The sequence below is a fragment of the Anolis carolinensis genome, chromosome 5, assembly GCF_035594765.1.
Source record: "Anolis carolinensis isolate JA03-04 chromosome 5, rAnoCar3.1.pri, whole genome shotgun sequence".
NCBI classification, from domain to species: Eukaryota; Metazoa; Chordata; class Lepidosauria; order Squamata; family Dactyloidae; genus Anolis; species Anolis carolinensis.
The window spans coordinates 170,843,259-171,085,749 of record NC_085845.1 but is presented as its reverse complement, the minus strand read 5'-3'; the positions used below and the strand labels follow the sequence as shown (position 1 = coordinate 171,085,749).

General features: G+C 39.6%; 3 protein-coding genes and 3 long non-coding RNA genes across 32 annotated transcripts; 3 read left to right on the top strand and 3 right to left on the bottom strand.

Annotated features, from left to right (window-relative positions):
* The first annotated feature begins 15,444 nt into the window (after positions 1 to 15,444).
* fam83f (family with sequence similarity 83 member F) lies at positions 15,445 to 49,553 on the top strand. The gene is made up of 5 exons (XM_008110731.3): positions 15,445 to 16,079; positions 32,975 to 33,142; positions 41,056 to 41,177; positions 44,333 to 45,051; positions 49,318 to 49,553. The coding sequence occupies exons 1-5, from the start codon at positions 15,603 to 15,605 to the stop codon at positions 49,380 to 49,382; spliced, it is 1,551 nt and encodes a 516-aa protein (XP_008108938.2). The 5' UTR covers positions 15,445 to 15,602; the 3' UTR covers positions 49,383 to 49,553.
* On the bottom strand, positions 33,136 to 44,607 carry LOC134299613 (uncharacterized). The gene is made up of 3 exons (XR_010006842.1): positions 44,484 to 44,607; positions 38,472 to 38,564; positions 33,136 to 33,505 (listed from the first exon to the last, which is right to left on the bottom strand). It is a non-coding gene; the product is annotated as an uncharacterized LOC134299613 (long non-coding RNA).
* Positions 49,554 to 58,819: 9,266 nt separating the features above from the next.
* LOC134299612 (uncharacterized) lies at positions 58,820 to 64,805 on the bottom strand. The gene is made up of 2 exons (XR_010006841.1): positions 64,654 to 64,805; positions 58,820 to 62,132 (listed from the first exon to the last, which is right to left on the bottom strand). It is a non-coding gene; the product is annotated as an uncharacterized LOC134299612 (long non-coding RNA).
* Positions 64,806 to 66,041: 1,236 nt separating this feature from the next.
* Positions 66,042 to 205,588, top strand: tnrc6b (trinucleotide repeat containing adaptor 6B). Of its 27 annotated transcripts, none has more exons than XM_062981014.1 (27): positions 66,042 to 66,273; positions 81,439 to 81,549; positions 82,658 to 82,730; positions 87,117 to 87,202; positions 96,760 to 96,827; positions 130,425 to 130,521; positions 143,258 to 143,279; positions 149,588 to 149,932; positions 156,894 to 159,215; positions 160,986 to 161,141; positions 163,532 to 163,707; positions 164,900 to 164,974; positions 166,771 to 166,816; positions 167,610 to 167,758; positions 172,502 to 172,672; positions 173,934 to 174,059; positions 179,938 to 180,072; positions 181,270 to 181,374; positions 182,977 to 183,151; positions 183,750 to 183,887; positions 184,206 to 184,382; positions 185,378 to 185,524; positions 185,925 to 186,020; positions 186,575 to 186,799; positions 187,924 to 187,994; positions 190,579 to 190,718; positions 192,966 to 205,588. In XM_062981014.1, the coding sequence occupies exons 4-27, from the start codon at positions 87,158 to 87,160 to the stop codon at positions 193,348 to 193,350; spliced, it is 5,592 nt and encodes a 1,863-aa protein (XP_062837084.1). In that variant the 5' UTR covers positions 66,042 to 66,273; positions 81,439 to 81,549; positions 82,658 to 82,730; positions 87,117 to 87,157; the 3' UTR covers positions 193,351 to 205,588. The 27 variants fall into 27 exon arrangements, with proteins under 27 accessions (XP_062837084.1, XP_062837087.1, XP_062837089.1 ...); XM_062981017.1 differs by having other exon boundaries at positions 66,042 to 66,277; positions 81,439 to 81,545; XM_062981019.1 differs by having other exon boundaries at positions 66,042 to 66,277; positions 81,439 to 81,545; positions 87,114 to 87,202.
* Positions 205,589 to 212,437: 6,849 nt separating this feature from the next.
* On the top strand, positions 212,438 to 237,328 carry adsl (adenylosuccinate lyase). The gene is made up of 13 exons (XM_062981009.1): positions 212,438 to 212,661; positions 223,337 to 223,540; positions 224,592 to 224,636; positions 225,165 to 225,244; positions 226,086 to 226,257; positions 226,635 to 226,681; positions 227,378 to 227,468; positions 228,488 to 228,557; positions 229,539 to 229,686; positions 230,609 to 230,699; positions 231,621 to 231,710; positions 236,267 to 236,443; positions 237,187 to 237,328. Exons 1-13 carry the CDS (start codon positions 212,521 to 212,523, stop codon positions 237,271 to 237,273), a joined length of 1,443 nt encoding a protein of 480 aa, XP_062837079.1. The 5' UTR covers positions 212,438 to 212,520; the 3' UTR covers positions 237,274 to 237,328.
* LOC134299152 (uncharacterized) lies at positions 218,608 to 220,954 on the bottom strand. The gene is made up of 2 exons (XR_010006310.1): positions 219,536 to 220,954; positions 218,608 to 219,381 (listed from the first exon to the last, which is right to left on the bottom strand). It is a non-coding gene; the product is annotated as an uncharacterized LOC134299152 (long non-coding RNA).
* Positions 237,329 to 242,491: the final 5,163 nt, after the last annotated feature.

Here is a 242,491-nt window from a genome sequence, read left to right as displayed (position 1 = left end):
CGAACTGCTAGGTTCGCAGGAGCTGGGGCTAACAGCGGGCGCTCATTCCGCTCCCGGGATTTGAACCTGGGACCTTTTGGTCTGCAAGTTCAGCAGCTCAGCACTTTAACACACTGTGCAAAACCCTATAAAATAAATAAAATAAAATAAAATGCATTTTTACTTTGTAATTAATGTCTTTTGCCAGGGGTGTCCAATTTTTCAATACTATGGGTACAAGCTGGATGAAAATGCTACATAGATGGTTGGGAAGCCATATTAAATGGATTGTAAGAAGGAAAGAAATCCTTGAAAATTGAATTGAGGTACCTTTTTGTGAACAAACTACTAACCATAGAAGGCATATCCTGGATCCAACCCATTTACACAGGAGTAATCCCTTACTTACTTAGGTGATCCTTTGATGTCCAAGTATGATGGCCTTCCAAGTGCAGTGTCTTGGCGGTGGATACGTAGGTGACTGTGGAGCCCTATGTTTGACCCGCATGTTCTTCCACATTGAGGGCATCAGTTTCTAGGTAGAAGGCGGTCCCGGCCAGGGTTGACTTGATGCACCTTCCTCTTGGCACATTTCTCCCTTTCACCCTCAGGTCTCTTCAAATTCTACAGCACTGCTGGTCACAGCTGACCTCCCCACTGAGTCAGTGGAACTCACTTTTCTGTTGGTTATGTATGTTTCTTAGCATGTTCTGTTCCCTAACACAACTAGTGTAAGATGAAATAACTTGTACTTACTTGAGCTAGAAAAAAAAGATGGCAAGGAAATTAGACTAGTGAAATAATTTGAAAGTGAGATCTGGAGGATTCTGTAAAAACATGTTTTATCATAATTTGATTTTACTAAATCAATGCTTTTCACATATTTAAACAGGTAAAAATCCTCGTTGATTGCTCATTTAATTATAACTGCAGGTTTTGGTGTAGAAATGTGGGTGTATTTCTGAAAGATCATGCCACAACTATGCATTTTGAGCTTCCCTGTGTGTAAAAGGGGCCAATTAGTAATTCTTAATTACCTTCCTTAGAAGAATGTTACAAGGGCAAATTAATGATTTGAAGATGAAAAGAAGTCTGCATATTACATCTAAGCATAAAGACTAAAGTATTGAGATTGCCCTAATTTTATTGTTCTTGAAAAAAATGACAAAGAAATTAGATTGTGGAGGCATTTTTTTTAGTAAAAAGTCATATGATGATATCTTACCTTGACTAAAATACAGGTACTTGAGAGACTGTATCATATCACAATCTGTGTTACTTGTATAATAAACCTCTTGCTGTTCAATGTCTGAAAATAGTCTACAAAGTAAGATACTCTGAGTATTTTAGCCAGTATTTCTGTCCTCCACATAATCTGTTGTATTTCACACTGGGCCTAGCCATGTTTTTTGTCCTATTCCATTTTTCAGTTTTCAGATTTCACTAAAGTACTTTGTTTTATCCATTATGAAACACACATATGTCAAAGCCATATGACAGCTTTGAGAGCCCTATCGGTTGACTATTGAGAATGTTATACAAAGCTCACAATGTAGATGGGAACAAATTAATGCAGGTGTGCACTGAAGTACAAAATAACAACACATTGAAAATATGCTAAAATAGTAATGGGTCAAGAGCATAGCATGGAATAAGAAATAAAATATTATCAAATTGACTATTAAAATTACTATTATTCTTACTTTGAAGGAAGCATATTTTTCACCTTGAGTTTAGTTTTATCCTTGAGTGCACTATCACAAAAAGACAGAATTTTATATTTGTGCAGGAACTGCAAATGAGTCTCCTTAGGGAGATAGGGTGGAATATAAATAGTTTTATTATTTATTTAGTATTTTAGTTTAATCTTTGATTCAACACAGGATGCTAGATCAGCATCCTTGACCACTTACTAGACATATGCTTGAAATTCATTCCTTTTTCTTGTTTCTTCTTGTTTCTTTCGTATCTTCCGACACGGAAATCTGCTTGACACGAAAGCCTGCTTTCGTGTCGAGCCAAAATTGCCTCCTTGCCTGCATGCAAGCCCTGCCACACACACACACTCTCCGAGAGTGTGGAGGGCGTGTTTGGCGGCTGGCAGGGTCTGCAAGCGAGGTCTGGGCCTGCTTTCACGCCAGCCACAAAACACGTCCTCCACACTCTTACCTGACCTTAAGTCCAGTCGTGTCTGACTCTGGGGGTTGGTGCTCATCTCCATTTCTAAGCCGAAGAACTGCCATTGTTTGTAGACACCTCCAAGGTCATGTGGCTGGCATGACTGCATGGAGCGCAGTTACCTTCCCACCGGAGTGGTACCTATTAATCTACTCACATTTGCATGTTTTTGAACTGCTAGGTTGGCAGAAGCTGGCACTAACAGCAGCCGCTTACTCTGCTCTCACATTCGAACCTGCAACCTTCTGGTCCACAAGTTCAGCGCTTTAACACACTGTGCCACCGGGGGCTCACCAGTTACTAATAGCTTTTCGAAACTACTGTGTGTCATTTTGGTTTGCTCTAATTCAGCAAGTGCATAAATATATATTGCCTAATTGACTGTGAAAGCAATTCAGGTTGATTATTAAAGTTCAGATTAAAGCAATGACCTATCTAACTTCCCAACAATTAGAATGTAGGAGAAGAAACTATAGCATGACCTATCATTCAAGGGAAGAAAGCTGAATGTGGGCTTTATCCCACAGTGTTCCTCCCCCCTTTCCAAACACTTAGAATCGATTGAGGGTATGATTTATGGTAGAGCACTTTCCACGACGCAGGGGAACTTCAAGCTGTAGGGGAACAACATGTGATAGGGAATGACAAACAGAACAATGTGCTTTGTAACTCTGCAAGACTAAAGGGCACAATAATATTATCCCCCCCCCCAGTCCTATGATTTTGAAGTCCTTGGTCAGAACAAGTGCTCGACTTTTGTTAGAACCAATTCAAGCTTGTCATGACTCATACATTAGATACAAACCAGCATATTTCCTTGTATACGTTATTCAAATGTTCAAAGTACTTCATACACATGATCTAGTTGTAATTCTCTCCTGTGAAGTATTATCTCAGAGGGGAAGTGGACAAAATGACTTCCCAAAGGCCTTTTAGTAAGTTAATGGCAGAGGTGAGAGTCAGAGTTCTTAGTTCAAAGTTTACTCTCTTGGTCATTAAATTATACCTGCTTTGTAATGATGGGTACGTTGAATAATACTTTGTACTTCTGCTCTATGCTGACACAACAACATGTGCCTGTTATCTAAGCCAATTGACTGATCTCAGAATTGCAGCAAATGTGTTTTCGGAAATGGGAAACAGCCGTGTCTTGCTTCTTTGCCACAATATTATTTGTCAGATGTAACCTGAAACCTGTATGAACACTACTAAGTCGTTGAGCCTGAGCATTGGTCTAGTAAAAAAAAACCCCTTACTTACATTTTGCATTTTTCTTGTTCTTTTCCCATACTTCATTTTATTACCTGCACCAATAAAGAGTTCTGAAGAATCTGACATCTTATACACTTTTGTGGTATTCAGGTTGGGCCTAATAAAGGGATTGCATACACTCTAGCTGTCCTGATTTAATAGGAACAGACCTAAATGATCCTCTGGCTTCCTCCTTTTTTTTTCTTTTCTTTTTTTTGTTGCTTTTAAAATGTCCCAATTTTTATCTCCTCCCACTTTTCTGTTTCAATTGCTACAAACTATAGTTTGACCTCAGTAGATTTCAGTCAGGAGGAGGCAACAGAGGGGACTGAATCCTACTCCTTCCAGTTGGCTCAGGCAAAAACTAACTACCTCTTCCTATTACTGAAGATTACAATTTCTTTATTGAATTATAAATTTATCTCATAATATTTTTAATATTTCAGAATAGAACCCATACTGACATATTGGAAAATATGAAGGCTAAATGTAAATAAACCTTTCAGCCATCAGAATATTCATGAATGCATTGTGTATTTTATTGTTGTTGTTTTGTGTGCCTTGAAATACCTTCTGATCCTAATGTGAAATACCTTCTGATCCTACACTGTAGGAGTGCAGTTTGATACCACTTTAACTGCTATGGCTTAATGCTATGGACTCATAGGAATTGTAGTTCTACAAGGTCTTTAGCCTTCTCTGCCAGAGTGCTGGTTCCTCACCAAACTATAACTCCTAGGATTCTACAACATTGAGTTAAAATGTAGATGCACCTATAGCATAACACTCAAAAGACATGCCATGCTGCCCCCCTCTCTGTTTTTAATTAGCATTACAGTAGAGTCTCACTTATCCAAGCTAAATGGGCCGGCAGAACCCTTGATAAGCGAATATGTTGGATAATAAGGAGGGATTAAGGAAAAACCTATTAAACATCAAATTAGGTTATGATTTTACAAATTAAGCACCAAAACATCACAAATTTGACAGAAAAGGTAGTTCAATATGCAGTAATGCTATGTAGTAATTACTGTATTTACGAATTTAGTACCAAAATATCACGATATATTGAAAACATTGACTACAAAAATGGCTTGGATAATCCAGAGGCTTGGATAAGCTAGGCTTGGATAAGTGAAACTCTACTGTATTTATATCCCACCCTTTCCTTCAAAACCAGGACTCAATGAGAATTCAAATCACATTTTGTTTTTGTATAAAATATAATACTATTCAATGCTAGGAGTGATCAGACCCAGACTGACAGAAAAACACTTCCTTACTCTTGCTTCTTATGGCAGCGCATTCAGCCCCTTATATGCCACATAGTACGTTTGAGAACCCAGCTAAATAAGATGAGTGTGTTTCAGGGAAAAAATGAGTTCCCTGGAAACAGCTCAATGCACTTTGCTAATCCCCTGTGAAGCATATTCTGTGAGACAAGACTGGAAGATTTCTATGGGGATGGAAAGGATTGCTTCTACTACCCAGCTGAATGTACTTAAATCTGGAGCCAACACAGTATGTTTAAGACTGAAACACTTCTCTTAAGGAAGGCATAAAGACTGTGAAGCCAATTAAGAAACCAACATACCAATTACCTTCTGGAGATAAAACAGATTTGTTCTGGACAATCAGACCAGATTATTGATTGGCCAGAAAACGATAAGCAAAGATAGACACAAAGGGGAATATGGCAAGGGGGGGCTATGGAAATGCAAGGGACAAAGAAGCAAAACAAAATAAAAATAAAATAAACAAGAAGAAGATAAATCCCTGTGGAATGGAACAGAGGGTTACATGTCTCAACTTTATTCTTTACAGGTCTTTTTCTTTCCCTTTTCCCCTTCTTTCTTTCTTTCTTTCTTTCTTTCTTTCTTTCTTTCTTTCTTTCTTTCTTTCTTTCTTTCTTTCTTCGCCTTTCTTTTTCTGCTGCCAGCTTGGATACTCCCAATGTATCCAAGCTCTTACTTATTTTATGTATTTTGAAAAAAAAACTTTATGCAATAAAGATTATTATTTAAAAAGAAACCAACATACATTTGCTTATTTTTGCAGTAACCTAACTTTGCAGAAAGATTCCAGGAATGGTTCCCTGAAAAAATATCCTTTCTCATTTGCCTTCACAAAAATAGCTAGAAGAGGCAAGAGATTAACATATCCGGGCTTGTCTCCTGTGGGTGCCACTTCCACTTTGAGAACCACCAAGTTAAAGAAGTCAGAAGACCTTTTTGTTCGGTCTTATCCTCATTCAAAGACTTCCTAGCAAGATCCACAATTTATCCCTTTGCACTGGAACAGTTGGTAAAAGAAGGAACAAGGAGCCTGGTTTTCTTGGGTCACAGACAAAAAGAAGGAGTTCATGTTAACACAGTGTGACTCAACCAGAACAATTTTCCAAATCAGCACATTGCTCTTTCTGCCAGAGGCTGAGCTACAAGACAGGCAGCAGACAGATGATGCATTTTCATCTTCCAGTTAAGTACCTGTCAGCCTCTAGCCATCATGCCAAAGAAATACATTTTCTATGATTTTTTTTCCCTAGGAATAAATAAGCCTGCATCAACTTCATGCCCTCTAGATGTGTTGGATTATATACAGCCCCCATAATTTTCAGATAGTGTGAGACTGGCTGGGAGCTATGGGGAATTGCAATTTAATACATTTGATGGGCACCAGATTAGAGAAGTTTTGCCCAAACCAGTGATTCTCACTCTTTAATCCTCCAAAAGTTTTAAACATCAGCTCCCAGAATCCTCGATCAATTGCCATGTAGTTTTGGGTAGGTTTACACCCAAAGATCTGGGCCTTCCTGAAATGAAGGTTGCCTGATAGCAGCAGATCTTTATCGCTTTTCTTTTCTGAAGCAGAATTTTTTAAACTCTTCCTCAGGCACACTCATTATTCTAATTAGACAACTCAAAGTTAGCATCATTAATGACTGATTTAAAGGAAATGCTTCAGACCCCCACATACTTAACAACTGATTTGGAGATGTTTTTGTTCATTTGAAGACTATGATGTGGGGATGTTAAAACATCAGTTATGAAGCTAATAAGTTAAATACTAACTTTTATTAACAATTATTGAAACATTGTCTTCTGAACTAATACTGTTGTTGTGTGCCCTTAAGTCATTCCTAAGGCAAAGCTACCATGGGTTTTGCTTGGCAGGATTTGTTTAGAGGGTTTTTCTTTGTCCTCCTTTGAGGCTGAGAGAATGTGACTTGCCCAAGGTCACCCAGTGCATTTCCGTGGCCAAGCTGGGATTCAAACCCTGTTCTCTAGAGTCCTAGTTCAACAGTCAAACCACTAAATCACACAAGCTTTCTATAAATATTTACCTGGGGATAAATTTTGCAAAACTCAATGAATAGATATACATTTAATTGTACAGAGTTTTTAATGTTAGGTTTGAAATTTATTTGATATGCTATCACTAAATAATTAATTGATTAAAATGTTATCATTGCACCAGATCATGGGTAAAGAATGGAATATACTGTAGGTTGTCACTTGATTTAAGTGAGCACAATTTTGGGACTGACTCCTTCATAACCTTTGGCCCCTTTAAAGTGCTTTTCTCCAATATGGAATTTCCCTCCCAAAACACACACACATACAAATGGACTTATAATAGGACTGTTGCCTGGGAATGGTGGGAATTCCATATTTCTGGATAATGTCAGATTGAAAAAGGCTATCCAAAAGTATAATTATGTTTATTTATACCCTGCCTTTTCTCTCCACAAGGAGACTCAAAGCAGCTGTGGTTTACAACCTCTTGGATTCAGTTTCTCATTCATTTTCCTCTTTTTTCTTTCCCCTTTGAGCATCACATACACTAAAAGACAGACCTTCTTTACATTTTGCTTGTGATCAGTCAATTTAGCACCCAAGCAACTCTCCCTTTTTTATGAGCAACACACTAGTGTTACAATCACAAAAAGGAGAAACAGTTATGTTACTTGTCTTCAATCACATCATCAAATGCAAATTTCAAAGTCCAGCTGGAAGGGAAATAAATTATATATTGTACTGTTTGAATGATATCTTTGAATCAAATGTACTTCTCTGGGGGAAAGATGTTGAATTCTAGAGTGAATAAAACAAACAACAACTGCACATTTTGTTGAGCCACATATTGAGAACCCATAAACACTCTTAAAATTCAAGGGGACTACAAAATTAAAGAAAGTGAAAGGAACATTTTAATAAGAATGTACATATTTCATGAAATGAGGTGTTGATACCTGATTTCATTCCCATCTATTAATGAGTATACACAAGTTGTTTGAACACTCTCTTACTGGGCTTTAGAACCAACCCCATAATGGAATCTGCTAAACTGTGAAGTTTAAAATAAACATTAATAATAGTGGAAATGTGCTGACTATATAGTGAATGCAGACAGCTGCCCTGCAACCAGTTTTGCATATAAGTATCTTTCCGGTCTACTCATCATAGACACAACCACTTCACTGTCTCTTGACCTTAAAGATCATACTGAACACATGAACATCAGCACACGAAATAATAATAATAATAATAATAATAATAATAATAATAATAATAATAATAATAATAATAATAAGCTTTTCTAGAACCAGAAAGGTAGAACACCATCCAGATAGAGATCTTTCAATATCACTGGCTTTTCTTCAGCTTCACATTAAAATGAGGTCTGTAGGCAAAGGAACAAAGTGGTTACATTGACCAAAAGATAATTTAATTGCCAGACACACACTTTATATGGAAATACTTTATTAATGAACTTAAAAGGGGTGCTATGGAGCAAGGGAATAAATGTAAAAATGAAAAGGCTATAAATGAGGATTTTGCATATAAAGAACCAAGCATCCAAAATTATATAACCAGAGCCTGTGACAGAAACTGCTCCAAGAAGGAAAGAAAAAGGCTATTTAGGGACTAAAATTACACAGGAGAATCTGGCAAGGAACACATACGCTAAAGACAATTGCAGTAGCAATTAAATGTTAAATATACGAGGCTACATCTTTTATTATCTGGTACACAACCTGTAAGGCAATACAAAGTAAAGCAATTAGGGCTGAGTAACCAGAACATATGTGGGAGGCATTTGATAGAGGAAGATCCAAAATTGTGAAAGTACAGATTCCAAAAAGTAGCAACCTTTTTAGGAAGGACATTTTATGGTAGTAGTTTTGGGAAGTATTTGAAATCAAGCCAAGAACATTCACTTACGGCACAATAATACTTTTTTGAAAGAAATCTAGTCTGTATAGAGACAACAAACAGGTTAGCCTCTCCCAGCCTGATCTGGTCCTGGTGCCTTTAAAATGTAAATGTACATAGCACAAATGAAGGCAATATAAGGAAACAAAAGGAACGGAAGACATTCCTAGCATTTTTCACATGTACAGTTTCTACTCCTGCTGATAAATAAGATTGATTTCCTTCTTTGTAGAAGACAGACTGCATGCCATCTTCAGTACTCCTGGGAGGCTTCAGCAACAATAGCTGTTTAAATTGTGTGCATGTTTTCATTATCATTTCTGATTGATGATTCCTCAGATTAGGGCCCCTTCTACACTGCCATATAAAATCCAGATTATCTGTTTTGAACTTGATTATATGGCAGTACAGACTCCTATGATCCAGTTCAAAGAAGATCATGTGGATTATATGTTTTGATAATCTGGATTATATGGCAGTGTAGAAGGGGCCTAGGACAAGAAGCAATTGATTCAAATTGTAGGTAAAAAGGTTCTACCTAAACACTAGGAAGAACTTCCTGACAGTTCAAGCTGTTTGGCAGTGAAATATGATGCTTTGGAGTCTGGTGGAGTCTCTTTCTCTGCAGGAAAATACAACTGAAGCACTCTCAACAGATGGCCACCACATACATACATACACACACACACATACATATATACGAAAGAAGATAGCCTTTTTGCAGACGTAACATCATTTCAGTTTATTACTGACTGCTTATATAGATAAGCAATAGCTCTTGAAATCAAAACTTGTTATAAGGCAAGATCAGCAAAGGTTCTAAAACAGAAACAGAAACATAGACCAGGTCTTATCTTTTTTATATTGTACTAATAGCAGTAAAGCCTCTTACGTGAATTAGCTGAGCTGGGGGAATATACTGGGATGTTAATATGCAATTTGAATTACTCGGGTGATAAAAACATCCTGACACTATGAGGAAATGAAGAACAGACATTCTCAACAGGACTGAAAAACAATTAGAACTGACAGACTAGGACATTTTTGTGGAGTAGGCTGAAGACAAGGAAGAGGGTCAAAGCAACTACCAAAACACTTCACAATGTATTTCCATGTGGGCCTTCATTTCAAAGAAATTAATTTTAAATTGTTGATAGTCTAATAACACTATGTAACAAAATTTGAAAGGAAATCTGTCCCTGGTTTGAAAGTATTATTTCCCGTTTAATTGTACAGTACTTACTTTGAGGGGAATTCCCGGTGGCATGGGGAACGCCTGGTGGTGCAGTGGATTAAACAGCTGACCTGCTGAACTTGTTGCCTGAAAGACTGGCAGTTCCAATCCCGGGAGCTGGGTGAGCTCCCGCTGTTAGCCCCAGCTTCTGCCAGTCTAGCAGTTCGAAAACATGCAAATGTGAGTAGACCTATAGGTACCACTCTGGCAGGAAGGTAATAGCGCTCCATATAGGCATGCCAGCCACATGACCTTGGAGGCATCTACAGACAATGCCGGCTCTTCGGCTTAGAAATTGAGATGAGCACCAACCCCAAGGAATGGACACAACTAGACTTAATGTCAAGGGAAAACCTTCTACCTTTTTACTTACTTTGAAAATAGTTGTTATACTCCAGAAACTTCATTTTTGTGGCTGCCATTTTTAACTTTTCAATGTGCCATTTTTAACCTTTTTTGCGCAGACAGCAAAAACAAAGTTTTAGCAATTTAATAAACCTTTTCCATGTTTTTATGATAGAACCAATAAGGAAATAAAATTTATAACTCAGGAACAAAAATCATGTCACACAGTGTAATCAACAGAGGCATATACATCCCTGCACCCAAGCAGAAGTGTCAAGAGTCCACAAATCTTTGACTGTCTGCCAGAGAAAATGTTGCAGTCAGCAGGATCCGCCCTTCTTCTCATATGAGAAGGAGCCATTCTCATCTTCCCTTCCCAGCCCTGAATTTGGATGACCCTGCATTTGTGCCGGGCTCTGGAGACGTTCAAAGAGCCTTGTAATTCTAGCACCAAGCGGGATAGTTTTTACACCCTGAAAGCCCCAACACACACACACGCAAATTCAACATGTCTCCTGATAATAACATAATTGAAGGGATGCTCTCTACTGCTTTCTTTTTGCAGCTACAGACTGGAAAGGAAGCCTAAGTGCCCTTCTACACAGCCATATAACCCATTATACCAAGGCAGATAATCCACAATATCTGCTTTGAACTGAGTTATCTGATGCCCCTTCCACACAGCTGAATAAAATCCCACATTATCGGCTTTGAACTGTAATATAGGCCGTGTGGACTCAGATAACCCAGATAAAGCAGATACTGTGAGGTTTTCTGCCTTGATATTCTGGGTTATATGGCTGTGTGGAAAATTCTTGAGACCACACTGCCACACTGCCATATATTCCAGTTCAAAGCAGATAATGTGAGATTTTATTCAGCTGTGTGGAAGGGGCCTTAGGCTCATCTCATCACTTGCTGAACAATGATGTAACACTATCCATTATGGACCTATCTACCTCTATTTTATTGCTTTTTAATTACTAGAAATATGTACCCTGAATAAGTCCAATTTAAGTTCAAAAGATTTCATCTATAAATAGGAGTGGGCACTAAAAGAGCCCCCGGTGGTGCAGTGGGTTAAACCCTTGTGCTGACAGGACTAATCACTTGAAGGTTGGGTTGCTGACCTGAAGGTTGCTGGTTCGAATCCAACACAGGGAGAGGGCGGATGAGCTCCCTCTTATCAGCTCCATTTCCAGGCGGGGACATGAGAGAAGCCTCCCACAAGGATGGTAAAAACATCAAAAACATTCGGGTGTCTCCTGGGCAACATCCTTGCAGATGGCCAGTTCTCTCACACCAGAAGCAACTTGCACTTTCTCAAGTTGCGCTTGACACACACAAAAATCTATAAGTAATTAACATTTTTTAAATGTAAACAAACACTTATTGTTTAAATGATGCTGTATTTTTGCAAACTACGCCGGGCTCAGAGGGTGGTTCCTGACTTCCTATGAATAAGAATAAAACATCGATGCTACTATGATCCGATCAGGTCAGGCTTGGCCTTTGTATGTATGTATGCAAGCATTTAGAGTATTTATACCCTGCTCTTCAGCCACAAAGGCTCTCAGAGCAACTAACAAATTGTTAATTTGACAGTTGCCTGTCATCAGGTTTACAATGTGTCACATCACATAAGGGAATGATAATGCGGGAGGGGATTAGGTCCAGCACATGCCACCAGTTCTTCTCTCATCTGAGGCCACAGCAATGCCAGTTGCTGAGCTTCTTCATGATGAAAATGAGCCTGCCTTTTCTCCTCTACCTCCAAGATTGGAAATGGAGGGAGGACCTTTCATCTACTTCATCTTTCTATAATTATTTTCATACAATGTAATTTCTGGGAATAATCTCTCACAATTCATTGGGTTTAATTAAATATGGACAAGTCAAACACAGCCAACTTTACATGACTATAAAGCCAATGACTCCTGTGATCTTTAAATAAGAAAATGGTTAAACTGACATTGCTATTCAATCATGAATGTGCCTTTTGAGTTCACCTCGATTTGTTTTGTTTTTTCATAACAAAGACTCCTCTGGATGTTTCATTCAAAGTATGCTCCTGTGGCATTTTAGCCTTTGCGGGGCAATCCTATCCTGCAGTGTTAAGAGGCAAGAAGCACACAGCTTCTCGGGAGATAAAAGGTCTGAAACAAAGGGAAAGAGAATTGTTGTGAAGTAAAAGGGATAGTTTTCTGCAATATCAGTTGGTTTAATCCAGGGGTCCCCAAACTTTTTAAGCAGAGGGCCGGTCCACAATCCTTCAGACTGTTGAGGGGCCGGATTATCATTTGAAAAAAAATACAAACGAATTCCTATGCATACTGCACATGTCGTATTTGTAGTGCAACAACAACAACAACAACGAAAGAACAATACAATATTTAAAAATGAAAACAATTTTAACCAACATAAACCTATTAGGATTTCAATGGAAAGTGTGGGCCTGCTACTGGCCAATGAGATAGTCAAGTTAATTAGGATTGTTGTTGTTGTTGTGTGCCTTCAAGTCATGTCAGACTTTGGCCGAGCCTAAGTCTAAAATTAATTATTTATTTACTACATTTATTTACTACATTTATATCCCACCCTTCTCACCCCGAAGGGGACTCAGAGCAGCTGTATGTACATACAATATATTATATTATTAGCATAACACAATATTAGCATTATACATTACTATATTGAACTATACCACTATACTATTATATAATATGTAATATATAACATATAATTAATATTATTATATGGTATTACTATTAGTATTATATTGTATAACATAAGATTATTATCAATATTATATGTATATACAATATATTATATTATTAAAACTGATATAAAATATTATATTATAAAACTGAGGGCGGGGGCCAGGTAAATGACCTTGGAGGGCCGCATCCGGCCCCCGGGCCTTAGTTTGGGGACCCCTGGTTTAATCGATGGTACAGCAGGGAGCCCTCAGCTTCTAAAGCTTCAAACAGAAATAGTAATATCAATAAATGTAGGTTGGTGTTTAAAGTCATAAAATGGCATAAAATGACCTTAAACAGATTACAGAACTGGGCGAAAACTAACAAAATGAATTTCAGCAGGGAGAAATTGAAAGCACAATACTTGGATGGAAAAACTGAAATGCACAGATGTTTGGATTGGTGGCTTGAAAACAGTCCATGTGAAAGGGATCTAGGAATCTTATTAGTCCACAAGCTGAACATGAGGCAACGGCAGCTAAAAAGTCAATGCAATTCTAGGCTGTCTCAATAGGAGTATAGTGTTGATCAAGTCAAACAATAGTCCCGCCCATTTCTGCTTTGATCAGACCTCATCTTCAATACTGTGTCCCGTTCTGGGCACCATGATTTAAAAAGGGTATTGAGAAGTTAGCTCAGGCATGGGCAAACTTGGGCCTTCCCTCCAGGTGTTTTGGACTTTAACTCCCACCATTCCTAACAGCCTCAGGCCCCTTCCTTTCCCCCCTCAGCTGCTTAAATAATGGAATTCTGTGAGGTTTATTGCCCTGGGCTGACCACATGGCCATTTGCCATTTTCAGTCTTCTGCTTTTCTTTCTACCTATGAGCAGGGCCGTAGCCAGAAAAAAATTTCGGGAGGGTTTTTGAAAATTTGGAGGGGGGGGGTTGAAACCCTAACACACACACAACCCCAGCTACAGGCCTGTCAATATCGGCTTGAGATAGTGCCTGGAGGGACTCTTAATTTTTTGCGTCTCATAGACTTAGCATGGGGATTTGGTTAACCAGTTAAAATTCATGAGTAGACCAGGTTTTTTTTTTTAATCTGAAAAATTTCAGGGGGGGGGGGTTGAACTAGATGGCCTTTGAGCGTCCCTTTCCTTACCGATGACTTTATGAGACCATCTAGGTGGTCTTTGGAGGTCTCTTTGCTTACCTATGGTCTTATGCAATCATCTAGATAAGGGTCCCCAAACTAAGGCCCTCCAGGGTCATTGACCTGGCCCCTGTCCTAAACTTTAGACTTCAGGTTGACCTAAGTCTGAAATGACTTGAAGGCACACAACAACAATCCTAATTTTGGAGAATTTCATCATAGTCTGGCCCCCCAACAGTCTGAGGGTCTGTGAATTGGCCCTCCACTTAAAAGGTTTGAGGACCCCTGGCCTATGAGGTCTTTTCCAACTCTGTGATTCTATGACTCTTCTCTGGAGGTTTTTAAGCAAAGGCTGGGAGGCCATCTGTTGGGAGTGCTTTGGTTGTGTTTTTCCTGCTTCTTGGCAGAATGGAGTTGGACTGGATGGCCCATGTGGTTTCTTCCAACTTTATGATTCTATGACTCTTCTCTGGATGTTTTTTAAAAAAGGCTGGATGGCCATCTGTTGGGGGTGCTTTGAATGCAATTTTCCTACTTCTTGGCAGAATGGAGATGGACTAGATGGCCTATGAGGTCTCTTCCAACTCTGTGATTCTATAACTCTTCTCTGGAGGTTTTTAAGCAAAGGCTGGAAGGGTTGTTGTATGTTTTCCAGGCTGTATGGCCATGTTCTAGAAGTATTCTCTCCTGACGTTTCGCCCACATCTATGGCAGGCATCCTCAGAAGTTGTGAGGTATGGAGAAACTAAGCAAGTAAGGTTTATATATATCTGTGGGAAGTCCAGGGTGAGGGAAGAACTCTTGTCAGTTGGAGGCCAGCGTAAATGTTGCAGATAATCACCCTGGGGTTGGACTGGATGGCCCATGAGATTTCTTCCAACTCTATGTCTCTATGATTCTTCTCTGGAGGTTTTTATGCAAAGGCTGGGAGGCCATCTGTTGGGAGTGCTTTGATTGTGCTTTTCCTGCTTCTTGGCAGAATGGGGTTGGACTGGATGGCCTATGAGGTCTCTTACAACTCTGTCATTCTATGACTCTTCTCTGGAGGTTTTTGAGCAACGGCTGGAAGGTCATCTGCTGGGGGTGCTTTGAATGTGCTTTTCCTGCTTCTTGACAGAATGGAGTTGGACTGGATGGCCAGTGAGATTTCTTCCAACTATGACTCTATGATTCTTCTCTGGAGGTTTTTAAACAAAGGCTGGGAGCCCATCTGTTGGGAGTGCTTTGATTGTGCTTTTCCTGCTTCTTGGCAGAATGGGGTGGGGCTTCGTGGCCCTTCCAACTCTGCGATTCGATGCTTCTGTGGTACAGAGTGGACAGGACAGTTGTGCAGCCCAATCACTGTGACGTCATGACAGAGGTCCCTGTGTCGTCACAGCAGCGTTGCCTGTGAGGTCACAGCAGGGGTGCCTAGGGAACCTGGGCCGGGGGAGGCGGGGCAGAAGCGCCGGGCTCCTCCTCCTCCTCGGCATCTCCTGCTTCATCAGCCTTACCTGCCGGCCAGGTGTCGTGGGCGCCTAGCTGCCGTAGCTAGCGAGCAAGCATGGCGGAGTCGCAGCTGCTCTGCCTGGAGGAGGCGTCGTTCTGCGGGGAGCGGGTCAGCGAGCACCACCCGCGCTTCTACTACGACGAGGCGCAGCGGCGGGCGCTGGAGGTGCTGGCCTCCCGCGGGGAGAAGGCTTACCGGGAGCAGCTCAGGCGGGAGCAGCTCCGAGACTTCCTCTCCAGCCGGGAGCTGCAGGCGCTGCGGAGCGGGTGGAGCGCCTACGCCAGGCAGCCCGGCGGCGAAGGGGGGAAAACGGGGGCAGCGGCGCCGCTGGGCCCCTCCGGGAAGCCCCTCTCCCTGGTTTACTGGCCCGAGTGCTCCGACACCGAGATCCCGCCACTGGACCTGGGCTGGACCCACAACGCCTTCTACCGCGGGGTGCCCCGCCTGGCCCTCCACACGCAGCCCCGCAAGGAGGATAAGGCGCCCCACGTCAAGCAGCTGGTCCGGGAGAGCCTCCAGCAGGCCCACAAGGTGGGTGCGCGCTCCACACCCCCTTCCCAAGAGCCTCTTTCTCTAAGTTCAGCTGAGAAGAACTTGAGGCAGCTGTTGTGCTCCCGCCAAATGTTTTGGACTTCAACTCCCACCATTCCTCACAGCCTCAGGCCCCTTCCTTTTCCCCCTCAGCCGCTTAAGCGGCTGAGGGGGAAAAGGAAAGGGCCTGAGGCTGTGAGGAATGGTGGGAGTTGAAGTCCAAAACACCTGTCGGACCACTTTGCCAGTATATTTAGAAGTAGACCCTTTAAATTCATTACTGTTCCTTCAAAGCCTCTTTGGGTGTTTATCAAGTACCTTCAAAGTCACTAGGTTTACTTGGGAAAGTTGGTTCAAAAAGTTGTCCGGTTCGTTGGTGTTTTTATAACTTCGTAGGGGATCGACCCCATACAGAACGGGGAATACAGGGACGGCCAGTTCTCCACAAGACAGGAGCAGAATTCAAAACGATCCAAACAGGTTGGAGGGATGATTGGCCAAAGCTAACAAAATGAAGTTCAACAGGGAGAAATGAGAGATACTCCACTTAGGCAGGAAAAAAATGAAATGCAAAAACACAGAATGGGGGACACCTGGCTCGGCAGCTGTACGTGTGAAAAAGATCTTGGAGTCCTCGTGGATGTGTTAAACATGAGCCATGCAATAGTTGGAAGTTTATTTTATATTTTACATGTTTTTTGGCTATTTTTTGTCTGTTTAATTTTTACTTTTTTCTCTTTTTTTCTTTTTTCTTTGCCTTTTTTTAGTTCTGTAATTTATTTTATTGTATGTTTATCTCTCACGACTGGACTTAATGTCAGGGGGGGAAACCTTTACCTTTACCTATGTTTATCTCTATGTTTATGTTGAAAATAACACTAATAAAAAAATTTTTTTTTAAAAAAACATGAGCCAATAATGTCATGCGGTGACAAAAAAAGCCAATGGGATTTTGGCCTGCATAAATAGGAGTCTAGTGTCTAGATCAGTGGTTCTCAACCTGGGGTCCCCAGATGTTTTTGGCCTACAACTCCCAGAAATCCCACCCAGTTAGGATTTTTGGGAGTTGAAGGCCAAAAACATCTGGGGACCCCCCAGGTTGAGAACCACTGATCTAGATCCAAGGAAGTTATGCCGCCCCTCTATTCTGCCTTGGTCAGACCACACCTGGAATACTGTGTCCAGTTCTGGGCACTGTAATTGAAGGGAGATGTTGACAAGCTGGAATGTGTCCAGAGAAGGGCGACTAAAATGATCAAGGGTCTGGAGAACAAGCTCTATGAGGAGCGGCTTAAAGAGATAGGCATGTTTATCCTGCAGAAGAGAAGTCTGAGAGGAGACAAGATGGGGGCCATGTATAGGGATATATGAGACATGTATGGGGAGACAGAGAGGAGATATGACGAAGGTCATTGAAGTGGCTTCAAACACGGGAAAGGAGATTCCACCTGAACATTAGGAAGAACTTCCTCACTGTGAGAGCTGTTTAGCAGTGGAACTCTCTGCCCCAGAATGTGGTGGAGGCTCCTTCTTTGGAGGCTTTTAAACAGAGGCTGGATGGCCATCTGTCAGGGGTGCTTTGAATGCAATTTTCCTGCTTCTTGGCAGGGGGTTGGACTGGATAGCCAAAAGATCTCTTCCAACTCTGGTTCTATGAATGTAGTTTGACACTGCTTTAACTGCCATGATTCAGTGCAATGGAATCTTTGGAATTGTAGTTTTACAAGGTCTTTAGCCTTCTCTTCCCAAATGTACTGGTGCTGCATCAAACTACAACTCTGATGATTCCATAATAATGAGCAGTGTGAGTCAAAGTGATGTCTTAACTGCCTCAGTTCTACAGTGTCAAGATGTACCCTTGGCAAGGTTTATTCAGAGGGGACTGCCATTGCCATTATCTGAGGCTGAGAGGATGTGACTCACCCATAGTAATAGGGGGGGTCAGGTAGAAACTTCATAGCCAAGCAGGAATTTGAATCCTGGTCTCCAGAATCATAATCCAGTGTGCAAAAGATACCATACCAACTCCATAGATATAAATATACATAGACATCAATTCTGTTGACATAATGATACTTTCATTGCACTGCTGTTCCTTCAAAGTCCAGTTGAGTGTTTGTTGTTGTGTGCCTTCCTTTTCCACATGGCAACCTTACCATGTTTACTTGGCAAAATTTGTTTACAGGGTTTTGGGGAAATCATCATTTTCTGAAGCTGAGTGAGTGACTCATTGATGGCCACCAAGTGCTGAGTGGAGATTTGAGCCAGTAGGCTGTTAGAATTTGTGGGAGTTGAAGTCCAAAACACCTGAAGGGCCAAAGGTTGCCCATGCCTGATCTAGAGTCAAAGTCCAGTGCATTAATCACTATGCCACACAAGCTTCATGGATTTAAATGTACATACTTGGAGATTAATTCTGCTGGCTTAATGGTATTTATTACACAGCCCAACCAAAAAAAATCCTTAGTGTCTTGATTTTTAGGCCTGTTCCTGTGGTTATTTAAAGTGTTGATTCAGACAATTGCATTGGATAGATCACATCAGCCTTAGTTTCTTAGATATGGTTTTCTATGGGCAAGTACTATAGATGGTAACTGGTCGATGGCATATGTTCTGTATGTCAAAACCTAGAACTGACAGGGCAAATCTAGTGCCATTTTTGGAATCAGCGGGTCAGATATACCCAGAAACAGGTCTAACATTTGAGGCACCCAAAAAGTATGTTGGCCAGTGATAATCAGTACTTGCCAGTATATTTAGAAATAGAGTCATTGCTGGTCTTCCAAACATATAGGTATTGAAAATACTAAAAAATGCTGCCAGTTCTTGAAATAAATGTTATCTTCAAAGATTTCTAAAGGCATCAATAGTACTTAATTCAGGGAGTGGAACGACACCAGAGGATTCTTGAATCCTGCTTAAAAGTTGCTTAACTCTTGAAAGTTGCTGAATCAGCATGGCATATATTTGGCAAACATCTTCCCTGCACACTATACATAAAGTTTTACAGTATTTTATATTAGAGTATGTAACACGGTTTTTGTTCCTTGGTTATAAATGTCATTTCCTGATTAGTTCTATCATAAAAAACATGGAAAAGGTTTATTAAACTGCAAAAACTGCGGGAAAACTTTGTTTTTGCGGGACATCCTGCGACACATTTTGTCATAGTTTTTCAATGAATATCTCTGAGAGTTTCAACCAATTCAACATAGTTTGTGGCAGCCACAAAAACAAAGTTTCTGGAGTATAGCATCTACTTTCAAAGTAAGTACTGTACCACACAATTAAACAGAAATAACACTTTCAAACCAAGAACAGATTTTTTCCCCAAATTTTGTTACATAGTGTTATTTGGCCGGTATTTCCCAGTGTCATGTCCTCTAACATTTCACAGTTGAAAACTGGGTCACTTGTGGCCAAGCGACATCAGGGTGTGGTCAAAATAGCAAAAGTTATTAATTAGTGAGAAAACACAAGATAGAAGAGACTGTGGCGGTTTGCTTTTGCCTGAGGCTAATGAGAAGGGCAAGATGCCTCCTCCTCTTCTTTCCATTGCTAAGTAAATCAAGTGCAAACCATTTCGCACTTGGAACCCAGTTTGCAGCTATTGAAAGCTGAAGACAAGGGGTGACAGTGAGTGGAGGAGAGACAAAATGGGATATGTTTGAAGCAAGTGAAAAAAGTGTGATGACTGAGGATTAATTAGGACTGCCCCTGCCAAATTGAGACAGCATTATGCAGTATGTTCCAGTTCACATTGAAAATAAGGATGCCTCTACATTGTATTAGTAATACAGGGTTGTTGTATGTTTGGACTGTATGGCCATGTTCCAGAAGTATTCTCTCCTGACGTTTCGCCCACATCTATGGCAGGCATCATCAGAGATTGTGAGGTATGGAGAAACTAAGCAAGGAAGGTTTATATTTATCTATGGAAAGTCCAGGGTGAGAGAAGAACTCTTGTTAGTTGGAGGCCAATGTGAATGTTGTAGTTAATCACCTTAATTAGTATTGAATAGCTTCATCTCCTGGCTTCTTCCTGCCTGGGGCATCTTTTGTTCAGAGTCGTTAGCTGCCCCTGGCTGATTCATGTCTGGAACTCCTCTGTTTTCAGAGTGTTGCTTCTTATTTCCTGTTCTTATTTTTGAGTTTTTAAATACTGGTAGCCAGATTTTGTTCATTTTCATGGTTTCCTCCTTTCTGTTGAAGTTGTCCACATGCTTGTGGATTTCAATGTCTTCTCTGTGTAGTCTGACATGATAGTTGTTGGAGTAGTTGAGCATTTCTGTGTTCTCAAATAATATACTGTGTCCAAGTTGGTTCATCAAGTGCTCTGCTATGGCTGATTTCTCTGGTTGAGTTAGTCTGCAGTGCCTTTCATGTTCTTTGACTCATGTTTGGGCACTGCGTTTTGTGGTCCCTATGTAGACTTATCCACAGCTGCATGGTATATGGTATGCTCCTGCAGAGGAGAGAGGATCCCTCTTGTCCTTCGCTGACCGTAACATTTGTTGGATTTTCTTTGTGGGTTTGTAGATAGTTTGTAGGTTGTGTTTCTTCATCAGCGGTCAGTGGTTCCTTTGATGTATGGTAAGAACACCTTTCCTCTGGGTGGATCTTTGTCTTTACTCTCATGGTTTGTTTTTGGCCTCACAGCTCTTCTGATGTCCATGGTGGAGTATCCATTGGCCTGTAGAGCCAAGTTTAGATGCTTTAGTTCACTTTGGAGGAGGTGAGGTCCACAGATTCTTTGCGCATGGTCTGTCAGGGCTTTGTGCTTCTTTGTTGACTTGGGTGATGGTTGGAGTTTTTAACTGATATGCGTCAATATTATTTGTAGTTCGGTGAGGCACCAACAATCTTTAGCAGAGAAGGCTAAAACTCATATGATTCCATAACTCTTTTTTTTTCATGTCAGGAGCGACATGAGAAACTGCAAGTCGCTTCTGGTGTGAGAGAATTACCCGTCTGCAAGGACGTTGCCCGTTTCACACCCGGATGTTTAATGTTTTACCATCCTCTGAGAGGCTTCTTTAATGTCCCCGCATGGGAAGCTGGAGCTGACAGATGGGAGCTCACTTCGCCTCCCGGATTCAAACCGCTGACCTTTCAGTCAGCAGTCCTGCTGGCGCAAGGTTTTAACCCATTGCGCCATTGGGGGCTCTGTAACATTGAACCATGAAGACTAAGATGATATCAGGTTGCATTATTTCGACAGTAGGCACATGAGTTTATGAGTTCACTCCCAACCCCCAGAACTAGCTTACTGAGGTGGGATGTAAGTACCCGCTTCTCTGGTGCAGGTATGGCTTTTTTTTTTCTACTGCAGTGGTTTCATTTTGTCTAAAGAAAGCTCCATTGATATAAAACTGCTTGTGAATGTAGCATTGGATCTGCTGGATCCTCTAAGAAGTCTGATTTCCAGATTCTGTAATCTGAGAAAAACTTCCACCCCAACTGACTTTCTAACATGACTGGCAAAAATCAACAAGACTTTGGATGTGATAATGGACTCACAACTCCATTCCTTCCCACCCCTCTGAGGGTTGTTTTGTCCCGTTGTGTTTACAATAGATCTATTGCTTTTGTTTTCTAGCTCAGAGAATGGAGTGTATGACACAATAAATATATAGACTTAAGGCTTAAGCTTTCCATGCGTTTTGTTTGTTCTTCAGCTTTTTAGTGATAGCAGAACCCACAGAAAGCTTTTCAAAATGGATAATGCCTTGCTTCTTTACTTTCCTGTATTTCAGTTTTGAATGTTCCAACACAGTAAATGGTATTCTGAAAAAACCTTCTCTTCTCTCCTGACTTTTTTGATCTTTGCATAAGTCCAGTTTTTCTGGCTCCCGTCTCACTGAATGACGGGCAGCTACTTTGCATTTCAGAAACTGCCTGGGAGCGCTTTTCCAGGACTTTCAACCCATGCTTGTTTGGACAAGCAAGATTATTTAGCCCTTCCTGGTTCTTGTAAATGTGCACCATTAATAGGAAATGGTTGTGCTAGGTAGGGGATTTTGAGAGTGGTCTCAGAAAAGTAACTATTTCAACGTCTGGTGGAATGTAAGGTGTGTTATATACATGAATGAACATATAGAGGTGCCTCTCTTTCCCTAGAACACACCATACTTCCAGTTGTGCTATTCAGGCTGGAATGGAATTTAATTGACTTCAAAGTTAGTTAATTCAAAAATAAAATATATGATTTGAAACGTTATAAAGCCAATAAATGTAAAGTAAAGTCTGTGGAAGGAATTCCTTCTTAGTAACTCTTGTTGTGTGTCATCAGTAACTCTTGTTGTTTTTGACTTACAGCAACTGAAAAGCTGGGTTTTCTTGGCAAGATTTGTTCAGAGGGTATTTCATTTTTCCTTCCTCTGAGGCTGAGAGAATATGGTTTGTCCAGGATCACCAGTGGTTTCTATGGCAAGGCAGGTATTTGAACCTTAGACTCCAGAGTAATAGCCGATACTCAAACTATTACACCATGCTGGTTCTCCTCTTGTTACCTCTACACTGATTAAATGTCAAATCTATAAATTGGTGTTCAGTCAAATGTTCAGCCATTTCATTAGTAATAAAAACTGATTTTAGATCAACTTATCAATGGATCAGCATAAGTACTGTACGTGAACACTTATCAAACGTGACAATAGTGAAAGATGAGAGCTTAGTCCTGCCCAGGAGAACCTAAAGGATTCACCAGGCCCCTCTCTACTCTCTCTGCTGTGACACTACTTCTGGACTTCTCTAAATATCTGGACAAGGTAATTGTGGCATTGGCCAGGAATGGCTAGCCACCTAAGGCAACATTGGTGCTTTTCTCTCTCCATGAATTGACCCTCGACTTATCCATGGGTCATATCAAAATCCATATGGTCAGCCTCAAAATCAGCCCTTGACTTATACATGAAGTTATTTTATACATGAGTACTGTATTTAATAGAAGGTAATGCTCACCTTTTTTGGGCAAAGTTCCTTTCCCAAAATTAGGGTGAGTATTAGATTCACATAATATGGTAATCTTAGAGCTGACTCAAAGCAAATGGGGAAGCTACTTCTGAAGCACTTTGAACTCATATTTGAGGGACGTCATCTCTAATCTAATTGCTCAATGCTATGCAATGCTGGGATTTGTAGTCTGGTGAGGCATCAGCAGTCCTCGACAGCCCCCATAGCATTGATCCAGGGCAGTTAAAGTGGATTCATTCCATAGCATAGATGCACCCCAAAGTTTTCTTTTCCATTGGTGTTCTAACATTTTTGTTTATAAAGAAGGAATGATAAGCAGGCAGCCACTGTAATGCACACCTTTTAAAGCCAAATTATGAAGAGGACACTTTTTGCCACTGTGCATTACATTTGCCAGCCAATGCTCTTTTTTTGTTTCAGGGTTTTCAAAATTGAAGTGCACATTAGATTCAATGGTGCATTAGACTCGAGTAAATATGGGGTATATAAGGTACCTGTTTGCTGAATTGTACTGTATCCTGCACTATTGATGGCTTTGTCAAAATGGACACAGCTGAAGAAAAATATATGTACAGGAAGACCTCCTTACCACAGAACGCATATCCACAATTTCACTTATTTCACCTGGGGACACATAGTTTATCTAGGAATTTGCTAACTGATTCAGGTGACTCTATGGTATGCTTCCTTGGGAAGTTACCATATGCTTGCCTTGGAAGACCTAGAAACTCATTGAGATGTATCATCTCAGAGAATTTGCTAAGTTCTCCTGGGCAATTTTACAGTATACTAGGACTTGAAATCAGAAACCAGTATCAGTAGTTTCAGGTACTTGCTATCTGACGGGAACATATTCCTGCAATACAGGGGTCTTATTATAGTTAGAAAGTTTAGCGCTAGAATTGAAGTTACCATTGAAGGAAGTAGAGTGGTTAGAAAAAGTTCAGTGAAATATACTGCAGAAAACAATGGTACAAGTGAGTGCCATTTTAGTTATATGGGGAAATATAGAAGAAATATTGTGCTTTCATTAACTACTCTTAATACCAGGAATGGAAATCATCTATTGGACAGACAACAAGCTATTTAACCTCAGCAGACTGAAAGCTGAAACCAAGGTCCACAAAAACATCTGTTACAGAATTCCAATATGCTGGTGATAACATAGTCTTTGTGCATTCAGAAAAAGATCTACAAGCCACCCTCAATGCCTTTGCAAAAGCATACGAGAAGCTTGGGCTCTCATTAAACACTGAGAAAACCAAAGTGCTCTTCCAGCAATCACCAGCCAATCCCTCTGCAATGCCAGAAATACAGCTTAATGGTGTAACATTAGAAAATGTTGACCATTTCCACTACTTTGACAGCCACTTCTCCACAAGAGTCAACATTGACACTGAAATCCAACACCACCTGAACTCTGCAGGTGCAGCATTTTTCCAAATGAAGCAAAGAGTGTTTGAGGATTGGGACATCCATAGGGATAACAAGGTGCTTGTTTATAAAGCTATTGTTCCTCCCAACCCTGTTATATGCCTGCAAAACATGGACTGTCTACAGACATTACTCTCAACTCCTGGAACAATTCCATCAGTGTTGCCTCCGAAAAATCCTGCAAATCTCTTGGGAAGACAGGCAAACAAATGTTAGCATGCTAGAAGAAGCAAAGACCACCAGCATTGAAGCGATGCTTCTATGCCATCAACTCCGCTGGACTGGCCGCGTTATCCAAATACCCGGTCACCATCTCCCAAAACAGTTACTCTACTCGCAACTCAAGAACAGAAAACAGAATGTTGGTGGACAGGAAAAGAGATTTAAAGATGGGTTTAAAGCTAACCTTAAAAACTGTGGCATAGACACCGAGAACTGAGAAGCCCTGGCCCTTGAGTGCTCTAGCTGGAAGTCAGCTGTGACCAGAAGTGTTGTAGAATCTGAAGAGGCACGAATGGAGGGTGAAAGGGAGAAACGAGCCAAACTAACCCTGACTGGGACCGCCTTCCATATGGAAACCCATGTTCTCACTGTGGAAGAACATGCGGGTCAAGAACAGGGCTCCACATTCACCTATGTATTCGCCGCCAAGACACTACACTTGGAAGGCCATCATACTCGGACAACCAGTTCACCAGCTGTTAGGATTTCTGGGTTTTGAAGGCCAAAACATCTGGGGACCCACAGGTTGAGAACCACTGGACTACACAGAGAAGCCATTGAAATCCACAAGCATGTGGACAATTTCAACATAAAGGAGGAAACCATGAAAATGAACAAAATCTGGCTACCAGTATTAGGTAAAGGTAAATGTTTCCCCAGTCGTGACCAACTCTGGGGGTTGGTGCTCATCTCCATTTCTAAGCCGAAGAGCCAGCGTTGTCCGTAGACACCTCCAAGGTCATGTGGCCAACATGACTGCATGGAGTGCTGTTATCGTCCCACGGGAGCGGTACCTATCGATCTACTCATACTTGCATGTTTTCGAACTGCTAGGTTGGCAGAAGCTGAGGCTAACAGCGGGCGCTCACTCCACTCCCGGATTTGAACCACTAACCTTTTAGTCAGCAAGTTCAACGGCTCAGCGGTTTAACCCGCTACGCCACCACAGGCTCCATCATTCACCATCTTAATATAATTTTAAAATATAGGGAATTTTAGGGTACATTAAGGTCACATGCAGCTATGAATATGTTGCTTGTAGATCGCAATCATAGCAAAATAAGTTGAAAAGTATTAGCATTCATTAGAAAATTGCTGAGGGTCAAATTAGATATTAGAAAAGCTTACAATAGTAGCCTCCATCAATTAGTAATTTATTCCAACCCTTCTTAATGCTTTGCTATAAATATAACCAGCAATTTGAAAAACAGATGTGTCAAAAATCAATGACATAGCTTCCAATAGTTCACAGATGAAAACCAGGACAGGTGAGGCCCAGTGTAGTTAAAATGGCAAAATTTATTTAAAAAGAAGAACACACAAGCCAAAGAGACCAGCAGTTTGTTTTTGTGAGAAAGGAAAGGACAAGATTCTGCTACTTTGTTCTTTCCCCTGCTGAGTTATTTGTGCAAACTACTTTTGCCCTCTGAACACAGCTTACAGCAACGGAAGTAGTATTAGGACAAAAGAGGAACGTGGGAGGAGAAACTTGGACATTTTAAAAGCAATTGAAAAAATGAGATGACAAAGGTTTAATCAGGACCATTTCTACCAAATTGTGACATTTGGAGGGTATATGCAGTTATGGTCAGCCTTATATCTGGGAGCAGTCTACTTTCTCTTAAGTAATTCCCCCATTATTAATGCTTCGTCTCATGTTTTATTACTATCTCATGTACTTATGTTGAAAGCCTGCATTCTTATTTATACAACTGCAGTGAAGGTAGGTACACCTGTAAAAATGATTTATCCCTGTAATCCTGTGGCTAAATCTGTATAATCAATGACACCTTATTTGCAAGATTCATAACCATGATAAATGAGATTCCATATTTAAGCAGCTGAGGTTGCTAGGTTATGTGGCTTACTTTTATAAATGCAGTATTTATGCATTTTTACATTTTTGCTGACTTGAGAAAACAGGAAATTTCACTCCCTGTCAAGCTTGAAAAGTGTTTGCATTTAAAAGATACAGATGTCTTAATAATTTGCTAATGTAATAAAATCCTGGGGCTCGTTTGTATTTCTATACACACGTTTGAGAGACTTTATGTTAGGTACCACTACAAGTGTTGCATTAAAATATCCTGTTTTTTATGCCTCTGATTGTGTGTACATATTCCCCACTAGTTTGGGGAACTGAGGTAGAACTGGTCTGTACTATCAATGAATACCAGGTCTTGTAGTCTGTATTTCAGAGGAAATAATGTGCAACCCCCCCCCCCCCCCCAAATATTTCTTAATCAAGAAAACTGTATGAAAAAGTTAAGTCATCATAGCTAACTGATGACTGGAAGGCACATACACATTCGCAAAATGGTTTAATTTGTGGCCATTTAATTTTAAGATAATTTGAGTGAGGGTCCAAAATGATTCTGAGTGATATTGGGATCCAGTTCCATAATATCTAATTACTCTGAAATTAACTCCATGTCCACAGTAAAGTAGTACACTATCTTCCTGATCCCTCAACCTCATTATTCCATGGGTAAGCAGGTGGAAGATTAGCATTTTTTCATCAGTTTTTGCACATTTTGGTAAATTGGCAAGGGCTTTGGTCATTCTTGTCTTGCATTGGTTTCTTACTTTTTTAAAGTCTCAATATTTGTCCCTATATAATACGGATATTCATTAGTTTCTTTTGATCAAGTCTTTGCACTAGTCATGCTTTGAGTTTAGTGTTAGAATCCCTGTTGTGGGATGACACAGAATTATATTTTTGAAATATATCTTATAAAATTCATTCATTGATATTGTATCGCACCCAGATCATTGTTATGCCCATAGTGCAGCTCTGATTAATGGGCCTAATGAAAATAAGAAAGCAAATGCCACAAGATTATCATTTGGCCAGCTGCCTGTGCTTTCCTCACCACAAGCCATTAAAAAACTGAAATAGAGATTTCAGTTTAGATGTACTTGAAATCAGTTTTAATGTAAATTTGGATGCATGCTGTAGGTACACGTGTATGTCCATGCCTCTGCTGGTATGCAAACATGTGATAATCCCAGTATAATGTCAGTTGGCTCAGAAAGGTGCAGTCTCCTCAGAAGATGCAACTAGTAGTGTAGTGCTTGATTTTCCCTCTTACCTTTCTTCCCTTTAAATTAATCAGTTTTTGCCGATACACCTATGACCTATTTGCAGTTCCAGTATCCTAATACAGGCCTTCTAGCTTCAAAACACCTCATCTTGGTGCAGTGGAGGCAAAGCATATATTACACAAAAGATATAGTGTGTAGTATTGTCTTCATTTTTTCTTTAATGACAGATTCAAGGAACGGGTAGCATTACTGGTAACGTAAAGGATAGGAACGCATAGCCTCCTACATTTTACAGATAAAAAAAGGGAGCAAGCGAGTGCTCACCCATTGCCTCCAGAATTAAAAGAAAGAATCACTGTTGCAGCAACCAGATTTTCAGTATAGTCAGCAAGTTCCTGAACTGGGTTCTGACAGAAGGCTTTGAGAACGAGGTAATTAGACAAAATTTAATTATAACAGTCACACCTTCTTTAAACAGACAGGGGATCTTTCTCCTACCCTGGACATTCCACAGGCATATATACACTCCACTTGCCTCACTCCCAACAGAACCTCTGAAGAAGCCAGCCACAGATACAGGAGAAACGTTAGGAGAGAATGCTACTCGAACATATATACATACAGCTGGAAAAACTCACAGCAACCCAGTGATTCCGGACATGAAAGCCTTCGACAATAAATTAGAGAAATTACATGTATTGTGGAACTGGCAACAGCTCCAGTTACCTGGTTTCATTTCCAAGATGCAGAAGGCCCAGGCATTCAAGAGGCCAGCTGTCTTGTTTCTTCATCATGTTTAAAGGTGGAAAAAAACAGTGACAGAGAGGGAAAGGAAGAAAGGAGAGAGCAAATAGAAAGTGAGTGCTTGCACTACCACACTGCAAGTGCAATGACTGTCTAATGGAGCTCACAAAAACCTGTCAACTTATCTACATATAGTACATTCTATATTAACATCTTTTTAATCCTGAATCACATTCATAGACAGTGTGATATTCTCTTATAGTATTTAGAAAACTATGAGACAGAGATCAGACAGGTCAAATAAGTTGGTTATGAACACTGACTGCTGTCAGTCAGTAACAGAATCGTTTTTCAGTTGTGTGGCCACATGAATAAGAACTCAGGGCCCCAAAATAAGCCAGAAGGTCCATTTTGTAGGCGCTGGCGTGGCAAAGAGCAGCAAGAATGTGTCATTTTGCGTCCTGTTGCATTGTTCTTCAAGGAATCCACACACCATGGAAGAAGCTGCTCAATCAACAGTAAAGGGAGCTTCCCCAGTGCCTGATGTTGAATTCATAAAATTCATTTTAGTCCGCTTAGGGAGTCAATCAAGGCGGCCCTGTCACACTCAGGCTTGGACTGCCTTCAAGCCCATCCACCCTCTAATTCAGGCCTCTTGTTTGCCTTTTAACTTATCACAATTTTTCCTAGTGGCATGGGACAAGATAAAAGAACTTTGCAAGAGGAGGCATACAGGGTCAGGCCCAGCTCAGAGGTGCAGGTGGAAGGAAATCTTGCAGTGGTTGTGCATTCTCAATCATCACTGCACTCAGTTGACCTAACAATTGGGCCAGGTGGACAGATGACAGTCATGACATCTGATTTCTGGATTTGTTCTTGCCTCTATCCAACTCCAGACAGGTTTGTCTATATAAAGTTATGGGCCATGTTATACACCCTTTCCACATACCAGCTTCTCAATGCTAGGCCTGCAAGAGACTGTTGTCTTTGTAATCCAATAATGCAGAATATATTAAAGTTCCAGAGCAAAGAAAGAGGGACCCTGTGTAATGAGATATGTCTCAATTCTGCAGCCCTTCCAGACTCCCAAGGTAATGAGCGTCCCCACTCAGGAGCTATGTGTGGCAATGCAGATTTGCTTCAGGCTGTAAAGAGCACCTCCCTGTTTCTCACTTGTTTTTGCTGGCCCTCCTTTCTGCTTGTATGGTCCTGTCTGTTTGATTAAAGCAGTACTCAGCAAGTTGAGACCTCTCTGAGACCCAGTTGACCTCCAGCAGGATTGGAAACGGTATTGGCTAACAATGGCTCTAGCAAGATTTCAAAAAAACATTCCAGCAGAAAATATATTTAACACAGAAGAGGAGTTTGCTAGAAGTAGGACTCTACTATATGAATGAGCAATACCTATTAGAGTAGGGCCCAAATCCTGTTTCCTCTGTTTCTTTCGCGGTTTTGTACCGTTGCGTCCATTCTGATTGCACGGAATGGTACAACCCCACGGGAACAAAAGAAACAGTGAAACGAAAGGCAGAGAGGAACAGTAGCCGCTTGGTCAGCTGATTTTCAGTGCTTGGCTGTAGGCCCTGGCTTGCAGGGCCTTCAGCCAAGCGCCGGGCGCTTAATGCTCATAGGCCCTGCCTGCCAGGCTAGGGTTGAGCACTCAACGCTAGACCCAGCAGGCAGGGCCTATGAACCATTGAGCGCTCAATGCTTGTAAGCCCGGCTCGCAGGGCTTGGCGCTTTGCCACCCAAAGCCTGAAATTTTTTTGGTTTTTTCGGACTTTGGACAGAAAAGCCCATTTGTATAGGCACCCGTTTCCGTAAACGGCAGACGGGCCGTATGAATGGAACAAACAGAAACTGTAAGTAATTCCATACAAATGCACAATCCTAATATCTATGTTACATATATTGTAGCTATTCAGAATGGACCAATGTGACAAAAGAGTTTGTGTGTGTGTGTGTGTGTGTGTATTCTAATGCTTTCAGCTGAGGCTTTTATTGTGTAATTGCTGCCATACTCGAAACATGGAGACATCACACCATGGCTTTTTAAACCACAAAAATCAATTTAAGAGAGAACAAAACCAAATTTAAGATAGAACAACTGTAAAATATCTGTCATGAAGCTGATACCCAGCTTCCAAACATGATAATAGTCCACAGCAATGTTAGTCAAAACAGCAAACAGTCCAAATTCAGACTGAAGAATCCAGCCTAAGAGGTCCTCATATACCTCATAACCTCTGAGGATGCCTGCCATAGATATGGGCAAAATGTCAGGAGAGAATGCTTCTGGAACATGGCCATACAGTCCGGAAAACACACAACAACCCTGGAATTTATTAAGATAAGAATTAAGAGTAGATGCTTGTTAGATATGAGATCCACATTGAGTGGTGTTGGAGGTCTTGGGTGATGGGTTCATGGATATGGGGTAAGAGGGGTAGGGGTTTGATAAGAAGTGATAATTGTACAGTCATTAATATTTTGTATATGATTTGCATTAGATGGCTGTATAATGTCTTGTTAACATTTTCCTTTTTTATGTATGCTTTTTTCTTTTCTTTTTTTTTCTCTTTTCTTTCATTTACACAATAAAATTTATCAGCTAAAAAAAGAGATAACTTCCTCAAAATCTGCCTCCTAGGCTAATTCACAGTAATATAATTAGTGAGCTAAAGGCTGCATTCCTGTGTGCACTTAACTTGGGTGCTAAGTCCATTAAATTCAACAAGAAGCCAATAAATATGTATGGAACTTAACTGCAGGGATAGTATCCTGCAAGGATAATGGGGAAGCAGATAAAAATAGGAGAGGGCGGGGATATTGACCTTAATTTCCACTACAGTATGGAACAAGGAATATTTGGTAGAGAAGCCATCATAGGAATCTGCTTTATAACCCTTCAGTCTGTACATTTTACCCGTATAATCTCTCACGGGAAAAAGTGGCTCTCAAAGATCTCTTGCATCATCTCTACATCATTCTTTCAATAGGAGACTGCAGAGCTTGACCTGGGATTTGGAGTGGTCTGCCAACAGCTATTCAATCTTCTGACATTTGTGTTGCTGTTAGTCACTAGTAATGGTCAGCCATAGCTTTTCGTATCCTGTGAAATGTGTGTGGGTGAATACTTTTTTAAAAAATATAAAGGAATTATGAAGTGATTAATGGAATTGTTTTTATTGTTTTGAGAAGTCTTCATAAAAATGCATAAAGTTGTATTGTTTCATTACAGTTTTTTCGCCCAACATTCACACTATTGCTGCTTTAAGTTGCTGGAAAGGTTCACTGTTGACCCACAACAAGGCAGAATGAAGTGCTATGAACTATTTATGCCTCAACTGCTTCATGTGTTGCTTTGGTGCAGTAGGTTGTCATACCACACCTTATCCTGCCTACAATCTTCATTCTGTCACTTCCCCAGACTTTACAATGGAAGAAGTCATGTATACACAGGCATAATTGAAGTTTTATTATGGGAAAGATTTGTATAGGAAGCTGGCAAAGAGAACTAATATATGGAAGGACAGAAATAAAAGATAATTAGCCTAGTAGTAGTGGCAAGGCGCCATGACACATGATTGCTGGCTGTGCAAACAATAGGACAGAAGAGTTTAGTGTTACAATTTTCAAAAATGGAGTATTTTCATTCACAAATTAGCCACTAACAGCCTGTCTGAAGGAAGAAAACAATTAGAGGATCTGAGCTTGTGATAGCAAGGATACAGATAATAACAAGAGCCTGACGCCCATTCTTGAACCATTCCCAAAAGAGAAACAATTACATTGCGTTGATTCCTTTTTGGTTTATATGTTTATTAAGTTGTTCCAAAGTCATTGTCCTGTATGAATTATAATGCTGCTGCAGTTCCTCTTGCTGATGTTGATAAACCACTGGGTGGGGTGAATTATAATTATTTTTGTTGGGTAGAGAAATACCAGATTGGTTTGTTTGTGACTGGCCTAGAGGGTTTTTTTAGGCTGTGTAGGTTAAAATAATTGTGATAAACTAGGCAGACATACAGCACAAAGAAAGAAAGAAGGAAAGAGGAATGTTGCAGACATTTGCTCAATGTAGGGCACTCGGTGAAAGCTCCAGAGTGGCTCTCAACAAGAACTAACAAGTTTTTCATGTGTAAAAGTACTAAGACTCATGCTATGAAATAATGACTTCTTGAACATGTTGAAGCACATGTTGCTCATAATGTAGAGCAGTGATTCTCAACCTGTGGGTTCCCAGGTGTTTTGGCCTATAATTCCCAGAAATCCCAGCCAGTTTACCAGCTGTTAGGATTTCTGGGAGTTGAAGGCCAAAACATCTGGAGACCCACAGGTTGAAAACAACTGATGTAGAGTGATTATATGTATAACTGATTATATGATATTCTTTGTTCTGAAAGTACAATTCTCAGTGTGTTTTTTGTTATATTTTTCTGATAATTTTATTTCTTCATTCTTTCTGTAACTAGATCATTGCAATAGTCATGGACCATTTTACTGACAGAGACATCTTTCGGGATGTTGTAGATGCAGCATATAAACGGCGGGTCCCAGTCTATATCATCTTGGATGAAGAAGGTTCTAAGTTCTTCTTGGAGATGTGCAAGTGCATGGAACTGAGTGATTACCATATCCGGGTAAGAAGATGTGCACCTTGTTGTGACCATTGTATGTTCTTCCTGAAACATACGGAAGCACTAGACATATTTTGTTATACCTCTGAGATAAACTGGAGGATTAACTGGAGAACTATCGTCTTCCTGTAGGACTTGATACTTCCTTGAAGTATCAAGAAAGTATCTTTCAGAACCAGAATTCATAATCTGCTGTATCTTTTAGAACCAGGATTTGTAATTAAGTCTAAAGTCTATTCCACATGTCTGATTCCTCTCTCATTCTTCTTCTTCTACTTCTTCATCTTTTCTTCTTCTTTCTCCTCTTCTTCTCACTCTCTTTCTCTTTTTCTCTCTCCCTTCTACTTGCCTCTGTCTCTTTCTTCTCTTAATAAAGAAAAAAAGAAAAAAGGAAACAGGATAGTTCCATTGATGCAATCCACCACAACTAGAAGTGCAGCACACTAGTCTAGTATTAAATGTAGGAGAAAAGACACCTTTTCGAATCAGGATTTGATTTCAGATCTCTTCATGTAAATGAAACAAATTATTTTATTGGTTTTCTGTGTATCCTAGATACAGTGCAGTTAGTCAAAAAAATTTACAAAATGTTTGTATCTAATATTTTGATCTTAATTAGAGGGATGATAAGAACTCAGGAGCCTTTCTTCACCTACCAGTCTCATCAGATTGTTTCGTAGGCACACAGATTGTTATCTTATGTTAATGCTTGGATTTCCAGGTACTAGTTTGAATCACTTTTATAGGCACATGATTAAAACTGTGGTGTCTAGGATACTTGCTTTAACAGTTCATTTCTTGTATTGTTCTCGGTACTGCATACTGCTGTATGTGATCTAATACAATATGAAAGCATCCACAATGCTGGGGAGGATAGCCAGAGAATCTAAAGAGATTTTGCCCAAGTGAGAAATCAAAGAGAGAGCAGAAATCTTCTGAAAAGATTTCACGATGGCCCCTTCTATATGGTCAAATAAAATCCAGATTATCTGCTTTGAACTGGATAATATGGCAGTGTAGACTCAAATAATCCAGTTCAAACCAGATAATGTGCATTTTCTGCTTTGATAATCTGGATTATATGGCAGTGTAGAAGAGGCCTTTATTTAATTAGTGTAGGATCTGATTCTAGACTTGTAATATTCCTGCTGTGTTATCTATAATTGATAGAGATATTAATTATCATTCAGAATTTTAGCACATAACTTCATACAAAAGATTCCATATGAAACAAGAATAATTCCCCACCCTTTCTCCTTTATCTGAGGGACTAAGAGATTTTTGCCATGTGTTAACTAATCTGTATCTGTCTGGGGAGATGAACAATATTATCCACATTAAATAAAATGAACACACACACCCTCCCCCGTTGGCTACTTCATCACACTAGAGAAAAAATCCACTTAAAATCCAGTTTATGCCTCTTGCAGAATTCTGGGATTTGTAGTTTAGTAAGGCTGTTAAAGGCTCCTCCCTAAAATACAAACCCCAGAATTCCGCAGGAGGCAGAAACTGGATTTTTAGAGGATTTTTTCTCTAGTGTGATGAGGCTGTAAGTCATTCTAAACATTACAATTTCAGAATATTTAACGTGGGGAATTGACTGGGAGGATTGCTAATCACATTCTGATTACCCAAACTTCCAAGTTGTGAACAACAGTATTATCCAAAAAGGCAACTTAACATGAATGTCCCATTTACGTAATCTTAAGTATTGGAATTTCGGGATATTTAGGTAAATAAACATGCAGCTTTGTAAAATTATCTGAACAGAGACATAGATTACGACTCTTCTTGAGGGGAAACAGATTTTTCACTTTGGTACATATGTTATATACTGACACTGTATACAAAAAATAACATATCTTACATAATATTTTCTGTAGCTGGCATTATAGCTCTTACATATTGCAGTAAATATAATAATAGCTATATGGACCTTGTTTCTGCTGATTTGACAGCTTTCTTCGTAACAGCTCCAATGAGCATTAGCTGTCACTAGTTACCAATTTGTTTTAAAATCCCAAATGATTTGTAGTCATGTTGTTTTCAGAATCACTACTCTGTGCACCTGCCCAATAACTCCAATTCCTCTTCTGTGTGTCAAGTATGATAAGTGGGCAAAACTGAGAGGTTTTAATTGCTGTGTTGATTTGTGTTATTTTATGATCTGTTGATTTATTATAAACTGCCACAAGTACACTGCGGTGTGAAAAGTTATATAAATTGCTTGGCCAGTGATATGACTTGGTATAAGATAGGTAATTAATAAGAAGAAGAGCCTGAAGATAATGTTGTTGATGGTTAAAATTAAATGGTTATTCTATCTAATTTTATTTAGTATGGTACCTTATTGTATTTACTAAATTATGTTAATCTAGTTGTGAGAACTACCTTCTCCTTATAACAAGGAATGAAAACATTTTATTATTTTTCCAAGAAAAAATTAAAAAGGAAATCTACTTGCCAGATTATGTTATAAATTCCTTTAAAGTTGCTTAAATACTACTTGATACAGAATTTGTATATCCTGCCATAATGGTTAATTGAAAGATGTAGTTTACATTGCATGCCAAGTTAAAGAATATGGAGGTTGAATTGTCAGGAAAATACGTATTAGTGAATGTCCTGTGATGGAAAAGATTTGTGCAGACTGGGGTGGGCACGAAGTAAATAAATCACTCAATGACTATTTTGATTTCTACCAGATATGTAATGTTACCTGTTAGGTACATTAGTTACATAGCAGTGCTTTCTTGGTTGTGGCCTGGCTTAGAGCAGTTAATCTGTGCTGGAGGCAATTGAAATTTACAAAATGATTAAAAACCTGATTTCAAACTGGCCTCCAATGATGCTTAATTTGTTGCTGCTAACTACCAACAAATGGATTTGAATGTGTACATGCTGTTATTGTTGTCATTAAGTGTGATATTGTCATGTGACTACTATCATAAACTGCCTTGAGGACTTGTGGAGAAGAGAAAGAAACTGAAGGATTAGTCAACAAATTAGTCAAATGTGGGATTGGCAAAACTACGGTTAGGTAGATCTGTAATTGGTTAAGTGAATGAACCCAGAGGGTGCTCACCATTGCTACTTTTTCATCCTGGAAAGAAGTGACGTGTGGAGTGCCATAAGCAGGGTTCCGTCCGGGGCCCAGTTCTGTTCAGCATCTTTATTAATGACTTAGATGAAAGGCTAGAAGGCATGATCATCAAGTTTGCAGAGGACACCAAATTGGGAGAGATAGCCAATACTCCAGAAGACAGGAGCAGAATTCAAAACGATTTTAACAGATTAGAGAGATGGACCTAAACTAACAAAATGAAATTCAACAGGTACAAATGCAAGATACTTCACTTAGGCAGAAAAAATGAAATGCAAAGATGCAAAATGGGGGACGCCTGGCTTGATAGCAGTATGTGTGAAAAAGATCTTGGAGTCCTTGTGGACAACAAGTTAAACATGAGCCAACAATGTCATGTGGTAGCTAAAAAGGCCAATGGGATTTTGGCCTGCATCAGTAGGGGTATAGTGTCTAGATCCAGGGAATTCATGCTACCCGCTATTCTGCCTTGGTCAGACCACACCTGGAATCACACTGTGTCCAATTTTGGGCAACACAATTAAAGGGGGATGTCGACAAGCTGGAATATGTCTAGAGGAGGACAACTAAAATGATCAAGGGTCTGGAGAACAAGCCATATGAGGAGCATCTTAAAGAGCTGGGCAGAGAAGGCTGAGAGAAGACATGATGGCCATGTGAGGGGAAGTCATAGGGAGGAGGGAGAAAGCTTGTTTTCTACTGCCCTGGAGACTAGGATGTGGAACAATGGCTTCAAACGGTAGGAAAAGAAATTCCACCTGCACATTAGAAAGAACTTCCTAACTGTGAGAGCTGTTCAGCAGTGGAACTCTCTGCCCCGGAGTGTGGTGGAGTCTCCATCTTTGGAGGCTTTTAAACAGAGGCTGGATGGCCATCTGTCGGGGCTGCTTTGAATGTGATTTTCTGCTTCTTGGCAGGGGGTTGGACTGGATGGCCCACGAGGTCTCTTCCAATGCTAGGATTCTATTATTCTAATAAGGAACTTGTTAATGGCCATAATTCTGAAATTAGAAGTCTTGTCCCAACCAATAAATCAAGGAGGTCTCTTGTCATCTTTAATTTTACATATGTTGTCTGGTGAACAAAAACATAGTTTTCTACCTGTTAAGGAATAGAATACATAAATTTGTGGTATCTATATCTTTTTCTGCTTGACAGCATACAAATGTTGTAGTGCAAGACTGTAGACAAGATTAAATGCAAACCTGTAGTCAAAGTCATTTCCTCACGGCTGTTTCTTCATCCATGTTTTCAAAAGATCTATAAACTGTTATCATGAAAACTCTTTAAGAAAAGTTTATCAGTGTTCTTACACTAAGCATAACAAAAGTGTAAAATATGAAAAAATTGTTGTTAGACTAAGAGTCTGGGGTTCTTTTGAAGCTAATCAGGACTTCCTTTAAAAAGATATCAGTGATGGGTGTTTAAGCAATTTAATTGATAATTTATCTGCCATGCTTAATCTTCTCTTGTGACTTCCATTATAAAGGAGTGTTGAACACATTATAGAATTAGTTCCTATGGGACAATCGCTAGGTGCAAAATGCCTGGCCTTTACACAAATACCAGTAGTAAGAACAAGCCCTAAAATATACCACATAGAATCCATGCATCTAACAGTTGGGCACAAACTCCTCAATAAGCATCTCTATGTAGCAATCTTGAAAATATGCTAATACTATATAGGTTATTATCAGTTATTAAGCAATATCCTGATTTTATTTAGAAGACATGGACTTGTTAGCCCAGTTTATAAGCTTCTCATATTTTAAGCCTGCAGTTAAGTGTGGCTAAGTCCTGTGAAACTCAGAGGGATTTATGGTAACTTTTAAATAAATGTTAAGAGGGTCAAGGCATAAAATTCTAAACAATGTGTTCTGTATGCTTCAAAGCTGGGATATTGCATCTTGAGGTGGAGCTATTCCCTTTGTGATCTTGAAGTCTGATTTTCTGAACGACAAACTGAGTCCTTGCCATCTTATATTCAGAATTAATTTGCCTTGATTGCAGTAGTGCTTACATAATTGTGCTGAGCATTTCAGCCTTGTTTAGAAGCATGTCCTGGCAATTAATCTGTTCTCTCTTTATAAAAAGGATGGTTTTACTTTGTTCTTCCATTGCCTTCTGCTTAATATTCTCTGCAGATGCTTGCTGGCTCTTGAGTGAAGATTCCCTTCTACTATGTCTTCTAGATACTAGAGGCAAGAAGGACATGACTTTACTCACTGTCTTTCTGCTGTATATTGTGCTGCTCTGAGCTGCAATTTAGATACTTGTTAAATTGGAACATCATCCATCCAGTACAGAACTGTTGCGTATCTGAATGAAATAAAAAGTAATAATTAAACCCAGCATAATGTGATGGGGGGCAACAATAATTATATTAGAAAGAGTATTCCCTATATTGTTGTCAAGCTGGATTTGATTTATGGTTATCCAGTGAATGAGAGATCTCTTAGAGAGAGTCTTCTCAATAGTCCTGCTCAGGTTTATCCAGCTGTAAAAAACACTTTCTCTTTTCTAAAGAATTATGTCATCTCCATTTAGTCCTTTGACAGTGAAAATTCATGGTTGATTTGACATCAGATCCATTGGCAGTAAATGGTATTATTCTAATCCATAGAACTCTCCTCCTCCTCCTCAAGTGAGTTGATTCTCTTTCAGTTTTCACAATCATGCATAAAAATCAGAAACACTGTGACATGGGTTATTTTGATGTTGGTATGTAATAATACGTCTTTTTGTTACCTTATATTTCTTTGTTCCTAATAACCAGAGTTATTACCATAGTGCCATGATCACAAATGAGAATAAGAAGCAATGATCATATCTGAAGTCTAACAACATCATTGTTGACTAACAGGATGCCAGCAACAAGATACTGCATGACTATTAATCAGAGAAAACAGAAATTAACCATCACCTTGGCTTCAGCAATATTTTAATATATTAGTCTGAGGATTATTTTCTTTTATGAAAAGCTATCTCTCGGACCATTTCTTCAAACAACTTGTATATACTGAACATGCTATCAGTAAAATAGAATAATTTATTCTGACAAAATCTATTTTGATTTCAGGAGGCACCTATGTCTCCCTGCCATGAATGTGAAACACCGGTTCCAGATCAGGGAGAAGAAAGGCATTTGGATAAATGTAGTGTTAAGGCTGTGAAAACTGCATCTACTAAATTAATATATGTCCTGGAATTCTTGAAATGAATTAAACAATATAGCTTGTGTCCCCATGTCAGAGGAAATGTGGGATATAAATTAAATAAAATGGAGTAAAATAAAATAAAAAACATGTTTTACTGGATATGGGATCTTGAACCCTTATTTACTCTCATTTTTTATTTTGCTCTTAGATGCTTTAAAAAGTAACTACTATTATTCAGAAACCAAGATGAAACCTGCCGCTCTGAGTCCCCTTCAGGGTGAGAAGGGCAGGGTATAAATAAAGTAAATAAATAAGATTGTAGTTCATAATATGGCCCAAATGACCTGTGCCAAAAATTCTCATAAGCCCCTGCACTCTGTAATCATTCACTCCATCTCCTCTTTATACTTCATTCACTCCTCTTACACCTGGATATAACTCTAGCTTAGTCACTTTTCATGTCTTTGTTAACTTTCTTACCCATATAGTTTTTAGTGTCTAAAACCTTGCTTCAGATGTGGCTACATGGGCCCATATTAGTGTGTAGAGCTAAGCAAAGCCAAAATAATTTAAAGTAATAAGCTGGTCTTTTGCATAAAGACCTGTACATATTGTAAACAGCAAAAGAGCTGCTTCACTGAAGAATTTACTATCCCACTCCTTGTATCTCAAATGCGCTAACAGGACCTGCTGCTAATGCCTTCCTTACCCTTTTCTGTAAGGTAACAGTCGTTATACTTTCTGATGTGAGGGACCTCTAATAATTATCCCTTATGTGTCAGTGATAGGGTACCATACTTATGTCCATTGGCTACAAACCCCCCCACCCCCTGTGAAAACTTTCCAGAGAGCTGAAGCTGATGGTTCATGGACTAAACCTTGTCCCTGGACTACAATTTTGAACAGCACTAATATAAATACAGTAGAGTCTCACTTATCCAACACTCGTTTATCCAACATTCTGGATTATCCAATGCATTTTTGTAGTCAATGTTTTCAGTACATCGTGATATTTTGGTCCTAAATTCGTAAATACTGTAATTACTACATAGCATTACTGCGTATTGAACTACTTTTTCTGTCAAATTTGTTGTATAATATGATGTCTTGATGCTTAATTTGTAAAATCATAACCTAATTTGATGTTTAATAGGCTTTTCCTTAATCCCTCTTTATTATCCAACATATTCACTTATCCAATGTTCTGCCGGCCCGTTTATGTTGGATAAGTGAGACTCTACTGTAATATCATGTGGCTTGATAGAACTATCCTTTAAATTTCTCACAATGCCGAAAGAAAGAAAGAAAGAAAGAAAGACAGACAGAAAGACAGAAAGAAAGATCAATCCTTGGCCTTCCATAACTCTGGGCAGGGCTCTAGCCAATTCAGGTTTAAAGAAAAACCTGGTTTACTCATGAATTTTAACTGGTTAACCAAATCCATATGTGTGTCCACTGAAGTTTATCTGTCTCTGGAATATTCACCAATCGGGGTGAAAAACGATCCCCACTTTGCCTAAAGCCTCTCAGAGCTGGAGCTGGCCTTGAGTATATGACAGGTAGAACATAGAAAAATGAAGTGATCAAACTATTGCCTTTGTTGAGAAGATCATAAGACTTTATGCACTGAGCCCATCTTTTCTTTGTGTCAGAATATCCGTGTGCGTTCGGTGACTGGAGTTGGATTCTATATGCCATCCGGGAAGATCAAAGGCAATTTGTGCTCCCGTTTCCTGATGGTGGATGGTGATAAGGTCCTCACTGGATCCTATAGGTCAGTTGGCCTTTTATTTTCTTTGTATATGTATGTATGTTTGTTTGTAGGTATATCTATATAAATATGTGTGTGTATCTATCAACAATACATCTAATTTACAATCTGGTCTTGGAAACATGCAACTTTTGTCCCATTCCATTACAATTTAGCTTAATTCATTTCTTCCAAGTTGAATGTAAGAATTATATTGTTTTACTGGCAGTAATTGTTTAGAGACTTAAGCTAAAACAAAGCATCCTAGTTCTCTCCAGATGATTTTGGACTACAGTTCCCATTACCCCTCTTCAGTGACTGTGATGACTGGGGTTGTGAAATCTAAGTCTGTCATCACCTGGTGGAGACCAGATTGTTATAAGAAGAGCACTAATTTGATACATATTTTTGCCAATTTTAAACTAAAACATTAAGTAAAAAAGAGTGTCTTAGAGTAAAAAGTAGGATGTCTGTGTGTTCAGACATACTATCAGTTCTGAACATAAAGCCATCTGAAGCCAAAATGAAATATAGGTAACAAAAAAATATTCCAACAGAAAGGCTTTTTTATAATTGAGCCTCGTTGTTCTTATGCTTGCAACACACATGTTTGATCACTGAACATTAATCTATCTGCTGGCAAGTTGGTTCTGGAGATTAGTATAAAGAAAAGCCAAAGACAAAATATAACCAGGATTTACCGCAATTCCAGGCCTACTCCCTGTCTGTGCCTGCAGGTCTTCTGTTGAAGTCCTTCTACAGGTTTCCCAACTTCCGAGATTAGATGAGTAGTCACAAAGGATAAAACCTTCTTATTAGTACTGACCTTTCTTTGTAAATGTTCTTTATACACTGTGCCTGTCATATATTCCTGTGAACTTTAGATGTCATTGAAAAATGCCTGCACTTACCCAGGTTTAAATTTTTATTTGGTATACACTGCTAAAATGCTCTTCAATAATTGTAATAGTTTGATGCTTTATCTTTTTGAGTTTTTATGTTATGTTTAGCTGTTCTTCACATGTTGTAACTGCTTTTAAGGTTTTTATGTTAATACATTACTGTATATTAACTCTCTCTTTTCTATCAAAGTCAAAAGAAGCTGCCATGCTCATCTACAAATAAGCAATATAAATTAAAGTATTATTTTACTGAATATCCAGAGGGAGGGTTGTTAAATTCCCAAGAATAAACTTCTAATGCTACTCTTAAAAATGTACTCCAACTCACATTTTGGTGGGATTCCTTCTTTAACACTTTTTAAATACAGTAGAGTCTCACTTATCCAACACTCGCTTATCCAACTCATTTTTGTAGTCAATGTTTTCAATATATCATGATATTTTGGTGCTAAATTCGTAAATACAGTAATTACTACGTAGCATTACTGCGTCTTGAACTACTTTTTCTGTCAAATTTGTTGTGTAACAAGATGTTTTGGTGCTTAATTTGTAAAATCATAACCTCATTTGATGTTTAATAGGCTTCTCCTTAATCTCTCCTTATTATCCAACATATTCACTTATCCAACGTTCTGCCGGCCCGTTTATGTTGGATAAGTGAGACTCTACTGTATATATATTTTTTTTAAATCTATTTATTCCTGTGTTCCTTCAATACATTTTTTAAACTATGTAGATTTCCAATTATAAGTGGGGAGAAGTAGATTTCCCAGGTCATCCCTCTTTGGACTCAGTTAAGACCCAAAGATGATAAGAAACTGGCTCTCTAGAGAGTCTTTGGTTGACAGTGGCAACAAGGATGTGTCTTTTTAATGATACATCTTTTGGAGGGAAGGAAGAACAGGGAGCAGGGCAGAGGGGAAGATGAAGAAGAGCAGTAAGGGCAAAGAGGAAAAGTGATAGTGACTGTGGCAACAGGAAGAAGGATGGAGGAGAAGGGCTGGAGGAAGAGTGGGCAAAGGCAGTAGAGAGGAATGGTCCATTTTTCAGGGGTGGTAAAAGTTCCATAACATCCTGAAATAGTCTGTAAAATTTTTAGATCTGCTACAATACTCAGGCAATCTTTTAATATACAGGAATTATTTATTTATTTGTTTACTTTTATCCTGCTTTTCTCCCATGGGTGGGGATGGGATTCAAAGCAGCATACACCGCTAACAGCAAATATATATATATAAACATTAAAAAAAATCACCAAAAACATCATGAGCCAAATGAACAGATAACACACAATGCGTACTAAATTTAAAACCAGTTAGTAAGTTAAAATGTATGCCATTAAAATTCCCTAAACCTCAAGCCACTGAGGTGTATCCAAAGAATGATTGTATTGAGCTCCTAGAAAACCCATTTTTCTTTAGGCCGTATAAAACATTGCCCGGTCTAAAATAGTGTCTAGAACAGTTCTCTCAGAAATCTCAGCCAGTTTACCAGCTGTTAAGATTTCTGGTAGTTGATGGCCAAAAACATCTGGGGACCCCAGGTTGAGAAACACTGGTCTAGAATGTGCAATTACCAGAGCTGTCTGATCACTGCTTATTCGGGGTCATCAGGGAAGGCTTTGGCCTCCCAAAAGGTTTTAATCTGCAAGCGAAAGGCCATTAGGGAGGGGGCTGACTGCACCCCTCTAGGAAGGGATTTCCAAAGCCACGGGGCCACCACCGAGAAGGCCCTTTCTCTCACTCCCACTAATCGCACTTGTGATGGTGGTGAGACCGAGAGAAGAGCCTCTCCTGATGATCTCAGGGCTCGTGTGGGTTTGTAGGAGGAGATGTGGTCCCTCGAGTAGGCTGGGCCAGAATGCTTTAGGGATTTATAAGCTAAAGCAAGCACCCTGAATTGCGCCGGAAACAGACTGGAAGCCAGTGTAGCTGTTTCAGGAGCAGGGTAGTTCTTTCACTATATCTCGCCCCTGTGAGTAGTCTCGTCACTGACCTTTGGACCAAAATCTCAAAACTGAATATAAAACATTATTTAGATAACTGATAAAAATGTAAAATTCACAGAATTCTCAAATGATTTGGTCAATGTTCTGAGAATAGTCTAATCCCAAAGAATATTCTCTGAATATTAATTTTATCTAACACCATTACTTGGCAGATCAGGAGCACAGGTAGTTCATTCTGTGGTATGAGTCTCTTCATGGCAAATGCTTGTTCATGAGAAAGTATATTTTTATAATTGCAATTCTTTAATAGCATCTTCTGTGTTTTGTAGTTTCACATGGACCTCATCTCATATAGACAGAAACATTCTGTTGTACTTGACTGGGCAGCATGTGGAGATGTTTGATCTTGAATTTCGTGAGCTCTATGCCATTTCAGAGGAAATCAATCTCTACAAAGAGCTGAATATCCCATGTCCTTACCGATCAGGAATTGAGAAAATGGGGTTTTCCTCTTCTACTGTGGCCCGGAAAGCCATCAACCCAAAATACGGACTGGTGGTGGGAGTTCCTCCAGGGGAAATGTTGCGCTGGGCCTCCCGCCAACGGCAAGAGACACAAGAGAAATTAGAAGGAAGAGGAGAAGAAAATGAATCAGATAAACGACTGCATTCTTTTCTGAATGACCTTATAACTGTGGAGCAAATTCTGCCAGAGATTGAGCCTCCACTTGAGGACCTGAACAGAGGAAACCGAAGTCCTCAGAAGTTATTTGCCATGTTCCAACTGGACCCAAAAAATAAATCCAAATCCAGGGAGTCCATATTGGAATCCCCAAAGAATGATATTGCCAATGGGGAAGCTGGTTCCAAACAGAACAAAAAATTTGGAAGCGGACTTTTCAGAAGGTCCAAGCGACCATCACCATTAAATGCTGATGCCAATTCCTTTACCAGCGAGACCACTGAAGAGTTTGTGGTTGTGAAGGTGCCAAAGGACAACCAGAGCAACTTTCGTCCTATTAGTGCCCATAGCAATGTGGGCAATTCAGGTAAATCTTTCAAGAAAAGCCTCTCTTTATTTTACTTTTTAAACATTCATATATTTATGGAACATGCTTTTTTTTTAAGTTAGAGCACTAACCAAAATAAATGGGTTGGGGAAGGAGACCACTTTCTTGGAAAGGCTGCAACTAAAAGAAGCAATTGTAGCAGCCATACACATACTTAATATCTATAGTTTGGCCTATAAAACCAGCAGAAGCTAGATCTCTGGTTTCAAGGCTTATCCAAATGTTTCTAAATATGCTGGCCAAATTTTCAGGCACGTTTTTTAAATTTGGCAAGCTTGATATTTTTTTCTTTTTTACCTTTAACTCTTGGTTACTTTTTTAGAATTCCTTTTTGCTAAAAACAACAACAACACCAAAACCATATTTTTTCCCTCTTTCCAACATCCATTTTCAAAACCTTCTGGGTATAAAATTAAGGCATCTCTCAATATATTTTTTAAAACATATCAATATTGAAAGAGTGAAGTGGGAGGAAAGCAATTCTTTCAAAAACTAGTACCATCTAGAATCTTGTCTTGGCTTAGTTATATCTCACAGCTTTGTTTTCAGGTAAGTATGATAAATGGGGTTAATAGGAGAAATTCACACTTCTTTCCTATTTGTAAACTGGGTTTGATAACTAGGTTTCCTTGATTCCAAGGAGGAGGCAGATTGTCATCCTGAGAAATGTGAATGCATTAAAACTGTGAAATGCCTCTGCCCATCTTACATTTGTTGTGACAAGCATGGGAGATATCTATATTCAAGCAGCATCCTCAGATATAGTGAGCTGAATCCTAAACAGAAGCCTCGTGTTCTATTTAAGCCTTTCACAAAACTTGTTGAAACATTTAAACTGTAATCTTATTACCTTAGGAACACACCCCAAGGGACATAGGAAGGAACAAATCTCTTGCTCTGAGGTCTTTGACACTGTTCAATAGAGCACTACTAATTGAGATGGGGGGATCCAATGGCCAATTCCACTCATTGGCTTCTGCAAATTTCTGCAGTTGACATCTTCCTCCTTGGAGGCCAGAAACTTGACCTCCAGGAGAGGGCAAAAACAGGTATTTTGTGGGATCTTAGTAGAAAGGAAGTAAAAACCTAGACCCACTGGGTTCCTTGCATACTTCTATAAAGAAATTAGATGCACACTATCTAATTTTGTCCCACTGTTCATACTCCAAGAATGGTTTTGCTATAAAGTTTGGAAGGAAAAAATAAGGGAAGAGTGAAAAGACACTCCTGCAAATGTTTTTACCTTGCTGGCAATACCCAAGCAGTACTTTATTTTGTAAATTTGGCAATTCCTGATAATAGAGCATTGCATTCTCCAGCTGTTTAGGATTGCAGTCTTATGATCTGCTTTAATAGCTTTTAGTGATTGAGATAAGCCCTATAGAAGCCAATAATTTCCTTTAAAATCTTGTGTTATCCAACCTAAAATCTGATAGTGATCAGTACAAGAAAAAGAGGTGCAAAAGTAACTTAACCTGTTGGAGAGGAATGAACTGAAGCTGGAGAGAAGTTTCTTTTTTTCAAAAAATGAAGGCATTTTAAATTCAAAACCTTTTCTGGTGGTCAATACTATTCCAAAAGTGTATAAATTTAGAAATATAATAAGCTAAATCTTGTGAGAGATTAAAATAAATGACAAAACTGTAATATTTGTTTGTACCAGGCTAGACAGTTCACAGCAGGGATGCTATTCAGCTGTGAAGCGGGATTTGACAAATGCATTTGACAAATACAGGCTCCTGTCTTCATTTTTCTGCAGTTAAATGTAGAGGAGGGATGAAGGGGAAGGAGTATAAACTTTTTTCATGTGGCCAGAACAGTCTTCACCAATCTTATTCCTTGTGGGTGTGTTAAACCTCACCATGCTGCCTGGACCAGTGGAAGCTGAAGTCCAACTCATGTGGAAGAAACTATATTGAAGAAAGCTGGAATAAGGTTTTCATTTCTGTTACATATAAGAGGAAGTCCTCTACCGTTGAGGAAGAAAAAGTGAAATACTATAAGAGGAAATTCTAGCTAGATATTTTGGAAGTTTTAGTGTAGACAAGTTAGATCGAAGTACTAGAGTTGCACATACCAGAACATGAATTGTCAACAGAGAGTTTACTTACTTAAAGCATTTTGAGGCCCTTTTTGACGATAGGGCCTATATTTTTGGAGCAAGCCTACATGAAGTAATACACTTTAGCAGTATTGTTTCTCAGTAGATAGAAAATAAATTATGTTTTGCGATAGCTTATTACATTGATGAAAGGACACACAGCAACCCCTAGTGACACAATCAGAACATAACAGAGGATATGTTCTGTTTACCTACCTTTAATAAAATGTAAATTACGAAAGCCTCCATTTGATTTATAACCGTTCAGTTGCCAATTCCTGCTCTGAAATATCTCCGCTTTATCTTTCAGAGATATCTAGTTCCAGTGAGTGTAGTCACCAGAGTTTTCAGTATGAAAAATAAATGAGAACAATTTCATTTAAAGGCAAAAAAAAATATGCCGGTGAAATGTTAGGAGAGAATGCTGCTGGAACATGACCATACAGCTTGAAAAACTCACAGCAACACATTTTCATATTTATTATTTCAGCAATGAAAGCTTACAGATAGCAATTCATAGAAAGTGCTTAGTACTCGAATTAATATAGAAATTTTTTGTTTACTTATTGTCTTTATCCCAAAATGGAATTTAGGATGATGTACAACTTTTAAAAACAAATATAGGAGTCCCCCAGTTACAAGCATCTGACTTACAAATAACTCATAATTAAGAATGGGGGTGAGACAACAGGGTGTGAGATAAACCTACCCCTTGGAAGGGAAATTCACTCCTGAAAGAGTTATAATAGGGAAAAGGCGTCCCCACTGAAGCTTTCTCACTGGAAAGCCAATTTTTTCAAAATCCAGTTCTCACAGGGACAGAAAGTGAGATGTGAAATCCTCTGAACAGGGGCACAGACAGCCAAACAACACCACCTATCTTGTTCATAACTTGAGGACTGCCTGTACAGCTAAAAGCTCTTCATACAAATGGTAAAACACAATGAAACTAGACCTCTGTTTTTAAAATCTGTTCAACCCAATTCTAAAAAGATGTGTTCTCTTAGAGAGTTATGTTTTTTTCCTCCATTGGAGAAGGACTGTGGTAGAAATTGCTCAGTTGAGTTATGCATTATGTGCCTGTCTCTTTAAAGTGTGCGTTGAATAGCGCATAAGTGTGCTATTCATAGGGGGCAAGTGACAAGGGAGGAAAGGATTAAACCTCCTTTTCTAACTGCTTCATTGCTCCAAATTCTCTTCCCCCAAAACTAGATCTTTCTAAAAAATTGTGTTCCTTACATTTCCACATCTAGCTAACAATAAAAGCTGAAAACACAGGATTTTTTCCCCAGTGCAACTATTTTGCTGAACGAAATGCTGTAACTACACAAACTCAGTTAAACATGTGCATGTGTGAGGTCTACTAAACTATGTGGCTTGGGCTTGACTGATGCTTTGCCTGATATGTCGTTTGGGACCTTTTCCCAATGGCATTCTCTATGACACATTGGAAGAAAACTGCTAGATGACATATCTAGCCAGCAATAATCAGAGCTTGCATACTGGCTGGGTTATTCTGAGTGGAACAGTCCAAAAAAGAAATTTCTCTAAGCCTTCAAAGCATCACAGTTGTATATGAAAGCAACTCACAAAAGGAACTGTAGGCAGGGAATCTTGAGATAAACTATTGGGCCTGTCATCAGCCTTTGGCACCTGAAGTGGCTGCATTAATGCTAAATCTGGCCCATGTGCCATTGTCTACATTGTTTTACTTTGAACTAAACTAATTTGGTTTGTCTAATGCTTACATATTCTTTAGCTTTAGTTATAGGAGTCACTTGGGTGCACACAATTCCATTAAAGGATATCTGCAGTTCTGTTAATATATTGAAATATTTCACTTTGTGCTTGATGAAATTTGTAAATCCAAGATACTTCATTATGTATATATTTACAAAATTTGGTTTGTATTTTGGGGAGAGAGATCCTAAACACTCCTTGTCTCAAGCATTTGGGATAAGAGATACCCAACCTGTAGTCAGCTATGATGGTATTTTCAGAAACTGCTTCTAGTGTCTATGTAGGCTCATCTCTTGATTTGCAGAAATATGACAGCGAGAATCCTGTAAGGCATGGCTCAGCCTGAAATTTTAAAACAAAAAATGTGGTGGAAACCTTTAATCAGATTTTCCTTTTTGATCCAGGTAAAATGAGTGCAAACTCCGGTCCAGAAGAAAAAGCCAAACGCTCAGCCTGTGTGGTGTCATGACGTAGGAGAAACCGCAACAGGAAAACATAGACTCCTAAAGGGAAGCTGCTAGGGAAAGCTGCTGGGCTTTTTCAAATTTACAGTCTGATTTCCTCACAATGGTCTGTACAACGCTTGCAGTCTCCAAGACAGAGCTGGTACCTTTACATTCAGGATAAAACACATGACCTGGAAGATCAGGTCTATTTCCCATTGTCTGGCTGTAGACTGAGAAGAAGATTATTGCATCATTGATTGTTGATTGGAATATTATTGTGCACTACTATGTATAATACAGTGACACTTTTCATATCTCTTGTTTTAACAGACTTGTCAAAGCAAGTGCCTTGGGGGAACTTATAAACCTATAAAATACTCCTTTGTTTCTTATGACTTCCATTTGGGTGAAAAAATGGAGTCAAAATTTCAGTGCCTGTTTATTTCTTTTGTGGATTATATTAAGATGTCCTAGTGCAATGAAGGTGTCATTAAATTAACGTAACAGCACTTATCATTCCATTCCATTTATACCTAGAGTTTTAATGAAATACAACGAAACAGAGAGATTGTGTGTATGAAGGAAAGAATTCTAATATCAGTTAATTCTCACTAAGACATAGAGATAAAGCTTTGGATGCAAGAGAGAGCAGCCAAAACTATCAACAGACTGAAGTGATTCCCAAATAAGACATTATGCCATTTGTTGTTGTTAGCATTGAAAAAAGGTGAGTGAGAGGAAACACGATAGATATTTATATAATTAGGCACCATATGAATTTTATTCCTCTCTTAATTCTGGAACTCAGGGTCACCATTTGGTCTGTTTTAGAAGACAAAGACAACTGGACAAATTCATGGAAAATACATATTCCTGTGTTCTCAATAAATTGAACAGTATACAAATATAATAATAAAGCTGGTAAAAATGTATGATTGGCTGTTACAAAGAACATTATATTTATTTTCCAAAGGTATATCCATGTATGTATGTCCATTAAAGCCAAAACAACATTGTCTTGTGGCACCTTAAAAACAAACAAATGTATTACATGCATTTTCATGGACAATATATCATTTCATCAAATTAAGGATTTATCATCTAGAAATTCAGCTTTCCATAACTACACATGGCTTTGGCTGGGATTGTAGACAGTGCAATCAAGGGTAAATGAAATGGAGAAAACCATGAAATGAGAGGGACATTATTAATATTGGGCATTCACCAAAGCCAGTAACAATTAGGTGAATGAGCAGTTTCAATAATACTCTTAATTCTCACTAAGCATATTATTTACATATAATTTCCTTCTGATCTTCCTATCTATAATCCCATTCCTAACCATGTATATTAATCAGAAATTTTGCATAGCACTTCATGTATTAGATGGACTGAGGTGTAGTCCATAGAAATTCATGTTATAATTTGGTCTTGATAGTGTCGCCAGATTTTTTATTATTTCTGTTGTCCTCCATTTGTATATGTATGTCAGGCACTTCAATCATTAAATCATATACAGTACATATGTTTCTATATGACTCATGTGCCTAATAATAGAAGTGAAAATATCAAAGTTGTCAGAGCAAAAATCCAGGAGAGATTCATGCTAGTTTTTACATGCCCAGTAGATTTATTCAGTGTATGTGCATTTATCTTCCAGACAGCTGTCCTCTAGTTCAGATTACAGTTTAATAGTGCCTTAAACTTTAGCTTTTTACTTGCAGTCCTACCAGAAGCTGTCTGCTGTTATAGAATACTAATCAGCACAGAAAGGAGAAGACTTGCAGGATTCAGCGCAGATTTTGAATGCTTAGCAATACAGTACATCCAAAAGAAAATGTCACATACGTTGTTTACACTTCTGACCTGTTCCACAAGGGAATGTATAACGATTATAGTTTTGAATGGCTGTGGGTGGGTGAAGTCATGTCTTAGGTAATTATCAATTAATTGCTATTATTTAATATTGATTTAGACATGGATGAGTGCTTGTTATAAATCTCTTTTGTTCTCAAAACGGCAAGTTGTAATGGATGTCGTGGAGTTTAGCAGTGTATAAGAATGGGAAGGAAATTGTCTCCCTCTAGTATCCATATTCTAAGGGGAAGCATTCAGTCACAGCTATAGCATTTATGCTGTGAATTTAACTGCCAAGCGAAACTCTGTGACTAGGATAGCAAGAATCTCTGCCTTCATTCTGCTGGAAGTCATGACACTTACTTGGAAATTGCCTCAATCCTCTTCAAATTGTATTCTGGATGTATCTGAAGCTTTACCCAGGCCTGCCTTTACAGTGAAATTTATTAGGTTTTTTTATATTTTAAAGAAATAATTCATTTTCATAAACTGATTGTATTAGAAATGTACAGCACATATTTGCAGTATGAAGTTGTTTCCAGCCATCAGCAAGCCAAGTGATTTTTGCTTTTTATAACAATGGTTTTTAATATCTTTTAGAATAGACAACACAGGGATTCCATAATTTTTTCCAAGACATCTCCAAATACATTTTGTGATTCTTTATTCTTTGTTTCAGGTTCCAACCCTTCTGTCAATGTATTTGACAGAAGTTAGCAGTTCAACCTCAGACTCGGTGGCCAGTTCCATTTGTTTTCCCATCTGCAGCTTTATTTAAAAAAATACTAAAATCTCTGCACAAACATGTTGTTTTAAATTTAAATCACTGCATGGGGATAAGGATTTTGTGATCCCCAGTGTGTTATTGAGCATCAGTTTCCATCAGCCTTAGACAACCTGACCCATTTCTTTGCCAGACTTTTCAAACTCAAGATAGCCATTTAAGGAAGCTTTTATATGATTTTTTCATATTTGAAAGAATAACCCTATGTCACAGTCTAGAAAATTTACTGTATACTGCTATCAGAATTCTCCCCCTTTAACTAGTCTTGATTATAAAATCTTTTGGGCTGCTTGATGAAAATACTTTCTATTTTTTTAATAAAAAAAAACTCAATAGTTAAAATGACACACAGATACAAAAAAATGATGTAGTAGTAGGAAAACAAAAACATATACACTGTCATTTGAATGGCAAGCACTCAGTGATATGCACCGGATGAATTGCAGACGTCTTTAGTTTTTAAAAAGATATTGAGTGGGTTGTTAGGAAAATACTTTTGCCCAAGACTTTGGAGCACAGCAGCCTCCAGTCATGGAAAACCAGATATTGAACTGGTGATGGATCCATGACAAAAAGCAGGTTTCATACGTCTATTCCCCTGGAACAATATGTTCTATTATGTATGCACATACATGAGTTAGGAACCTGCTGCATACTCTGGTTACTGATTCATGTGCACTCAGGAAAATAAATATTTGCACTATATCCTATACTCTTTTTTTTCTTCCTATAATGGGGGTTACTGCCAGGAGTAAGCCATCGCTGGTATATATATTTCAGTCAAACACTCCTAGTTCAGTGCTAATATTGTTTCCCCATTCTATCTCAAACTGAATGTATTATTGCTCTTTTCTTCCTTTCTTTTTAGTAACACATTCTCAGTGGGTCTTAACACTGGTTCTCCATGCCTGATCTATGCTTTTTAATCTCAGGTCTCATTACACAGGGTTTCTCCTTTTAACACTCCTTTTCACACTTTTTGGATTTCTTATCATTTGCATTTGCTTTCTTACACTCTTATAGTTTTTAAATAGCAGTTCTCTGCTTTAACAGCTAAAACTTTTTTTCACTATCATGAGCCTAGATTTTGCTCAAACTTTCTAACAAAATAAGAGTTGGATTTACTTGTGCACTCTGAAGGTAAGACTGGCAGCTACCAACATTGAGAGAGAATTAGATAAATTCATAGAGGGCATGAGTATCAGTGGATATTAATGACTGTATATTATATTATATCTGCTATAAGAGCAGATATCTGGTTATCTACTGCTTCAAAATAAAAGTGGGATGGGGCTGTTACAGATATGTCCTGCTTCCAAGTTTCACAGTGTGATCTTGATCACTCTGTAATAAAAACGTCGGACCAGATAGACTTTTGATTGACCCAGCAGATTTTTATAACTTCAGGATTATGTAAGGGGGAAACGCAGGGAATCATTACAATTTATTACAGTTAACTCCTGTATTTGAGAAATACATGGCAGCAGCCCATGAAATAGATTTACATTGTGTTCTTTTTGTCAGAGAAATAGTTCTTAAGGCTTTCAGTGTATCTCAATGCAAATGTAGTCTGCATAAGACTCTGCCATGTGCTTGCACTTATACTGAAACATGGATCTGGAAGTATGGAAAGCAAAGAGTAGTGCGACAAAAATAAGGCTTCAGCCTACATCATGAATACTGGATTGCGAAAACTGCACATCTACTGCTGGTGCAGCACAGAAAGTTTTGATATACTGTATAGAAATTGTTCCACAGCTGAATAACACATGCGAATTGTTAATGCGGTTTGTGTATAGCTTCCTAAAAAACCTATAATGACACAATCATTCAATGACTTGTGGCTTTTGCACTGTGAAACTACTTAGAGCTTCACTGAAAATGAGTTTGCCCTTCTGACCTTCGGTGGAATAAATAGAGGAAGTGAAGCAGTGCTGTTAGTGTTGTTGATCCAGGGAAAGATCTGTTCCACTTTGCCCTTTCTTGCTTGCTTCCCTTTATTATGTAATAGTGCCTGAACTGTTTGTGCCTTATAGATACTTGAATGCTGTTAGTAGTTGGCAACGAAAACCCTGTGGTAGACTCAGCCCATTAACGCTGTGCTGGTTTTGTTGTCCATAAATATGCTTGTTATTCAGTTTATACATGTGCCTTAGGGTCACAACCAATGCATTTTATACAACAAATAAGTAATGTACTGTGTTTAAAGAGACTGTGTTGATTGCTGTGGTGTCATCCTTCAAAATGTATTAAATTTTCTTTGTAATTTATAAATAAACTGTGGCTGTCTAATCATTTTCTATTGGTTTCCCTCACTTTGGATCCTAACATAACTTTGTATATAAGAACTGGGATATTTGCAATGGATAATAGGCTATATATGTTGATGTTTAGACAGATAATTATTATTCCACAAGGGTGAAATTGTTTGCTAATTGCACCAGTTTCATATTGTTCCATGTTGTTTAAGAAATTGAATTTAACAGAATGAAGTAGCAGTCTTTGCTTATGCATCCACTCCTTCACAAGAAATTGAATTCTCAGCCTTCTATAATAAAGGATACAAGCTGGTTAGGATAGCTACACCCTTTCTTGCCTGCCCCATGCTTTGGCTTTACTTCAGCATGTGCACTTTTCTCCTATTTTCAGAGCTGGGATGGCAACTATTTGTCACCTCCTCAGGAGTCCCTGTGGGTTTGAAGGTGATACAGAAATGTCTTAAGTCAACAAATAAAACATTAAATAATCTGGGTTGCTGTGAGTTGTTGTTGGGTTTTGTTTTGGTTTTTTTTTTTTTTGGGGGGGGGGGGGGGTTGGACTGTATGGCCATGTTCCAGAAGTATTCTCTCCTGACGTTTTGCGCAGGCATCCTCAGAGGTTGTGAGGTCTGTTGGAAACTAGGTAAGTGGGGTTTATATATCTGTGGAATAATGTCCAGGGTGGGAGAAAGAACTCTTGTTTGAGGCAGGTGTGAATGTTGCAATTGGCTACCTTGATGAGCATTTCATGGCTTTGCAGCTTCAAGGTCTGGCTGCTTACTGCCTGGGGGAATTCACCACCATCCCATGTAAGCATTAAAGACCTACTGGCTGGCAAATTGTTCATTTCAACTTAATTGATATTTCTCCATGCTTTCTTTTGGTCTATTTGAGCCAGTTACTTGCCAAGTTACAGATAATAAAAAGGCGAGTTTACATAGCTTGGGTGATACACAAGACGTATAGCAGGGTTCCCAAACTTTTTAAACAGGGGGCCAGTTCATGGTCCCTCAGACCGTTGGAGGGCCAGACTATAATTTTTTTTAAAAATAATAATCTGTGAACAAATTCCTATGTACACTGCACATATCTTATTTTGAAGTAAAAAACAAACAAAACAAGAACAAATACAGCCTCAATGTTAATAATCATAATAATCATAATAAAAATAATAAAGAGGGTTGGAAGAGATTCCTTGGGCCCTTTAGTCCAACCCCTTTCTGCCTTTGTGCAGCAAAAGCACTAGCAAAGCACCCCCTTAATAATTAGTTATTAATTAAATAATTAAAATATTGTTATAAACACAAGCAAAGCTTTGGAAGGGGCCTCAGAGTGTGGTAAAGTCTCCTTCTTTGGAGGTTTTGAAGCAGAGGCTGGAGACCCTTCCACACAGCTGAATACAATCTCACATTATCTGCTTTGAACTGGATTATATGGCAGTGTGGGTTCAGATAACCCAGTTCAAAGCAGATATTGTGGGATTATCTTCCTTGATATTGTGGGTTATTATGGCTGTGTGGAAGGGCCCTGGGTGGCCATCTGTCAGATTGTGTTTTTGCCTGGCAGAAGAGGGTTGGATTAGATGGCCATTGGGGGTCTCTTCAACTTGAACTCCAATATCTAAACCGCAGGTGCCCTGAGCTCACTAGAGGAAGAAACAACATGCTTTCATACTGTGCCAGTATGCCCTTATAGTTCCACTTAAACTACCATGGCAACAGCCAATGGAATCCTGGGGTTTACGTTTCAGGCTCTCCTCTGGCCACATTGAGCGATCTCAGGTCTCCACAGAATGCCAACTCGTCAGTCAAATGGGAGCATAGCACTATGTATGTGTGTGAGGGGCTCCGCTTCCTTCCCCGCAGCCCTCCCACGAACACCGCCAGACCAGGAGGAAAGGGGCGCCTGTCTGTCTCGGTCTCTGTTTGATGTGTTTATGGGCATTGAATGTTTGCCCTATGTGTGTATAATGTGATCCGCCCTGAGTCCCCTTCGGGGTGAGAAGGGCGGAATATAAATACTGTAAATAAATAATAATAAATAAAATATAGCAAATTTCTGATTGCAGTGGGACAGAATATACAGGCAGTCCCCAAGTTACAAGCAAGATAGGTTCTGTAGGTTTGTTCCTAAGTTGAATTTGCATGTAAGTCGGAACAGGTACATTTTTAAAGTGTAACTCCAGCCAAAACTATATATTTCTAGCTTTGAATAACATAAGAAAGGGTTAACACCTCTGTGGTATTTGTTTTGCACTCTGTGCCCCCTGTTCAGAAGATCTCACCTCACTTTCTGTCCCTGTGATAATTGGATTTTGAAAAATTTGGCTTGTTGTGAAAACAAGGATTGATGCTAAAGCTTCACTTGAGACACCTTTTCCTATGTTAAATTTGAGGAATGAATTTCCCTTCCTAGGAGTATATATATACATACATACCGATGTATTACAGTCCATAGACTCATCAGTAAAGAAACAGTTGTTAATAAATTCTTCCCTCTCAGGAGAAATACATTTTCCAAGATTAAAATACATGGTTTCAAGTAATACCCCTATCCGAGGTTAGTTTTTTTCTCAGCCTTGTTGCCACTGTGAGGAATTTTGCCACTATGAGGGTCACCCTGTGGCACTTTTCCCCTAAAAGATATCTAACAATCCCCTGTCGGGGATGGCTGGTCATACGGGATACAATTGCATATGAAAAGTGACTACCTTGCACTGTGTAATAGCGGCACTGAAATAAAGTGTGTTCTATTGTTTCTACCTCATTTCCCTCACAGGGGCATAGTCTTTGGGAATGAGGAATTCAAGACTGCCTCTTAGCAGCTCTGAGGGAAATACGTTTAATCTCATCTTTGTAAAGAATCTGCTATATTTGATCACTGTAAGGCTTTTTAAGTATTTAGGTATGTCTTAAATGGCTCTCTGTATGGTAAATTTAAGAGCCTGGAGAAGCATGGTGAGTTTGAGCAGGCTCTAGTCTAAGCCCTCCCAGGACAATGTCCCGTAACCTTTGCTTCAGGGATTCTTGTGCCATTTTTAATCCTAGATGGAGAAAAGGGGATGTGGATAGTCCAATTGAGGCCACTTTCCGTTCAATCCTCCTCACCCAAAGGAGTTTGTAGGCTTCCTGTTTCCAGTTTAAATACCATTGTTTTTAACCATAGGTTCATTTTCAGAGTCCAGGCCCTGGTACTCAATGGACATTAACCTGTTTTTCTTCCTAGGGTTAGAATTCTCTTACTGCCTATTGTCTCACCCTGTTCTTAACTGTGAGTCCTTTTTGTAAGTTAGATGTTTGTAACTCAGGGACTGCCTGTGTACTGCCTATACTTTTGACAAGAAAATTACTCAGTCTTCATAAAACTATTGGCTCTCCTTTAAAATATTTGACACTCTGCCATGCTCCAAGGAAACAAGTGCCCCTTTGTCTCTAACTCTCTACCACACATTCTCTCCATCTGTCAGATATTTGCCTTGAACGCTTACAGTTGAAAGAGGTGGGGAAAAACAAGTAAAAACAAACTGTGATCACCCTTAGCTGTCCCACTGAGTGTAGTCTATTTGTATCAAAAGATTGGTTGCTCTAATTTATCACAATCATTAGTGACATTGTGCCGCTCCTTGGAAGAACAGAAAATGGTTCCAATTCAGTGTGCTAAGGATAACTGCAGCAATCATACAAATTAGAGGTGGATAAGAGGCAGAAAAATAACCATGGGGTCATCTTGTTCATTGCTCTTCCCCAATGCCATTATTCTCCACAGTACATTTTCTAGCAATTTGTAAATGATTCAGCCATTTGTATTTCGTAGGAGTCTATTCCACACTCTGTCTCCTGGACAGACAGTTATAAATTACCTCTACTGAAATGCTCAGTCTATAGAAGCTTTGAGAACTGCAACTGTGAAACAAAATGACCTTTACTTCCCTTGGTTTACCAGAGCATCTGCTGTTCTACTTTTGAGATAGGAATTCAGTACTAAAAGCAAAAGAAGAAAAGGGGTCTAAGGAGGAAACATTTCAATAAATCTCTTGGAAGATGATGCTGATTATGTTTTCTGGATTTCTTTTATTGAATATTGGCAATGGGCCAAATATCTTCTGGCTTGCAATTTTAAATTACCTGGGAGAGTATTTGTATAGAGGTGTATGCATTTTACATATTGCTATATATTATTCACATTCTTTTCTTGCAGACTGTTAGTTAAGATTCAAGACAAATTTGAAACAAACCCTTTGACAGGGAAGCACATACACAAATCACCACGCTAAACCCACTGGAGATCTAGGCTTGTTGAGCTAATTTCCATGAAGTTGTAGTTTTACAAGGTCTTCTGACTTCTCTGCTAGATTGTAGTGGGGCCTCACCAAACTGCAAATCTCAGTTAAAGTGGTGTCAGACTCCATTCATTCTGCAGTGTAGATGCACCCTTCTACACTACCATTCAGGCAGAGAAGCCTCGCTGTTGTGGATTTTTAAGTCTAGCACATTTTATATACAATTTGATATAAGGCCTAATTTAACATATATTGATATAATAATAATAATAATAATAATAATAATAATAATAATAACAACTTTATTCTTGTATCCCGCCTCCATCTCCGCAAAGGGACTAGCCCAAAAACAACAACATAGCATTACATACAACAGTAATTAAAACAGTAATTTAAAACAATATAACAAAGGTATAAACAACATAACAGTTACTTTAAAAGCCTGAGCTTTTGATCTGTAATTCTTCCATTTATTTCTTGCCTATAATTATTATTACATAGATATTATGCCCTATTCTGTAGAAACTCATATAAATATTCCTAGGCTGAATCTGTTTGGGCTTTCTGAGTTAGGAAATAAAAGCTTTTACACATCCTGAGAGTGTGTTTCTCTTGACGTCAGATTTAGTGGATGCTTCCAGTTCCTTCTGCCTTTGGTGGTGAGCCAGAAAACAAACATTTTGGCAGTGTCAGTACAGTGCATTGCTATATCATGTGCCGGCAGTGACACAGCGGGAAATTGCTACCATCTGACCCAAAGTTGCTGTTGCTGCAGGCTGAGATCTACATGAGCAGTACATGATGGCGTTAACGCATTATACTGAGTAATCTAGATTAGGATGGCACTAGATTGAGGAGAGCCCAAACCGGATGAAATTACTTTCTCAGGAGGGCTCATATTGGCCCTGCTTTCCTTCTGTGTTCTTGTTGCAACCAGATGGAATGGCTGCTGCACTTTATTTATCTGCAAATTTTGTTAAGGAACTCTTCCATCTGTAGATGGGTTGAAATGCTTTCAATAAATAAAATTACAATCTGGAGTTCAAGCAAATAGGGTGAGGGATCTACACGCACAGTGGAAGGTAATATGAGTAATCAAACATGAAAGATGTGGCTCTTCATTCCTTATTCATTAGTTATATTTCTAGTTTAGACCTAATAATGTTATCCAATTAACCAAAAATATTTGGGTTCGCACATTTTGTAAAGGGCTTTCCATGGGCCCCATCTACACTGCCATATAATACAACTTTGAACTGCCTTTTGTAGCAGTGTAGATACAGCCCATGTTCAATGAAGCTCTAAATAACAGCAGATTGCAAGTTAATGGGATCCATAATCTGAAAGGATTTTTTAAAATTTTGATGATATTTATATTACATCAAATCATACGTTGTGGTTAGTTCCAGCTTCATTATTAATTTGGGACCCAGGTGGCTTACAAATGCCGAATAGTGAGTTGCCCAAAATCTCTGATTTATCTGTTCACTAGAATAGAAACATGGAATTCAACCAACTACAGCTACTCTTCTAACACAAAGGGATTCTGCAGTTTGTAATTCCTAACAAGAATACTTATAGGAAAAGATACTGTTCTGTTTGAGGGAAACGCTTATTATTATTATTATTATTATTATTATTATTATTATTATTATTATTATACTGACACAAAAACACAGTATGACACAGCAAACAAGATGTATATGCTGCATTTGTATCACAAAATCCTAACTTGAACACTTCCCAAGCATTTAGGACTGTGTGATGTATTTTCGAATGATGCGTGCAGATGATGCATGCGTTGCAAAGTTTATTTGTTGCAGAATGTGGATTTTCAGCTCAACAGCAGAGGTGCAAATGCTCTTTTACTGAATGTTGACTTTTAAAAAATTAAATGTATTACATGTATTAGTTTACAATGTGAACAATCAGTTTTGTTCTATATAGCCAGCAGAGTAGAATTCAGAGAGTATGACACCATTAAAACAGGATTGAGAAAATTGCAGGTTTGAGCCCACATTCATTTGTCTAATGTTTAAATTTACTGGGTAATGGTGACTTGGAAGGCGCTGAACAGACTGCGCTCTGGCACCATGAGATGCAGAGTCAATCTTCAGAAATGCAGCTACAAAGTGGAGTATGGAGAAGTGCAAATCACAGGCCACATATTACAATACGGTCTGAACCCTTCCACATGCACAATGGACGACCTTCTCACAGCGACACCAGAGGCACTCCCAGTGGCCAGCTTCTGGTCAAAGGAAATTTAGTATAATGCCAAGTTTTTAACTTTGTTTGTGTTTTTTATTCATTATAACTGTATTCTTAATTCACTTCTGACATGAAAAATAAATAAATACTGGGTAATATGGCCAGATCACTATTTTCCATCATCTTTTACCTCAAAGGGTTGTTTTGAGATTTAAAACATGAGCACGAGAACCACACAAGCTTCTTGAATAATTAATACACAAATGCATTAATTGATGTGAGATAATAATATATATCATGGAATAGAATTAGATTCACAAATGAACAGAACAATTCAGTGACTTCTTTTTTTTTTGTAAGGAAAGGATTCGATTCATTCTTTCCTCTGCACAGTGCTAGAATCTTCCTCTCATCCTATTTGTGGTGGCTCAAGAGTAGATTAATCCAAAGTTTGCGGATTTCATGTCAAGTTTAAATTGGGTTAGCAGAAATCATTTGGTCAGCACAGCAACAACTACTATTCACCAGTGTAACAGTGACACACAGTGGCTAAAAGAAGCATTTTCTTTCTCTTCCTACTATTTAAACCAGACATGGGCAAACTTGTGCCCTCCAGGTGTTTTGGACTTCAACTCTCACCTGGTGGGCTCAAGTTTAAACCTGATTTAAACCAAAGCATAGCATAGTATTGATATTATTTCAGTGGAACCCATATACCAACTACTGGCAGTATAAACCAATATTCTGCTATAGACTTGCAAAGCAAAGAACAATAAGGATACTGCATGCTTCAATAGACCTTAGGAAAATGGTTTCTGCAGTATATAAAGAACAATAAAGTTGATAGGTTGCCTTTAAGAGAGGGAAGAGGTAGCATTGTTACGGCCAAAGTACTTCATTATTTTCTGGAGTATGGACTGATTTGGTCTTCTTGTGGTCCAAGCCACTCTCAGAATCGTCCTCCAACACCACAGTACAAAAGCGTCTATCTTCCTTCGCTCAGCCTTCCTTATGGTCCAACTCTTGCATCCATAGATTACTACAGGGAAGACCATTGCTTTAACTATGCGGACCTTCGTTGACAGTGTGATGTCTCTACTCTTCACCATTTTATTGAGATTGGTCATTGCTCTCCTCCCAAGAAGTAAATATCTTCTGATTTCCTGGCTACAGTCTGTGTCTGCAGTAATCTTCATGTTTAGAAATATGAAGTCTGTCACTGCCTCCATGTTTTCTCCCTCTGTTTGCCAGCTATCAATCAGTCTGGTTGCCATAATATATTTTTTATGTTTAACTGCAATCCAACTTTTGCACTGTCTTCTTTCACCTTGAAAGGCTCCTTTCCCAATCTTGAACCAATCTGTTGTTCTGTGGTCTGTTCTTACTGTAAAACAGACAGTAGGCAGAACAAGTGCTATGCTGCCTTAAGCAGGCAATACCACACATTTTAGCACAATTTTAGATGATGGGTGCATCTACACTGCAATCATGGGAACTGTAGTTGTGTAAGATCTTTAGTCTTCTCTGCTAAAGAATACTGGCACCCCACCAAATTCTAACTCTCATGATTCCATAGCATTGAACTAGGGCAAACTGAGTAGATACAATGTGTTGTCGAAGGCTTTCATGGCCGGGATCACAGGGTTGTTGTATGTTTTCCGGGCTGTATGGCCATGTTCCATCTTCTGGAACATAGCCATACAGCCCGGAAAACATAAAACAACCCTGAGTAGATACACCCTACATAATCCTGGGATTGGTAGTTTTGTAAGGAGTATTTAAAATTCTCACCCAGAGAGTTCTAGTTCCTTCGCAAATGGATAACCTTAGGATTTGATATGATGTAGGCATAGCCTACCCTCCAATATCTAGATCAGTTGGGGTAGCCCTGCCTACTCTGTTCCCAATTTCCCTTTTCAGCAAGCAAAAGCTGCAAATTTGTTCTCATCCAATTCCATAGCATTGAGCCATTGATGTTGTAATTAGTGCCAAACTGTATTAATTCTATAATGTAGATGCATCCATCATTTAGTTCCACCCTGTGAATATGATCATATTGTGTTGTTTTAGTTTTGTGCTATGCTAATAATATAATATTGTATGTAAATTTAATTTGTAAGCCACTCTGAGTCCCCTTCGGGGTGAGAAGGGCGGGATATAAATGTATTAAATAAATAAATAAGTGAACAGGGACTTTCTTTGAAGGGATCCCCTTTGAGCTGAGTCCCCTGAGCTGTAAGCCACCATCCACCAATACCCCTCTTTCCTCTTCCTCTAGATTTCAAATCCCGCTTATTTTCCTAATCTGAGGTCAATATTGCATAGGAGCATTCTTGATCTGAAAATACATTTTCCCCCTATCAGTTCTGTAGATGTAGGGTTTTTTTAAAAGAATGTTTCCCCCTCCCTAAACAATGTTCCATTTGTATTAATGCTGAGAATAAACACATATCTGCCAAGAAATAAGCAACACATAGGAAGTGAATCTTGTTATGTATCTTCAAGCCAATTAAACAACCGTATCTCAGGATTTTCTTGGCAAGGTTCGGTCAGAGGAGTTTGCCTTGGCTTTTTATGAAGCTGAGAGTGCGACTTTGCCTAAGATCAGCCTGGGTGCATCTACACCAAGCATGGGCAAACTGGGCCCCTCCAGGTGTTTTGGACTTCACTCCCACCATTCCTAACAGCCTCAGGCCCCTTCCTTTTCCCCCTCAGCCACTTAAGCGGCTGAGGGGGGAAAGGAAGGGGCCTGAGGCTGTTAGGAATGATGAAAGCTTAAGTCCAAAATGCCTGTAGGGAAGGCCCAAGTTGCCCATGCCTGATCTACACTGTGAAATTAACGCCATGGCTCAATACTAAAGAATACAGGGAGTTGTGGTTTTACAAGGTCTTTAGACTTCTTGCCAAATTAGTGTAGACGCAGCCTTTGGTTCCTTCCCACACTTCTGCTACAAATCAGTTTAATATGGCTCGTGTGAATCACAGAAAACAACATAAGAGTTCAAAAACCAGTTTAGTTTATTCTCCTTGAAGTACAGTAGAGTCTCACTTATCCAACATAAACGGGCCGGCAGAACGTTGGATAAGCAAATATGTTGGATAATAAGGAGGGATTAAGGAGAAGACTATTAAACATCAAATTAGGTTATGATTTTACAAATTAAGCACCAAAACATCATGTTATACAACAAATTTGATAGGAGCCTCCGATGGCCTAGGGGATAAAAGTCTTGTGACTTAAAGGTTGGGTTGCTGACCTGAAGGCTGCCAGGTTCAAATTCCACCCAGGGAGAGTGCGGATGAGCTCCCTCTATCAGCTCCAGCTCCATGCGCGGACATGAGAGAAGCCTCTCACAAGGATGGTAAAAACATCGAAACATCCAGGCGTCCCCTGGGCAACGTCCTTGCAGACGGCCAATTCTCTCACTCCAGAAGCAACTCCGGTTGCTCCTGACATGAAAAAAAAAAAAAATTGATAGAAAAAGTAGTTCAATACACAGTAATGTAACATTGTAATTACTGTATTTACGAATTTAGCACCACAATATCATGATGTATTGAAAACATTGACTACAAAAATGCATTGGATAATCCAGAACGTTGGATAAGTGCATGTTGGATAAGTGAGACTCTACTGTATAAAGGTGTAGGTGCAAAGCAGTAGAAAGGTTTAGATTTAGATTAAAAAGTATGAAGGTATGATGAGTGCAGGGTCAGTTAACACCTGCCAACGAATGGTTTCCCCAGACAGGAAGCAGCCAGGCTTTGAAGCTGCAAGGCTATTCAGTGCTAATCAAGATGGCAAATTGCAACATTCACACGTGCCTCAGGCAGACAAGAGTTCTTTCTCCCACCCTGAACATTCCCGAGGCATATAAACCCCACTTGCCTAGTTTCCAACAGACCCCACAATCTCAGAGGATGCCTGCTATAGATGCAGGCGAAACGTCATGCTTCTGGAACATGGCCATACAGCCCGGAAAACCCACAGCAACCAAACCAGTGATTCCGGCCTTGAAAGCCTTCGACAACACATTCACATTGCAGGATGGCTGGAGCGCGCGCGGGGGGAGGGGGGGAGTGAGCATGCGCAGAGCGAGGAGGACGTGAGCATGCGCGTGCCACTCGGAGCGGGGGCGGGGCGGAGGGGGGGAGCTCTAGCTGTCGGCGTCACGTGGCGCCCGCCAAAGGCCGCGTGCGGGCATCGGCATCTCTTCCCTTCTCCCCGCTGCGCAGGGAATTCATTGCGCGTGCGCAGACCTCACAAGTTGGAAGGGGGAAAAAAAGAGGCAACCATTACGTCGGAGATGCTGAGGTTAGATCAGGCATGGGCAACTTGGGCCTTCCCTGCAGGCGTTTTGGAGTTAAGCTCTCATCATTCCTAACAGCCTCAGGCCCTTTCCTTTTCCCCCTCAGCCGCTTAAGCGGCTGAGGGGGAAAAGGAAAAGGCCTGAGGCTGTTAGGAATGGTGGGAGTTGGAAGTCCAAAACACCTGGAGTACCAAGGTTTGTTGGAAACAAGTAAATTGGGGTTTATATATCTGTGGAAGGTCCATATTGGGAGAAAGAACTCTTTGTCTGAGGCAAGTATGAATGTTGAAATCGGCCACCTTGGTTTGCATCAAATGGCCTTGCACCTTCAAAGTCTGGCTGCTTCCTGCCTGGGGAGAGGAGGGGGGAATCAATCCTTTGTTGGGAAGTGTTAGCTTGCCCTGCATCAGTTCTACCCTGCATCAGTTCCACCGTTGTCGCGTTCTGAGATGTCCAGCTTGTGCCTGGATTTCAGGCTGACATCTCAGAACTCGAGAACAGTACAGTACTTTTTAAATTCAATAAATACACACAACAAAGCGCACGCCCCGGCGCATGCGCCTCAAAAGGGTTTATGTGATGGCGGGTCCAATTCCGTGGACGAGATTAGTTTACGAAATGTCCAGCCAATCAAATCAAAGTATGGGGGGGGGAAATCTGCCATTCATGCTGATGGGCAGCGTTTTTAGCCAATGAGAAGAAAGCTAAGGCTGAGGCATCGAGTTAAAACGATGTAGGATAAACCCCGGAGAACCAATAGGGAGGCGGTTGATTTACATGCTTGCCCGATTATTATGATAAACCCCCAAGGCGTGGTTTGGCATGATCGGCATCTCGGGCAACGAATCCCTCTTGAGGTTTTTAACGCTTGAGCGAATAGAAACCGAAGAGAAAGCGGCCAAGGGGGCGGGTTCTCCTCTGACGGCTAGGCGCACGAGCCAATTGGCGGCCGCGTTATTGCAGCGCTGTCCAATAGACGTTGTCGGGGGCGGGCCTTGATGTGTTTGGGTTCGTGCCCCGCAAGGGAGTGAGACGACGGCGACGAGGAAAGTTTATCTCTTGGTGGTGGTTCCCCCGCCTCCCCGTTTCCCTCCCCGTCGCCCGCCGCTTGTTTGCATTTCGGCGCCTGCCCGGCGGGCGAAACGGGCGGGAAAAAGCGGCTTCCTCCGAAGGCCTGAGGCGAAGAGTCGACGCGCGGCCTCGGTGGTTTTTTTTGTAGGTGAGCGGCGGGGCAGGCCTCAACCTCCGGACCTTCCTCCGGGCCGGGGATTATTCGGGCTTGCAGGCTTATTGGGCCTGTTTCGCGGCCTCCTTTTGGGTGGGAAAAATCTCCTCAGAGCCGGCTAGCGATATGATGAGACTGTTATTTAAAGGCGGATAGGTCAGGTCGTGAGGGTGGCCATTTGGGACGAGGAGGGTCGTTAGGGAAATAGCTTCCTTTTCCGTAGTTGCTGAAACCAGGCTATTCGAATGTAGCCTGAGGGGGTGAAATTGCTTCTTACGCGCATGCGCAGTGGGGCTCTCCCGCAAAGGGCTTGGAGTCAGACCAGAGCGGGCACGGGCAAACTTGGGCCTTCCCTCCAGACCTTTTGGACTTCAACTCGCACCATTCCTAACAGCCTCGGGCCCCTTCCTTTTCCCCCTCAGCCGTTAAGCGGAAAAAGAGGGGAAAAAGAAAGGGGCCCGAGGCTGTTAGGAATGGTGGGAGTTGAAGTCCAAAATGCCTGGAGAGGGAAGGCCCAAGTTTGCCCATGCCTAGACCAGAGAGACTCCTCTTGGGAAAGAAGTTTCGAAGGTGATGGTCGTCGTTATCTTTTTCCTCCTCCAAATAAGAGCCCCCAAGAGACCTACCGCGGCTGGGAGTGTCCTCGCCACAAGGTTAAGTACAGTTTGAGTATCCCTTATCCGCGATGCTCAGCGGCAAAGCTCCTATGAAGACTCAAAAAGCATAGAATAACAAACAACACTAATAATAGCTTTATTTTTGTACCCTGCCTCCATCTCCAAAGGATCTCGGGGCAGCTAACATGGGGCCAAGCCCAGGCAATTACAATAAAGCAAAATAAAATACATACATACATGCTTCATCAGCAGGTTAAAATGCTTACACAGTAACATAGTAAAACGGTAAAATAGTAACAATAACATAATAAAACATGGTATAAAAAACAAAACAGGAATTGAACGAGGGTGAACTGGGCCAAAGTGCAAGGAGTGAAAATTATAAATCCATTGGGTGAGGTAGATAGATAAAGAATCAATTAGGGCCAAGCAGCTACCAGCCAGATCTTGTAACTGCGGGCCATTAAGGTGGCAAATTGCAACATTCACACATACCTCAAGTAGACAAGAGTTCTTTCCCCCACCTTGGATACACTACAGATATATAAACCTCACTTACTTACTTTCAACAGATCCCTCAACCTTTGAGCATGCCAGCCATAGATGTGGGTGAAATGTCAGGAGATAATGCTTCTAGAACATGGCCATACACCCCGGAAGACTCACAACAACCCAGTGGTTCAGGCCATGAAAGCCTTCGTCAACAATCCTACAAAGAAATTTACCAAGGAAACCCCCACGCGCAACTGGCATGCCTTAGTGATCACCAGACACAGACTCGATTTAAACTCGGTCAAAATTGAGCAGTGATTTGGAGGCTAAGTCCAATGAGAGATGGGTGCACTTTGGAGAAAAGAAGGCTGGGAGGGAGATGGCAGCCATGTTTAAATATTTGGGGGGGAAATGTAGTAATATGTACAACTGCACCGACAAATGTTGGAAAGGTGGAAAAGAAAAAGGCACATTTTACCCCATGTGGTGAACATGCAACAAAGTTGAAAACCATTGGAAGCAGATTCATGTATATCTCGAAAAGATGCTAAACACTAACTTTAAAATGACACCACAAATGTACCTTTTGAACATGCCAGATGAAGAACTAGAAAGGAAATTTTGGGAAAAATTGTTTTACATGGCAGTGGCAGCTCAAATAGTATATGTGAGCTATTGGAAAACCTCAGAGGTACCTCCCTTAGAAGAATGGGAAAAATACATTACAGATTTACTAATAATTGACAAAATAACTACTCTAATGAGGAGAACTATTAGAGAACTTTGTTCATGAATGGCAACTAGTGATTCAACATCTTAATAAAGTATAAATAAACTAAAAATGCACATAAGGGATGTAGACAAGTAGGAAGCAGATATTAATTTAGAGCCGATTATACCTTTATATGTGCTTTTTAAATAGAAGACTGACCCCTTAAAGAATAAAGAAAAGATATGTGAGAAATGATAATGTAACATGAATAGCTGGAAAATATTGCATGGTATGCAACAAACACTTGCAAATGTATGACTATTTTATTTAATTAATAAATATTTTTAAATGTCGTATTGTGGAGGGAGCAAAGTTGTTTTCTGTTGCCCTGGGGACTGGGACATGGAGCATTGGATTCAAATTGCACGTAAACATTAGGACGATCTTCCTGATGTGGTAGAATCTCCTTCTCTGGAGATTTTTAAGCAGAGGCTGGATGGCTATTTGTCAGGAGTGATTTGATTATGGCAAGGGTTTGGCTGGATGGCCCTTGTGGTGTCTTCCGACTTTGTGATTCTACCCCAGAGTGCAAAAGATCCCTTTTTGGGCAACAGCTCCCAGCATACCCCAGGCAATCTATCCGTTATAAACACTGACTGGGGATAATGGGAGACGTTAGAAACACTGACTGGGGATAATGGGAGACCTAAAAGTAACGTTTCCGATCCCTGATCCTAGCCAAACTCTGAAATTGATATTGACTGCAAGTGTAAAGACAAAAACGAACCGAGTTTGCTTCCTATATGGTTAAGGAAAGTTGAGTACCCCTTATCCAAAATGCTTGGAACCAGAAGTGTTTTGGATTTTGGAATACCTGTATTTGCTTATGCACATAATCTTGGGAGATGAGACACAAATCTAAACATGAAATACCCCTTATCTTCATAGCCTGATGGTAATTTTATACCCAGTGTTTTAAAAGTTTGTATACATTGAAATGTCCAGAAAGCAAAGCTGTCACAATTATACCACCTATGTAGACAACTTCGGAGTATTTAAAATTCTGTTATGCTTAACCTGTGTGTCATTTCAGTCTCCCATCAAAGGCACAAGTCAGACAGTGGAGGGTTGGGAGTCCTGATTGGTTGTTGATCTATAAAGTATTTGGGATACTGCCTGGCTGATCAGAGCTTCCTCTCCCTCCCCTCCCAAATCTCCTCTCAAGCTTTAGACTCCTGCTTCTGTGGTGGTCAGTCAAGAGCAGGAACTGATGCTGAGGACAGTCAAGAAGCCTCTGGTGTAAAGTCTTATTTATAGCACCTCTGGTTCTAACAGTCCCCTTTGAATGCAACATGAAAAATGATCCTGAAGGATATAAATAAATATAATCCGGCTGCTTGCATCTTTCTCTTTTTTCCCTCACTCCCCTTGTCTCTTGACCAACAGAACTTCCTAGAACACCAAGAGAGTGGCAGCTACATAAAAGTTACATATAATAAATTTAGACTCCATGTCACAAATTACGATTGGTAACCCTTTAAGTATTTTTGTTTTTGATGGAAATATGAAGTGATTTAGATATGGTATGTTAAATCTGAATGTTACAATACTTGTGTGACAAGAAAAAGAACAGTAAAGGTGAGAAAACAGTTTTGTGTGATATGGTTTACTAAAGTATCATGAGAACATATTTCAGATAGCAAACTACTAACTAAAACTGATGCAACTTTCTTCTCCTGTCTGTTGCATACTGTTTCCCTATATCTTGTTCACAGTTGCTTTCTAAACAGATCATAATTTAGGTGCTGTTGCTTCGTATATATTGGCAAAATTGAAGTGTGTGTGTGCCTTCAAGTTGGCTGTGGGCTTATGAAAATTCCATGGATTTTATAGGGTTTTCTTAGACAAGGAATGCTCAGCGATTATTTAACCAGTAGTCTGTATTTATCACCCTTTAGCTGCCTTAGTGATATTGTAAAAAGGCATGGAACTAATCTCAAAAATATGTAATAGAGACATATTAACATTTTGAGGCTAAAGCAAATCAATAATCTATTTTCAGACAATGAAATTATCTCATTTTTGGAAGTATAGAATGGAATCTGGGAAATGTACGGTATATTAATTTTTTGGTCACTTTTTGTGTTCTGAGTGATAATGCTATCAATTCTGTCAGCTTCTATACAACTTCAGAGTATGTTTAAAAGGAAGTGACTTTCTTAGTGTAACTTGTTTAATTCTAGGCATCCCAACATAAATTTTGTTATTCCTACAATAGTTAAAATTTTTGGAAGGATAGTAACTTCATATTTTTGTCATGATGTAAATATTCATCAGTGATTCTGAGATTGTGTTTGCTTGAACATAGTGAAAGCATTGGCGTGACCTTCTTTTCTGCAGGATTTGTTTCTGCCATCTAAGTTTAAATTTCTAAGGGCTTTCCTCATTTAAAAATAGTATCCATGTTCTATAAAAGCTAAGCATGTAGCATATTTTTCCACTTTTACACTGTAATATTAAGTTCTTGTTCTGTTTCATTACTTCAAACATTTAAATTTTGCATTTCATTGTTATTGTAAGTTCAGGGGTTCCTGACTGATGGGTTCCTGACTGAGACCGATGATCTAGATCCATCACAGTCTGGGTTCAGGCCCGGTCACGGTACTGAGATGGCTTTGGTCGCCTTGCTGGATGACCTTCGCAGGGAACTCGACGGGTAGTGTGACCCTGTTGGTTCTCTTGGACATCTCAGCGGCTTTCAATACCATCAACCATGGTATCCTTCTGGGACAACTCTCCGGAATGGTTATTGTGGGTATTTCTTTGCAATGGCTCCGCTCCTTCCTGGAGGACCGTTCCCAGTTGGTGAAGCTGGGAGACTCCTGCTCGGATCCCTGGCCATTGACCTGTGGTGTCCCGCAGGGGTCCATTCTGTCTCCCATGCTTTTTAACATCCACATGAAACCGCTGGGTGAGTTTTGGAGTTGGGTGCCATCTCTACGCGGATGACACTCAACTCTACTACCCCTTTCCACCAAATTCCAAGGAAGCCCCTCGGGTTCTAGATCAGTGCTTGGCTGCTGTGATGGACTGGATGAGGGCAAACAAGTTGAAAGTCCTGACAAGACAGGTCCTCCAGGTCAGTCACATGGCCGATTGGGGCATAGGGTGGCAACCTGTGCTCGACGGGGTCGCTCTCCCCCTGAAGGCACAGGTATGCAGCTTGGGGGTCCTCCTGGATTCAACGCTGACGCTTGAGGCTCAGGTGTCGGCGGTGGTCGGGAGTACCTTTGCACAACTAAAATTTGTACGCCAGCTGCAACCATACCTGTGAAGTCTGACTTGGCTATGGTGATCCATGCCTTAGTTACCTCCAGGTTGGACTACTTCAATGCACTCTACGTGGGGCTGCCTCTGAAGACGGCCCGAAAACTACAGCTAGTACAAAGATCGGCAGCCAGATTAATAACCGGAGCTAGCTACAGAGAGCGGTCAACCCTCCTGTTTAAGCAGCTCCACTGGCTGCCGATAAGTTTCTGAGCCCAATTCAAAGTGCAGATTATTATAAAGCCTTAAACTGTTCTGGACCTTTCTATCTCCGCAGTCGCCTCCTCCCCTACGAACCCGCGCGGGCCCTAAGATCCTCTGGGGAGGCCCTCCTCTCGCTCCCGCCTCTGTCTCAAACGCAGTTGGTGGGGATGAGGGAGAGGGCCTTCTCGGAGGTGGCTCCCTGGCTCTGGAACTCACTCCCCAAGGAGATTAGATTAGCTCCTTCACTGCCCATCTTCCGTCGGGAACTGAAAATATGGATTTTCCGAAGTGCTTTTCAGTAAAACGGCCACCAGATGTGAAAATTGTACGGTACCTTCTTATTGCTCCCCACTCTATATGTCCTAGCATTTTATTGGAACCTTAGTTCATCCCTTCCTGCCCTGATTTTACTCATGGACCCTTTCAGAGTCCTTGCACTATTCACTTTTTATTATATGTGTATCGATGTTGAGTTTTAAGGTATTTATTTAATGTGCACATTTTATTGCTGTATTGTGTTAACTACTGTTTTAAATCACTGTTTTTATGGTGTTATGTTGTTATGCTGGGCATGTCCCTGTTGTAAGCCGCCCCGAGTCCCTTCGGGGAGATGGTGGCGAGATACAAGAATAAATTATTATTATTATTTTATTATGACACAGCAAACAAGATAGATATGCTGGATTTCATATCACAAAATCACAAGTCGAACACTTTCCAAGTGTCTAGGACTGTGTAATGTATTTTCGGATGATGCGCGCTGATCCCAGCAGGGTGGCCTTTTGCAGTTGGCAGATCGTAATTTTGTCAATGTCTATTGTTTCCAAGTGTCGGCTGAGATCTTTTGGCAGGGCACCCAGTGTGCCGATCACCACCGGGACCACCTGCACTGGTTTCTGCCAGAGTCTTTGAAGTTCAATCTTGAGGTCCTGATAGCGGCTGAGTTTTTCCTGTTGTTTTTCGTTAATGCGACTATCACCTGGGATGGCAACATCAATGATCCAAACCTTTTTCTTTTCCACAACTGTGATGTCTGGTGTGTTGTGTTCCAGAACTTTGTCAGTCTGGATTCGGAAGTCCCACAGTATCTTTGCATGTTCATTTTCCAATACTTTTGCTGGTTTGTGATCCCACCAGTTCTTTGCTGCTGGAAGGTGGTACTTGAGGCATAAGTTCCAATGAATCATTTGGGCCACGTAGTTGTGCCTCTGTTTGTAGTCTGTCTGTGCAATTTTCTTACAGCAGCTGAGGAGATGATCAATGGTTTCGTCGGTTTCCTTGCACAGTCTGCATTTTGGGTCATCAGCTGATTTTTCGATCTTGGCCTTAATTGCATTTGTTCTGATGGTTTGTTCCTGGGCTGCAAGGATCAGGCCTTCTGTCTTCTTCTTCAGGGTCCCATTCGTGAGCCAGAGCCAGGTCTTCTCCTTTTTCTTCGTGTACTCTGTGAATGCACACTAATGGAGAAACTGCGCCTTCGCAGGTTCCAACGGAAACTCTTCCAAGCTGAAGTTCAAATTTTGGCGGCAACCACGCCCCCCTTCCCAAGGGGCATATAAGGCAGCCCCAGGCGCCCGCTCTCCAGTTCCTTTTTTTCCGCCGCAAGGTTCACTTCGGTCTCTTCGCATGTCTACTACTCGTTTCAAACGCTGCACGCAGTGCGCTGCTAAAATTCCTGATTCCGACGGCCACGCCAAGTGCCTCTTCTGTCTTGGCGAGGCTCATGTAGTCGGTACCTGCCGCTTCTGCCTAGCTCTCACGGCTCAGGCCAGAAAGAACAGAGCCGCTAGGCTCAGAGCGGCGCTTTACGAAAGATCTCTCGCTCCAGAACCGACTCCGTCGACGTCGAGTGCGTCGTCGTCTTCAGCTCTGAGAGCAATGTCGGCGCCGACAGCTAGGGCACCGACAGCTAAAGCCTCCTCGGTCTCGTCCAGGGCGTCTAGAACTTCCAGGGCCGCTAAGCCTGTCAAGCCACCGTGTACCGTGACGACGGCTACCGTGTCGACCCGCTCCGGAAAGGTGGGGCCTTCCTCGACGTCGAGCTCTCTCGCCTCTATAACCTCGGTCCGGTCTCGTATCGGCTCCCCTCCGTCCTCCTCTGCTATCAAAATAGCCTTTAAGAGGGCTCACGAGGAGTCTCGTCGAGCGCAATCTGACTCAGCTGTGGTTCCTCCAACACCAGGCAAATCCTTGAGGGTTGCGTCTAAGCAACCGCCGACGAAGAAACGGCTGACTCAGCGCTCCTCTTCTTCGGCTTCCTCAAAAAGGGACCCGCCGCCCTCCTCGGCAACCTCCTCGAGAAGGTCTTCGCCGATTGTGCCGGCCCAGAGGCCTAGAGATGTCTCTCAATCCCCTCCGCAGCCCCTATCTGACGGAGAGCTGCAGGACTCACCCCACCACTCTACCCAAATGGTGGTCAGGGTACCAGTACCGGAGCCTCTTGCACCGCTTCACTCATCGCGCCAACAGCTCTTTCCTCCGACCTCGACACCGGAGCAGACAAACGGCTCGCCTGGCTCGAGCGGCCCAGGCCTCAGCCTCCAAAGATTCTCAGCTCCCGGCCGTCTCCTCCCGTGAGGCCATGCCTCCCCCCGAGACTGTACTTTCTTCTCCCCCTCAGTCCCCCCAAGGGGCTGAGGAGGAAGATGTCGACATTGACCGCCCAGACTCTGTCCTCTCGGCCTCGGTGGTCTCTCTCGGCCTCGACCTTTCTCCTCCTCATGATGCATATGAGGCGGACCCGCCTTCACCTACTGACAATATTCGTGCTTTCTCTGATCAAATGGTCAGAATGGCTGATGCCCTGGGTATGGAGATTAAGCAGACCTCCAAAGCAGTGTCTGATCCAGTTTCCAAAAGGGTGCAAGCCCAAGCTCCGCCGGCCACGCTACTCCCTTTCTTGCCTTATCTCTTGGACGTTATCCAGGCCTCCTGGAAAACCCCATCCTCCATACCTCCGACGATACCCTGGAGTGGCTGAAGCACCACCCCGACCCTAATTCCCTGTTCGTCAAGGCCTCCCAATCCTCAGGTCGTCAATCGAACACTCCAGCCGACAGAGAAGGGAAGCGCTTCGACGCCGTGGGTCGAAAGCTTTACTCCGGAGCCCTTTTACTTTGCCGGATGGCGAACTACGGAGCCTGCATGGGTGCCTACCAGCAGATTATCTGGGAGAAGGCACAACCCTTCTTCGCGAAACTGTCGGACGAAGATCGCTCCGTTCTTACCACCCTCCAACAGGAAGCTGACTCGCTCGCCCACCACCAAATCCAGATGGCGAAACATACCGGGGACACGGCGGACAAGATGATTGCCCACGCAATTGCCATCCGTCGCCACGCCTGGCTGAGGTCGTCCGGTCTATCCTCATCCTCCAGGCAGGTCATTGAGGACCTCCCCTTTGACGCACTCGGACTATTTAATTCGGGTACCGATGATAAACTCAAATCGAATCATGACTTTAAAATTCTTGCGTCCAAATGTGGCGACCAACCACAGCCACAGCGTACCCGCTGGTTCCCTCATCGTTTTCGCCGCTTCCCGCCGCAATCCTTCCGGCACCAATCTTTCAAACGCCCCTCGGGCTCGAACAATCAAAGCCATCAACCCCGTCGAGGGCCTCATCCACAAAAGCAACGGGGTCAAACCACCCCCGCTCCTCCGCAGGCTCACCGGCGTACCTGACGCCATCCTTTCTTGCCAAAGCTCCTCGTCCGCTACCGCTGTAAAACCCACGCTGCCTCGACACTCCTGTGCCTTCGCCGACCGCCTGGCCCCCTTCTACAATCAATGGGAGTCCATCACTTCAGATGCTTGGGTTCTCCGCATTGTCCAAGAGGGCTATGCCTTAGAGTTCACAGAACTCCCACCTACAGGTCACGTTCTCTCTTCAACTCCTTCTCCAGAAATACTGGCCGAAATCGATGCCCTTCTGGCCAAAGGGGCCATCCGTCTCTCTCCTCCCGAACTGGACCCGCAAAGCTTCTTCTCCAGGTACTTCACGGTCCCGAAGAGGGGAGGCAGGCTACGCCCCATTCTAGACTTAAGGGCCCTCAATGTCTTCATTCGTCCTTCCAAATTCAGAATGGTCTCTATTGCCTCCATTCTCCCGATGCTGCAGCGAGGAGACTACTTTGCCTCCATAGACTTACGAGACGCTTACTTCCACGTAGCGATAAGGGAGGCTCACAGACGTTTCCTCTGTTTCAAAGTCCTCAACCAAACTTATCAATTCACCGTTTTACCCTTCAGCCTAGTCACGGCGCCAAGGGTCTTTACCAAAGTTGTTGCCACCGTAGCGGCCCATCTCAGGCTACATGGCATCACGGTCTTTCCTTATCTAGACGACTGGCTTCTGGTCAGGCCCGACCCTGCCCTTCTCGAATGCCACGTCTCCTTCACACTGCGTCTCCTAAACTCTCTCGGCCTCCAATTCAATGCCGAGAAGTCACATCTCACCACATCTCGACCAAAATTCGCTTCATCGGAGCTCTCTTCGACTCCGTTACACAGACTGTCTCGTTACCGCTCGACAGATTCCTAGCTCTCCGCCACCAGATCGCCCTATGTCAATCCGCCCGGAGGGTCTGAGCCTGTACCATTCAAGTCCTTCTAGGCCACATGGCCTCCACGGTTCTCACGACCCCATTCGCCAGGCTGCGTCTTCGGGTCCTACAAAGGTGGTTTATAGACACTTTCAAGCCGCTCTACCACCACAACTCGAAGTACCTGTCGATACCGTCGAACGTTCGCCGATCCCTCTCATGGTGGACGTCTCACCGAAACGTGTGCAGGGGACTTCCATTTCATCCGACCCTGCCTGCAATGACTATAACCACGGACTCCTCCACCTATGCCTGGGGAGCCCACATGAACGGCCTGACGGTCCAAGATCTCTGGTCCCCATCCGAGAGGACCAACCACATAAACTTTCTCAAGCTTCTCGCCATTTTCAAAGCCCTGAAAGCTTTCTCCCGCCTCATCTGCCACAAATTCGTCCTCATTCAATCAGACAATCTAGTAGCAGTCTTCTACATCAACAAGCAGGGCGGTACGGGTTCGAGAAAGCTGATGCACCTCTCCTCCTGCCTCTGGCTTTGGTGCATAGCCCACGAGGTCCAAGTCTCCGCGATTCACCTTCCCGGTGCCCAGAACGACTTGGCAGATGCCCTCAGCAGGATGACTTCCTCCTCCCACGAGTGGAAGCTCGATCCCGAAATTCTCCACACCCTGTTCCTCGATTGGGGGCGACCTACTCTGGACCTTTTTGCCTCTCCCCAAAACGCTCAGCTATCCCGCTACGGAGCGAGGCTCCCCCCGAACTCCTTTCCAGGCTGCCTGGGAGACGCCTTTCTACTGGACTGGTCAGCGGAAATGCTTTACCTCTTTCCCCCTATTCCCCTCATACCGAAAGTCCTCGAAAGACTCCTCTCGATCTCGGTCACAGCGATCCTCATAGCTCCGGCTTGGCCCCGCCAGCCGTGGTACCCGGCCCTTCTTCGTCTTTCCAGAGGAACGTTTCGCCCTCTGCCTCCCTCGCCACACCTTCTTTCCAGGGAGGACGGTCAGATTCTTCACCCGGACCTTCCTTCTCTTCATCTCACTGCGTGGAGGATTCTTACTTAACCTCCCTCCCACAAAACCTCCAGGATGTTCTTCGGGCAGCCCATAAGCCGGCTACAACCAAAGCTTACACCTACAAGCTTTCCCGCTTTCACGCCTTCCTTCGATCCCGTGACATCGACTCCTTTCCGACTTCGATACCGGTGGTCCTCGACTTCCTCATGACTCTTGTCGAGAGAAAACTCTCTCTTGCTTCTATTAAGGCCTACCTCGCAGCCCTCTCCTGGTCTTTTCAATGCCATGGTCAGCTGTCTCTCTTCTCTCACCACCTGATCAAAACTTTTCTCCGAGGCTACAATAACATCTGCCCGCCATCGCTTCCGCCTACGCCGGGCTGGAACCTCGAACTTGTGCTCTCTCAACTCACATCTGCTCCCTTCGAACCACTGGCCTCAACCGATCTCCGCTTGCTTTCGTGGAAACTAGCCTTCCTAGTGGCAATCACTTCGGCACGACGGCCGCCTGAGCTTGCTGCCCTCAGGGTCGATGAGCCATATCTACGTTTCCACCACGACCATGCTGTCCTTCGCCCGGACATTACTTTTCTCCCTAAGGTGGTGTCAGCTTTCCACCTCAATCAGGACATTGTCCTACCAGATTTCTTCTCTAAACCCTCCTCTCCTCTCGAGCGGAAACTTCACCTTCTCGACGTTCACAGAGCACTCCTTTTCTACAAGGACCATAACAGGGGCATCCGTAAGACTCAGAGACTCTTTGTCGCCTATGCCCCGGACAAGTTGGGTAATCCCATCTCCTCCCAAAGGTTGTCCCATTGGATCGCTCAGGCCATTGAGTTGGCTTACGAACTGGCCAAGCGCCCTCCCCCTCCATCCATCCGTCCGAGATCGACGAGGGGCCTCTCGGCTTCGACCGCCTTCCTCAGGGGTATCCCGCTCGACTCCATTTGCAAAGCGGCAATCTGGTCGAACCCACTTACGTTTGTTTCTCACTACAGGCTAGACAACAAGGCCCTGAAGGACTTGGCCTTCGCAAGATCGGTACTCTCATCTTGCCTATCCTGACTCTCAAACGGCCTCCTTCTCCCTATACTCACCCGCAGGTGACTCTCTATACCTCTCCTTCAAGCTATGGGGCCAGTTTTCTCCCTACGCCTATACCTCCGAGGACATGTTCTTCCCCTAATTGTGTTGGGACGTTGTTCTGTAACACTTTATTCACCCTGATGGGCATGTCAGGTTATCTGATGTTTCCCCTCTTCCCCTGGGAGAGCGTTCATATACACTGTACTCAACTTCGTATTGTATTACGTTTATTCAGTGTTTTTTCCTGATATGTTCTGTCTCTTATGTTATGTTCATACTGACGTTGCACTGGTCCTTTCGGACAACCTATTGCACTGGTCTCTTGGGACTATTATCTCAATGTGTCCTAATGCACTGGTCTCTTGGGACTATTATCTCAATGTGTCCTAATAAACTTATGTTTGGACATTCACTGGTTGTCGAGTTTGCCTTGTCCCACCATCCGGGACCGTAGCGTGTCAGTCTCCATTAGTGTGCATTCACAGAGTATACGAAGAAAAAGGACAGGTTGCTTACCTGTAACCATGTTTCTTCGAGTGTACTCTGTGAATTCACACAAACCCGCCCTTCCTTCCCCTCTGGCAAACCTCTCCCTTTCTCGTTGCCTTGGCGGCGCAGGAACTGGAGAGCGGGCGCCCGGGGCTGCCTTATATGCCCCTTGGGAAGGGGGGCGTGGTTACCGCCAAAATTTGAACTTCAGCTTGGAAGAGTTTCCGTCGGAACCTGCGCAGGCACAGTTTCTCCATTAGTGTGAATTCACAGAGTACACTCGAAGAAACATGGTTACAGATAAGCAACCTGTCCTTATCAGCTTTTCCTTCAATTTTGTCAAGGAACGTTCCATGCAATGTTTTGTTGTGCCAGCTATCAGCTCTAGTTTGTAGTGTGGTTTTCTTGTACTGATTTTATTGTGTTTTCTTGTACTGATTTTATTGTGTTAACTACTATTTTAAATCACTGTTTTTATGGTGTTATGTTATGCTGGGCATGTCTTTGTTGTAAGCCGCCCCGAGTCCCTTCAGGGAGATGGTGGCGAGATACAAGAATAAATTATTATTATTATTATTATTATTATTATTATTATTATTATTATTTAATATAGCAAAATATAACCACAATTTCCTTGATGGTTTTTCATATTGTTTGGATCAGTAAACTATAGGTGAGGAGAGATTAGTCTCTTGAACCATTTTGAAAAACAGACTCATGAGGCTCATTGCTATTTGTTGCTTCTTAGAGCAATTTCCATAAACGAGTGGTAAGACAGCAGCTAAATAGTTGCTGTATTCATGTGTTTGTAAGTTAAGATTTTATTATTGCTATATATTTTAAGCAAAGTGGAGGTTACAGTTTGTTCAGGGCATGACAGACTATCTCATTACTTCAGAACTGAGTGTTCACACTTGTTTCAATTCATATTCCATAACCCAGTCACGCTTGATTAAGTCTTCTAGATCTCCAAATCTTTATTCTCCACTTACCTAACATTGCAGAAATTTGTATTTAGCCATACAGTACTTCTTCATAACTACCACAAGTTAACCACCTAGCACATATGCAGATGTTCTTAGTACACCCTTCCTACTCCCTCAATATATTAAAAACACCTTCCCTGTACAAATCGGAGCAAAACATTGTTGTCAAGGAGCTTAGACTTGGGATATTATCATATTATACAATTACTGTGCTATTATTCCACTTTAACTATCTTGACAACATTGCATGAAATCCTGGAATTTGCAGTTTAGGAAGGGATATTTACAGTCCTGTGCCTGAGGGCTCTTGGACTTCAAGGTACAAACCCCAGACTAACACAGAATATTGCTATGGCAGTCACAAAGAGAAAAAAATACTATAACAATGTAATATGATAGAGATAATGCGATAATTAGCAAATATTTTTGATTGAACAGTATGATTCTGTGCTTTTAAACAATAGAGCTTTTTTGTTTTATTTTGTTTGAGTTCACAGCTTTCATGAACCACTTTGAAAAAGCATTAATTAATAGTAATGTGATGTCTATTCACAGTGAAAGGGGTTACAACTACCTTTGTTTGGATGGTGATGTTATTTTGCATTAGGGATAGTTCACAGGAGTTAATGTTACCCATATTTTCTGGTAAAGCTGGATATGAAGCAAAAATTGATTGTAGTTGTTGTTTTGTGCCTTAGTTTCCAGCTTAGGAGACCCGAGGCAAATGTATCACAGAAATTGCTGGGCCAAATTTGTTTGTGGGAGCGGCAGGAGGGCTATTACGTTTGCCTTTGTGGTTCAGGGAATGTGACTTGCCCAAGGTCATCCAGTGGGTTTCCATGGCTGACTATGGAATTCTAACACTGGTCTCCAGAGTTGTAGTTCATTACACAAACCACAACAACATGCAGGTGCTCAAACATTGGTTAGTGTTGACCATAGTACTAGTACGTCCTTAACCACAATAGGGACAGAACATAATACACATTTCCAAGGCTGGGGAATTATTATTGTATCTACATTCATCTTGTAATTTCAGCATGTGAAGTCTGAAATTGTCTTCAGACTAATGCTTCCCTCGGCCATTTATCTTCATTGCTATAATTTAAATCACCATAGCAGAAAAAGATGGTTTTTCAAAACTTTTTAGTAATGTGCTCTCTGCCTTGTATGAAATTTTCATCCAAAATTATTTTCGTTAATAGCCTAAATTGAAGAAAGAATTTTGAAAACTAGTTTCTGGTCATTCATAATTCATCAGTGTGGTTGAATAGTTTGCCTATTGTGGCCTTGAACACTATGTAAAATTAGTGACAAATAATTGGTAGTCTTTAAATTCACAATAAACTTTGTGTATTATATCTCTTGATGTAAAATTACTTTTGGCAGAATTCTCAGCTCACAGCTTTTGAAATCTTTTCTAAACATTCGTTGTGTTTGCAGAGCCACATCATAACATATCTACTTTGTATATTGGAATATATATAAAACAATACATTATTAAAACAAAAGTATTTTGGGATCTTAAAGGCTGTTAAGCTTTCTTTGGCATAAGCCTTTGTATACTTAGCACAGATGCAACTGAATTGGACTCCACAAAAACTTATGCCATGATAACATGTGTTATTCTCTAACCAAGTCTGTGTTTTCTTTTCTGCAATAGACTGACATGATTACCACCACCATCCATAAAACTTAAAAAAAACAGATTTTAAACGGGGCTGACAATTTTGGCCAAGATCCTGCATTGGAAGACACAGCTGCAGAGATGTAGGTATGTTTTCCAATGCTATCATTCCAAATATACCATTTTAAGATCATAGCCCTGTTACCTAGCATGGCAAAGGGAGTATTGCGGGGGATTTGTGGAGAAGTGTCCATCTGCTATATAAGCCTTCATATTGGAAGAGAGTTCATCTTTACGCTTTTCCTTGCTCTCTGGTGGCTTTTGGATATGTGTCCAATGACATAAACCTGAATTGTGATGGCATACATTTCTGAATTTACTGTTGAAACAGGAAGCCATGGATATTAGTGAACCGTATTGAAATTAACATCTTCTGACATAAGTTATCATAGAGTCAACTTGGAGGACATTAACAGTTCCTAAAGAAACGGGTAACTTCAGGCAGAGGCATATAATAGAAAATGCCTAGAGGACCTAGGAAATACCTAGAGAGGATCTATTTTGTCAGATGTGGGTAGGAAACGGTATCTACCAGTTCTATGGATGTGGGGATTGTACTGTAATTACAGAGCTAGAAGTCAACTTCCATTCAAAAGACCTGTGCTGGGGAAAACAATAATAAACACACAAGTTGAGTCTCTGCTGGGAGATTTACCACAGTGCCCTGAATGTTCTTGTAACTGACAGCTTGCTTATTTTGATTTATGTAGACAATCTAGTTAAACAAGTTGATATAGGGAGCTTGATGTGTTTCAACATTTGAAGAACTACGTAAATTTTAGTTTTATGTTTTTCACTCATTTCAGGCCAGTTGCTGTCATCATGGTTTGTTGCTGATTTAGATACTCTATAGTTTAATTTAGTACAGCAATATGGGGAACTGTCTGATGTGAACAGCTACAGTGTTTTTTAAACAGATATTCGAATGTGGAAATACCTAAATTAATGTTAGGAGTGTTAGAATGCAGTGTTTCTATGGATTGTCAGTACAGTTACATTGCTGTTCATTAAAAGTTTCCTAAAGTTTTTGCCAAGCATGAATGTATGGATTGTAAACACACCGATACCTGACTACTTCTGTTGCCTCATTTTGGGAGCATTTTTACCTTCAAAATTTTGCCTGTTATATTGTTTTAATATTATGTGTTATAATATGATAAGCTTTGAACTGTTATTCTTTTTTTTTCTTTTACAGTGGTTTAACTTTTGCACTGAATGTAGCCAGGCCGGACCTTTTCGGGCTTCAGCAGCCCTGAGAAGCTGTCAAGGTAATTCCTGTATAGGGAAAAAGGAAAGTCTATATTCAATAAAGAGATGAGGTGACTAGCAAGGTTAAGTATGCATTGGTATATTATGGATTGTTTTTAATTGCCAGTAATGACATGATAAGGAACCTGTGGGAAAGGTTAAAGCCATGGTTCTCAACCTGTGAGTCCCCAGATGTTTTGGCCTTCAACTCTCAGAAATCCTAACAGCTGGTAAATTGACTGGGGTTTTTGGGAGTTTTAGGCCAAAACACCTGGGACCCACAAGTTGAGAACCACTGGGTTAAAGTCTATACGCAGCATTTTGAACAATTACTTAATATAGTTTGTTGCTCAGTAAATAGGTGCATCATCTAAGAGAGCGATACTGAGAAATACCTTGTTCATCTGATGTAAAATTTTAGATATACTGTTCAAATGTTTCTATTATATTTAGCTGATAGTGATAGACAAATTGAGTCTCTTATCTGAAATAATTGGGACTAGAACCTTTTTGGGTTTCAGGGGTTTTTTCAGATTCTGGAAAACGTTTATTATAATATACATAAAATACAGTATCTGTATAGTACAGGAATTCTCTAGGAACCCATGAATGAATCAGCTGAAGTTTTGTGGACACTGCTGACAGCAGAAGCAGAGGGAGAGTGGTTAGAGGGAAGGAGGGAGAGAGTGTGACTAGCCAGGACAAAAGAACTGCAGGTCCTTTTCTCTCAGTGGACCCAGGCCAGCCCCTAGCAGGAGGCAGAAGCAATGATAACAAATAATCTTCTCCTCAACTGTAGTGATAGAGGCTACTAGAAAAAGAAGGCAAGGAGGCCTGGCACAGGCACCTCCTATAGCGGCAGAGGCTCCTATGCAGAGGAGACATTAGAGGCCTGAGGTCTGCAAGCACTTAGGAATGAATGCGGTCATCGCTAATAGTCAACACGGATTTATCAAAAACAATTAATGCCAGACTAATCTGATCTCTTTTTTCAATAGAATTACAAGCTGGGTAGATGCAGAGCGGGGGACCCTTGTTGCAGTGTGTTAAAGCGCTGAGCTGCTGAACTTGCAGACCAAAAGGTCCCAGGTTCAAATCCCTGGAGCAGAATGAGCACCCGCTGTTAGCCCCAGCTCCTGCCAACCTAGCAGTTCGAAAACATGCAATAGATACCGCTCCGGTGGGAAGGTAACGGCGCTCCATGCAGTCATGTCTGCTACATGACCTTGGAGGTGTCTATGGACAACACCGGCTCTTCGGCTTAGAAATGGAGATGAGCACCAACCCCCAGAGTCAGTCACGACTGGACTTATTGTCAGGGGAAAACCTTTACCTTTACAAGATGCAGGGAACGCCGTGAATGTAATAAATCTGGATTTCAGTAAGGCTTTCGACAAGGTCCCCCATGACATTCTGAAAAGCAAACTAGTCAGATGTGGGCTAGGCAAAACTACAGTTAGGTGGATCTGTAATTGGTTAAGTGAATGAACCCAGAGGGTGCTCACCAATGCTTTCTCTTCATCCTGTAAAGAAGTGACGAGTGGAGTGCTGCAGGATTTCACCTTGGCCCAGTTTTGTTTAACATCTTTATTAATGATTTAGATGAAGGGTTAGAAGGCACGACTATCTAGTTTGCAGACGACACCAAATTGCCAGAGATAGCCAATACTCCAAAAGACAGGAGCAGAATTCAAAACGATCTTATCAGATTAGAGAGATGGGCCAAAACTAACAAAATGAAGTTCAACAGAGACAAATGCAAGATACTCTACTTTGGCAGAAAAAATGAAATGCAAAGATACAGAATGGGGGATGCCTGGCTTGATAGCAGTATATGTAAAAAAGATCTTGGCATTCTTGTGGACTACAAGTTAAACATGAACCAACAATGTCATGCAGCTGCTAAAAACGCCAATGGGATTTTGGCATGCGTAAATAGGAGTCTAGCGTCTAGATCCAGGGAAGTCATGCTAGCCCTCTATTCTGTCTTGGTCAAACTGCCCCTGGAATCACACTGCGTCAAATTCTGGGCACCGCAATTAAAGGGAGATGTTGACAAGCTTGAATGTGTCCAGAGAAGGATGACTAAAATGATCAAGGGTCTGGAGAAGAAGCCCTATGAGGAGCGGTTTAAAGAGCTGGGCATGTTTAGCATGCAGAAGAGAAGGCTGAGAGGAGACATGATGAGGGCCATGTATGAATATGTGAGGGGAAGTCACAGGGAAGAGGGCGAAAGATTGTTTTCTGTTGCCCTGGAGACTAGGACATGGAACAATTGCTTCAAACTAGATGAAAGGAGATTCCACCTGCGCATTAGGAAAAACTTCCTAACTGTGAGAGCTGTTCAGCAGTGGAATTCTGTGGTGGAGTCTCCTCCTTTGGAGGCTTTTAAGCAGAAGCTGGATGGCCATATGTCAGGGGTGCTTTGAATGCGATTTCCTGATTCTTGGCAGGGGGTTGGATTGGATGGCCCACAAGGGCGCTTCCAACTCTTATGATTCTATGATTCGGGCTCCTCTTTCCCTCCTCTTCAGTGCATTGTTCTCACCTTTTCATCTTTCTTGTAGGTGTAAAGGTGTTCAGTGATCTCCTAAGGCTGAATTGTGTGCAAGTGAGAGGATAGTGGGTTGCTGTCAGCAAAAATTTTAAAGGTTTAAGGGATTTTCAGTTTGAAATTCTGGATAAGGAAGACCCAAGCCTGTATGTCTAATAATGCAGACTCATTATCTTGCTGATGACTAGAAAGCTCTATGTACAGCGAGTCAAGTGAGGATGCATTTAAACTGAGGATCAGTACAACTAGCACTGGAAAGTTGAGTTCTGCATTCTCTAGAGTAGTTTCTACTAACATGGGTCCATAAAGATGTGGTGCTTGGCAGCTTACATCAACATAGCATGACAAGTGGTTGTGAATAATGAAAATAATAGTCTAAAACATTTGAAGAGTCCAAGTTTATGGATGTTGGGTGCATCTACATTGTAGCTGTGGAATCCTGGGAGTTGTAATTTTACATGGTCTTCCAAATCTGTCAGAGAGTGTTGGTGCCTCGCAAAACTACAATTCCCATTACTTCATAGCATTGAGCTGTGTCTGTTAAAGTGGCATCTGTGCATTAATCTTAAAGTGTAGATATAGCCTTAGACTTATTTCCATAGATGAAAATCTTGTGCAGTAATTCTAAGATGAGTAATGTCCTTTCATACTTTATAACTGTCATCCCAGTGTGCAGCATCTCTAAAGAACAGTTACCATAAACAGTTCGCTAGTTGCCTTCTTTTAGCAACAATGTGTAGTTTTATAGAATACCAATTTATCTCATGTGAAGATGTTTCATTGTCTTCCTTGAAAGTTAAAGTTAGATATGTGGACATTTTGCTTACAATGTTGTTTGCTCTTATAGTAAAGAGAAGGAAGAACAAAAATGTCTCTGTTTCACTAAATTGCTTTCCCAGAATAAAGTGCTGTGTATCCTTTCACATATTTGATTTGCATGAATGAGCTTGTCAACTACTTGTGGCAAATAACTCTAAAATCTATAGTGTGCAGTAATACTTGCTGGTAATATTTGCCATTATATGTTCCTTCCATCTAAATTTCAGTATATGCTTGGAGACTAAACATGGGTCCAATGTATTCTCCATCATTAGATAGAACACTTCTTTGCTTCCTTTTTTGATCCTATAACTGGGGCTCACCTCTGTTGTTGCTAGCTGAACCGTTATTTGATCACTCCAGATGGTGAAAAGGTATTCATTGGAATCATGCATACTCAATAACAAATATATATTTCTCTGCATATTATAAACATTGGTTGAAACATACTTCATTCTGCTCAGTAACCCATTCTGCAAGATCTGGAAGTTCTTGTATAATAGGAGTACAAAAAGTGATTTTCCAGGCACTTGCTGTTCATGCAATTAAAAAGAAACATTGAAGTTACTATTTTGTTACCCACTTTGTTTCAAATTATGGAATGGCATAATTGTTCAATCTTTTCATGAATGATTTTAAAACTCCATCTAGGTAAGGCAAGTTGCAAGTCTCTGGGATTAACAATTTACTATCTGCAAAGTTCAGGGGGCAAACTCCATGAGAACAAAGATTAATCTTTCTGTAACAATACATTTAATGAATTATTACACACATAAAATCATTTCTATTGTAACACAATAGTAATTAATTTTAATTGGGATATTTTAACCCAGAAGAGTGGGTTAACCCTTCTACAAGCTCAATTCTGCCCTAAATTTCTTGTAGTATCCACTGATTGCCCCTCAGCATGAACTTATTTTTTAAATGTAGAGTGGAATACTTCTATAGGCCAATAAATTCAGTATTTACAATGTGTGATGTGTAATTTTTTCAATATGTTTTTCTTTCCTTGCCCCCCCCCCCCCCCCAGCAGAAATTCAGATTTTTGCAAAGTTTTGCACAGATCCTGTTCCCATGCAAACTGATGAGGGAGAAATTTTGCAGGAAGGCAGTTCCAAGGTCAGTGAAATGGATGCATGAGGCTAGGAAAAAATGTTAATTTGCATATTGATTACTTTTTATATATTGGTATCTAGAAGACTTTCTTCTAAACAACCTTGCATTAAGATGAATTTTTTCCAAGTTTAGTTTTCCATCTTATGCTAATGCAGTAAAGTCTCAGTTATCCTACACTCACTTATCCAATGTTCTGGATTATCCAACACATTTTTGTAGTCAATGTTTTCAATGCATTATGATATTTTGGTGCTAAATTCATAAATAAAGTAATTACTACATAGCATTAATGTGTAATGAACTACTTTTTCTGTCAAATTTGTTGTATAACATGATGTTTTGGTGCTTAATTTGTAAAATCATAACCTATTTTGATGTTTAATAGGCTTTTTCTTAATCTCTCCTTATTATCCAACATATTCGCTTTTCCAACGTTCTGCCGGCCCGTTTATGTTGGATAAGTGAGACTCTACTGTATTTCCAAATTAGAGAATGTGGCATTTTATGAGAATGTTGCATTTGCCTGAGTATTTCTGTCTTGAAGATACTTTCTCGCCTGTCTGTTGCAGATAAATACTATATACACATTTCTTATAGGGTTGTAATTTGTTATTTTGGTATTTTAAACAAGAAATTTGTCTTCTAGAAATTCAAGAAAAAACTTGTAGATGGAGGAGTTCAGTTTTTTCTCACTCTTTATTATATAGATTGCAATTTTATACAAGTACCCGAGATTAAATCTCATTGAACAACTTTATTTACTGGTTGACATAGGGTTATGCTGCACATTAATTCCAAAGGGATAGTCCTGCCAGTTTGTTGTAGCAACACCAATAAAGATTCTGTTTCATCTTGAAGATACTCAGATTTGTTACAGCAACTCTCTTTTGGGCTATAACCCTCTTCATCAGATGTCTCTGACTAGAGCCCATGTACAAGTACTTAAGGTAATTCAGGAGCATGTTGGTAGGCACTGCTTCAGTTTCTGTGGATCAACTTGCAAGACTAGCTTAAAATCTAAAATGTTACATTTTACAGAAAGACAAGTAACATAATTATCTTCAAACTACTGCATATAACTCATAGGGCAGCTTTTAGGAAATAATTAATGAATTTGTGTTTCAGCATGGGTTCCTATGAAACAGATATTCATTAGAAAGTTTTGGTCTGGATCATTCTTGTTTTGCTGGTATTCCTTAATTAGTAATCTTATCTGCTTCAGGATAGCTGCATAAATTTGTGTTCTGCTTAAATCTTCATGCTTTTCAGACTAGAATGGGATTGCAGTTATTTGTTCATCTGAAATCTTTGCATTCACATGGCAATCCATCCTGATGCTTAATATATTGCGCTCCTGCTTGCAAATTATTATATCACACTTTGTTCTTCTTATTCTTGTATTCCGCTTCTTGGCCAACTGTCATTGTCGAAATGACTTGGTTCTCTGCCTGTGAAATTCAGGGCTGTATGATAGTGGCACTGTCAAGCCAGAAGGGATGAGAGCATATATTCTTCAAAGGATTAACAAATAGATTACTGAATAATGTTATTGTACATGTCAGACCTGACAAACATACCACTATCTAATAGTTTAGACATGTAGAACTTCTGGTATTTATAATTTGGGGGGGGGGGGGGGGCAAAAGCAAATTAGGCCACATACAGCATCATGAATTTGTAACCAGCTATTCATCTGAAATTATTGCTGTGTGCCACAGATGAGAGGCAAACTGTAGGGCCAAAGTTAATATGAGATATCATATTGGCAGTGAACATATATGTATGCAGCTGCTTTATAGTGACTTAGAACATTAATGCATTTATGTCAGTACTCTCGAATCAGATTAGGAGTATTGCTAAAAATTTATTATTCTAAGCCATTGAATTATAATTTTTAAGTGGGAGCAGTGTGTGCAAAGCATGTGCTCTGGCGCTATATGCCTTTACAGCAATCAGCCACATTAAAGGATTTAATACTTTTACATTATATTGCTGTTCTGAATGCTGACTTTTGGATTTCAGGTCCAATAAGAGAAATAGGAATTAAAAGACAAAAGAAGAATAAAGCATGCTTATGGAGTTTGGTACAACCAAACCACTGTCCCCAGTATTTCAGCATTTGAAAATGGATTCATGCATTCTGCTAGCATGCTCATTTGTTTCTCCTGGTACTTATTGCTATTTGCTATAGAAACTAAGTATTCAGTGTGGTTAATCACATAGGAATTATTTTGCTGTCGTGACGTTTTAACGTTTTAGCAGTTTATTTAATATTCATAGCCCCACCCCCATAAAGGCAAAAGTTACATTTTATGATAAAATTATATGAGAAAAAATGGTAAATTGCATTGTAGATTAAAAGTTTTAGAATACTATCTTCAAGTGATCTAACTTTAAAAAACTTGATTTTGGGATCTTTCAACTATTCAACCTATTATAGTCTATGATCAAACTAAACTCTATTACTGGGGCTTAATTTCTCTTTTGCCAATGGGACTAAAATGTTCTATTTCTTTTATCTTGGTGTATATATATAAAGCAAGTGGGAAAATGTTTTTATGTTGAGCAAAAAGAAAGAATGAAATTATTGAAAACCTTTGTAGGGGTTTGATAGTAGGCTTGAGCTTTTAAGCAGTGTACGAGATCATAAATGAATAAGAACATGATCTTCCTTCTCACTGGTGTCCTTACATTTTCATCATTCCTTCATTTTGTCTAGCTTTTAATGGTGCCAGTATTGTGTTATCTGTTCTTAAAACACTTTTCCTCATTTATTTTATACAAAAACTGTTGATTTATTGATTTATTTTGCTTGTCATACTTAAACAATTCTAGGACAACTTAACCAATCACTGTAAGGTAGGCCAGTCAAATTTTCTATAGAAATTGAATCCAAGTGGCTACTATGCCCAAACATTATCTTGAATCCTATGCAAAGCTGCTTCTTGTTAAGTTTGAAACCCTCAGACTAATGGTGAATATGCAGGAAAAATATTATAGGTGGAAGAAAATAGAAGATAAACAGTTGAGAGTGCTTAACACGAGACCTATCTCAACATAGATGTTTTACAAAAAGGGCAGTTCATAAGCATTCTTATGTGACTGCTAATTCTCTAAAAATTTGAATACTGTATAAGAAAAACCCCTTCTCACATACAATGCAAGAGCCATGGAAAGTGATTGGCTCAAAGCAGACCCGCACAATTTGTGAGTGGTAAGGGGCCAAAATTAGATGGATTAAACCTCTTGCGGCACAAATAGGTTTTTAACGTCTCACTTGCAGAGTAAAGTATGATTAATGATTAATTAGGATTGTTGTTGTTGTCTGCCTTCAATCATTTCAGTCTTAGGATGATCCTAAAGTGGCTCTATCATAGAGTTTTCTAATCACGATTTATTCAAAGGGGTTTTGCCTTTGCCATCCTCTGAGCCTGAGAGAGTGTGGCTTGCATAAAGTCACCAAGTGGGTTCAGAGCCATAGTCTGAGGTTCAAAAGACTTCACTGTGTTTTCTGAGTTCCTTCCCTCTCTTTTTCCTTCCTCTTTCTTTCTTTCTCCCTCCCTCCCTCCCTCCCCTTCACCTCACTCCTTACCTCTCTTTTTCTACCTCTTTCTTTCCTTCTGCCTTTCCTTTTCTCCCTCACTCGTTCCTTTCTGCCCAGAGGCACCAGCAGAAGCAGCAGCGGCTAGTAGGCTGATGCAAGTGGCAGTGAGAGAAAGAAGCAGGAGGCTAGCAGGTGGGTGTTAAGCAGGCGGCTGGGGCAAGCAACAGCAAGGCAAGCGGCAGTGAGGGAAAGGGGCACTGGGAGCGGCAGCCCTCAGTGGACTGCACCAATGGCACGTGTGAACTGCATGCATGTTTTGCGGCCCTGGTCTAGGCATTTGGCCTCAGCAGAGCAGAGGCCTACTGACCTGTTTCAGTTCATTCAGTTCATAGGTAGGATATGGGAGGTATCTCCTAGTCCTTCCCATAGGCTGACTGCCTTGTTTTAAAAGATCTGAGAACACCCCAATACTTAGATCTCTTAGTTCACGGTTCAATCAGAGAGTGAAGAACATTATTTTTACAATGCTTTATTGTTTTTAACTTCACAGCCAGCAAATTTTGTTATTTAATCTATAATTTCATTTTTCTATCATTGTCCCTGGTAACTGTGCCACTGTATTATTGAGGCTAATAGAGAATGTTAGCCTGGCAGAATGGTGTGCTCATTGTAAAACTTGTAAACAATATTTTGATTTTTCCACCAGGAATGTAGATACATTATTTGGGGAACCTACTCATGAGCATGCTATCTATAATTGCCTATGGGAAAACATGGTGACTTCTAGTTAATATTTGATTGGCTGACCCTGGGCTCTGTTGATGGTGATGGTGAATGCCAGCCTTACTGGGAACTGCAATTGCTTAAAATGGAAGGGCATATCTCTTGGAATCAGTGGGATGCAGAGAATTAATACATCATTGCCCTTTCCCTTCCCAGTCAATATTGTTACTTCTATGATGTTGATCAGCAAAGTCTTGTACCATTACATAGCCTAGCTGGATTGGGATTCTGAAGCACCATGATGGGTAAACCAACTTCAAGTCGCAGGTGGTTTTCTAAACCAAAGAATAGTCAGCTGTAATTTTGCTAGTTCATTCTTCTGAAACACAGCATGCAGTATCTGGTGTTCATTGACATTTTCCCATTTAAGTACTGGTGAGGGTCAACGTTTATGTATTTCTTTATTTATTTTTATCCCCCTTTTCTTTGATGGGTGGGAACCTTACTTCGGTTCCAAGATCATACAGGATCTGGAAGCTTTAGGGCAGGCTTGGGCAAACTTTGACCCTCTAGATGTTTTGGACTTCAACCCCCACAGTTGGTAGGCTGTTAGGAATTGTGGGAGTTGAAGTCCAAAACAACTGGAGGGCCCAAAGTTTGCCCATGCCTGCTTTAGGGTATTTAGCCAACCTTTACAAGTACCAGGGTCATGAACTAGGGGGTGGTTTTTTTAAGTTAAATTGTCCCCATCCTTCATTGTCTCAGGTGACACTCTATGACTTGAATTCCTTTGCCTAATAATTATAGCCCCTCCGACCCGGCTTTCATGTTTGGGGGGTGGGGATAGTGAAAGAGGAAAAGCAGCTGCAACTTCTGAAGCATACCCAAGCAGTAGCATGCTGTATTATCCAAGGTTTGTTTGCAGTATGATCTTTCCTGCCTGTTCCTTTCATACACCCAGTTTGGACTTCTGACATCTCTCATGCCATAAATGGAAAAAAAAATTAAGCACATTCCATTTCCTGTTTTTAAAATGTGATAATAATAGTTCAGATATATTTTATCTGCATTTATTTACTTGCCTACAGTTTTGTCAGTAGGATTTTTAAATTCACTTTAAAGTGCATTTGGACAAATTAGGTTCTAACACTTGGTGATTTGTGAGGTTTTATGTAATTTTCCCTATCAGTTATGAAAATACTTAAAATTGCCCATCTCATTTTGCACAACCAACTAGTAGATGTCTGTTAAGGATGATAAGAGCTTATCATTACAGCTCAATAAGGTGTTTAGTTTTAACCTCAAAGCATATGTCAGTGTGAGGCAGTGTCCAGAGAGGTTAGAGAATTATGGAGACTGAGTAAAATGTGTGAAAATGAGGATAAGGAATTTGTGGAATTGACCAAACATTTTATTCCAGCACAGGAAGTTTACATCCTGAATCATTCATGGCCCAAGAACAAAGACTTTGTCATGTTACCCCCTCATTTCTATGTGTTTTCAAACTTACCCTTTAATTATTTGATTTTAAGCTGGCAAGGATAAGAGTAAAATTGCAGCTCAGGGGCTGCATGTGTTTCCCCAAAACTGATTTTTGAATGGAAAAGGATGAAGCAGCTTTCCTAGAAACCTCCCGTGGTTCACTTTTTTAAGAGTGCAGTGATTTTTCATCCTTTTAGGGGGTAATTGTTGGTAGTCCATAAAGTTCCAAGAAAGCCCAGGGACAAAAAAGTGGCTCTCAGTCCTGCCAAAATTGCCCACCCTAACTTAGACACTGTAGCAAGTAACTGTAGCACTTTTTAATTTACATAGTTTTGATTCCTTCAGTTAATATATTGTTTGCAGTTTGAAATCTCAACTCCAGAAGTAGGTGACTGTGGCAAGACCGGAAACAAGTTTCTGTTCTGGTAAACTGTTTGAGAGGTTCGCCTTGTGTTTTGTTCTTACTTTTTACTGTCTTATTTTTTATTAAAAAGTACAACAAAAGAAACTATATTACACTGAAAGTACATTTTCTCTCAAACTCTCCTTATCCTCAGTTAAAGGGATAGAGAAAATGTTGCCAACAGCGGCTGAGAAGAGTTTGATATAGAAAAGCTCCCTCACATGCCTGCCTACTGATTTGGTGGTTTTTCTTTGTTTTCCAAACCATGCAGGTTAGAGTTCACAGCCAGCCCTCTATATCTACAGATGCAACTATCTGTGGCTTGAAAATATTGGGGGGAAAGCTCCCAGAAACAAACCTTGATCTGTGGACAATTCTAAATATTTTCTAGTTTCAAACCTAGCTGCTGATTCTTGAATACAGAGCTTTTTCAAAGCATTCTTCAAAGTAATACTTGAATGTTGAATTGGATAATATTATAGGCACAGTTTCTCTGATGTCAAGGGAGGCTGTACTTACATTGAAAGGTTTTTCTTTCAAAAGAAGGGAAACATTGTAATATACAATATAGCAAAATTCGCAAAAAAATACAGTGCAGTGATATCTTTATTAGACCAACAAAAGAAGTGAAAAATACATAACACAAACCTTTGAAGCGTACAGGCCACTTCATCAGACAGACATGGACATTCATAGTCATTTTAGGGGAAGAAATGTGCTGAAAGGTCACAGTTGGCTCTCTTGAAATATTCGTATAAGAGTGTGGTAGAAGAAGATTTGATGCAAGTAATGCCCATGTTTTTTGCTAGCCTTGTGGCATTTGAAATACAAAAGGAAGGCAAAGCAGTAAAATATTTTCTCCATTATTAGAAGAAGAAGAAAACAGTTGAGCATTACCTGTACCTGACCTGTGAGAAGCTATAGGCGAATACAGTGAGCCTCTTAAGAAGCCTCTGTATTTGGACATTTGGAGACAAATTGAGGTATTGTAAAAGATAAATTGTGACAGTGATGGTTGATAATCAAAATTTGATCTCCTTATTGTGATGCAACCAGCAGGACAATTTGCAAGACGTTCCATATGGATTTACATATATATGGGCCACATTGTATGTAATAGCTGTGAGCTTTCAATGGGACTAAGATTTTTTTTCCCTTCCTTACATTCCTTTTCACACTCATAGTAAGTCTACTTTTAACTCATAAAAACAATAAAAAGACAGGCAGTAAAAATTCAACTCCCATTAGTAACTATAAAGTAACTTCTCTTGAGAACCATCTGTTACTGACCCATGCAAAGCTTAATTGACAGAGACCGATGCATTTCTGAAGCTGTCATATTATATTTGGAAAAAACCTTTAGGTGCTATATAGGCAAAATTTGCCAAAATGTAGTCCAGGGAAAGAAATGTTTCTTTGTTGGAAGTATAAAACATCAAAGCATTAAGTCCTAATCCTTTAGTTCACGCTCATTTATGATTCCACTGTTGTGGCTAAATTTGGTATCTTGAAATTCAGGAAAAATACTCAGGAGTAGCTGTGCTGGCCATGCAGCAAAATATGGCAAAATGAAAAATCCACAAGCAACAATACCCTTATTGAGCCACCTCCAAAACATAAAATAGATATCCTAGCTTTCACAGCTCCACTGGCTTCTTCAGGGAAAATTGTTAAAAATCGAACAGATGAAAAATGATAATCATAACTATGCTACAGTTGCGCATAGTGGCTATTGCAACAGAGCATGTTCTATTTTTATGTAAAATGTAGAAACTGGATACATGTTTAATGTCAAAAGTCAAGTATAATTTTTCAAAAATGTAATGGAAGTCATGTCTCAATAGCTCATTAGAATTGTCAGAAAACAGAAAAAGGCAATCTTCATTATGTGGGAAGATTAAAACATTTGGGAATATTTCACGTAGAAAAAAGATAACGAAAAAGAGATATGATAGAGGTGTATACAGCTATCTAAGGTGTGGTGAAAAAAGAGTAGGGGAGAGATGTTGTCACTTTCCCAAAACAATAGAAAATGGGACTATGTTTTAAAGCTGGATTGTGTGCAATTCAGAACATTTGAAAGGAAGTCTTTCTTTACAAAGTGCAAAATTCAATTGATAATCCCACAAAATTCAGTGAGAGCTGCCAGCTTGGTGGCTTTAAGTGGGGACTAGCTAAATTAAAGAATACAGCTCAATAGGATGGTTATGTGTCAGTTCCAGTCTCTAGTAGTATTGTTTGATCAGCACTGTGTGACAAAGGCTGATATTGTATTCATGTATGATTTCCATAGCTGTTTATTTGATCATTGTGTGAACTGAATGACGGACTAGATACACCTTTTGGTCTGATCTAGCATGGTTCATTCTATATTCTTGGAAGCTTATATTGCATTTCCATGTTGTAAACAAACAAAAACAATGGTAAATTCCTCCATTTCTAACTTCTATGTTTAAATGCTGTAAAACAGCTCTTTTTCACTCAGTTTTTCTGTCTGGACAGTTTAGAACCTTCACTAAAGTGACGCTTCTATACAAGATCTATTCCATGTTTCATGTCAGGTGAATGCCACTTTGATTATACAAGCATTTGACTTGCCATACTATGAATCCAGAGCCAGCATGGTGTAATGGTTTGAGCGTTCGACTGTGACTCTAGACACCAGGGTTTAGATCCTCAGATGGCCATGGAAATTCACTGGGTGACCTTGGGCAAGTCACATTCTCCCAGCTTCAGAGAAAGAAAAAGCCAAACTCCTTTTGAACAAATTTTGCCAAGAAAGCCCCATGATAGGTTTGCCTTCAGGTCACCTGTTGGCTTATGGTGATACCATGAATTTCATAGGGCCTTTGCAAGCAAAGAATACTCAGAGGTGCCTTTACCAGCTCTTCTCTTTGAACTATAGCATTTAGGACAGTTTATTCAGTGTTCTCCCATCCAAGTACTAACCAGGGCTGACCATAATTAGCTTCTAATACCATATGGCTTCTGTTGGCTTTTGGATATTAGGTGAAGCTTACCTTAAGGTCAACATAACTTGGAAAGGACTTGAGGGCAGATAACAACAACAAAACGGTGGATCTGTGTTTTAAGATTCATATAAAATAAAATGCAGCTTTTATATGAAGAGGTAAAGAATCCCATGCCGCTCTACTAATTCCACGTGACAGCTTCTTCAAACATTCTTCCCGTTTGCCTTTACGCAGTTAAGAGCTTACACTTATGAAAATGTAGTATTGGGGAGAGAGATATGACCACGGATGTGTACATTTGTTGAACTACAAATGACAACCTCCTGGTTAAAACTAACAGCGAAAAAGAGGTGATAGATTGTGTTAAGGAAAGGACCGTATAGGGCAGCATGTATTTTGCTCCATCAATGCTGACCTCCAATGCTTGCCTTCGCAGATGGAACATGAGGATTTTGTAATGGAAGGGCATGGCAAGACTCCACCTCCTGGTGAAGAAAACAAACAGTGAGTCATATTTATTTAAAAAGGGCCTTAATAAAATAAATGATATAAAGCACACATACATAAAATGGTCTGAAGCACTTTTAAAGAAATTTACCATTGTAATAGTAAAATCTATCTAAATTGCCAGAAAATAGTATAACCCTTAATACGTTTATATGGAAATAAGACACATTGAAAACAATGGGCCTTACTTCTGAGTTAAGTTTGAATGGGACAGGAGTGTAAGCTGCACAATAAACTTCTTATGTTGGCCTATATGCTGAATCATTGCCAAATATGGCTTGTGTAAATCCCGTTAATTCAATATGTCTATTCTAGTTAGGGCAGCAACTGGATTTAGACTATTGAAAATGATAAGTAAATAATAATTTTGATGACTATAATCTAGAAACATGCTATGTTGCCAGTGATAACAGAGCTCTCTATCACATTAAAAACTAGAGGATAAATAAAGTAGGGCTTGCCTGCTAATGTGTATAGTTAAATAGATTCTTCTGGTATGTGAGCCTTACGTTTAAGACCTGCAGGTAAAGTACAAATGTACTTGAATTGGTACTGTTGATCTCAGTGATAGCTGCAGTTTAATTATGTTTTTCTCCAGCATATTAATATTCCAATTAGTAGATGTGAATATTTTGCTGGTAAACTTTATGTGAACCTGAGTTTATCTTTATTGCACATAAGCTTTTAAAATATGTAATTCAGTATTGTGTAAATTATTTACCAGTGTAGTCAAGTTTGAGTCTTCAGAAGGCATTTCCTTTTTTAAAGTTTTTTGAAACAAAAAAGCATTTGCAAAAATGTAAAGTAATGCATGTAAATGTAAAGTAATACCTTAAAGCTGGTTTTTGAGATACATAAGATTTAGATGCATAAGATTTAGATTGAGGGTAGGGAACTCATGGACCAAAAGGCCTTTGGAAGTATTTATGGGTTCTGGAATGGAAAAGCAAACCACTATGTTAGTGTATAATTTGGGGGAGAAATATTGGCATCATGCTGGGAAAATGTTTAAAACAAAAGAAAAAAACTTCTAAGGGGCTTTAGGGGCTGCAAAATGTGGGAGTTACATTCTGCTTACAAGCTACACTTCCCCATCTTTGGTTTTATATGGTAATAGGGATTCTTTTTGTTATTTTCTTTTATCATTTATAGTAGATTACCGTATTTTGTATTATGGTTCAAACTAGTGTTAGAATAGTGTTCTTTGTGATCTCTGTGGCTGACGGAAATTGGTTATTTGCACCTGTGCAGCACTGAATGTGTTATCATCATCAGTAGTAGTACCTTACTATTCTCTCAGGACTGAGAATCAAAGCAGCTCATTAAACTAAAAACAATACAATTAAAAAACCCACAAGTATAAATATTAAAATAGATTTAAACAATTATTGTACTGTTATGCAAACCATTTGGCAGTAGCCCTGCCCATGCTCAGCAGCACTATGTAGTGCCTTTTCCACCCAAAATCTTCAATTAATTTTCAAAGGATCAATTCTCGTGAACTGTTTCTCAAACCTCTTGTTTTCTCTGGTGTTTTTTCTGATTTTGGTTTCATTTTTCAACTACTCAATCCTCTTATTCTATGATTTGAATCTACAGTAGTGTTTGGCTTCAACATGGCTCATCTCTTTGACTTTTCTTCAGTAACTCTCTATTCTTCTTTCCTATCTTTGGTATGACTTGGCCTGCCTTTTGTCTTTATTTTATCACAATGTTTTCTACCTCATTTAAGAGGTGTACCACCCACAGCATCAAGATTCCTAGCCATGATCGCCATTCCCATAACATGGAATCATGTCTCCATTATAAGACTGTCAAACCCCTGACCTGAAAGAAATGTGAATCCAGGCAGGAAACTTATGCATTCAATGTTGGCTCTAGACTTATCTGGTTCATTTCTTTGAAGATTGGATTGGGGCCGGGCTGTGGCGCAGGCTGTTGAGCAGCTGCAATAAATCACTCTGACCATGAGGTCATGAGTTCGAGGCCAGCCCGTGGCGGGGTGAGCACCCGTCAATTAAAAATTTTTTAAAAAATAGCCCCTGCTCATTGCTGACCTAGCAACCCGAAAGATAGTTGCATCTATCAAGTAGGAAATAAGGTACCACTTATAAAAGTGGGGAGGCAAGTTTAACTAATTTACGACCTGGAATGAGGAAGTGCCATCAGAGTGGATAATGAAGCAGCTGCTCCCCCCTGTGGCCAGAATCGAACATCCCCTCAGAAGAACGTTAAATTGCCTCTGCGTCTGTCTGTCTCGGTCTTTGTTTGATGTGTTTATGGGCATTGAATGTTTGCCCTATGTGTGTATAATGTGATCCGCCCTGAGTCCCCTTCGGGGTGAGAAGGGAAGAATATAAATACTGTAAATAAATAAATAAATAAATAAATAAATAAATAAATAAATAAGAGATGTTCAAAAAGGAAGATGACATGCTGGGCTTCAGTGATCAATACCATGTGTCTGACCATGGTTTCAGCAGCCTCTCCTAAGAGGCCTGCTAAGCCCTCTGATTTTGCTTGTTTCCATGTCCTTCTGGGGGTGCCTGTTACTTTTGGATGATCTCTTCATTTTATGTCCTTGGATCTCATCGCAAAAGGAAGAAGAAGCACAATAAGAGGAGAAAAGGCTAAACATCATGATGAGGCAATGTCTTCCCTTATTGCTGTCTTGGATTAGGCCACTCATACCCCGATGGGCTACTGTAATTTGCATTCTCCAGTTTGGGGACCAATTCTGGGTTCAGTTCAGACCTATTGCAGCCCCAGCCATCTTGGAGACTTTTTAAACCAGGGTTCTCAAGCTGTGCGTCCCCAGATGTTTTGGCCTTCAATTGGCTGGGTTTTCTGAGAGTTGTAGGCCAAAACACCTAGGGATTCACAGGTTGAGAACCACTGTTTTAAACCTATGGCTTCTTGCAACATTCATTTGCCTGCCTCAAAACTGGTATTCCTGATAGAAATTATTTCTGGCAGGAGAGCAGGGAAGATATGTAGTCTCTGATTTGATCAGTCCTACTTAAGTTTCCCACAAAACAAGTTCATCCTCAGGCCAGAAAATTTCTATTTGTCTACAACGATATCTTAGTTTCACTTTAACCAGGACATTTGTACTGTCTGCAAAATCTAACTATGGACTTAGACAGAATTTTGCATGTATTGGATGTTTGCAAGGCTTTAGCCTTCTACAGTGATAGAACTTCTAGTTCATGGAGGAGCCAGAGATTTTTAGTCTGTTATTTCTCCTTGAAACTTGGACTACTGGTATGTATCAGCACAGTGTCTTTCAAAGTGGGTTATTGTGACGATCCACCTAGCTTATGAATTGGCTAATAAGGTACTTTTCTGCTCACATACAGAAACACTTTACATGGACAGTTTCTTCATCCTTTTAATTTCTGAGCGGCATTCCTTCGTGTAATGTTTGTAGAGCAGCTTTGTGATCCCAAACTTTAACTTTCATTTCCCATTACAAATGGGATGCTCAATCCAGGACTTGATGCTGCTTTTGTGAGAGAAATGCTGTTTGCATGTTTGAAATAAAGTTCATAATGAATAACTAGGGGACATATGTTATTTTTCTGTGACATGACACTCCCACCTCCTGTGGTTTAGTAGCTTACTAGTTTTCTTTTGTGTGAGTCATAGACACCATGAAGAAACAAAGACAGTTTGCATATCTGCAACTGTAGTTCTTTGAAGGGGGTCATTTGTAAACTTGCAATCCTGCTCATCTTCCTATAATTGTGTCTTGCCTTTCTTCACTCTTTGAATGCTACTGTTGTGGCATTCATGGAACTGAGGATTTTGGTGGGCAGGGTGCTATATAGTATCATTGAAAGTAAGCAGGTTTTTACCAAAAAGCTTGTATAACAATTTTAGAAGATTCTGAGCAGTGTATTGCACAGATACAGATAAGCTATTTGTGTAAGTTCACAGATGACCACTTGAAAAACTACAGTTACAGATATGCATGCAGTGTGTTACATCTTTTCCAAATTTCCTCTTGATTGTCAATTGTTTCCTTCCTTTCCCTATGATGTGTGATTTTTAATCCATAGCTGATATCCCCCCCCCTAACCTTTGCTTTCTGCAAAAGGTAAACAGAAAGAATAAACTATAGACTATAGACTTAAACAAAATATGCTGTTCTCCTTCACTCTGCCATTACATTGGCCACTGGTGAAGATTGCTAGTTAAAATGCATCTAAATTCTGTTTAAATGAATTGGGTCATTTTTTTTCCTTCAGCAAATCATTTATGTCCTGTATACCTTTTCTCTTACTGCACACACATGCAATTTATATTCATATCCTAGGTCTTTTTGTAGCTCCGGTGGCTCAGTGTGTTAAAGCACTGAGCTGCTGAACTTCCAGACCGAAAGGTCCCAGGTTCAAATCTGGGGAGCGGAGTGAGCACCCGCTGTTAGCTCCAGCTTCTGCCAACCTAGCAGTTTGAAAACATGCAAATGTGAGTAGATCAATAGGTACCGCTCCGGCGGGAAGGTAACGGGGTTCCATGCAGTCATGCCGACCACATGACCTTGGAGGTGTCTACGGACAATGCCGGCTCTTTGGCTTAGAAATGGAGATGAGCACCAACCCCCAGAGTCGGACACGACTGGACTTAACATCAGGGGAAACCTTTACCTTTACCTTTAGGTCTTTTTACTTTTCATTATTTCACAGAGTTAGGTCTTGTCCTTTCCTTTTATCCTCCTTTGGGTCCTAATTCTCATCTTGTTCTCTTCTCTGTTTTCTTTCTGTTTCTCTTGTTTCTATTCTTATTTAAGATTTTCTTTTTTAATGTATCTCATTCATAATCTTAGATCTTTAGACATGCACCTACAGATTCTTTTGTTCTCCAGTGTCCTTTACTCTGACTTATACAGTTGTGTTTCAGCTCCTATTGCAGAAACTACATGCTTTTTGGTATTCTATTACTGATTTTCTGCCTGTGGTTTATGAATATTCAAGTGCATAACAATTTTTGAAAAAGAAAGGGGGAGGTTTCAGATAGAACTTCGTTTTATTTAATTTATGTTCTCCTTTCCTGCTAATGCTAAAACTGAAGTTCTCACAATATGCTTAGAAAGGTGATACAATCAAAGTGTGATAAGTTATAATATTAAAATGCAATTAATACTATTGAACACATTAAAACAACAACCAGGTTTCAAACATTTTAAAAGCAAATCAAAAACAAAAATACAGTAGCCTTATTAAAAACCTCTTCTTCAGCAACCAATCTGTAATCAAAATTATGACTGATTAAATCTTTTTTTTGCTTCCTGGGAAGAGGAATGGCAAGTAAGTCAATCTAAGCCTCATTTGGGAGAGTGTTCCACAATCCTGAGAGCAGAAAGCAAATAACATATGCATAAAAATGCTATAGCAGGTGTTGAGATTATTCATTAATGATAGAGATAACATTTGGATTGGTGTTGTATCAGGTTGATTTAGGGTGAAGTTCTGAGTGTTTTTCAGTAAAATATGGGATCTGCTCTTTAATTTACTAAACTGGGAATGAATCCAGGAAGTAATTATTTTGTTTCATAAAATATAATCAGACTGAATGAAGGAATCTTTACAAGAAGGATCCCGCTCCCCTAGCTAGACTTCGTAGAAAATAGCAAGGGCCATTGTCTCATTGTTGTTACTGTATGCCTTCAGGTTGTTTCTGACATATAGTGACTCTATTAAAGGATTTTTCAATTTGTTCAGAAGAAGTTTTCCATTGTCTTCCCTGAGGCTGTAAAGGTGTGATTTGCCAAAGGTCACCCCAGTAGGTTTCGTGGCCAAGCAGAAATTCAAACCCTAGTTTCCAAAGTCATAGTCCAATGATTAAACCATTATTTGGTCTCATCTGTGACCAAATAATGAATGGTGGAGATTTATTTTGAACCAAGCCAAGAATTAATAGTTTGCATATCCACTTGCCCAAGGTCACTGAGTGGGATTTCATAGCTGAGCAGAGATTTGAACCATGGTCTCAAGTCATACTCAAGCATTCAACCCTATAAAACACTGGCTCTCCAGTTCTGTCCAGAACTGCGTGATGCAAATGGGTAGACTTAGAGGAAGTTTTGTTAATTGTCAGGCTTTTCTCCTTGATGAGTATGGTTACTAATGGTGTAGCACAATCCATGTATCATTATTTATGCACGTTCTGATAGATTCTTGCTCAGTGAGGAGAATGTATACATGTTTATTTAGACTTTTATGGTCATTGTAGGTTAAAGAAATAGAATGATTTTACAATATTTTAAATTCTCTGATCCCCTGGAGCTACTAATTATTTGTAATTATGACATATTGTTCTTATCACTTCCATAATTTCTGAGTATTTTCATTCTAGTGTTAAAGCTCAGAGTCAAGGGTATTTAGGCATGTGTCACAGATTGAACAAACACTAAATCATCATGGGAATTACATGGCTCTCTAGATGTCTCAGCAGCCCTAACCAGAATTGATAAATACAAATTTTATAAAAGTACTGTAAAATACAGTCCAATCGCATTAGGGAGGGATACATGATTCCCATCGAAAAGCCAATTGCCATTTCATAATAGCATTCTTCTTGTGTGCCTTCAAATCATTTCTGACTTATGATGACCTAAAGATGACTCTATCATGGGGTATCCTTGGCCAGATTTATTTAGAGAGGATTTGCCCTTATCTTCTTGGGGGTTTCCATGGCCAAGCAAAGTTTTGAACCCTTAACTCCCAGTGTCCAACCATTACTCCATGCTTGCTCTCTTCCAACTAGAAATGAATCTTTTTTATGAATATGATTACCAAATGTTGATTTATTACTTCCTCTTCCTTCTCTTGGTAAAACCAATTTAGTCCTTTGCTTAAATATTGATTGTCTGTTTCTGCACACTATCTAAAATATTGGGTTAACTTTTCAAAAACTGCAGACAGATACTTGAAGGGCATCTTTATGAAACAGTTTGGGCATGCTTGTAAGTCAGCCATAGAGGTCAGTCCAGTTAAAGCAAAATAGCAGGTTTGTTCAAGGATTGCTTTGTGTTTTTAGAACTTCTCACAAAGATAATACATTTGAGTCTTTCACTGTTATCCTTTGAATAAGACCTTTTTATTTCTATACCCTTTGTTTAAACAGTGGACATTTTCCCAGATAATTTCCACTCTCTCTTTTAAACTGGGGATTTTATTGGTTAGATTAGAAGCTATTTTTATGCTCCTTTTTAAATTTAAGATTTCATTTAGATAAGGATTTTTAAAAAATTCAGTGATATTTTAAGACTTCTGATGGCAGTCAAATGTCATGTTTTCTTCTTAAACACAGTATTTTGTGAGAAATCAGCTATGTAAGTGTTTCATATAAATGATGAAGACACATTTTAATTTTAAAGGTCTACATATTTTAGTTTTTACTCATAAGTAGCAATTTTGGCCTGTACAATTAAAATTCTAGCCAAAATTCATGGAAGCTAGCTATAGACAAGCATACTATTTTTATGGGCTGCCCACACCAAACGATATGAATCATTTGCTTGCTTCCAGCTGCTATTAAAACATGCATTCTTTCATCTCTCGTTTGCTAGAAAAGCAAAATAGGATCATGGTTTTGTTTTGTGTGGTAGTAGGTCATTGTTGCATTCAACTTTATTTATCTATTTATTAATTCATTAAATTCATTTATTTGTTTCCCATTGATAGCATAAGACTGAGTGAGTTGTGCTGAAATTAGCTTATAATAAGCACATAATGCCATTTACCATTAAGTGAATAGCTAGCTATGCTTTAACTTACATTAGCCTTTCCTAGTCTGATCTTCCAGAAAGCATGAAAGAATGAGTGTTTTATTCAAACACATTTGGAAGGACACCAGGCTGAAAAAGCTCAATTACAGCCCTTTTCTTTAATGTTGCCTGTATTTGGAGCTCCGTATGCAGAGAGAATAGCTATGTTTGTATTTTGTCAGATGAAATTTTTTTTTGAAAACTTTCCTTGGTTTCTCTGATTATGAATATTTTAAGGCTGTTTTAACAGATGCTGTAAGATTTAATCTGCATTATTGTTTTTGTATGATAAATGGCATTATGTGCTTATTAGGGACAAAAACAAAGTGAACAATATCATTATAAATAAATATATAACTATAGTTCTGTGGTAAGACTCCACCTGAAGTAAGATGTGTGTTTTCTGAAAGCAGCATGAATGCCAGAATATGTTCCACAATTAATGCTCAGATAATATATTCAGTGAGACAGGTGTAAAGGGAAAAAAGTATATTTTAGGAGCTAAGGGGGTATATTTTAAAAGAGCAGCAAAGTTATGAAATAAGAAATCTTTTGAATTAGTTGTCAAACTGTGGAAATGGGAAGAATTCAAAAGCATTGGAAGATATGTGTGCAGGAAGGGGATATTTTTGAAGGGTGAGAGATGCAGTTTCCCAAAGAGATACTCAAGGCGCAAATGCAAACAGTGCCAACAAGGAAAAAAATAAGACAAGTGCAAAGAAGCCAGAATGGATGTCTAAAGAACTACTAACCGGGCTAAGACTCAAAAGAGACATGTACAAGAAGTGGAAAAGGGGAGAAATCACCAAAGAAGAATTCAAATGTATAGCCAACTCATGTAGGGAAAAGGTTTGCAAGGCTAAAACGCAAAATGAGCCCAGGCTTGCCAGGGACATTAAAAACAACAAAAAAGGCTTTTTTTGCTTATATTGGTAGAAAAGGTAGAACAAGGAGGCAATAGGGCCTCTGCGAGGAGAAGATGGGGTGATGGGGACAGGGAAAAGACAGAACTACTTAATGCCTTCTTTGCCTCGGTCTTCTCACAAAAAGAAAGCCGTCTTCAACATCAGCAAAATGGAATGGACGAAGGATTGGGGAAAATCCAACCCCAAATAGGGAAACAAGTTTTCCAGGAACACCTGGCTGCTCTAAACGAATTCAAGTCCCCAGGGCCAGAGCAGAGCATCCAAGAGTATTGAAGGAACTAGCTGAAGTTATTTCAGAACCACTGGCAATCATCTTCGAGAGTTCTTGGAGAACTGGAGAAGTCCCAGCAGATTGGAGGAGGGCGAATGCGGTCCCTATCTTCAAGAAGAGAAAAAGGAACGACCCAAACAATTACCATCCGGTCAGCCTCACGTCGATACCAGGCAAGATTCTGGAAAAGATCATTAAGGAAGTGGTCTGCGAACACTTAGAAACAAATGCGGTCATTGCTAATAGTCATCACGGATTTACCAAAAACAAGTCATGCCAGACTAATCTGATCACTTTTTTCAATAGAGTTACGAGTTGGGTCGATACAGGGAACCCCGTGGATGTAGCATACCTGGATTTCAGTAAGGCATTCGACAAAGTGCCCCACGACCTTCTGGCAAACAAACTAATAAAATGTGGGCTAGACAAAACTATAGTTAGGTGGATCTGTAATTGGTTAAGCGAACGAACCCAAAGGGTGCTCACCAATGCGTCTTCTTCATTTTGGAAAGAAGTCACGAGTGGAGTGCTGCAGGGCTCCGTCCTGGGCCTGGTTCTGTTCAACATCTTTTTAAACTATTTAGATGAAGGGTTAGAAGGCACGATCATCAAGTTTGCAGACGACACCAAACTGGGAGGGATAGCTAACACTCCAGAAGACAGGAGAAGAATTCAAAACGATCTTAACAGACTAGAGAGATGGGCCGAAACTAACAAAATGAAGTTCAACAGGGACAAATGCAAGATACTTCACTTTGGCAGAAAAAACTGGAATGCAAAGATACAGAATGGGGGACGCCTGGCCCGACAGCAGTACATGTGAAAAAGATCTTGGAGTCTTGGACAACAAGTTAAACATGAGCCAACAATGTGATGCGGCAGCTAAAAAAGCCTACATAAGTAGGGGTATAGCATCTAGATCCAGGGAAGTCATGCTTCCCCTCTATTCTGCCTTGGTCAGACCATACCTGGAATACTGTGTCCAATTCTGGGCACCGCAGTTGAAGGGAGATGTTGACAAGCTGGAAAGTGTCCAGAGGAGAGCAACTAAAATGATCAAGCATCTGGAGAACAAGCCCTATGAGGAGAGATTTAAAGGACTAGGAATGTTGAGCCTGCAGAAGAGAAGGCTGAGAGGAGATATGATAGCCATGTACAAATACATGAAGGGAAGTCATAGGGAGGAGGGAGCAAGCTTGTTTTCTGCTGCCCTGCAGACTAGGACGTGGAACAATGGCTTTAAACTACAGGAAAGGAGATTCCACCTGAACATCAGGAAGAACTTCCTCACTGCGAGAGCTGTTCGGCAGTGGAACTCTCTCCCCCGGACTGTGGTGGAGGCTCCTTCTTTGGAGGCTTTTAAACAGAGGCTGGATGGCCATCTGTCGGGGGTGCTTTGAATGCGATTTCCTGCTTCTTGGCAGGGGGTTGGACTGGATGGCCCATGAGGTCTCTTCCAAATCTAATATTCTATGATTCTGTGAGAACAGAGGCATAAACACGACCTTCTTCCAGTACCATCAGCCTTGACTATGGTTTCTCTTAGCTGATAGAGATTATTGTATGTTGTTACCATCTTATATGAGAATTTAGAAGAAAAAATGGTGCTGTGAGAACTGAGACAGTTCTTGGTGTTAATTGACCAATATGCCCTCCAACATAGCAGAGCAGACAATTTGAACGGGGATTTTCCCAACATTGTATCCAATACTTTAAGGATGTCTGTTAAAAGAAGAGATTATTAGGATATGTTTGGTGCATCTATACCAGACATGGGGAAACCTTGGGCCTCCAGGCATTTTGGACTTTGTCTCCCACAAGTCCAAAACGCCTGGAGGGCTGAGGTTTGCCCATGCCTGATCATACGTATAATGAATGACATCACTTTAAATTCCGTGGCTCAGTGCTATGGGATCCTGGAAGTTGTGTAGGTATACAGTGTCTCTAGCCTTCTCTGCCAAAGAGTACTGATGCCTCACCAAACTACAGATCCCAGGATTCCATGGCATTGAGCCATGGCAGTTAAAGCAGTGTCAAACTGCATTCATTCTACAGTGTAGATGCACTGTTCACTATTTAGAAACTCATTGAGAATGTTAATGCACATGAAACTGTCTTACGCTACCTCTTGTTCAGTTTTATTTAGTCTATATTACATCACAGGGAAGTGGTTATGACATTCAGGGGAATCTGGATGCTGAAGATTGAATAACTGTATTTGTAACTGTAAATAGGAAAGGTGTTTGTTTTTTTTTAGAAAAGTAATGTGTATAATCTTCCTCACAGCTTGCTAATGGTATTTTCAATAGTCAGAAATAGAAGTGTGTGAACTGTATAAAGATCATAGTTACTTATTTGTTATGAGTTTAACACTGTATCTACTTGTATGTCTACATGGTAGAATTAATTAAATGTGACCCTACTTTAACTGCAGTGTAGCTCAATGCTGTGGAATACTGGAATTTGTAATGTGTTGTTGACACCACCACTCTTGGGCAGAGAAGGCAAAAAACCTTGAAAATCTACAGCTCCCATGATTCCATAACATCGAGCCATGACAATCAAAGTGGCATCAAATTAGATTAAATCTACAGTGTAAATCAGCCAGTGTAAATATCAGCTGTTGGGAATTGTGGGAGTTGTAGTCCAAAACACCTGGAGGGCCCAAGTTTGCCCGTGCCTGGTGTAAATGCACCCTTAGTTTTAAACAAGGGCAGCTAAGCTCTTTCTTTCTGCCCAGCTTTGGCCCCATCTATCCTACCATAAAATGCATTTTGAAACTCATGATGCAGTTCAATGCCATTTCAGACTGCATTATATGGCAGTGTAGATGGGGCCTTGCTCCCTTTCAACAGTGATTTCTTTTCCCATCCCTAGTGAGAACATATTTTCCTGCAAATCAGTCTTTTGTGGTTTAATTCCAGGAGAGAAATTTCAATCAATTTCTGGATAATTTTTGTTTTGTTTTAAAACGTGCACTGTTTTCTATATTTATTGAAGGAATAGATCAGGTATGGGCAAACTTCGGCCCTCCGGGTGTTTTGGACTTCAACTCCCACCATTCCTAACAGCCTGCCGGCTGTTAAGAATGGTGGGAGTTGAAGTCCAAAACACCCGGAGGGCCGAAGTTTGCCCATGCAAGGAATAGACGAAAGAGGACTTGGTTGCAGCTTGGGGGAAAAAAACAGCTCGGCGGCTTCTTTCCCCCAAAACGCTGCGTCTCCTTTAAGAGCATAGCTTCCAACCCCCTTCCTGAGTGACAATGTACCCAAGTCACGTGACACGCCTCTATTTGAAGGTCACAAAAAGCTGCTTCCTTTATAGAGGCGAGGGGAGGGGGGAGCGCGCGGCAGAAAGAGAGAGGGAATGCGTGCGCGCGCGCGGCAGGGAGAGGGAGTTCAAGCCAAGATGGCCGACGGAGTCTCTGCTGGCTTTTGAACATTGCAAATCGAGCGACTAGAGAAATACGACGGAATTATTCGGGGATCTCTTCACTTCCATTTTTTTTACCTTGTATGCCTCAACTTGCTGGATTTTTAAGCACTGTTGCACTTTATGAGGTTAGTAAGCTTTATATATACCTTAATTGGGGTATTTTTTTTCCAAAAAATAATAATAATTGGTACGCTTGCTTTGATCGTTTAGTCTGAACCTGCACCACGATGTGTTGTGTCGCTCAGACGCGATGCAGTTTTGCCAGATTTGGGGAGGAAAGACCCGAACGAAAGACGTGGCATGTTTTGGGAGAAATCTTTAATGTGTTTTTTAAAAAAAGGTTTGCACGCATCTTAGTTCGACATCCTCTGCTGTAAAGAATATTTTTTTTAAAGATTCGCTTCAAGCGCATTCCTTTGAAAGTACACACACAAGGTTGAGGCTTTTTAAATCTGCTGCAAAAATTAGCATAAATTAAATAGGCTAGCATTCTTTCTTGCGTCTAGGATTGGCTAGGGAAGGGGGAGGTGCGTATTTTTATCATAAACCAGTACTTCTATTCAACACACAAAAACACACCTTTAAATATAGAGGTTTGAATCAAGTGTTGAAAGGATTTAGCATTTTAGAAGATATCTGTGTTTCAAAATCTGCTATAAAAATCTTTATGGATGAATATTCTATGTGGTAGTGTTGCCCCCCCCCCCCCCCCAAAAAAAAACCTGTTTCCAATCCTCCTTGTAACCAAATGCTTTTCTGATTTCAATTGGGACGAAATGGTGGTGCTCTTGTAAATTTGACATTTACATTTCATGAGAATTTTAGCAGTAAGTTAAGAAATATGATCAACTACTGCAGTCCCATTTCTCCAGTGGCTTTCCCTCCATCTGACTCTTCAGGTTTAAAATCTGGTTTAAATATTTTTTTTGAAGGTGTGGAATAAATGTTTTTACATGTCGAAATGTATGCTGCTGCAAATGTCAGTTTAAAGTAGCTGAAAAAAGATGATATCTTCCATATGGTTTTCCTTTAAAAATTCAGCCCTGTGTTTCACATCTCTCATCCCTCCAAAGGAAGCAGAGGAGCAGCATTGTAAATCTTGCTTTCTGTGGGCAAGCCCTTCCCCCTGCATTGTGAGAATGTGATGTAATGTGGGGGGGGGGGTGGAATGGAATAGGGTAATATACATTTTGACTGCCACAGATTTTCACCATTTTCCTGAAAGGCTGAGTGTTCAGTTTGTGTAGCAATTCTTTCAGTAGAGACAAATGGGGGGTAGTGTGGGTTTTTATGCTGTGATTGATAAATTAATTACTAGAACATTTCTTTGAAAGTATTCACATTGCACTCACTTGCGACCACCCTGTAGTCTTGTAAGTTTCTTATAGCACAAATCAAGTAAAAACCCAAACCCAATGACCAGAACTTCTGTATTTCACAACTTATTTTTCTGTTATTGTTTTTTAACAGTCAAATGAGCTATGTATTACTAAAGAAATAAATTGATGTTGTATCAAAGTTTCATTGATAGCTACTTTATTTATTGAGGTTGCTATGCACACATGTGGGCAAAAATGCATGTCTTCATGTGGGTGACCTATTTAAGCCAAAGTAACCTTGGCTTAGTTTTAGGAGTTAACAGCTTAAGTATGTATTGTAGTGTATGTGTTTCTATATATGTGATTAATTATCTCTCTCTTGCTATGTGTATGTAGTTATCAATTAAAATGCTTTTGGAAGTTCAGCAAAGGCAGTGAATGTTACTTTAAGCCATGGAGGCCATCAGGCTGACTTGATTGATATGTGCTATTTCGTGAGGTAATGATGCAGAAATCAATGGCCAAGTGTTTGGTTATATTCCTTTGAGGCATTTTCTAAGTTCTCTAGGCAATTCTATGATATGCTTCCACCAGAATTTACCATAGAGTCACCCTGGAAGTCCTAGCAAATCTCTAGAAATTTGCTAGGTCCTCCATTAACTCTTTGGTAACTTCCAATGGAAATAGTTCATTGGGGTTCAGTGTTATCCACAGTTACCTGTTTCCACAGTAAATTGAGGAGTGTACCTCCAATGGATACATGGGGTCATGCTGTAGATTTTTGATGCAAATGCAAGTTGTTTCTGGGAATTGTTTCCCATGCAACGGAAAATAAATGCACACAATAGTTATTACTCCCTTGTTCAAGGAGTTCCACTGGCTACCGTTCATTTTCCGGTCCCAATTCAAGGTGCAGACCATCACCTATAAAGCCCTAAACGGTTTGGGACCCACCTACCTTCGTGACCGTATCTCCTATCATAAACCTGCCCGATCTCTTTGATCATCAGGGGAGGCTCTCCTGTCGCCACTGCCTATATCTCAGGCCCGCCTTGTGGGAACAAGGGAGAGGGCCTTCTCTGCTGTGGCCCCCCGACTGTGGAATTCACTGCCCATTGAGATTAGGCAAGCCCCCACATTACTAGCCTTCAAGAAAGACTTAAAAACATGGCTCTTCCGTTGTGCTTTTGGAGAGTAACTGTCATATACTTTTTTTGTTGCTCCCCTCTAATATCTATCCTCTAGGCTGTACCACTATCTTATGTCCCTGTTCCCCGTGGTTTTTATTATTTCTTTCTCACCCCGAGTTTTAACTTAGTGTTCATGTGGCCCGCCCTGGTTTTTATTTCTTTTCTGATTTTGTGTTGTAATGTATATTATAATCTATTGCATTGTTTAATTGTGTTATGATGTGTTGTTTTTATATTTTGTTATATTGTATTGTTCTGGGCATGGCCCCATGTAAGCCGCCCCGAGTCCCCGTTGCGGAGATGGTGGCGGGGTATAAATAAAGTTGTATTATTATTATTATTATTATTATTACTGGTGTATATTCATAGCACATAGGGATAAAATATGAATAAAAACTAAACATGTGATTCTGCTAGGTGTGTCCAATCATCCCAGGATTTCTGATTTCTGTCAGAAAAATAGAGTTGAGGTTGTAGGTAGAAGTTTAGTTTTCATAAGTTCAACAATGGATTTGATTTACTATGTTGCATGTTGGCATTATTATGGAAAAAGAGCAAGGATCTAATTGTATTATATTCTTGATTTGAGATTACTCCCTATAATTTAATAGTTGCAGAGATTTGTGAATCTCTGCTAGACTTGCGAATTGTTCTATGTTAGCATTCGCCTTTTGTATTCTATTTGTTTCCATACTGACTTCCGCCAGCAACCATATTGTGAGAATGTCAGATAATTTATTATATTGTATCGAATACTCTTCCTGTGTCTGGCAAATGTCTACTGAACTTGGATTTCTTTTTGATACATCATCTCCTGGAGTTACTCTAGCTTTTAAATTTAAATTGCCAAGTCATTTGCCAAATACATTTTACTCGGCAAATTTTGATTTTACTTTAATACTCAATTGTTAGCACAATCACCAAAATCAAATCCCGATTGCCAAAATGAGCATTCTTTTGTGGAACTCATGAAAATCCCATGGTTAAGATTAGGATCATGAACAGAAAAAAGAAATACAGTAGAGTCTCACTTATCCAACACTTGCTTATCCAACGTTCTGGATTATCCAATGCATTTTTGTAGTCAATGTTTTCAATACATCATGATATATTGGTGCTAAATTCGTAAATACAGTAATTACTAGGTAGCATTACTGCGTATTGAACTACTTTTCCTGTCAAAATTGTTGTATAACATGAAGTTTTGGTTCTTAATTTGTAAAATCATAACCTAATTTAATGTTTAATAGGCTTTTCCTTAATCCCTCCTTATTATCCAACATATTCGCTTATCCAACATTCTGCCGGCCCGTTTACGTTGGATAAGTGAGACTCTACTGTAGATAAGTGGGGGCTAGTGGCATCTTTGTTAAAATGCTACTATCAAAACTACTCACGCTAAAGCCTATTAAATTCTGGGTCTTGTCTTCTTTGTGGGAGGGGGGGGAGAGAACAATATTTTGTTGCTGTGTGTTATTGCCTATTACAGAGTTGCTCAGAATTTTTGAACAGACACCACAAATAATGTGATACTTAACTTATTATGTATATGGTGCAACAGACTCAAATTTCCATCTCATTGGCAAGGAAGTGTTTCTAGAAATGTTTCCATTTGCCATTTTCCAAGCAAGCTAATTTCCTATAGAAAGGAGCTGAGAGCTTCAGCCTTAATCTGTCTGGAATGAGTTCTTCAAGCTGGTGGAAGTAGCAGTCTGGCCTCTTTTAATATTTGTTATGAGATGTGGATTGCACCAGCTGTTCTTAGGACAAACTTCTGGATCATAACACCCTCAGAAGCAAACTATGCTTGAAGGAATTGGTTCAGAGTAAACTGTTAAAATGTTCATTAATAAAGCATATTGTTGTGTGATTCCCAGATAGAAGTGAATTTGAAAATTTATGTTATGCATATTCAGGATAACTTTTTAATTAATAATACCAGTAGTCCATGGTGATATGCAGTTGCTATCTCCATTTTACCAATTGACTGTTGCTGTTAAACTGTTACTAGTAGACAGTTTCAAGGATACTAAGTTTTGTCATATTTATTTTTAAAAATTTTTGACTCTGCGAAGTTCTAATTTCTACGTTTTAAAACAATATTGCTCATTCAGTTAAAAAAACTTCAGGCTTAATCTCTCTCTCTCTCTCTCTCTCACACACACACACACTGTATTGCTTTGGCGTGCTGTACAACCACTAAATTAAAAACTGACCATACTAACTTGTAACAGACTATAAAACTGCTCTTATAACTCTGAAATTAGTTACTTGATAACTCTGTATTGCATTAGGAGTGTTTGTTTGTTCTTCGTTATGATGCAGTACTATGCAGTATATTCCACATTATGACATTTTGCAGCTGAGTGTTTGGTACTATGGTATATTTGAAATCAAGAAATATATAATCATCATCATCATCATCATCATTTATACCCCACTCCATCTCCCGAAGGACTCAGGGCAGCTTACACTGGGACAAGCCCAAAACAGTATTACATCAATAAAAACAGTAACACAATAAAATCACAATATAATAACACATCTTACAAAAGTTAAAATAACTTAAAACATAGACAATAATCCCAATCCGTGGTCAAGCACCATAGGCCATGAGCCATTTTAAGGGGAATGGAAATCTGAAAAGGCCTACGGATGGGAACGACTAAAGGTAATAAAGTGCATGGAATGGCCAAGGCCTAGGTAAAACACATGGACAATCAATTATCAGTTAGGAGAAAGCATCTGTGAACATCCAAGTTTTCAAATTCTTCCAGAAGGAATCCAGGGTGGGAGTTCAAGAGCCTGGGAGCCACCATTGAGAAGGCCCTCTCTCGTCCCCACCAACCGCGCTTGAGACAGAAGTGAGATCGAGAGGAGGGCCTCCCCAGCAGATCTTAGAGCCCGTGTGGGTTCATAGGGGAAGATGCATTCACGAAGATAGGCAGGTACTGAGCAGTTTAGGACTTTAAAGGTAATCACCTGCACCTTGAATTGGGACCGGAAACTGATCAACAGCCATTGGAGCTCTTTAATAGGGAGGTTGTCCACTCCCTATAATCGGCTCCAATTAGTAGTGTGGCCACCGAACTTTGTACCAGTTGAAGTTTCCAAGCCGTCTTCAAGGGCAGCCCCATGTAATCCAATCTGGAGGTAAATAAGGCGTGGCCCACCGTGGCCAAGTCAGGCTTCTCGAGGGATAGTCACAGCTGGCGCACAAGTTTTCATTGTGCAAAGGCCCTCCCGGCCACCACTGACACCTGAGCTTCAAGTGTCGGTGCTGAATCCGAAAGGACCTGTGTCCTCGGGGAGTGCGACCCCGTCAAGCACAGGTTGCCACCCAATACCCCGTTCAGCCGCACGACTGAACAGGAGGACCTCTGTCTTGTCAGGATTAAGCTTCAGTTTGTTATCCCTCATCCAGGCCATTACAGCGACCAGGCACTGGTCCAGGACATGGGGAACTTGAAATCAGGTGGAAAGGAGTAGTAGTGTTGAGTGTCATCTACATAGAGATGGCACCGAACTCCAAAGCTCCGGATGACTTCTCCCAGCGGTGTCATGTAGATGTTGAAAAACATGGAAGAAAGAATAAAGCCTTGCGGGAACCCACAGGACAATGGCCAGGGGTCCAAGCAGACTTATTCCAGTTTCACCAACTGAGAGCGGCCCTCCAGGAAGGAGTGGAGCAGTGCCCCCAATACCCATTCCGGAAAGCCGTCCCAGAAGGATACCATGGTCGATGGTATCGAAAGCCGGTGAGATGTCCAAGAGAACCAACAAGGACAACTCCCCCTGTTTAGCTCTCTGCAGAGGTCATCAACCAAGGCGACCAAAGCTGTCTCCGTGCCATGTCCAGGCCTAAAGCCAGACTGCGATGGATCCAGATAATCTGTTTATTCCGAGAACCCCTGGAGCCCAGAAGAAATCATGCACTCCAGAACCTTGCCCAAAAAGAGATTAGAAATTGGCTGGTAGTTGGTCAAATTTAATGGATCCAGGGTAGCCTTCTTTAAAGTAGGTCTTAATATTGCCTGTTTTAGACCAGATGGAAACTTTCCCTGGTCCAATGAGGTATTTATTATCCTCGACAGTCAATCGGCCAATCCCCCGCTGGCAAGCTTTATTAGCCAAGATGGGCAAGGATCTAGAGCGCAAGTGGTCGGCCTCACAGCTCCAAGAATCTTGTCCACATCATCAAGCTGAACAAACGGAAACAAATCCAACAAGCAGGTGTCTCAGTTACCTCTTTTGATACTGCACTAAAGCTGGCATCTAAGTTGGAGTGTATCCGAGCGACTTTATCAGCAAAGTGATGCGCGAAATCGCCACATCGAGTTGCCAAGTGTTCAGGAGTCCCTTCCACCTCATGAGGGCGGAGGAGCTCCCCAACCACCCGGGACAACTCTCTAGGTCTATTTGTTGCAGATGCAATGCAGGCAGTCGAGAAAGTCTTTCTGACTGTCCTCAAAGCCGTGAAGTAGGCCCTAGGTGAGGCTCTAGCCCGTGCTCAGTCGGAGACACCTCGAGCTTTCCGCCAGTGGCACTCTAGTCTCCTTCTCGTCCAAGGAGCAGGAGTAGCTTTACATGACGAGAGGGGGCGCTCAGGGGCGATCCTGTCCATCGCCCTAGCTACCTCCATGTTGTAGAGGTCAACTAGAGCATCGACAGGAAGAATCCCAAGAGACGTCAGGAATCCATCCGAATCCATAAGTCTCCTGGGGCGGACCATCTTAATGGGTCCTTCACCCCTGCAGAGGTTAGAAGTTATGGTTAGTCTAAAACTGATCAGATGGTGGTCGGTCCATGACAACGGAAGAATCTTTTCTCTTCCACACTAACATTCCCCCCCCCCCCCCCATCCACGATAAAGACTAAATAGTATGTCCAGCTACATGGGTGGGCCCAGAAATCACTTGGGACAGGCCCATGGTCATCATGGCAACCATGAAGTCATGAGCTGCTCCAGATAAGGTGGACTTTGCATGGACTTTGAAGTCCCCCAGCACTACTAACTGCTGGGACTCCCAACGCCAGGTCAGAGACCACCCTGGCTAGCTCCGGCAGGGAGACTTTTCTGCACTGGGTGGCCGGTACACTAGCAGAATCCCCAACCTGTCCTGGTCACCCACTTTCAGGTGGACACATTCAAACCCAGAAGACTGTGGAACAGGGCACCTGATCATCGAGATGGACTCAAGATAGACCACCGTGGCCCCCAGACCTGGCCTGCTGGTGCACCCCGAAATCTTGTGAACAGAGCTGGGTAAGATTAACTCCTCCCAGCTCCTCCAACCAAGTCTCGTTGATGTATGCCAGATCCGCTTTTTCGTCCAAGATTAGTTCTTGGATGGAGGCTGTTTTACCATTAACAGATCTGGCATTTAGTAGCAGGACCTTAAGTCCAGGGGGCCTGTCATGATTGCAATCCGGCCTATCTTTCCTCAGGGTCTCAAGAACTCTGTTGCGCTTCTCCCTGTGTTGGTAATTTTGGACACATATATATTTTCATATGTGGGATAGAGGGTATTTGGAACAACTAATTAACTGATATTCACAGAGGACTAATCTTAGAAGAAGTGATACCGAACACAGTGGGAAAAGTCCACTGCATATAGCCTTTGCAGAATAATCAGCTTAAGCATTTTGCTTATTGCTTTGTCCTGACTTCATAGCGTTTTATTAATTTTGATGTTTCAACTACTTTCACATGGTTGGCTGTGTCTTTGTGCCAATTAAGAACCTTTTTTGATTATTCATTCATATTGCTTAACTGTCGTGCTTTGCTGCACCCTTTAAAATCAAGAATAGCACTGCTGTTACTGAGTATTGATAAATTGTGGAATATTTCATATTCTGTCTGTCTCAATTGGCAAAAGAAATACCAGAATTGAACAGATAATTAAATGTTTGGTTCAGTCTGTTGCCCTAAGACAGGTTACCTTATAACCCGTAGTATAAAAATCTGTAAAACATAAATTATATTCTTTGTGTCAAGATATCTGTGAGAAGTTACTTCAGTTGTCAGTGATCAAACAGAACTACTAATTTCTATTCAAATTCTCCATATCATTAGTTTTCTTATAGTTTGCTATATTAACAATGCGATTTCAGAGTTTGTGTAATAGTACGAACTACAGAAGCAGTCAGCTTCACATTTGTGTAATTTGTAGGATGCTGTATATTAAATCTAGAAATCTAAAAAGTACGTGGCCATTATACAGATTACAGTTCATCCCTCAAGAAGAATATTTCAGTCGTTTGTCTAGTACACTGCTTGAACTGTGGGTCCGAACTGCAAATGAGGTCTCCTTAGCTCAGTGTTGGGGTTTGAGACATTTACATGAATCTGTTGTGCAGTGTTTATAGGTGCATAAAATACCTTTATACCTGAGGTTACATAAAAAATTCTCAGACTGAAATGGGGTCATGAGTGGAAAAGTTTAAGAAGCCTTGGTCTAGTATTCTGAACAGTCTTGACAGTCTACCATAGATAGCCATTTTGAGTCTTGCCCTGGGAGAAAGTCATAATATAAATTAAATAAAAGGACAGTGAAGTATTTTTCTGGTTGCATACACCTAAATCAGGTTATTATCTATAGAAATTACAAAACTTTAAACTTGAAAGATTTGAAGGATGAGGCCATTACAGATTGTTCAGACCAGTTCATTTTCATTAATTTTGCTTCCCAGCGATGCACTGCAAAGCATCTTCAAACAAGATTTGTACTGTTCTTTGCCATTGTGCCGGTTGACCCTTATTGAACATTCTGAATGACAGACCTTTAAGAGTCTGGGTTATTAACAGCTTTGCATAAGTCCTAATCACTGAAGGACGTGAGTTGATACATTTCTAATGTGGTTGTCATGTTTTTCAACTGTTTTCTACTTTTATGATAGCCTTTATTTAGAGTGTGTGTGTGTATACAGTAGAGTCTCACTTATCCAAGCTAAACGGGCCGGCAGAAGCTTGGATAAGCGAATATCTTGGATAATAAGGAGGGATTGAGGAAAAGCCTATTAAACATCAAATTAGGTTATGATTTTACAAATTAAGCACCAAAACATCATGTTATACAACAAATTTGACAGAAAAAGTAGTTCAATACGCAATAATGTTATGTTGTAATTACTGTATTTACGAATTTAGCACCAAAATATCATGATATATTGAAAACATTGACTACAAAAATGGCTTGGATAATCCAGAAGCTTGGATAAGCGAGGCTTGGATAAGTGAGACTCTACTGTGTGTGTGTGTGTGTATAATGTATGTTTTAGTGCGATTTCCTAAAGGTCTTTGGAATATATGTATGCTATATATTTATTTCCCCTGCCTACTTCATGTAAAGGTTAACGTTTTCAGCACCAGTGCCACTTTGCTAGTCTTTTAATTTCTGTACACAAATGTATTTTTAAATATAGACACATCTCAATTAACAGAGCTTCAGATGATGGAGCTCTTGTTTACAAAATCTTGTTATGCCCGCTCAGCCCTCCTTTTCCTTTTTGTCTTTTGTTTCAATGAAAGACTTTTTAGCAGTGCCAGCATTGAGAGGATACTGAAAGAAGGTTAAAGAAAAACATACTTTCAGTACAGGAGTAAAATAATGTGTTTACAGTATACATTGTAATAAAGCTCAAACTTGGAAAGAGACTTCTGACTCTATAGGTAGTGGTATGTGCCTGCCTAGAATAGGCAAGGTGAAGAATACCTCCTCCAGGATCTGGCCATGTGTAAGTAACAATACAGAGAAAAGAAGCTGTCTCACCAGCTACCACCAGCACCATAAATAAAAGTATAGGTCTATACAAAAAAATTTAACAGAATGGAAATGCCAAGAAAAGTAGAAACTTAAAGAAAAATAACATCGCTGGATGTATTTTAAAAGTAGCCTTCAAGTAGGGCAGGCAAGGGCAAACTTTGGTCCTCCAGGTGTTCTGGACTTCACCTTCCACAACAGCCTAGCTGTTAGGAATTGTTGAAGTCCAAAACACCTGGAGGGCCAAAGTTTTCCCATGCCTGAAGTAGGCTGTAGAAAGCTCAGAAAGTTTTGTTTACTTATGCAAGGCTTCCCTGATGTCATATTGTGAGTCTTAAAATGTTTAATGAAACAGAGCAATTCTTCTTTTTTGGATGAAGTAATAACATATTTACTTTTCTATTTTAATTCTGTTTTTGGTACCAATTTTCTCTTAAAGAAGTTGTGACTGGAACACATTTGTTTCCTTAAAGTCTCTGCACCTCATGATGTCTTCAACAAATTTCCTGAGCATAGCCTGAATCTATTTGGTAGTATGAATTATAGTCAAGCATTAAATTTTAGTCAAGCATTGAGCAAATTAATTTTGAACTAAATGTTGACTTACCAAGTTTCCCATTGATTTTATGGGCTTAACAAATGTTTGAAGTGCATTGTTACACCTTTTTAACATCTGTTCCAAAAACCTACTGCTTCTGTTTTTGTGGTAGTGGTGTGCCTTATCATTAGATTTTCTTAACAAGATTTGTTCGTAGTGGTTTTGCCATTGCTGTTTGTCATCTGAGGCTGTGAGAGAAAGTGACTTGCCAAAGACCTCCACTGGGTTTCCATTACTGATTTAGGTTTCAAAACCTGTTCACCTTGGGATCCAACTCAACACTACACCACACTGACTCTCCTAATGTTTCTTTATATATGCATAAACTAGCTGTGCCCGGCCACGTGTTGCTGTGGCGAAGTATGGTGGTATGGGAAATAAAGTATTGAGGAATTGATGGTAGTTAAGGTAAAGGGTAAAGGTTTTCCCCTGACATTAAATCCAGTCGTGTCTGACTCTGGGGGTTGGTGCTCATCTCCATTTCTAAGCCAAAGAGCTGGCGTTGTCCGTAGACTCCTCCAAGGTCATGTGGCATGATTGCATGGAGCGCCGTTACCTTCCCGTCGGAGCAGTACCTATTCATCTACTCTCATTTGCATGTTTTTGAACTTTAGGGTTGGCATAAGCTGGGGCTAACAGTGGGGGCTCTCTCCGCTCCTCCAATTCAAACCTGCGACCTTTCAGTCCAGAAGTTCAGCAGCTCAGCGCTTTAACACACTACGCCATCAGGGGATATTACTTCCTAAAGCTTGTGAATATACAATATTTCTGACTGGTTTTTTTTTGTCTGTTGGAGGCAAGTGTGAATGCTGCAATTAAGCAAAATGATTATTATGTAATGGCCTTGCAGCTTTAAAGCCTGGCTGTTTCCTCCCTGAGTGAAATTTTTGTTGGGAGGTGTTAGCTGGCCCTGATTGTTTCCTTTGTGAAATTCCCAATTTCCCTGCTTTCAGAGTGTTGCTCTTTATTTACTGCCCTGGTTTTAGAGATTATATTGTTCTGTATTATTCTACCACAGTAATTATTTCATATTACAGTAGAATCTCACTTATCCAACATTCGCTTATCCAATGTTCTGGATTATCCAACGCAGTCTGCCTTTTAGTAGTCAATATTTTTGTAGTCAGTGTTTTAAATTCATTGTGATATTTTGGTGGTAAATTTGTAAATACAGTAATTACTAAATAGCATTACTGCGCATGGAACTACTTTTTCTGTCAAATTTGTTGTATAACATGATGTTTTGGTGCTTAATTTGTATAATGATTACCTAATTTGATGTTTAATCGGCTTTTCCTGAATCCCTTCTTATTATCCAACATATTCACTTATCCAATGTTCTGCCGGCCTGTTTATGTTGGAAAAGTGAGAGTGTACTGTATATTTATAATCTTATATTATCTGCTTACAACTGGATTATATGAGCTCCCTTCTACACAGCTGGACAAAATGTACACTGAAGTGGATTATATGGCAGTGTGGAGTCAAGATAATCCAGTTCAAAGCAGATAATATAAGATTCTAAATGAGTTATATAGCTGTGTGGAAAGGCCTTAAGTCTACACTGCCATACAATCCAGTTAAAATCTGATAATCCGTATTTTATAGGCAGTGTGGAAGAGGCCTAAGCAAGGCCTAACTCTGCCTGTCCCCTGGGCTGAATGGGTTGCTCGGAGACCAAGTGGGCGGAGCTTAGCCTTCTAAGTGGCAGCAATTGAATAAAAAAAATTCTTCTCCCTCTAATTAAGACTTTATTTTTCTTTTCTTTTTTGTTGTCTTGTCCTTGAGGCGTGGATGAGGGGTTGTGCTGTCAAATTTCGAGGTTGGGGGCCTTTAGTTTTGTTGTTTTGTCGGTCACCAGGATTCCATCACTGTTTTAGATAGATAGATATTTACAAACCCCAAGCACTGATACCACATTTAGACACAAGAATACAATCTCCTTTGGATATAGATTCCAAATTTATCATCTAATACTTAGCTCCTGTAAAGGAAAAATCAATTTGCCATTCTTGACTATTTAAACAAAAGGAATAGCGGAAGGATGGCCAACAAAATACACCTTCATTTGGCCTTATTCAGAGGCAACAGAAGTTGTATAAATGTTGGTACCATCTAGCACTAGGTTATTGTTGGCACCCATAAGGTATCAGTATTTAATGGTACCTAAAAAACAAGGTACCATTAAAATCCATATAAAAATTGCTTAGTTAAGGAGCATTGCACATAAAAACTGTCAGTGTTGGGGACGGGGGGTAGAAGAACATGCTTATTTTAAACATTATATACATATCATTTTAGTAAAAACTAAACTTGCACACAGAAGTCCAAAGAAGTCTAAAATCCTCCAAGAAATCTGGCTGAATTTGGTTCCTCATGGTTCTTTGAAGAAAGATAATCAGGTAATGAAGTATGAGAGATGCTTCATCTGAAATAATACTTTACCCATGTCTATCCTGTAATGAGGGGCCATGGTAGCACAACAGGTTAAACCACTAAGCTGCATAACTTGTTGATCGAAAGATAGGTGGTTCGAATCTACGGACAGGGTGACCTCCCGTTGTTAGCCCCAGCTTCTGCCAACCTAGCAGTTCAAAAAAATGCGAGGAGATCAATAGGTGCCGCTTTGGCGGGAAGGTAACGGCACTCCATGCAGTCATGCAAGCCACATGAACCAGGAGGTTCTATGGACAACGCTAGCTCTCCGGCTTAGAAATGGAGATGAGCACCACCCCCAAGTCGGACACAAGTAGACTTAATGTCAAGGTTAACCTTTACTTTTACCTATCCTACAATGTGCAGTACATTTTTAGAACAATGCAGTGTTTCATAAAAGTAAAAGCAAATGATACTGTGCTTATTTTGCAAAGTTGTAACTAACTGTCACATCCATGCACTTAAAAAGTATCTGCATGTTTTCCTTCAAACAGCTTTTCTGTTTTACAGTGTAGATCGGTGCTTTAGATTTCTTTTTCCTAAAAGTTATTGGAATTTGTTGGATTATGGTTGTATGTGTATGAAATGTAAATCAAGTGTTTTCTGCTGTTAGGCAAGAGTGTGTTTCAGTAATGAAACAGTTAACAGCAGGCTAGTTTTGATTGACAGCCTGTTGTGATTACTATGACCTATCAGGCATGGTTTCTGGCCTTTGGAGGTCAAAACTTCCTTCGTACTGAGGACTGTGTTTTCTTATCTCTGAGTGTTGAGCTGGTGCTTGCCTAGCGAAGAGGCTAAAGAGAAATGCCAGCTCAAAGCGATGGTTTTTGCTATGCTTTGTAAATATGTATTATATATATTGAAATAAATGTTTGGACTTCAGACTACGGATGTGTTTGAGTCTGACATTTGAACAGAGGAATTGGTGTGGCAGATGATTGCAACCAATTCATCAGGGTGCTGGAGAAGATGATCAATGGAGTTTGGAGAAACCCACCCAGCACGCACCCTGACCCCCATGCCGACAGAATTAATGTACTTTATGTAATTTCAAATTGTATTTTTTAATATTTTAACTTATTTATGACACAATGTTTCCATCTGGATCTTTCAATCACTTCCTAAAGGCGACTGAATAATGTTTTAAATGAGTCTTGGTTGTTTACCTTTAAATTGATCTGCTAAGATTCTTTGATAATGGCTTCTATTTTTCTTTGAGTAGACACTAAAGATCGATACGTTTCATTGCATCCTTTTCTGCTACCTTGTAAAGACAGGACGTCTGGTTTTAAATATGCTTTTAGCAACCAGTTCCATAACTGAACTTCTGCTGCTTCATTCTTTTGTGGTTTTACTGCTTTCAGTATTGAAGAAATCTGGCTGGCTGCTAAGGAGCCAGTACCAGAGCTGTACCCACTGGGACCTGTAGGCATATTCAGTGCCATATCATGGCTCCTGTCAGATTCAGAAATGCATGAGCATTTAAAAAAAATAGAAACAACTTATAATAAATAAATCTTAGATTTTGATTTGAAAAATAGTTCTGATTTAACTTAATGTTAAGATGCAAAAATGTTTGGCTTGCTAAGCGTGTCATACTCTTTGCTTGTGTTGCTGTATTCACGATATTTCCCTATTAAAAGTAGTTACATATTTGTGTAGCCATATAGAATCTGTCTCAGTAGAATTTGTCTTAAAGAAAGGGGGATGGTTAAAAGATTCATGTCTGAGTAGCTGACTCCTGCAGTTGCAGTTTTTGGAAAGATAAAAAGTGAATAGTATTTTGTACTTTTGAGCCTACATTAAATGCCTACTTTTAAAGAACTGATATGAGGAAGTATTATTTTACTATATGTTCAAAAATTTTATATACCCCATTTTGTTGTAAAAAAAATGATACTATACACACGTGTCAAACCTGTGGCCCTCGAGGTATTTAGGACTCCAACTCCCATCAGCTCTAACCAGCTTGTCCAGTAGGTATATTTGACCGGCTGATTCCAAAAATGGCACCAGTTATCCCCTATCAGCTCTAGGCTTTGAGATACAGAACATATACTATCTATCAGTCACCATCTGCTCATTCATAGAAAATCATGATAACCACATGTAAGAAACTGGAGCAGATGTGGTTTATCCAATGTAGTTTTTTTAATTTAGTATCCCAAATAACCCCAGGAACAGGCCTAAAAACCAAGATATCATGAATTGTAATTTTGGTTGGGCTGTGTAATTGATCGATTCCTTGTGTAACTTTTTTGTGAAGGTGCTATTTAAAATGCATATACAGGGCTTGCCTTTACATGCAGAACTGGTAACAGCACACTTTTAAGTTAACTCTTTGGATCAAGGCAGTACAGAGCAAGTTAGATTATACAATTTATTTGACCACTCAGTACCTCCTTTCATTGAAGTTGTTAAATCATTTTATTCAGTAGATGAGTGAACTTTCTAACGGGTCACATGGTTGGTATTATTAAATGCTCGTGACAAAGATCATCTTGTGTATACCCGAGAACCTGGGCATTTTTAAAGTTTAAAGTTTAAACCAGAATTGTAAGATTTATTTATTTATTGCTGTGTCACACATTATTCTAAATATATTTCCACTGTACACTTATTCAGATATTTAAGCATCTCTTGTGATGTGTAGCCTAGTATAGAATTTTATCCAGGATACAGATCACATTTACAACTGTACCTGGATAGAATAAAGATTCAAATCTGAACCTGAATGCCTAGTCTTTGGCAGTGGCCAGAAGTGCATTTGCACAACTCGAACTAGTGTCAGATGTACCTGTTCATTGGATGTCAGAGTTCATTATGGTGACACATGCTTTGATTACATCCCATTTGAATTACTCTGTGTAGGTAGAATTCAAAGACATAACCATGTTAGTCTGGAATATCAGTATACAAAGGGGAGACTGAGAGAAGTTGTAACATAAGCTAGTCTGTTTCTTCGTGATCTCTGTGAGTCACATAAATGGGTCATCTGCACCATATGCAGAGCACTGTTTGGGACCTTCTAGGCCTGCCGTCTAAGGTTTTTGGCAGTAATCCCTCTCTCTCCAATGTTACTATATAGTGCCCTTCTTACTTTAAACCTTCAGTTCCTTTTTGTCAGACACGTGAGCAGCAAAGGAATGTCTCTTGTGAGCTGTTTGTTTTCGTCTTTTTCCTTGGGCTTTTGTTGGATTTTTAAGAACGTTTGATACTCTTTGAATTGGGTGCTGACAGTCGTCTACATTGTTTAAGATGTGTACTACATACAGCAGCAAAATTTCTGGCCACAATGGTCATTCCTGGTGCATATTATGTCTTGGTTTAGGTGTCCATTGTAAAGCTTTCACACTCAGACCTGGAAGAACTACGAATGTAGGCTAAAAAGCTGTACTGTAGGAGGACTGTGATTCCACTGTGGTTTCTGCACCTCCATCTGCAGTGTTGTTCCAGTGGGTCTTGGGTTCATCCATTGGACTGGCTACAAAGAAATTGGTTCTCAAACCTGAGGTTACATTAGAGGTGTTGAGACATAGGGGTTTTTGCTTGGCTGCAGTCTCAGTCTTTCATACAAGAAACTGACAAGTTTCAGTTTCAATTTCCTCTCCTGGGATGTCTGCTCAGCATTCTAGTAATACCAGTGCAGTTATCCTTCCTAATATTCTGCCTGCGCATTCTAGCTGCATTGTACCCTCACTGGTGGGGTGACAAGAAGTAGCTTAGGAAGAGGAAGAAGGCAAAACACTCAGATGAAAATGCCACCTCTTCCGTAGCTACTGTTTCTGACTAAGCCACACATACACCTCATGAAACTCCTACAACTGAGGGTTGCATCGCGAGCTAATTTTCCCCAATCTGCTATGGCCCCTGAAGTCCAGCCTCATTCTTCCACCAAGCCCCTACAGATTGTCCAGATACAAGTGGGCTCTACATCCAAAGTGGAAATTATAGACTAGTCTGTGACTTCTGTCTACTGAGGCACTTACTGCTACTTTTTCTTAAGTGACTCCATTTCTCCAGTTCACTGATGAGACTTTGTCACTCCTGAGGTTCTACTACATGTGTCTTCCTCTTCACTTCATTGTATATCTCAACGCCTTTATTTATTTATTTATTTCGTCTTAGACTTCATTGTTCTGCTTGCCTCATGCAATAGTCCTGGAACCAGTCATCAGTTTCAGTATGCTTTTGGGGACCGCCAGTATTATTGATAGCTCTCTGACAAACTTCACATGGTTGACACATCTTTAGACAATTTTAGAGGTTCTGTAAGATCACTTTGCACACGCTCCACATGGAGCTACATTTGGGCTACATTTGAAAACTGTTAGGAAGCTTCAATAGGTCCAACATGCTATAGCCAGATTGCTGCCTGAGGGAAGGCTGTGGAAGCCATATAACACTTAACTGAAAGAGTTCCATTGATTGTCAACCTGTTTCTGGGCAGAAATTAAATTGTTGATTATGATCTTTAAATATGACTTGTGTGCAGAATCGTATCTCCCTAGGATAAGTTGTCTAAGCTCTTAAATTTGTGAGAGAAGACTATTTCTGTCCCACTATCATCACAGGCACATCTGCTGAGGATACGGGAGAGAGCCTTTCTAGTGGCTACACACAAGTTGTGGAACTCCTTTCCCTGGGAGGTCTGATTGGCCCTCCTACCTGTTGTCTTTCCATGGACACGAAATAGCTTTTTATTTAAGGAGGCATTTGGTTTTTAATACGTTATGGCAGACAAAGGCTTTTTTTACCGGTGGGTATTTTTATTTTATCATATTCTACATGTAGCACACTTTGTGGGGCAGCCTTTACAAACTGTCAGTGGGTTGCTGACTGGAGCAGACTATAGGGGTCATAAAACGCTTGTTGAATCAAGTCAACTGGTTGCCAACCACCCTAGGTATGTCTGATGTTTTGCAGCAGGTAAAGCTTTTAATGAAGGGCGCAGTGTTTTGTTACGTTTTAAACAGCTTTCAATGTTTTTAACCTTGTAAGTTTTTAATGAGAAGTTGAGTTTATGTTCCAATTTTTGTACTATGTTTTTTAATTGAATTGTGCTTTTAAAACTTTGTATACCACCTTAACATCCATGCTGAGAGAAAGATGGAATATACATTAAATTAGATCACTAAACACAGTTCATTGTAATTTAAATCATGGCTGCATTGATTTTCATATAGAATCATTTTTATTCCCAAATGTATTTCTAATTGCTTCAGAAAATGTTCAGCAAATTGATAATTGCTTTGGCAGCTTATGTGGAATGATGTTATTTACCTCAGTTAATTGCTTTAAAATGCATGCCATCTTATTGAGAAAGTCATCTATATCTATTGTTCTTTGTGTACTATATAAAGAAGACAAACTTCCTCATCCAATTCTCTGTGAACAATTTCTTTTCTCTAGGAGTGATTCATGTTGTTTGGTGTCCTGATTAGCTGTAGCCCTAAAACAACTGAACTTTGTAAAGTGTCCCTGCCTTTCATAACCCCCTAATCCCCGAGAGGTTTTCCAAGCTCAGAGAAAATTTTCATAGCCTTGGGGAAGTGTAGCCATGAGTAGAGGTTCTTTAAATGTCCTGCAGGAGTTTTTATCTTGAACATTAAATTGTCATCTCAAATTTACTGTGGTACAACAAAGAAAAGAGCAAACTCTTTAACTATTGTGTTCCCCCGAAAAAGGCCTTTAGAATCAAATTTTCATTGATAGTAAACAATTCTTCAAGATAGCATGTAAATAACCTATCTTAAATATGCTTTTATCAGTCATGGCACTTGATTGTCATTGTGTATTAGCTTGCTATTCTAGGCGTAGGTGTGATGGTAGAGAATTATGTAGAAAAGAACTTGGTACAAACATGCAAACTGAGTTTCAGTGGACAAATGTTGGTGGTTACTAAATGGATATAGGTTTTCAATATGAGTATCAACTTTTTTTCTCAGTTATCCTGGCATATAATAGTTGATTACATATACAGTAGAGTCTCACTTATCCAACACTCGCTTATCCAACATTCTGGATTATCCAACGCATTTTTGTAGTCAATGTTTTCAATAAATTGTGATATTTTGGTACTAAATTCGTAAATACAGTAATTACTACATAGCATTATTTCATATTGAACTACTTTTTCTGTCAAATTGGTTGTATAACATGATGTTTTGGTGCTTAATTTGTAAAATCATAACATAATTTGATGTTTAATAGGCTTTTCCTTAATCCCTCCTTATTATCCAACATATTTGCTTATCCAATGTTCTGCCGGCCCGTTTATGTTGGATAAGTGAGACTCTACTGTACGTGGAATTATTTCGGTTCTTGGAAGTGTGGATTGTAAATGGTCTGTCTTCCCATTTTAAAATATCAGATGTGTTTGAAACAGTACTGCCCACCATCATGTATCTAATTTTATTTTATACCTTAACTGATAACATTTTGGAGAACTAGCAAGCTTGTACAGGATTTTATAACCTTTTATTTCATCCAATAAAAGACATTGCCCTAATAAGGATTTTGAATTTTTTTAAAAAATTGGTTTTGACCAGTTCAGCATTTAGCCTTTTGATCATTAGCAGTGACCATATTTTCTGGCGTATAAAATGACTGGGTGTGTAAGACGACTCCCAACCTTTTCAGTTATAATATAGAGTTTGGGATATACTTGTTGTATAAGACAACCCCTCTTCCAACGCACACCAAATAAAAAGATTATCAGAGAGGTAGCATAAACACGCCTCATTCACCTGTCTGGCCTGCCCTTGTATCCTATTACTATATCTCCTTATCTGCCTCTCAGATCTTGCACATGCGCGCCTGCACTGCTTCACTGCAGTCCTCAGGAGCGAGATCTTAGAGGCAGAGAAAGAGGTACGGTAATAGGATACAAGGGTGAGCCAGACAGGTGAAAGAAGCGTGTTTTTCTGGGCACAGCACCATTCTATCTTTTTTCCATACCCTTTGCTTCCTGGATACCTGCAGCTTGCTCCGCCCTTCACATACACCTTCCCGGTGAGGAGGCCCCTCCCCACGTCATTGGGACCTCGATAAATCGCTTCTTTCCACAAATCCTGATGAGTGGATTGTCTTCTACCGTACTTGTACAGCACCGCCCTTGCTGATGCTTTCATGCAGTCACCACATACGGCAGGGATTCAGCTGCGGCCATTTTTGAGCTTCCTCCACCATATGCAGCGACCACAAATTTTCCAGTCTGGCTCGGAAATTTCAGCACCTGCCCTATAAGATGAACGGAACCCCCACGATAAGTGAGGGAACACTGTATTAGTAATTTTGGTACTGTTCTATTATCCAGGCGGAGGCCACCAGGGGGAGCTAGAGAGAAATAGATTGTTTTTATGAGAGGAGGATGGGTTGAAGGAGGAGAACCATTTCCCCCTGTTTTCCTCTTATCCCCCCCCCCCCCCCAATGTCCCTGTAATGGAAACAACCCTTGTTTATGAAATGGGGAGTGGGAGGGGGGAATAACCAGCAGAAATGAGAAATGTTTTTCCTCCTTGAACCCCCTGCCATAAAATGGACTATCCTAGCGCCCCCTGGGGCCGCCTCCTGGATAATGGAACAGTACCGTAATGTTAAAAGGCTTACTTAGTTGGTTTTACTGCAATATAAAACTGTCTCCAGCTCTAATCTTAGAACTGGAAAAGGTGTCAGTTGATGCTAGATTTCAGATAGATACACTGTAAGATCTATGATGAGCTCCATCACATCCCTGGTGACCGTGCTAGACTAAAAACAGCTAATTCTTTGATTGATTAACACATTGGCCATGTCTGATGTTTATAAGATTTTAATTTGTTCTTCTGGTTTTTGGCATAGAGCGTATTTGGATGACTTAATTTTAATTTCAAATTCTTAACAGAGAAAAGGAGCAAGAAAAGGAAGAACAGTTAATGGAAGACAAGAAAAGAAAGAAAGAGGATAAGAAAAAGAAGGAATCTACTCAGAAGGTAAGCCAGGTATGTGCTTTTTACATAAATTTATTATTTATTTATTTAATTTATATACCGCTCTTCTCCCCCAGGGGGACCCAGAGCGGTCTTACATAAATGTAAGAGATTAGCATGTATGGACTATTTCCCAACATGCTACAGTTGAGATCTTCTGTGCTAAAGGTTCGTAATTTTCATCCATAATCTATCTATATAAAAGAGTGATGGAATCCTGGCGACCAACAAAACAACAAAACTAAAGGCCCCCCCAACCTCAAAATTTGAAAACACAACCCATCATCCACGCCTCTAGGTTGATACAACAAAAAGAAAAGAAAAATAAAGTCCTAATTAGAGGGAGAGAAATGATTGTTTAACCAATTGCTACCATTTAGAAGGCTAAAATACAGATTATCTGATTTGAACTAGATTGTATGGCAGTGTAGAATCAGGGCCTTTCCACACAGCTACATAACCCATTTAGAATCTTATATTATCTGCTTTGAACTGGATTATCTTGACTCCACACTACCATATAATCCACTTCAGTGTGCATTTTATCCCGCTGTGTAGAAGGGGGCTCATATAATCCAGTTCTAAGCAGAAAATCTAGGATTATAAATATACAGTAGAGTCTCACTTTTCCAACATAAACAGGCCGGCAGAACCTGTTGGATAAGTGAATATGTTGGATAATAAGAAGGGATTCAGGAAAAGCCGATTAAACATCAAATTAGGTAATCGTTATACAAATTAAGCACCAAAACATCATGTTATACAACAAATTTGACAGAAAAAGTAGTTCCATGTGCATTAATGCTATGTAGTAATTACTGTATTTACAAATTTACCACCAAAATATCACAATGAATTTAAAACACTGACTACAAAAATATTGACTACTAAAAGGCAGACTGCGTTGGATAACCCAGAACATTGGATAAGTGAATGTTGGATAAGTGAGATTCTACTGTAATATGAAATAATTACTGTGGTAGAATAATACACAACAATATAATCTCTAAAACCAGGACAGTAACTAAAGACCAGCACTCTGAAAGCAGGGAAATTGGGAATTCCACAAAGGAAACAATCAGGGCCAGCTAACACCTCCCAAGAAAGAATTCTTCCAGAAAGGAAGCTGACAACAGAGTGAAGCAGTGTGTATTACCAAAGTTGTTGTTGTTGTTATTATTACAGTAGAGTCTCATTTATCCAACACTCACGTATCCAACATTCCGGATTATCCAACGCATTTTTGTAGTCAACGCATTTTTGTTTTCAATGCATTGTGATATTTTGGTGCTAAATTCGTAAATACAGTAATTACTACATAGCATTACTGTGTAATTAACTACTTTTTCTGTCAAATTTGTTGCATAACATGATGTTTTGGTGCTTAATTTGTAAAATCATAACCTATTTTGATGTTTAATAGGCTTTTTCTTAATCTCTTCTTGTTATCCAACATATTCATTTATCCAACGTTCTGCCGGCCCGTTTATGTTGGATAAGTGAGACTCTACTGTATTATTATTATTATTATTATTATTATTATTATTATTATTGTGTTGCTGTGAACCGTGCAAATGAATACAATCTGGCTCCCAAGTATTCAAAAACACTAAAATCAGAATGTATAAAAATTACTGTGGTATAATAACAATACAATCTCTAAAATCAGAACACTAAATAAAGAACAACACTCTGAAAACAGGAATTCCACACAGGAAACAATCAGGGCCAGCTAACAACTCCCAACAAAGTCTGGCAAATCCTCTGTTTTTTCAGGGCCACAGACAGTAGAAGCACATAAAATATCTCAAACAACATCACTTTGAAAACAAGGGAATTCTAGACATGAAACAATCAAGGCCAGCTAACACCTCCCAACAAAAAATTCACTCAGGCAGGAAACAGCCAGGCTTTAAAGCTGCAAGGCCATTACATGCTAATCATTTTCCCTAATTACAGCATTCATTCAGGTTTGAATCGGGGGAGCGGACAGAGCCCCCACTGTTAGCCCCAGCTTCTACCAACCCTAAAGTTCAAAAACGTGCAAATGAGAGTAGATGAATAGGTACTGCTCTGGCAGGAAGGTAACGATGCTCCATGCAGTCATGCCGGCCACATGACCTTGGAGGAGTCTACGGACAACACCAACTCTTCGGCTTAGAAATGGAGATGAGCCCCAACCCCCAAAGTCAGACACGACTCAACTTAATGTCAGAGGAAAACCTTTACCCTTTACCTTAACTACTACCAATTCCTCATTACTTTATTTCCCATACCACCATACTTCGCCACAGCAACGTGTGGCCGGGCACAACTAGTGGTTGTATACAAATGTATAAGTTACTATTCTGTTTGAAGTCCATGATCCTGTAGCAACCTGCTATGGAATCCTGATAGTTACTGTAGTTTTGTGAGGCACCAGCACTCTGGCAGAGAAGGCTGAAGGCCTTATAGAACTACAACTCCCAGGAATCCATAGCAGGCAGTGAGCCATGGCAGTTTAAAGTGTTGCTAAACTGCATTAGTTCTGTAGTGTATATACATCCCTGGTTCTAGAACAGTGTCTGTTATCAGTAATGGGCCAGATGAGTACAAACAAATTGAAACTTAATCCAGATAGGACTCCTGGTCAGACAGAAGGCAGATTAGGGGATGGGGGTTCAACCTGTGCTATATGGGGTTACACTCCCTGAAGACAGTTTTGTGATTTGAGCCTAGATGCCCAAGTTTCTTGGTAGCCAGAAATGCCTTCACACAGTTAAAGGTTGTGTTGCCAACTGTGCCCATAGAGAGTGTTACAGTAATTTAAATAAGGTGTAGTCAAGGCAGGTGGTACTGTGGCCAGATCTAAACTTTCATGGAATGGGTGTACTTTTGATTGTACAAACTCATTCTTGACCACAGGAAACCCAGCATCCTCTAGATCATGATTCTCAACCTGTGGGTCCCCAGATGTTTTGGCCTACAACTCCCAGAAATCCCAGCCAACAGTTTACTAGCTGTAAGGATTTTTGGGAGTTGAAGGCCAAAACATCTGGGGACCCATAGGTTGAGAACCACTGCTCTAGATACAGAGCAGAGTCTACAAACCTGAAATTTAAAATCTCACCAGGCATACATTGAGTTCCCTATTCCCTGATGTTACTGTTTGTTAGACCAGAGCTTATATGCATAGATGTAATTCTGTTTATTCTGTGTACTAACCATGTCTCGGATATTTAGTTTCCCAGTTTTCTGTTAACCTTTTATTAAAATGGCAGAAAATGAGGCACTTTTCTTTGGGTATATTATGCTGTTCCCACTTTCCAGTTAGTCACATAATCATTTTGTTACTGTTGTAACTCTTCTGCACATAGAACAGAAGGTAACCATTGGAGCAATCTAAGCAGTTTTTCAGAAAAATTGATCAATTAGATAACATTTTAAATCAGAACTAAACAGGCAAGCAGTTAAACATTTCTACTTGCTAACCATTAAGAGATATATGATCATAATGTACTTAAAATGTGGCATTTAATGTTTAAATGGTTTTATGGAATATTGAACAGGTTTCAGTTAAATACATATTGTATTGTTCCTCTAATTTAATTATATTTAAAAATAATGCATTGCCTGTATCTATAGAGATGGTAATAGGCAAATATAGTGAATTATCTATCTGTTACTTATCTCCTGTTTTTTTCTCCAAATTTGAGACTTAAGAAGGTTGTGTGCTTTGGTGAAACCTGATAATATCACACTTTTAAATTAACGTCATATTTGAGATTCTAGAAGCTATAGATCCTTTTTGGCTGGAATGGATTTGTGAATTCTCCGTTTCTCGGCTCATCCCAGATTTATAATGCCTAATACTGACTCTGAAGGACTTAGGAACTTGCTTTAAAAACACTTGTGCACACACACACATGAACACATGATATTTGGATGGCCCAGTACACATAATACTCCACTTTATTTTTCATTTAATTATTGTATTTTTGAGTAAAATAAAAACATCAGTATGTGAAAGATTTTTTTGTGGGGAGGAATTTAACTTGTACACTTTGATAAAATCGGGTTAAAAGGGGAAGTGATTTTCCCCTTCTGCCTGTATGAAACATCCTTCATAGTTGGTACTCCATTTCGATTGAGAAAATCCTTGCAGTCTAAAGCTGTAACTAGGAAGAACAGAAGATCTTCATCCCCAATGCCAAGTAGGAAAGAAGATAATGATATAGAAGGACTTTTGCTCTCTATCTCCCTTTATGAAACTTGTATAAATTACAAACATATCTCAGTTAATGAAGCAGATATGTTCCTTAGCTTTACGTCTTTCACAGAAACATGAGTAACAGAGGTGTAAATAACATGGAAAGAATAGGGGAAATTTTTAACACCATAAAAGGGAATGGTTCAACACATTTCAGCAGAATTCAGAACTAACAGTATAACCATTCAAACCTTTTTCCAAAATGTATCCAGGGGATGATACTTTTTCAGCACCCTCTACTTTGTTATGATTTCTATTTCATTGGCAACACTTATAAATCTATGCTTTTTCAGCATGCTAAGGTAGCTGGTGAGGAAGGCGGATCTGATTTACTCTATACTTCCTGCGGGGCTCTTCTTCACACATATTCAGTAGGTGTTTCAGGAGGCAGTTGTTTACCTTGCCTGCTCTACATATGCACACACAGCTGACTGAAGTGGAATCACCTAGACTAAAATCTCATTTTCCCCAAGGTCAAGTTTTATTTAATTGTGTGCAATGGACATGCAGCTGCAACCCAGCATTTAAAGTCTGTCTTTCTCCTGCCCTCCTTTTTGCATTCTCCCAAAAACAATGCTGGAGGGAAATAACACCTTCCAGCCTAGACAGACTGAAAGGGGGGGGGGGGGGGGTAGGCTCCCAGGCTAGACAAAAAACAAGGGGGGGAGATAAAGCTAAGCTCCCATAAAAAGATGTAAAAGGGAGCTTCTTTAGACTTTATTAACTGAATTATAACTGTAATACACTGTATCATTACAGTAATGGGTAGAATATAACCTGTATAGCTGTGAAAATTATCTCTGAACAAACATTTCTATTTCTTCTATGGTATTGTTTGGACTATAGAAAACTTAGCTTCTATTCCACAGTAGATTTTTTACATAGGAGTTCAGGTTAAACAATCAGACTGTCTATCTAATGATAAAATATCCCATCTACATGGCAGTTCTTTGCCTTGTGCTTTTCAATGTGTATCTAATTGCAGATCACAGTTGGGTCATCTGAACTTTGAAATTGCTAACAATACTGTCTTACTAGAGTATTTTATTTAAATACTAGCTATGCCTGGCCACGCGTTGCTGTGGCGAAGCCTGGTGATATGGGAAATAAAGTATTGAGCAATTGGTGGTAGTTGGTATATGTCATTTCCAAAAGGTTGTGAATATGCAGTATTTGTGGTTATTCCTTTTTTTGTCGTTTGGACGGAAGTATGAATGGTTCAATTAGCTGGAATGATTGGCATGTAATGGCCTTTCAGCCTCAAAGCCTGGGTGATTCCTGAGTGGGGGAATCGTTTGTTGGGATGTGTTAGGTGGCTGTGTTTGTTTCTTGTGTGGAATTTATCTGTTTTCAGAGTGTTGTTCTTTACGTCTTGATGTGGAGGAGTGTGGTAGTGTTGAAAATAAAGTAATGAGGAAGTCGTGGTATTTGGTATATGTGTTATGGTTGTATATATGTAGAAAATTGATAAGATTGTGTGCGATCTTGAACTCACATCATGTCTAGTGAACTTCCAGTAAGTCCATTAGTAGTTAAAGTCTGAAGGAAGTACGGTTTGATGGTGTAAGGGTATTGAATGGTATTAAAAGTGGTCAAGAAAGGTTTAGCTTAGGTAGGAAGGAGCGAGGGTTGGAAGGTGAAAGGATATTCAATTGTATTTAAGCTGGGTAACAAAGGGTTGCCCTTGGTAGGAAGTAGTCATATGTTGTACGTTGAGCATCTGTTGTACATTGTATCCATATACAAATGTGTGTATATGTATATAGATTCTGTTTTTCATATAGAAATAATCTGAAGTTGCCTATATATATTCCATATATGTATGTATCCCACACCTATATATGGTGTATGGTGAGTATGCGTTATCCATATATACCAGTGTGTGTGTGTGTATATACAACCTGCTGTATTATATTATTATTATTATTATTATTATTGTTATTATTATATTCCAAAGGTTTATTATTATGATTTAATATTATTATTATATTTGAAAGGTTTATTTTCATTATTACTATGTAATATTATTATATTTAAAAGGTTTATTATTATGATGTAATATTATTATTATATTCCAAAGGTTTATTATTATTATTATTATTATTATTATTATTATTATTATTCCTCCCAAGAAAGGATTCCCCTAAGTAGGAAGCAGGCAGGGTTTGAAGTTGTAAGGTCATTCAATGGTAATTAATCTGATGAGATTTGGTTTGAAGATCCAATGATGGTTAAGTGTTGTTGTTGTTGTTGTTGTTGTTGTTATTATTATTATTATTATTATTATTATTATTATTATTATTATTATAGTATGGAGTATTAAAAAGCCTTATTATTATAATAGCATTATAATATTATGGGGTATTTAAAAGCCACCCCTTATACACAATAGAGAGAACAGAATGGCAGAGAAAAGAAACTTTGCACATCCTCAGAGGTTCGCTTTTTGGAAACTGTTGGGAGAAAAACAGGAGGAAAGTATATTGCCTATTTATTGACTGATTAATGTATTGTTTTATGATTGTTATTTAATATCGATTGGAGTGAAGTCACTTGAGCCACGAGGTGCTGGTTTTGTATAACCCAAGGTTGTCTGTTGTATAACCAAAGGAGGAAGAATTGAAGTTTTCCAGTAGCTAAGGAAACATTGCAAACTCTCCCTGCCATTGGGGAAGAGGCATGGCAGAGCATGATGGGAAGTGTAGTTTCCTCAGAATAGAGGCTGGCTCTTAAAGGAGCCTTTGAGATTCACAGCAGTTGAGAACATTTGAAAGTTTTGGAAAGGAGTACTAAAAGGAAGACAGTAAGGCAGAAGGAAGGGAGAGAGGGAGGGGGTGTGTGGGGAAAAGGGAGAAGAAAATTATTTTGAGTCGGAAGATGCTGCTGGTGGTGGTTCTTCCCTTCTTCCCTCAGGAATCTTGCCTCGAATCGGGAGGAAAGAGAGAGGGGGAGAGAAATGAAGCCATAGTGTCTGGAAGAGGAAAAGGTGGGTGACGAAGAAGCCGCTGAATGGAGGCTCTCCGTTTTTGTTTTTGTTTTTACCTCGGAGGCCTGGAGAGAAGGAGGAGGATGGAGTGTTCCGTGGGGGGGAAGGTGATGGAGGGAAGGATTGGTGAAGAGTTTTTTTTTGTAAGATGGAGGCGGTGCCGGAGGAGGGAGAAGTTGAGCGCGTGGGCGAGGGGTATGTGTGTGCACGCGCGCGCGGGAAGCGTTTCTAGGATTGTGTGTTGGTGCAGGCGCACATGGTCTGTTGTGGTTTTTGGCCCTGTGATTGTTGTTTGTGTGATATTTTGTTGTCTCGTACTTGAGGCGGGGATGAGGGGTTGTGTTGGTAATTTTTGTGGTTGGGGGGTGTTTAGTTGAGTTGTTTAGTGCGTCGCCGTGATGTCAGAACTCTTTTATATATATAGATATTCCAAATGTCTTTGGTTCTAATTTGAAGACATTTATATTACCATTCCTTTATATATTTTTGTATCTTTGTCAAGTAAAACAATTAGCTTATGTTGTGTAATTTATGCAATATAGCTTACATACTCTTTGTAGAGGTCACATAGACTCCTGGGGAGAAATATAAATGTTATTTAAAACATAAGTTAAGAAGCACCGGTTCCATTGTGCTCATGTAGCTTTATTATTCATTTGCCGAATGGGAATGAGGGTTTGAGGGAAGTGCCTTTATAAACATGTTTTGGTTTGCTTGCAAGCAGAGGAATGAAAAAGAGGAACAGCAAACAGTGGGGAGGGGAGAAATCAGGAGAATGAGAAAGCAAGGGAGTACAAGAGAAACAGAAAGATTGAGTTTCGTGCGAGAGAAATATTGTGTTACAGCAGTTTGCATCAAACCACATTTAGTAAGAACAGCACAAAATGGGCTTAGAAGTAGCTGCTCTTTTGAGGGGAGGGGGAGGAATCCAGTGATTCAGAGGCAGCACATTGACCTAAATGAGCATCATAAATCTCACATGTTGAAAACATTTGTACATGTCATACAGAGCATTTACATACAATCCAGCATATAGGTAGCATTTCTAATCAGTTTACCAGAGTATTATAAATTTAAGAGTCTCATTAATATAGAAGGGGTCTTCTACTGCTCAGTAGTCCAAGGGCTAGCCTACAGCTTCCTGATTTCAGTTATTTACCTGCAGGAGATACACAATACAGATGGGGAGGACATCTTGCCATAAACCCAGATACCAAATCTACCTATATATCTGCTTGTGAAATATCACAGGATCGAAAAACATCCCCCACAGTATTAGATGTGCTTTCACTTGCTCCGTCCTCTAATGTGATATATGCCCTCTTCTGTCAACCATAACTTTCATTACTGTATGCTGGACAAAAAGGCCAGTTTCTGTGCCTGAAGATAAACATAGAATACTGAAAATCACACACACAAGTAGGAAACAAAAGGGAGATGCACTCCATGTACTAATTATTCCCTTAAAAAGCGTAAGGTGCTATTTAAAAGAATAGACATGGAACCTGTCTCCTTTTTTCTTTCTCCAGAAGGATAAACATATATATAAATCAACATTAAAAATGAGAACACACACACACAATTGCAGAAAACACCAGTCTTTCTGGAAATTCGATCTAAGACCTCAAAACTGCAGCCTTTAAGTGAAAATACTACCGAGGAAGCTTGAAAGAAAAATAGCAGAATTGGACTGTATCCACAAACTGCAATCCATCAACAGTAGATTGAACAGATATGTAGTTCCTATATATTACACAGATTATAATACTGTCTAGCACCCTAAGGTTGTGAGGATTTGTTTGCCCATTTTATCACTTCACCTTTATGATACCAAGCTAGTATCGTACAGGTTGAATCTTCCTTATCCAAAATGCTTGGTAGCAGAATTCTTGGATTATGGAATATCTGTATTTGCATATGCATAGTGAATGAGAGATGGAGAAAAGGGGGTTAGTCACACTGCCGGTTCCTGCCAAGTCTTTTCCCTCACTGACACCTGCTGTACTACTGCCAGAAACCTAGCATGGGAAAGAGAAAGACAGGAAGACTTCATTTATATAGCATCTCTGCAAAAAAGCAGATGTTCCCACTTTTACCATGCTTTCCACCCTTTTAGCATTGCTCGTGGATATTTCACATTACTTACATAAAAGTCTACTTGCTATATAGATTTTCAAAATTCTTGTTGTCCTGGGAAATAAAGGGCTTTAGGGAAATGAAAGGTTAGCCACTTGCTAAATACTACATCACAGGAATATAATTTAAAAGAAAATGTGTATCATCAAATGCCAAAGAGTTTCCCAAATCACAATAGATGCAATGCCTACAATAAAAAATTGTTACCACTAAACACTTTATTTATTTATTTATGGCACCTGTACCCTGCTATTTTCACTCCAAAGGAGACTCGGAGTGGTCTTACAAAGGCAACGATTTGATGCTACCCTGTTTCCCCTAAAATAAGACATCCTCAGAAAATAAGACCTAGTAGAGGTTTTGCTGAATTGCTAAATATAAGGCCTCCCCTGAAAGTAAGACCTAGCAAAGTTTTTGTTTGGAAGCATGCCCAACGAACAGAATACCAGCGCATGCAGGATCGGTAAATGTACGTACCATAGAGTGTTGTACATGGAAATATTGGTAGTAACAAGAAATTCTTGATAGGATTCACAGTTTGTCTGGTTATGTTGGTTTGTGATGACAACTACTGTACAGTATATAATAAATGTTCCTTTTTTTGTTCAACAATAAATGTGAATTCTTCTTCATAGAAAAATAATACACCCCCTGAAAATAAGACCTAGTGCATCTTTGGGAGCAAAAATTAATATAAGACACTGTCTTATTTTCGGGGAAACACGGTGTGTGTGTATATATATATATATATATATACACACACACACACACATACACACACACACACACACACACAACACCGCCTGAGCTCTGCGAGTGCAGCATTTTTCAGAATGAAGCAGAGAGTGTTTGATGATCGGAACATCCGTATAGATACCAAGGTACTTGTTTATAAAGCCATTGTCCTCCCAACCCTGTTCTACGCCTGCGAAACGTGGACGGTCTACAGACATCACACCAAACTCCTGGAGCGTTTTCATCAGCGTTGCCTCAGAAAAATCCTGCAAATCTCTTGGGAAGACAGGCGAACAAATGTCAGCATGCTGGAAGAAGCAAAGACCACCAGCATTGAAGCGATGCTCCTATGCCATCAACTCTGCTGGACTGGCCACGTTGTCCAAATGCCCGATCACCGTCTCCCAAAGCAGTTGCTCTACTCTGAACTCAAGAACAGGAAATGTAATGTTGGTGGGCAGGAAAAGAGATTTAAAGATGGGCTTAAAGCCAACCTTAAAAACTGTGGCATAGACACAGAACTGGGAAGCCCTGGCCCTTGAGCACTCTAATTGGAGGTCAGCTGTGACCAGCAGTGCTGCGGAGTTCGAAGAGACACGAATTGGAGGGTTTAAGGGAGAAACTTGCCAAGAGGAAGGAGCGTCAAGCCAACCCTGACCGGGACCACCTTCCACCTGGAAACCAATGTCCTCACTGTGGGAGAACATGCAGATCAAGAATAGGTCTCTTCAGCCATCTACGGACACACCCCCAGGATGGAGGACAATCATCCTCGAACTACGAGGGATCACCTAAGTAAGTACAGACATATATACACAATGCATTAAAATTCAAAATAAATAAAAACATCAACATTTAATTTATCACGATCATATGACACAGGAAGCATTATCTGTATTACATTGCCAACATCCAATTGCAGTAGACAGTTTCTTTCAGAGCATCATTTTCTGATGAGTCGTATTTCAATTTAAAACTAGATACATTTTAGATAAATAGTTAGGACAGTTTTCCATAGAACAGTCTTATTCTACATTCCAGTAATTTCATTGACATCAAATTTTGTAGTTTGTAGTATTGGATTTACTTTCTCTAAGGATAAAATTACTGTTTCCTGCAAACCAAAAGTACCAGCAGCACACAGACCATATATAGACATCTTCGGGTATTGTAGTTCTAAATATTGCCATAGTGCACACATCTGCAACAAGTTGACTGCAATATTGAAAGTGGCAACAATTATTTATCTAGACCAGTGAATTGATCCAACTTATAAATTGCAGTTTATCCACTTCTGCTTTCAAAGTTATTTTAGCATGTGTGAAATGGCAAACTAGCAAATTGTAATTGATGAGAAATCATAGGTCAAGCCAGCCTGGTAGCAGAAATCATGGCATCCTTATCTCAAATGAACAGACATAAAACTGTCCATCAAAAAGAGATTCAAAATACAATAAATAGATTTCACTCTAAGACTAGTATAGAAGTGAAAAAATTGTATCTGTTTCAAAAACTTTGATGACAACCAAAGTTCTTTAAGGGCTTAAAAATGAACTTGCATTTAATTTTGTCAACATCAAATGAAGCAATGTCAAGAAGGGACAGTTTTTCAGGCATTTAATCAATCAAACCTGTGAGTAATCTTATCAGTTCATGAGGCTGGATGGATTAAGGTTGTTGCCATATTTTGTAGCCAATTTGCCAGAACGGCAACTAGTAATTTAACATTAACACTTGATAATCAGATGGGTCTGTAGTTTGCACACCTACTCTGTTTTCTTAGATTAAGAATATCAGAGTTAAAAGCTTCATAAAGTAAATTGGAAAAGAACCAAACCAAAATCTGTTGTACAAACAACAACCTGGAAACCAATAGTTGTGAGCATGTTTCCTGCAACTTGGTAGGAAAACCATCTGTTCTCATGAAATTTCGGTTTCTCATTAGATTCAACAATTATTTTACTATTTCCATTCATGGAAGCTGTCTAAATAGGGTTTTGGCGGGGTGGGGGACTTCAGGTTTTTAAAAAATTAGGATTGATTTGATGGATAGATTTCAGGTTTCTGTCTGTGTGTGTGTGTGCTGTCATCTGTTGACTTATGATAACCCCATGAATGGCGCCATGCTTTCTTAGGCAATGAGTACTCGGAGGCACTTCCTCAGAAATGTAGGCTTGTGGTCTACCATCCAAGTACTAACCAGGGCTGACCCCGCTTCCTTCCTGGTGTCTTTATGGTATTTAGGTAATTTTTGTGACATAATAGTATTGAATTCACTTGAAGATATAACAGTGCACCGTTAGCCGTAACAGTGTAAGAGAAAAGTGGTGTTGTCCACATGGAGTTTACTTGTTGTTTTTCTTACATTTATATTGATTGTTGTTGAGATCTATTTCCTTAGATTGAAGTCAATTTCTTTCCTAGACCTGTTTGCAAAATACTAAGACATTTTAAGAAGAAGAAACTATATTATTTCTTCATAAGCTGTATATATGCTTGTAGAAATATTGAATGGGATACTTGGCTAGCATTTTAAAGCATGAATATCAACCTTCAATTTATGGAATGTCTCATCTTTCAAGCATGCTTTAATTCACACAACTTTACATATACCGTATTTATATTTATCATTTAATTTACAGGTCACAGATCAAAAAACCAAAGGTAAGAAACCTTTCATTTTTCTTAAAGTATAATCTATTTTGCTTTTTCATTCTCTCTCTAACAGAAGTCTTGTACCTTTACTAGGTAAAAAATGAAATTCATTCTAGAATTGTGTTAATTGTTTTTTATTTTAAAAAAATATAGGACAGTTTTAAAGCCTTGCCCTAATCCAGGTCCTTAGCATCTTGGAAGCGAAAGAATTCTGAATAATAGAAGTCTTGGGGAAAGCATATTTTAGATGCAATACTGAAAACTTACTTTATTTTCATCAGAACATTTTTATGCTGGCAGGGTATAGGGTTACAGCCTGTGTTGGACGGGGTCGCACTCCCCCTGAAGACACAGGTTTGCAGTCTGGGGGTTCTCCTGGACTCATCGCTGAGCCTAGAACCCCAGGTCTCGGCAGTGGCCAGGAGAGCCTTCGCACAACTCAGACTTGTGCGCCAGCTGCGCCCGTACCTTGGGAAGTCTGACTTGGCCACGGTGGTCCACGCTCTGGTCACATCCCGGTTGGATTACTGCAATGCACTCTACGTGGGGCTGCCTTTGAAGACGGCCCAGAAGCTCCAATTAGTACAACGGGCAGCAGCCAGATTGTTAACTGGGGCGGCTTACAGGGAGCATACTACTCCCTTGTTAAGCCAGCTCCACTGGTTGCCGATATGCTACCGAGCCCAATTCAAAGTGCTGGTCTTGGCCTACAAAGCCCTAAACGGTTCTGGTCCAATTTACCTGTCCTCATGTATCTTCCCCTATGAGCTCACAAGAACCTTAAGATCTTCTGGAGAGGCCCTGCTCTCAGTCCCACCCGCCTCACAGGCACGGCTGGTGGGGACAAGAGACAGGGCCTTCTCGGTGGTGGCTCCCCGGCTGTGGAACTCCCTACCCAGTGACATTCGGCAGGCCCCATCCCTTTTGGGGTTCAGAAAAAAACTGAAGACCTGGCTATGTACGCAGGCATTTGAAGAATAAGCATGTGTTGGCTTCGACGCGGTCTGAATTACGGCTCTTGTATAAGGTCTGGTGGATGAATGGTATAAGCACTTTGCATTGTTTTAAACTTGTGTATTGTATTTTATGACTGTTTTAACTGTTTTAATCGTTTTAGTTTATTGTATATCAGTGTAACGGCATCAATTGCCACTTGTAAGCCGCCCTGAGTCCCCTCGGGTGAGAAGGGCGGGGTATAAATAATTGAAATAGATAAATAAATAAATGGCCTATTTCAATTAAAGAACTGAATCACTTCTTAGTAATGGTTGGAATTTGGTTCTTTTCCATGATCTTCAATCTTGATTACCATATAATGCACATCTTTTTCAGCCAAATTGCCACATTGTTTAGCCAAAATGGGGATGCACATTACATTCTATGGTGCATTACAGTTCTGCAGCTAAACCTTGCCTATGCCCCTTGGGCTCATGGAGGAGGAGCAGCTTCCAAACTGGCCTCTTTAAAGCTGTGAAGGAGGCCAGTTGGGAAGCTTTGGCATGGGGGGGGGGTACCACTTCCCTCCAGTGAAAGACACTCCCCCCCCCTCAAAAAAAAAGCTGGGGTTTTTTTTTTTTCTTGGCTCTCAGTTGAAAGGCAAGGAGAAGCAGCACCCTTTCCTAGCCACTTTTCCTTCCTCTCTCAGCTGAGAGGCAAAGGAGAAACAATCCCCCTCCCTTCCTATCATCCTTTCCCAGCATCCCTTCCCAGCATTGCTTTTGCTTGCACTCAGCTGGGGAGGGGCTCAAAATGCATGGCAAATGCATTTTTTGGTAATGTGCATCTCAAAATCGAGATGCATTAGACTTGAGTAAATATGGTACTTCATATGTAAGTCAAAAGCAGGACAAAATTATGGATTTTTATGATTTATGAATAAATCAAGGGTTAGTACGCAGAGGGGAAAACACCAATGCTTTCCCTGGTTGTTACTGTTACCATTATCCCACCCCAGTATCCAAAAACGCCAAAAGTGGAACCAGAGTGCAGAGAATAGAAGTGTTCCAGGGATGGACTACCTTTGCTTTTTGCCACTGCACTCAGAAAAAAATGGTTCCTTTTCTGTTCTTACATTGACCTGTGATTTTTGTTTACATTTTTTAGATTTATACATGAGTACATAGAGAAACTAATGGAATCTCTTTACTGGCTAATAGGGAAAAATAACACAATAGAAAATTGGAATATATAGTTTCAACCAGACACAGTGCATAGGTGACTCTCCAGATAGTGTTGGACTACAGCAGTGGTTCCCAACCTGTGGGTTCCCAGGTGTTTTGGCCTACAACTCCCAGAAATCCCAGCCAGTTTACCAGCAGTTAGGATTTCTGGGAGTTGAAGGCCAAAACATCTGGTTACCCACAGGTTGAGAACCACTGGACTACAACAACAATCATCTTTATCTAATGATAGTGGTGGTGGGAGTTTAACAAGAATGGATCCCACGCATTCTCTTGTCTGAGATTGAAATTTTGCTACTGTGCTTGTTGACTCTATGGTTATAAAACATGCCATATTTCCCCCAGAAGTTAAAATAATCAATACATACGTGTGTTTTTGTATGCTCCTGGATTATTATCTTACGTTACTTATTTTGACACAAAATGTTTATAACTGAGGTGTGTCCCTAAGAATACTAAGGTGGAAAAGAACAGGTTGTTCATATTCACATACCCAGGAATTCATACATTTTGGTTTGGCTTAATTTCAATCCCCACAAATTTTCATTCCAGTATTCTTTGGATTGTAGAAATATCTGAGGAGATGGGGTTTGAAGAACATAGAAAATCTCAAACAATATATTTTATTCTTTTAATTAGTGAAATGTTCTTAATTTTTTTCTCAAATTCCAGAAACAGCATAGAATGAAAATTTGGGTTTCATATAGGAAAAAGTTGTGTGTGTGTGTGTGTGTGTCATTTTGTTTACATCTCTTTTCTGCCAGAATGCTCTCCAGAAAAAAAGGATTGTAATTCATGCTTTCAGAATTTCCAAAATTTTTACATCTCTGATTGGGGACATGCTACACTTTTGATGAAATAACCGCATTCACTCTATTTGTTTCTAGGCCAACTTGAAAGAGTTTTTTCTGGAACTTTATTGTTCAGCGCCACTGGCTTTCAAAAGACTGTCCCCTTCCTGTCGGGCCAGTTTGCTCTTTAAAGTAATTTAAAGTGTCCTCTCAATTACAAAAGCACGTGAAGCAAGTGATGTTTGTCTTGCTACACATATATATTGTACTCAAAGAACCCTTTTCTCCTCTGTTTATTCTGTTTCTGCAGTGTTAAAATCTGTCAATCTCTTGAACATCTTTTTATTTTGGTTTTATAGTTTTACGCATTTACAATTTTATAATTGCTGTTTTAACTGATTTTATGCTCTTTTTGGTGACTATGGCTTTTGAGATGCCATATTTATTCTAATAAATAAAAGTGGACTACACATATTTTAAACAAATTATTTCTAACATAGAATCAAATTTCTACCCTTAAATAGAACAGCTGATTTTCTTAGGTATTCTAAATATGTTAGGCCCCATCATCTTATGTGAATTCTACATACCGGTATATCATTTTGGCCTTTAAAATCTCTTTTCTCAGTTTATTTCATTTCTTTAACCAAATGAAAGAGGAAACTCTGCACACAATTTAGTTTCATCTATATACTTTATTTGACCAATCCGAGATCCACATCATTTATTTTTTTTAAAAAATTAATAGCATCAGACCTGGTAGATTTGATTATATTTGCACCTGTCCTTCATTTTAAAATAAAAACACTCAACAAACATAATAAAAAATTAAACCAAGTGTGAAATCATAACAATCACAATACACATTACAGTGGAAAAACAAATTGTAATTCAACAGTTTTAAAAGGCCAATGTGAAAGTGGTGTCTTCATTCTCTTCTTAAAAACATTAAGAGTTGGAACTGCTTGCTGCTTCTTTGTAATACTTCTGAAAATACATACATGTATTTTGGTTCTGTTGCTCCTCCTGAAATATTGAGCAATCTTTGGTGGAACCTCATCTTCTCCCTCAATGTTCATGACCATGCATATCTCAGATAAATCTCTGTAATTATGTCGTGTCTGCCATGTTAGTAGCATCTTTAGGAATGTTCTCTTTATTGGCTGATCTCATAATGTTTCATATTGTTCTAATATTCAAAATTTCTTTCTACATTTTTAATATTTTTGTCATTGAATCTTTTATTCCACATGTGTTGTCTAGTAAAAGGTTTCAGAGTCTTTATTTAAATTATGTTTCACCTGTGGAAGATAAATTGCCCTTTTAGATTTTAGGGTGTGCATATTGTCTAGGCAAGGACCATAAAGTCTATGGCTCATATTTGCTATTTTTCAAAACACAAACTTAACTCAGCTCAAGGTTGACTGCTTGGGAAGAGCCTTTCAGCTCAGGTGATTTGGTTGCTTAAAACCCAGCTTTGATTATGGCGTGTTTACTCATATAGAAGAAGAAATGGAAGTAAATTATTACTTCCAGCCAGTTTTGTTTCCAGTTTTTGTACTGGTACTTTGTTTTGTACCAATTTTTGATTGATGCCTTTTGAAATGTTTTGCACTCATGATTGTGGGCTGGCTCCAATGCCCCCTACATTTCACTATCACCTTCAAGGTAGCATGAGCTTCCGTGCAATCTGAGAAAGTATTTAGAGGCCTTCAGTCCAGAAAAGGATTGGTTTTCAGCAGGCTATTTCAAATGCCCTCTGAGAAAAATGTAATGAATAATTGAAAAAGAGAGCTTTAATATTTACAATGTTCCTGTCTTTTATACAGTCATTATTGTCATTCCCTTGGCATTAAGCATTCACAATGCCAATCTTTTCGTGTTAATAAATTTGCAAATTTTGGGTTCTGATGAGAAGGCAGGCAGAATAACTTGCCCAGGTTTTCTAGATTCAGCACTTGGGAATCAACAGGAAATAGTACAAATCGTTAGATTCTCTAGAGCAGGGCTTCTTAAACTTTTTCCCCTGCGACCCCCTTTCCACTCAATAAACTTTTACATGACCCCAGATAGATAAGTACATTTACTGATAATAAATCAGAATTTACAAGGCTTGCTAAACAGGCTGATTTTCCTTTTTATGAAGTACAACTGAAGCATGTTCTGCAGAATCTAATGTAAAGACTGCATATTATTGCTTACAAATTCATGTAAATGACTAAAGTGGACACCAGTTTTACTATTGCCAAATTTGTTGTGACCCCAAAATTGAGCTAAGGAGACCCCATTTGGAGTCAGGACCCACAGTTTAAGAAGCTTTGCTCTAGAAATCCTTTGTGTTGGTTCCTCTCTAGGGGAGACATACATGATATCTCTGCTCATCAAAGTGATTCTTTGAGTTTGATTGCACTCTGTCAGAACTTAAGCAGATAAGAAGTGTTTGCATAAACACCTGCTCAGGACTCCACTGTTCAGTACTAAAGGCTGCATATGTTCCCTCAACATCTTCATCTTTATGGCTATACTTCAAAATATTCTCCATATTTGTTTTGCTTTGGACCATTACTGTCAGCTGAGACAAAAGTGGAAATAAGATTGAAAAGATTTTCCACATCTTAGATACCGATATTCAAGATCCTTAGCATTTTGAAAAATATTTTATCAAGCACTCTTCTGAATGTAACTTTTTGCACGTGGAAATGTTTTGTTTCCTGTTCTGGTACCTAAGGATGCTTTTCTGTATTGATGGGAATAACCTCTTCTACAGGTTTCTCCCACTCCTTCTGTTGACAAAAATTATAGGGAAGACAGATTGTATATTATGGCATGATGGTAGTCTCAACAGCCATGGTTAGCAGTCATGCCATGGCGGTGTTGGGGGTCATTTTTGATTGACACACCAGGCAGGTCTTTTCTCTTTAGCATCTGGTAAGGTTCATCATCCAGAGTTAGAGACTTAGTTCATGACAATGTTGAGAATTTAGCTATTTTATAGCAACCTGTATTAAAAGTTGAAAAGAAAATCTCTACCAAGAGGTCCTATATTTTCTAATGGTCTTGCAAATTTAATGATCATCATGTGGATTTTCATTGTTTGGTTGTGGAAGCTAACAGTAGTTTCATTTTAGTTGGTGTTCCTAGATATAGACGTTCTTTCATTCACATGGAAATTTCCCTTTAATAAATTGTGATTACCTTTAGAACTCTTGGAAAGAACAGTTGTCTTCGCCTTCATTCATCTAATATATTTAAAGGTTGAAATTCCTTTAAACATAATCTTGTAAAAGAAGCTCTCTTTGACGCTTAAAGCAATTTAAAATGTAAATATTTGTTTTTTTTATTGTAGTGCCCGAAGCGACGAAACCAAGTTTAAGCCAACCAGTGACCGCCAGCCCGATTGGCAGCTCTCCATCGCCACCTGTTAATGGTGGCAACAATGCCAAAAGGGTGGCAGTGCCGAACGGTCAACCGCCAAGCGCCGCCCGCTACATGCCTCGGGAGGTGCCGCCGCGATTCCGTTGCCAGCAGGACCACAAAGTGTTACTGAAACGTGGGCAGCCCCCTCCGCCATCCTGTATGCTCCTTGGGAGTGGAGTAGGGTTGTCTGCTTCTTCAGCACCTGGAGCAAATCCAAACAACGCACAACCAGTACCAGGAGTGTTGCTGCCGTGTGACAGTGGGTCTGCAACAGGTATGAAAGCTTTTCATCTGAATTTTGACTTTAATGCTACATTATAATAATTGACCTTTCATAGCAATTACTTTTAACTGATATGGTTGTATTCTGCAAACTTTCCTGTTTCTATAGTAAATAGCTTGAGAAAAAGTTAAAAAATAGTTACAGCAAAATATATATTTAATTATTAAATTTAATTTAGTTAACTTCAACATTTTAATTCAGTGTAGCGGGAATATTAAGCCATTGTTTTGAATCATCTATGAGTTTTACAAAGATGCCAAAAGGGGTACAGATGCTATTTCTGTACCCTGAGAATTGAAATCCAGGAAGGTGGAGAGAGTTGGTAATTGGATATGGGAGGATTGTAGCTATGAAGTCTATGCCACCTAAAACTTGACATGCTTGATAAGCAGGGATTATTTGAATGGTTTAATTTTAATTGAAAATCTTTCTATAGACTTCAGCACCATCTGTAAGTACCAGGCTTCCTTATACAGTTCACAGGAAACTGCAAATCAGACTTTGAATAATCATTTATCTTGCATACTCTCTGTATGCTACTTTAGTTTGGCAAAACTATTGCTGCCAATTTATTTTCTGTTACAAGCTACATGCAAAGTTTCTGTAGATTGGCTGCATTCAAGGTACTCTGTTGTTTATGACTGTTTTTAATTACTTGAATTTGTACAGTGAGTGGGCATAGCAGACTTTGCTGAGCCCTTATGGCTGCTGAATAATCCTTCTGACATTTTGAAATGAGCGTTTGCAGCACCATTTTTATACTCTGTTCTTTGTATATGTATATTTAAATGCAAAAACAAAAAGTGTTCCCAACATATAGCAAATATATTGCTAACTCACAAATGAGTAAGCACTGTCTTTTTATACTGTTTCAAATTAATCCCTTGGTATTTTTGATCACTTCTGTAGCCTGGCTTGCATTTTATTTTCAGTTTCTTCCTTCTCCTAGTAACTGTTAGGGTTCATTTTAATTTATCTGTTTAAACTCTATATTTCTTCTAAATCAGACAGGAAAACAGTAGTTGAAATTGATCTCTGCCAGTGATGCCCTCATGCCTGTTTGCAGGAAGCTCCTGCTCAATTTGTATGTGTTGGTTTTCATGCGCATTGGGGTTTTTTATTTAAAAAGTAAAACTTTACCAATATGAGGCTATAGTCTTTCAGCTAGTTCATGTTTATACAGAAGTAAGCATATTAGGGCTCAATTTGAATTCTTGGCTTTTTGAAAAGAGGGAGGACAATGCGCCGATCACCACCGGGACCACCTGCACTGGTTTCTGCCATAGTCTTTGAAGTTCAATCTTGAGGTCATGATAGCGGCTGAGTTTTTCCTGTTGTTTTTCGTCAATGCGACTATCACCTGGGATGGCAACATCATCATCATCATTATTATTATTATTATTATTATTATTATTATTATTATTATTATTATTCTGACAGTGGTATTAAAAGGTATGGTTGGTTAGATCAATCAAGGTCTTTGAGATGCTAGAAACAAAGTCATATTCCCCCAACAATGCATTGGTTTGTTTTCTTGTTTGTGTGGTTCCTGTTGGAATCAGTAGGAGGAAAAACTGAAAAGACCATAGTTGATAGAAGTCAAAGAAAGTGTCTGAATCTTGTCATTCTTCTACCCCGTATTAATTGATGTTGAAAGGTCTAGGCTTCATGAGTGGTAAATTGTTACAAGTAATTCTAGTATGGGAATTCCTTCATGCTTCAGAACTGCTATTTATAGCATGTAAACAGAAGACCCACATTTTGATGCATCTCCAGTTACTTGCTCTATATTCAGAGGCAATGTTCTTTTAAAATTGGTTAATACAGCTAAAACCAATCAGTTGTAACTTCAAAAAATTAATAGAGCCTCTTCTGTCATAACCAAACACTGGATGAAAACAAATTCTAATATCTTTTAAATAGAATAGAGGACACAGTCCAGCATTAAGAGAACCCACTGCAAAAGCCAGTTAGTGGCCAAAGATTTGTCTTTAAAAAACATTATTTGCCATCTGGTAGAAAGTAATTTGAGAGGGATCAATTTAACCTGAAAGAAGACGACTTGTCTAAAAGGAAATTTTATAATCTGGAAGTAGCCACCATGAAGACCCTCCGTTTCTGGATTCACCTAATAAGGTTTTGAAGATAGAATGCTTCCCTATAGCTCTCTAAACTCAGATAGACATATATGACAACTGTGGTCTTTAAGGTTGTCTGGACTCAAGCTGTGTAGATTATTATTTATTGGTTATAATCACCACTTTGAAATCTGCTTGGAAGAGATCAGTAGTCTATTGTTGTAACATGGAGTATCTATTCCTCCTGTAACGAGCTCTAGTCTGGCTGCAGCCTCTTGGAGCCACATCTGCTTTTGAAGACAGCCTCAGCTAGAGTGCATTACAGTACTCAATATGTCTTATGACCAAGGCCTGTTCCAGTGCTCAGATCAAGCACCTGCAGAAAAAGGTCCAGTTGGCATCTTTTATATCTGTGCAGATGCACTGTGTCCACCATTGAAATCTTGGATGGCCGTGCACAGAGCCAAGTCTAGGAATATACTCAAGGTACAAACCTGTGTTTTGGGAAAATTCTGGCATATTTTGAGTCTTTATTCCCCGATTTGCTTTTTGTCTATACAGGAGCATCTATCTTATCTCAGTTTAGTTTCTCTTGGTTCTCTTGTCATCCAGTCCTTTACTGATAATAGACAGTGGTTTGATCCAAAGTGGCTTTTTTTAAATTAAATGGAAATGAAAGATTTAATTGTCATTAGTATACTGAAAGCTTTAAATCTGAGACAGTACCTCAGTGATTTATGTATATGTTAAAAAGCATGGGGAACCAGCTGAGCCTGCCAACCAACAAATATAGAAAAATCGCCTTCTGATTTGCCCATCCCAAAAATACTAGCGCCACTGTAAAGCAGTACCAAGTTACATCAAAGAGAGAAGGATACCATTAATATTGGAGACTGGTAGCAAGAGAACCAGGAATGTTTTGATTGTGAACTTCCTAGGATGATCTGGTAGCTGTTATTGAAAACAAAACAAAAACCTAAGTAGATTGGCCATGGTAGAGAAATAGCCTTGGATAGACAGGAGATACTGGGATCTAAGTTGCCTCTATAAACAAGGGGAGTTTCGTACAGTAGATATGAAGTTACCCAGTCTCAAAAAGGAATATCATGAAAATTGACAAATGATGAGGGCATGAAAGTGATCAAATATTTGAGCATTTTTAAAATTGGTGAACAGTTGGTAGCCTTCGGGCTTTTATTTCATAAAATAGCTAGCTGTGCCCGCCACGCGTTGCTGTGGCAAAGTATGGTGGTATGGGAAATAAAGTATTGAGGAATTGGTGGTAGTTAAGGTCAACGGTAAAGGTTTCCCCCTGATATTAAGTCCAGTTGTGTGTGAGTGTGCGGATTGGTGATCATGTGTATTTGTAAGTCGAACAGGTGGCATTGTTCGTAGAGTCCTTGGAGGTCATGTGGGTGGTATGACTGTATGGAGCGCCGTTAGTTTTGCATCGGAGGAGTAGGTATTGATGTACTGATATTTGGATGTTTTGGAACTGTTGGGTTGGGAGAAGGTGGGGTAATAGTGGGGGTTGACTCCGTTTCCCAAATTCAATACCTGCAACATTTCGTTGGAGAAGTTGAGTAGGTTAGCGCTTGAAGACGCTGCGTCATTAGGGGATATTATGTCCTAAAGGTTGTGAATATATGTTTGTGATTATTGGCTTTTTTTTTTGTCTGTTGGAGGTAAGTATGGATGATGTATAAGAGATGTAGGTGTTGTGAATGGGTAGAGATTATGTTATTATCGGTATATTAGAGTTGTATAAGAGATGGTGTAGGTGTTTTGAATGGGGATAGAGTACGTTATCATCGGGATATTGGAATTGTGTAAGAGATGTTGTAGGTTTTCTGAATGGGTATAGAGTATGTTACCATCGGTATATTCGTTTTATAATAGATGTTGTAGGTGTTGTGAATGGGTAGAGATTACGTTATTATGGGTATATTAGAGTTGTATAAGAGATGGTGTAGGTGTGTTTTTGAATGTGGTGTGTTGTTAGAGTTAGTTTGCCTGGCCCATGGCTTTGAAACGGGATATGGTTTTGTTTGGGTTGGTGTGTCAGTGTAGATGGAGGGTAGAAGTTGATTATAAGTGAAGATAATCCAGTTGAAATGTGATATTGTGGATATGGGTGGTTGTGGGTTGGAGTGGGTGGGTGTTGTTTGTATGAATGGAGGAGGAAGGAGAGGGTGGGAGGGAGGAAGTGGATGGTTGTGGTCTTGCTTGGAAAGGGTAGAGATGGGGGCTCTTGGTTGTAGTGGGTGGACCTTGTGTGTAGGAATGGAGGAGGAAGGGGAGGGGTGGGTGGGAGGAAATGGGTGGGTGTGGGTTGTCTTGGGTGGGTTTTGTTTAGAGAAATAGAGGAAGAAGAGTGGGAGGGGTCGGGTGGTGGAGCGTGTTGGATGGGCCTTGATTTTATGAGTGGAGGAGGAGGAATAAGAGGAGTGGGAGGGAAGAAATGGAAAGTTGTGGTCTTGTTTCGAAAGAGAAGAAAGGGGGGAGGGGTCAGGGAGTTGGTTTGGAGTCAAGGTCCAGGCTGTGAGGTGGAGGCATTCCGTGGGCCCAAGGAGGCCTGGTGGTGCCTCAGGAAGGAGGAGGAGGTGGGGTGGCGGGTAGGAGGAAGACCAGGTTTCCCGGCAGCGTTTCCTCCTTCTGAGGGGAAGGTGAGGTCTTGGAGGAGTCGGCCGTGGTGAAGAAGAGGTGGCACGGCCTGGGGAGGGGCGGCCTCTCTCCGCCTCCTCGCTTTGTCTGGGGCTGCTTTTGCCTTCCGGGTAAGGGGACTGGCGGCGGGTCCTATGTTGGCGCAGGCGCAGTTCGCCTGTTGCGGTTTTTGGCCTTTTGTCAGCCGTGTGATTGTGTTTTTAATATAATGGTGTGGTATCATACTGGAGGCGGGGATGATGGTTTGTGTGGTGAATTTTCAAGTTTGGGGGGTTTGGGGTTTTGCTTCTTTGTGCGTCGCCGCGATGCCAAAAGCCTTTTATATATAGAGATGAATGGTTCATAACTTGGCTTTTCCCAGAAAATATGACTAGGGATTAGATCCAAAGCTAGCTTTATTTATTTGCAGCATTTTACCCCGCCTTTCTCACCCAAGGGGACTCAAGGCGGCTGACATAAATTGGCAAAATTCAATGCCCTAAACAATTTACTAAAATTGTGCATACAAATCAAATAACAATACAGAATAAAAACACATTATACAGAATTTTAAAAACATAAGTATATTTAAATCATTCATCTGAGGACCTCATGCATAAATCTTAGTTCAGACCATGTCAAGTCGTTGTACTTACTCATTAAACGCTTGCGCACATAACCATGTATTTAGGGTTTTCCTAAAGCCCAGAAGAGTTGGGGCCTGCCAAATGTTGCTGGGGAGGGTGTTCCATAGCCGAGGAGCCACTACTGAGAAGGCTCTGTCCCTCGTTCTCACCAGCTGTGCCTGCAAGGCAGGTGGGACCGAGAGCAGGGCCTCCCCAGACGATCTTAGGGTTCTTGGTGGCTCATAGGAGGAGATGCGTTGGGCCAGAACTGTTTAGGGCTTTATAGGTCAAAATCGGCACTTTGAATTGGGCTTGGTAGCATATTGGCCGCCCCAGTTATTAATCTGGCTGCCACCCGTTGTACTAATTGGAGCTTCTGGGCCGTCTTCAAAGGCAACCCCACCTAGAGCGCATTGCAGTAATCCAAACGGGATGTAACCAGAGCGTGGACCACCATGACCAAGTCAGACTTCCCAAGGTGCGGGCCCAGCTGGCACACAAGTCTGAATTGTGCGAATGCTCCCCTGGTCACCACCGAAACCTGGGGTTCCAGGCTCAGTGATCAATCCAGGAGAATGCCCAAGCTGCGAACCTGTGTTTTCAGGGGGAATGTGTGACCCTTTCCAACACAGGCTGTAACCCTATGCCCTGTTCGGCCTTATGTTTGACCAGGAGGACCTCTGTCCTGTCTGGATTCAATTTCAGTTTGTTTGCCCTCATCCAGTCCAACACAGCGGCCAAGCACCGGTTCATTATCCCACCCCACCCAAATCTGGTTGGTATATTTCTCACAAGCCACATTTGGAAGTTACATTTGCTTGATATTAGTCATCAGAATCTTTTGAGCTAGAAATATATTTGTTTGATTTTATACAGTATTCTTAGCTATTAAGTACTGATACACAAACTATATAAAGCATTAAGAACACAAGGTCACCGGGCTGGATGTGGTTCAGCATGCCATTTCCAGTGCTAGCCAGATTGTGCAATCTCAAAGACAGGGCTAAAGAAAACACTTCCTCCATTCTTTTATCATTTAGTGTCCTTATAGACATCCTAGAAAAAGGTGTTTTTTTTAAAAATTACAACTCTTACAAGCATACCTTATCTGAAAATAGAGACTTCATTTAGGTACTGTGTTGATAACTATTTATGGGCAGTCTTCTTACTGAATGTGTGTGTGTGTGTGTCTGTGTGTATACACACACATACACACACACACACACACAGAGAGAGAGAGATTGAGAGAGAGAGGGTGCTAGTGACATGTAGCATCTCAATGTCACAATTTGTAGTTCAAAATATTGTTTGTTTGTAAATAACATGAATTTCAGGCTATGCATACAAGAAGTCATATAATGGGCCCTTGGTTCCCTGTGGATAAAAAAATCCATGAATACTCGAGGCCCATTGTATACAATAGCGTAGTACATAGGTGTCAAACTTGTGGCTTTCTCAATGCTTTCTTTTGTGGGACCCCTCCCCCCTCTTTTAGGAATATTTTAAGCAGTGGAAGGTGAAATTCATGGATATGGAAGTATGACTGTATGATATTTGGAATCTTCTATATGTTTCTGCATAATTTTTCATATGCTTTGATTTTAGATTCAATAACTGGAGGTGCTGCTGCTTCAAATTATGCAAATTCCACTTGGGGTCCTGGAGCCTCCTCCAACAGCACCAATGCCAACCCAACTCACGTCTGGGACAAGGTGATTGTAGACGGGTCTGACATGGAAGAGTGGCCTTGTATTGCCAGCAAAGATACAGAATCTTCTTCCGAAAACACCACAGACAACAACAGTGCCTCGAACCTTGGTTTAGAGAAGAACACTCTGCCAGGAAGCACCACTAGCAACAAAGGAAAAGGAAATCAGTGCCAGTCTGGAAGCTCTGGTAACGAATGTAATCTTGGGGCTTGGAAATCTGACCCTAAGGCTAAATCTGTTCAATCTTCCAACCCTGCATCAGAGAGTACCAGTGGTCTAACAAACTGGAGGAACGTGAGTGGGCAGGACAGAGTTGGACCCAGTCCTGGCTTCACCAACTTTAACCCAAATAGCAACCCATCTGCTTGGCCAGCACTAATCCAAGAGGGTAACTCAAGAAAGGGGAATTCAGAATCTGATAATGGTGGATCCAATGCACAGATCAATACAGCAGGTCAGACTTCTAGGGAACAGCAGTCAAAGATGGAAAATGCGGGTGTTAACTTTGTCTCTTGCAGAGAACAGGCTCAAATTCACAACACTGATGGACCAAAAAATGGAAACACTAACTCCTTGAACTTAAGTTCACCAAACCCAATGGAGAATAAGGGAATGTCCTTTGAAATGGGCTTTGGGAACCCCTCCAGGAGCACTGAAGCCCCTTCACAAAGCACTGGAGAGAAAAAGACTGGGAGTGTTGGGTCTTGGGGTACAGTTAGGGGGACTTCTGGAATGGACAGTGCTTCTTGTCAAAGCAATTCTGGAAATCATGGGAACAATGGAAAGGATAGGGAGGACTCATGGAAAGGAGCTTCTGTTCAAAAATCGAATGGGTCAAGAAATGATTCTTGGGATAACAGTAACAGGTCTACGGGTGATGGGTCTTGGACCATTGGCCCTCAACACTCTAGTGAAAGCAAATGGAGTGAAGGGAACAAAATGACATCAGGGGTGTCTCAGGGAGAATGGAAACAGCCGTCTGGGTCAGATGAATTGAAGATTGGAGAATGGAGTGGTCCAAACCAACCAAATTCTAGCACTGGAGCATGGGACAATCAAAAGGGCCACCCCCTTCCTGAAAATCAAGGCAATTCCCAGGCTCCCTGTTGGGGAAGATCTTCCAGCTCTACAGGAAGTGAGGTTGGAGGTCAAAGCACTGGAAGCAACCATAAAGCAGGAAGTAGTGATAGTCACAATTCTGGACGTCGATCATACAGGCCTACACATCCTGATTGCCAAGCAGTCTTGCAGACTTTGTTGAGCAGGACTGATTTGGACCCCCGAGTGCTTTCAAATACTGGATGGGGTCAAACTCAAATCAAGCAAGATACTGTTTGGGACATAGAAGAAATGCCAAGGGCAGAGGGGAAGACGGATAAAGGAACTGAGGGGTGGGAGAGTTCTACCATACAGACAAAGAGCTCAGGGGGCTGGGGAGATGCACCCAGCCAAAGCAATCAAATCAAGTCTGGATGGGGTGAGCTCTCTACTCCAACAGAATGGAAGGAGCCCAAAAACACTGGAGGATGGAATGATTATAAGAATAGCAGTACTAATTGGGGAGGAGGAAGACCTGATGAGAAAGTGACAACATCTTGGAATGAAAATTCCAACAAAGACCCAGGTTGGAATGGGCGGCCACCTAATCAGGGTTGGTCTTCTGGGAAAAATGGCTGGGGAGAGGATGTTGAACAAACAAAAAATAACAACTGGGAAAGTTCAGCAAGCAAGCCAATGTCAAGTTGGGGGGAAGCCGGTCAAAATGAAATTGGAACTTGGGGTAATAGTGCAAATGCAAACTGTTCTTCAAAAGGAGGGTGGGATAATAATAATAAAAGAACTCCAACATGGAACGATACTGGTAGACAACCCAATTCCTGGAATAATCAGCAGCAGCCACACCACCAGCAGTCAGAGACACCTGGCTCCTGGGGCCCACCGCCACAACCTCCAGGTAATGGGAGGCCACCCAATCCTAACTGGAACAGTGGGCCACAGCCAAATGCCTCAAAAGATGATGAGCCAAGTGGCTGGGAAGAACCATCCCCCCAATCAGTTAGTCGAAAAATGGATATTGATGATGGCACTTCAGCATGGGGAGACCCCAGCAGTTACAACTATAAGAATGTGAATCTGTGGGATAAGAACTCACAAGGTGGACAAGCTCCACGAGAACAGAACCTCCCAACTCCAAGACCAAGCAAAGTAGCAACCTCAGGTATTGTGCATAATGTCTTCCTTTTTATGATACAAACTGTTTATTGTGGATCTAAATAAGAACGGTTATTGCCAAGTCTTTAACTATATATGTAACTTTTAACTGGACTATTGAGGCAGACAAATGTTCGTTATTGAGATGCATCAGTTAAAAAACTGGATAATTAGAGTGGTGAGTCTTCAGATTTGATGAGGCATCTCACTTAAAGGAGAAATAGCATAGAATATTATTATTATTATTATTATTATTTCCTTTTTTTCTCCACAAAGGAGACTTATGATCTGATAGAGTTATTGCCTCAGATTTGTCATCCAGATGGTAACACAGGAATTGTGTCTATGTACAGTTATGCTCTACTACTCTGTCTGTTTGTGTGTGTATTTGCAAACATCTGCTATCCCCAAGGCATATGAGAGCAACTGTCACGAGAGTAGAGGGCCACATATCCCCCAGAGAACTATTCCTCCTACAACCCCCCCCCCCCCGGTTCCAAATTTATTTTGGCCTAAGGTGCCCTTTAAGGGGGGGGGGGTGTAGCTTACAGATAACAAGATGAAAATAAGTGTGCAACGGCATGGTGAAAATACCCTTGTGCTTTCCACATCGAAAGATGTTCACTCATTTTAATTGAGAGAATCCCAGAAGATAGGTTATTGTGGGTAAACCGGATATAGATCAGGACATAAGAATATGCTTTCCGTACCTGGATCATATTGTATACCAGGACTGCATGCAGTCTTTTAATAGCCACAGGAACTTGCAGATGATTTGCAAGGTCCTGTGAGAATTGTGCTTAGAACACCTGTTTAACTGGTGTTTATTGCTTTTAGTGATAACTAATCAGCTAATGTTGTGCCATCTCCTTATACACAGAATTCTCTTTAGATTAGCATTTGTGAATATACATTGCTATAAGTAATAATGGTTTTGATAGGCAGCTTCGTGTTGTTAGTACCTGTATCCTATTATTCTTCAATAACTATGTGTAGCTCCATTTGTAGGAAATATTTGGCCTGGAATTAATTTAAATTGACTGTTCACAATCCGGATTATCTATTTGGTGTGTTTTAAGGTCTGTTGACTGCTAATAAAATTATTGGTTATCTGGGTTTGTATAAAATTGTTTGGCATTTCCCAGGCATTAGAATCTAGTTTGATAACATTATGTAGATATGTATTCATTGAAGAATGCTATGTTGCATTGCATCCATGTATGCCAAAATGCAGTGGATCCTTCTCTCTTGCAAAGGATTACTGGAAAGGGTCATTTACACCAGGAAAGGAGCAGAGGAGACAGCTACTTAAGTTTTCAATCAGTCTGCCCTTTCCTAGATTGTTTTTACTTTCTACCTTTATTGTTGTTCCAGGCTTACATTTTCCTATCAACTGTGGGTAATGGGCAATTGTTAAATAGAATTCCATTATAATTATACTATATATTATCATTTCTTGCTCTCATTCAGCTATATATTCTTTAAATAAATGCTCATCTAAGTCTCCTTTCTGTTTAGTATGCTCAATTTTTAACTCAGGTAAACTATTGTGTATAGGATCAAACTTAATAGTGCAATATTACAGTGTTAATGAAGTCATTTTTTTTCTACCACCAAGAATGAAATAGCATAAAATCTAGAACAAAGAGTGGAGCATGAAACATGACAGAATGAGGTCAGTTGCATAGGAGGGGGGGGAGTTTTGAGTAATACTGTGCTGTTAGAAGGCAACTCCAATTCATAAAAAGTGCATAATCAACACTCTTTCTGTATGAAGTCTGGAACAAAAGCACACCTCCTGCTCCAGATAATGGTACAGCTGCTTGGGGTGAACCAAATGAAACTACCACAGGATGGGGTGAAGTTGATGATGCAGGGGCTTCTACCAGTTGGGGAAATGGATCATCCAGTGCATCAAATGCCATAAAATCTAGTGAGTACCTCCCCCAGTTTCAATTTCTGTTACAGTGTTCTTGTGGGCACCCCATTTTGTACCCTCTGACCAACTGGATGAGTGATGTCTGATTCCCTTTATTTTCCTAGATATGTTTATATTGACAATCAGAGGACTCATGACTCGGATTACCACCATGGAGAACCTTTGGTTTTCAGAATAAATAGGAAAGTTGCTACTTGCTAGTCAAATTAAACTTGCAAGCTATAATATAGAGCAGCGGTTCCCAACTGTATTCTGTGAAATACTAGGGATTTGCAAAAGCATCATAGGGGTTCTTTGAAAAATCTTTTTAAAAATGACTGCATCAGAGTATGAAGATTTTATTGAAATTCAGTGTATCTATTCAAAATTTGAATATGTGCCACTGAATGACTTTTGGGTAGGACTGATAGACATTTTCCTTCCGTAACTGGAAAAACCATCCAAGCTTTCCTCCCCTTCATGTCCATCTATCAATGTAAATCAGTCTTTTCATCTTATGTTAACATTGAAAACTATTTTAGGAGTAAGGTGGATGATACCCTGGATTTACGTATAAACCCCATTTTGAAAACTATTTTAAGTTTTTAAAAGAGTAAACAATGTCAAGCATCGCATTAGATGTGAATCCAGTGTTTTGTAACAAAATGGAGGTTTGTGACTATATTTAAAATGTTTTCTCTTTATTTCGAAACCTACTACATTATATAAAACATTCAGGCAATAGGAGTAAATTAAAGAAAGAAGAACTCTGTGAGTTCACAGCGCTTAATAAGAATCAGGAATAAAGTTATGGTTCCATGAGGAGGGGAGTCGTTTGAAGGGTTCCATGATGGAAAAAATGTTGGGAACCACTGAGTATTGGGTTTTGAAGGCTGTTTTGTCAGTCTAAGATACTGAGGATTGTTTGAAAGTCGCTGCTTTTATCTGCAACTTTTCACATTGATAACTACCTTCTTCTGAAGTATATTCTGACTGCATCAGAATATTACAGATTTTATTGTGAGCATAAAATAACTTTTTGCTCTTACTGGGGTAGCCGAGCTGTAAAATTAGGTATATTCAAAGACATATCCATTTAATTTGTGTATCAGTAGAACAGAGGTTTTGTGGCACTTTTGAGACTGAGAGAAAGACGGTTCTTGCATAAACTTTCATAGATTCAATCTACTTCATCACATGCATTCAAAATTGGTGTTACGTTTTAGTTGGATGTTGACAATATTTTATAGAATTACACTAAGTCTCACTAAAGTAAACACAGCATTTGAGCCTATTAATAAAATATTATAGAATCTGTATGATCATTTGTTGCGGCATTATAGATATCATGATGGTTTTTGAAGCTTTGACTTTGGTATTTGCATGCTCTTGAGTTCTGTGATGCTTGGGCATCCCAAGCATATGAGATGGAGGGAGTTGACAAAAATCAGTTTAAGGAGATGCAATTTTAAAACTACAGGGGTTTAGGAAAGAACAACATAATTAGTAGTAAGTGAATAGAAAATATATTTAGCCAGTTACCTAAAGAATGAACTGACAAGAAACAGGAACTAAACAAGATTTTTAAGTTATAAAGAGCACTTAAATCTCTGTTGAGCTTTGGTGGTATGAATTAGGAAGTTATACCATTCTGTGCTTTGCTTAGTATTGCAAATAGTATGACTGTAAGTTATGAAGTGTTTACATATTACCTATGCATATAATAACTCTTAACAAAACAGAGAGTTCTAGTGTTTGTGTCATGGATTTCCACTTTGCCTTTTTGTTCATAATGAAAAAAACAGTAATACATTTCAGTAGTAAAGAGAGTTTCTAGAATACTGTTGGGCTTTTTTAAAATTCTCTTTTAACAGATGCATAGTATTTCTAATTTCTATATCTTTGTTCACTACAAAATTCTATATACATTTTTTGAAAATTACTCATTTTGAATATACAACACTGTTTAATTCCAAATAAACATAAATAGAATGGGATTGTGTATAACTCAGGATGGGCAGCTGAGTGCCCCATATATTGTTTAGGCCAAGGGTGTCAAACTCATTTTCACTGAGGGCCAGATCAGCCTTATGGTTGCTTTCAAGGGGCCATTTGTAATGGTAAGGCTGTAAAAATGTAATGTCCTGGCATTGAAAGCCTCACAGGCCACTTAAAATGATGTGGGCCAGATTTGGCCCACAGACCTTGAGTTTAATACATGTGCTTTAGGCTGTGACTTCCACCAATCTGGCCTAGCTTGGCCAGTAGTACAATATGATTGAACACATGTGGAAAGCATGTGTTGACCAATTTTTCTATAATTGGTTGAGCTTGTCATATGGTGTCATTAAATTATATTTGTTGATAGTTATATTTTTCCAAAATCTTTAAAATTTCTTTCAAAGGTTCCAAACCAACACAAGATGGCTGGGGGGATAATGATGGGCCAGTATCAACACGGCATTCCAGTTGGGAAGAGGAAGAAGAAGGAGGAGTCTGGAACACAGCAGGCTCTCAGGGAAGTAGTTCCTCCCATAATTCAACAAGCTGGGGACAAGGAGGCAAAAAACCACAAATTAAGGTGAGAAAATACCTACAAGATGTTTTCTTTCACCAGATATATGAATACACTGAACCTGTCCTCTAAGTTGTTAGCAATGTAGAAACCTTGATTACGCCATTGAAACGTAACGTTTATAACAACTGGTTTACCATTGGATGCAGCACATGTCACAGTTTGCCAGAATCTTCAGGCATGAAGATTTTGCCATTAGCATTATTAAGTGGTCCTCCTTATGTTAATAGTGCTGAGTTATAGCGTAGAACATTTGATATGGACTGCAAAACTAGTACATTAAGACAATATGAGCTATTATTGTAATAAGAAAATGAGTTCAACACACTTTGAATTTGATTAATTTGTTACACAGGGAGTAATTCACTAGAGAGAGAAAGGTGAAGGTTGTCAGAATTCACCTTTTCACTACTTGTGTGCATGGGTATGTTGCACCCACTATCAGATAATAGCTCTTTGCACAAAAGTTGTCTTTCATGTACATGATACAGCCTCATAAAGCAAAATTAAGGAGGCCTGTGTCAGATCAGTGCTTAGATTGGAAAACATTTGGGAAACACTGTACTCGATTCCAAAGTTAAGCCATCAAAAATAAACATCTGTTATAAATTTGAAACAAATCATAATTATTGAATTAATGTATGATATGTGGAACTTGCTAGATTATTCACTATGTTACATAATTTTTTTATATTCAAACCTCTGCAGTCAATTTCCAGTGTACTGCTATTTTAGTCTGTATACTTTTCATCTCTTGGGGCCCCTGGTGGTGGCGCAGTGTGTTAAAGCGCTGAGCTGCTGAACTTGCAGACCGAAAGGTCCCAGGTTCAAATCCCAGGAGTGGAATGAGCGCCCACTGCTAGCCCCAGCTCCTGCCAACCTAGCAGTTCGAAAACATGCAAATGTGAGTAGATAAATAGGTACCGTTCCGGCAGGAAGGTAACGGCGCTCCATGCAGTCATGCCGGCCACATGACCTTGGAGGGGTCTACAGACAATGCCGGCTCTTCGGCTTAGAAATGGAGATGAGCACCAACCCTCAGAGTCGGTCACGACTGGACTTAACGTCAGGGGAAAACCTTTACCTTTACCTACTTTTCATCTTATGACATGAACATGTTAGTTTTTAAGAGGTTACAAAACCTGTTTTTGCAGACAATGATGAAACAAAAAATTCTTAATTTTTTCTTTGCTTTTAGTGTTCATTAAAAGGAGGAAGTAATGATTCATGGATGAATACATTATCTGATCAAATTTCAAATATGGGATTGCTGGTAAGGATTTTTAGAAAACACCTTTGCTATTCCAGTATTTTTCAGGCTTATAAACAGTTTCTTTCCTGGGCTTCTGGTGTGACCAGAAAGGGAAACCTCTGTAAATTGGATGAAAGGAGGTTTTCTTCTCTTTCAGACCACTGATGTGGTGCCTACTACATAGCATAGGCTGTATTAATAATGTAATCAAGACAGGTGTTTGACATAATTGGGTGGGTTTGCCTATTTCCCATTTATTGTCTATATAACATCAGTTTATTTGCCTCTTCATAAAAATGAGTTTAATGTACCCTTTCCAGGAAGCTTCCACATTAGAAACATTCACAGAGAAACAACAAGAAGAAAAAGAGAAATTGAGGCAGGAGTAAATAATGGGAGTATACGTTATTGCTTCAAGTGAAACATAGGGTGTATCCTCACACAATTGTGTATTTATTATTTATTTCCCATGCTTGTACCCTGTCCCCCTCACCCCGAAGGGGACTCAGGGCAGCCTCACAATAGTCAGCAGTTATGGGTAGCACTTTCATAGTACTTTAACTGTCGGGACTCAATCCTGTGGGATCCTAGGATTTGCAGTTTCGTGAATGTATTTGAATTTTCTAAGATACCTTTATTGTTGTACTCTAGCCAACAGCAAATAGCTTCAAAATATCCCACCAAACTGTAGATTTTACTCTATTCGGTGGAGCCATAGCTGACAAATTATCAGAGTGCCGTAGTTGTGTGGCACATGTTGATGTTGAAAAAAAATCCTTTTGGGGAAATATATTACTTCAGTGGCACAGCAGGTTAAATCGCTGAGCTGTGGAACTTAACTGTCCGAATCTGCAGAGCAGGGTGAGCTCCCTTGTAGCCCCAGCTTCTGCCAACCTAGCAATTCGAAAACATGCACATGTGAGTAGATCAATAGGTACCGCTCTGGCGGGAAGGAAAAGATGCACCACCCCCAGACTTAATGTCAAGGGGTAACCTTTACCTTAATTATTACTTCAGTCTATCTGCACTTGAACCAAAACCAGTGGCTTACAGCTGGAGAGTATATGTGGGGTACAGATTAACATTAGAATGCAGTTGCAGTTTGAACCCGTTTAAAGCTTTACCTCCAATATAAATTACTGTTCCTGACCCTAAACTAGGCTTGGATTACAGTGAAAGTGTAAGAATGGAAAAATTGTTTCACTTTATTATTTGCTTGGTGTACTGAAGAACAGAAGTCAGAGATGGGAAAAGCAGATACTGTAATGCTGCAGTAATGATTATAAGTAATCAGTAATACTCACCCGGAGTTGGTAGTAATTAGCATGTAGTTTTAGTACAAACTCCAGTACGTTCAGTTTGACAGTTTCACCTTTCCAAAGTTACAGGAACATTCTGTCCTAAATTGCCAGCAGAAGAATTACTTGGCAGCACATTTCAAGACTAGATGTTTCTTAAGGATGAGGTGACATTCTGGCTGCTCTTTGCAGAATATAATTCCTTGACCATGGAAACACAACTGCAGAAGTTTTGTTTCTAGTGCAGCTGTCCAGATATCATTCTCTTCTTCTGTAGTTCATATATTGCTGACTATATTTTTGGCAAATTACCAAGAGCATTCAAGTAAACTTTCACAAAGTTTAGCACTCCATTTTTTGTTTTGTTAGTTATTCATTTATTTATTCTCACAAATAAATGTTCTTCAGATTCTGAATTTTGTCTTGAATATCGCCTCACTCACACACACACACACACACACAACTATCCCAACATAGAGTTTAGTTCCTCAGGAATTACTTTGTGTTTTTCCTTTCCAGAATCAACCCGAGGATACTCCAGGCAATAAGATGGACTTACCAATAGGTATGGAGAAACTCTCTCATAGTTTATGATATACATAGCAGAATAATGTCAGCCTTTTTGCTAAACAAATTTTAAATTAGTGCAGACCATGACCTAGGGTAGGTAAAACTGCAGATACTGGTAGGTAAAGGGATCATACTATGTATACAGTTCATAGTAAAATGATGTCTCTTATATAAAATAGTGCACTACTTAAACAAGTGCTGGAGAGAGCCCAAGGATTTGTGAAATGTCGGGAAGCTACAGCAGAATATGGGTACATGTCGGCTTACTGCTTGGCATGCAGCAAAATCAAAGTTTGCTTTAAAAAAATTTCAAATATTTCCGATGTATGGTTTGTTGAATCCATGCATGAAGAAACCATGGATATGGACAACCAACTGTATCTGGCTGCTGAGCTTGTTCATGATTAAAACATCTAATCTTGTACAAATGTTTTCCTTCTGGGACAAAAGATTCATACCTTGCTTGAGAAAATGGTAAGATAAAAATGGTACTCTCCTGGTAAAGAAGGGCTGTTTTGGTTAGTTGTAGTACATGGAGAAAATGTTTTTAAGGTGCTGTATGAATGCATAGAGCATATTAAAGCCCTTCCTAATATAATACAAATAAAACTTCATCTCCTTAAAGAATATTGACAAATCTCTACTAAATGCTAAGAGCTTGGAGGAAACAAGTTGATTTACAGGTTCTGAGATTTTGAAGAGAAATGAGTAAAAAATCTAGCAAGTTTCTGTCATCTCAGAAATAAGAGCAATTACACAAAAATTTCTGTTCCCACATTTTCCCTCAGGTGGGCTTCAGGATAAGAAGTTTGATGTGGACAAACGAGGCATGAATCTTGGGGATTTCAATGACATTATGAGAAAGGGCCGGTCTGGTTTTCGTCCTCCAAATTCCAAAGACATGGGAACCCCAGATAGTGGGCCTTATTTTGAAAAGGTGAGACAAATTTTCCTCATAAGCATCTCCTGAAAAATTGGGTCTGCTTTCTATCTGAATTTCATTTCCAGCTACGTAAAATGTAATTTGATGTAAGGAATGGGGAAAGACATACTCACGTAGAAAGAGTAAACGGGAGAATGAAACAAACCTATGGATATTTTTGTGGTAGTTATTATTCTGAAAGAGCATTTTGCCCGAAATTTACTTGTGTGTCTTAAATATATTTATTTTTATTCTGTGTATAGTGTCCGTTTCCAGTATCTATAACACTCAGTAACATTTTGGCACCCTTAACCTTTGTGTTTAAACAATTTATCAGTTTACTCAATTATATTAATTTAAAATTGTTCTCCCATGGCATTTGTTGTATATTGCAATAGCCTAATATTTCTGTAAATGGGTGCTCTTTATATTCTAAGTATTAACTTGTTATATCACAGTGGTACAGTAGTCTCACTAATCCAAGCCTCGCTTATCCAAGCCTCTGGATAATCCAAGTCATTTTTGTAGTCATTGTTTTCATTATATCGTGATATTTTGGTGCTAAATTCGTAAATACAGTAATTACAACATAACATTACTGCGTATTGAACTACTTTTTCTGTCAAATTTGTTGTATAACATGAAGTTTTGGTGCTTAATTTGTAAAATCATAACCTAATTTGATGTTTAATAGGCTTTTCCTTAATCCCTCCTTATTATCCAAGTTATTCACTTATCCAAGCTTCTGCCGGCCCGTTTAGCTTGGATAAGTGAGACTCTACTGTATTTGAATTTAGAGCACCATATTTAATTTAGTATAATATGTTAATTTCATAATCCTCATTCCACAGATGGATACAGAGCATCTGCAAGGGTATTTAGAATTTGAATTGGTCTTGACATTTCTGAAATTTTCTCACTAAGGAAAAGCAGATTCACCAGTTTGTTTATGTTCTTTAGAAATTTAAATCCACTGAGGAAAATAAATCAGAATTAAGAATCTTTGCTTTTTAAAAATATGCCAATTTAAGGGCATGAAATAAAAATTCTATTCTGTGAATGGTGAAAAATATCTTGAGAAATGTCCTTTTTCAAATTGAGTAAAACATTTTCCTAAAGCAAAATTCCAAATTTATTTTATAAGCAATCATGATGTTGTATATCTTACATCAAACCAAAATATAATTTTTTATAATAATGCTATTGTTTTTGATTTGACAATTTTATAGGCAGTACACTTAGGACCAGAAAACGCAAATGCAGCACGTAATCAAATATTTAGTGTGGGAATGTAGCCTGGTGACCCTCCACTCGTATGGCTCTAGTGACAAGGTCACAAGACTTTTACATCACAGAAATTGCCTTGCTCATACAAGTCATCTCATATTCTTTCCGTTTTTCTCATAAAAAGAATTTGCGTATTTCACAAATGCAAAAAAGCAAATTAAACTGGGCAAAGTATTGGAAAATGTGTTTGAGTTTTGTTTTTGTTTTCTGAACTCTGTGGATTTCAAAACTCAATGAAAGTTAAGATTGGGGGCCATTATCTTGTAGGTGATGACATGGTAATACCCAACAAGGAAATTTGTTGGCAGAACTGGTTATGTCAGTAGAATCTGGGGAACATAATGTTTCCTCTCTATTGCAACCTGCTATGTATTCCCAAAGCCTGTTCCAGAAGGTTGGAAGCACAGGTGTGATTTTGGATTTAGGCTACTAATTTGAAAAATACATGCTTTTATGTGTAGGCACGTATCATCTACTGGAGTAGAACAGTGTATATAACAGGCAGCTTATCTAATTTTAGTTAATCAAATACTATTGAGGAAATCCTAGCAGACTTTTCAATCATATTATAACAGTATCCAAATTGATTGAGATGTACTAATTTTACTGTTATACTCTTACTATTTTTAACCTGTTTGAATTCTAAGCTACAAACATAAAACAATGCAGTGATATAAAAACAGGTTTTAAAATTATAAATAGTGGGGTTGGGTTGAATTTGTAAGGTTTAAAAACTTTGGTGAACAGCAAAGGAATTAAGTTATCTGTTTCTTTTGAAAACAACAAGTTAGTCTTCTGGCTTGGACAGGTTAAGTTTTTGATTTCTGGTCATCTCTACACCTCCTATTAGTAGGATGGTCTAAATGGGAATGATAAGATTGCAAGTACCAAAATGCAATGTGTGAACAAGAAGCCAAAATCCTCTCGAATTCTACCTTATGCTTCGTTCAGATTCTTTTACTGGCAGAATAAGTCAAGAGGGAGAGAAAGTGCTACAGGCATTGGCACGTGATTTCTGGTTGGAATTCTAACTTTTTGTTTTGTGTGAGCATGTCCAGCTGCTGGTTTTTAGGTTACCAAAGTGGTATCTTTGTCATAACTGTGCTCTATAGTTTCCCTTGACCACTAGTGCCACAAAGTCAAAGGTAAACATGGAATCATGCCTGCTACTCGCATCTCTAGTAGTCATCTGTTTTCTGCTACCATAGTCTTGAATGTACCACTACAGAGATCTTTGCTCAATTTGAGTCAGTCTGATAATATTTTGAATCTTATCTGTGCATATATATATCTTTTTCTGTCCACAATATTTAGTATGAATCTTGACATTCATTGGCTTTCATGATGGAGAGAGGTTGATGACACACTGACTGTTCTGGTTACAGTTTGCACTCATTAGCTGGTTCTTATATAAGTCCCAACCACATATCCCTTCCACTATTTCTACTGGGACTTAGATCACAAGATAGATGTGACTGGATATTCCTTATAACCAAAAAGGCCCAATTAATCAGAGATGGTGTTTTTTCTCTACTGCCCGTGGTAGCCATAAACTGCTATAAAATCGTGCATGTTAATTCTTGAGTGAGTTCAATATTTTGATCTCTTAAAGAGCATACAACGTTGTTATCTATTGCTTCATCATGAGAAGCCTTCCTTATGCCTTCTTCCATTCCAGGCCTAACAGATCACCAACCAACACCTGCCCTGGGAAACATGACAACTTCTGCAATAATTATTGTAGAGCTGTTTCTTTGACATCAAATTCTGTCAAACTTTTTTTCTCACAAATATCTCATATCTGGGTGTGATGTCATTCTTTATTTTCTGCAGTCAGTACAAACATAGATTTATCTAGCTGCTTCTGTTTTGCTGCTGACTCTGTTACTGCTGCTGACTCAGTCAGTACTTCAATCTTTTATTCACAAGGAACATCTAGATTCAATTTCTAAAGACACTTCTGAATCATATGATACAGCATATTTCACTCTTTAGAAGGTGTTGACCTTGTTATTTAAACACAGACATAAGATAGCGGAATATATTTGTCACATGACAACATAATCATTGATGACATGATGACATAATCATTTTTAAGTTTATCCAGGCACTGTCAACTATTAACAGATAATTTAGCATTTATTCTGATGTGGCAGTTCTTGTTACCCTCCCCATGTTCTCAGTCCTCTTGTAGAATGTCAGAGAATCCCACTATTCATTCTTTATATTCATGTGTATATTGAAAAGAGCTTCAAATGAAGATGCTGTAAGTGCTACCTCCAAATAAGGCAGAGTGCAGGAGGTAAAAGATATAATCAGCAATCTGATGAAAACAGTAGGCACTGGCCAATCCAAGACCTGATTCTGGTGCACAAACATATTGGAAGTCATAAGACACCATGAGATGGGCAAGGAAACAGATGTACATAGTCCTAAAGTGAAGAGTTTTCAAGATCATAAGGTGATCACTAAGCAAATTAGTTCATTCAGTGAAATTTTCACTCTGAGCCCTTGTATACTTCTGCACGTCCCACTTCCATGTCTTTGTAAAACAACTTTCTACAAAGCTTGTAGGGCAACTTTCTCTTTGTGGCTGGTACTTGGCACATGGACTCCATGACAAATTCAGTTCCATGAAAAAGAAGCTACATGTAAAACAGTCCTGATGCATCTTTACTTTGACCTTGTTCTAATCTAAGTAATAGAGAATTGTATTATTCTTCAGGCAGTATTATTCTGATAACAGAAATAACTGATCTTCATCAAGCACTGCCTCATTGTCACTGTACCATCTTTCTTTGTTTCTTCTCCTCTACTGATCAGTGAGCAAGGATTTTCAATATTTCATATCGACTTTACAGCCTGCTGTTATTCCCAGAAGATGGGTGTGAATGTTAATTTATTGAATTGAAAATAATCTGGAGACCTAGAGCCAGTCCACTATTTGCTTGGTTTCCAAATACATTTTTATGACAAAATATTATCCCATTCAATAATTCTCTTGGTTTGCCTATTTCCATGTTTGAGAAAAAAAATGTTTGCATTGCTGTCACTGCTTTCATAAAGTACTGCACAGAAGCTAAGAATTTTATGTTGCCAAGAAACAGATTTTGGCATTCCGGGTAGTGCTTAGAGAAAACACTTTTTGTCCCACGTTTGCTGCACTCAGTTTCTTTGTGTGTTATTTAGTCCCACAGAGAAACAAAAATGTGCAGTATTTAATAAGCTTCATACTTCCCGGTGACAATCACTTCCTTACACAGAGTAGCATGAGCTGTGGGAAAAGGTTATAAATTATTTTTCCTGTTGCCTTTCTGAAGTAAGTAGTGCAGTTCCTAAGAATTTGTTCTTTTAATGGTTGAAATCATACCAGTTTTTGCATATTCTTGGTCACTCATGGTCACTCTTTCTCTTCTTGGATTCTGTTGCTTCACTAACCAACTCCTGCTGATTGGCTAACTACTGCTTCAGCTGACTTTGCCTTTCTCCAATCAAGATGGGTGCCTTGGGGATGAGGCTCCCTGCTCTCCCTTCTCCCCTTCTCCCAACTACAAGCTGTCTCCCTCTGGTTCCACACTACCCAACGTCTGCCTTGGGGCAATCGGCTCAGGGCTCAACCCCCCAAACTTTGCTGCTAGACAAGTAAGAGATCACATTCTTGGTTATGTTACTGCTTGGCTGCACCCTATGCTTAAACCTGGTCAGCTGTTGCTTCCCTCACCTTTCTAATTTAAGTATGTTATGTTCAAGAAAATACACAAAAATAAATAAAATTCAGCAGCCCATCAGTTAGTCTCTCTCTGTCTCTTCTTGTCATTCAGAATATTGCTTATGTCTTTCTACATTCACTTTCTCAAGATAGTTCATAACTATTGGTGAATGAACTTATTAGTTACATTGTGAAAATGAGTGCTTTCTCCTCTATAATAATAAAAATAAAAACTTTATTTATATTCCGCCCTATCCCCCCGAGGGGACTTAGAGCTGATTCCAACAAACAAAAAAGGCAAATGTTCAATGCCTTGATACAACCGTAGATACATATACAACAACGAACCAGCCAAATCCCAAAATAAATCAATATCTAAGACCAAATTATAACATACGACCTAGAATTAAATAATAACATGACCTGTCAATGAAATTATATCTAACAAAAAACATGAACATCAATTTAAAAAGTCACCAAAGGTTCAGTTATAATAATATTTAAAATTATGTAGCCAGTAATGTCGATAGAGCCAACAGTGCAAACAAAGCCAGAGTACGATAGCAATTTCCCATCTGAGGTATATTAGCTATATGTGTGTGTGTATATGTGTGTGTGTGTGTGTGTGTGTGTGTATACACACACACATCTAATCCTCCTCTCCATATGCTAATGAGCAAAGATGAGTTTTTAATTGTTTTTTAAAGGAGAGAAGGGAGGGGGGCATTTTTATTTCTTTAGAGAGGGAGTTCCAGAGGTGGGGGCGATCATGGAGAAGGCCCTTTCTCCTGTTCCCACTAGATGTACCTGAGACAGGGGTGGGACTGAGAGCAGGGCCTCCTCCACTGACAACAGTGTTCAAGTTGGTTTGTAGGTGATGCGATTTGTCAAATAGCCTGGGGCTGAATCGAATATTATCACTGCATATATTTAAATCTCTGCAGAAATACCTTTGCCTGGGTTTCGTGTTGTGGTTAGCTTTTAAGGAAATTTATATAGCATAAAATAGAATATCTCGGCAAGAAAAGGAAGTCAAAATGCCAAGTAGGACTGAAATAGCAGTGACTACTATTAGTGCTTTTAAAATAATGTAACACAGATGGTGTTAATTGGAATATGTGTGTAATAAAATGAAGTCCATGCTTCAGCTAAGGTAAGCAATTATCCTCACAGTTTCATTTATTTATTTTTTAGGGTGGCAATCAAGGTCTGTTTGGAAACAGCACAGCACAATCGAGAGGAATGCATCCACCGGTGCAACCACTGAATCCTTCTCCCAATATCCGGGCACAAGTGCCTCCTCAGTTTCTTTCTCCCCAGGTAATCATTGTTGAAGGTGCAATGTAAATCATATATGTTAGTATCTTTAGATCCACATACATTGTTGCTACTGGTCAAATCCCCTACATGATAAGACATAATTGATTAATGGTATGTGGTATGAATAACAAAACCCAAAAAAGCTCACATGCTCCTAAGCTGATGGAAGTCAAAAATCCTTGCTGGCACGGGTACTTTGGATCCCCCATTAGCACCAAGGCATTTCTGTATGGACTAGTAAAAAGTTTCTAGGCATGATATTCTAGTTTTAAAGTAAAAACAGGGAGCCCCTTTTTCATGTAAATCATATTGTTTCTCTCCATATCTTAGAATTATGAAAAGTACAGACTAGTAAATAAATGACCTTTGCACTGGGCCTGTGTGTGTTGAAGGTGATCATGGCAATTTATTCATGTGAGAAACATCCTTATAACAGTATAAGGTGACATGACCAAGCAGCTTTAAAATGGTCTGTATTGGCACTTTCAAGTGTTTACTTCCATTTTAACCAGGAGTTACCCACTGTGTTCAGCTATACATGTCTCCGTGCTCTAAGACTACTGTAGTGGACATGTTGACACTTTACTGAGTCTTTGATACATGTTAAAAGGGGCTACTGACCAAACCAGGCATGGGCAATCTTCAGCCCTCCAGATGTTTAGGACTTCAACTCCCACAATTCCTAACAGTTGAATTGTGGGGAGTTGAAGTCCAAAACTCCACAAGGGCCAAAGTTTGCCCATGCCTGGACTAAATTGTCCTGTTCCAATTAGAAATGTAGTGGTGGCTGCATGGTATAATCCTGAAAATGGACAAGAATGTGGCTTAAAATGTGGCTGTCTTGTTTGTCTTGTTTCGGCACAATCCACAATTTAGGAATTGTACAGTTAAGATTGACAACAACAGTTAAAGTTTAAATGTTCTGTTTTCTTTTTCTTTTTCATTCACTAATTGGTTAATTGAATTTCAATTTCTTCCCTATCTCTACATGTTGCTGCCACAAGTGCTTCAACTCTCTTACACAAGTGTACACATATTTACATGTAGAGATAGTGGAAGAAACAGAATGAACTTGTCCTCATTTTTACCCTTTCATTCTCATACACACGTGTGTCTTAACAGCCCTCCGCTCCAATACAGCTGTCAAAACAATAATTATCTATATATATAAATGAGTGATGGCATCACAGCGACCCACAAAAACAACAAAACTGCAGGCCCCCCAACCTCGAAATTTGACAACACAACCCATCTTCCATGCCTCTAGGTTGATACAACAAAAAGAAAAGAAAAATAAAGTCCTAATTAGAGGGAGAGCAATAATTGTTTTTATCCAATTGCTGCCAGTTTAGAGGGCTAATCTCTGCCCACTTGGTCTCCTAGCAATCAACTCAGCCAAGGGACAGCCAGGGTTCAGTTAGGGGACACACAGACACCACTCTGAAAACAAGGGAATTCCAGACAGGAAACAATCAGGGCCAACTAACACCTCCCAACAAAAAAATCACTCAGGGAGGAAACAGACAGGCTTTAAAGCTGCAAGCCCATTATATCCTAATCATTTCTCCTAATTGCAGCATTCATACTTGCCTCCAACAGACAAAAAAAACCAATCAGAAATATTGTATATTCACAACCTTTAGGAAATAATATCCCCTGATGGCGCAGCTTGTTAAAGCGCTGAGCTGTTGAACTTCTGGACCAAAAGGTTTGAATTGGGGGAGCGGAGAGAGCCCCCACTGTTAGCCCAGCTTCTGCCAACCCAGAAGTTCAAAAACATGCAAATGTGAGTGCATCAATAAGTACTGCTCCGGCAGGAAGGTAACACCACTCCATGCAGTCATCCCACATGACCTTGGAGGTGTCTACGGACAACGCCGGCTCTTCGACTTAGAAATGGAGATGAGCACCAACCCCCAGAGTCAGACATGACTGGACTTAATGTCAGGGGGAAACGTTTACGCTTTACCTTAACTACCACCAATTCCTCAATATTTTATTTCCCATACCACCATACTTCGCCACAGCAATGCGTGGCCGGGCACAGCTAGTGAACTACTAAAATCCTATAAATAGTCATCTCCTTCCACATTAAAATACTAAATTTATTTTCTTTAAATATTCAAAATGTTGGTACATAATTTTTAACAATCTCTAACCTCCCTTTTTTGGGCAAGGTCTTGGAGCGGGTGGTTGCCTCTCAGCTCCAGTGATTCTTGGAAGATACTGATTTTCTGGACCAATCGCAGTCCGGCTTCAGACCTGGGTACAGTACCGAGACGGCTTTGATCGCCTTGGTGGATGACCTCCGCAGAGAACTGGACAGGGGGAGTGTGACCCTGCTGGTTCTCTTGGACATCTCAGCGGGTTTCAATACCATCGACCACGGTATCCTTCTGGGACGGCTCTCCGGAATGGGCCTTGGGGGTACTGCTTTGCAGTGGCTCCAGTCCTTCCTGGAGGGTCGCTCTCAGTTGGTGAAGCTGGGGGATACCTGCTCGGACCCTTGGCCATTGACCTGTGGGGTCCAGCAAGGTTCCATTCTATCCCCCATGCTTTTTAACATCTACATGAAACCTCTGGGTGAGGTCATCCAGAGTTTTGGAGTTCAGTGCCATCTCTACGCAGATGACGCCCAACTCTACTACTCCAAGGAACTCCCTCGGATCCTGGACCAGTGTCTCGCCGTTGTGTTGGCCTGGATGGGGGCGAACAAGCTGAAGGTTATTCCCGACAAGACAGAGGTCCTCCAGGTCAGTCGTATGCCTAATCGGGGCATAGGGTGGCAACCTGTGCTTGACGGGGTTGCACTCCCCCTGAAGACACAGGTCCGCAGCTTGGGGGTACTCCTGGACTCAAAGCTGACACTTGATGCTCAGGTGTCGGCGGTGGCTGGGAGGGCCTTTGCACAATTAAAACTTGTGCGCCAGCCTGCGACTGTGCCTCAGGAAGTCAGATCTGGCCATGGTGGTCCATGCCTTGGTTACCTCTAGACTGGATTATTGCAATCCACTCTACGTGGGGTTGCCCTTGAAAATGGCCCGGAAACTTCAACTAGTCCAGCGCTCGGCAGCCAGGCTACTAACTGAAGAAAATTACAGGGCGCGGTCTACCCCCCTGTTTAAGGAGCTCCATTGGCTGCCGTTTATTTTCCGAGCCCAATTCAAGGTGCAGGTTATCACCTATAAAGCCCTTAACGGTTCGGGACCCACCTACCTTCGTGACCGTATTTCCCCCTATGAACCTGCACGGTCTCTCCGTTCATCAGGGGAGGCCCTCCTCTCGATCCCACCACCGTCGCAATCGCAGTTGGTGGGGCCAAAGGAGAGGGCCTTCTCCATAGTGGCCCCCCGGCTCTGGAACTCTCTCCCCAAGGAGATTAGGCAGGCCCCTAAACACCTTATTTTTCGGAAGAGCCTGAAAACTTGGGTCTTCCAACAGGCGTTTGGTGACTGATTTCCTTAGTTTGGGATTGCCCTGTTTGTCCATTCTATTTTTATAGCATTTTTACTCCTTGCCGTATATAGTCTTTAGGTGTATGTCTCCTCCAGCACCTTAATGGGATAATAGTCCGTGGTACCTACTTCTTTCCTAATCTGTACTGTACAAAATTATTTGCACTTTTCTGGCCCACTACCCTTTTTAGGAGCCAACCCAGGTTTTTATCAAAGTGTGCTTATTGTTTATTGGTATATGTGATTTTATTTGTTTATGATTTGTTTTTATTGCTGAGTTTTATATTGCTTGTTGCCTGTGCTTGGCCCCATGTAAGCTGCCCCGAGTCCCCTTGGGGAGATGGGGTGGGGTATAAAAATAAAATTATTATTATTATTATTATTATTATTATTATTATTATTATTATTATTCTATGAAACAAAATCTCCAGTTCCTCAAATGTATTTATTTCTACATGTATGTACCTCTAGTATCAGAGGCAGCAGGCTACTGAATACTGCTGAATTAACCGTACATTCCCCATGAGCAGTTAAGGGCAGAATACCATGGGCATCTGGTTAGGTTCTGTGATAACAGAAATAGTCCTTTGGGCTGAATGAGTGGGGCACTTCCTATGCTCTAGAGCAGGGGTCCCCAAACTTTGTAAACAGGGGGCCAGTTCACAATCCTTTGGACCATTGGAGGGCCGGACTATAGTTGGCCACCAAGCAATAATAATAATAATAATAATAATTATAATTAATAACAACCAGTACAGGTGGTCCCAGTGGTGATGGGCACATTGGGTGCCGTGCCAAAAGATCTCAGCTGGCATTTGGATTTGGAATTCTCTGCCCAAGAGTCCCATTTTTATTTTGTCATGGTATTTTAATAATATATTTTTGTAACCGTATCAATAATAATAATAATAATTGAACTTCAAAGATTATGGCAGAAACCAGTGCAGGTGGTCCCGGTGGTGATCGGCGCATTGGGTGCCGTGCCAAAAGATCTCAGCCGGCATTTGGAAACAACAGACATTGACAAAATTACGATCTACCAACTGCAAAAGGCCATCCTACTGAGATCTGCACGCATCATTCAAAAATACATCACACAGTCCTAGACACTTGGGAAGTGTTCGACTTGTGATTTTGTGATACGAAATCCAGCATATCTATCTTGTTTGCTGTGTCATACAATGTTGTTGTGTCAATAATAATCTATATATATAAAAGAGTAATGAAATTTCGGCCTGGGAAAAAACAACAAAACTACACATCCCAGAAATACTAAACTTGGCAGCACAACCCCTCATCTATGCCTCTACGTTCAGACAACAAAAAGAAAAGAAATATAAAGTCCTAATTAGAGGGAAAGGAATAATTGTTTTCATCAAATTTCTGCCAGTTAGAAGGCTAAGCTCTGCCCACTTGGTCTCCTAGCAACCCACTCACCCCAGGGGACAGGCAAAGTTAGGCCTCACTTAGGCCTCTTCCACACTACCTATAAAATGCAGATTATTTGATTTCCCATACCACCATACTTTGCCACAGCAACATGTGGCTGGGCACAGCTAGTAATAATAATAAAGAGGGTTGGGAGAGACCCTTTGGGCCATTGAGTCCAACCCCCTTCTGCCTTTGTGCACCAAAAGCACAAGCAAAGCACTCCTGACAGATGCCCCCCCGCCTCAATGTTAATAATAATAATAATAGTAATAGTAATAATAACAACAGTAATAAACAAGGTTGGTAGAGACCCATTGGGCCATTTAGTCTAACCCCCTTCTGCCTTTGTTCACCAAAAGCACAAGCAAAGCACCCCTGACAGATGGCCTCCCAGCCTCAATGTTAATAATAATAATAATAATAATAATAATAATAATAATAATAATAATAATAATAATAGAGAAGAGAACCCTTGGGTCATTAGCCCAACCCCCTTCTGCTTTTGTGCCGTGGGGGCCGGATAAATGGCTTTGATGGGCCGCATGTGGCCCCCGGGCCTTAGTTTGGAGACCCCTGCTCTAGAGTGACATTCTCCATGCTCATTTTTCAAATGCGTTTACTTTGTGACAATTCTTCTTTATATTTTTACCCAAATTATGATGGATGGAGAAATTGCTGGCCAGTGGCAAACTCCAATACACACCTTACAATTTCTCTTTGGCCCTGTCTTGCCTGTTGTGGTATGAATGAGAGGAAGAAAGGCTGTAAAAGTATGTGGTGATTATGGCCCCATCCATCTCGACAGGGTGACTCCTGTTTCCTAACACAATGCATCTGCTGACTGGCAAAGGACTTTCCATTCCCACACTGTAATTAGGATCCTGATGTGCCTTTAATATATGTTTTTCAGCAGATTTTGGTTCTTCAGTTATCCTTATAGTTTCTCAGTTCTTTGCTTTGAAGCATCATGTTTGCTTGTTTGGTGTTTACAGGTGTCTGCTGCCTCCATGCTTAAGCAATTTCCTAACAGTAGCTTGAACCCGGGTCTTTTCAACATGGGTCCCCAACTTTCTCCTCAACAGATTGCTATGCTGAGTCAACTTCCACAAATTCCTCAGTTTCAGCTTGTGAGTAACTACTCTTTACTGTGGCAAATTACATTTCCTGTTGTTATTTTTGTAGATTTGATGTGCCTGTGAAAATGTTGTGTTTTGTAGCTTTGATACATTCTGTGATGAAAATACACACCCATGCCATTTCTGTAATTGGTGGGATGAATGTTTTCTAGCCCTTTGGTAACTCAATTATGCTTTGCATGAAAAAACATAGTAGTTTCTTGATATTTCAAATGACATATTTGTGCTTTTTTAAAGAGATCTCATTCTCTGGTCTTGAATACAGAAGTCTTTAGAATTTTGAAAAAATAAGCATGAAACAATCTGTAAAACAAATTCTATAAATAAACTTAACACTGTTTGAAAACATTAATGCAATGTACATTATATAATCTCTAGAATTCATGCATAATTCAAACAAGTTCAAAAATTGTCATGATGGGTGACTAGACAATTTTATTATGCTTCCTGTTGGCAAAAAGACATCCAATAAGGTGCAAATAATCACTTTACAAAATGTTGCTGACCTTTACTATCTTACAGTTAAGATACAGTAAAATATTCATACAATTAGCATTACATTTTTAAGTTAAGTATCCTCCCCAACTCCCACCGACAACCTCACCAGTAGTGTGCCCATCATCTTCCAAATGTCTGATGGCAAAGAAAGATCTTAACTTGCTTCCAAAAGGCCAGCAGGGATGGGACAATCCTGGTCTCCCATGAAAGTGAGTTCCAAAGTCTGGGACCAGCCACCAAAAACGCCTTGATTTGTTTCCCTCTGCTATTGAGCAATGTGTTAATCTCCTATGCTTTAAAAGACAGAAGAAAAAGCAGTCACATGTAACTACAGCTCTTTGAGTGATCATCTGTGAACTCACACAATCCCCTAATAGCAATTCAGCAGATGAGGAACTGACTAGGCAGCACTTGAAAGATAAACAATAACAAAGTGGACCAGGTTACTGCCAGAAAGTTATCACTCAGTTCTGAACAGTTCCAAGACTAAACTGTTGAAATGTAAGTGGCCCAGTTACGTTAGTTCACAGACAACACCTCAAAGAACCACAGTTACAAGAAAGCAATTTTTTTCATGGTAATTTTGCTTTGTTTATTTGCAGGAAAATAAACCTATCTTCTAAAACAATGTCTATTTGCTAGTAGTTAATTGTAATTATAGTCATTGCTTGTTCTTCATTTACCTTGCAGGCATGTCAGCTCCTCCTCCAGCAACAGCAGCAACAGCAGCAGCAACAACTGTTACAAAATCAGAGAAAGATTTCCCAAGCTGTACGACAACAGCAAGAGCAACAGGTATAATATTTCATCAGCAAAAAGGGTGTACACTATGTGCATTTACTTTATTTATATTCCACCCTATCTCCCAAAGGGGATTTAGGGGAAATACACTCTCTTTGTATCTAAAAGATGCTATTAAATTTATTATTAATTTATTTACTACATTTATATCCCGCCCTTGTCACTCCGAAGGGGACTCTGAGCAGCTTACAAATTATATGTACATATAATATAATATATTATTAGCATAGCACAATATCAGCATCTATATATATAAAAGAGTGATGGCATCACGGCGACTCACAAAACAACAAAACTACATGCCCCCCAACCTCGAAATTTGACAACACAACCCATCATCCACGCCTCTAGGTTGATACAACAAAAAGAAAAGAAAAATAAAGTCCTAATTAGAGGGAGAGCAATATTTTTTTAATCCAATTGCTGCCAGTTTAGAGAGCTAATCTCTGCCCACTTGGTCTCCTAGCAACCAAGGGACAGCCAGGATTCAGTTAGGGGACAGGCAGATTTAGGCCTCACTTAGTCTTCTTCCACAGATTATCTAATTTGCACTGGATTATATGGCAGTGTAGACTCAAGGCCCTTCCACACGGCTATAGAACCCATTTAAAATCTTATATTATCTGCTTTGCACTGGATTATCTTGACCCCACACTGCCATATAATCCACTTCAGTGTGCATTTTATACAGCTGTGAAGAAGGGGCCTCATATATTCCAGTTCTAAGCAGATAATATAAGATTATAAATATACAGTACAGTCTCACTTATCCAACATAAACAGGACGGCAGGATAAATGAATATGTTAGATAATAAGAAGGGATTCAGGAAAAGCCGATTAAACATCAAATTAGGTAATCGTTATACAAATTAAGCACCAAAACATCATATTACACAACAAATTTGACAGAAGAAGTAGTTCCATGCGCAGTAATGCTATGTAGTAATTACAGTAGAGTCTCATTTTTCCAACACTCGCTTATCCAATGTTCTGGATTATCCAACACATTTTTGTAGTCAATGGCCGCAGGTTTGAATTGGGGGAACAGAGAGAGCCCCCATTGTTAGCCCCAGCTTCTGCCAACCCAGAAGTTCAAAAACATGCAAATGTGAGTGCATCAATAGGTACTGCTCTGGCGGGAAGGTAACGCTGCTCCATGCAGTCATCCCACATGACCTTGGAGGAGTCTACGGACAACGCCGGCTTTTTGGCTTAGAAATGGAGATGAGCACCAACCCCCTTTACCTTAACTACCACCAATTCCTCAATACTTTATTTCCCATACCACCATACTTCACCACAGCAACGCGTGGCCGGGCACAGCTAGTTATATATTAAAGGTTTTTTTTCATGGACTCTGTGACCCACACATATGGGAATCTCTGGACTTATAGAGTTTCAAAATATGGTCTGGCTGGTGCAGAGATCCCCGTATACATGAGTTCACAGATGATCATGAAGAAGAACCACAATTATAGGTAGACAGCCTGCTTCTAGCATTGTCTTTAGAAAGGAATCCCAGTTTTATTCCAGACTAACCTATTCCTTTTTTCTTGTCTCTCTCTCTCCCCTCCCCCCCCCCCCCCCAAAAACAGCAGCTTGCCCGTATGGTGAGTGCCTTTCAGCAACAGCAGAGGCAACCTGGCATGAAACATTCCCCATCCCATCCAGTTGGGCCTAAGCCACATATAGACGCTATAGTGTCTGGAGGTCTAAATGTGGGTCTCTCAGATATCTCAACCAAAGGGCAAATTCCTGGCTATGGTTCAGGTAAGTACTGAAATTGCTATAAATCTGCTTAAATGCTTAGTTTTCTTGTTCATCAAGAATTTTTGCACTAAACTCAAACACTAAAGTTGTAGTTTATGTCATTTATATTGCTGAATAGAATCAAAACATCAGTTCTTCCCATGCTGTTTACCCTTACAGGAGTATAAACTAAGTATATAAATGGCCCTCTGATATCCACAAGTCATGGTTCAGGATACTGAGTTTTGTGAATTGCTGCATTTTCACTACTGGAAGCACATAAATATTTCAGTCACAACACCTTTTAATTCTGGAATGTAGCTGAGTTTTTGTAGTTACTGTCCTTGATTCAGAATATCAGTGTGAAACATGGTTCTAAACATTCTTTAGTTGTAATGGTGTCAACACCAATGGAATCTACTTTATACTTTGTAACTGTTAAATAAAATGCTAGGACACAAGGAGCAGGGGAGGTTTGTAGATGAAGACACAAATCTATCCAAACGGTCCAGAGCTTGTTTTGTTTTTCATTTAATTTGATTAATCACTAAATTCGTTCTATTTCTGTAACATTTAAAATGAACCCAAATTATGTTTTTTGTGTGTGGTACTTTCACAGGTTTTGGTTCAAGTGGCATGGATTATGGCATGGTAGGAGGGAAAGAGACTGGATCAGAATCTCGCTTTAAACAGTGGACTTCTATGATGGATGGGCTGCCACCTGTAGCTTCCCAAGATGCCAATATGCACAAAAATGGTGAGAGATTTCACTTGCAAAGCATGACCTCATTCTCCTTTAACATAGTAACTTTATTAAGTGGGAGATCTTTTAATGCATCTCTTATTTTTGGTAGGCTTAGTTTCTGAAGCAAAAAAGGTCTTTCCTATAAGTTCACGGAAATGTATTTGTCTTTGTTTTCCTTTTTCACATTCCATTTTCTGTCACACTAGTAACTTATTATTGATATGTGTCTCATATGATTTAGGGTCTCACTTTCACATTGATTTTGAACCCCATCTCAGCCACAACCCTGACTGTATTTCATATCAATTCATGCATTTCTATTTTTTCTAGGGACAATTGTGCCCCCAGGAAAAGCCCGAGGGGGGTCACCCTATAACCAATTTGATATAATCCCAGGCGACCCATTGGGCAGCCACACAGGCCCTGCTGGTGATGGTTGGTTACCTGCCAAATCTCCACCAACAAGTAAAATTGGAAGCAAATCCAGCAATGCCAGCTGGCCTCCAGGTAATTGTCATTTCTGTTGTATTTGTACTTTTCATAGATTGTTGATATTCATCTCAGTGGGGGGGGAGAGAAATTCTCATGTAATAACCTTTCTGCATACCATATTCTAAGGAAACAGGAAGAATAAAGCCTTTAGAAAATGGTTTTACACAATTTTTTCTCTATTTGCATATGTGAGATTGCTGAGTGATACAATTACATATACCAGGGAGGAGTTTTCCTGTATGCAGAAATCTACTGAAAGAAAACCCAAAAAATGTAAAGTTAAATTAGTTTGCAATGACTTTATGCAGAATAAAACATTTAATAATTAAGCATGGGAATTAACCTAAGCAGTTTGTACATATCAATCAATACCTGCAGGGTGCACATTGCAGTGTAACAGCAATGACATCTTTATTCTGTTCAGTGACAGATGGCAGTACATGTATTTAGAGATGTAAGGGCTCACAGAATTTACGTGAGATGTCCAACTATTAAGTCTTCACAGTACAGGAATATAATTTAATTTAAAATGTATAGACATTTACTAAAAAAGGTTGTTTGTAAAGTATGAACACTATGAGTCATAATTTCTTTTCAAAAACGAACAACCATATTTTCATTATCCATATTTCATTGTCAGCATCCAGCTCTATTAGACAACTTCTTCAAAAATTACAAGATGCCTGAAATACTCATTTTCCTGATCCAAGTTCTATCCTAGCTTTAGATAAGAAAGGCATAAAAAGCCTAAATTAACTTTCTAGTGATCCACATTTGTGGATTTCGCAGATTACTGTTTCTGTGGCTGCCGAATGTCCATCCTTAACAGCAACTATCTTTTGCTTTTCATATATGCTCAGTAAGTTGTTTAACTTGCCTGTTGTAAGCAGACCCACTGCTACATTAGGATTGGCATGACTAGAATCCTGACCTGGAAAGTACATGCAAGAGTGAAATAAGGCAATGAACAATTTTGTTTGAAGTACCATCTGGTGATTATTCTGTTTCAGAGTTTCAGCCCGGAGTGCCATGGAAAGGTATTCCAAACATTGACCCTGAATCTGACCCCTATGTGACCCCAGGAAGTGTGCTGGGGGGTACAGCCACATCCCCCATAGTAGATACTGATCATCAACTTCTACGGGACAACACCACAGGTTTGTTAGTTGCTGCTACTTTTACTGCTCTAGCGCTCCTTTTCTCTTCTCAATACTCCTCCATTAAATTGTTGTACTGTTCAATTCCTCGCAGGATAGGTGGTGCTTAATTTTTCTGCAAATTTGATTTTTCTCCAAAACCTCTTCTGCTTTCTTTGCCCTTTTTCTCCCAGTGATGTTTATCTGCAGAAAAGATGGTGGCAAAGAAGTAAATTATTGAGTACTCTAGTGTCACTTGACTGCAAAAGTCTCCACCCCTTATTAGTGCCAGGAGCTAATCATACATTTTTAAACCATTTGGTGAACTTGATAAGAACAGTTTATATCCTGTTTTAAAACTGTCATCATAGTTTCCTGTTAATATCTGAAATGTTTCCTTAATCTTTCTTATTTTCCATAGGGTCTAATTCTTCCCTCAACACCTCGCTGCCTTCACCTGGTGCCTGGCCCTATAGTGCCTCTGACAATTCCTTCGCAAATGTTCATAGCACTTCAGGTATGTGAGTTTCCATTGCTTATCTTTTCAAATCATGCCAAAAAACCTCCATAATATGGTTACCATAAGTCAGAAATAACATGAAGGTGTACAACAATATATACATTAAATGCATACCACTTGTCGATAATCACCTGAAAAAGCTATTGCTTTTAGAAAGGAGACATAATGATATCAGTTACCTTGAATCTTGCCTTAAGAAAAAAATCACTTTTGAGTGTTGCTGCTTAAAAAATCTATAACATAAGAAGGTAACATACATTAAATCCCTTCTGGTTATAGACTTTTCAGACCCATTTAGTAAAAGATGTACCAGATATGTGTGGGGCTTGTTACTGTTGGTAGAATCTTATCATTTGTTGTTGTTGTTGTTGTTGTTGTTGTTGTTGGCTGTATTTATATACTGTCCATCTCAACCCCGAAGGGGACTCGGGGTGGTTCACAGTGTTGGCAACAATTCAGTGTCTCAATAAAAACAGTATAAACATCAAAGTTGACCCTCCACGAATAAAACATTTATTTTAACTATTGTCTTTTTCCCGTCTTTGGTATAGCAAAGTTCAATGATTACAAATCAACGTGGTCCCCAGATCCCATAGGACCTAATCCTGCTCATCTCTCCAACAAGATGTGGAAAAACCATATTTCCTCAAGAAACACTACAGGGCTGCCCCGCCCACCACCTGGTCTGAGTAATCCTAAATCATCCTCTCCCTGGAGCAGCACAGCACCCCGCTCACTCAGGGCGTGGGGGGCACAGGAGTCAAGACTTGCCTCTGGTGTGTTGTATTTTCAAGTAGTCTTTTTATTAAAGCGTGTGCAGGCTGCAACATTGATGGTCTACATATGAAAATCCCTCAGATAAAAGATAGTAATATCTGGGGAATGCACAGAAAAAAACCCTTCTCTTTAAAAAGGTTTGACAGTGAGCCAGAGTGGTTCTTCAAAACTGCTGGAGAAGTAGAGTGAGAAGAAACCACAAAGTAGTTGTGTTATAGTAAAATATCCTTGAAAGTATCTAAAACATATGTTCAGTAATTGAGATATGAAGGCAGTAGATCTGAAAAAGATTGTGTTGTATTTCAAGAATACCTCTGTAATTACACACATGGCTTCTGCCTCTGTTAGTATTCAATAGAACTGTTAATAATGTTTTGATGGGTCCCCCCGGCCATAAACTTCAGTCACATAGATAAAAAGCACAGTTCCTTCTGAACGGTAGCATCAACAGGATTATGAAGTTTCTTGAGAGTGTGAGCTGAAGTTGTTTGTTTGGTTGGGTTGGTTGCTTTTTCCCATCACATGAGGGGTTAACATCCTATATGTATGTGGGTTGCTCCCTCAGTTGCTCCCCTAGGCTGGAAATTAGGGGAAAAAAGAACAAAAAAACCTCTGGCCTCTTGAGTTGGGGGAGCCAATTCCCAAAGGCCCACTCTTGTTTCCTTTGTATGCTTCTACAGCATCTAACTGTACCCAACTGTGCAATCTTACATTTGTTTTATTTGTTTCCTTTCTTTATCTTTAAACCTTTAAACCTACTTCTTTCCTAACCTGAGCATCCTTATGCTTAAAAAATCACCTCTCCCTTTAAACTTCTATTATATGTTTATCTTCATTCCCCAAGCTCCCACCACTTTTGCTTGGACTTTGAGGCTTTTGCTTGGGAGGACGAGAGAATAGGAAGAGGAAAAATGCTGCGGAAGGAAAAGAGAACCAAAAGTTGGAATTAATGGTTGCTAATTACAATAAATTCAGATACAGTACTATTAAACTTAAAAAACTGACTAAAACAATACCCTAGTAGAAAGAAACAACCATTCCTGCAGCTATAAATTAGCTTGTGACAAATAGTTACATTTAATGCTGTTTTTACATAAATGTATGCTGTTTCTATCATTTACAGCCTCTACTTGGAGTGATGGTGGTTCCGTTCGTGCCAGCTATTGGCTGGTTCTTCATAATCTCACTCCGCAGGTATTTCTGACTTTCTCTTCCTGGTCATCACTGAAACTTTAAGATTTGAATTGTTAACTATTTCAATATATGTTCTTGCATTGTAATTCAATTTCCCTCAATAGTAACAAAATTAATGTGATAATGTAAGTGTAATGTAATGTTTTGTAAACCAATGTTCGATTTCATCTTATTTTGCACCATAATTTGATCTTGTTTTGTGAATTGATTTTAATACTTGTTTTGCTTAGGTAAAGGAGCAGTTCTTTTAATGCTAAAATAATTTTTACATGGTTTGCATGGTTCCAGCTTCTTCAGGACATTGTAAGGGCTAGACAGAATTATCAATTTCCCGTTATCTCCATAGTGAAACCACAGAACGTTTCCAGTGCTTCTGCCAAAATCACATACTAGGAAAATCGTTCCAGCCCTTACTTGTGCCTCATTGTCTGAATTAACAATATTTCTTTTGAATCCCAATTTATTGCAATTTCAATAGAGGAGAATCACAGTTAAAATGAACCTCCAACTACATGAGTTTTGTTATTTCAATTCCTTTCTATCCAGCCAAAGTAGTAAATTACACCACCACATATATAACATTTTTCAGTTCAAAGGCTAAAGCAGGGGTCCCCAAACTTTTTAAGCAGAGGGCCGGTCCACAATCCTTCAGACTGTTGAGGGGCCGAATTATCATTTGAAAAAAACAAAACAAATTCTTATGCATACTGCACATGTCTTATTTGTAGTGCAACAACAACAACAACAACAACAAAAACAATACAATATTTAAAAATGAAAACAATTTTAACCAACATAAACCTATCAGGATTTCAATGGAAAGTGTGGGCCTGCTTCTGGCCAATGAGATAGTCAAGTTGATTAGGATTGTTGTTGTTGTGTGCCTTCAAGTCATGTCAGACTTTGGCCGAGCCTAAGTCTAAAATTAATTATTTATTTACTGCATTTATATCCCACCCTTCTCACCCCGAAGGGGATTCAGAGCAGCTGTATGTACATATAATATATTATATTATTAGCATAACACAATATTAGCATTATATATTACTATATCGAACTATACCACTATACTATTATATAATATGTAATATATAACATATAATTAATATTATTATATGGTATTACTATTAGCATTATATTGTATAACATAATATTATTATCAATATTATATGTATATACAATATATTATATTATTAAAACTGATATTAAAACTGTCGGCCTTCCGCAGGGCATGTAAGACGCATCTGTTCCGGCAGGCTTTTGTGTTCTGTTATTGATGTTTTAAAAGGTGCTTTTAGGATGTTTTTAAGATGTTTTGTTAAAGATGTTTTAAAGATGTTTTTAAGATGTTTTTAAATTGTTGTTTTAGCCGGTTCTTGTGAGCCGCCCCAAGCCCAAGGGGAGTGGCGGCATATAAGTTTGAAAAATAAATAAATAAATAAATATTATATTATAAAAATGAGGGCGGGGGCCAGGTAAATGACCTTGGAGGGCCTCATCCGGCCCCCGGGACTTAGTTTGGGGACCCCTGGGCTAAAGCATTAAAAGCAAATGGAACTTTGAGTCAGCTGAGATGAAAAGGAAGGCATTAATGAATGATCCAGCTGTCACTGAAAAACAGGAGTTAGTTAATAAAGGGGAAGGAATTATTAATGGTTTTAACGGTATATCTTTGAGCTTTGCTTAGTTGGCGCTTAATATATTAATTTATCTTTACACTTTATCTCTACACTTAACATGATTTCTAAAAATAATTAAATAAATAAATATTATAACTCTAGTTACAGAATAATGATATTTATTTTCTAATATTTATATTGTAATCAAGAAAAAGGGGCATTTGCTTTGCCACAGATGCCACTCCACAGATATACTTCTCTGAGCCATTTCAAGGTAGTTACATTAAAATCATCAACAGCAGAAATCCCTGCTTTTATTTTCTGCCTTGAAAAGAAAGCCTGCCACTTCGTAATAACCTGAAAAGTGTCAACAAAACGTTTCTGAGGTAGAGGAGAGTATAACAATCATACTTTTCCTTAGTCAATGTTCGTTATAAAAAGTACCATTTTGTTTTCCTTTCAAATGTTTCTCCTAGCCAGATATCCCCTTTTTCTTGTGTATGACTGTCAATTGGCAATGAATGGACCTTGTTGGACTGCTTTAAAGCTGGACATTTATTCCCTGAAATATTTTTTGCACATCAGCAAAACATGAGGATCCATGCTGATACGTCAACCTTAATTTAAGGTGTTCTAGGCATATAAAGACAATCACTTGAATTAATTGCTGCTGGTGATGCTGTTCTACTTCTAGTACATATTTCCTAAAATTAATAATGATGTGCTTCAAGACCTTATGTCACGTTTTTGGTAGTACTCCTGTCTAAGAATTGAGAGTTTACACTTGGAACAGCTGCTTGTTACTGCACCGCGCCAAGGCTTCAGTCGCAAATGGAACTTGCTGTTCGAGAAAAGGATGTGGCTAACAAGTTGTGCCTTTTGGTGCTGGTATTATGACTACATTATGGTTACAGTGCTGATTTTTCATGTCATTGAAAATGTCTGTCTTTGTTGTTCATTCCAAGATTGATGGGTCAACTTTGAGGACTATCTGCATGCAGCATGGTCCACTGCTGACATTCCATCTGAACCTGACCCAAGGCACCGCCCTTATCCGATACAGCACCAAGCAGGAGGCAGCCAAGGCTCAGACTGCACTGCACATGTGAGTTATACCAGCAGTTTCCCCAGCTATTCACAAGTTCATTATGTCAATAGATGGCAAACCTTCTGCAGAAGAAAGTGTTCCGTTATTTTATCTGTTCAGATATGATTTACACTGAGCGATTTCTTTTGAAAACTGTTTTGCAGGGAAGATAAAATTCAGCATAGATTCTATCCGTAGAAGAACTATTAGCTTATTTCTTCCCAAAAATCAGTTGTACAGGCAATTCCCAAGTTACAAACAAGATAGGTTCTGTAGATTTGTTCTTAAGTGGAATTTGTATATAAGTCGGAACAGGTACATTTTTAAAGTGTAACTCCAGCCAAAATATAAACGTGTATTAGTACTGGATAGTGTAGGGAAGTGTTAACACCCCTGTGGTATTAGTTTGCTGTCTGTGCCCCTGTTCAGAAGATTTCACCTCATTTTCTGTTTATGTGATAATTGGATTTTTAAATTTTTGGCTTGTTGTGGGAACATAGATTGGTGATAAAGCTTCAGTGGAGACACCTTTTCCACATGATATCTCTTTCAGGAGCGAATTTCCCTTATGAGGGGCCAATTTCTCTCACTTCCTGTTGTCTCACCTCCGTTCTTAACTATGAGTCATTTGTATGTCGGAAGTGTCTAACTTTACTAGATATGTTTGTGAATAAAAAGGGTTTCATTCAGAAATGAAAGCAGATAAATAAAGTCCCAGACCTTGATACAATCAGCTTGAAAGCCAGGGTCCTTGTTCATAGTTGTACCTTTTGGGGCATATCCCATAATCATAAATTATATGGATTACATGGTTAACACACCCCACCCAGGGAAAAACTGCTTTGATTCCAGTGACCAGCTCCTCCTTACTGGTTAGGATCATATACAAGTTTGCTGTTCTCCTTGCTCCTTCATCTTCCTTTTAAAAGAGGAAATAATCCACAAGGCACATCAGGAAACTGTTGGAGAACCCGTGCTTAGCAGAACTAATGTCACAGCTGTCCTAATGTCACAGTTTTTCAATAGCCCCACACAAACACACCAACTTACAATTTAACAGCGGAAATATACCATTTTCAAACCCAGGAGTGAAACTCCAGCCATTTTGTGTTTGTTACTCTTTTCAGATAGGTATGTTTGGCTTTAACAAGGCATAAAATTGGTCCCCAGATGCCCACTGCAGTTGCTCACACCTACTTGTCAGTCTCCGCAACAGCCACTGATTGACCACTTTTGTAAATATATTACTGGTCTACATATATTCATTCCAATTTCAACAGAAATAGAAGATAGTAGCTTTCTCTCTTACTTAACTGAACTCTTCTGAACGCTAGGCAAAGTCCATTTTGTGACCTTCTACCAGTTAGGCAAACTAAAAAAGCAAATAAAAATCCTTTTGCTAATAAAGCCAAACCAGTGTGCTCAGGAAAGGATTTTGTAATTTTCATTTTATTTAAAATATTACAACATTTAAAACAAAGCTATAGAAACATTAGAAATAAAACAAAATGCTTTGAACAATAGCTTTGATTTGGACTGTATTTTAAATGGCAAAATATGGTTTTTCACTACTTGAATTAATCAGAGAAAGCCTCAAATTTGCTTCTTCCCTTTCTTTGTATTTTATATATGAGACAAATAAATTCAAAGCTTCTAGCAAGATGGGGGAGATAGGGAAACCTGACGTAGTCTGTATTTTCTGAATACTAAATACGAGTAGTATATTCTCTGCAGGTGGTATACAAGCTCACTTTGGAAGCAATCTGAATTTTTGTTCCATGTCAGTGCAAAAAATGGTTTCATTTCATACCACTGGACACTTGCCCCTTTCTTCCCTTTTGTAGAGCTGTCATGAGGTAGGCTGTGAATTGCAACTTCAGAATATGGAATAATTTCAAAACAAATATTTGAAATCTCACTTGCAACATTCCCATTGTGAATTTCTCTTAGATTCCCTAGTGTCAAGTATTTCATGTGCTAGCATTCACAATAGAGTTTTGTTTGAAATATACTCCCAAGCAATTAAAGTTATTTCTTTTAAAGAAAAAAGTATGCTTCCAGTAAATGATTAAAATGAAGGTAAAATAAAGGTATATATGCACATTATTTACTGCCATCCACATTGCTTACCCTTGTTGTTGTTGGTTTTTAATGAAATGTTCAAATTGTGAATTCTGATAATGTTTCTTGGTTGTTTCTATTGACTTCTGTTTCTCCTCACCATTGGCCCTTTTTGTTTTTGTTTGTGTACATGTGTGTTTTTAGGTGTGTTTTGGGAAACACTACCATCCTGGCTGAGTTTGCCACAGATGAGGAGGTTAGTCGCTTTCTGGCACAAGCCCAGCCTCCACCTGCAGCAACACCCAGCACACCTGCAGCAGGCTGGCAGTCTCTAGAGACAGGACAGAATCAGACAGATCCAGTGGGACCTGCTTTGAATCTTTTTGGTGGGTCAACAGGGCTTGGGCAATGGAGCAGCGGCGGTGGCGGCAACAGTGGGGGTGACCTTGCTGGTGCTTCATTGTGGGGCCCCCCGAATTATTCTTCAAGTTTATGGGGAGTTCAAAGCGTTGAAGATCCCCACAGGATGGGAAGCCCTGCTCCCTTACTACCTGGAGACCTTCTAGGTGGAGGGTCGGATTCAATCTGAACTTAAAACTTTCAACTCTGACCTCGTGACCTTTTTTTGGAACAGCAGCAGCACTAACTTGACCTTTTCTTTTTTTTCAACTTGCAATAAATACATTTTAAAAGGAAAAAAGAAAATGGAGAGAGAAAAAAGGTGGGTCATTGACAGGACTGTCTGAGCACATAGTTGCCTCCCTTATAACTTCAGTTTTTTTGTTTGGAATATGAATCCAAAAAGAGAACATATCACTCTTGAAATACTTGAATCATGAACGCCAACTTAGAAAGACAATGTGAAGCAAGTACACATACCATTTAAATCTAAACACAAAAAAAATTTAAAAAAATTAGTTTCTAGTTTTTCACTTTTTCATGTTATATGGAAGTTGTTGCTAAGAAACATATATACTGAAAAATAGCTTTTTAACTTTGTTTGCACTGGGTGTGTTTCCGTCCTTAGGTCTACTATGTTGGGAAGGGATGGGTTCAAAAAATGGGGGGGAGGGGAGGGAAAGACTTGACGGAGCCTCACTTTAAAAAACAAAAAAGGAAAAAAAAACACTTTGTGATTGGCTGGTTGATATATACCAGTATGTTCTGGCACATGTAACTGCCCATGTGTGTGTGTTTCAGTGTGAGTGCATATGTGTGCATGATTGTGTGTATGCGCGTGCGCATTTCTGTCTTGGAAGGCTGCATTGCTATTGGTCAGCAACCTATCTGACTAGACTCTTAAAATAAATAATGATGGTGCCTGTGACTGATAAAAAATCAAATTGACCTGTGTTAAAACCTATCGGTGGTATTTTTATTTTATCAGGGTATTCAGTGCAGTACAGATCTTGTTCTGACCCTGTCATAAAGCAAAACACTGCCATATCCTAAGGATTTGGTGAGAGGGGTGCCAGTATGGGACTTGAGACTTTGGGGGGTTGGGTTTCTGTTTTGCTTAGAGGTGTATTTATCTCTAGGGAGACTTTTTGAGTGAACCCAAGCTTTTTTATGACAAGGCCTTTTACCTTTTGAGGATGACAGAAGGCAAAGGCCATCACATTTATGTGTGACAATGACCTATGTAATGGTTGAAACTTCTGCAGTCCTTAAGAACTGAGTCCTGTACTTGTTTCTCAAGTGTGTATATGAAGATACTTATTCATGAAAGACCCACCAAACATTTGGGCCTAACTGTACTTTCTAAAGCAATCTGCTGTTTGTGACAAAAATAAATGTCAGTAGTTTGCTGGCCTGTCTCGTGTTGTGAAAGCACATGCAGCAACCTTTGTTCTCCTTTTGTCCATGGTGAGCGTTACCTGTGCCAGGCCTAGGTGTATTACAGCACCAGACCATCACTGACAGAAACGTTTACTTACGAATGTTCTTAAACCAGTGTGTACTTTTGAGCATTTTTTCTCTGTATTTTCCTGTGTATGTCTTGCTTAGGCAGGCATATAACTAGCAAAGACTTCTTTTGTTTATAAAGTATTGCACCTTTATTATGTTGACTTTTCCCTGTACTGTTGCTTTTTATTGTTGGTATTTAAAGAAAGGTTGTATGTTGTTGTTGTTTTGTTTTTTTTAAACAACAGTGTAGTAGTACTCTGGGCAGGATAGGGGAGACCTATTAGAGGTTTGAATTTACCCATAGCCAGTGTGTGCACTGGGAACAGAATTGCTTGTTGTGAAGAAAGCTGTAGCAAAAATTGCCTTTACAAAAAGCAGTTTGAGGGTGGGCAAGAAGGATAAGAACAGGGGGAGAGATGGAGGCATTATTTGAAGTTTCAGAACTTCGCTCTGGCTTTTCACTAGCTCTACATTATACTGAATAACAAAGTGCTGCAATATTATGTACCAGCAAATACCTACATACTCTGGCTCGTTGCAGTAGCAGATCATATTGTATGGGATTGTAATAACAGAGTCTTTCTCCTTTAGGAGTTTCCTTGAAAAATGCAGTGATATCAAATATATAGATATGCGTATTGATAGCACCATTAAAGTACTTTTTAATGTTTATATCAAAAGGGAGAAGTTTGTGAATTCTCTGAACCAGAGATGGGAATCATGTAGCTGTCTAGATACTATTGGATTGCAACGCCTAGTATTCCTTACTATTGGCTGGCTAGTACTGCTGGAACTTGCAATTCACCAACATCTGGAGGGACATGTGATTTTCATTCTTGCTATACACAAACCCAATGTCACATAAAAGACTGATAAGGGGTTGCTGCATTTAATCTGACTTACTCTTTTTGATGTGAATTCAGTTGGCAAGTAATATAGGCAGGTATTCTGTACTTAAATTTCAGATTCTGCAGCATATGTGGACCTGATAAGTGTTTTCCCTTATTTCCCCTCTGTCATCCTATCTCAAATAATGATGCAAAATGCCCCCCCCCCCCAGTCACCCCATTTCTGCCAGTTAGGTTTCCCTTGCCGCCCCTACACATACCTGCTCCTAAAATATCTGCATTTGTCTCGGGGGGCCTCAGTGTTGAAAACATGCAGGATAAACTATAGAAAAGGTCCTCAGCTGGGAGAACATCTGATTGCAGCGCCTCATGGCTCAGAAAAGAGCTGTGTGTGTTCCAGTATGTGAGCTGACACCGCTCTCTCCCAACCTGCCCTATAGTCCCTTTTGCCTGCACTTTGGATTTGTTGAGTTCATTAAGATACTACGGTGAAAGCCGGGTGCTAGAGCCCCTCTTGTTTACAAGACATAATGAGGGATATGATATATTTAAAAAAAGAAAGCTAAAATGTTCTTCCATCGCAAGCTTAAAGGGAAAAAATGAAAACTTATTAAAAAGACCAAAAAGTGCGCGTGCATATATATATATATAAGATGAAGACTAACTCTGGGAGCATTTAACAGTGTTTTTGTGTTTAACATTTATTCTCCTGCTTTAAATTTGCAAGCATTCTCAGGAATTCTAGGGTAGGAAGCCAGTTTTTGAAGATGGTTTATTTAACATTTACCTTATCCTAGATAGATGGCTATTTCTTTCATAAACTTTTACAAGTTCCTGAACCTTCAAGAAAGTTAAAAGATTTTTTTTTCTTTACAAAAAGCAAAAAAATTGAAAAACAAAATTAACAAATACAGACTCCAAATGTCAGAACTGGGGATCAGATTTTTTAAAAGTACAAATTGATTTCAGAGGAATTCTCAACAGCAGCAACAAAAATTCATTGTATTCTTAAAAAGTTCAAGTTGTGAGAAGATTTATACTTGTAGAGCTTAGTCTCAAGTGGGAGTGTGTGTGCACTGTTGAATGGGGAAAGGGTTGTGTATGAATGAAACTATATTCATCTAGTTATTTCACAGTGAACATAATCTTCCTCCAAGCACCTTTTTTTAGAAAAATAAAAATTAAAAAAAACTCATTTTGGTTTGACTAAGCAGGTCAACCACAGTTAAGGGTAGTCGCTGAGAGTATGGCATGGTATTTTTGAAACTACTTTTAAATTGAATGAAAGCTTCAGAAAGGAAATGCCTTTATTGTGTCCCAGTAGAGGAGCCATTTTAACATACTTGTTTTAAAATAGCAAAAAGAAGCAGAAGTTAGTATATGAGAATTTAGTGAAGTGTACTTTGGAGAAGAATTGGCTTAGTTGGTTTTAATTGTCATTTTGAATATATTCTTCATTTCTCAGCTAGAGTTGGGTAAATCAAAAAATTTGGGACATTGGGGGGGAAGTAAGATACATCAGCTATTGCTGCCAGACTTTGGGACTTCCATCCTTGAAATCAGCATATTGAAGCTTTTTTTCTGGGATTGCTAGCTCCTAACTTCCAGCACAAAAAGACAGAAATACTTAATTTGCTTGAAGCTTTTTAGATGGAATGAAATCGCAACCACTTTAGTGCCTTTGTAATACATCCATGCATCCTGCAAAAGGACATATGCAGTCCAGTCACTCCCAAGGAAATCAAGCAATTGTTTTTTCTAAATTGAAAGAATGGTTTTGAGCATGCTGAAAAGATGCCTCAAAAGGCCTATCATACAAAGAACATCATATAAAATGACATTTGTGTAAAAATGCTTCTTGGAAATCTAAGACAATTCCAGCAACTACTGTTTTCTTGTTTTGAGATATACTTCATATGGGAAAATAATATACAGAATAAACATGTGTGAAATGTGATGCAGAAAGCCCAGTTATCCGATAGGGATAATGAAAAATAAAATCACAGATACGAAAGGTCATGCTGCACCTCATCTAGTAGTGTTCATATTTTCCTGAAAAAATACTATCTCGATGTAGGAAAATAGTAACATGTGAAGTAATGCTTGGTGTTCTGTGACAACAGTTGTCTTCTAAAGTATGTATGTTGCTCTGTTTCCCTTAAGTGCGCATTGAAAAACATGCTTCAGCTGATGCTTGGTGTGATAGGTCAGTGAGGGTTTTTGTTTGTTTGTTTCATTTTGAAAGGAAACTAGCTGAATGCCTTTGACTTACTGGCTGACTCCCAGAAGAAAATAGTAAAATAATATAAAATAAAATCTAATTATCTTCCTTGAGAAGAGCCTTGTCTGAAAATGGCTGAAGAAAATATAATGCTATCCTATTTGAAGCATCCTTTTACCTCTCAACATTTCAACCTATGCATACTAAAGTTTTACACTTTTAAAAAGACAAATTAAAATATAAAATTCTCACCAAAAGTCCATCCTTGGACATTTTAAATAGGTGGCTTCTGGACATAGCAATATAAGTTTCCAAAATATTTGTTTTGTTTTGAACTATATACTCTTATCTGTTCAGTGAACCAAACAACCATAATTAGAACACTTTCCCTAGAGGACAGATTGGCTTGTCTGACTCAAAATAGAAATATGCATAAGGCAAGCAAAGTTCATATTTGCTACTCTTAACAAATCTGAAAAAAATAGTGGATAGAGAATTTCAGCAGCTATTTTGTTGGTAATACCGTATTTTCATTCATTTTCTATTCAAGAAGGATAACAATTTCATGAGATATTGTTCTGGAACTGTTGATCCTCCATAGCTTGATGCCACGTGTCTGTATTTCCTGTTTTTGTGAAAACGGGTCTTGTTTCCATTAAGGCAGAAACAACACTTTTTTTTGTCCTGCTTCTTTTGAATTGTATATTATAATTACTCATTCCCAACTTCAAACTCTTCTACTGTTTTCTCTTTCCATATACACTGTTTGGCCTGTATACATTGAAATTGTCAGGTCTACAATCTTATTTGGATCTGTTTTGTCTTCCTCTCTTGTCTTGTTCAAACCGCTCTCAGATAACAGCAGTAAGATCTTATTTCCAAATATGTCATGCTGATAAATCAGGAAAAGTTGTAGTTTTTCCCAGCACACATTAATAAATTGGGCGCTGTCCATTCCTTTTGTCAAGATAGACCTTAAGTTTCTTTTTTTTTCTTACTTGTTCTTAAACATGACTGTTCATTTAGGCTGCAGTAGCTATGTCAGAGATTTGAAGCCAATTTACTGTTACTATAAATTAGGGCCTTTTTCTTTTTTGAAATTTTTCAAAATATAAAAAAAGTAAATCAATATATATTCCCAGTTTGATTTTAATTGCAGGCATTTGAACCGTCAAATGTGACAAATGGTAATACTTCTTTCACGCCAACTATTTCTTTGTGCTATCCTCCATAGACTTGAATAATATTATCCCATAACCTGCTTATACATTTTATTGGGTATCTAAACCCAGCTGTGCAAATCACATACCTTAACTTAAAAAAAAGTAATGACTGATACTCTGTTCTCCCATGAGTAGGTTTTATTTGGCTGGTCTTTACCGCTCCTTTATTATCAATGTGCAACAATGACAAAAACACTCTACATACAGTATAAATGCTACCCAAAATGCAGTTAAAATTATATTGAAATCATTGCTTGTCTTCAAGAACATGCATAAATCTGTAATGTTGGTCTTCCATATTTTCCCCCAAAAAATCACAGTTAAAATCAATGCTGATTAGTTTTCATTATAGCACTGATATGTAGCTGTGTGACTTAGTAGTATGTTAAACCTTAACTGTTGCATTTATCGTTTACAGGAATTTGACTTTTTGTCTTAATTCTTTTGTACTACTCTGGGAATGTTTTCAGAATTTGCTGCTGTAGCAATCCAGCTACAAGACTGAAAGCTTGTGCGAGAACACAGTACCTTTTGATCTGACGCATGCAAATTCATTGTAACCTTTTTAATTTGTTATGAAAATGCAGCATCTAAGATAACATTCTGTAGCACTCTTAAAGCTGAGTGACTGGATGAAAATAATATTCAAGTTGAACTTGAGAACTTTTTCCCTGCTTTAGAACGTTGCTTGAACATGTGCAAGCAATAGCCAAATCAAAAAAAATGTTTTCCCTCCTATGATACAAAGGGAAACAAAGTTTTAACCATGTGTTGGACCTGGCAGGTCTCCTAGCATGCTAGCAGCTGCAAGACCAACATGGCTCATAGAGACACAGTTCCCAGTCATGTGGATTCTCTTAACATAAAACAGGTCCCATAGGGCTGGGAGACCATTTATAGGCACTATAGACATAACCAAATCCATGATATATGCAACAGTGTCAACATACTTGCGTCTTGAGTTTCTTTGTGCAGTACATTCGCAAATCTCTCAAAGATACGGGCCATAGAAGGATCAAAAGAGTCGACCTCAACTTAGAGCCAATTTCTTCCTCTTCACATACTGGTTATGACGACAGCTAAAGTTGTATCCTTGTATTAGTATTATTATTTGCATTTGTATTTTTTAGCCATAGAGTTGGAATGTCTCTGTACTTGAGCCCATCAACCATCATTTTAACAAGAGAAACCCAGTGCACTTCAGGATATTGAAGGTAGATATTGTGTTAGCCAACCTGTGGATTTATTCTGACATATTATTGGATGTGTGTGGAACAGAAGAAAATAGGGATGTGGGCATGTGGTCCATGGATAAACAAGACAGATGGGCAGTGTTGAGCAGGAAGTGTTTTTGTAAGCGCTTAGTGCCTCATCATAGGTATTAGTGTACCAACCAATGCATTCAAATAACTAAATTCCTCATTTCTTAGTATGTTTTAATCAGAAAAATAAACGGATGTGGGATTTTTTTCTGTATTAGAAAATGCAACCTTTAGTTGAGCCCTTGTTATAAAGAATTACTTCGCTTGCTGGATATTTTTTTTGTGGCATGGTTGTGAATATCAAGTGCTTTTCTTCTCCTTCCTGGTCCCAGCCAGATTGGCTCACCTTCTTTTTATATAAAGTGCTGAGTGCTTTGCAGTTTGGGTGGGAGGGGGCAGGGGGAAAAATAAATAAATGGGAGCCAAGTTTAGAGCAGCCTTACTTTAGGGAGTAGCCTTACAACAGAGCTTTATAGTGAGGGTGTGCTGTATTCCAAATTGTGTAAGCCAAAAATGAAAAAAAAATCATTTATGCAAACAGAGGTGTTAACTTCTTAAAGAAAATATGTACCTTCTGAAGGTAGAATAGAGTCTCACGAAGTGATACATTGTGAAGCTTCTTGCTGGGTCAGTAGATATGGGATTTGGGATATAAGCGCTTAACATTCCCTGGTGTTTTTGTTTTTTGCTTTTGTTTTTTGGAGGGCGGCAGTGTTTTAGGGGTGGTTTTGTTTTGTTTATTTAGTTTTAAATGGGCAGTAAGTTAAATGTGGTATCTCTGAATGTGCCTTTGTGTGTACGTGACTGTTAGTTCAAGGAAACTACTTGGGCTTAACAGGGAGGAGATCGTGGTCAGTTTATTCTTTCTAAAGGTCAGGTGCAAAGATTCCAGCCTTTTGGTACCTTTCAACAAACAGTGTCTTTGGGGGCTGGTCTCTGAGCTGCACCATATGCAGTTGTTGATGGCAGATGCATCCTGGTATGGGTGAGTTGTAATCCACATAAAGTTAACAATATTTATGCTAGTTCTCAGTTTCTGGTTGGATTGGTATCTGTGTTATGTATCTATTACATTTGTGTATGTGGCTTGCTTTAATTTTTTTTTAAAGCACTGGAAAACTGAAAAACGCAGTGATGTTTGAGATGCATGTAGAGAAGAAGGTATTTTGTCGCTTCTGCCAGTCGTGGGTATGTAGGTACACTTTTGCCCTCTGTCAGTGTCCTGATGATAGAAGAAGAAAATATCTACCCTATAACTTCTAGCACACTTAATGTTGCCATTTAAATGAACAGGGTATTACACAAGAAAATGAAAAGTTTTTGAAATGGTGAGGAAGAAGTGTTGTGTTGTTTTTTAATCGAAAGTAATTATTTGTTTCTTTTGAAGCTATTTGTAGCTAAACATGGGAATCTGCAGTGTCTCCTTTCATTTATTATTTCATATATATTCCACCTCTTCTTCTCCCCACCTCAAAAGCAAGGTGTACAAAATCAAGAGCAGCTGTAGCACCTCCTGGCTCCCTTCCCAAATGAAAGCTCTAGCAGACTCCATTCAGGAAGATAAAGGGGGAGAGATGCTGCAGCTTTCTTTGTTTCGCTCTCATTCCTCTCTAATGGCCTTGAAATGTATTATTATGCAAATGTGAATTTTGATACTGAATTTTAAGAAGAGGTTGTTTCTTTTTCAGACAAACAAAAAAGGTCCCATATGTGGTCAGCATTGCTTCTTTTATCTTGAAAGTGAAATGTTAACTATGCATTCAGCAAGAGATGGTCTGGGGGAGCAAGAGAGAGCCCTGCTAAACAGTTGAAATTGTTTCTGTGTCCACTGAATTCCCATGGAGTAGGAGGAAAGAGATTGATGTTGTTACAGAAAGACTACTTTGATTGCCAGGCAAATATTTTTGGTGTGTGTGTGTGTGGTGTGTGTTAGAGATGGACTTGAGAAATTTTGCCTGTTTCACAGGACTATGCATTCTTGCCATGCAGTGTTAGATCAGGATCAGCAGCATAATACACAATATCCCTGCTTTCTCTAAGAAGACACTTCACCATCAATACCATCTCCTTCAACCTCAGGAAACCACACATAATGCACTATCTTCAAGGATTTATTCTACTACTTGTTCTCCACTACAACTGTCCTTGTTCCTCAGGAGAATTGCAACACAGCTTCTCCCATTTTACATTTCCAAAACTTTTGTGTTTTACCAAACCTAAAATTTGCTACTAATTGGTATTACAGGCACAACTTTAAAAGCAGTACCAATCAAGAATGACTGTAATACTGTACTGGCATTATTTGATTCCTTGACTTTAAATGCTTATCTGAATTGGTCAAGGAAGACTTAGATCTACTTCTGACACCTGTGAATTATCTGAACTAATTCTACTGATCTTGGAACAAAAGTGAATTATAGCAATGATTAAAAATGTACAAAGAAGCCATTCTAAATTTAAGTGACAGGAACCTGCTGTAAATGCAAAAACATTTCACACACTTACCTCCAGAATGTAGAGCTTGCTTCCTGTGTTAATGGAGGTGCATTGCCTTGACTGTCTCCCTTAGATTTTGTAAATTATGGTTTTTGCCTTGGTGTGCTTGGCATTATTTTGGATGCAGTATCATAACCCAAGAGATTCTACTACCTGTGATTCAGTGTTCTTCATACTGCAAATTTTGTTGGTGTTCACAGTACTGTAATGAATACTAGACTTGAACACTCATTCTCACATACATACTTGCCTTGCAGGTGTGATCGTATCAGGACTCTAGTCTGGTAGATCCCTTGAAAGGAAGGAGAAAAATGTTTCAGCTCTTTATCACAAAATACCTCATGGTGCACATTTACCTTTTTAGTGTATACAGAATCCTGGAAATATTATCTTTCATACATAGTGAGGTTATATTCTAACTTAATTTTCCCCAGTGGTTTGAAGACTGGATTGAGATGCTGAAACTCCTGAGAGCTAAACCTAGCCTTCCTCTTTTTGCCTTAGGTGAGAGTCAGTTAACCTTTGCCTCAGTTTCCCCATCTGTAAAATGGGGATAATAATACTTACCTACCTCACAGGGGTTTTGTGAGGATTGGCTAGAGGCTTTTGTGAAGTGCTTCAAAGAAAAAGTACTTTTTATAAGTATTATTATATGGAGGTGTAACTGGCAGGATACCTCCTTTCCCATATCACCATAGAAGGAATGGGAGAGGAAAGTGTAATTATTCACTTTTTAAGCCATCAGATGCTCTGAAATACTTTTAACTATTAGGAAGAAATGTAGGGGACTGAACAATTCACGCTGCATTCTCTCATGTTACGTCAAGCATCCCCTTTTGACTTTCGCATAGAGAATATAGACATGCCAAGCTTTAGCACATACATTTTAAACAAGAAAGTAAATTTTCTCTTGTATTGAAGGTTTGCAGTCCTTTACGTGACTTATTGCTACATCTTTTATTTGCTTACAGGCTTTTAGCTAGATTCGCTGCTCAGTGGCAGCTATTAGAACAAAGAGATGCATCATCTTGCAGTTTGCATGAAAGTTGTCAAATGATTAGAGTTGTCCAATAGTCCACTTAAGCTGGAGATACTATCCCAGCTTCCTTCCCTGATTGTGTGTTAAACATATACTGCCTCGTTCCCAATACACACAAGCCATTATATGCCAATAAAACAAGGAAACATTAGTAGTGTTTGATGAAAGAAGCTGCTTGTGAAAATGCCTTACAAACTTCCCAAAATCTTTTGGAGCAGATGGAAGAAAAGGTTTGGGTAAATTCCACATCTGCAGGGAGCCTTTGCTACTTTCTCTCCATTCTGAACATAAGGGTTACTCTGCTCTCTTAAATATTAAAACGTGCATCTCAGGGATGTGCATATTGAGCCCAAGATTTGGGATTTGCATCTTAGAAAACCTAATATTTGGTTCTGTTCAATCTGTAACGTCTCCATATTGGACACTCCCCTATAGTTTCCATACTTTACTCCTCAAGGAGCAGCTCTATGCACAGCTGCTGTGTGATTCATAAATCTACAGAGATTAAATTCAGAGTGATACAGGCATATCTGTAGGATCAGTGCTTGTGTATGCACATTCCAGACTCCACCAGCCTGGCAAATAATGAAGTGTGAAATCTCTCTTCATCAAACAGGCAGCAGCTTTGCTCTGTAAATAATTATGCAGTCTTTCCTTTGGAAAAATACTTTTAATGTTTTCAAGTAAGAAAACCAACAATTAATATTTCCCAGTGGGAGGGATAACGATAGCAATGGAATAGGGGGTTTAGAATTGCTTTCACTTCCACTGTTTAGATAAAGACTTGAAATGCTGCTTTAATGTTAGAGCTCCTATGGGGCTATGTTTACAAAGAACTGATCAGGAAACTGACCAATGGTGGATATCCAACTTAGTGAATTTTGCTTCATTTCCAGTAAGCAGGCTATTTAGTGGAAAATGTCTTTACAGGAAATGGAAGAAGTTAATTCCATCTGGCCTTATTTGTGAAGCAAACAATCCTGTGTCCAAAACATCTGGATTGGGAAAGGCAGCTTTTCTTCTTTGCACATAAATAGGTAATACGAAGAAGGTACAGTTGAGATGCTATTGCCTAAAATACTGTCTCTTCATCAAGCAGGCATAATAATGGATACATGTATTGAGGCTTTTTACAAATATACCTATTAGTATTTTTCCTTATACTTGAAATAATATACCCATCTCCATTTGTCTATTGGGCATCCAAGGAGTGTAAAACAGTGGGAAATAGGAAAAGGCATAGTCTCTTACTCAAGCTTGCTCTTAATTTCCCCCCAATCTCACCTTGATTTCAGTTTACTTTTTATCGTAGGAATTCACATGGACACAGAAACTTGGCACATTGTGCTCTTGCATGGCATGCTGCCCTCCCCTTCACCCTCTCTTCTCTATTTTTAATTTAGTATAGTGGTACTTAAAATCACTGGCTCACTTAAAAAGACAATAAAATGTTTAAACTCTACTAATGTACAAATAAGCTGAAATGTTGCATTTATGTGTATTTTGCCATAGCAGGTACTGTATTTCTCATGCTGGATTTCAAACCAACAAAAGGGTGATGTTTTATTGGAGTGTGACAAGTTGAGAGGAATAAGGAAATAAGTCGTCGTCATTTCATTGAAATTGAGAGATGGTGTAATAACATATTACGTTTTCTGAAGGTTTTTTGCTTTTAAACGGCTTTTGTTTTTATTTTGTTTTTATTTTATTTTTTTAAAGATATGATTGTATTATGTGCAACTCAGTTGCTTACATTATAACTACAAAATATTTTTTGGGTTCCTGGAAAAAGAAAAGACTAATAAATGTGTTTGGCTGCTAAGCATTTAATCCTTGGGCTTCCTGTCAATTTTTTTCGATACTGTTTTTATCTTTACAATATTATCACACACTAGAATGTAATGTTTCTGGACCGTGTATCATTCCTGTAAGAGTTCCCATTGATAGCTTTACTTTCTACCTCTCTATTATGCAAGTAAAATGAGAAATAAAGATGGATTTCCTGCACTGTACTTTCTAAAGAATGTTCCAAAGACTTGCAGATGAACAATATCAAAAAGACCAATATACATGGATGTGAAAATCCTGTTCTAGGGCATAAATATGTGCTGTTACAGTGCACAAAAATGAGAAAAATCAAATACAGAGGAGAAAAAGTGCAATTGTGTGACCTTACAAGTCCCCTATTGCAGCAGGTATCTCTGCGAAGGACGTTAATTTCAGAGAAAATGGGATGCAGATGGTACAAACACTCAGTCCTACAGTGGCAGTCCATGTTACTGTTGCTATATTGTAGTTGCTGTTCACCAACAAAGGGACATCTATCAAATTTAATTTGCATCAAGTCACCATTGCAGTTACATACCAGCAAACATGAACCAATGTGAAATCTGACTAGTCCTTAGTACTAAAATAATCGTAAAGGTAAAGGTTTCCACTGACATTAAGTCTAGTCATGTCCAACTCGGGGGGTTGGTGCTCATCTCCCATTTCTAAGCCAAAGAACCAGTGTTGTCCAAAGACACCTCAAGGTTATCTGGCCGGCATGACTACATGGAACACCATTACCTTCCCACCAGACCTATTGAACTACTCACATTTACATGTTTTCAAACTGCTAGGTTGGCAGAAGGTGGGCCTAACAGTGGGAGCTCATCCCGCTCCCTGGATTCAAACCACCTACCCACTGCACCACCAATCATATCTATTAAAGCATTCATAATATCACAGGGCTTTAACATGTACATAAGATTTTTGAATTCATTTCAAATATGTAATAATAAAATATCTTTGTGTGTAGTTCAGCTATAAAAGGTTATACAATTCTCCAGATTTATGGACCAGCCCTTTGTTCCTCTGCATTATCCAGGCTTTTGTTACTCTGCATTATTTCCTACTGTTTATTCAGTGTCCTGCCCCACTATTATTGAAGTCTGTATACTTTATGCATTTGCACCACTATAAAACCACCAGGAATGAGGAAGTGCATCTCTGGGCAACATGCAACGGAAAGCCTCTTTTGTGACCTCCCAAAACCCCCAGTTTTTTTTTAAGGCAACTGGATGCAACATAGCCCATTAAAATGCCCCCATACAACTCCAAATCTCTCTGATCCTAATGGTTATTTTGAACGGCAAAAAGGACATTTAAACTGGAAGTGATCTTGAGGCACTTCAGGATCTTATTTTGCCCCAAAATGTGTCAGCATGCTCCACTGCACTTCCTGACCAGGGATGGAGAGAGAAAAAGAAAGGGAAGGATGGAAGGAAGGGGAGGGAGGGAGAAGAAAAAGGAAGAGGGAGGGTGGAGGAGAACGAAGGAAGAGGAGAGAAAAGAGAGCAAAGGAATGAGGGGGAAACAATCCAACCCCTTACCATGCAGGGAAAGCACAATCAAAGTATCTCTGACAAGTGGCCATCCACCCTCTGTTTAAAAGCCTCCAAAAAGAGCTTCTACCACACTTTTGAGTCAGCAAGTTCAAGGAGAAAAGAAAGGTAGGTCGGAAACGGAAGGAATTCAGAAAGCGTATGATAGTTTGAACCTTAAACTATAGCTCTAAACAAAACAAAAGCAAGTCACACTCAGCCTCAGAGGAAGACAAAGGCAAATCCCCTTTGAATAAAGCTTGGCAAGAAAACTGCAATAGGGTCACCCTAAGTCTTGAATGACCTGAAGGCCCACAAAAACTATCCTAATCAATCATAATTCTACCTTGCCTGGAAAGTAATGTGCTAAGAATCTATTTGTGCCCCCAAGAATCTTAACCTATTTTATTTGCACCCACTACTATCAAATTGTGCAGGCCTCACCTAGAGATTTCTGGAGATAACACCTTCAGAAGAATTTCTAGGGCCTCCAATGTGATTCTGGCCAGCTGCCCACCAAAAAGACCATAGAGTTGTGCTGGAAGATGTAGAATTCCTAAATAGTTTTTCGCTCATGTAAAAAATAATTTTATCTGCAGTGTGTTACTTTCAGCTGTGTCCGGAGGCTCTAACCCCAGCATATGTTGAGAGCTGACTATGAAGAATTGGAACATTACTAAACGGTTTGGATGAAAAAAAACATAGGTTTCTGAATCCCAGTTAACAGTACCAGGAAAGCTTCTTTTATAGAATCATAATCAGAATAGCAGAGTTGGAAGAGACCTCATGGGCCATCCAGTCCAACCCCTCAAAAAAGCAGGAAATCGCATTCAAAGCACTCCCGACAGATGGCCATCCAGCCTCTGCTTAAAAGCCTCCAAAGAAGGAGCCTCCACCACAGTCTGGGGGAGAGAGTTCCACTGCTGAACAGCCCTCACTGTGAGGAAGTTCTTCCTAATGTTCACATGGAATCTCCTTTCCTGTAGTTTGAAGCCATTGTTCCGTGTCCTAGTCTGCAGGGCAGCAGAAAACAAGTTTGCTCCCTCCTCCCTATAACTTCCCCTCACATATTTATACATGGCTATCACGTCTCCTCTCAGCCCTCTCTTCTGCAGGCTAAACATGCCCAGTTCTTTAAGCCACTCCTCATAGGGCTTGTTCTCCAGACCCTTGATCATTTTAGTTGCCCTCCTCTGGACACATTGCAGCTTGTCAACATCTCCCTTCAACTGCGGTGCCCAGAATTGGACACAGTATTCCAGGTGTGGTCTGACCAAGGCAGAATAGAGGGGTAGCATGACTTCCCTGGATCTAGACACTATACCCCTATTGATGCAGGCCAAAATCCCATTGGCTTTTTTAGCTGCCGCATCACATTGTTGGCTCATGTTTAACTTGTTGTCCACAAGGGCTCCAAGATCTTTTTCACATGTACTGCTGTCAAGCCAGGCATCCCCCATTCTGTATTTTTGCATTCAATTTTTTTTCTGCCGAAGTGAAGTATCTTGCATTTGTCCCTGTTGAACTTCATTTTGTTAGTTTCGGCCCATCTCTCTAGTCTGTTAAGATCGTTTTGAATTCTGCTCCTTTCTTCTGGAGTGTTGGCTATCCCTCCCAGTTTGGTGTCGTCTGCAAACTTGATGATCGTGCCTTCATCTAATTTGTTAAAAAGATGTTGAACAGAACCGGGCCCAAGACGGAGCCCTGCGGCACTCCACTCGTGACTACTTTCCAAGATGAAGACGATGCATTAGTGAGCACCCTTTGGATTCGTTCGCTTAGCTAATTACAGATCCACCTAACTGTAGTTTTGTCTAGCCCACATTTTACTAGTTTGTTTGCCAGAAGGTCATGGGGCACTTTGTCAAAGGCCTTACTGAAATCCAGGTACGCTACATCCATGGCGTTCCCTGTATCGACCCAACTCGTAACTCTATTGAAAAAAGTGATCAGATTAGTCTGGCATGACTTGTTTTTGGTAAATCCATGTTGACTATTAGCAATGACCGCATTTGTTTCTAAGTGTTCGCAGACCACTTCCTTAATAATCTTTTCCAGAATCTTGCCTGGTATCGATATGAGGCTGACCGGATGGTAATTGTTTGGGTCGTTCTTTTATCCCTTCTTGAAGATAGGGACCACATTCGCCCTCCTCCAATCTGCTGGGACTTCTCCCGTTCTCCAAGAACTCTCTAAGATGATTGCTAGTGGTTCTGAAATAACTTCAGCTAATTCCTTCAATACTCTTGGATGTAGCTGCTCTGGCCCTGGGGACTTGAATTTGTTTAGAGCAGCCAGGTGTTCCTGGAAAACTCGTTTCCCTATTTGGAGTTGGATTTCCCGAAATCCTTCGTCCATTTCATGTTGCTGAGGTCGAAGACGGCTTTCTTTTTTGTGAGAAGACCGAGGCAAAGAAGGCATTAAATAGTTCTGCCTTTTCCCTGTCCCTTGTCACTATCACCCCATCTTCTCCTCGCAGAGGCCCTATTGCCTCCTTGTTCTTCCTTTTTCTACCAACGTAAGCAAAAAAGCCTTTTTGTTGTTTTTTATGTCCCTGGCAAGCCTGAGCTCATGTTGCGCTTTAGCCTTGCAAACCTTTTCCCTACAGAAGTTGGCTATATGTTTGAATTCTTCTTTGGTGATTTCTCTCCCTTTCCACTTCTTGTGCATGTCTCTTTTGAGTCTTAGCCTGGTTAGAGTATTTCACTTTTTAAAAACTCCCATCCACCCATAACTCACTTGTCTTTTAATATTGGTGTCCATGGAATGCTGCTCAGTATTTCCTTAATTTTTTGGAAGTCAGCTCTCTTAAAGTCCAGAATGTGTGTTTGACTTGTCTTAGTTTCAGCCTTCCTTTGTATTGCAAACTGCAGGAGCACATGGTCACTTGCCCCTAAGGATCCGACCACTTTGACTGTATTGATCAGGTCTTCCACATTTGTTAAGATTCGATCAAGAGTAGCCTCTTGTTGCCTCTTCTACCTTCTGGACCATTAAATTGTCTGCAAGGCAAGTGAGGAATTTGTTGGACTTTGTACTTTTGGCCGAGTTTGTTTTCCAGCAGATATCAGGATAATTGAAATCGCCCATGACTACTATATCTCTTCTTTGTGCCTGTTTGGTCAGCTGTTGACAAAAGGCTTCATCAAGTCCTTCATCCTGACTCGAAGGTCTGTAGTATACACCATGACAAGATCTTTTTGAGTCCCGGTTCCCTTGATTCTTATCCATATGCTTTCAAGCTGGTTTCCCAGATTACAGTCTTGCATTTCTTCTGCAACGTAACTGCTTTTGACATATAAAGCTACTCCCCCTCCTCTCCCCTTTGTTCTATTTTCCCTATCCCTTTTTCTATATTAGGTTGTTGAGATGGAAGAACATCTGGATTAGAGAACCAGGAGTGGTTTGCTGTGTGGTGGAATTTTGAGCTTAGTTCTAATAAAGAGAACAAATTTCTGGCTTGACTAGCATGAGTTTGCCAGTCTACAAACTAATAGTTTGGACTTGGCTGTGGAATCCAACTAATCCTCACTGATTTAACAGGCTTGTTCTAAGTGGATTATAAATCAATCGATGGAGATACCAGAATGGCTGGTACCTTGATTACAGCCTGTTTGGATGCTTTAACATAGCTTAAGGGTGAATCTACACTGTAGAATTAATGCAGTTGGACACCACTTAAACTGCTATGGCTCAATACAATGGAATTCTGGGAGCTGTAGTTTTAAAATGTCTTTAGTCTTCCCTACCAAATAGCACTGGTGCCTCACCAAATAACAAAACCCAGGGTTCTGTAGTATTGAGTCATGGCAGTTAAAATGGTTTAAAACTGCATAAATTCTACAGTGTAGATCAGGCATGAGTAAACTTGGACCCTCCAGGTGTTTTGGACTTCAGCTCCCACAATTCCTAACAGCCGGTTAAGTTGAAGTCCAAAACACTTGGAGGGCCCAAGTTAGCCCATGCCTGGTGTAGATGCACTCCAAGGGAGACTGCCTCTAGAAGCCAAGTTGCAGAATTAATGTAGTTGGACACCACTTTACCTGCCATGGATCAACGCTTTGGAATCCTGGGATTTGTAGTTTGGTGAGGCACCAACTTCTTGGATTCCATAGTATTAAGTCATTAAAAGTGGTGTCAACTGCCTAATTTCTACTGGAGATGCTCTTTTGGACATTCAGTGGTGCAGCAAGTTAAACTCTTGTGCTGGCAGGACTGATGACTTGAAGGTTGGGTTACTGACCTGAAGGTTACCCGGGGAGAGCATGGGTGAGCTCCCTCTGTCAGCTCCAGCTTAATGCAGGGACATGAGAGATGCCTCCCACAAGGATGGTAAAAACATCAAAACATCTGGGTGTCCCCTAGGCAACGTCCTTGCAGACGGCCAATTCTGTCACACCAGAAGCAACTTGTAGTTTCTCAGGTCGCTCCTGACACAGGGGGGGGGGGGGGGGGAGCTCCTAGACCAGTGGTCCCAACTTGTAGTCTGTGGACCACCAGTGGTTGGTAACACCTAAAATATTGTCTGTGGCCTCATTGTTATTACTATGGATAATAACACAGCCAAAGTAAAAAAATTTCTTGGTGTCTTCGTTTTTAGGTATGTTCCTGGAGTTATTTGGAGTGCTTATTCAGAAAATTGCATTGGATAGACCACATTATTAAATGTTTTCTGTGGGCTAGCAGATGGCAACTACTGGATGGCATTTGTTCTGTATCAGAAACTAGAGCTGATGTGGTCTGTCCAGTGCAGTTTCCTGAATCGGCACCCCAAATAACCAAACCGAATCTAAAATTGACCAAAAACTGATTCCTAACCCTTCTGGTACTAATGTTGGCGAGTGGTCCCTGGTCAAAGTGGTCCCTGGTAAAAAAAAAAAAAGGGGGGGTTGGGAACCACTGTCCCAGGCTGTAGAATTAATGTAGTTTGAGATCATTTTAACTGCCATGGCTCAGTAATACAGAACCCTGGGGTTTGTTATTTGGTAAAGCCCAAAACACCTGGAGGCCCGAAGTTTAGCCATGCCTGTCCTAGAATTTCTTGACCATTGGCCGAAGTGGCTGAGGCTTCTGGGAAATGAAGTCCAAGGCAACTACAGGAGCAGAAGTTGGGAATCATTGCTAAGCTTTGGTTGCCGTTTCTCCCCGACGTTCTACCGGAGGGAGAAGAGCCTAGTAAACGCCCGATTGGCAGAGGCCCGCTTAGCGGCAGCTCGCCTGGCCAATCAGAGGCCGCAGCAGGAAAAGCGCGTCTGACCAATGAGAGGCCGCTGAAGGAAAGCGGCGGGTGGGGTTCTCGAAGGCAAGCAAGAGAAGGCCGCGGTGGGCGGGGCCTTCCTTTTTGCCTTCTCTTTTGAGTTCTGAGGGCGTCTCTGGAACTCGCCGCGCTCCGCTGTCATGGCGGAGGACTCCTTATGCCGCTACCGCTCCCCTCTGGTGTCGCGATATGCTAGTCCCGACATGGCCTACAACTTCAGCGACAGGAAGAAATTCTCGACCTGGCGGCGGTTGTGGCTCTACTTGGCCCAGGCGTCGAAGGTCAGTGGCGAACTTCGCCTGAGGAGATGGGTGCTATTCGTGGTGCGTCTGCACGGCAAAGTTAAGGCACTTTGACATCACTTTGACTGCCACGGCTCAATGCTGTGGAATCATGGGAGTTGCAGTTTGGTGAGGCACCCGCATTCTTTGTGGATACAGTAGAGTCTCACTTATCCAAGCTAAATGGGCCGGCAGAACCTTGGATAAGCGAATATGTTGGATAATAAGGAGGGATTAAGGAAAAGCCTATTAAACATCAAATTAGGTTATGATTTTACAAATTAAGCACCAGAAAATCATGTTATACAACAAATTTGACAGAAAAGGTAGTTCAATACGCAGTAATGCTATGTAGTAATTACTGTATTTACTAATTTAGCACCAGAATATCACGATATATTGAAAATATTGACTACAAAAATGGCTTGGATAATCCAGAGGCTTGGATAAGCGAGGCTTGGATAAGTAAGACTCTCCTGTAGTTAATAATACTGCAATTCCCATTATCCCATAGCATTGAGCCATGACAGTTTAAAGTGGTGTCAAACTGGGTTGTATGTTTTCCAGACTGTATGGCCATGTTCTAGAAGTATTGTCTCCTGACGTTTCGCCCACATCTATGGCAGACATCCTCAGAGGTTGTGAGGTATGGAGAAACTAAACTTCTCTCACCCTGGACTTTCCACAGATATATAAACCTTCCTTGCTTAGTTTCTCCATACCTCATAACCTCTGAGGATGCCTGCCATAGATGTGGGCGAAACGTCAGGAGACAATACTTCTAGAACATGGCCATACAGCCCGGAAAACATACAACAACCCTGTGATCCCGGCCATAAAAGTCTTCGACAACACATGGTGTCAAACTGTTAATTTCTGCAGTGTTGAAGCCCCTTGGACTTCCAACACCCAGAATCCTCCTGCAGCCAATGATCAGAGATTGTGGGATCTGAAGTCCAAAACACCTGGAAGACCTGAGTTTGGGAAACGCTATTACGTTGGTCTACACTGTAGAATTAATGCAGTTTGACACCACTTTAACTCTATGTAATCCTGGGATAAGGCGGAGAAACCTACAGGCCTTGTAAGACTACCAAGATTATTTAGGATTGCACCCTGACAGTTAAAAGTGATATCAATCTGTTAATTGTACACTATAGATCAGGCATGGGCAAACTTCAGCCCGCCAGGTGTTTTGGACTTCAGCCCCCACAATTCCTAAGAATAACACAATAATGTAATAATATAACTTTTTTCATGTCAGGAGCGACTTCAGAAACTGCAAGTCGCTTCTGGTGTGAGAGAATTGGCTGCCTGCAAGGACGTTGCCCAGGGGGCGCCCAGATGTTTGATGTTTTACTATCCTTGTGGGTGGGAATTCATCCTCGTTCTCCCTGGGTTGGATTCAAACCGGCAACCTTCAGGTCAGCAACCCAACCTTCAAGTAATAAAGTAATTCAATGTAATAATGTAATAAATTATTTCTAATTAATATAATTCAGATAGGATTTTTATGCAGTAGATAATTTTGAAGTCAGTAAATAAAGCAGAACTAGATTGAAACAAATTGATCCAGAGTATAGCTTAAGCATATGTTGGTCTTGGTAAATCAGCATCGAAGTGTGCAGTCTATGAGATGATTGTGCAACACATCTCCAGCAGTTTTTACTCCTATTTTGCCTGAAATTTGATTAATGATTACAAATTAACTAGGGTAGAATTTTGCAAATGTGTGCAATTCAGTACTACTCTTATGTCATCAAGGTGGATATAGCAAACAAATCGCAAAAGGGTTGTGAGCCTAAGTCTTACAAAAGACACTCAGTTATCTCTTAGTTATAGGTCATGTTTTATAAGCCATGTTTCATCATCATGCCAGCAAAAATTTACCCTTGCTATCAGCTTTAGCACTGTTTCTAATGTGCATTCTCCCTAATTTCATAAGCCAGCAGATGTTGCAAACCAAGAGTTAGAGTTTATCTTCTGATCTCATTGTTAAACATACTTCAGCTCTTAGTAAAATCAGATTTTTTTACTGGAAATCTTTATTAAATTATTTACAGAAACCTATTTGTAAAGTTTTTTTATAGAATCATAGAATCATAGAATCGTAGAGTTGGAAGAGACCTCATGGGCCGTCCAGTCCAACCCCCTGCCAAGAAATTTCCAGGACAGAAAGAATCAGCTGTAGACAATTATTACCAATAATGTACCTGTCCTAGCACATTAGGTAAAGAAATTCGACACATATACAAAATTAGAAAACCTGAGAAGCATCTATATAGATCACTTTATCATAAGGTGATCCATGGACAAATTGGTCTTGTACATTGTTCTCTTTATTTGGTCCTCTTTTCCAAATATGCTAAGACCTCAGAATTGATTTGCCTTACATTCCACAGCCATTGCTAAACCACAATGCCCACCATGTGATCCCATGCAAATAGGAATTAATATGCCCAGTCTCATATAGACTATTATAGTGACTGAAAGTAATTATATGGTATGCTGCTTCCAGTAGTTGTGAATGTTGCAGTGGTTGTGAATGCTTCAGTGAAAACAAAATACAAAATAGCATAAGAACCAAAATGTTGTGCCATATATTTTTTTAGAAAAAGGAATTGTATATTTTTATAAATTTACAATTTTATTTTTTATTTTTATAAATCAATTTATATCCCCATACCAAAAAAGGGGAACGCTAAAGAATGCTCAAACTTTGGTACAGTGGCACTTATTTCCCATGCCAGTAAGGTAATGCTCAAGATCCTGCAAGGCAGACTCCAGCAATACATGGAGCGAGAGTTGCCAGATGTCCAAGCTGGGTTCAGAAAAGGCAGAGGAACCAGAGACCAAATTGCCAATATCCGCTGGATAATAGAGGAAGCCAGGGAGTTTCAGAAAAGCATCTACTTCTGCTTTATTGACTATTCTAAAGCCTTCGACTGTGTGGATCATAATAAACTGTGGCATGTTCTTGGTGGTATGGGGATACCAAGTCACCTTGTCTGTCTTCTGAGAAATCTGTATAAAGACCAAGTAGCCACAATAAGAACAGACCACAGAACAACAGACTGGTTCAAGATTGGGAAAGGAGTACGGAGCTGTATACTTTCACCCTACCTATTCAACTTGTACACAGAACACATCATGCAACATGCGGGGCTTGACGATTCCAAGGCCAGAGTTAAAATTGCTGGACGAAACATTAACAACCTTAGGTATGCAGATGATACCACTCTGATGGCCGAAAGTGAGGAGGAGCTGAGGAGCCTTATCACCAAGGTGAACGAAGAAAGTGCAAAAGCTGGGTTGCAGTTAAATGTCAAGAAAACCAAGATCATGGCAACTACACCTATTGATAACTGGCAAATAGAGGGAGAAAGCATGGAGGCAGTGACAGACTTTATATTTCTAGGTGCGAAGATCACTGCAGATGCAGACTGCAGCCAGGAAATCAGAAGACGTTTACTTCTTGGGAGGAGAGCAATGGCCAACCTTGATAAAATAGTGAAGAGCAGAGACATCACACTGGCAACAAAGGTCCGCATAGTCAAAGCAATGGTATTCCCGTAGTAACCTATGGTTGCGAGAGCTGGACCATAAGGAAGGCTGAGCGAAGGAAGATAGACGCTTTTGAACTCTGGTGCTGGAGGAAAATTCTGAGAGTGCTTTGGACCGCAAGAAGATCCAACCAGTCCATTCTCCAGGAAATAATGCCCAGCTGCTCACTGGAGGGAAGGATATTAGAGGCAAAGCTGAAGTATTTTGGCCACATCATGAGGAGACAGGAAAGCTTGGGAAAGATCATGACACTGGGGGAAATGGAAGGAAAAAGGAAGAGAGGATGACCAAGGGCGAGATGGATGGATGGTATCCTTGAAGTGACTGGCCTGACCTTGAAGGAACTGGGGGCGGTGACGGCCAAAAGGGAGCTCTGGCGTGGACTGGTTCATGAGGTCATGAAGAGTCGGAAACGACTATGCGACAGAGAGAGAGATGTGAGCATCCAGTCAGCCAGCCTGGTGCAATTTATTCTAGCCTCTGTCTTTATTTCAAGAACAATGCAAATTTCATACAGTTGTTTTTTGGATGCCTTATTTCTTTTCTATCTTAATCTAGAGCCAGTCCATGCACCTGCCGTAGAGTTTATATTCAATACTTTCCTTTGTTCATCTTAATGGACAATTGAAAGAACAATATTTGGGAGTAATCATGTTCACCATTCAGCAACAACATCCACAAAAGAATGATACTTTTATTGGCCAAACAAAATGCAAAAAATATCTTATGCTAACTGTCGCAGCTATCAAATTGGGGTTCCAAACATTCAACCCCTTCTGCGGAAGTTGCACCCTTCGTCCAAGGAGAAAACCCCAAAACAAACTGTCTTTTAGTAAAGAAAGATTTATATGAAAATATATACAAACGTAACAGTCCTTGGCTTTTATCAGCAGCTTTCAACTGGCGAAACAAAATGTAATCTTCAAGCTTTCTTCAGCTCCACTCCAACAGCTTTCCAACAGCAACACCATCATCGTCACCATCACCTTCACAGTAACAGTAACATTAACATTCACATTCACATCCACTAACTCAAGATTTACTCAGACTCTATTAATAGCACTCAGTCTTTAGCAGGTGTCTTGATTACATGGATAGGACATGATTCTTACAAACACTTATCCATTTTCACATAAGAAATGACCTAAATAATATAAAACTCTGACACTACCTTCCAAAGCTTCATTGGCTTCTCCATCAGCCAAAAATGTTAAATGTATACAGGAGAAAAAAAAGTGATTGTTAGAATCACAGACCTACGTTTTTCCTCCACAGGCCATTAGACAGAAAGAAACCTTAACCAGAAAAGTGTTAAATGTCTATGTGTTAAATGTTTTGATACGGCCGATGGGCTAATCAATAAAATGTTATGATTTTTTTTTAACCAGAAAAGCAAATAGACAGACAGATAGACAGGCAGACAAGCAGACCATATTCTTCATCATAGGAATGCTGCAGCCAAAAAGCCACCATCGTATACTGCTCCCCAAATAGTCTTCTGTGCAGGCTTCATGGCCTCTGCAAATCCATACTTGATGCTTCTCCAACACAGAGACAGGGACAATATTTAGTGGGTTAAGCGGGGAGAGCTTTGTATCAATTGAGTAAACCAATTCTAGGACATAACCGGAGCTGGGGATAAGCAAGGGAAGAGATTCAACCCCAATGGCCAAAATTACCGTATACCTGGGAAGATATCACGGTAGCAAATTTGGGCTGGGTTAGACTATGAAAGAGCATACTTGTCAAAATAGAAGTCAACTTTACAATTTAAGCCAAAAACCTTGCACAAGTTTCAGAACTCATTCAGAACGGGTGGTCATATGATTTACCCAAGTCATCTGACATCTGCCTGACCATTCCTTCCCATATGAGGGAGGAAAATGTTGATTTACCATGGTTATTCTACAGTTTTCGCAGTCTCGTTAACTCCTCAGCTTCTGTAATCAAAAGCTGTAGGATGTCTAACTTTCCAAGACAGCAGGGTGCATCTGCCTTTAGTGGAGAAGCAAGAATGTCAGTCACTGTAGCTTAGAGAAAGTCAGTAGGATTCCAGGAGAGCAGACTTTAGATTCCCCTTCAGCCATGGAAATCCGTTGAGTGACTTTGACAAGTCACACTCTCTCAGGCCCTATCTACACAGATCATTTAATACAGTTTAAAGCTAGATTCAAACTGAGGCAGTCAAAAAACAAACTCCCACAGAAGTGTGCGAAAGAAAGCCCTTAATGTGCATCCTTGGGAATCTAAGACGACTCCTTATTGTCTTCAGCCTGATGTTGAAAATCTAGTATTCCTGCACCAAGCAACATTCATCCTTTGAAACGGTAAATACAATGTTTTAAAGAAGCACAAACGTACTGTATTGCTAAAAACATTTCGGTTTTATAAAGTTAAGTTTTATTTGTGAAATATGTATGCTTATTTAACTTTCAAGTGCTAGATTGGACCAAATATCAAGAAGCAGATGTGAGGTTTTTGCCCAAGGGGAAAGGAGGCCACAGTCCAAAAAGGTTCAAAACATAGAACACAATATGTATATTAGAACATCATATACATAATGTTAACAATAATACAAATAATAATACAACTGATGATCCAATTCTGTCAGCTGTAGTGGCACACAGTCGTAACTTACAGAGTATAAAGATTTTTAGACTGCAATCATCCAGATTTAATTGCTACACAGAGCAGTTTTCAGTGTAAAACATATATCAGACATGTATCAACAAGACTCCAACTAAAGTTTGTTAGCGACACAGTATGTGTACATTCAGTCTCTTCAAAATGGCATATAATATGCTGTAAAACTAAATATATCAGTGTACAATTCAATTGGCTCAAACCTGGCTTGGAGTCAAAACAAATCAAAGTCTCTGTAGTCTTGGAGTAGTTCTATAGGACTCCTCGGGATGTAAATGCAGTCAATTGGCTGTAGCTTCAGTTTGTAACAAATGTTGCAGTCATTTACAGTTCCCAGCCAGGAAGCTTGGTCAGATAGTTGTTATTTTAAAGTGGCTGGCTGTGAGCCGAAGTAAGCTGTTTACATAAGCCGTTTACTACTGGTTCCCAGGTTTACTCCAGTTTCAGTTAACCCTTCATCTGGTAAGCGGCAATGTTTTGAATATTTGTATTGTTGGCTCAGCTTCAAGTTTTCTTAAAAAGATAAAAGGAAAATGGTCTAATACAGTGCTCTTTATAAGATATCACATATGATTTATATAGACCAGGTGAAAATAGACATATCAACAAATGCTATATTTAGCATAGTGTTTACTCCCAGGCATAATAGTCACAATTGTCTACTCACATGTTCGCAGTGTCTACGTACGTGCTGATTGTGGATTCTATAGTGCGAGCAGCCATTAGTGGTCATCTGACAGTTTAAATATATAATTACAGGAAACAGCTGAAGTCAAGATTATCATTCAAACCATGAGGTGTGGTTGTTCTCAATTTATGTATCCAAAAAGTTTCCCTTCTGAGGAGACCAGTTCTGATGTCAGCATTGTCAGTAGTATGTAACTTCTCTAAAGCAAAAAATCTAAAGCTGTTAAAGGGGTGAGATTTATTATGAAAATGCATATATAAAGTGGAATCTAAACTTTCTCTTTTTGGACCGATGTTCCTGTATCCTAACTCTCAAGGGTCTAGTAGTCATCCCAATATAAAGTAAATTACAAGGGCATCGAATTATGTATATTACTTTTTCAGTTGAACATGTAATCAAGTCTTTCAATTTAATCTTAATATTTGATGATGGAGGAACAAACAGTTTAATGTCAGATGTGAGACAACAGACATCACAGTGACCGCACCTGAAACTTCCTGTCGTGATACTTCTGGATTCTGTATTGTTTTTTTAAAAATCAGAATGGATAAGGATATCCTTTAAGTTTGTGATCTTTTGTGTGCTATAATGGGTGTATCTTTGCAACCTGGGATCTCCCGTATGAGGTGCCAATGTTTGTAAATAATACTGCGGATGTGTGGGGTCTGTGTGGTGAGTGTTAATGGACAAATTATCCTATTTTGCTGTTTTGGTTTGTATGTTAATAAAGAACTCCTATCAATTTGTAAGGACTTCTGAAAGGCCTGTTTTAGTACCTTGGCTGGATAGCCTCTAGCTTTAAGTTTGCTGCTAAATGAACTGGCTGCTGAAAGGTAATGGAAAGGCTTGCTGTTCTTCTTAATTCTGAGAAATTGAGAGTAAGGTAAATTGCATTTGAGTGAGTGATGGTGGTAGCTATTATAATGCAAAATAGAGTTTTTGTCAGTTGGTTTTGAGTAATTAGTTACATATAGGCCCCTATCGTCTTGATGTATAGAAACATCTAAGAAATTAATGTCTGTTGATTTAATAGTTTTGGAAATTTTAATATTGGGGTGTATGGAAGATTGGATTTTTTTTCCTGTCAGGAGCAACTTGAGAAACTTCAAGTCGCTTCTGGTGTGAGAGAATTGGCTGTCTGCAAGGACGTTGCCCAGGGGACGCCCGGATGTTCTTTGATGTTTTTTATCATCCTTGATAAAACCTCCCGTTTCTCTCATGTCCCCGCATGGAACTAGAGCTGATAGCGGGAGCTCATCCGCGCTCTTCCTGAGTTGGATTCGGACCGGCAACCTTCAGATCAGCAACCCAATCTTCAAGTCATCAGTCCTGCCAGCACAAGGGTTTAACCCACTACACCACTGGAAGTTCCTCACAATAGGACAATAGTTTTATTGACTAAAAAAATGCAAACAAAAATACATCATACAAGCTTTGAAAGTTTCACTGGCCTCTTCATCAAACTAAAATAAAATTACCAAAACAATTGTTTACTGTTTTTTGTCTGATGATTTTTCACATGCATGCCTCATGAAGAAGTTTTAAAAGCATGATGTATTTTTAAAATTTTATTTGGCCAATCAAAGTATCACTGTTTTGTGGATTTTATACTAATTCGGAATGTTGTTGTGGTGTGATCATGTTATGCCACAGCATTAACCTTGTGGAAGGATAAATACCTACAACTGTGGACTATTGCAAATCAAGCAATAGATTAAGCAAGTTGAGTAACAGCATATTTAATAATCAGATGAATTTCTCATGTGGATTTAATTTATACATAATGTGTACAGGAATTAATTGCTAGAAAATGCTTGAGAGGAGAGAGATAATTCTGAAAACGTGGAGAAAAATATTTCTGCTATTTGCAGAAAGTGTGGATAAGTAAAAACACCTTTAGAAGCAATGAAGCAGGGGTCTCTAGTACATCCTAGATCCTCTTATGTGATTAATTTAATTGCATAGTGGTGTACCTATTGCCTGTTGCTGAAGCAAAGGTAGTACAGTAGAGTTTCACTTATCCAACGTTCTGGATTATCCAACGCATTTTTGTAGTCAATGTTTTCAATATATCATGATATTTTGGTGCTAAATTCGTAAATACAGTAATTACTACATAGCATTACTGTGTATTGAACTACTTTTTCTGTCAAATTTGTTGTATAACATGATGTTTTGGTGCTTAATTTGTAAAATCATAACCTAATTTGATGTTTAATAGGTTTTTCTTTAATCCCTCCTTATTATCCAAGTTATTCACTTATCCAAGCTTCTGCCGGCCCGTTTACGTTGGATAAGCGAGACTCTACTGTATTCCCATATGATATGAGCATATTTTTTTAAAAGCATGGCACATGCTATTGTGCCATATCTTATGTCCTAGTGTGAGAGGGGAGCCTGTTATTTTTATCTGCATGTTCACATTCCTGAGGAGTTACAACTCTGATCTTGATCTTCAGCTGGAAACAGAGACAGTCACCCTGTGCACCTGTTTTTTTCATCAAGATTCTGCTAGGTTGTTATTAATGTCCCCCTTTCAGTCTGTCATAAGAGTTTATGACAGAAGGCAAGGTAGTATTTGCAGTGTTGTTTTGTTTCTTCACCTTGCTCAATTGCCTGAAACTAAGGGTACGTTGACAGTTTGAAACTACTTTATCTCCCATGGCTCACTGATTAGAATCCTGGGATTTGCAGTTTCACAGGGCCTTTAGCCTTCTCTGTTAAAGAGTACTGTGCCTCATTAAACTACAAATTCCATGATTCCATACCACGGCAGTTAGAGCATTGTCAAATATCATTAATTCTGCAGAGCAAGATATTATGGCCATTTACCCTGTGTTCTGAAGAATAGTTGGAGTAGTAAATCAGATGGGTTTTTTTCTGAATTTGGGAGAGGCTAAAGAAAAACTGTAAAAAGGAACAAAAAGAGTGTTACTTCAAATCTTGCGTAATGTGTTTAAACAGAAGAGGAAAGTGGTAGTAAAATAGCTTCCTTTATAACCTAAAGTAAATTGTTGACCTATAACTCTTCTATGTGACTTGAAAATGCTGCAGACTGCTGGGGGGGAGGCAGGCTATAGTTTGAAAAAAAAAACATGAACACTGCACATACCTTATTTGTATGCAAAAGACCATGAAAGAACAATACAGTATTTGAAATTAAGAACAATTTTAATCAACATAAACTTATTATTTCAATTGGAAGTTTGGGCCTGCTTTTGGCTGATAAGATACTCAAGTTAATTAAGATTGTTGTTGTGTGCCTTCAAGTCTAAGGTTTAAGGTGAGGGCCAGGTAAATGATCTTGGAAAGTTGCATTTTGGCCGTCTGCCTTAGTTTGGAGACCTCTGTCCTAGACCAACACTTTAACCACTTTACCATGCTGGCTCTTATAAAAAATTAACTGTCTAAATATACATAGAATAGTGCAATGAATTCAGATTTTGTTATACTTAGAGTTGATATTTAAGGTCACAAATTAGCTATGCTTAACTGAAGTCAATTTGATTTTAATGGATCTGCCCTCCATATAACTGAATCCAATTCAGTGGAAATAATACATGAAATAGACAAATAATTTTGAGAAACTAAATTTCACCCATACCCAAATGTGTAGGTCTGGTGCTCAGTGGCTTGTTTGCTAACTACAAACATCGTCTAGAGCTTCTTTAGACATGAAAATTAGATTCTAGATTTCTGTAGAACTGATGATTTAATTATATTGGCCTTATTGAATTGAAGGTCATGTGTTTGCTAACTTTAGAAATTGTATTTTCCTAGTCACTGGGCCTCGCCATCACGGATGAGCAAATACAGGAAATGGCAGCAAATGTAGATAACATAGACTTCAAGATGGCTGCAGACGAAGAGAAACGGCTTCGTCATGATGTCATGGCTCATGTACACACCTTTGCCCACTGTTGTCCTAAAGCTGCAGGAATAATTCACCTTGGAGCAACTTCCTGCTATGTAGGGGATAATACGGTAAACTTCTGTTCTAATAATATCTGACTTAATTTTGATCTGTTTTGTGTGGTGTGTCTGTGTAAAATATAAAGCTGAAACGGGCAATGTGTTTTTCTTCTTTAATCATGCAGGTAAATATTTTGTGTTCTCATCAGTAACTAGATTTCCTTACAGGCCATATTCACAAACTAAATAAAAGGTGATGGGCCAGTATCTGTACCATTATCACCATCCAAATCCTCTGCTTGAAGATGATGTATTTTCAGTTGTCACTTTCTCCCCTTTGGTGAGGTAACTCTTTGAAGGCTACATTTAGCCTAGGAAGCTCCATGTGTTAACCTACCCTTCTAAATAGTTGGGCTTTTGAATGGAAGAAGATATGTTGACATTTCTCTGCAGTTCCCACTTGATAAATCTGCTCCTATTAAATTTGAAGACCTATGAAGATGGATGGAACTTTACTGTTCTATTACACCAAGTTTAATTTTGGAATTCTAAATTCTAGGAGTATCTTTTTAGGTTCTGACACAATTACTGCTGGTTTTGGATTATCTGTACTTATGTTCTATGTTTTCAAGTTACCGTATGTGTGCATTTTTCCAGGGTAGGTTGATTATTACCAAGTAGCCTCTGTGATGGTTATAATTTGCTGGGCAAAATATTCATGCTGGAGTTTTAATTCGTTGTCATTTCAGTTGTTTTAAGAATGTTTTGTTGTAATTGAAGTGTAATAAAACTGGTTTCATAGTGCCCTGAAATGTGAGGTATACATTTCTTAAAAACACAAATGAAAATACTCTCATCATGTATAAATATTATACCATAGTGTTCCTTCTTTGAAATGTTGCTGCCATCTTGGGAGTCTTAATTTCATGTTACTGCTCATACTTTCTGATGCTAAACCTCAGAGCTGCAAAGAGAATGTTGCTGCACTTTTTGATACAAAATATCATTTTAGTTGCATATATGTAGCTTCATGAAGGCAGCAATCTATACTTTAAAAAAGTGGGCAGAGGTGTGTTTACTGTGAATAGTTTGCATCTGATAGTTTTATTAATCTTTCTACTAGGATCTGATAGTCATTCGAGATGGATTCAATCTGCTTCTTCCCAAGGTGAGGTGCACAGTTTCATACAGGCAAGAACTGTTGTTTTCCAGAGGGCTTTATGGCTAAAATTAACTATTTGAACAAAAACCAATGGAAAAAATATAGTCAAATAGGTGCCACAAAACATTTCGGTTTAAAACACCATCAACAGATTTTTGCAGAGTAGCTGATCTGCTCCACTGACCAGTAAACTAACATGTTTTGTTTATTTGGTTAGTTTACTGGTCAGTACATGTAGGGCAACGTTATCTTGATTAATGTTTTATACCACGTTTTAAGCCTGTTTGGTTAAATTATATTGTTCTCTCTTCTTTTCCTGCCTTGCAGTTCAATGAATAACCCTTTAACAGTTGCTTCTGTAGATCTTATCCCCATTTTCAATGTTTATAAAGAAAAATAAATATGTGACCCTAAGCCCCTTGGAGAAAGAGTGCACTAAAATGTAAAAGATAACAAACTGTGTGTCTTCATATTTTCCTTTCTCTCTCTCTCTCCCCTCCCCCCCCCCCCCCCCCCCGGGCCCATATTTGTTAGCTTGCCAGAGTGATAGGCCGTCTGGTAGACTTTGCAGAGAAATATGCCAACTTGCCTACTTTGGGCTTCACTCACTATCAGTAAGTAATTCATTAATTTTCATCTCTTTTATTGTTCAGTGGGTTTTTAACTATTTGTGTACATGATAAAGCTCAGCATTTTGGGTTAGATTTTAAGACTACCTATGTGAACTTTAGTTGTTTTAGATTCTCCACTTTTATCTTGGCTGAGTTAGATGCTTTTGTGATTTGTTAATGCAAATTATTATGAAATCATGTTCCAGTACTGTTAAAATACTTGTTGGAAGAATATTGTCAGTTAAGCTTTCATTTTCTTTGCTGTTACTATCTATCTATCTATCTATCTGTCTATTTTGTTGTGACTTGTTTGCAAATGCCATTTTAGTTAGATAAAACTAATCAGTCCACCGTTACTCTTTAATTAACAGGTATTAAATATTCCAAACTTACTTTTAATCTTTAAATTTAGAGGGCTATTTTAATAGATTGGCTTCTCATTTTTACCATCATTCCAGCAGAACAGATAATACTTCTAGTGATATCTTATAGTCAAGTAGCAATTTAGCTGGTTTTTTAGGGATGTCAGACAAATAAAATTTTGAAAAGGAAATGCAACTGTCTGTTGCTGTAAATAATAGAGTAATTACATGACAGCTTTCAGTCTATAATTCAACTATTTGCTGGGCATAGGTATTCCAATGACTTTGGGTGAGGAGGATGGGTGCAGGGTTTGCATTCTAGGTCTGCAAATATATATATATCTTAAGCTTGATTGCGTCATTTAAAATCTTTATGTGGAAAAAGAGCAGTGATGAAGGCACTTCTGAAGCAACAAGTGCATTTACTTCATAATACTGTGAATGGATTTGTTTTTCTACAATCTTCTGTATGTCACCCTTAGACCTGCACAGCTAACCACGGTGGGTAAGCGCTGTTGCATGTGGATCCAAGATCTCTGCATGGACCTCCACAACTTTGAGCGTGCGCGAGATGAGTTGAGATTTCGTGGTGTGAAAGGCACTACTGGAACCCAGGCCAGTTTCTTGCAGCTGTTTGAAGGAGATCATGACAAAGTAAGTATCTCCAGCAGGACCCAGTGTTTGAGAACACTTTCTGTATGTATTTCTGCATTAAAAATGAGGATAGGTGTCTTTTGACATGAACACGCTAAGCCATTTACAGTCCTAGGAATCACCCATCTTTCTCCTTTCCTGATAACAAAATCTAAATAATGCTAAAAGAGCAATCAGAAGAGACTAGAGTGTTACCTTGGTTGCCAGGAAAAGAGCAAGGTGAATGTTATCTAGGGCTTATGCTAAGATGAAATTCACATGGACTCATGGAGTTACTGGGCATTTACACCAGCAAAACATGCTGGGCTCAGAATGATGTTACAGGAAGAAACTTCAGTCGCTGCATTCTGAAGCTCCTATCTATTTTTCCTCTTGAGGTGGAAGAGCTGGACAGACTGGTGACTGCAATGGCAGGATTTAAGCGGTATGTTGAAAACTCCTCCTCTTGCTTGTCTTAGCACTGGCGATTGCTAACTAAAATATTCTTAGGAACACTGGAACCAGCATTCTACAGAACTATATGGTTGTTCTTTCTTGTTTAGTATTCAGTAGTGCCTACAGTGAGTGATATATCACTTCAGGATTTCATAGATAATCTTTCCCTAATTTACTTGGAGATGCCAAAGATTGAACCTCTGGCTCTTTCCTTAGATCTGCCTTTGTGCTATGGCCCTTGTCATTCTTAAAATGAGTAGCTCTATAATTGGTGAATGAATTAAGATTGGGCTGCTACTAACTTTGCTTTTTGCTAAAGTTAACTGTTAGGATCTGTTAGGAAAGAAATTTTCTTTATTTCTTAATGTGTGTTTGCAGTTGCATTTTCTTATAGTTTTGTCATGGTGATGCTTCTCAGCTTTGCTCTCCGTAGCTTGTAAAAGTATATTCCCATTTTTTTTTCATGCTCTATTGCATGCTAGCACGAATTATTCAGCTCTGCTGTTTCTTATTATGGTCTCAAATTAACACCTTTAAGACCTCAAGATGCACACATAAAATAAACTTTGAGGAACCCATTGATATATGATATAAATGATGTATTACAGTCATACAGTGTTATGTGCTCATTCATCCTTGTTCATGGGCTCTTTTGAACATAACAATACTTTATGTTTGTTTTCAGGGCTTTTATTGTTACAGGGCAGACATACAGTCGTAAAGTAGATATTGAAGTCCTTTCTGTTCTGGCAAGTCTAGGAGCATCCATACATAAGGTAAGAATTACATATTTGAAACTAGAGTTGAGAATCTAGAGAATCCTAGTTTGTGGTTTAAAACACCTAAACTATCTGGGCAATACAATTTTAATAACTGTATTCTTTCTAATGACCCCTCCCATGCTCTGAAACCTTTTCAGGACAGGACTTTTTCTTGGTCCTGCTTCACAGACATGTCTCATATGGAAAAGAGAGCATGCCTTCTGGAAGTCCCTATCTATGGGAGCTTGATTGGCTCCACTCCTAGCCATCCTTTCCAGGGCATGTAAAGGCTTTTTATTACTATTATTTTAACAGGCTTTTAGGAAGTGACTGTTCTTTTAAGAAAAAAGCTTTTAATAATATTTGGCTCTTATTTTATCTTTGTTTTTAATAGATGCTTTAAACAGCTTAATTACCTCTTAACTATAAAATTTTCTGTATTATCTGTGTTGTATTTCATTTACATTTTCAAGCTACCTCAACTTCCAGTATTGGGGGGAAAGGACATGATACAAAATGAATGAATAAGTAAGTTCATTGGCTATTGAGTACAGATTTAAAGGTAAAGTTAACCTTTACTTAACTATAGGAGCCCTAAATTTCTAAGGGAAATTTTTGTTCAAGGTTTAGTAGAGTAGATTCATGCATTTTGGTAGGATGCTTCTATTCAAGTTTCCTCTTGTTTGTTTTGGAATAAATGTGATGCCAAAATAATTATTTCTAAAAGAAAGAATTAATTATTTTAGTATCACATTTATTTCAATCTCAGGCTTCAATTCTATATAGAACTACCTATTAGAAATTTCCCTGAGTGTTTCACATCTGAGTAGACATGCATAGGATTTCATTGTCAGGTCTTTAAAATAACAGGGGAATCTTGCAATCAGGAGATCCATTCGTGCACCTGAACTGCATTCATTTCTTTCCCCCATCCCACTCAGTGGTTAGTAATAGAAACCAGCTCCAGCATTACTGGTGGATGTTTGTGTTGTTTGGGAACAATACATGAAGTCACTGTTATTGTTTTCTTGTAGATATGTACTGATATTCGGCTTCTAGCCAACCTCAAAGAAATAGAAGAACCCTTTGAAAAAGAGCAAATCGGTAAGTGGGATTTCATTCTCTTTATTCTGTCTAACTTATATCAATCATCCAGTGGTTCACTTCAGGGTACTTAGGAAATTCTGCACACATTTTACATCTGTCTCCCCTTTAAATAATGGAATAATTATAATCAATTATTCCATTATTTAAAGGGGAGACAGATGTAAAATGAAACTGATTATAATCAAACCCACTGTGAATTACAAATATTTAAAAGTGAAATACAAATGAAATATGGTGATAACCAAAAAGTATAAGTTTACACCATTTTTAGAAAAGACCTTTGTGCAATATGTATGTATAATTTCCAATGAAATTAAATGGAACTTGAAAGTATGTTTTAATAAACTTCTAAAGTTGCTTATTTTTTGCTGGCCACATAACAAAGTGCTATAAGAGTAACTGAAATTACGGTGCTGCTGTTTTGAAAAATTAAGGTATAGAGTCTGTTGAAATGTAATGTCAAAGTATACTTTGATATTGAAAAAAGGAAACATTCAAGGTACCTTGGGCTCATTTACTCATTCTCTTTGCATGCAGCAAACAAGCCAACTTCTTTCTTCACTTGAAGAAAATTGATAAAACTTTTCCACTTCTTAAAAGATTGTTGTGTTTCTGAATGCTGTCTACATTCAAGTTGGGATTTTTATATATTGTCAATAATGGTAGTCTCTGAAGAATTGTTTCTGTAGCCAATAGAGAGAGCTTAAGAACACGTTAATACATCTTCACATGGTTAGTTGGTTGATGCTGGTGCTGGTGATTTGAATTTTTCTGTTCCTGATTCATTTTCACCAAGCCTCTTCGACCTGCGACCCTCCCCGTGTTTTGGAATTTAGCTCCCAGAATTTCTGACCATTAAACAAGCTGGCTAGGGCTTCTGCTGGCTAGGGAGTTAGAGGCCCAAACACTTGGAAGGCAGATTTCATAACAAATCTTATTCCCATTCACATAGGCCACTTACTTTTTCTTGTTGTACAGGTTCAAGTGCCATGGCTTATAAACGGAATCCCATGCGTTCAGAACGCTGTTGCAGTTTAGCTCGTCACCTTATGATTTTGGTCATGGATCCCCTTCAGACAGCCTCTGTGCAGTGGTTAGAGCGTACTTTGGATGACAGCGCGAACAGGTATAGTCCCGATTTTTATGTCTGAGTTGTGAAGTAATGTTAAACTTGTTTTTGTATAAAAGGAAGCCAAGTTAATAGAATCTAATTGTAACTGTAATACCTACTACAGCACTCATAATTTAAACCCTAATTGAAAGTAAAGGGTTTTTTTATTTCAGAGGAACCACTTTCTAAAAAGGTAGTCATCAGCTTCTGCTTTTAAGCCATTGAATATATTTTATTCATTACCAAATGACCCCTTATAACTCTGATTCCATGAACAAGGTCTCAGGCCTAAATAAAGTTTTAGTCCCAATTATAGTTGACATAAAAGATGACTAACCAAATTCCCACTGGTTCAATAAATTTCTAATTAGATTACTAATTGGATTTAGGCCCTAACGTTGACATCCATGTTATTTAATACAGCATTTAATAGTAAAATTACTAGATTCAAGCTAGAGTTCAGGAATACAGTAGAGTCTCACTTATCCAACACTCGCTTATCCAACATTTTGGATTATCCAACGCATTTTTGTAGTCAATGTTTTCAATACATCGTGATATTTTGGTGCTAAATTCGTAAATACAGTAATTACAACATAACATTACTGCGTATTGAACTACTTTTTCTGTCAAATTTGTTGTATAACATGATGTTTTGGTGCTTAATTTGTAAAATCATAACCTAATTTGATGTTTAATAGGCTTTTCCTTAATCTCTCTTTATTATCCAACATATTCGCTTGTCCAACATTCTGCCGGCCCATTTATGTTGGATAAGTGAGACTCTACTGTACCTTTCATTTATAAATTTCTTGCCTGATGTGGCAAATATGAATAGGAGTCTAAACAAAACTGGTGCAGATACGTTAAAATATCCTTTACTCTGGAAATATTGCAACATTTTTTCCTACTTCATGTTCTTGACTTTTTCTTACAGACGTGTGTGTCTGGCTGAAGCCTTCCTCACTGCTGACATAATACTTAGCACCCTGCAAAATATCTCTGAAGGTCTTGTGGTATATCCCAAGGTAAGAAGTAAAAGCAGACAAAGACTAATTTCTTCTAAATAGTGTTTTTTGCAGTGTTCTGAAGAAACTTAGGATACCTTGAAAACTTAGGGGTTCAACACTAAAATTAATAATGGTCAAGCAGCTTTCTTAAAATACAGCTTGTCTCGGTCACTAATTTTGGCCCACAATGAAGGTTCACTTGGTGACACTGAGATGCTGTAGGCATAGCTAACACTCCAGAAAAACTCAGGGTGAATCTGACAGTGCTTCCCAGAGATCAAGAATGTCTTGTTAAATATGGAAGGAATTGCTTCATGGACATTTATTTAGGAAAAATCATCTTCCATAAATCACCATCTTAATTTTCAATGCTAGTTTTATAGAAATCCATGGGCATATTGATGTTGCTTTGGGTGGGATAAGACTTCATAACTAACACAGTACTTGATTCAGTAGTAATTAGGCTGTCTTCCATTTACATTGTGAATGTAGGAAGAAGCTGGCTTGCTCTAAAGTTCTGTGATGACTCCCTGTTTTAATACATCTCTGTGCATCTATATCAAAATAATATCCTCTTTTCACATCCTCTGGGTAGTTTCTAAGCCTGAATCAATCTTGAATATTTCAGAACAAGACTATTTTAACTATTCAGTAGTTCAGTTATAAAGTCTACATTTAAGAATAAAAGAAACTACCTCATACAAGCTCATAAAATTTGTTTATCTAGTTGTTCCATTCTGATTGACAACAACTCTATGAGATATTGGGCAGAAATAATTTATATGTTTTGGTATGAGCCTGGGACTTTCTGCATAAAAATACTTGTTATCTACTGAGTTGTAGTCTCCCTCCTGATGCATATATGAGCAATAAGGACTAACAAATGCTGAATTCTTTCATCCACTATATAGATATATACTTATATTTGATTTGTTGTAGGTAATTGCAAGACGTATTCAGCAGGAACTGCCTTTCATGTCCACAGAAAATATAATCATGGCTATGGTTAAAGCAGGAGGCAATCGCCAGGTATGTTTCTCATTATAGTTTCACAGGCTATAAACCAGGGGTGGGCAACTATTGATGATTAGGGGGCTGCACGGTCTTTTTTTTCTACTTGCAAAATTTATCACAAGTTTTAATGTGTTCAAATTTACACAAGAAACGAAGCATGCAGCTTTCTTTTATAAGATACTTTTCTAAATGGAGCATTGATTCTGCACTCACTAAACTTCTGTGCTTTTTTCCTAACTGGCTTCCTTTCTCCTATACTTGCATGGAGGCAACTCCCTATTACCTTTGTTACAGCTAGTGAGGGCCTTGAAGGGTCACTCTAACCAGTACAAAGAGTCCTACCCATAGTTATTTTTCCAGCCAGGTGAAGTGTAACATTAGGCTCTCTGGTAGCATTGTTTGTTCTAGTGTAGTTGAAGGCCTAAAATCAACAGCTTTTCAATCATGAATTTTGAAAATTAGCACTAAGATTGAAATAATGCCACACATTTCCTGAATTAGTTAATATTTGCCCTATGAAAATGGAGGTTTCTCAAAAATTGTGAGTTTATTCACCATTTTCCATACCTGTAAAGCAGGGATGTGCAACCTGTAATTCCCAAGCAGCTTCCATGATTACCCCACTGCCAAATTCCCATCCCTGATCAACATCAATTAAAAAGGGTAGAGGCTTAGATAGTCACCCATCTGGGAGAGATTGGTGTAAGAAAGTGAACAATTCACAGACATTATGACAGTTTGTGATTGACTTGAAGGGGCTACATAGCTGCAGATAAGGGAGTCACTAAAAGACTTATCATGTATATAACATTCCAGATGTAAGTATCCACATACTGTTGGAAATGCTCAACTGTTTCTGTTCCCTCCTCTGCCTTTTTGTAAGGGGTTGAGATTTTACTCTCGCCACTTTGCTTTTATGTTCTAGTTATTTTTAGAAGGACATATTTAAAAGGATGCAGTAGTGCCATTCCACCCCATCTTCTATAGCAATTCACCGATGACTAGAAGCCACCATAGAAAGTATTAATACGCTTTACAACAGAAAAAAAACGTATTACTGTGTTCTGTGGGGAGTTCCAGTCATTGGTGAATTGTGATCTATCATCCACATCTGTTATCTTCTTTCACATGGATGGTCTGAACTAATGTTTTCTCATCTTTAAACCTGCTTGACAAGCATTGAATAAATCAGGCCTCCATTTAAGACAGTTTCTTTAGTTCCCTCAACTGCCCTGAAACAGTCAGCACCATTACTTTCCTTCTGCTGTTGGTAGCCAAAAGAAGTAATGACCATCAATTATCACTGGGAAGTACAACTCTTTCGCTGTCCTGGCATCTTGCTTCCCCTCCAAAATTCAGAAGAATTCTTTTCACATTGCAGGCAATCCTCAAGTTACAAATAACTGATATACGACTCATAGTTAAGAATGCAGGTGAGACAACAGGAAATGAGAGAAATCTACCCCTAGAAAGGGAAATTCATTCCTGGAAGAGTTATCATGGGGAAAAGGTATCTCCACATGTTGGAAATACCAACCTACTAGAGATGTGCACAGTATTTGTCTCATATGTTTCATTCGTATGGCACAAAACAGAAAGACCCCCAATGAAACAAAAACTTCCTCGAAATGAAAGGCAGGCGAGCCGATATGGGCTCCAAGCCTGTCTTTCGGATCGATCAGATGTAGGCCCTGTGAGGCCTGGATGTGTAAGCCCAAAGCCTGCACCTGTAGGCCCAAAGCTCCCAGGCCTATGGGTGCAGGCTTTGGGCCGTGCCTAGCTGGACCTCGCAGAGCCTGCAGCCAATTGCAGAGTAAGGAGTGATCCTTACTCAGCCATCAGTTGGGCCTCACAGCTCCTACAGATAATTGCCAAGTAAGGAGTGCCTAGGCGAGGCTCGCCTAGGCATGGCCCAAAGCCTGCACCCGTAAGCCCGGGAGCCCAGGCCTTTGGGTGCAGGCTTTGGGCCTTCGTGCACAGGCCTGGCGAGGGGGGGGGGAGGTTGCGGTGGCTGGGTAGTCCTGCGTCTCCCCCCCTCCCTTTTCCCAGCTCCTTACCAGGTATTTGAGCGGCGCTGGCTGTGGCCTTGGCCAGCACCTCACCCCCTCACCCCTCCCCCCCCCCCCCCGGAAAAAAAGAAATGAAACAAAAAGAAAACAAATGTCCGACCCCCCAATTTTGGGAGGTCAGACGAAAACTAATCAGGGCCTCGACAAAAACCAAGACATGAAACAGAATAAGGTAAGTCCTGAAAGCCCATCTCTACAACCTACCAAGCCACTCACTATTTGTTAATATATGTATTTGCTAACCTGTATTGTATGTGTATGTTGATTTGCCAGTTGATTTGACTCTTTGGTGTGGGAGGAGTTATAGACATGTGATTATACTAAGCATATGCAGATTCAAGACTCGCATTTTATATTCAGTATCTGTTTGGACTTCAATAGAGAAGTATCTGTTTAGACTTCAATGGGAGCAGATGTCTTGCATCAGACCTCAGAGGAGGTGAATGCATACAAGTTGTTGTTTGGACTTCAGTGGAGAAGTCAGTGTATAACCTGCATTGAGAGATACCTGCATTGGCAGATTGCTGAATGAGGGTAACATTAAATGCTCCCTTCTACCTCGTTGTGGGTTATTAGCATCCAACCCATAGACATCACACTGTTCCCCAACAATAGTTGAAATCAGTTTGTCTTCAGTTTGTTCCAATGTTCCTCAACATTTCCTGGGTGTTCTGTGGGTAAATGATCCTTGAGTGTTGTTTGGAGAAGGGCTCGTTTGGAAGGCTCCTGAAGGGCTTGGGTGTTCATTTTGCGCCTTGTTTTTCTTCCTTGGAGTCTGCGTTTGGGGACGATCTTGATAGCCGTCATGGATCGAATTAACCTGTGGTCTGTCCAGCAGTCATCAGCACCTGTCATGGCTCTTGTGAGAAGTACATCGCGGCGGTCTCTGGCACGTGTAATAACATAGTCCAAGAGGTGCCAATGCTTTGACCGAGGGTGCTTCCATGATGTCTTCAGCTTGTTTTTCTGGTGGAAGAGCATGTTGGTGATGACAAGGTTGTGCTCTCCACATTTGGTGAGAAGCAAGATGCCATTCGAGTTGCTGTTTCCGACCCCGTCTTTTCCTATGATCCCTGGCCACAGGTCGGAGTCCCTTCCGACTCTTGCATTAAAGTCCCCCAGGAGGATTATTTTGTCCTCCTTAGGTATCTCCGATAGGATGGTGTCCAGCTGACAGTAAAATTTTTCCTTGATGTCTTCGTCAGCATCTAGAGTTGGTGCATAGGCGCATATGATGGTTGCCTGTTGGTTTTTGGCAAGGTTAATTCGGAGGGTTGAAAGTCGTTCGTTGATGCCAGTGGGTGCTTCAGTCAGGTGCTTCACCAGGTCGTTTCTGATAGCAAAGCCTCTCCTGCTCTCCGGGTCTCCTGAAGGGCTTCTATGTCGATCTTAAAGCGTCCCAGCTCCCTTGCAATGATAGCAGTCCTGCGTTCGGGGCGTTCACTGTCAGTGTTATCCAACAGTGTCCGTACGTTCCATGTTCCAAAGTTCATTCCTCTTTTTTGGCTGCAGAGTGGTGACCCCTCTGGACGCGGCAGTCCAGTCAGGGTAGGAGAGGCAGACTATGTTTAGGGCACCTTTTCTAGCCCTGTCCCCGTGTGGGGTGAGCAGAGCGGATCCTAAAAAGGGCTGCTCAGTCATGGATACAGCTGCCGGACTACTCAACTGCCTCGGTCCTTGAGGTAGAACGACTGAGTCCATATCCACCGCCCATGTGCCAGTCTGTGACTAGGGGCTTCCAGATTTCACAGTCCTGCCCCCGTTGCCACTCGCTGAACGCCATGGGACTTTTGTAGGTTTGTTTTTATTTTTGTTGGAAGATGCCTGTGCGTGATTTTTTTTAATGTGTGGAGATCGGTGCACAGCCGGTCAACACACAGTCTTCACAGAGTGAGGTTCCAGCAGTGGTGTGGTTAACACAACAACAGTGGCTTCTCAGTCTGTTGCAGCCTTCTTCCGCCTTCACAGCCGTTGTAACATGTACCATGTTATCCTCCGCCTGCTCCGCCGTTGAGGTCTTTGGGTCTTCGGATTGTGCTTGGTCTGGATCCTCCCCTGCGGCCACTCCTGGGAGTGCATCACTCCAGTGGTTGTGCCCACAGGTTCATCGGAACATGCAAGCCCCCTCACCATGGCAAGCTGACAATCCATCGAGGGGGTATATATATTGTTTGCCTTATTTCTTTGCACCCAGGGCTGGTGTTTTTTTAAATGCTAAGCAACATAAATAGTTCTTAAGGAAATATCCAATGAACTGATTGGCTGAGAAAAGATGTTTGGTACCTCTCAATGCAGGTTACATGTAGTCTGAAAAGAATTATGTTGAATGCATTACAAAAAAGGATTTGAAAAGAACACAGAGAAGAGAGAATTCAAGCCTGCGTTGCTGATGACACATGGAGTTCAAATGCCACCATTCATTCCAGAGTAGTCTAGCAACAGCAGCTTTTTGATGACTGTCCAGTGCGTCTGTCGGAATGTGATGCTCATTTTTTTTGTTAGGATTGTCATGAGAAGATTCGGGTTCTGTCTCTGGAGGCAGCTGCTGTTGTGAAGGAAGAAGGGGGTGATAATGATCTCATTGAACGGATTCGTGCTGATCCCTATTTCAGCCCTATCAAAGAGCAGCTAGAAGCTCTTCTGGAGCCAACATCATTTACTGGACGTGCTTCTCAGCAGGTAAGGAGGATAAAAAGGCTAAAGGTTTTGTGCTGGTTAGCCATCCTGAAGTTTTAAAGCTCTTTGCCCATGGCTGGTTATTCATTTATTGCCATTTAACTTACTGCCTTTAAGTTTGAAATTTCCTGTTCCATTTTGTCATACTGATTTGATATAGCTTAATAATTCTGTAGGTCAGATAAACCAATGTTTTGGGTATGCTGTGTGCCTTCTAGACATTTCTGGCTTATAGCAACCATAAGGTGACCCTATCTTTGAGGTTTTCTTGGCAGAACTTGTTCAGAGGTGTCTTGTCCTTGTCTTCCTCTGGCTGAAAGAATGTAACTCGCTTAGGGAAATCCAGTAAGGCTGAGCACTAGTCTCCCTGTGTCCTACTCCAACACTCAAAATTATATACCACACTGGTCTAACATGTTTTTAGTCTACAAATATAAACAATTTCTGGCCACAGCAGCAGTCTGAGCAACATTCTTGTCATAATTCCCATATTTGAAGGAATTCACTTTTTCTTCCAGTACTGTATCCACTTCTGCTCCTTTTTGCTAAGATTCAGTGCAGCATCCTCTCATTTGTTAATTGATAAACAAATCTAGGCACCTGTACTTCTGCTTTGTATGCTCTTTCAACACAACCTGACCCATTCTTTTCTGAGTTATACAGAAGTTACAAAATGGAGTTAAATTCTGAATATATTTGGGCTAAGGAAGCACTTAATCCATATTATTGTTTTAATTTTTTTCTAGGTGGCAAGATTCCTAAAAGAAGAGGTCCACCCAGCCTTGATTCCTTATCAAAACAAGATGGGTGGAAAAATTCAGCTAGCTCTTTGAATTTCGCTTTCATTTTGATCATATATGGGATAATAAAATATCTGCAAAATGTGAATTTGGTTTTGAATGTCACACACTGGTCTGGCACATTATAGGCAGTGAGTATTCCTGGAGAACAACTGACAGAAAAATTTAAGATAATCCTGGCCTTGTAGCCACAGATTACGGAGGGCCTTACCCATTCAAGAGTACTGTCTCTGTAATTGTCAGACAGAACAGGGAATATATGAAACATTAAATATGGTACAATATTCCTTGATAGAAAGTGTTCAATTTACTGGCTACAAAATAGAGACATATAAAGAAATTAAGCAATTATTTGCTTTAGAATGAGAATTGCACTGCAATTAGTGATGTTGGTGTGGCTTCAAATAGTTCATGCACACAAACAAAACAAAGAGGTTTGCTAGATGTACTTCGCAATTATCAGAATTCCATAACCAAGGAGGAAATAAGAGATTAATTTTGTACTGGTCCTCTGAAAAACCACATCATCTTAAAGAAATTATAATTTCTATCCCTGCCATTCAGTTGTAATTACTCCATTATTCCAATATGGATTCTCATTTCCCATCATCTTTGAATTGTTCCAGGTTCCTGTATGTATGTGCCTTTGTAAAAAAACTAACTTTGTAGTGTAGCATAAGTCCCTTGCTATAAATACAGTAGAGTCTCACTTATCCAACATTAGCTTATCCAACGTTCTGGATTATCCAACGCACTTTTGTAGTCAATGTTTCCAATACATCGTGATATTTTGGTGCTAAATTCGTAAATACAGTAATTACTATGTAGCATTACTGCATATTGAACTACTTTTTCTATCAAATTTGTTGTATAACATGATGTTTTGGTGCTTAATTTGTAAAATCATAACCTAATTTGATGTTTAATAGGCTTCTCCTTAATCTCTCCTTATTATCCAACATATTCGCTTATCCAACATTCTGCCGGCCTGTGTATGTTGGATAAGTGAGACTCTACTGTAATTCAAATTATCCTGTGAAATTAAGAATTATGAATTTTAAAGATGTGAATGTGTATGCCATTCTTTGTTACATTATAGATTGTAAACCTTCGTGTGTCCTGTAGAACATGGAAGTGCCATGCATCTTAATCAATAGTAGTAAAAATAAAATATTTTAAAAATGTAAACCAGAAGAAAATAAGAGAGACAACCTAAAATTCTGGATTTTCAAAGAATACTGAAGTTTGAATACTTTCAGTTGGAATGAAACCAAAACAAAGGTTAATTTCAAGTGGAAACACACATTCTATTTTCCTTATAGTAAAGTAGAGATACTTATCCAAAATAACTTTTGAATCACACTAAAAACTTATCTAGTCTTGCTTTCTGTTCTCATTGTGGCCAAATAGTAACATTTGAGAAGCTCTCAAGCAATACATAAATTCTAAAGTGACCAAAATGTCAGGACTAGTCATCTCTAACAACCCCATCTTTCATCAAACTGCCCAATCTCCCTTTAAAGTTACTAACTTTGCAACTAAAAGCAAATACCATAGCTGGGATGCAAGGAAAGGTATTTTGGTGTATCTGAAATGTCCTGCCATTCAGTAGAGCCATTGATACTACTCTGAAGATAACACTTGAATTCTCTAGGTACATACTGTTGAATATGATGGTCTCTGGATGGGCACTAGTCATTGGTGAGGTTCCAAGAAAGAGAGTTGTAGTCAATAGACACAAATTTGGTGCTGTACTTTAGGAAAAATGCACATCAGTCATTTTCACATTCATATTTCTTCTGAAACTGCTTCATTTCTAAATTGACAGCTATTTCAGCGAAATGTCAGGAGAGAATGCTTCTGGAACATGGCCATACAGTACGGAAAACACACAAAAACCTATTTCAATAATGTTTCCATTGTAGCCTGCAGGACATTGGACGTCACTATTTAAAATTGTCGGCCGTGCATGGCCTGGAAATGTTGGTTATTTTCAGATTTTGGAAACAATTGTACAGCTTTTCAAAATGCAAAGCTTTGAGGAAGGTGAAGCCTTTATTTGTCATTTTGACAGGCCTGCAGAGTGCGCTACTGAGTTTGAGAAAAGGAGTATAGAGATCTAGAAAAGAATAAAACAGAACTTCAGTTTCCCTGTTCATCTTAACACAACAGAACATAAACAAACACAAAGGCTATGGCTTTCCTGCTTCTTTCCCATGTATTTACATTTTAGATGAATAAGAAAAATCATGGCATTAACTGTACATAAATCACTGAATGGTGCCTGAGAAGTCAGCATTCAAAGAAGCAATTGGAGTTACCTCTCTCTTTCTGATGGATTATTATTTAATGTGGGTTTGTAGAATTTTTATAGTATTTGTGTGTTTTTAATTGTGCTGTGACTCTCCTCGAGCCATGAGGAGAGGTGGGAAAGATTATTATTACTTAGTCAAATCAACCACCAACAGAAAGAGACAAAGTTTGTATTAGAAGATGCCCTTTCTATTATATAATTTTAACCACATTTTACCAGTGATCAGGTTGAGTATTACGTATCTAAAATGCTTGGGACCAGAAACATTTTAAGATTTTGGAGTTTTTTTAATTTGCAGATGTTTACATAAGAAATCTTAAAAGATAGGACCCAAGCATAACAAGGAATGTATGTTTCATAAATAACCTTATAAACATATCCTGAAAGTAATTTTAATTTACATAATTTTGTACATGAATAAAAATAAATATGAAGATTGAATCATCAGAAAATCGAGGTGTCACTCTCTGAGTCACCTAGAGTCCATTTTGGGGTATTTAATAATAATAATAATAATAATAATAATAATAAAACTTTATTTATACCCTGCCACCATCTCCCCAACGGGGACTCGGGGCGGCTAACATGGGGCCACGCCCAGAGCAATACAATATAATAACATATAAAAACAACATATCATAACACAATTAAAAGCAATACAATAGATTATAATAGACATTACATCAAGAAATCAAAAAAACAACAACAGTTAAACAAGGGCAGGCCGCATGGACACAAGGATAAAACTCGGAGTGAGAGGGACAGAGGGGGTACTCCATTGTGGGCAGGGACACAAGAAAGTAGGGCAGTCTAGAAAATAAATGCTGAGGGGGGAGTAACACAGACATATATAGCAAAATTACTCACCGAAAGCACAGCGGAAGAGCCATGTTTTCAAATCTTTCCTAAAAGCTAACAGAGTGGGAGCTTGCCTGATCTCAGTGGGCAGTGCATTCCATAGTCGGGGGGCCACAGCGGAAAAGGGTTTTTTTTCAGATTTAATTTTATAATACACAGTTATAACATTGTGTACAAATGAATTTTGCATTTAAACCAGGATCCCATCTCATTAGGTTATTATGTACATACCATATATGCAAACCTAAAAATCCACTTTGGTCACCTTGGTGGGTGACCTCTGCAGAGAGCTAGATGGGGAATGTGTCCCTGTTGGTTCTCCTGGACATCTCAGCGGCGTTCAAAACCATCGACCATGGTATCCTTCTGGGTGGCTTTTGGAAATGGGTCTTGGGGGCATTGTTTGCAGTGGCTCTGCACCTTCCTGGAGAATTGCTCCCAGTTGGTTAAGCTGGGGGACACCTGCTCGGACCCCTGGCCATTGAACTATGGGATCCTGCAAGGTTCCATTCTATCCCCCATGCTTTTTAATATCTCCATGAAACCATGGGCAAGATCATCCGGGGTTTTGGAGTTCAGTGTCATTTCTACGCAGATGACACTCTACTACTCCTTTCCACCGAATTCCAAGGAAGCCTCCCGGACTTTAGACCAGTGCCTGGTCACTGTAATGGACTGGATGAGGGCTAGCAAGTTGAAGCTTACTCCAGACAAGAAAAAAGGTCTTGCTGGTCAGTCGTGGGGCCGATTGGGGTATCAGGTGGCAACCTGTGCTCCCCTGAGGGCACAGGTCCGCAGCTTGGGAGTCCTGGACTCAACCCTGACGCTTGATGCTCAGGTGTTGGCGGTGGTCGGGAGGGCCTTTGCACAGTTAAAACTTGTATGCCAGCAGAGACCATACCTTGAGAAATCAGACATGGCCACGGTGGTCCACGCCTTGGTTACATCCAAACTGGATTACTGCAATGCTCTCTATGTGGGGCTGCCCTTGAAGGCAGCCCGGAAATTTCTGCTAGTTCAGAGGCTGGCAGCCAGGCTTCTAACTGGAGCTAATTATAGGGAGCATACAACACCCCTATTAAAGCAGCTCCATTGGCTGCTGATAAGCTGCCAGTCCCAATTCAAGGTGCAGGTAAAACCCTATATGGCCCGGGCCCTGCCTATCTTTGTGATCGCATCTCCCCTTAAAACCAACACGGACTCGAAGATCTGCTGTGGAGGCCCTCCTCTCGCTCCCGCCACTATCACAAGCACGGTTGGTGGGGACAAGGGAGAAGGCCTTCTTGGTGGTGGCTCCCCGACTCTGGAATGCCCTCCCCAAAGACATCAGGTAAGCACCTATACTGTCTTTTTTCCGCAAGGACCTGAAAAGGACCTGCAGGTTTTCAAGCAGGATTAATCCCTACCCCACCCCCACCCCGGGCTATCAACTAGGACCTTGCTTTACACCTTATCCACTATCTTGCCCTACGATATTCTGATGCACTAGTCCCAGGCTAGCCCGTCATCATTGGCCATGTTAACTCTCAAGCTCTGGTCACTGGTACGTTGAACCCGCTGATGGCGCATATTGAAACTGCTGGTAAAGGTAAAAGTAAAATGTTTTCCCCTGACATCAGGTCAAGTCATGTCCAACTTGGGGTGGGCACTCATCTCCATTTCTAAGCCAAAGAGCCGGCATTGTCCGTAAACACCTCCAAGGTTATGTGGCTGGCATGATTGCATGGATCACCATTACCTTCCCGCAAGAGCGGTATCTATTACCTTTATTCATATTTGCATCCTGATGTAGTCCCATTAAATTTTCATAGGGTTTTCTGAGGCAAGGAAGATGTCTTAGGCTTTATTTCAGAGGAATATTATACTCTATGGGGTGCTGTGAGTTTTCTGGACTGTATGACCATGTTCTAGAAGCATTCTCAAATAATATGCTGTGTCCAGGTTGATTTATCAAGTGCTCTACTATGGCAGACTTCTCTGGTTGAGTTAATCTGCAGAGCCTTTCATGTTCCTTGATTCGTGCCTGGGCAATGCTGCGTTTGGTGGTCCCAAACGTAAACTTGTCCACAGCTGCATGGT

Excerpts from the sequence above, each read along its gene's own strand:
- fam83f (XM_008110731.3), top strand. The coding sequence starts at position 15,603 with ATGGCGGAGTCGCAGCTGCTCTGCCTGGAGGAGGCGTCGTTCTGCGGG. Across the intron at positions 41,178-44,332 it reads GTCCTCACTGGATCCTATAG|TTTCACATGGACCTCATCTC; the intron begins GTCAGTTGGCCT and ends TGTGTTTTGTAG. Across the intron at positions 45,052-49,317 it reads TAGCAATGTGGGCAATTCAG|GTAAAATGAGTGCAAACTCC; the intron begins GTAAATCTTTCA and ends TTTTTGATCCAG.
- tnrc6b (XM_062981018.1), top strand. The coding sequence starts at position 87,158 with ATGCAAACTGATGAGGGAGAAATTTTGCAGGAAGGCAGTTCCAAG. Across the intron at positions 183,888-184,205 it reads TGCCAATATGCACAAAAATG|GGACAATTGTGCCCCCAGGA; the intron begins GTGAGAGATTTC and ends TATTTTTTCTAG. Across the intron at positions 186,800-187,923 it reads GGAGTCAAGACTTGCCTCTG|CCTCTACTTGGAGTGATGGT; the intron begins GTGTGTTGTATT and ends TATCATTTACAG.
- adsl (XM_062981009.1), top strand. The coding sequence starts at position 212,521 with ATGGCGGAGGACTCCTTATGCCGCTACCGCTCCCCTCTGGTGTCGCGA. Across the intron at positions 226,258-226,634 it reads TTGAAGGAGATCATGACAAA|GTGGAAGAGCTGGACAGACT; the intron begins GTAAGTATCTCC and ends TTTCCTCTTGAG. Across the intron at positions 226,682-227,377 it reads GCAATGGCAGGATTTAAGCG|GGCTTTTATTGTTACAGGGC; the intron begins GTATGTTGAAAA and ends GTTTGTTTTCAG.